The 279,116-nt window shown below is 46.1% G+C and overlaps 20 protein-coding genes across 35 annotated transcripts; 8 read left to right on the forward strand and 12 right to left on the reverse strand.

Moving 5' to 3' along the window:
• Window positions 1-14,906: 14,906 nt before the first annotated feature.
• LOC102267260 (retinol dehydrogenase 12) lies at window positions 14,907-22,347 on the reverse strand. The gene is made up of 6 exons (XM_005906720.3): window positions 21,749-22,347; window positions 21,340-21,579; window positions 20,754-20,843; window positions 16,904-17,092; window positions 16,320-16,426; window positions 14,907-16,201 (listed from the first exon to the last, which is right to left on the reverse strand). Exons 1-6 carry the CDS (start codon window positions 21,924-21,926, stop codon window positions 16,013-16,015), a joined length of 993 nt encoding a protein of 330 aa, XP_005906782.1. The 5' UTR covers window positions 21,927-22,347; the 3' UTR covers window positions 14,907-16,012.
• A 1-nt stretch (window position 22,348) lies between these two features.
• Window positions 22,349-28,450, reverse strand: C11H2orf81 (chromosome 11 C2orf81 homolog). The gene is given in 5 exon segments (XM_005906721.2): window positions 22,349-23,008; window positions 23,011-23,983; window positions 24,074-24,295; window positions 24,381-24,602; window positions 28,324-28,450. Coding segments are annotated over 5 exon segments (1,818 nt in total). The 5' UTR covers window positions 28,342-28,450; the 3' UTR covers window positions 22,349-22,625.
• A 38-nt stretch (window positions 28,451-28,488) lies between these two features.
• WDR54 (WD repeat domain 54) lies at window positions 28,489-32,413 on the forward strand. 2 transcript variants are annotated; one of them, XM_070379844.1, is made up of 10 exons: window positions 28,489-28,599; window positions 28,920-29,209; window positions 29,377-29,439; window positions 29,967-30,033; window positions 30,122-30,175; window positions 30,500-30,627; window positions 31,504-31,604; window positions 31,704-31,866; window positions 32,060-32,134; window positions 32,210-32,413. In XM_070379844.1, exons 2-10 carry the CDS (start codon window positions 28,988-28,990, stop codon window positions 32,339-32,341), a joined length of 1,005 nt encoding a protein of 334 aa, XP_070235945.1. In that variant the 5' UTR covers window positions 28,489-28,599; window positions 28,920-28,987; the 3' UTR covers window positions 32,342-32,413. The 2 variants fall into 2 exon arrangements, with proteins under 2 accessions (XP_070235945.1, XP_070235946.1); XM_070379845.1 differs by having other exon boundaries at window positions 28,534-28,599; window positions 28,987-29,209.
• A 125-nt stretch (window positions 32,414-32,538) lies between these two features.
• RTKN (rhotekin) lies at window positions 32,539-63,542 on the reverse strand. 6 transcript variants are annotated; one of them, XM_070379840.1, is made up of 13 exons: window positions 46,599-46,732; window positions 44,561-44,986; window positions 39,254-39,453; window positions 37,188-37,249; window positions 37,037-37,090; window positions 36,821-36,938; window positions 36,401-36,610; window positions 35,569-35,663; window positions 35,269-35,459; window positions 34,988-35,116; window positions 34,120-34,288; window positions 33,798-33,902; window positions 32,539-33,219 (listed from the first exon to the last, which is right to left on the reverse strand). In XM_070379840.1, the coding sequence occupies exons 2-13, from the start codon at window positions 44,630-44,632 to the stop codon at window positions 32,885-32,887; spliced, it is 1,740 nt and encodes a 579-aa protein (XP_070235941.1). In that variant the 5' UTR covers window positions 44,633-44,986; window positions 46,599-46,732; the 3' UTR covers window positions 32,539-32,884. The 6 variants fall into 6 exon arrangements, with proteins under 6 accessions (XP_070235941.1, XP_070235940.1, XP_005906787.1 ...); XM_070379839.1 differs by lacking the exon at window positions 46,599-46,732 and adding an exon at window positions 45,342-46,584; XM_005906725.2 differs by lacking the exon at window positions 46,599-46,732 and adding an exon at window positions 45,342-46,582 and having other exon boundaries at window positions 35,353-35,459.
• Window positions 60,511-63,328, forward strand: INO80B (INO80 complex subunit B). Its single transcript, XM_005906727.2, has 5 exons — window positions 60,511-60,663; window positions 60,879-61,071; window positions 61,293-61,411; window positions 61,582-61,751; window positions 62,696-63,328. Exons 1-5 carry the CDS (start codon window positions 60,555-60,557, stop codon window positions 63,224-63,226), a joined length of 1,122 nt encoding a protein of 373 aa, XP_005906789.1. The 5' UTR covers window positions 60,511-60,554; the 3' UTR covers window positions 63,227-63,328.
• On the forward strand, window positions 63,472-66,249 carry WBP1 (WW domain binding protein 1). Of its 2 annotated transcripts, XM_070379846.1 has the most exons (5): window positions 63,472-64,062; window positions 64,391-64,492; window positions 65,018-65,120; window positions 65,240-65,416; window positions 65,585-66,249. In XM_070379846.1, exons 1-5 carry the CDS (start codon window positions 63,994-63,996, stop codon window positions 66,043-66,045), a joined length of 912 nt encoding a protein of 303 aa, XP_070235947.1. In that variant the 5' UTR covers window positions 63,472-63,993; the 3' UTR covers window positions 66,046-66,249. The 2 variants fall into 2 exon arrangements, with proteins under 2 accessions (XP_070235947.1, XP_005906790.1); XM_005906728.3 differs by lacking the exon at window positions 64,391-64,492.
• A 184-nt stretch (window positions 66,250-66,433) lies between these two features.
• Window positions 66,434-70,210, reverse strand: MOGS (mannosyl-oligosaccharide glucosidase). Its single transcript, XM_014481806.2, has 4 exons — window positions 69,687-70,210; window positions 69,278-69,504; window positions 68,618-68,814; window positions 66,434-68,382 (listed from the first exon to the last, which is right to left on the reverse strand). The coding sequence occupies exons 1-4, from the start codon at window positions 70,036-70,038 to the stop codon at window positions 66,639-66,641; spliced, it is 2,520 nt and encodes an 839-aa protein (XP_014337292.2). The 5' UTR covers window positions 70,039-70,210; the 3' UTR covers window positions 66,434-66,638.
• Window positions 70,211-73,839: 3,629 nt separating this feature from the next.
• MRPL53 (mitochondrial ribosomal protein L53) lies at window positions 73,840-75,091 on the reverse strand. The gene is made up of 3 exons (XM_005906729.3): window positions 74,960-75,091; window positions 74,750-74,862; window positions 73,840-74,661 (listed from the first exon to the last, which is right to left on the reverse strand). Exons 1-3 carry the CDS (start codon window positions 75,049-75,051, stop codon window positions 74,528-74,530), a joined length of 339 nt encoding a protein of 112 aa, XP_005906791.2. The 5' UTR covers window positions 75,052-75,091; the 3' UTR covers window positions 73,840-74,527.
• A 1,009-nt stretch (window positions 75,092-76,100) lies between these two features.
• On the reverse strand, window positions 76,101-82,721 carry CCDC142 (coiled-coil domain containing 142). 2 transcript variants are annotated; one of them, XM_070379836.1, is made up of 9 exons: window positions 81,248-82,721; window positions 80,863-80,949; window positions 80,635-80,784; window positions 80,367-80,497; window positions 80,184-80,297; window positions 77,212-77,326; window positions 76,818-76,995; window positions 76,494-76,693; window positions 76,101-76,362 (listed from the first exon to the last, which is right to left on the reverse strand). In XM_070379836.1, the coding sequence occupies exons 1-9, from the start codon at window positions 82,296-82,298 to the stop codon at window positions 76,106-76,108; spliced, it is 2,283 nt and encodes a 760-aa protein (XP_070235937.1). In that variant the 5' UTR covers window positions 82,299-82,721; the 3' UTR covers window positions 76,101-76,105. The 2 variants fall into 2 exon arrangements, with proteins under 2 accessions (XP_070235937.1, XP_070235938.1); XM_070379837.1 differs by lacking the exon at window positions 80,863-80,949.
• On the forward strand, window positions 82,297-89,942 carry TTC31 (tetratricopeptide repeat domain 31). The gene is given in 10 exon segments (XM_070380202.1): window positions 82,297-82,417; window positions 82,473-82,603; window positions 82,712-82,878; window positions 87,469-87,583; window positions 88,018-88,080; window positions 88,188-88,260; window positions 88,368-88,578; window positions 88,887-88,939; window positions 89,018-89,307; window positions 89,524-89,942. Coding segments are annotated over 9 exon segments (1,026 nt in total). The 3' UTR covers window positions 89,110-89,307; window positions 89,524-89,942.
• A 4,088-nt stretch (window positions 89,943-94,030) lies between these two features.
• Window positions 94,031-95,910, reverse strand: LBX2 (ladybird homeobox 2). Its single transcript, XM_005906730.2, has 2 exons — window positions 95,607-95,910; window positions 94,031-94,539 (listed from the first exon to the last, which is right to left on the reverse strand). Exons 1-2 carry the CDS (start codon window positions 95,809-95,811, stop codon window positions 94,154-94,156), a joined length of 591 nt encoding a protein of 196 aa, XP_005906792.1. The 5' UTR covers window positions 95,812-95,910; the 3' UTR covers window positions 94,031-94,153.
• Window positions 95,911-101,351: 5,441 nt separating this feature from the next.
• Window positions 101,352-103,653, reverse strand: PCGF1 (polycomb group ring finger 1). The gene is made up of 9 exons (XM_005906731.2): window positions 103,513-103,653; window positions 102,986-103,091; window positions 102,687-102,839; window positions 102,463-102,534; window positions 102,231-102,336; window positions 102,019-102,052; window positions 101,820-101,906; window positions 101,602-101,682; window positions 101,352-101,498 (listed from the first exon to the last, which is right to left on the reverse strand). Exons 1-9 carry the CDS (start codon window positions 103,603-103,605, stop codon window positions 101,451-101,453), a joined length of 780 nt encoding a protein of 259 aa, XP_005906793.1. The 5' UTR covers window positions 103,606-103,653; the 3' UTR covers window positions 101,352-101,450.
• Window positions 103,654-109,956: 6,303 nt separating this feature from the next.
• On the forward strand, window positions 109,957-112,460 carry TLX2 (T cell leukemia homeobox 2). Its single transcript, XM_005906732.2, has 3 exons — window positions 109,957-110,693; window positions 111,140-111,377; window positions 111,480-112,460. The coding sequence occupies exons 1-3, from the start codon at window positions 110,294-110,296 to the stop codon at window positions 111,694-111,696; spliced, it is 855 nt and encodes a 284-aa protein (XP_005906794.1). The 5' UTR covers window positions 109,957-110,293; the 3' UTR covers window positions 111,697-112,460.
• A 640-nt stretch (window positions 112,461-113,100) lies between these two features.
• DQX1 (DEAQ-box RNA dependent ATPase 1) lies at window positions 113,101-120,512 on the reverse strand. The gene is given in 12 exon segments (XM_070379850.1): window positions 113,101-113,952; window positions 114,210-114,400; window positions 114,737-114,927; window positions 115,108-115,227; window positions 116,926-117,117; window positions 117,198-117,356; window positions 117,461-117,560; window positions 117,652-117,885; window positions 118,229-118,613; window positions 118,992-119,185; window positions 119,411-119,439; window positions 119,442-120,512. Coding segments are annotated over 12 exon segments (2,157 nt in total). The 5' UTR covers window positions 119,647-120,512; the 3' UTR covers window positions 113,101-113,795.
• Window positions 120,513-120,645: 133 nt separating this feature from the next.
• On the reverse strand, window positions 120,646-123,756 carry AUP1 (AUP1 lipid droplet regulating VLDL assembly factor). 2 transcript variants are annotated; one of them, XM_005906735.3, is made up of 12 exons: window positions 123,513-123,756; window positions 123,295-123,432; window positions 123,065-123,215; window positions 122,681-122,865; window positions 122,355-122,427; window positions 122,190-122,263; window positions 121,896-121,962; window positions 121,698-121,800; window positions 121,448-121,567; window positions 121,216-121,331; window positions 120,913-121,031; window positions 120,646-120,818 (listed from the first exon to the last, which is right to left on the reverse strand). In XM_005906735.3, exons 1-12 carry the CDS (start codon window positions 123,560-123,562, stop codon window positions 120,782-120,784), a joined length of 1,233 nt encoding a protein of 410 aa, XP_005906797.1. In that variant the 5' UTR covers window positions 123,563-123,756; the 3' UTR covers window positions 120,646-120,781. The 2 variants fall into 2 exon arrangements, with proteins under 2 accessions (XP_005906797.1, XP_070235953.1); XM_070379852.1 differs by lacking the exon at window positions 120,646-120,818 and having other exon boundaries at window positions 120,955-121,093.
• A 40-nt stretch (window positions 123,757-123,796) lies between these two features.
• On the forward strand, window positions 123,797-127,021 carry HTRA2 (HtrA serine peptidase 2). The gene is made up of 8 exons (XM_070379851.1): window positions 123,797-124,440; window positions 124,562-124,766; window positions 124,856-125,050; window positions 125,293-125,325; window positions 125,549-125,654; window positions 125,790-125,859; window positions 126,466-126,561; window positions 126,663-127,021. Exons 1-8 carry the CDS (start codon window positions 123,935-123,937, stop codon window positions 126,826-126,828), a joined length of 1,377 nt encoding a protein of 458 aa, XP_070235952.1. The 5' UTR covers window positions 123,797-123,934; the 3' UTR covers window positions 126,829-127,021.
• LOXL3 (lysyl oxidase like 3) lies at window positions 126,979-144,936 on the reverse strand. 3 transcript variants are annotated; one of them, XM_070379848.1, is made up of 16 exons: window positions 144,792-144,936; window positions 142,879-143,203; window positions 141,051-141,214; window positions 140,224-140,438; window positions 133,321-133,377; window positions 132,635-132,694; window positions 130,220-130,436; window positions 129,806-129,986; window positions 129,519-129,673; window positions 129,105-129,272; window positions 128,808-128,970; window positions 128,360-128,603; window positions 128,149-128,264; window positions 127,933-128,069; window positions 127,714-127,825; window positions 126,979-127,531 (listed from the first exon to the last, which is right to left on the reverse strand). In XM_070379848.1, the coding sequence occupies exons 2-16, from the start codon at window positions 143,189-143,191 to the stop codon at window positions 127,458-127,460; spliced, it is 2,376 nt and encodes a 791-aa protein (XP_070235949.1). In that variant the 5' UTR covers window positions 143,192-143,203; window positions 144,792-144,936; the 3' UTR covers window positions 126,979-127,457. The 3 variants fall into 3 exon arrangements, with proteins under 3 accessions (XP_070235949.1, XP_070235948.1, XP_005906801.1); XM_070379847.1 differs by having other exon boundaries at window positions 142,879-143,227; XM_005906739.3 differs by lacking the exons at window positions 132,635-132,694; window positions 133,321-133,377 and having other exon boundaries at window positions 142,879-143,227.
• Window positions 144,937-145,111: 175 nt separating this feature from the next.
• DOK1 (docking protein 1) lies at window positions 145,112-148,515 on the forward strand. Of its 2 annotated transcripts, XM_005906741.3 has the most exons (5): window positions 145,112-145,740; window positions 146,090-146,389; window positions 146,534-146,627; window positions 146,833-147,017; window positions 147,243-148,515. In XM_005906741.3, exons 1-5 carry the CDS (start codon window positions 145,681-145,683, stop codon window positions 148,053-148,055), a joined length of 1,452 nt encoding a protein of 483 aa, XP_005906803.1. In that variant the 5' UTR covers window positions 145,112-145,680; the 3' UTR covers window positions 148,056-148,515. The 2 variants fall into 2 exon arrangements, with proteins under 2 accessions (XP_005906803.1, XP_070235954.1); XM_070379853.1 differs by lacking the exon at window positions 145,112-145,740 and having other exon boundaries at window positions 146,252-146,389; window positions 146,538-146,627.
• A 456-nt stretch (window positions 148,516-148,971) lies between these two features.
• Window positions 148,972-235,733, reverse strand: M1AP (meiosis 1 associated protein). The gene is given in 10 exon segments (XM_005906743.2): window positions 148,972-149,725; window positions 150,673-150,813; window positions 151,898-152,104; window positions 170,935-171,076; window positions 172,040-172,100; window positions 172,103-172,201; window positions 176,623-176,796; window positions 208,966-209,134; window positions 210,021-210,206; window positions 235,448-235,733. Coding segments are annotated over 10 exon segments (1,602 nt in total). The 5' UTR covers window positions 235,688-235,733; the 3' UTR covers window positions 148,972-149,542.
• Window positions 235,734-242,989: 7,256 nt separating this feature from the next.
• On the forward strand, window positions 242,990-267,774 carry SEMA4F (ssemaphorin 4F). Of its 4 annotated transcripts, XM_070379854.1 has the most exons (14): window positions 242,991-243,285; window positions 246,132-246,283; window positions 246,907-246,966; window positions 247,169-247,267; window positions 252,034-252,127; window positions 261,780-261,899; window positions 261,994-262,145; window positions 262,691-262,869; window positions 263,105-263,252; window positions 263,370-263,592; window positions 263,732-263,841; window positions 263,956-264,116; window positions 265,119-265,177; window positions 265,405-267,774. In XM_070379854.1, the coding sequence occupies exons 1-14, from the start codon at window positions 243,138-243,140 to the stop codon at window positions 266,013-266,015; spliced, it is 2,316 nt and encodes a 771-aa protein (XP_070235955.1). In that variant the 5' UTR covers window positions 242,991-243,137; the 3' UTR covers window positions 266,016-267,774. The 4 variants fall into 4 exon arrangements, with proteins under 4 accessions (XP_070235958.1, XP_070235955.1, XP_070235956.1 ...); XM_070379855.1 differs by lacking the exon at window positions 247,169-247,267; XM_070379857.1 differs by lacking the exons at window positions 247,169-247,267; window positions 252,034-252,127; window positions 261,780-261,899; window positions 261,994-262,145 and having other exon boundaries at window positions 242,990-243,285.
• Window positions 267,775-279,116: the final 11,342 nt, after the last annotated feature.

Below are 279,116 nucleotides of genomic sequence, written 5' to 3' on the forward strand. Positions count from 1 at the left end.
GGTAGACTTCTAGGCACTTCAGAAAATGGGGAGGAACCAAGAGGGAAAAAAACTCCCCTTGAAAAAAGTTCAAAGGACTCATTTGAAAAGACCTGACACTGGGAAAGATTGAAGGCAGGAGGAGAAGGAGACGACAGAGGATCAGATGGTTGGATGGCATCACCAACTCAATGGACATGAGTTTGAGTAAACTCTGGAAGTTGGTGCTGGACAGGGAGGCCTGGCGTGCTGTGGTCCATGGGGTCGCAAAGAGTCGGATATGACTGAGCGACTGAACTGAACTAAAAAAAGGAATGCTGTTTCCAGGAGGGAGGAAGTGGTTTTTCAGGCTGAGACATGGAGAAGGGATTAGATAAAGGCAGAGAGCAAATCAAAGGTGGCAAAGTCAGGTATGGCGGAGGACACATGCAGAGAAGAGAAGCATCTACATTAGTTATACTGCTGCTGCTGCTGCTAAGTCGTGTCAGTTGTGTCCAACTCTGTGTGACCCCACCAGGCTCCGCCGTCCCTGGGATTCTCCAGGCAAGAACACTGGAGTGGGTTGCCATGTCCTTCTCCAATGCATGAACATGAAAAGTGAAAGTGAAGTCGCTCAGTTGTGTCCGACTCTTTGCGACCCCATGGACTGCAGCCCACCAGGCTCCTCCGTCCATGGGATTTTCCAGGCAAGAGTACTGGAGTGGTGGAGCTGTCCAAAAGAAATAAAATGTAAATTTTAAAATTGTCTTTAATTGATAAATATTCTAATAACTTTAAAAATTTTCTGGCCACTCTGGGTCTCCGTTGCTGTGCATGTGGGCTTTTTCTCTAGTTGCAGTGAGTGGGAGCTACTCTCTAGTTGCAACGAGCAGTCTTCTCATTGTGGTGGCTTCTCTCATTGTAGAGTATAGTCTCAAGGGTGCATAGGCTTCAGTAGTTGTAGAACATGGGCTCAGCAGTTGGCAGCTCCCAGGCTCTAGAGCACAGGCTCAATAGCTGTGGCACATGGGCTGAGTTGTTCCGCAGCATGTGGGATCTTCACAGATCAGGGATCCAACCGGTGTCTCCTGCATTGGCACGCAGATTTTTTACCACTGAGCTACCAGGGAAGCCCCACTAATAACTTTTTAACAATTTGGGGAGTGGGGGACTTCCCTGGTGATCCAGTGGTTAAGACTCCATGCTTCCACTACAGGAGATATAGCAATCAGAAAAGAAAAAGAAATAAAAGGAATTCAGATTAGAAAGAAAGAAGTGAATGACATGATACTATACATAGAAAATCCTAAGGCAGCCACCAGAAAACTACTAGAACTCATCCATGAATTTGGTTAAGTTGCAGGATACAAAATTAATATGCAGAAATCTGTTGCATTTCTATACACTAACAATGAAATATCAAAAAGAAATATTAAGGAAACAATCTCATTTACCATTGCATCAAAAAGAATAAAATACTTAAGTATAAACCTACCTAAGGAGGCAAAAGACTTCTACTCAAAATAGTGTAAGATGCTGATGAAAGAAATTGAAGAGGATACAAACAGATGAATTGAAGATACAAATCATGTTCTTGGACTGGAAGAAGCAGTACTGTTAAAATGACCATACTACCGAAGTCAATCTATAGATTCAATGCAATCACTATCAAATTACCAATGGCATTTTTCACAAAACCAGAACAAAAAAAATTTTTTTTAATTTATATAGAAACACAAAAGACCCTGAATAGCCAAAACAATCTTGAGAAAGAATGGAACTGGAGGAATCACACACCCTGACCTCAGACTATACTGCAAAATGACAGTAATCAAAACAGTGTGGTACCGGCACAAAAACAGAAATATAGATCAATGGAGCAGGCCCAGAAATGAGCCCACACACTTACTGTCAATTAATTTACAACAAAGGAGGCAAGAATATACGATGGAGAAAAGACAGTCTCTTCAATAAGTGGTGCTGGGGAACCTGGACCACTACATGTAAAAGCATGAAATGAGAACATTCTCTAATAACACATATAAAATAAACTCAAAATGGATTAAAGACATAAATGTAGGGAGTTCCTTGGTAGCCTAGTGATTAGGATTTTGGGCTTTCTCGGAACTGAGATCCTGCAAGAGGTGTGACCAAATAGAAAGACCTAGATGCAAGACTGAATACTATAAAACTCCTAAAGGGAAACACAAGCAGAACACTCTCTGGCATAAATTGCAACAGATTTTTTTGGGATACATCTCCTAGTAATGGGTAATGAAAACAAAAGCAAAAGTAAACAAGTTATACCTAATTAAAAGCTTTTGCACAGCAAAGGAAAACATAAATAAAACAAAAAGACAACCTACAGAATGGGAGACAATATTTGTAACCAACAAGGAATTAATTTCCAAAATATATAAATAGCTTACATAGCTCAATATCAAAAAACAACCCAATTAAAAAATGGGCCGAAGACCTAAATGGACATTTCTCCAAAGAAGATATAACCAACAGGCACATTAAAAGATGCTTGACATCACTAATTATTCAGTTCAGTTCAGTCGCTCAGTCGTGTCTGACTCTTTGCGACCCCGTGAATCACAGCACTTCAGGCCTCCCTGTCCACCACCAACTCCTGGAGTTCACTGAGACTCACATCCATCAAGTCAGTGATGCCATCCAGCCATCTCATCCTCTGTCGTCCCCTTCTCCTCCTGCCCCCAATCCCTCCCAGCATCAGAGTCTTTTCCGATAAGTCAACTCTTCGCATGAGGTGGCCAAAGTACTAGAGTTTCAGCTTTAGCATCATTCCTTCCAAAAAAATCCCAGGGCTGATCTACTTCAGAATGGACTGGTTGGATCTCCTTGCAGTCCAAGGGACTCTCAAGAGTCCTCTCCAACACCACAGTTCAAAAGCATCAATTCTTTGGCGCTCAGCCTTCTTCACAGTCCAACTCTCACATCCATACATGACCACAGGAAAAACCATAGCCTTGACTCGACGGACCTTTGTTGGCAAAGTAATGTCTCTGCTTTTGAATATGCTATCTAGGTTGGTCATAACTTTCCTTCCAAGGAGTAAGCGTCTTTTAATTTCATGGCTGCAGTCACCATCTGCAGTGATTTTGGAGCCCAAAAATTTATTAGAGAGAACCACTAATTATTAGAGAAATGCAAATCAAGACTGCAGTGAGGTATCACCTCACACTAGTCAGAATGTCCATCATCAAAAAGTCTGCAAATAATAAATGCTGGGGAGAATTTCCTGGTGGTCTAGTGGTTAGGCCTTGTACTTACACTGCAGGGGGCAGTTTCAATCCCTGGTCAAAGAACTAAGATCCTACGAGCCAGGCAGTGTGCTAAATTTTTTTTTTAATATATGCTAGGGAAGGTATGGAGAAAAGACAACTCCCCTATACTGTTGGTGGGAATGTAAATTGGTACAACCAACTTATGGAACTATGGAAATTATGGAAAACAATATGGAAATTGTTTAAAAAACTGAAAATACATTTACCATATGATCCAGCAATCTCACTCCTGGACATATATCTGGAAAAAAATGAAAACTCTAATTCAAAAAGATATATGCACCCCAGTGTTCATTGCAGCACTATTTATAATAGGCAAGATAGGGAAGCAACCTAAATGTCTATCAACAATTAATGGATAAAGAATACATATATATACACCATGGAATATTAATCAGCTATAAAAAGGATGAAATACTACCATTTGCAGCAACATGAATGGCCCTAGAGATTATCATACTAAGTGAAGTAGGTCAGAAAGAGAAAAATAAATATCATATGATATCACTTATATGTAGAATTTTTTTAAAAAGATGATATAAATGAACCTATTTACAAAACAAAAGCAAACTTCAAAAACAATTTATGGTTACCAAAAAGGAAAAGTTGAGGGGAAGTATAAATTAAGAGTTTGGGATTAATATATGCATATTACTATATATAAAATAGATAATCAACAAAGATCTACTGCACAGGGAAGTGTGCTCAATATTCTGTAATAAACTTTATAGGGAAAGAATCTGAAAAAGAATGGATATATGTATATATATAGCTGTATTATTTTGCTGAAACTAACATTGTAAATCAACTTTGTTCCAATGTAAAATTTAAAATTTTAATTAAATAAATAACAAGGACCTACTGTACATCATAGGAAACTATATTCACTATCTGTAATAACCTATAATTTAAAAGAATTTTAAAAATAATATTAAAATATATGTAACTGAATCACTTTGCAGTACACCTAAATTTTTTAAATCAACTATACTTCTCTTGAAGTTTAAAACAATGAAGGCAAAATAAAGAAATCTTCAAACAAATAAAATTGAAGAAGTTTGTTATCACTAGATCCTGTATTAGTGGTCTATTGCTGCATAATGAATTATTACAAACTCAGTGGCTTAAAAGAAAACACTTTTTATCTCACATAGTTCTTCAGGCACTCTGTCTATCAGATCTAATCCCTTGAATCTATTTGTCACCTCCACTGCATAATCATGTGTGATCACTGACCTAGAGCCAGACATCCTGGAATGTGAAGTCAAGTGGGCCTTAGAAAGCATCACTACGAACAAAGCTAGTGGAGGTGATGGAATTCCAGTGGAGCTCTTGCAAATCCTGAAAGATGATGCTGTGAAAGTGCTATACTCAATATGCCAGCAAATTTGGAAAACTCAGCAGTGGCCACAGGACTGGAAAAGGTCAGTTTTCATTCCAATCCCAAAGAAAGGCAATGCCAAAGAATGCTCAAACTACCGCACAATTGCACTCATCTCACACGCTAGTAAAGTAATGTTCAAAATTCTCCAAGCCAGGCTTCAGCAATATGTGAACCGTGAACTTCCAGATGTTCAAGCTGGTTTTAGAAAAGGCAGAGGAACCAGAGATCAAATTGCCAACATTCGCTGGATCATGGAAAAAGCAAGAGAGTTCCAGAAAAACATCTATTTCTGCTTTATTGACTATGCCACAGCCTTTGACTGTGTGGATCACAATAAACTGTGGAAAATTCTGAAAGAGATGGGAATACCAGACCACCTGATCTGCCTCTTGAGAAATCTGTATGCAGGTCAGGAAGCAACAGTTAGAACTGGACATGGAACAACAGACTGGTTCCAAATAGGAAAAGGAGTACGTCAAGGCTGTATATTGTCACCCTGCTTATTTAACTTCTATGCAGAGTACATCATGAGAAATGCTGGACTGGAAGAAACACAAGCTGGAATCAAGATTGCCAGGAGAAATATCAATAACCTCAGATATGCAGGTGACACCACCCTTATGGCAGAAAGTGAAGAGGAACTCAAAAGCCTCTTGATGAAAGTGAAAGTGGAGAGTGAAAAAGTTGGCTTAAAGCTCAACATTCAGAAAACAAAGATCATGGCATCCGGTCCCATCACTTCATGGGAAATAGATGGGGAAACAGTGGAAACAGTGTCAGACTTTATTTCTTTGGGCTCCAAAATCACTGCAGATAGTGACTGCAGCCATGAAATTAAGAGACGCTTACTCTTGGAAGGAAAGTTATGACCAACCTAGATAGCATATTCAAAAGCAGAGACATTACTTTGCCAACAAAGGTCCATCGAGTCAAGGCTATGGTTTTTCCTGTGGTCATGTATGGATGTGAGAGTTGGACTGTGAAGAAGGCTGAGCGCCAAAGAATTGATGCTTTTGAACTGTGGTGTTGGAGAGGACTCTTGAGAGTCCCTTGGACTGCAAGGAGATCCAACCAGTCCATTCTGAAGGAGATCAGCCCTGGGATTTCTTTGGAAGGAATGATTCTGAAGCTGAAACTCCAGTACTTTGGCCACCTCATGTGAAGAGTTGACTCATTGGAAAAGACTCTGATGCTGTGAGGGATTGGGGGCAGGAGGAGAAGGAGATGACAGAAGATGAGATGGCTGGATAGCATCACTGACTTGATGGACGTGAGTCTGAGTGAACTCCAGGAGTTGGTGATGGACAGGGAGGCCTGGCATGCTGCGATTCATGGGGTCGCAAAGAGTCGGACACGACTGAGCGACTGAACTGAACTGAACTGAACTGAACTTCATAATCATAAGAGATTTGATTTAGATCATACCTGAATGACCTAGTGGTTTTCCCTACTTTCTTCAATTTAAGCCTGCATTTTGCAATAAGGAGCTGATGATCTGAGCCACAGTCAACTCCAGGTCTTGTTTTTGCTGCAAAGAGCTTCTCCATTTTCAGCTGCAAAGAATATAATCAATTTAATTTTGGTATTGACCCTCTGGTGATGTCCCTGTGTAGCATCATCTCTCATGTTGTTGGAAGAGGGTGTTTGCTATAACCACTGTGTTCTCTTTGCAAAACTCTGTTAGCATTTGCTCTCCTTCATTTTGTACCTCAAGGCAAACTTGCCTGTTTTCCAGGTATCTTTTGACTTCCTACTTTTGCATTCCATTCCCCTATGATGAAAAGGACATCTTTTTATGGTGTTAGCTCTAGAAGGTCTTCTAGGTCTTCACAGAACTATTTGATTTCAGCTTCTTTGGCATTAGTGGTTGGGGCACAGACTGGATTACTGTGATGTTGAAAGGCTTGCCTTGGAAATGAATTGAGATCATTCTGTCCTTTTTGAGATTGCACAAGTACTGCATTTTGGACTCTTTTGTTGACTATGAGGGCTACTCCATTTCTTCTAAAGGTTTCTTGCCCACAGTAGTAGATATAATGGTCATCTGAATTAAATTCACCCCTTTCTGTCCATTTTAGTTCACTGATTCCTAAAATGAATGTTCAAACTACCATATAATTGCACTCATTTCTCATGCTAGCAAGATAATGCTCAAAATCCTTCAAGCTAGGCTTCAATAGCATGTAAACCAAGAACCTCCAGATCTACAAGCTGGATTTAGAAAAGGCAGAGGAACCAGAAATCAAATTGCCAGCATCTGCTGGACCATAGAAAAAGCAAGGGAAATCCAAAAATACATCTACTTCTGCTTCATTAACTAGGCTAAAGCTTTTGACTGTGTGGATCACAACAAACTAGAAAATTCTTAAAGAGATGGGAATACCAGACCACCTTACCTGTCTCCTGAGAAGACTGTATGCATGTCAAGAAGCAAGAGTTAGAAACAGATATGGAACAATGGACTGGCTCAAAATTGGGAAAGGAAAGTACATCATGGGAAATGCCGGGCTGAATGAATCACAATCTGGAATCAAGATTGCCAGGAGAAATAGCAACAACCTCAGATATGCATATGATACCACCCTAATCGCAGAAACCGAAGAGGAACTAAAAAGCCTCATTTTTTTTTAAGAGCCTCTTGATGAAGATGAAAAAGGAGAGCGGAAAAAGCTGGCTCAACACTCAACATTCAAAAAACAAAGATCATGGCCATCTGGCCCCATTCAGTTCAGTTCAGTTCAGTCACTCAGTCATGTCCGACTCTTTGCGACCCCATGAATCACAGCATGCCAGGCCTCCCTGTCCATCACAAACTCCCGGAGTTCACTCAAACTCATGTGCATCGAGTCAATGATGCCATCCAGTCATCTCATCCTCTGTCGTTCCCTTCTCCTCCTGCCCCCAAACCCTCCCAGCATCAGAGTCTTTTCCAATGAGTCGACTCTTTGCATGAGGTGGCCAAAGTACTGGAGTTTCAGCTTTAGCACCATTCCTTCCAAAGAAATCCCAGGGCTGATCTCCTGAGTTACACTCACCCATTCCAGTCCATTTCAGTTCGCTGATTCCTAGAATGTTGACAATTCACTCTTGCCATCTCTTGTTTGACCACTTCCAATTTGCCTTGATTCATGGACCTGACATTCCAGGTTCCTATGCAATATTGCTCTTTACAGCATCGGACCTTGCTTCTATCACCAGTCACATCCACAGCTGGGTATTCTTTTTGCTTTGGTTCCACCCCTTCATTCTTTCTGGAGTTATTTCTCCACTGATCTCCAGTAGCATATTGGGCACCTACTGACCTGGGGAGTTCCTCTTTCAGTATCCTATCATTTTGCCTTTTCATACTGTTCATGGGGTTCTCAAGGCAAGAATGCTGAAGTGGTTTGCCATTCCCTTCTCCAGTGGACCACATTCTATCAGACCTCTCCACCATGACCTGCCCGTCTTGGGTTGCCCCACGGGCATGGCTTAGTTTCATGGAGTTAGACAAGGCTGTGGTCCTAGTGTGATTAGATTGACTAGTTTTCTGTGATTACGGTTTCAGTGTGTCTGCCCCTGATGCCCTCTTGCAACACCTTACTCCATGCCAAATAAATGGGGATAAATGGAAACATGGCAGATTTTATTCTCTTGGGCTCCAAAGTGACTGCAGCCATGAAATTAAAAGAAACTTGCTCCCTGGAGGGAAAGCTATGACAAACCTAGACAGCATATTAAAAGCAGAGACATCAGTTTGCCAACATATGTCCATATAGTCAAAGCTATGTTTTTCCAGTAGTCATGTAAGAAAGTGGGAGTTGGACCACAAAAAAGGCTAAGCACCAAAGAATTGATGCTTTTGAAATATGGTACTAGAGAAGACTCTTAAAAGTCCCTTGGGCAATAAAGAGGTCAAACCAGTCAATCCTAAAGGAAATCAACCCTGAAATTCATTGGAAGGACTGATGCTGAAGCTGAAGCTCCAATACTTTGGCTACCTGGTTCAAAAAGCTGACTCATTGGAAAAGACCCTGATGCCGGGAAAGATTGAGGGCAGGAGGAGAAGGGTGTGACGGCAGATGAGATGATTGGATGGCATCACCAACTCGATGGACATAACTTTGAGAAAACTCCAGGAGATAGTGAGGGACAGGGAAGCCTAGTGTGCTGCAGTCCATGGGGTCACAAAGAGTCAGACACAATTCAGGAACTGAACAACATTTTCTCACAGTTTCTAAGAGTCAGGAGTCTGGGTACAGGTTAGCTTGGTCCTCTGCTCAGGACCTCCCCAGGCTGAAATCAAGGTGCCATCCAGGGCTGAAATCTCATCTGAGCCCCAGGTCCTCTTCCAAGGTCACTGATCACTGGCAAAATCCAGCTCCTTGTAACTATAGGACCAAAGCCTCAACTACTAGAGGCCATGTGGTTTTCTCCACAATATGGCAGTTTATTTCTACATGGTTGTATTCTGATCCTGTTCATGATGCCAGTTGTCTTGCTGTTCACACTGTTTGCTGAACCCTGGGTGAGCAAGGCACAAGTTAAAAGGCTGGAAGATGACTCAAGGAGCCATAGGAACTGCAGACACACTTTTTCTTTCCTGACTGGCATGGCAGCCATAACACAGCCTCTCTCCTGGCTGACGCAGCAGCTGTAACAGCAGCCATAACATAACCATAATGTAGCCATGACATAGCCATAACATAACCTCGTATAACATCACCGTGATGCCACTCCAATGTCGTTTCAGTACAGCAGCAGCCAGGGCTTCCATGGTGAAGCTCACATAGGTATAACGCACAAAGTAGCCCATGACCCAGTGAGTACCTCATGATGCTCATACGCAGTGCCATAAGTAATCTCAGCTACATAACTGTGCAAAGTCTTTGTTTACAGAACATGGGGCCAGAGAGCATGAGAGGGTGGGGCAAGAGAGTCTTGACTGGAGCCTTGTTGCTGAATCTCTCTGACTGCCAAGACTAAGCCCTTTTAAAGGGCTTATCTACTTAGGCTAGGCTTCCCTGGTGGCTAAGATTGTAAAGAATCTGCCTGCAATGCAATAGACCTGGGTTCAGTCCCTGGGTTGAGAAGATTCCCTAGAGAAGGAAATGGCAACCTACTCCAGTATTCTTGCCTGGAAAAATTCCATGGACAGAGGAGCCTAGCAGCTACAGTCCATGGGGTTGCAAAGAGTCAGACATGACTGAGCAACTAACACACCCAAAATAAGGTCCCCTTTGATTATCTCAAAGTCAACAGGTTACTTGAATCTTTTACTGGCCAACCTATTTAAAAATTTTACCCAGGCCCCTTATATGACACTCCTTTTCTTTCTTGCTTCACTTATGTCCATAGCACTCATTGCTGTTGCTTTTGTTCAGCCACCCAGCCATGTCCAACTCTTTGTGTCCCCATGGACTACAGCACACCAGGCCTCCCTGTCCATCATCAACTCCTGGAGTTTGCCCAAGTTCATGTCCATTGCACTGGTGATGCCATCCAGCCATCGCATTCTCTGTTGCCCTCTTCTCCTTCTGCCCTCAATCTTTCCCAGCATCACAGACTTTTCCAATGAGTTGGCTGTTCACATTAGATGACCAAAATACTGGAGCTTCAGCTTCAGCATCAGTCCTTCCAATGAATATTCAGGGTTGATTTCCCTTAAGATTGACTGGTTTGATCTCCTTGCTATCCAAGGGACTTTTAAGAGTCTTCTCCAGCACCAAAGTTTGAAGGCATCAGTACTTTGGTGCTCTGCCCTCTTTACGGTCCAGCTCTCACAACTGTACATGACCACTGGGAAGACCATAGCCTTGACTATACGAACCTTTGTTGACAGAGTAATGTCTCTGCTTTTTAACACACTGTCTAGGTTTATCATAGCTTTTTTGCCAAGAAGCACTCATATCTATGTAATTTTACCACATATTTTTATTATCTCTCTTACTCCACTAGAATATATACTGCTTGAATTCATGAATGTTTATTTATTTTACTTATTACTGCAGGACAATAACATATAGAATAATGCCTGAATCAGTTGACACTCCATTAATTCATTTAATGAATAAATAAATGAATGACACAAACTATGGAAAGCTTTGAGGAACTCAAATGTAGAAAGATATAAGAAAAATACAACAGACATGAATATTGTGCAGTCACACACAGCACATACACAAAGCCAAATGGTTACAGACTTTAATTACATTGGTAAATCCCATGCAATCCCTGATATACAACATAATCACAAGAGTATAATTCCATCATGTTCATGAGATCTGCTCACACCCAGGGAGAAGTGATTACAGAGAATGTGTACATAAGGCAGGGGGGATGCAGATCTTGAGAGCCATCTTAGAATTCTGTCTACCACAAATCCTCATGAAAGGAACTCCTAAAGGATGCATATGCTTCAGGGTAGAAGAAAAATAATCCCAGATAGAGGATCTGAGACACAAGAAAGAAGAATGAACTAAGAAAAAACTAGGCATATGAGTAAATCCATATAAATGTCAACTATTTAAAATACCAAAATACCTGATTTGTGAAATTAATGAGATAACAATATAATTGAATGTTGCTGCTGCTTAGTCGCTTCAGTCATGTCCGACTCTGTGCGACCCCATAGAAGGCAGCCCACCAGTCTCCCCCGTCCCTGGGATTCTCCAGGCAAGAACACTGGAGTGGGTTTTCCTTCTCCAATGCGTGAAAGTAAAGTCACTCAGTTGTGTCCGACTCTTAGCGACCCCATGGACTGCAGCCTACCAGGCTCCTCCATCCATGGATTTTCCAGGCAAGATAGATTATAAAAGCATATGAATCCAAAGAGAATGATTAATGTTAAAGGACATTAAAGACCTCTAAGATCTATGTATTGTTTGAAAGAAGAATAAAGATATAAAGATAATGTTAAATGCAGGGATGGAACTTCCCTAGTGGCCCAGTGGTTAAGAATCAGCCTTCCAATGCAGGGGATGTGGGTTTGATCCCTGGTCAGTGAACCAAGACCTCACATGCCTTAGGGCAATTAAGCCTGTAAGCCAGACCCCAAAGAAGAAGAAAGAAGCACAACTAGAAAGAAGCCCTCACAAGGCAACTAAGACTCCATGCAGCCAAAAAAATTGATTAATTTTAAAAAGAGTTAAGACTTTAGGTTTTTTAAATGCAGGGACTTCCCTGGTAGTCCAGTGATGAAGATTCCATGCTCCAATCGGAGGGGGCATAGGTTTGACCCCTGGTGGGGGAACAAAGATCCTGCATTCAGCGTGGCCAATAAAATAAAATTTTTAGACTAACCACTAAAGAACAGAAATAGATTGTATACAAGAGGGACTTTTAAAAAGGAATAACTGGGAGTTTTCTGGTTGTCCACTGGTTAAGACTCTGTACTTTCACTGGCAGGGGCTGCGGGTTTGATCCCTGGTAGAGGGAGTAAGATCCCTCATGCAACATGGCCCAAAATAAAGGAAAAAGCATTCCACTGCACTCTAAGATGCTTCCAACCAACCTTCTCTCTGGGTCAGACTTGTATCATGGTCTGATGGATCTCTTAGCTTTCTCTCCCCACTTTCCTCTCACAGCCACTTCCCCTAGCATGTTTCCTGCACATTTAATCTCCAATTAATTGGTATCTGCTTTTTATATAAGGGCTTCCCTGGTAGCTCAGTCAGAAAAGAATTTGCCTGCAATGTAGGAAACCTGGGTTCAATCCTTGGGTTTGGAAGAGCCCCTGGATCTTCCCTTTAGTATTCTGAAGGGAATCTTCATATTCTTGCCTGGAGAAGTCCATGGACAGAGAAGCCTGGTGGGCTACAGTCCATGGAGTTGCAAAGAGATTCAATCCCTGGGCTGGGATGATCCTGTGGAGAAGGGAATGGCAACCCACTCCAGTATTCTTGCCTGGAGAATTCCGTGGACAGAGTGGCCTGGTGGGCTACAGTCCATGGAGGTCTTAAACAGTCAGACACGACTGAGCAATTAACACTTTCTTACATAACGTCACTATACTAACATGAATTCCAAATTATCCTATAAAATGAATCTATCCATGACAGCAAAGCTAGACAATGGCAGTATAAATAAAGAAAAGTACAGTACAGGTCAGTCTCATTTATGAATAAATCAGATCAGATCAGTCGCTCAGTCGTGTCTCACTCTTTGCGACCCCATGAATCTCAGCACGCCAGGCCTCCCTGTCCATCACCAACTCCTGGAGTTCACCCAGACTCACGTCCATCGAGTCAGTGATGCCATCCAACCATCTCATCCTCTGTCGTCCCCTTCTCCTCCTGCCCCCAAACCCTCCCAGCATCAGAGTCTTTTCCAATGAGTCAACTCTTCGCATGAGGTGGCCAAAGTACTGGAGTTTCAGCTTCAGAATCATTCCTTCCAAAGAAATCCCAGGGCTGATCTCCTTCAGAATGGACTGGTTGGATCTCCTTGCAGTCCAAGGGACTCTCAAGAGTCTTTTCCAACACCACAGTTCAAAACCATCAATTCTTCAGCACTCAGCCTTCTTCACAGTCCAACTCTCACATCCATACATGACCACAGGAAAAACCATAGCCTTGACTAGACGAACCTTTGTTGGCAAAGTAATGTCTCTGCTTTTGAACATGCTATCTAGGTTGGTCATAACTTTCCTTCCAAGGAGTAAGCGTCTTTTAATTTCATGGCTGCAGTCACCATCTGCAGTGATTTTGGAGCCCAAAGAAATAAAGTCTGACACTGTTTCCACTGTTTCCCCATCTATTTCCCATGAAGTGGTGGGACTGGATGCCATGATCTTCATTTTCTGAATGTTGAACTTTAAGCCAACTTTTTCACTCTCCAATTTCACTTTCATCAAGAGGCTTTTGAGTTCCTCTTCACTTTCTGCTATAAGGGTGGTGTCATCTGCATATCTGAGGTTATTGATATTTCTCCCGGCAATCTTGATTCCAGCTTGTGTTTCTTCCAGTCCAGCATTTCTCATGATGTACTCTGCATAGAAGTTAAATAAGCAGGATGACAATATACAGCCTTGACGAACTCCTTTTCCTATTTGGAACCAGTCTGTTGTTCCATGTCCAGTTCTAACTGTTGCTTCCTGACCTGCATACAAATTTCTCAAGAGGCAGATCAGGTGGTCTGGTATTCCCATCTCTTTCAGAATTTTCCACAGTTTATTGTGATCCACACAGTCAAAGGCTTTGGCATAGTCAACAAAGCAGAAATAGATGTTTTTCTGGAACTCTCTTGCTTTTTCCATGATCCAGTGGATGTTGGCAATTTGATTTCTGGTTCCTCTGCCTTTTCTAAAACCAGCTTGAACATCTGGAAGTTCACGGTTCACATATTGCTGAAGCCTGGCTTGGAGAATTTTGAGCATTACTTTGCTAGTGTGTGAGATGAGTGCAATTGTGTGGTAGTTTGAGCATTCTTTGGCATTGCCTTTCTTTGGGATTGGAATGAAAACTGACCTTTTCCAGACCTGTGGCCACTGCTGAGTTTTCCAAATGTGCTGGCATATTGAGTGCAGCACTTTCACGGCATCATCTTTCAGGATTTGCAAGAGCTCAACTGGAATTCCATCACCTCCACTAGCTTTGTTCGTAGTGATGCTTTCTAAGGCCCACTTGACTTCACATTCCAGGATGTCTGGCTCTAGGTCAGTGATCACACCATCGTGATTATCTGGGTCGTGAAGATCTTTTTTGTATAGTTCTTCTCTGTATTCTTTCCATCTCTTCTTAATATCTTCTGCTTCTGTTAGGTCCATACCATTTCTGTCCTTTATCGAGCTCATCTTTGCATGAAATGTTCCTTTGGTGTCTCTGATTTTCTTGAAGAGATCCCTAGTCTTTCCCATTCTGTTGTTTTCCTCTATTTCTTTGCATTTATCGCTGAAGAAGGCTTTCTTATCTCTTCTTGCTATTCTTTGGAACTCTGCATTCAGATGTTTATATCTTTCCTTTTCTCCTTTGCTTTTCGCTTCTCTTCTTTTCACAGCTATTTGTAAGGCCTCCCCAGACAGCCATTTTGCTTTTTTGCAAAACTATATGAATAAATAGTTCCAAACAAAAACATGAGTATACTAAATTTAGCCATGTATACCAAATTATATACTAGCGGCTTCCCTAGTGGCCCAGTCGGTAAAGAATCTGCCTACAATACAGGAGACCCAGGTTCAATTCCTGCGTTGGGAAGATCCCCTGGAGAAGGAAATGGCAACCCACTCCAGTAAACTTGCCTGGAGAATTCCATGGACAGAGTATCTTGGCAGGCTACAGTCCACAGGATCACAAAGAGTCAGACATGACTGTGCAACTAACATCCACTTTTTTTCATACAAAATTAGCACTCTGACAAAGTTGGTTTAAATGCAAGTTTGGTTTAATAGCAGAAAATCAGTTAAGGTCTAGGAAAAGAAATAAAATTTATATTAATTGAAAGAGGAGAAATAAATGTTATTATTCCTAGTTGGTATGATTTTCCATGTGCAAAAACCAAAAGAATGTATGGATGACTTATCACAATTAGATAACAGTAAAGTTTCTCAATGATATACGATTAATATACAAATTTTAAAATATCATTTGCAATAGCATAAAAAGTAAGGTATCTGAAATTAAATATAGTAAAGCTTGTATAAGATCTTTATTCAAAAATTTATAAAGATATTAAAAAGATTTAGATAGATAAAAGTACATACTTTTCATGCTTAGAACAACTCATTGTCATAAAAACTTCAATCCTCCCAAGTAGATACATACATATACAGGCATTGTGTATGTGAAATTTGAAAAGTTTATTTCGAAATTCATTTAGCTTTTGAAAGAAACAGTGGTCTCTCTCTCTCAGAATTCACTATCTTTATTGCAGGACTCAGCACTCAGGAGCAGCTGGCTTGATAGACAGGTGGAAGGGTTACCTGTAGGTTCAGTTACGGTACAGCTGGGAGACAGCACCCTATGGAGTTAGAGTGCTTCCGGCAGGATGCGGCACACACCTTGATCCAGAGGACACTGTGGTGCTGCCTCTCCCAAGGCCAGGAACCAAGGGCAATAGATAGAAGTTTCCCCTCTTATTGGCATGTCTAATACCCACTGAAAGGAGTCTTAGTCCCTGTCCCTACAATGTGGGACTCAGAAGGTCTGGAGATCCCAGTGCCTAAGACATGAATACTTCTATCAGACAACTAGCAATAAAGTAGAAGCTGAAACTGTCCCCTGGCTGATCTGAGGTCTCATGCCCCTGAACCAACAGAAAGAGGAAGTGGTCACTCTACTAGACAAAGAGATTGATCCTTGGAGCAGGCAAACAGAAGGCATAATCAGAGTAAGGGCTGGGAGTCAGAGGGAGGGTGGCTAGTTAAGGCAGGGGCCACAGAAGATCAGTCCATCTTGTCTAGGTTTGTTAGTCGGACTGAAGTATTCCAGAGGCTTTGGGCCACATGAGGATCCTGAGCAGCTTCAGGGGGAAGAGTTATCACACAGGAACTGCTAAAATGTTTTCCAGAAATGCCATCCAGCTCCTTGGCTAAGCTCAGGTAGAGGACTGGGACTGCACCTTGTTTGCTATTCTGTAGAGACATAGAGGAAGTGAAGAGTAAAGCCAGGCAAGCTCTAACTTACCGGGACGCTGAGCAGCAGAGCCCTGACCCACCCTCTTCAGGCACCGCCAGCTTCTCCACTACCCACCTTAAAGAAGAAGCTGAGGAGCCAGAAGAGGAAGCGATAGGACCAGGAGAAGTGCTTCATGATTTTCGTGTACACAACGCCCGGGTCCACAGAGTTCACGGTCACACCTGAGAAGTGTGGTGCGTGGTGAAGTGAGAGGAGGATGGTGGGAAGGAAGGGTTAAGTGTGGTTCTGCAGTGTGCAGTAAGGAGGGATCCTACCACTTCTGTCGGGTAGAGGCGACAAGAGACTTGGGGGTGGTGCCAGAGAAGTCCGTGTTTCACAACTTACATGAATGGCAATGCCCAAGCCAGTAAGGACATAGAAGTATTAGAAAGCATGGGGTGATCTTCAGGGGGAATATGATGGGTGGTGTTGGAGGAGAGGGAAGTTGTGGATGATGAGAAAGTTGGAAAAGAATGAAAAGGAGGTAGGAAGATGGGATTGAGAGAAATACTGGGTGCACCGATGATAAATGATAAGAGATTAACAGCTGGCTTGGGGATATTGGGAGTATTTTAAGGCCAGAATATATTGGAATGAGATGGGAAGGGTTGGGAGGTCGTGATGGGAGTGGAAGGGTAGGGAGTGTCAGAGGCAGTTACCTGTTCCTTGAAGTCTCTGGGCAAGCTTCCCAGTGAACGAGGCCAAAAGCAGTTTGCTGCAATCATAGTTCTGGTTGAAGGTCAAAGGTCTACCCACCCCTATCAGATGATCCTCATCAATGTACCCATGTGATTGCCGGAAGGAAGATACATTCACCACCCGGGCTGACCCTGCCCGCTGCAGGGCCCCTAGGTGGAGAGAAGAGCACATACCCTTAATCCAAGTCATGGAGTAAACCCCCATGCCCACTCTCCACGAGACTACAGGAGAGCAGGGTCCATCCCAGGCTTTCAGAAGACAGTCAGTGGGCCCCGTGCAGAGTGTAATGTGACTGTGACTATTTTCATTAGCTGCTTTACGAAGGTGGTTCTTCTTGTTTTATTTTAGTGTGGTTTTTTTTTTTTTTTTGGCCTAAAGTAAAAGTGGAGTTTTCCCTTTTCTGCCGCTTGCCAGCTGAAGCTAATTTAATTAATCCTTGTTTATATTTTTATTTTGCTGATGGCTAAGAATGGGGAGGAGAGGCTGGAAATGCTGTGAAAATTGGCTTTCACACATTCATACATTTATTCATTCACTTAAGTCCCTTGGACTGCAAGGAGATCCAACCAGTCCATTCTGAAGGAGATCAGCCCTGGGATTTCTTTGGAGGGAATGATGCTGAAGCTGAAACTCCAGTACTTTGGCCACCTCATGCGAAGAGCTGACTCATTGGAAAAGACTTTGATGCTGGGAGGGATTGGGGGCAGGAGGAGAAGGGGACGACAGAGGATGAGATGGCTGGATGGCATCACTGACTCGATGGACTTGAGTCTGAGTGAACTCCGGGAGTTTGTGATGGACAGGGAGGCCCGGCGTGCCGCGATTCATGGGGTTGCAAAGAGTTAGACACGACTGAGCGACTGAACTGAACTGAACTGAATTCATCCCACAAATATTCACTGCGCCCCTGAATTATGGCAGACACCATGCTAGGCACTAAAGACATATGGGTGCTAGGCTTAGGGGAAAAGAAATATGTGCAGAGATTCTTGGGAAAGAGTTTTATTAAAAAAAATTTTTTAATTAAAAAAAATTTGGAATTTATCTTCCAAAAGAATGAAAGTAAAATTACTATCAATAGAAGAGGTACAAGCAAATCTTTGGGGAAGAAAAGAGTTTCCTAACTATACAAAAAAAAGTCTGGATTATATAAAGTATAAAAAATTATAGTTATCACATAGAGTTTACTTATTGTTTCAAAATACTAAAACTATTTTAAGCCCTCATGAAGAATCACAAATGAAAAATTGAGTGGAGGTATTCAGCCATAATTTGCTGAAGAGAAAATTATTCTTAAAGAGGACAGTGAACTCCAGACTTGCAAACATAGTGACATAAAGACCAAAGGGGCTCACAACCTAGTTGGAGACTGATCTTCATGCAACAGCATCTGTACAGGAACAGAGCTGTTTACAGGGGCTCAGGTGGTGGTGGTGGTTTAGTTGCTAAGTCGTGTCCAATTCTTTGCGACCACAGGGACCGCCTGCCAGGCTCCTCTGTCCATGAGATTCTCCAGGCAATCTCCAATCTCCATCTCCAATCCTGGAGTGGGTTGCCATTTCCTTCTCCAGGGGATCTTCCCAACCCAGGTCTCCTGCTGTGTAGGCAGATTCTTTACCACCTGAGCTATGAGGAAAATGGGGACACCGGGTGGGAGGCAGAGGTGTCAGGACAGGATCCACAGCACGAGTGGTATCTGTGCTGAGTGCTGGAAGCTGAATTAAGTTAGCCAAGCTAAAAGGATGGGAAAGGATATTCCAAATAGAGGGAAACACATGTGCAAATTACAGCCAGGATTTAGAAGACAGAGTGTGGCCTAAGAGAGAAAAAATCTTGGCTGAAGATGAGGGCGTGGGTTTGGGAAACGTCAAGGCGAGGCTCTCAGCCTGCCGGAGGTTTTGTAAGTGGAGATAAACAGCTTAGTTATTGTATAAAGGTTAGAATGCCTCTAAAAATTTGAAGCAAGAAAGTGATGTGATGAAAGGTGATTTCTTAGAAGACATAGAAGGGAGAATAGACTAGACAGAGGAGATAGGAGAGAATGAAACAGAGCAGGACCATATGGTCCTTGCCCCTCTCCCCGCCCCATGTCCTCTGCCCGCCTTTTGTCTATAGAAAACTTTAATCAAAGAATAAGTTTAATCAGAAAAGTGAAAAATGGCTGAAACAAAGGAAAACTGTCTAAAGAGACTAAATAATAGTAATTTAGTCATTAAGCATAGTTAAGGACCTTTAATTCTTTCTCAAGGGTTATAGATAATATGTTGAGCCATATCCTGTGAGTTGTCTTATAGATACCAAAATATCAGGTGGAAAAGTTAACTCCATGGTGACCAGACTGTACCTAGGACTGAAGATTAACTCTGCCTAAAACAATGAAGATGATGCTAGTCAGACCACTGATGACCAATTGAAGATGACTCTTAGAGATAAATGCACTGTTTCCACATGTAATCTCCCCCCTACACACACTCTGTCTATCAAAGCTCTCACCCAGTGCTTGTCCGGTGGTGGAGTCGGCCTTTGCACAGATGTCCGCCACCCTCCCTACCACTAGCTGCCAGAATCCGAAATAGAGCAAACTTTCCTTTCCATGAACCTGGCCTGTTTATTGGCTTTTGAGTGGCGAGCAGTCAGACCCCCCACACACATACTTTTTAGTAACAAGAAGACAGTTCAAGAAATTATTACTGAGCAAGACACAGGGTATTGTAGCACGTTACAATTTTTGGAAAAGGGCAAAACATATATTAATACATTACGTATTAATGTATTAATAGGCCATAGAGCTTGGCCTTGCTCTTTGTTCACTTTCCAGTCAGGACTAATTTAATTGCTCACTAAAGGGTACATGAGACCTGGCAATAGGAGTTGCCTCCCAGGAAGGGAATGGGCAGCTGATTTTCCAGGAGAGGAGGAGAGTTTTTCTTTTCTTTCTTTCTTTTTCTATATACCCTTTTGTACTTTGGACATCTATTCATTACCTGAACAAAAAATTAATTTTCTTTTAAAGAGGCTATTAGAGAGCTTCCTAGATGGCTCAGTGGTAAAGAATCTGCCTGCCAATACAGGAGACACGAGTTCAATCCCTGATCCAGGAGGACCCCACGTGCCGCAGAGCAGCTGGGCCCGTGCACCGTGACCATTGAGCCCCAGCACAGATGAGCTGCAACTCCTGAGCCTGCAGGCCGGAACTACTGAAGCCCGGGCATCCTAGAGCCTGTGCTCCACAAAAAGAGAGGCCACTGGAACGAGAAGCCTTGCAGGGCAGCTAGAGAAAGCCCATGCAGCAAGGAAGACCCAGCACGGCCAAAAATCAATCAATCAATAAATAAAATTATAAACAGGCTATCAGACAATCCAGGGAAAATGTTAGGGAGAATGCGCCTGCTGCTTAAACCCTCCCTTCCCTAGGAGAACACAGCCTCCTTAAACCTAGTAGCCTAATACCACCCTCAAGAAGCTTTTGTTGAGATGACTGACTCTACCAGTGTGGCTAGAACTCAGACCTGAGATGACTGAGTCTACTGGTCTGGCTAGAACACAGACCTGAGGGAAAGAGAGGTGTGGTGTAGATCTTATATCCTCCTGCTTGTTGTATGGATATCTGGGGGCTAACTGATTCCATTACCAGTCTCCTAATCTTGACTGATGCCAGGTATGAAAAGTTAAAATGTATTGGGTCATTACTCAGCATGCATCTGGGTGCCAAGGGAAAGGAGATGACCATGACAGACAGTAAGCCATGAAAATGCTAGAGGAATGGAAAAGCAGGGGTCACACAGAAGGTAAGTACCCATCCTTCCTTACCTTGGAGCAGATTTGTGAGCAGAAAGGGTCCAGTGTAGTTGGTTGCAAAGGTGAGATCAAGGCCCTCTGGAGTAAGTGTGGTAGGGAACCCTGTGGAAGATGAAAACATAGGTAGTGGGTGATGGAGTGAGAATCCTGAGGGAGACAAAATCTGGGGAGGATATATTGGGTTCAATAGAAATGCCCTGGTGGCTCAGACAGTAAAGAATCCACCTGCAAGGTAGGAGACCTGGGTTGGATCCCTTGGTTGTGAAGATCCCCTGGAGGAGGGCACGGTAACCACTCCAGTATGCCTACAGAATTCCATGGGCAGAGGAGCCTGGAGGGCTACAGTCCATGGGGTCACTAAGAGTTGGACACGACTGAGTGACTAAACCCAGCACAGAAACACCACAGGAGCATGGATGTGTTGAGATGGGGGCAATGATGTTTGAGACTATAATTTTAGGTTTTTCAGGATAGTGTCTGAATTAGAGAGTTTCCATGGGATGTACAGGTTAGGCTTTAAGGATGCCTGTTTTGAGGTCCCTGAGCTAGAAATGAAATTCTGGAAATGTGTTTAGGGGAAGTAAGTCAAGGCACATACCACAGACTGCAGCATTGTTAACCAATAGATGAATCTCAGGACACTCCTGCAGCAGCCGCTGAGCAAAGCTCCGGATGGAGGCCATAGAGCTCAGGTCTACTTCACCAAGTAGGAGGCGGTTGCTCTTAGATGTTGCTTGTATCTCAGCCAGGGCTTGCTGTCCTCGCTCTCGGCTACGGCAGGCCAGGATCACACGGGCCCCGCGGTGGGCCAGCTCCTGGGACACAGCCTTCCCAATGCCTGTGGGAGGGCAGCTTCAGAGTATGCTAGTCTGGGGAGTGACTAGAGGGCAATGGAGCAAGTAGGGTGGGAAACAAGGGTTCTGACAGTGGGAGCTGGTCCTCCTCTCTGCCCTCCCTGTTGGGGCAGTTGGAGGCTGTGGTTGTGGCAGGTCAGGAGGAACACTCACCACTGTTGGCCCCAGTCACCACTGCTGTCTTCCCAGTCAAATCCGTGGAGCAGTGCTGGAGGTCCCAGAGATAAAACTTATGCCAGATCTGCACACTTAGTCTAAGCAGGAGGACCAGAATGAGGAGGGCAGAGCCAGGACCCCATACTGGGCTGCTGAGTACAGACCACAGAGACATGGCAGAGAAGACTGGCCCACCCCCAGCAAGTGCTGCCCACAGAAGTGGGGCGGGGAGGGACTAGTCAGAGCAGAGTAGGACCAGCCAACAGGTTGATGTGGAGCATAAAGCACAAAATTTAAGGAGGCACCACTCACTCTTGGATGTGTTCGAGTATCCCATTTGAACCTGAGAGTGAGTTCCTCCTTAAATTATTTTCACTCGCTATCTGATTGCCTCATTCCAATGCTGGTCAAAGATCAAGGGAGTCAGAGTTTCCCTAAATCCTGCATAGCCTCAAATTTGTATTCACAGAAAACTTGGATACGCACTCTAAGGTGAATTGATAGAGCTCCAGGGACTGAAAATCAAATTCCTCATGTCTTGAATCACTCTGTGCTTAAACAGAGCCACCCCTTCTTCCCCTACTGGAAGGAGACTAAGTTCTCCCAACTGAGGCAGATCCCTCTTGCAACCCTTGCGTGCTCCTTTGTGGAAATGGGGATGGTTCTCCAGAATGCCTCTCCTGGAGAGCCACCTTGACCCTAAAGCAGGGTCTCCTAAGGGTGTAACGTAATTATGTTCTGTGTTCTTATAGACCTCTCCAGTTCAGTGAGAGTACACACTTGGAAGGAACTGATGGACATCAGGCCAATTCTTAAGGCAACTCGGCTGTTTATTTCTAGCAAGCAGACAGAAGGAAGGTAGAATTCCCAATGCCTAGGGCTTAGAATTGGGCAGGCGCTTGGAGGGGAGTGACCACATTTTGAGGGCTGAGTTCATTAGCTGTGCCACAGTCACCTGGGGCTTCGGGGCACCTGTATGGATGGGAGGAGAGGCGCTGCCTTCTCTGTCGTTCCGTTGAGGCTCAGAGGAGCTAAGCAGCACCTGCGTACTTGGGTTCCACATGCTCACACCAGGAGCCAGCTTCAATGCTCCCGGCAGCAACACGGGCTTCCACGTCACCTGGGACGTGGCCTCCAGAACTTGAGGCACGGGATGACGATATTGGTGAGGATCCTGGCTCTCCCGGTCCCCAAGGTCCAGGCCCTGCGGAGGTACACGGGTGCGACCGGCCCAGAGCTCACCCAGCAGTTCGGCCTCCCTTCCCAGCCGCTGGGCCACTTAGCACCCGGCCATAATTTGGGGCTGGGGCTGCGTGCCATGTCCGGGCGCGCCCGGTGTGTGGCGAGAAAACGGAGCCCGGGACTGGGGAAGGGAAGCTTTGAACCAAAGCCTGGCGATGGTAGGCCTAAGTTTAGAGTAGGGAACTGGAGGCTTAGACCAGGGCCCAAAGTTCGGACAGGAACGCCAGGTGGGAAAGGGAAGAACTCTGACCGGGAGACGCGGCAGCTGGGGCGGGAGGCTTGCGGTCCGGCTGGGGCCTCGGTCTTCTCGCCCCGCTGGCGCCCCCGGTAGGCCTCCAAGGGGCGGCCCTCCGAGTCTGGGACCAGGACCTCCGACAGCGGGCGCACCCAGGGGCGCGGCAGCCGCGCGGGGTCCAGACGCGCCGTCGCCCCCTTATGGCCAATTCTGGAGTGAAGTGCGCTGGGCCGCTCTTCAGCCAGCCACGGCGGCTGCGGCTGGAATCCCGCCGAGGGGTTGAGCGTGGTGGGGCCGCCCGCGGAGGGATCGGACACCAACACCCGCGAGGGGATGAGGGGCACCTTTTCCTCCCTGAGTTCCAGCCGGTCTCCAGCCGCGTGCGGCTGGGGCGTGCAATTGTAGAGGTCCTCGAGAGAGAACTGAGAGCTGATGGGCTGTGCCCGCTCGACAGAGGCCTGAGGGCTGGCTACCAAGGACAGCTCCAGAGAAGCGTGGGTACTGCCTGCCGGCACCATCTCCAACGACAGTTGGCTGCTCGAGTTCGAGGATCCGACTGCAAACAGGTCAGTCTGGTCGCTCCTCGACTGATCACCTAGTTTCTCCAAAGGACTCCGGGGCCCTGTCTCCTGAAGCAACTCGGGCGTGGGTGGAGAGTCCGGGGTGACAGTTAGCTCCCAAGATTCCATCGGCTCCTGAGAGCCTGAATCCGTCCACGATCCTCCTAAAGGGATCTGGTCCACGCTGTCTTGGTCCTGGGAAAATGCACAGGGGTGGAGGTCAGGGGTGAGTAATGGATCGGGGGCGGCGGTAAGAGGTGGGCGGCAGCTGGAGGCTGGGCTTACTTCGCCTTGAAACGTCTCCTCCAGCCCCATCGAGGCCCGGGCGTGCAGCACCGGCACGGATCCCTGAGCCCAGGCATCCGTCGTGCAAGCCAAGGGCTCCTCATCCTCGCCCCATGTGGGGTCCTCTGCCACTGCAGATTCTCCCTCGTCCCGAGCCAAAAAGCGCCACTCGGTGATCTGCAGCATGGCCTCCCGTGCCTGACTGATGGTGAATGGAATGCACTGCGGAGGCGAGAAAGGGTCTCAGTCCGGCAGGGAGGGGTCAGGAGAGGGGAGATGTGTCTGAAGGACAAGGATCCAGGCCTACCTGCTGGGTCAGATAGACTTTAAAGGCGGAGTCTATGACTCGGGCCACCAGATCAGCCAAGATGTCGCCCACAACGTCCTCGCCCTCTTCGAGAGCCGTGAACGCTATCCATTCGGCCTCAGTGAGCCGCCCAGGCACGATGTCCACCTGCGGCACCGGAACCGTAGGTGGCCGCACCTTTTCCGCCTTGGATCGGGTCATCCCGCGGTCTCGGACCTGCCTCTGTGGGAAAGGAATAGGGCACTCAGGGCGGGAAACCGAGGAGTGGAGCACCAGTTATGGGTTAGGAGGAAGCTTCCTTAGGTTGTCTAAGACGAAGGAAAGGCCTTTATTTATTTATTTATTTTTAATTTTTTTTAGGAAAGGCCTTTAGAAAGGGACAATTTACTACTAAGAGCCTACTATGTGACAGATGCTTTTCAGGTGACCTAGCCGATTTAATTTTTCAAACAGCTCACTCAGTCCATTTCACAGACAAAGGAACTGAAGCCTGATAGCAGTTCACCTCCACTTGCTTGGGATTACACAGTGAGCCCAGGCTATATATAGCTCTAACTGCACAGTCCTTGTTATTTGTGCTAGTTCAAAGTATTCAAAATTCTTGAGAGTTCAGGAATTTGAAAAATTCAATAAACAGCAGGAATTATTGGTGTGTTTCCCATTTCCTCCCATTCCCCAAATCAACTTAGATCCTCATTTCACAATATACATCTAAATAAATTCCAGATGAATTAAAGCACGCATACAAACAAAACAAAATTAAAACAAAAGATAAAATGTAGGGAAAATAGTTTAAATTGTCATATAATCTCTGGGTGAGAAACAGCTGCCTAAGCATAAAAGTAATGTAAGAAATAATAAAGAAATGGGTAGGTAACTCTATATATGGAGAAGGCAATGGCACCCCACTCCAGTACTCTTGCCTGGAAAATCCCATGGATGGAGGAGCCTGGTGGGCTGCAGTCCATGGGGTCGCTAAGAGTTGGACTCGACTGAGCAACTTCACTTTCACTTTTCACTTGCATGCATTGGAGAAGGAAATGGCAACCCACTCCAGTGTTCTTGCCTGGAGAAACCCAGGGATGGGGGAGCCTGGTGGGCTGCCGTCTATGGGGTCACACAGAGTCGGACACGACTGAAGCGACTTAGCAGCAGCAGCAGCAACTGTATATGTATTTATATACACATGTGTATATACACATATATATATATGTCAAATTTTCCTGTGCTTTTTCTTAAAATTCCTAATTACAAGCTGATAACAGTAGTTATCATTTACTGGCACTTAAACTATATGCAGGTCAGGAAGCAACAGTTAGAACTGGACATGGAACAACAGACTGGTTCCAAATAGGAAAAGGAGTACGTCAAGGCTGTATATTGTCACCCTGCTTATTTAACTTATATGCAGAGTACATCATGAGAAATGCTGGACTGGAAGAAACACAAGCTGGAATCAAGATTGCCGGGAGAAATATCAGTAACCTCAGATATGCAGATGACACCACCCTTATGGCAGAAAGTGATGAGGAACTAAAGAGCCTCTTGATGAAAGTGAAAGAGAGTGAAAAAGTTGGCTTAAAGCTCAACATTCAGAAAACTAAGATCATGGCATCAGGTCCCATCACTTCATGGGAAATAGATGGGGAAACAGTGGAAAAAGGGTCAGACTTTATTTTTTGGAGCTCCAAAATCACTGCAGATGGTGACTGCAGCCATGAAATTATAAAATGCTTACTCTTTGGAAGGAAAGTTATGACCAACCTAGATAGCATATTCAAAAGCAGAGACATTAGTTTGCCAACAAAGGTTCATCTAGTCAAGGTTATGGTTTTTCCTGTGGTCATGTATGGATGTGAGAGTTGGACTGTGAAGAAGGCTGAGCACCAAAGAATTGATGCTTTTGAACTGTGGTGTTGGAGAAGACTCTTGAGAGTCCCTTGGACTGCAAGGAGCTCCAAGCAGTCCATTCTGAAGGAGATCAGCCCTGGGATGTCTTTGGAAGGAATGATGCTAAAGCTGAAACTCCAGTACTTTGGCCACCTCATGCGAAGAGTTGACTCATTGGAAAAGACTCTGATGCTGGGAGGGATTGGGGGCAGGAGGAGAAGGGGACGACAGAGGATGAGATGGCTGAATGGCATCACTAACTCGATGGACGTGAGTCTGGGTGAACTCTGGGAGTTTGTGATGGACAGGGAGGCCTGGCGTGCTGCGATTCATGGGGTTGCAAAGAGTCGGACACGACTGAGCAACTGAACTGAACTGAAAGTATATTAGTCACATACATGGATTCAGTTCCTACATTTTTTAGACTACATACTATTTTTATCCCCATTTTACAGAATTTGCCTAAGATCACAGAGTAAGGAAGTAGTAGAGTCATAATTCATATGCAGGTCTGTCTGACTCCAGAGCTTGGCTTTATCCTGCTTCCTAAACCAAAAATACATGCAACAAATTTTTTAAAAAGATATTCCCAAATACATTAAAAATGCATATAAATTTTTATAACCATAAGATCTCCAAGGATAATAAGAACATAATATTTCACAAAAGTGGAACTATTGATGACTAATAAACATTTGAAAAGATATCCAATCTTCAAAAGTACCAATTCCATTTTATAAATACACAAAGGCATACTCTGAAAATATATTCTCTAAAATATTCCCTGTGATGTCATTTATAATAGCAGAATATTGAAAACATACATCTAACAAGGAAAATAGGTGGCTAATTGTGTGCTACCTATATGATGAAATATTATGTGATGATTAAAGGCAGTCTTTAGGAAGAATTTACAATAGCATAAGAAAATACTTATGATGTAATCTTAAATGAAAGAAACGATATAAAATTACATATCAAGTATGATCTCAGGTGTGTAAACCTATATGTGTTGAAGAAAAGGAAAGCACCGTGTATATGTTTTTTTCCTACACTCTTCTCCAGTTTATAAGTTCTCTACAATGACTTTATATCCTTTTATAATCAAGAAAAACCCACTGAAAAAAAAGTCTAGTCTCCCCAAAACCCATTTTAGGGACATACGAATTTACTAGTAAATTATTGGGAGCCTCTTAATTTCCCCACAACAGTTTCCCTGAAGCTGATTCCTTCTAAAATTTACCCCCAACACAATTTCCCTAACTTTTGTCTCCCCACCCCCAACATTATTGCTTCATACATGGTGTTCCCCAAAATTCATTCTCCCCCAACTCTGGTGTTTCCTAAACCTCACACTGAACTCAAAATCCCTTGTTTCGTTTCCCCTCTCTGCTAGTGAGAACAGTTCTGTTGGCAAGCCCAAGGAAGGGTCCACAGCCCCGTTCAGGCTTGGCCAGAGCAGGGGTAGGTAGGGCTGGGAGAGGAGAGTTGATTCCTTAGACAACCACGCCCAGGCTCTCATTACACCCGCGCTAATGGCTACACCTAGAAATGGCCTGACCAGAGGGGTTGGAGATATTACTGCATGAATGCTCTTCAGTCTATTTTAGAGTTTCTTGGCTTTTAAACAATTGACTTTCAAGTGCAGCCTCAGAATTGTTGTTTAATCCATTTATTCCTCCCGAAATTCTCCAAATGAAACCTATCTAGCAACACCCTCTCCCCAGTGCCTGACCAATTCTGGTTTATCCATTTAAATGAGTACCTCAATATAAGAGACTCATTAAATGCATTAACTGTTGTCAAAGTTACTTCTTGTTCTTGGGCTCTTCATCACCCATTTAACCCCTTCCTCAGGCTCCAAGTGTGACAATGCTTGTGAGTGCGCGTGGTGCAGGTGTAGGTTTTCCGTCCTAGTGCACAGACATGGCTTCCTCGGTCATCTTGAACGCCCGCGTGAAAGGCGGATGCCGGGTGGCTCAGAGTTGGCCCACCGCTCCGGACACTGGTCTTAACCCCGCTCTGGGCCACCCTCAGCTGAGCTAAAGCTCACCGGGCCTTCGTGCGCCATCGCCTCAACTGTAGCTTCAACCCCCAGGCTCCAGCAGCTTTCCGGTCCAGCCGCAGCTGCTACTGCAGCCTATCGGTCTCCTCGGCAACCGCGCCGCGCTGAGGCTCGCCCCGCCCACAGTTGCCCTGGCAGCCGCGCCGGCCGCGCGTCGCACGTTAGGGTAGTTCACCCCACCCAACGGCTGTGCGTACGTGCGTCGTCTCTATGGTGGCGGCGGATTCGGAGAGACCGAACGCTTCTGGAGTCTCGGAGCTGCTGGTGTGAACTCTGACCTGGTCCGGGGGCTTCGGGGAGCCAGGCTGAGGGAGGAAGAGCCTAGGGGCTACCCTGCTTCATCCTGCCTTGACTCGGGCTTTTGGGGCCACTGGGTCCTGGGCCATCACCATTCCTCCTCTGGGGTTCCCCCCATCACCTCATGACTCAGCCCTAGGGTTCCCCTCGCCAGCTCCGCGTTACCCTTCCCACACACGTGACCACCAACCCCCATCATCATCCCCGAGGCCCTCGTTCATTCACCTCGCGACCCAGTCGCCGGGGGCTTTCCCACTGCCTTCTGTCAGCACCACTCCACCCCCAAGCCCCCTTAGGAATCTCGGCTATCTTCTGCTTTCCGCGCGCCTGGGATCGACCGTCTCTCTCCCCAAGAATGTTCCGCCGGGAGCGCTCCATCCCGCTTCGAGGCTCGGCGGCCGCCCTGTGCAACAACCTCAGTGTGCTGCAGCTGCCCGCCCGCAACCTCACTCATTTTGGAGTAGTTCATGGACCCAGCGCCCAGCTACTCAGCGCTGCTCCTGAGGGTGTGCCCTTGGCCCAGCGCCAACTCCACGCTAAGGAGGGCGCTGGAGTGAGCCCCCCACTTATCACCCAGGTGAGGCGTGGAGTTGGGAGTGGTGTTGCTGAACCCCGCCCTACCTAGAACCCGGTACTTCCTCTCCAAACCTGAAGGAATAGGCCTTCCCTGACTGTCTGAATTTCCACACTTTCGAGTCCTCATGTCCTCTGCCCTACTTCTTACTCTGATTTATCTCCCTCTAGATCCACTGGTGTGTCCTCCCTTTCCGAGTATTGCTGGTACTCACCTCTCATCGAGGAATACAAGTAAGACAAGGACCTTCCTATCCTCCCCCGCTAGAGTCTTAACTTCTCGCCAAGGCCCCTAGTGTGTGTGCTGTGCTTAGTCGCTCAGTCGTGTCTGACTCTGCGACCCCGTGGTCTGTAGCCGGCCAGGCTCCTCTGTCCATGGGATTCTCCAGGCAAGAATACTGGAGTGGGTTGCCATTTCCTCCTCCAGGGGATCTTCCCAACCCAGCGATCTTACTTCTAAACATTTCCAAGCTGTTTCATGCTTAGCCCCCTCATTTCTCATCTTCATACCTTCCTTGTTTTCCAATTCTTAAGTGCCACCTCCAATATCTGCCCTTCTATTAGTTGTGTGACCTTGGGCAATTTAGTGAACTTCTCAGAGCCTCAGTGTCTTCTGTTAAATAGATAAAAGTAGCGCCTCCCTCCCAGGGTAATTTTGAGGATTAAACAGGCTAAGGTTAACATGAGTATGTGGAGTAGTTGGTACAGAGCTCAGCAAAGGTCAGCTGGGTTATGACCCCGTCCTTGCCCTGGTCTTCCAGATGTACGAGTCTGATGGCTCCGTCATGGTCTACTGGCATGCACTGGACGCTGGAGATGCCTCTCTAGGTACCTGCAGGACTGGGTTGGGGGTAGGGAGTGTTTGCTGGGCCTAGGGGGGATAATACTTCTAATCGTTTTCCACTCTCATACTCAGTGCAGGCTGCGTTTGCCCGAGGAATTGCTGCCAGTGGCCACTACGTCTGTGTGGGTGAGGGGGCCAAAGGCAGGGCATTGGAGAGTGCTGAGGTATAGGGGTGTGGGCTTTGACCAGGATGCTGCTGAAGGTCTGAGGAAATTGTGGAGTGTTAGAGGGGTGGGAGTGAAGGAGGGTCTGAGAAACTCCAAAAAGGCATGGAGGGGTTCAGAGGGTCAGGATGGTATAGGAAAAGGGCAGTGAATGTTGGGAGTGGGGCTGTTGGAACATTGAGAGGTGGGTTTGTTACTAAGGTTTCTGGGATGGAGGGAGGGCTGAACATGGTGGCTGGAGACCTGGGAGCATCAGGAAGCCATCAGTGGAGCACTGGTTCTGCAGGAACATGGTCGGGCCAGGTACTGGTGTTTGACATCCCCACGAAGGGTCCCAACATTGTACTGAGTGAAGAGCTGGCAAGGCACCAGACACCAATCTCAGACATTGCCACTGAGCCTGCCCAGGGACAGGTGAGTGGATCCCCCCTACCTGTTCCAGTGAATCTGAGGGCCTTCCCCACCTTGGGAAAGCAGGGGACCTGGGTTCAAGCCTTGGCTTTGCCATTAAGCAGCTGAATGACTTTGGGCAAATTAGTGCACTTTGCTAAGTTTCAGCAACCTCAAGTCCAGTGATGAGTCCAGAAATACTTTCTATTTATGTGGTACTTAATAGTTCACTCATACTTTACGATCCTGGTGTGAATGGAGGAGTTGGGACCGATGGTTTCTGACATGTGTGGCTTCCTTCTCTGAGCTTGGGCGAGTCCACCCTATTGAGGCCCACCTCCAGTGCTATCCTCTCCTGGAAGCCTCCCCCTCTTCCAGCCCCCACTCGTCTCCCTTAGCTGAACCCTGAATTGACACTGCCTGCAAAGACAACTCTTACCTCCCTGATTAGATTGTAAACCTCTTGAAAACAGGGTATGTATCTTATAATTCCTATGCTACACTACACCTGGCACAAAGTTGGGCCCATGGGCTCTGTTGGCTGCCTGGGTTGAGGGGCTGTCAAGAGTCCCAGAGTTCAGTCATGACTGTGACTGGCTCAGTGCAAGACCTCCAGAAGGCCCTAACACTGTGGCCTTAGTTTCATCATTCATCCAATGAGGACAATTGTATACCCTGACACATGGGGTGTGTGCTGGGGTTGGGGCAGGGAGTCAGACTCTATAAGGAATATAACGAAAGCATTTAATGCTTCCAAGAGACCCTTCCAGCCAGTGATGGCTCCACATCTTCCCCTTTCCCTGGAAAGACAAAGATGCAAATACTGCCTCCCTTCCCCTCCTGCCCTGTATACAGGACCCAGCAGGGAGAAAAAAGGGCTAATCCTGCCTTTCCCCTCAGGACTGCGTGGCTGACACTGTGACAGCAGATGACTCGGGCTTGCTGTGTGTCTGGAGATCAGGGCCCAAATTCAAATTACTGACCCAGATTCCAGGATTCGGGTAGGTGAGGCAGAAGGGGGCTGAGGCCTTCCTGAGGTAGCTTCAAGGTGGGGAGTGGGCTTAGGTCTGGGAAATCAAAGTGCGATGTCACCCTTGCAGGGTCCCGTGCTCTTCTGTGCAGCTGTGGCAGGGAACCATAGCAGCAGGCTACGGGAACGGGCAAGTGCGTCTATATGAAGCCAGTACAGGAACTGTACACGTCCAGATCGATGCCCACGCCCGGGCCATCTGTGCCCTGGACCTGGCTCCTGAGGTGGGCAAGGTCAGTCTCTAGCTCTGACCTTGCAAAGCCTTGTTTCCTGGTGCTGGGATGTTGAGAGGCACTCCACAGACTTATCTCTGCCTCTCAGGGTAGCCCCCTTCCCAGGCACCTGGACTGAGCTTTACAGCCTATACCAGCCCTCTGTCAGCACATTCTGACTCCCACTGGTCCTCCTTGCCTTTCTTTAAAATAGCTACTCTCTGCGGCTGAAGACACTTTCGTACACATCTGGAAGTTGAGCAGAAGCCCAGAGGATGGCTACATTGAGGTATGTGTCATAAGAGGAATGGAATGAGGGCCCGAGGATGAGGCCACAGGCCTGAACAGCTGTCTTCTCTCCCAGGTGGAACACTGTCATGGTGAGTGTGTGCCTGACACCCAGCTGTGTGGTGCCCGATTCTGTGACCCCTCAGGCAGCTCCTTTGCTGTGACTGGCTATGACGTCGCTGAGATCCTGAGATTCAGCAGCATATGAGAGAAGAGCAGCCCTCTGTTGCCCTGTGGTATTTATAAAGTACTCCCCCTCCACCCAGCCCTTGTCTGATTACTCAATCTCATGGTCACACTTCACACCTAGTGAATAAGCTCCAGGGATAAAAGGCTATGGCGGGTCCTGACCAAGTCAAGAGGCAATCTGTTCTCAACAACCAGGTGAAGGGTGATGTTAAATAACTTTAATGGTCAATGTAAAAGTCACAAGGGAGGTGTGTTCCCTCCCAAGGCTCTTCAGTGCCATTCTCAAAGCTGGTTAATGCAGGGAGGTAGGGCAGGGTTGGTTCCAGTTTTCTCCCAGGAAGGGTTTACGGGGTCCCAGCCAGCCCTGGGAACAAGTCCCTCAGCACCGTGGCAACCACAGCTTAAAGGGGCTTCTGATACCCCTTCTCAGCCTACCCCGACTCCAGCAGAGGAAGGGGAGGCCAAGCTGGTCAGCCTGCTGCAAACAGTGCTGAATCCGAGCCCAGCTGCACACACATCTTCCCCTCTTCTGGCCAGATCCTATTGCCAGCACCTTTCTCTCTCACACTGGTGACTGGAGCCAAGTGTGGGGTGGGCCTTTGCTGCAGAGGCCTCTGGATCGTGGGGATCGCTGCAGGGGGAGAGGGGCGACCAAGCGAGAAGCCCCAGGGGAATGGTCTGAGGGGACAGCATCCAGAGAGAATGTTCGGGGTCTCCCCCAGGGCAAGGAATGGATCCGGGCTGGAGCTGGGGCCACTGAAGCAGGTGAGCAGGGGCCAGGCAAGGCAGGCTGGTCTGTAAACACTGCTAGCCAGGGTGGGGGTGTCTCCAGCCTCGCGCCCTCCCGCTGGGCCAGGATGTCTGTCACTGCTGCGATGTCATCCAGCGGCTCAATAGCTGTGGCATCAGGAAGGGATCGAGGGGAGGGGAGTCAGAGCTTGGGCCCCAGAGCTACTCAGCCCTGAGCATCACCTGTCAGTGTAAGAGGAGGAAAGCAGAGCCCGGATCTCTGCTGAGACTGCATTATCCTGCAGGAGCAGCCCCTCACACGGGCCCCCAGGAGCCACAGGCTCTGATCAGACTGTGGCACATGGGGGCAGTGGGTGGACAGCGAGAGGGGAGTAGGCAGAAGGAGGTGAAGAAACCAAGAAAGAGGAGGAAAATTAAAGCATTGCCGGGCAAGTGAAGGGTCAGAGGAACAGACAGGAATCCACATGCAGAAAGGGAAACAGGAAAGAAAAAATTAGGAAAAAAAAATCCATGAAATGAGTCTGGTTCTACAAGGATTTGTTTGGACTTTGGTGGAGGTGATTTTAAGAAGAGCTGGAGAAGGGAAAGGACTCCTGGGTGGGACTTGGGTCCCCAGAGTTCTGCCTTAGCCCACAGTGTGCTTTCTCTCTGTCTCCACTATCTGGGTTCCCCTGAAGCCCCCAACGCAGCTGCCCATGAGGACCCCACAGTGCATTTTCACTCACCCATTTCATGGTACAGGGACCCCTGCTTGGCCAGCACTTGGGGTGGTTTCCGAGGAGCAGGTGTTTCAATTTTCATTATTTCATCACAGCACTGCTTCCACTGACCTGAGGGGAGAGCATTGATGGGGGTGGGCTGCCTTCTCCCCTGCTACATTCCCTTCCACACATTCTTGAAAACAGGCTCATTTCAAAAAGTATTGTATTATTATAAGAATTATTATAATAATTTAATATTGTATTATATAATTTTTAATTATAAGAATTATCAAATAATTTTACTTTGGTAAAAATAACAAGCCCCAATCCAGACCCCTCCTCTTACTCATGTCAAAGAAAAGCTGCCACAGAGCCTCCATCCAGCTCTGCAGGGCTCCCCGACTCTCTGCCTGAAGAGTGTGCGTTACCTCTTCCTCCCCATACCGGTTACTGATGCTCAGGGTGAAGGGCCAGCTGGCTGCCTGGTCCAGCTCCCCTGCCCGGACTTGAGTCTCCTAGAGGAGAAATCCAAGATCTGCTTCCACCTTCACCTTGGTCACAGAAGTCAGCAGTGACATCAGGCAGGCTTGGTCATCCCTACCCTTAGAAGGAGGAACTTGTGGAGCTTTCACCAAGCCCTCTCACTTGGCTCCTACTGATCAGAGTAGGAAGAAATGGCAAGAAAGGACTGGAATGAGACAAGTCATCCTTAGTCAGGAAAAGGAGCAGATGGAGACAGGAAAGGAGGGATGGAGCAAGGCAGGGAAGGTGAGGAGGCAGGCAGGAACAGGAACACTAAGGCCCCTCAATACTTTTATAAAAGTCGGCAGGAGTGCCAGCAAAAGGGCTAGGAAACAAAGAAGTTCTTGGACTTGGGCTGGGAGAGAAAACCAGGAAAGGGTAAAAGAGACGCAGACTGGAATCTGAAGAAAGATGGGAGGAGGATGAAAAGTCCTAAACTGGCAATCGAACTCTCTGTGATACTTGGCAGGGGCGGAGGCTGGTGAGTAGAAGGGACTCGTTTTCCGTGATGCTGGTGGGGAGAACATGGTCCCTCAGCATCCCTGGCCCTGAAGCAGGGTGTGGTGCTGTTGGGAGCAGGAAGCTAGCTTTAATCTCTCTGAGGTCTCTGTGCCCTCTGTGCCCTCCCAGGGCCTGATGGAGAGGTTCCCGAACCCTGGCACCTGGTGGCTTCACCACCAGAGACTCATCACCTTGTTGATTGCGATAGTAAACAGCGGCTCGTCCCCAGTGTCTGTGTCTTCAGGTTGCCGGTAACAGAAGAGGTTTGTGCCTTTCAGGACTCCGTGTACTTGCACCCAGTCCCGCGGCTCCCCTGCTTGCTGCATAAATGACTCAAGGTTTCCTAGGGGAATCACACCCCCAACACCCTTCTTCCCAGCCCCCCACAGAAAAATGACTCCTTTCTGCCCACCCTCCTACCTTACCCTCCTTTCATCTTACCGTGCCCCTCCTTCCTCCACCCAGATCTTACGTTTTCAATGGTTCTTTGATCCCTACGTGATCTGGCTCTCCTTTGTCTTCTCCCACTTCCCTTCCACTCCTCAGGGTCCCTCACCTGCACCCTGAGGGTACCACTTGCAGTAGGCTGAGTCATGCAGAGGGGCTGAGCCACCAGGCGGCAACACATGCTACCGTAAAGGGGCAGCCAGGCAGGGCTCTCCTCTGGGGGAGAGAGAAGTGCAGGGTGAGGGTGGGAAATGTGAAGGGGAAGGAACCATCTATCAGCCCCTCTTCTCATCATCCAGCGTCCCCCACATAGATACATACTCACCAGGAGTGGCGAGGGTGAGGTCATGTGTGCGGAACCCATCTTGCACAGCTGCTAGGGTGAGCGTGGTATGAGCCAAGAGGTGGTAACGAGGACCACTGCAGGACAGAGAAGTGGGCAGCAGCCAAGTGAGGGGCATGCTGGGTGGCAAGAGCAGTAAGAGCTGAGCAGGTCTGCCCCCCTGTTTAGGCTGCCCCACAGAAAGCTAGCTTGCCTCCCCCACAGGGGATGAAACAGACATATACTGTACTCCCGCTAAGTGCTGGGGCCTGTGCTTTAAATACGTTATCCCACTGTATTCCCACAACAGCCCTGAGGTTGGTGGCATTCTTTAGTTCATAGACGAGGCAGCTTGAGGCTTAAACAGGTTAAGAAGTCTGCCCCAAAATAAAGCTGAGGAGGTAGAACTTGAATCTGAATCTGCATCTGTCTCCAAAATAAGCAATCTGTTCATTACCTGCAAGGTTCTCAAACTGCTCCTCAGAGACCCAGTGAGTCTACTAGATGCCTCCAGGTGCCTGTAGGCAACACCACAGCACCCAGGCTATTCTGCTGTAGCCAGGGACACTCTGTTATATCTACATAAGGTGTATCTGTTGCTGCAAAAGCAGTGAAGACCCCAGAACCTAGCTCTTCCTGCATTCCTGTTGATCTTCTCAGTTGGCTGTTTGAAGTACCTGAGGTATGGGCCAGAGTGCCTCCCAGTATGTGACCACTGCTCATTCATATCTGTCTGCATGTCCTGGCAACAGTTGAAAATAGGCTCCGCATGCTCAACACAGCTTAGAGATCACCAGTGGCCAGCTGAGGGCCAGGGAGGAAAATAGGTGCTTACCCCACAGCCGGAGTGGGAAGCAAGATGGGACTGCTGCCTGAGCCCCCAGCAGTCTCCAGCGATGCTCGGACACGCCTCCCTGAGGAGCGGCCCAGGGAGCTGCTGAGTTTGGTAGCAAGCCTCTTGGGGGCTCCAGCCAGGGCCCCCTCCTCTTCCACACAGGCCCCATACAGCTCCAGCCGCAGTTCAAAGTCTGGCCCTGCCTCAGCACTGTAGGAATATGGGAGGAAGCAAGGAGGGGAGGATAGTCTGGGCCAGTCCAGGGAGCGGCACTGGGGTTAGGATGGATGTCCTGCAAGTACAGGACAGCTCCACAGGGAAGGCCCAGCTCCCTCCCTCCTTCTCTTCCTCCCCTCCTCTGCAGCTACATGATTAGAGCCTAGCAGAAAAAGTGGGGAGCCACAGGGATGAGGTACCCACAAGAGCACGTTGTTCTGAAAGGAGATGTCTGTGAGGGTCCTGTCCACCAGGATCATCTCTGTGTCCTGAATGTGTTCCCCTATCTGCAGCAGCAGGAACACAGCCCAGCGGTGCAGGTCTGGGGGCCGAGAGCAAAACCGGTAATGATGTGCCCCCGAGGGGACCTCCAATCTCAGGGCCACTCCCTTAAGTCTGTCCCACATGTGTGGAACTCACCGCCTTTGTTCTTGAAATATTCTGTGTCCTTCCACATGAGTGGAATCCGAAGATCTAAGGGGCAGAGGGATAGGAACAGACATCAAGACAGGACAGGAGATCTTATCACTGGGCAAAGAATGCCAGCAGCTGGGGTAGTTGTGCTTCTTACCAGAAATGCAGATCTGGCCACGGCAGGGGGAGCGCTCAGTGGGTGGCCCACTGTCCGAAGGCCTGTGGGCAAATCACAACATCCTAGCCTGGCCTCTTGACACTATTCCCCCTGGCTCTGGTTCCCAAAGGCTCTAGGACCCCCCCGGCCCAGGGCTCAGCTGCCAGATCCCTGCCAGGCTGACATTGGCAGAGCTGAAGGACTGTTAGGGAGAGTTGTCCTTTGAACCCAGGAGGTTGTTGGGCTTGGGAATACTAGAGGCACTTAGCTCACACACACAGTACAAGCTCAGGCCACCCCCAGCAAGCACCCTTCCTGACCACCTCCCTAGACTCCTGCCAGGAAGAAGTGGGGCTTGAGGAGACAGGTTGCCCACAGAGAGACTCCCTTTCAAGGATTCTCCTCAGGCTTGGAGGAGTGTGCAGGCTTTCTTTTTAACAACAAAGGAGGGTACTTGTCTCTGCCATCTCATCACTTCAATAAAGGAGGGTACTCAGTCAGAAAATCAAGAACCCAAATAGGGGACATTTGTATCCCATTTATCACAAATCTCTCTCCATCTTCCCCCCCCCCCCAGCTTTGATTTCCCCTCTAACCTTCTGGCTAGATTGGCTAAACCTTCCCAGTGCCCCAAGTTCCCAGTTCCTCCACTGTGGGAGGGACATCCGGTCTTCCTCCCCTCCCTGCCTAACATTAGAACTCACTGAGCATGTGTCCCTTTCCTAAGGTGGTGGCCAGCTTCTCCATACTAATTTATAATTCGTCATGATGAAACTAGAGACTTGGAACAGCCTTAAACTAAATGATGTGGCACTGATGGCAACGTGTTCAGCTGCCAGGGACTTACGGTGTGCCACAGATCACACTGTATGGGATGTGTGAGGACTTGGGCAAGGCAGAGCTTGTCAACGGCCACCTCTTAAGAGACAGCAGACTCAAAGTAGAAGCTGTCCCTATGCCTGCTTGCTCTTCCTTTAACTTTATGGAGCAGCCGTTGAGGGGTTCCTGCCTTGCCCTGGTGTCTTCATGGGTGAACTCTAGAGGCCTCCTGGCAACCTCCTTGTGTGTGAGCTGGAATGGACACTACGCCTGCGAGGGGCCTGGACCTTCTCCCCACTCAGCCTTGTGGGGTCAAACAGGTTACTTTGCCAGAAGCCAATTTTCCAAGTGACCAATTTACAAAAAAATGGTCAGTTCTCAGAATTGATCAATTTGCCAAATATTTTCTCCCACATTTTAGTTTTACCAGAGTATCACCTCAACCATTTCACTACAGTTTTGTCAGATTGAGTCCTTTTAGTACACAGTCTAATTTATATGAATGGGTAGGCTTTTACTGGAGAAGGCAATGGCACCCTACTCCAGTACTCTTGCCTGAAAAATCCCATGGATGGAGGAGCCTGGTAGGCTGCAGTCCATGGGGTCGATAGACTCGGACACGACTGAGTGACTTCACTTTCATTTTTCACTTTCATGCATTGGAGAAGGAAATGGCAACCCACTCCAGTGTTCTCGCCTGGAGAATCCCAGGGATGGGGGAGCCTGGTGGGCTGCCATCTATGGGGTCGCACAGAGTTGGACATGACTGAAGCGACTTAGCAGCAGCAGCAGCAGGCTTTTACTTAAATTATTTTTATTATTATTTCTCCCAATTTCTGCCTCAAATGAGGCAAACCCCAAGTACAATAGCTACTGTCTGTTACAGTAAATGACTAATTGGTCATTTAGCAAATTGACCATTTGGTGAACTGGCTTTGAGAAAATTAGCTTTCCAGAAGCCAGACAAACAGGCTTGTCAGATCACAGGCACGGCTTAGCAAATTAGCACTCCTGCATTACTATCCTCAGACTAGCAGCCTTTCACCAGACACACGGGCTTTACTGGGCCCTAGCAACTCACTAGTGTGCCTCTGGGCAGCACACTGTGGTGATAAACATCAAGGTGTCTTCTAGGTCCCTGGGAAGTCTTCATCAGGAAGTCGTCTTCGAGGTGCTCCATGCTCCATGCTCCATATATATATCCAGAGCACCACTATCCCCATAAAGCCTCGCCTCCCCTTGCTTACCGCCGGCCTGTCTTCTTCAGCACCTGTGCCTCCTTGCGCCGCTGCAGCTCGCCCATGTAGTTGAGGATGCGGCTGTTGCACACCAGCAGGCTCTTGGTGGCCTCCAGAGCCTGCTCTCGCTGGGAGCAGGCCGCCAGCAGCTTGCAGGCCCCTTCCCTCATCCGGATCTCATGGTCTAACTTTCTTTGCAACTCTGTGTCCTAGCCAGAGTGGGGATAAGGAAGAGAAGGAAATATCAATTGGGGACAGGCTGATGCACCTTTCAGTCCCTAAGTGGGCTGTGGTCAACAAGAAACTGATGAACTTAGGTTTCAGGCAACTAAAGGGCAGGGACTGAGTCTCAACTTCAACTGCCCAGGAATAACCAGAGAAGCTTTGTAAAAATACAGATGCCCTTCAGGAGTATAAATTTTTTCAGCCTCTTTGGAGCACAATTTGGAAAAATCTGTAAAAACTACAAATTCACATCCTTTTCTCCAGCTATGCACCATCTAGGATTTTATTCTACAAATACAGTGACACTTGTGGGCAGAGCCATATTCATTGCAGCATCAATTTAAAACACCAAGATTAAAAGTCCTTCAATAGGGCATTGGTTGAATAAGTTATAGTACATCTATACCACAGAATATGGAATATTGCAGACATTAAGGTAGACATGTATGCAAAAATGAAACTATTCAAAATATATGAAGTGAGAAACGATAGTAGAACAGTATTACAGCATGCTTCTATTTGGGCACAATATTTATATATGCATATCCATATCCACAGATACACATAAAACAGTAGTGGTTGTGGGGCTGGGAGCCAGGAATGGAAAGTCAACTTATGATAGTTTATAAATCTACCGTACTATTGGAAATTGTGTTACCTTTTAAAAAAATTAAATCTTCTGATTTTTTAAAAAAAGGTCACCAGGCCCCACCTCAGATTAGCAGAATAAGAATCTCTTAACAGGTGGGGCATGTGCATTTTTGGGAGAATTCCCCAAGTGACCTTGAGGTGCAGCCCAGGCTGAGAACCACTACCTAAAGGGAATGGCCACAGATGGTAGATCCTGGCTTACCCCAAAGACTCAAGTGATGAGAGAGGACATCTAGTTGGTAAGGGGTCAGTGGAGAAGCATACTACCTACAGTGTTCACCCATGCTGTACAGAATGCAGTACACACCCCAGATTTTGGAGCCTGCCACCTGCTGGCCTTCTGAGTATGGGAGGTGAAGACAGACAGGAAGGCAGGTGAAACAGAAGGTCAAGAGCGAGTTGCTGAGCAGGCACTTAGCAAAATGCCCAACATATGGTGTACCTGGAAGGAGGTGGGGGCTGGGAGGAAGTAGTGTGTACTTATTTTAATGATGCTACCTCAGCCCCAGTAACATTCACTCAGTAATAACACTAGAGCATCCCTGTGCTGTCGAAGGCTTCACATTTGAAATCCAGCTGGGAGGTAAGGGATGCAGACATTAATGGCTGCTCTGTAAGTGCCAGGTCATGGCACAAATGCAGTCAGGAAACAGGCCCTATTTGTCTCTGGCTGAGGTGATGGGGAAGGCTTCAGAGAGCAACTGGAAGACTAACCCTATTACAGTGTATACAAATCAGAAGCAAGCCAAGTGGAGTGATAGCGTTGGAAGAGGAGGGTGAATGTGACTGCCCAACATCAAAACCTGTCTTCTCCCTCACACCAGCTCTCTTTCACACTCTGTGCCCTTGCTTCTGTCCCTGATGACTCTAGCCTTCAAGTCTCCAAGACCTGAACACCCTAAATTACTGCGTGCAGGAATTGCCTTGTCTGACCTACCTGCTGATTCTTCCTTCCCTACTTGGGCTAGGCCAGACTCTCATCACCTCTCACCTCATCTCATCACCCTCACTATCCACGTTTCCCTTCCTGACTCTTTAAATAGGCCAACATGTACAGTGCCGCCTCCACCAGAAAGCCCTCTCAGGCTACACAGCTGTCCCCACCTCCACCATGCCTGCCTGCACCAGGATCCCATCTCTGCTAAGGTTTGTTGCCTGCCCACCCCCATCTCATTCTGCATCCAGCTTCTACCACAAATACCTCAAACAAGTGAGGGGGGTAGGGCTGCGCAACAGCCTCAGCCCCCTCCTGACTTGCCTTTTGGTCCCAGCCCCAGCACTCACGGATTCTTCCCTAGCCCTGTCCATTGCACATGCAGCACGATGCAGGCAGTATGGCTGGTCCTCAGGGGAACCTCAAGACCAGGTACCCTGGGGAGCCGCCACGCCTGCAGTGAGCGCCGATGATATCAGCTCCCAGCTGTCGCGAGAGTGAGCTGCAGGCAGCCCCTCGCTCCCTCTGTCCACCTGGCCCCATTAGGCTCCAGCGGAAGCGTTAACCAGAGAGATCTAGTGGCAGAGGGACAGTACCTCCAGGAGCACTGTCCTCACCCTGGAAAGGGCTCCAGGGTCTAGAACTGCCAGAGACCAGGAGACCCCTCCACGTTACAAGTGCTCTCCAAGGTGACTATTGGCCTGGGAGCTTGCCAGAGGGAGGATGGTATATACATTGGAATACATTGGTATAAAGGGCTGCAGAGAAGTCATGGTATCCAGCCTGGATGAGCTGGCTTAGGGGCCCAGACACCCTGTCTGCCACTGCCCCCACAGCCCTCTGGTCTGAATCCACTCTCCCACGGCCCCACAGTGGAGAATGCCCTAAAAACCTCCCATCCTTTGGGCAGACCATTTTGGGAATCCTGACACAGGATCTGGATCCCAGACCTTCACCCCCTCTCCCTACCTCAGGGATAGCTCCATGTCCCCTCCTCCCCACCCATATGCCCTCTTTTCCCAAGCCAGCAGTACTTCCACCAGGCTCTCCTGGGAAAGAGCCCTCAGTTGGATGTCAGCTGGACTGGGTCAGGACCCAAGTGGCTGAAGAAGGATGAGTCATGGCCTGAAACCCCAGCACATACTAGGCCCTCTCTGGACATCCTTTCCAGTTCCTCCCACCCTCTTCTGTCTCTAACTTCCTGCTCTGCTTCTCATTGCCTTATGATCCTTTTAGAAACTCCACCAGGGCTAAATTCAAATCCTGGCTTAGGAACTTAACTAGCTGTGAGAACTTAACCTCTGGGGGTGGGGGTAGGGGTAGGGGTGGGAGTTGGGTATTCCACCTGCTCCATAGCACTGTTTAAGGATTAAATGGGAAAATCTAACTTGTACCTGGGCCCAGCACTCCCACCTCCTCCTTACTTGCACCTCAAGTTGCCTTCTCCAGAAAAATCTCCTTGAATTTACACTTTCACAACTACCCATCTTGCTAATCCCTGAAACATCAATGAGTTGGGGGTTGGAGAACTGCTGAGCCTCCCGGAGAAAGAACACAGCACCCTCAACCAACTAATGGCTGAATAAGAGATGATTAAAGTGAAATCTAAGCCCCCTTTTCTGTCCAGAACTTGGGCAGGGCTCCTATGAAGAACAATTACCTGGAGGGGGAGGGATGCAGAATTTGAATACTTAAATACCTAGACCAGCCATGTCCAATAAGATCATTCCATCATCCTACAATGATGGAAATGTTCAATAGCCATGGACCACATGAAATATGGCTAAAGTAATTAAGGAACTGAAAATTATTTTATTTCATTTTAATTAACTAAAATTTAAATGTAAATAGCTACATGTACCTAGTAACATGAACAGTGCAGAGGATGAGGGATGGCAAATAGATTTTATCTCCTGTGCCGACCCAAGACAATAGGTAGTGGAAACCTTGGGCAACTTTCTGCACATCAGAAAAAGATGACCCTCACTAGGCAAAGAACTTAGATAAAGGTGTTTCCTCCTCACCCAGCCTGAAACTAGGCCAGGACTCTCGCCACTATGCAATGCCCTTGTGAAAGACACAATCTGCATAATTTATGCCAAGGTTGTGCTGAGAAAGATTGTGAGGCCACGCATGGATTTGTTGGTGAAGAGTGCCATGTGTCTATCATTATCTAGGGAGTGTGGACCAGGTTGAGGGTGCAAAAACATGTGATAAATCCCCTTTCTGAGCTAGACTCTTTACTGTCCAGCCTCTGACCTCCCTCAGCAGCAACCCTCTGCCTGGTTCAGGCAGTCACTACCACAGCTTCCTCTGTCTTTCCCATCTCTGTAAATGACTACACTGCCCAGTTGCTTAGCCACACACCTGAGAATCATCTGGGAGCCCTCTCTTTGCCTCAGCCTCACGTCCAATCCATCAGCAAGCCCTGTCAGATCTACCACCATCATTTCAAATCCACCCTTTTCTCCCTATCTTCACCATGAGCATTTACTCCTCACCATCAGGTTCATTCCCCAAAGGCTGTAATGACCTCCTAGCTGGTGGTCACCCCCACCCCTACCTAGCCTGTTCCTTTCAAACACAACAGCTATCACATTAAAACATTAGGTGAGTTGTCCCACACGCTTAAAACCCTCCACGGGCCAATATCACACTTACAGTAAAATCTAAATGACTTGTCATGGCCTTCAAAGCCCTGCATAATCTGGTCCCCGCCAGTCAGTTTGACCCCAACCAGTATGTTTTAGCCACACTGGCTCTCTTTCTTCCCCAAACATATCATCATCCTCATTTAAGGTCCTTACTCTGCCCTCTGTCTGGAAAGCTCTTCCTCCCATCTTTACATATCTTCATCCTTCTGGCCACAGCTCAAAGAGCTCACAAAGGTCTTCCCTGACTCCTACATCTAATGCTGCCTCTCCTACCTGATGTTTATGATACCCCTGTTTTTATCACAATTTCATTGTGAGATTATTTATGTGTTTGCATGTTTCTAGGTCCCCTAGAGTGGATCTTTACTGTTTTGTTCACTGAGGTGTCCCAAGATCTAGAAAGCAGCTGGCATATATTAGGTGCTCAATAAATGTGATTAAGAATAAATAAATGAATAAACAGCTCCCTGCCATCTTCAGGGCCACAGAATCCTTATATCCTGCCCTAGAATCCTCTTCCGCTTCTCTGGTAAGGCCGTCTCCTTCCTGAAGACCACGCTCACAGTGTACTCTCTTCTTCCCACACCTAAAAGGGGCCCTCAGCCCCAGAACACACAGCCACACCAACCCACAGAGCTTCCAGAAATAAGGGTGAAGACCCTGTTGCCAGCACAATACTCTAACTGGCAGAACTGAACCTGGGTCCACAAGTAGCACCCAAAGAAGGGCACACAGAACCACCTCATCCCTCTCCCCACTTGGAGCAGGCCCAGCCGGAAAGGGCAGCGCAGAACCGCAGAACCGGAGCTGGGATGCTGTGGAGGAGGTGCACTCCAGGGGTGGGGGCGTTACCTCCAGGCTGAGCGCCATCTGCCGGATGTAGAGCATATTCAGGTCCTCCAGGATGTGCAATCTGTCCTGCATCTCTGTGCCCCCTGGGCTCCCCTTCCCTTGCTGACCCCTCAGAGGGGTGGCAAGCAAGCCCCACGCTGCCCCAGAATTCCTCTCCCGCTGCTCTCCTCGTCTTGAAAGAGGTAGGCAGTTCTTGGTCAGAGGGCAGAGGCAGCCCCTGTCCCTCTCGTGCTCCAATTAGACCCCTCTGGCTGCTGTGACAAAGTCTCCTTGCCTACCGCTGTTCCAGGGCCCTGATGGAGCCAGGCATGGGAGGAAAGGAAAGCGAGGTGAGGATGAGCAGGGTACCCGGAGAGGAGGCCAGCTGCAGAAGGGGCTCTGGGCACAGAGTGTCCAGTCTTGCTTTGGTGGCAGCTGTTCTCCCAGCTGTGGAAGAAAAAGGCTCTTTCATTCCGACTCTGGCCCCTCCCCAGCCCCCGCCCACAACCCTGGCCTGGTGGACAGAGAATCTGTGTGCTGTAGGGTGTGAGGGGCAGGCACAACTGGAAGGGGGCCGGGAAGGGACACTTCATGCAGGTTCTGTGGACTCGTGGGGATTGTCAGGAGGTTGCTTTCTGAAAGGGTTCGGGCTTAGTTTGAGGAAGAAGAGGGATAGAGGTGGGGACTTGATTGAGTGAGCCTAGGAAGTGGGACAGAGGGGTAATTGCAGCCCAACCCCCAGGGCCACCTCTTCCAACTTGGGACCTTCATCCAGCCCGCCCCACCCTGGGTTCACAATTACCTTGCTTTTCCAGCAGAAGGGAGGAGAGGGAGGGAGAAAGGCAGGGGTGTGCCTGGCTGCGCTGCCCCCGCTCCCCTCTGCGGGCCCCTTCCCTTCCAGACAGGAAACCAGCCCCGATTCCCAGCCAGCTGCAGCTTTGCCACCACCGCCCCCGCTCCACCCCAGGCCCACGGAGTCACACTCGCTCCGGGGCCCAGCGGCTCCACCCCGGTTCCTCCGCGATGGCCCCCAAAAGGCCGGGCTTATCCCGGGGGCGGCTCCAGCTAACAGGCCCCTCCTCCTGGTCCCTGGGCCTCGCCCCTCACTCCCCCACGCTGGCCCCACGCGGCGTTGCTTATGCGGGACTCGATAGAGGCCCTGTCTCCCAGGCCCACTAGCTTCTGAGTCAGAGAAGGCCTGGGACTGTGGGACAGGGGTGTGAAAGAGCCTTTGTTCTGGGCAGGCTGTGGGGTAAAGTGCAGAAGCCAGGACTGGAATCCGGGAGGAGTGAGGAAGGCCCCCTCACTTAACCCTTTCCAGGACCAGCAGCGAAGGAGAACTGACCTGGGGGACAGCCTCTGCTGTCGCTACTGGCCCTCTCAGTCCTGGCTCGGCCCCCACATCTTTCAGCCTCTCCTGAGCCTCTTTAAGGAATTACAAGTAGGGCTCAGACCTGGGCAAAGTAGTGGGCCAGGGAGGGAACTGTAGAGGCTGTACTCCTCTTAGGCCACAGAAAAGGAGGCTGAAAGCTTGAGTGTGGGAAAAAATCCCAAATCGTTAATCGGGAACCCCTCATTTCCGATTCCCCCAGCCACAGAGGAGCAGTTGCGTAGAGTTTCAGCGAAGGAGGCCGAGAAGTCAGGACGGACGACGGAGGCTGTCCCAGACGGTAGAGACGGGCTGTGGGATGCGGCTGGAGGCCAGGGAAGGAGCGGGCACCCAGGCCAGGAGTCTGGTTAGAGCCCGGCTAGTTGCACATCTCCAGGATACCCCGAAGTGCTGCCGTAAGGCGCATCTTAGGAATCGAGCCTAGGGCTCCTTAAACTGAAGTTTTTCCAGGCGGAGGCAAATCATCCCACTGGGCCAGAGAATGTCTGGGGTGACACGGTTGGACTAACGTGCAGACGGTCCGCGCCTGACTTTTCAAGTCAACAACCTCTGGTCTGTACCCGACCCACCGCGTCTCCGCCCCTTGGTGCGCGCGGGCGGGGCGGGAGGCCCGGGCGGCCCGAACTGCGGGAGCCGGGGGAGGGGAAGGCAGGGACGCGGGTCTCTCACCTCCGGCGGGTCGCTTAAGAGGCTGAGTCGGAAGCGGCCGCGTTTGAACTCCATCTCCAGGGCAGAGCCCCTGGCCACGGTGACCCGGCTCCGGTGGTTTCGGGAGAACATGCTGGCGGTCCCGCGGCTTTGCCTCCCTTCTGCACTCCCCGCACCGCCCGGCTCTGCCTTGTCCCTTAGGCTTCTTTCCCTCGTTGCCCTTCAGCTAGTCCGGCTGGGAATCTCCCGCAGCCGGATTCCCAAACTCCTCCTCCGGAGACGACACCTGGGCCGGGCAGGGCGCGGCACTCTCTCCCTCCACCCCCCGTGCCCCCGCCCCCGCCAAAGGCCCGGGCGGCCGGGCCAGTCCCGGGCTCCAAGCAGGCCTACACCTCGGGAGCACTGAGGGGGTTCGCCGCCCCTCGCGGCGGGGGTTGCGGGCGCCACACCTGGGCGAGGGGCGGGCCTAGAGAAGCCCCGCCCCAAAGGCTGAGCCCCCTCGGCGAGCCGGACTACCTGCGCGCGGAAAACCCCGAGGCCCAGGGATCACCGCGAGTCACACCGCGAGTCACACCGCGCGGCCCTGGGACTGCGCCCAGTCTCACCCCGGAGCAGCTTCTCAGGGTTTCAACTTCCTACGGCCCCAAAAGTCCCTTCTTCGTCCCCCTCCTCACTTTAAGCTCCTCTCCGTCCCTAGTGGCCACAGTTCACCGAGCAGTGCTTAAGCATGCCTGGTAATTCTGCTCTCTTCGTTCCTAACCGTGGATCCTTGACTGTCAGAGAACTTCTTGAGCTTCAGCTTTCTCACTTGTGCAGTGAGGATACAGTAATTACCGCACTCCTCAGGTCGTTATGAGGATTACATACGACGAGCATGAGTGCCTGGCACGAGACAAGCGCCGCCTAAGCGGAGCTATGAAGAAAAAGGGTAGGATGCAGCCCCTTTGTGCCCTTGGATGGGGCACCAGCGACCTTCAGTTCCCTGGACCCAGACCTTGACTGCCTTAGAGGGTGAGGATATCTGTTACCTAAGATGGGCTCTCTGCTGCTTTGCTGGGTAGCTGAGACAGGGTTAGGATTCTCAGCTTCTGCAGAAAAAGGGGCCCCTCACCACCACCCCCAGCTCTGTGGGACAGAAGGAAATGGCAGAGGATTAATTTGCTGACCACAGATGAGGAATTCCTGGGACTTAGGAATTTACTGGGGAGAACAAGAGAGACAGAGAGAGAGAATGATTCCTTCAAAGCTAGAGCCAGAGAAATACCAGGCTATAGCTTTAGAGAGCCCAGGTTAGAACTGCTGGGCTATGAAAAATTACTCAACATTCTTTTAGAAAACCTGACTTAAATTTACTTTGGTAAAAGGGGAAATTTATGGCTTAAGGACTGATGATATCCAGGGCTCAGGCTTTAGTCGTGGCTTGACCCAGGTAGTCAGTGCCCACAAGGATCCTGTCTTTCTCCTTCATCTGGATCTACTTTCCTCTCCAAGGGCTTCATTCTCCACAGCATTATAAAATGGTTGTCAAAAATTCTGGGTCTGTGTACTTTCAGGCTTAAATGCAGCAGAAGAGAGCCTCTGTTTCTTGAAGCTCCTGTGCTTCAAGATTCACTGTGTCTGGGATTCACTATGGGGCATTTCAGATCGTTTATCCTTCTCAAACCGATTTTTATAGGCAGAGGGGTGGCCAAACCTGAACCAATCGCTATGGCCAAATAGGATTCCATGTGTCAGTTGGCCAGGCCTAGGTCACTTCCCAGTCCTGGAAACCAAATGGAACCCAATAAGCTGGGAGAGAGGGGAGGGAGACATGGTTTCGGAAAACCTGTTACAGGTCCTACCACCAGAAAGTGAAAGAATGGATGCTGGACAGAAAAAAACAACAAACATCTTTGTTGTTTACAGAAGTTTACATGGAGAAGGGAGTTCGTCTGTCAGTAGGAAAGGCAGATCAAAAGATTTTGAAAAATCTGTGGCCTCTGAGATAAATCTCAAAGGAAGACTGAAGGGGAAAGGAAGGCATTGTTTCTGAATTTCTTCAAATATCTATCATCACTCTTCCAAACTGTAAGCTCCCTAAGGAGAGACAGTCTGTCTTATCCACTGCTTTATGCCCAGCGCCTGGCACATACGGAGTTCTCAATAAATCATTGGTTGAAGTAAATGAACAAATGAGACGCCCAAAGGAAACATACAGATTTGAGAGTGCTTGACTGGGATGAGCCACGCTGTGGGACTAAAATGGTTCGTTTCAAATGTTTAACTTTTGGCAGCAGAATGCTTTTTTCCCCAAATGAAATGTCACCTGAAATACATGAAATATGATCACAGCTGCTGTAATAGAAGCGGGGCTGGAGCCCCAAATCGTGTCCTCTCCAGAGGCCCCCTCAGCTGCATGCAGGGATGCACACACCTGTGGAACACAGGCTACGCAGAAGGTTTTGAAAACCCCTAACAAGAGCAGGAGGAATGGAAAGCATTTGGAAAGAAAACAGAGCTCAAATCCTGCCTGAGAATGTGTACTTGATGTGACTTCAGATTTTGGGAAAGGAGTGACACAACCAGAGTTATATTTTAGGGATCATAATCTGACGTGCATTTGCATAGATCTGCTGGACGAGGTTGTGTCTGGGGTTTGGGAAGCCAGCTGACACTGTCCTCAACTGAAGGTGGAGAGACAAGGGCCAAAATTTCTGAGGAGGTATTATTTTTTAATTAAATTCTTTTTTGAAAGTACTCATTCAGTTTTTGAAACATTTCTTTTTCTACCACTTAAAAAATAATAAAAGTAAAAAATACATGAACAAACCACACTTTTCCCATAATCACAGAAAAACACTGAGACAGTTTGGTGCCATAGAATGCTGAAGCCTCATACTAGCTCATAAGAGAAAATTGCTGAATTTTCTGGAATTGTGCATTCCAGCTGTTAAATACAACTTTGTTGTCGCTCTGTCACGTCTAACTCTTTGCGACCCCATGGACTGGGCTTCCCAGGCAGCACTAGTTATAAAGAACCCTCCTACCAATGCAGGAGACGTAAGAGACGCCGGTTCAATGCCTGGGTCAGGAAGATCCCCTGGAGAAGGGAATGGTAACCCACTCCAGTATTCTTGCCTGGAGAAGCCCATGGACAGACGAGCCTGGCAGCCCACAGTCCATGGGGTCACAAAGAGTCGGACACGACTGAAGCTACTTAGCACACACGCACATGGACTGCAGCACGCCAGGCTTCCCTGTCCTTCACCGTCTCCCAGAGTTTGCCCAGACTCATGTCCAATGAGTCGATAATGCCATCCAACCATCTCATCATCTGTTGCCGCCTTCTCTTCCTGCCCTCAATCTTTCCCAGTATCAGGGGCTTTTCCAATGAGTTGGCTCTTCACATCACATGGCCAAAGTATTGGAGCTTCAACTTCAGCATCAGTCCTTCCAATGAATATTCAGGGTTGATTTCCTTTAGGATTGACTGGTTTGGTCTCCTTGCAGTTCAAGGGACTCTCAAGAGTCTTTCCCAGCACCAAAATTTGAAAACATCAGTTATTCCACACTCAGCCCTTTTTATGGTCCAGCTTTCACATCCATACATGACTACTGGGAAAACCATAGCTTTGACTAATACAGACCTTTGTCAGCAAAGTGATGTCTCTGCTTTTTAATGTGCTATCGAGCTTTGTCACAGATTTTCTTCCAAGGAGCAAGCCTCTTTTAATGTTGTTGCTTCAGTCACCATCTGCAATGATTTTTGGAGCCCAGGAAAATAAAATCTATCTACTTTCCCCCCATCTATTTGCCATGAAGCAATGGGACCAGATGCCATGATCTTCATGTTTTGAATGTTGAGTTTTAAGCCAGTTTTTTCACTCTCCTCGTTCACCTTCATCAAGAGGCTCTTTAATTCCTCTTCACTTTCTGCCATTAGCCTGGTATCATCTGCATATCTGAGGTTCTTGATATTTTCCCCCACAATCTTGATTCCAGCTTGTGAGTCATCCAGGCTGATACTTCAAATGATGTACTCTACATGTAAGTTAAATAAGCAGGGTAACAACATACAGCCTTGAAATAATTAGGAACCTAATGGGGAAGCCTTTCCCAATTAGGAACCAGTTTGTTTTTCCATGTCTGGTTCTAACTGTTGCTTCTTGTCCTACATACAGGTTTCTCAGGAGACAGGTAAGGTGGTCTGGTATTCCCAGCTCTTTAAGAATTTTCCATAGTTTGTTGTGATCCACACAGTCAAAAGTTTAACATAGTCAGTGAAGGAGAAGTAGATTTTTTTTTTTAATTCCCTTGCTTTTTCTACAATCCAACAGATGTTGACAATTTGATCTCTGGTTACTCTGCTTTTCTAAATCCAGCTTGTACATCTGCAAGTTCTTGGTTCATGTACTGTTGAAACCTAGCTTGAAGGATTTTGAGCATAATCTTCCTAGCATGTGAAATGAGCACAATTGTATGGTAATTTGAACATTCTTTGGCATTACCTTTCTTTGGGATTGGAATGAAAACTGACCTTTTTCAGTCCTATGCCCACTGCTGAGTTTTCCAAATTTGCTGGCATATTGAGTGCAGCTCTTTAAAAGTATCATCTTTTAGGATTTGAAATAGCTCAACTGGAATTCCATCACGTCCACTAAGTTTGTTCGTAGTAATGCTTTCTAAGGCCCACTTGACGTCACACTCCAGTATATGTGGCTCTAGTTGAGTAACATCATGGTTATCTGAGCCATTAAGACCTTTTTTTGTACAGTTCTGTGTATTCTTTCCACCTCTTCGTAATCTCTTCTGCTTCTGTTAGGTCCTAGCTGTCTCTGTTCTTTATTGTGCCCATCTTTGCATGAAATGTTCCCTTGATATCTCCGATTTTCCTGTAGAGATCTCTAGTCTTTCCCATTTTATTGTTTCCCTCTATTTCTTTGTATTCTTTACTTAAGTCTTTCTTATCTCTCCTTGCTATTCTCTGGAACTCTGCATTCAGATGGGTATATCTTTCTTTCTCTATCTCCTTTGCCTTTTGCTTCTCTTCTTTCCTCAGCTATTTGTAAGGCCTCCTCATACAACCATTTTGCCGTCTTGCATTTCTTTTTCTTGGGGATGGTTTTGGTCACCATATCCTATACAATGTTACAAAACTCCATCCATAGTTCTTCAGACACTCTCCCAGATCTAATCCCTTGAATCTATTTGTCACTTCTCCTGCATAATAATAAGGGATTTGATTTAGATCATACATCACTGACCTGGCTTCCCTGGTGGCTCAGAGATTAAAGCGTCCGCCTGCAATGTGGGAGACCTGGGTTCGATCCCTGGGTTGGGAAGATCCCCTGGAGAAGGAAATGGCAACCCACTCCAGTATTCTTGCCTGGAGAATCCCATGGACAGCGGAGCCTGGTGGGCTACAGTCCACAGGGTCGCAGAGTCGGACACGACTGAACGGCTTCACTCACTCACTCACTGACCTAGTGGCTTTCCCTACTTTGTTCAATTTAAGCTTAAATTTTGCAGTAAGGAGCTGATGATCTGAGCCACAGTCAGCTCCAGATCTTGTTTTTGCTGACTGTATCAAGCTTCTCCATCTTTGGCTGCAAAGAATACAATCGATTTGATTTCAGTATTTACCATCTGGTGATGTCCATGTGTAGAGTCGTCTCTTGTATTGTTGGAAAAAAAGTGTTTGCTATGAGCAGTGCATTCTCTTGCCAAAACTCTGTTAGTCTTTGCCCTGCTTCATTTTGTACTCCAAGGCCAAACTTGCCTGTTACTCCAGGTATCTCTTAACTTACTGTTTTGCATTCTAGTCCCCTATGATGAAGAGGACATTTTTTTTTTTTTTTTTTTGTTAGTTCTAGATCTTGTAGGTCTTCATAGAACCATTCAACTTCAGCTTCTTTAGCATTAGTGCCTGGGGCATAGACTTGGATTACTGTGAGGTTGAATGGTTTGCCTTGGAAATGAACGGAGATTGTTCTGTCGTTTTTAAGACTGCACCCAGTTTCATCCACCTCATTAGAACTGATTCAAATGTATTCTTTTTAATGGCCGAGTAATACTCCATTGTGTATATGTACCACAGCTTTCTTATCCAGAATACATTTGAATCAGTTCTAATGAGGTGGATGAAACTGGAGCCTATTATACAGAGTGAAGTAAGCCAGAAGGAAAAACACCAATACAGTATACTAACGCATATATATGGAATTTAGAAAGATGGTAACGACAACCCTGTATGCGAGACAGCAAAAGAGACACAGATGTATAGAACAGTCTTTTGGACTCTGTGGGAGAGGGAGGGGGGGATGATTTAGGAGAATGGCATTAAAACATGTATAATTTCATATAAGAAATGAATCACCAGTCCAGGTTCTATGCAGGATACAGGAAGCTTGGGGCTGGTGCACTGGGATGACCCAGAGGGATGGTATGGGGAGGAAGGTGGGAGGGGGGTTCAGGATGGGGAACACGTGTATACCCGTGGTGGATGCATGTTGATGTATGGCAAAACCAATACAATATTGTAAAGTAAAAAAAAAAAAAAAAAAAGACTGCACCCAAGTACTGCATTCTGGACTCTTTTGTTGACTATGAGAGCTACTCCATTTCTTCTAAAGGATTCTTGCCCACAGTAGTAGATATAATGGTCATCTGAATTAAACTCACCCATTCTCATCCATTTTAGTTAGTTCACTGATTCCTAAGATGTCAGTGTTCACTCTTGCATCTCCTGCTTGACCACATGCAATTTACCTTGATTCATGGACCTAACATTTTGGGTTCCTATGCAATATTGTTGTTTATAGCAATGGACTTTACTTTCACCACCACACGCATCCACAATTGAGTGACATTTCCACTTTAGGCCAGCCTCTTGATTTTTATGGAACTATTTCTCCACTCTTCCCCAGTAGCATATTGGACACCTACCCACCTGGGGGGGCTCACCTTCCAGTGTCGTATCTTTTTGCCTTTTCATTGTGTTCATGCGGTTCTCACGACAAGAATACTGAAGTGGTTTGCCATTCCTTTTTCCAGTGGACCACATTTTTTCAGGCCCTGACTAGCAGGGATATGCCCTTCAGTCACTCCATGTAGCTGGAGGACATGTCCAGCACCCTGGTTGACCCACTGCTGGTCCTCACTGAGCATGTAAACCTTTGCCAGGGGCCAGGGCAAAGGTCCTACTGGAGTTTCCAGGAAGGGGGTCCAAGGAAGGCTGGAGCCAAGGTTGGAGGATGCCCAGGAGCATAGAGCTCCCCAGCCTCACTGCTGCTGCTAGGTGCCCTGGGGCTGATCTGCCACCTGCATGGCCCGCTGCCAGCTGATCTCTGGCCCCTGCCTTTCCTCTCTGGCTCCTTGTCGTTATTGTCCAAGCCTGTCAAGACCAGCCTAACTGAGTGGGGCACTTAGTGCTTCCTGACTTCACACCCCACCGTGCTAGGAACTCAGGGGCTCCAGTCACTACCCTGCTCTGCCTCCATGGGAATCTCTGCAAACCCACTGCCCATGACACTACCACCTCTTTAGGGCACCACTGCCTCTTCAATCTACTGCTGCCATGTTATCCAGCTGCCATCTGGAACCAACTGGGCTCAGCATAATCTCAGCCATATATTCCCAATGCCTGGCCTCCCAAGGGTTCCCACCCCTTATCCAGGGAGAGTACAAGATAAGACCCAAATATTTTGTAGTGCTGGGAAGTAAAAAGTGCTCAGAGAATGATGAAGATATGGGAGAAGAATATAGAAACCATCTTAAATAAATGTCCACTGACCAAATCTGGGACAAATTTAAGCATCAAAATAAATAATAATAGTAATGGATTTACAACTCATTGACTGAAATGAGAATCCATACTGATATAATAAATACTAATGTAACTGAATATAAGGAGAAGAGAAAACTGCACTTCACTACAGAACACCAACTAACAAATGTAGATGGAATAACGGAAGTAGAATGCCTCTTGGCAATTATTACAGTAGAATTGATTCGTACAGTATTCATCAATGGATGTTACACCACGTGGGTGGAAGTTTGATGGGGGATAGTATATCAGAGTAGTTGCAGAGTATTTCCCCAGAAAACACTCAGTGAAGTGTTGAAAATGGTGAGTTTGGGAATTCCCTGGCATCCCAGTGGTTAGGATTTGGCACTTTCACTGCTGGAGCCCAAGTTTAATCCCTGGTCAGGGACCTAAGATCCTGAAAGCCACACGGCATGGCCAAATTTAAAATAAATTTAAAATAAATAATGAAAAAAAAAAAAAAAGAAAATGGTGACTTTACAGTGGAAAAAACTGACAGACACCACCTTGAACAGGTGATTAAGGTTAGCATCATCAGTGGAATAAGCTGATGTCCTGTACTTCCTGATGTGATACACTGAGAAGAACACAGTGAAATATTTTTTTGAGTAGCACTCCTGCCAAAAACTTAAGTCTTGACTTGAGGAAACACCAGATGGTCCAGGTTGAGGGACATACTACAGAATCAAAGGCTTTCACTGTTTAAAACTGTCAAGGTCACGAAAGATAAGGAAGGAGTGAGGAAATGGTCTAGCAGATTAAAGCAGATCAAAGACATATGACAAGGAATTGTAATGTAGGACTGTGGATTTGAATTCCAACCTAGAAAGGAAAAGGAGACATTGGGCAGTAGGTGAAATTTGAATGGGATCCATGGATAGGATGGTAGTATTGTATCAGTGTTAATTTCCTGATTGGGAGGGTTGCAAAACGGTTATAGAATCATGTACTTATATTTGAGGAAAATACACAATGAAATATTTAGAGGTGAAATGGCATCATGTCTGCAACTTGCTCTCAGAATGATCAGAAGAGGAGTAATGATAATGGAGAGGAAGGGGAAGAAATGGTAAATGTTAATGATAGTAGAATCTGATTTAAGAAGCTAAGCGAGTTCTTGTAGTCTTCTTGCAACTTTTCTGTAACTTTTGAAATCATGTCCCCCAAAAATATCTAAAAAATTAAAGCTAAGAACTTTTTTCAGAAGGACAAAGTTCTTCATTTCAGCCTACAAACCTGCTCAAATCTCTCCAACACTAAACAAAGCAAAACTAAAAACAAAACAAAATAATGAAGCCCATAGCTGCTTACTGTCACCACTTCCTCCCTGCTGGGCATCAGGATGTTGAGGAAACACCACTGGGCCTAGTGTCAGGAAGTCTCTGTTTGATGCTGGTTCTGCCGCTCCTTAACTATGTGACTCTGGCCACATCATTTAACCCTTCTAAGCCTCAGTTTCCTCATGAGGGAACAATAGCATCTCCCTGATAGAGCTGCCATGGGCTCAAGGAAGGCAAGGAATACGAAAGCAGGTTATAAACTCTAATATGTTTGACAAATACTAACTACACTTTAACTCCTGGTGATACAGGACTATTGTCTTCACGTGTTGCTACAATGCATCCTCTTCTTGGAGCTCAACCTAGGCTCTGCAAAACTGTACAGAGCTCATCATAGTCTTTGTCTGCTGACAATCTCTGTTCTTGGGTGCCTTTATTGCCCCTTTGACCTCTTCTCAGCCCTGCCTTCCCCCTCTGCCAGTCTGTTCAAGACTGATGCCCACTTGGGTTTGTTCCTGGTCCTTTCCTCTTCATCTGCTCATTCTGGAAGGTCTCATCTATTCCCATCTCTTAGCATTTCCAGTGCTGATGACACCCCAGCTCACACCTTCTGTGAAGAGAAGAAGACTTCTCTTCTCAGTATTCCATCTCCATGTGGGCATTCTCACATGCCCTTTATTTTATTTGTATTAATTTTTGTTAAGAGTATGGTTGCTTTACAATGTTGTGTTAGTTTCTGCTGTGCAGCAAAGTCAATCAGCTCTACCTATACACATATCCATTTTTTTTTTAGGTTTCCTTCCCACTGAGGTCACCACAGAGCACTGAGTATAATTCCCTGTGCTATACAGTAGGTTTTCATTAGTTATCTATTTTCTACATAGTAGTGTATATATGTCAATCCCAATCTCCCAATTCATCCTCCTTCTCCGCTTGGTAACTGTAAGTTTGTTCTCTACATCCATGACTATTTCTGCTTTGCAAGTAGTTCATCTGTACCATTTTTCTAGATTCCACATATAAGAAATATTATACAATATTTGTTTTTCTTTTTGAATTGACTCTCCAGGTCCATCCACATCTATGCAAGTGGCAGTGTTTTGTTCCTTTTTATATCTTGAATAATATTCCATTGAATATATGTACCACATCTTCCTTCTCCATTCCTCTGTTGACGGATATTTAGTTTGCTTCCAAGTCCTGGCTATTGTAAATAGTGCTGCAATGAACATCAGGGAGCATGCATCCATTAGAATTCTGGTTTTCTCTGGACATATGCCTAGGAGTGGAGTTGCTGAGTCATATACAGTAGCTCTATTTTAGGTTTTTAAGTAATTTCCAGACTGTTCTCCATAGTGGTTGTACCAGTTTACATTCCTACCAACAGTGTAGGAGGGTTCCCTTTTCTCCACACCCTCTCCAGCAATTATTGTTTGTAGATTTTTTGATGATGGTCATTCTGATGGGTGTGAGGTGATACCTCATTATAGTTTTGACTTTTCACATGCACTTTAAGTTCACCTTAGGTGACACTAAATGGTTTTCTTTTTACTTCTCTTCTTATGTTCTCTTCTGTATTAAAAATATTATTTCTCTCTAATACTTGGGCTAGAAATGTAGAAGTCACTTATTATTGTGGTTGTATGCTTATTGAATATCTACTATGTCAAGATACTATCCTACATATTTTGCATTCTCGATTTGCTTTATTCCTTGAAAGAGCCCTTCTGACGTAGGAAATAGATGGGCTTCAGGCTAGATATTTACAACTGGCCTCCTGTTTGCATTTCACGGGGCACAAATAAGTGGGCTTCGGGTTGGATACTTAAAACTGTTAGCGTTTTCTGAGATAAGAGATAGATGGGCTCCAGTTAAGCATTTACAATCAACCTCCTGTTTGGTCTCCGAAATGGAAGTAACAACAGAAACAGGATAAATAGCCAGTGTTTGTCTCTTGTAAACATCTTAAGGTAATAGTCATGGCAATAATCAAGGTAATAGTCATGCAAGGACAAAGAGGGGCAAAATCCTGTTTGAGTCAAGGATTAAGGGATCTCTGCTCCCCCCATTTTGGGGACAAGGAAGACACCACACATAGGCAGAAAGGCTCCTTGTGGGTCAAAAGTCAAGGTATAACTCCAGGCCATAATGAGCCTTGCTCCTCTCAGAAGCCTTCACTTTGAGAGCCATCTTGGCTGAGGGGTGCGTGAGCACCCAGGAAAGGGTCCCAGGGTAGCTCAGGTGTGGAAAAAGAAACCAGATAATTGGCCAAAAGAAGACAAAGGCCCAGCAGAACTGACCTATATAAATGACTTAACCTCTTTACTGCGCTCCTCCTCCTCTCTAGGGAGGATGTCCACACCCTTTCTCTCTGTTTTGCTTCTAGCTCATCTAAACACATTGTTTCTCTGTTTTCTCTCCCACTTGTTGTTGTACTATGTCTCTAATAATAAACTTTGTACCTGCATTTACAGTTTCTGCCTCTGTGATAAATGCATTTTTTCAGTGGGGGCAAAGATCCAGGGAAAAATAGCTTTTAGCTTCTGGCCCTTGCTGGTCCAGTGGCTAGGATTCCCGGTTCTCATCCAAGCTACCCAAGTTCAGTTCCTGGGCAGGAAATTAAGAATGTACTTCATGCCACCACTCACTGCTACCTCACTATCACTACGAACTAGATCCTGCTGCTGCTGCTAAGTCACTTCAGTCGTGCCCAACTCTGTGCGACCCCATAGACGGCAGCCCACCAGGCTCCCCCGTCCCTGGGATTCTCCAGGCAAGAACACTGGAGTGGGTTGCCATTTCCTTCTCCAGTGCATGAAAGTGAAAAGTGAAAGTGAAGTCGCTCAGTTGTGTCTGACTCTTCGAGACCCCATGGACTGCAGCCCATCAGGCTCCTCTGTCCATGGGATTTTCCAAGCAAGAGTACTGGAGTGGGGTGTCGTTGCCTTCTCCGAACTAGATCCTACTTCATTCCATTTTACAAAGCTGCAATACGAGGTTCAGAGAACTTAAATAACTGTGAACCCAAGGTTACATAGCCAATAAACTGGAATTTGATAATAGGCTTGTCTGACTCCAAAGTTCATTCTCAATCACTATACTATATTGATTTCTTCCTGAATTCTCATATACAATTGTTTATCAGTTCCTTTAAATTTCATTAATGAAATATTTCTTGAGTCAGTTCTTCCCTTACTTTGTTCACTATTGCTACTCTGTTCAGACATGTATCCCATGTATATATCTATACACTACATGTATAGTGCTTTTTATGTGATATATATTGGCTGTAAGAAAATTCATTACACAAAATACTAAGGAATATTTTAAAAGAAAAAAAAAAAGTAAGAAAACTCACTACAGATCTAGATAGTGAAAGTTCCCCAACTCTAAGTTTCAAAGATAATCACCATTAACCATTTAGTATACATTCCTTAGTTTTTTCTAGGAATGTAGTAGCATATTATGCCTTTTAAAAATGGAATAACAGGTGCTTCATTAGGGCAGTAGGTAGCGCCTCAGTCTCATAAAATGGAATCACCTCATCTTGAAATTTGCTTTTCTTATTCCGTATGTCAGCACATATAGATCTACCTTGTTCCTTTTTTTAAAATTAGTAAAACACACGTTTTATGCGTGCGCGCACTTGCGTGCTCAGTCCTGTCCGATTCTTTGTGACTTCATGGACTCCAGCCCATCAGGCTCCTCTGTCGGTGGAATTTTCCAGGCAAGAATACTGGAGTGGGTTGCCATTTCCTCCTCCAGGGGATCGTCCCAACCCAGGGATGGAACCCAAGTCTCCTGCGTCTCCTGCACTGGCTGGTGAATTCTTTACCACTGAGACATGGGTTATCTTACACACGTTTTATACAAAGTTCAATAGGCACAAAAGGGTATATTAGGAAGAATAAGTCTCCCTTCACCCTTGTTCTCCCAAGCATCCATTGGACTGCTGTCACCAGTTTCTTGGGTAACTTTCTGGGGCCCCATTTCTTTTAATAGCACCACAGCTTCCCACTGCTGCTGCTGCTGCTGCTAAGTCGCTTCCGTCGTGTCCAACTCTGTGCGACCCCATAGATGGCAGCCCACCAGGCTCCCCCGTCCCTGGGATTCTCCAGGCAAGAACAATGGAGTGGGTTGCCATTTCCTTCTCCAATGCATGAAAGTGAAAAAATAAAGTGAAGTCGCTCAGTCGTGTCCGACTCCTAGCGACCCCATGGACTGCAGCCCACCAGGCCCCTCCGTCCATGGGATTTTCCAGGCAAGAGTACTGGAGTGGGGTGCCATTGACAGCTTCCCACTATGGTGTATCAAATCCCTGTACCAATTTTGGTTTTTCTTTAGATTGTTTCCAATACTATTACCCACTAGGATCTAAATCCCACGTCTATCTTATCAATTACCGATCAACTCTTAGCTTGTACCATAATTCATCTATCCACTTCTCTACTGATAAAGAATTGAGGCTTAAATACCATCTGCCCACCTTGTAGGGCACTTGTGCTGTTAAGCCCTCCTTCATTTTGCTGGCAAATTGTTTCGTGCTCCTCCACCAAACTGTAAGCTCCTCAAAGGCAGAGAGGAGTATTCATATTTATCTTTGTATTATCATTGCCTAGCCCCGAATTTGGTCCGGAACATACAGATACGTTCATCACCCTTGCGTCTAATAATAATTCAATCTCTGGCGCTGAGCTCTGATCTCGATTGTGGGGCTGCGGGGCGAGCGGAAAACCCTCCCGGCCTCAAAGAGTCCGGAACTATTGTTGGAAGGACCCTTGTTTCTCCTGGAGCATTTTAGTCGCAAAGCGTGCCCCGCACAAGCATGGTTCCTACGCCCCGGAAGTACCCGTTTATTTGCTGGGATAAGTTCTTCCGCGGGGCGGAAAAGGTATGTCTGAATGTGTTTCGACTATTTACAGCCCCCTTTCCTCGCAGGGCCCCATGAGTAAGCTGTGGCGGCGCGGGAGCACCTCTGGGGCTATGGAGGCCCCTGAGCCTGGTAAGCGTGGATCCATAAGGCAAGTCTGGCCTTCGCATAAAAGCAGTCTCTTTCGTGCTCCTTCGAGCTTCCCCCGGGTACTTCGCCACAGGTGGGAAGCAAAAAGGTGGGGCTGTTTTGGTAATACCAGAATACCGCGGGAACAATAGGACCCTTCGGGGTACTGGGCTTTTCTTGCCCCTCCCATACATCTTTGACAGGCTCTCCTTCTGCAGGGGAAGCCCTGGAGTTGAGTCTAGCGGGTGCCCACGGCCACGGAGTGCACAAGAAAAAGCACAAGAAACACAAGAAGAAACACAAGAAAAAACACTACCAGGAAGAGGAGGCTGGGCCAACGCAGCAGTCTCCTGCCAAGCCCCAGCTCAAACTCAAAATCAAGTTGGGCGGGCAGGTCTTGGGCACCAAGAGGTGAGGCCAAGAGAGCCAAGGTTTTACTTGGGGGACTTTAGAAGCAGGCAGAGACAGAAGGTAGGAGAAACTGGCTGCAGTTTTCAGAAGACAGAGAATGGATGCTGTGACTTCAGGGCCCAGGTTAATGTAGCAAGAACCCAAGAGGGCGTAGGGAAGACTAGATGTACTGAGCAGGAGGAGACGATTGCTCACCTTACAGAGTGGTTGCTTCTCTGCAGTGTTCCTACCTTCACTGTGATCCCTGAAGGTCCTCGCTCACCCTCTCCCCTTATGGTTGTGGACAATGAAGAGGAACCTGTGGAAGGAGTCCCCCTTGAGCAGTACCGTGCCTGGCTGGGTGAGAAGGATCTAGAGGTGGGGAAACTGGGTTTCTCATTATACCTGGTTAAGGGAAGAGGGTTCATTCTGAGGAAGGTGAAAATTTTGTGTGTCCCAGTATTAACTTGGCCAAATTAAGGTTCCCAATCTGAACAATTCTACTTTTAGCTCTCCAACTTTACTTTTCAGATGAAGACAGTAATCTGTCCCCCTCCCCACTGCGGGACCTGTCTGGGGGGTTAGGAGGCCAGGAGGAAGAGGAAGAACAGAGGTGGCTGGATGCCTTGGAGAAGGGGGAGCTGGATGACAATGGAGATCTCAAAAAGGAGATCAATGAACGGCTGCTCACCGCTCGGCAGGTGAGTAGGTTCATTCTTTATTCGTTTGCCAAATTGATACTGAGAGCTTTCCACGTCTGGAGAACTTTGCAAGGCAGCAGGGATATCAGCAGTGGAGAAAAGACAGACAAGGTTTCTGTTCTCATGGAGCTAGTATTCTTGTGTAGTAAATAATTTTGAAAAACTGGAATGTTTATAACAAAAATAGGGTGATGAAATAGAAAGCAGAAAACAAACAACATTAGATAGGGTAGTTTGGAAAGACCTCTCTAAAAATATAATGTTTCCAATACCAGAGAAGCTTTCCAGGCAGAGAGACCAGCAGGGGCAAAGACCCTGAGAGTGGAACATGCCTAATCATGGCCAAGGAGAAGAATAAATGTGACTGTGACAACAAGGTGGTATGCAGAGAAGTGATATGTTTGGTTTATATTTCAGTAGATTACTTTGGTTTCTTAGTGGTGGTAAACGATAGAAGCAAGACCAGTTAAGAAGCTATTGAAGTAGTCAGGTAAGAGATGGTGGTGGCTTGAACCAAGGTGAAATGAGTTGGAGAAACCAGATGGATTCTGGATATATTTAGGAAACAGACACTTGTTGGGGAAGGAAGGAATCAAGGATAACCCTGAGTTTTTGACTTGAGCAATTATCCAGTTGATGCTATCCATTGGGATTCAAAGACTGAAAACAACAAAAAAGCCTCCAGAGAACTAGGACCGAGTTTTGGGACTCAGGGCAGGAAGGTAACGTTACTAAAGCATTTGTCCTTGAGGATCAAGGATCTAAAGCTGAAAGTCTGGAGACCTGAGAGGAGGCAGTATGAAAGGCTCCTAGAGACTGTGCCCATTTGACTCTTTTCTCAAGGCCTGCTCTTCAAGACCCTGCTTTCCGTGTCCCCATTTCCCCCCTCCGTCGTTCCGGCAGAACTCCCTTCTCGATTTGCTGACATCTCCATATCTCCCTAGCGAGCTCTGCTGCAGAAGGCTCGAAGTCAGCCTTCCCCGATGCTGTCACTACCTGTGGCTGGGGGCTGCCCGGCCCCCGCTCTCACCGAAGAAATGCTGCTGAAGCGTGAGGAGCGGGCACGGAAGAGGCGGCTGCAGGCAGCTCGGCGGGCCGAGGAGCACAAGAACCAGACTATCGAGCGCCTCACCAAGACTGCGGCGCCCAGTGGGCGGGGAGGCCGAGGGGCCTCCCGGGGCGAGCGGCGGGGAGGGCGGGCGGTGGCCCCAGCCCCCATGGTGCGCTACAGCAGCGGGGCACAGGGTTCCACCCTCTCCTTCCCGCCTGGCATCCCTGCCCCCGCGCCTGTGTCTCAGCGGCCATCCCCATCTGGCCCGCCTCCTCGATGCTCTGTCCCCGGCTGTCCCCATCCGCGCCGCTATGCCTGCTCGCGCACGGGCCAGGCACTCTGCAGCCTTCAGTGCTATCGCATCAATTTGCAGATGCGGCTAGGTGGGCCTGAGGGCCCCGGATCCCCACTTCTGGCTACTTAAGCCCCCCACCCCCACCCCCCACAATCTGGACTCTGTGCCTTCTCCTCTGCCCCTTGTTTTCAGTGTCCTCCCCACCTTATTAAATTTCATCCAGTGCCTTGACTTGTACAGAATTGGGGGAATGGAGTACGGGTAGGCCAATTCCCCAAACACACAGCTTGCCCTCTTCCCCCACGCCCGCTGCTTGCATTGGTGCCGGGAATCGTTCACCAGGCCCCAGAATGGTAGCCGGTCAGCGCCCACCCAGACTCCAGCAGACTCCTTGGACTCCGCGGCTCCTAATGGGATTACCTGGCGTGGTCAAGTGTTTGGCGTCATCCAGAAAATAGGGCTCAAGCCAGTCAGCGGGAACTTTGCTGTCCCAGGCGGCCGTTCATTGGTTGATAACGCAAACCCTGTTCTGTTTTCCATATTGGCTGTTGTCGCTGTCAGTCACAGCCATGGGTCGAACCTTCCCCACTCTTTGTCTGTCAAGCTCCTGTTGTCTGGGAGAGTGGCGGAGGTGCTGCTGTAGATTGGTTGCAGGGAGAAGCCTGTGATCTTTCCTATTGGCCCATCTGTCCGAGAGTGATGCGGATTGGTGGGACGGAACAACCTGGGTGCTAGTTGGCAGAGCTCTCGCTGGATGGAAGGTCCGGTCGCAGAGTGATGGTGGCGGCAGCGAAGATGGGCCGGGCAGGGACCATGGCGGTGGAGTTAGAGGTGGCAGGGGCGGGGCAGCTGGCGGTAGAGGAGACTGTGGTCTTCAGGGAGCTGTAGGTGGAGGAATGGCTCGGGCTACCGGCGGGAACGGCAGCGAGGAGGCCTGGGGGGCACTTCGGGTGCGGCAACAGCAGGTATCCCAACAGCTCCAAAAGCCTATCACGACAGCCATTTATTTCTCCTTCCCCGTTCCTTGCCTCCGCCTTTTGGCGGGTGGCGGAGGAACTCTCAGAGCCAAAGGTACTGTGAAATTCCTAGATACGGCCCTTCTACTCTGTGTAAACTTTGTAATGTAAGTGCTGTTGACTTTTGCCTGCAGCTTCGTAGATCCCATCCCTTAGCTGCAGTGGAAGCTTGCAGTGGCTCTCCAGTGACCAGAGGCATAGTGAGGCCCCAGGGAGGTTCCTTCTGTCTTGCAACAGTTATTTGTGATGTTTTTCTATGTGCCTATTGTCATAACAGAGTCTGGCAGCGTCTTCTCTTGAGGGAGCAATTTGGAGAAGAGATGGAACCCAGAATCACGCCCTGGATGCCATCCTTTATCATCCACAGCAATCCCATCTGGTTGGGAACCCTGCTCTGGGTCTCTTATTGTTCCTCCTCTACCCTAGGAAGCCTGAGACCCAGGGGTGGAAAGATCCAGCTTAGGAGTGGGGATTGGCAGACCACAGGAAATGACAATGAAAACAGCTTAGGAAATTACCTAAACCCCTTACCCATCGTCTGAGACTTTGAGATAGCCCAGTCTTCGGACTTCTGCCAAAACACTCCTTTAACATTAAACACCCTAGGGAGCCAGGCTTGAATATGAGAGGTCTCCTATATGCAGAGCTGCAATCTGCCTCTTTGTATGCCCACACCTTGCCTCTTAGTCTCTAGACTGATTCTTGCTATTCCAAATCCTCTTCCATGTTGGCAGCCCTTCAGATATTTGAACACTCCTTTCAACATCACTTTTTCCTCTCCCCATAGATTTCTGAGCTAAACTTGGCTCACAGGATGGGATTGTGTATGTGTATGCAGGGGGTGGGGGTGGACAGTGCCTTGGGCTGGAATCTCCCTTTGTTTTAAGTGCTTCCTTGCTCCCAGCTTCGAGAGCTGTGCCCAGGAGTGAACAACCAGCCCTACCTCTGTGAGAGTGGTCACTGCTGTGGGGAGACTGGCTGCTGCACGTACTACTATGAGCTCTGGTGTGAGTCTTCAAGGGGGCTCTTCTTTTGTTCTTCTGCCCACCCGCCTTTGGACTTCAGCCTTCAAGGACCCTTCTCTGCACAGGAGGTATCTAAGTCTCTTCCTCCTCGCCTCCTGCAGGGTTCTGGCTGCTCTGGACTGTCCTCATTCTCTTTAGCTGCTGTTGCGCCTTCCGCCATCGACGAGCTAAACTCCGGCTGCAGCAGCAGCAGCGGCAGCGTGAGATCAACTTGTTGGCCTACCATGGGGCATGCCATGGGGCTGGCCCTGTCCCTGCTGGCTCACTGCTTGACCTTCGTGAGTGACTTGAGGCTCTGGCCTCTCAGTGGTCCCTCCCAAACCAGGACCCTGGTTCATTCCACACTCCCTTTTCAGAGATTTCAAAGCACACTTTTCCCTCATAGGAAAGACGCCACCACCCCACCCCTGGTTGCCTTCTATCAACCATACCATTCTTTCCTGCAGGCCTCCTCAGCGCCTTCAAACCCCCAGCCTATGAGGATGTGGTTCACCGCCCAGGCACACCACCGCCTCCTTACACTGCAGCCACTGGCTGCCCCTCGACTGCTTCCAGCCAGTGCACCTGCTGCTCCTCCGCTTCCAGCTGTCCTGCCCGCCACGAGGGAACAAACGTGGAAGACGTTTCCTCCCACCAGAGTGCCCCTCCTCATCAGGAGGGTGAGCTTGGGGCAGGAGTGAGCCCTGCCCCCACACCCCCCTCCTGCCGCTATCGCCGCCTGACTGGTGACTCAGGTATTGAGCTCTGCCCTTGTCCTGACTCCATCGAGGGTGAGCCAGTCAAGGAGGCTAGGGTTAGTGCCACCTCACAAGAGGTGGAGGACCAGTCCCCTTGTGCACGGCCCCTAAATCCTGCACCCCAAGTCTCTCCTGTGGGGCTGGCTTCCAGTGAAGGGGACATCCCATGAGCAATTTTGGGAGGCGGGGGGTGGGTTACTTGCCCACCAGAAACAGCCCGGCTCCCACCTCCCTGGGTTCTTGGCTTCTCCCTGCCCTCCTAGAATCTGAAAAGGCTGGAGTCCTGAGAAGGGCAGTGTTTGGGGGACTGTGCAAGCTCTGTCCCCCAAGACATACACAGGAGCCTTTGATCTCATTAAAGAGATGCGAACCAGCTGCTTGTGGATTTGGGTGGACTAGTGCTCGACTGACTGCATTGCACTTGACTTGACTAGGTTTGGAAGGGACAGTCAGTGGCCACTTTTTCCACCTTCTCTGAAGGAGAGCAGGCAGCCCTAAGGCCTGGACTGAGTTAAGACCTCTTGGTGAGGGAAAGCTGGTAAAAGCAATAGAGTCTGGCATGGTTTTCCCATTTATTTAGAAAAATAAGACTCTGAACTCACATTCACCCCAGGGCTATGTGGGATGTCACTTAGGAGACACCTGAGATGAGTTGAGGAGGGTTTGAAGCACTGGTATCTAATAGCTAGGGGCAGAAGTGAGAGACCTGTCCCTCTAGTCCAGAGTGGAATAAGGGGGCTGGCTTCCCCTCCCACGCTCCCCTTCAGTAGTCTTCAGCCATGGCCAGTAGGACAAGGCTGGTCCAGCCCTGGAAAGGGCGGCAGCCCATGCCTCGCCCATCCTGGTCACTGTACTGCTCCCACAGGAAGCCTGTGGCCTGGTACTGCCGTCTCACATTGCCCACCAGATTGGCACGGAGCTCTCCGTGGAGCCTGGCAGCACGAGCCTGGTGGGGACCCTCCAGGTGCCCATAGTAGTGCAGAGCCCCCAGTGCCAGGTAGTTCACATTGAGCCACACAGCACCTCGCCAGTAGGGAGGATCATGCTCTGAATTGCGCTGGCTGTAAAAGGGGCTGGATGCTGCAAGAGAGCGCAAACCAAAGGGGCTCCAGAGTTGACGCCGATCAGCTAGAACATCCAGCATGGGTCCAAGGCGAGGTGAATTGGGGTCCAGCAGCCGCAGCAGAAAGGGGAAAAGACTGACGTAGCCCAAGGCATCCACATACTGTAAGTGAGGGTGGGGCCGGCCCACCACCCGCATCAGCCCCTGAGGGGGCCGAGGCTTCAGCTGCACTGCTTTTGTATGGTTCCCAAAGTCTGCAAAGACTCCTAGCTCTGGGGCCCAATGCAGCTCATCCAGGCTCTCCTCTGCTCCCAGGGAGGCAGCCAGTGGGCCCAGCTCTGCAGCTGCCTCAGCCTCTCCCAACTGCTCTGCTAGCCGCATCAGCACACGGGAACCTAGGGCCACCCAGCACCGCAGATCCAGGTGCCGCTCACTGGCTGAGGGGTGTGAAGCCCGGGGATAGTCATCCAGCCCCGAAGGCAGCGTCTTGGGGTTTAGTAGGGTTGGCAAGGCTGGGTCCCGGCCGCGCCAGCGGTAAGATAGTGGCACTGGCCCGGCCTGGCTGTGATGAAGCCAGGAGAACCAGGCACGCAGGCGAGGGAAGGCCCTGCGGAGGAAGGCCAAGTCGGCAGGGTCACCACCATCTAGCATGTGGGCTACGGGCAAAAGCAGGGTTGGGGGGTTGGCATGGGCTGTCCTTTGCACCAGGAACTCTGAGGGCACCCGGGCTCTGGCCTCATCCCCCAGCACCTGCTCCCGCCCAATCCAGCCATTGGCATTAAGCAGCCCCAGCCAGTGGCCTATGGCTTCCCGGGTGAGCCGGGGATCCCACCGTTGGATCACCAGCTGGTGAAAGCCCTCATCCCAAAGGAAGCCTCTTGGGAAGAATGACCGAGAGGGCACTGCTGTGAAAAGAGGGACAGATGGAAAGAGGACTGGGTCCACCTTCTGCTCAGACCCCTCAACCTCCATGTCTGGCAACACCAGACCCTGTCCATAGAAGTAGCCAATCCCACCAAGAAGGCCACTGAGGGCACCCTGACCCAAAGCCTGCTCCTCAGGACTCAGGCCCTTCTCCTTTAGCCGGAAAGTCTTCTCAAAGCGCTCTCTAAAGGCTTCAGCATGGCTTTCGAGGGCGTGGGTCAGCAGGCTGCCTGCCAGCTGCTCTAGGGCTTGGCTGCCTCCTGTCCGGGCGCTGCCTGATTCAAACACCAGCTCCACAGAAAAGGGGACTTTCAGTGTCACCTGTTGTATCAAAAATTGCCCTTGTCCCTGTCCTTGCCCACTTGGGCCTCTGTCGTCCCACTTCAGAGATCCTGGCAAGCCGAGGTAGCGTTCAGGGGAAGCCCCTGGGGGCCGATGCTGAAACCAGTTATTTAGGCGACTCTTCACCATCTCTGTCAGCAAGGGAAGTCCTGGATTGGAGGACCAGAAGACATTGTAGCTTGAAAGGAAGAAGATAAACAGGAAATATTATGCAGGAGGAAGCGGTGAGGATTATAAAAAACGAGGTTGATGAGGAGTCAGGATGGGAGGGTCTTGGCAATGCAGGGGACACGGAGCCTAGCGAGAAGGGAGATGCCTGGTGAAAAGAGGGTAGGGTTGAGGAGATGGAAATCAGACTAAGTCAGCATCCATACCACCCCTCCCACCGTCCCACACTCTCTTCCCCCAGTTACCTGCCATACTTGGGGGTGGTATCTCCTGGACTGGTTGGTGCCAGAAGTGTAAAGCGGAAGTCACCAAGTTCACTGGTGTGCCCACTGATGAACTTCAACTGCCCCTTAGCCCCAACCTCTGGCACAAGGACTTCTTTGCCATCTGTTACCACATAGAAGAACAGGGACACCAAAGGGAGGGCAGAAGTACCTGAGGCCTGGGTGACCAATGAGGAGAGAAAAACAGCATTAGGTTAGCAGGCATTCCCCCGAGAATCAGCCTTAGGGAAAGGGACAGCAGGTGAAAACAACACACATCTAGCAGTGTCAAGGGTCACTGAGAGGAAGCACCAGTGGGATGGGATAAAGAGCTATGCTCAGCTCTGGGAAATAATAGTACTTTTGTGCCATGTACTGTGCGAAGAACTCTACATATTACTGGTATTTCCTTTAATCCTTAACAATTCTGTGAATTAGGTGCTATTTTTATTTACAGTTTACAGACGAGAAAACCAAGGCTCAGAAGATAGTAAAAAGAGATGGTCATACAGGCAAGTGTTTAAGGCAAGCAGCAAACTCAGAGCCCCTTCTGTTTACCCCCACTTTATCCTGCATTTGCAGGCAGCAAAGAAAGGGTGGAGGAAGTCTGGACTGGGGGAGGGGTGTCCTGAGGGCCCTGACCTGAGGCTCTACAGTCACTCTCCAGCTCCAGTCCCCTCCGTGCTGACCCCCAGGCCTCTTGACGAACTCAGTGGTGAGCCTTAAGGCCCCATCCTGGATGTGTTGCCGCCCGAAGGAGACACCGTCGTGGAACTCCCAGCCATAGGGACCCACGCCGTCCCCCTGCTCACACGTGTGCCTGAGCTTAGGGGTCCCTGGGGTGGTGCCTTGCTGCGCCCACATCAGTCCTGGGGGTAGAATGGCCACGTAAGTCAAAGAGAGAGCTCTTGTCCCTCTGGGTCGCCGATTACTTCAGGGTCATCCCTCTTCCTAACTCTCCTGATCCACTCCTCACCACCCTTAATCTGGCGCGAAGCTGGGGCACCCAGATTAAATGCCCGCCTGCCTGCCCGCCCCGGGTCCAGGTTACCGGTGAGGAGAGGCTGCGGGCTTCGGGTCTTCATGCCGAAGTAGACGTGAGGGCGGTAGGTGCCCCAGAAGAGGTCCGGAGCCACTGTAGGGCTGGAAGAGTCGGGAGGCAGCGCCGGCGGCGCGGAGTGCAGCATGACAGCCCGCCGCGAACGGTACCACGCCAGAAGCCAGCGGCCAGACAGGCCCAGGGCCAGAGACAGGACCACTAAGGCCAGAGCCGCGCCCCCAGCCGCGCCCCGGGCCCTGCCGCCCCGGCCATCCCGCCGTACGGGGCCTCCCCGAGCCGCCCTCTCTGCCGTCCGCGGTCCGTCCGCCGGCGCTCCGCGGCGCCGCCGGTCACCCCGAGCCATCCTTGCATAGAAATCTTCGTCGCGGGGACCCGGGAAGGTGGCAACAGAACCCGGTCCTGCTTTGCCTCCTAGCCTTGCGCGGCGCCGGGGGCGACCACCGATGTGTCAGCCGCACCTGCCTGCCGGTGCCTACAGCTCGGCTTCCGCCTCCTCCCGGAAGTCCCGCCCCGCCACGTCAGGTTAAGCTCCACGACCGGGAAAGGTTGTCGCCCTTGTGGCATAACGTTGATCTCGGGGGTGGGCCTTCTCACAGAGTTCACAGGCTAGTAGGAGAAACTAGTCTCACATTTGTCTTTTTTTCCCTTTTATGTATAAGAGCCTGAGACGCCATCCTGTTTTACTTTTAACCTCTCCCAACAGCGCCCCAATCTGGTGGCTGAAAACCGTGGCCTAGAAAGTTCAGTAAGCTGGCCTTGGCCACAGAGCTAAGTGGCTAGCTTGGAACCTAGGTATATCTGAATCAGACTGCACCATATTGTCCACATACCTATGCCTTCCTAGTGAAATGGAGTGGATACAAGAGCATCTTTTCCAGCAGTGTCTTTAAGCCTCCCTCTGACTTTAGCTGTGGCATCTCCAGTCTAAGGTTCCTAATTTAGATGAAGCCTAAAAGGACCATAATGGTGCTGTGCATACTTTTTTTTAGCCTTTTCTACAACCCAGGAAGCAAAGGTGCTTAGAGGAAAGATTGCTTATGTCCAGGTCAGGGAAGGCTGTAGCAGAGGTGGCATCTGCACCTGATGTTGACATAGAGTCAAGGTTACATTTTTTAAAAAAAAGATTTATTTTTGGTTATAGTGGGTCTTGCTTGCTGCACACGGGTTTTCTCTAGTTGTGGTGAGTAGGGGCTACTCTTGATTGTGATGTATGGGTTCTCACTGCTCTGGCTTCTCTCATTGTGCAGCTGGGGCTCTAAAGTGCAGGCTCAGTAGTTGTGGCGCAAGGGCTTAGCTGGCTGGGGCATGTGAGATCTCCCCAGACCAAGGATTGAATCCGAGTCCCTTGCATTTCAAGGTGGATCCTTAACCACTGGACCATGAGGGAAGCCCTACTCTTTTTTTTTGTAAGAGGGCTTTAGAAAAAAAAAAAAATTATTTGGTTGTACCAGGTCCTAGTTGCAGCATGCAAACTCTAAGTCGCTGCATGTAGTATCTAGTTCTTTGACCAGGGATCGAACCCAGGCCCCCTGCCTCAAGAGCAGGGAGTCAACCACTGGACCACTAAGTAAGTCCCAACGTTACATTTGATGATGGTTCAGAAATGCAACTTAGATTCATAGTTCTCACCAACAGCTCAGCATACAAGGTGTTTTCATAAAGTACAAATTTCTATCATCCTCTAAAAAAACCCTGACTTCCCTGGTGGCTCAGACAGTAAAGTGTCTGCCTACAGTGCAGGAGACCCGGGTTCAAGCCGTGGGTCAGGAAGATCTGGAGAAGGGAATGGCAACTCACTCCAGTATTCTTGCCCCCTACCCCCAAAAAAGCGGCTCAAAAGAAATATTTTAGAGAAGGAAAAGGCAACCCACTCCAGTACTCTTGCCTAGAAAATTCCATGGATGGAGGAGCCTAGTGGGCTACAATCCATGGGGTCACAAAGAGTCGGACAGACTGAGCGACTTCATGATCAAAAAAACCCGAATCCACATTTATGTTATTCTAGCTATTATCACACCTCCCATCCAAATTTTAATTATATAAAACTCACACTTTATGTTGCATGCTCACATATTTTACTATAATCTGACTTCTGGCCCTACCCTCCAATGGTAGACTTTTTACTCATTTAACAATCACCTTCTGACCAAAGCAAATGGTCAGTCCTTTCTTGCTACCATTGCACTTGGTCCACTTCTATATTTTAGCACTTAGTACACACCTGAATTTCACCATTCATCCTTGCATCTCAGTAATAATAATCAGTTCAAGTCACAAGGTTAATGCTAAATATGTGTAAATTCAACACGTTTATTGCACACTGCTTATCAGGCACTAAGCAAAATGTTGGGGACACAGAGAAAACAGTCCCAACCTCAAGTTCACAATCTAGAAGCACAGGGCCAGCGTTCAATCCATGTTTACAGCAATGTTTGGACCATCTGTATTTTACAGATCAGAGTGGTTAATCTAGTCAAAGATAAGAGGTTAACCATGGGGTGGAGAACTCAAATCTAGGTAGGTAGTATCATCACTATATAGAGGCCTGTGGCATAAGGCCTCTTACATGCTTATGTTATGCTCACTCAATATTCGAGAAAGTTTACAGACATCTATTTACTTATTTGTATGTGGGGATCTTAGTTCCCAGACCAGGGATTGAACCAGTGCCCTCTGTAGTGGAAGCATAGCGTCTTAATCACTGGACTATTAGGGAAGTCCCAGATATCAATTCACTTAATCCTCTCAACAGTCCTATGAAGTGAAGTCGCTCAGTCATGTCTGACTCTTTGCGACCCCATGAACTGTAGCCTGCCAGGCTCCTCCCTCCATGGAATTCTCCAGGTAAGAGTACTGGAGTGGGTTGCCATTTCCTTCTCCAGGGGGATCTTCCTGACCCAGGGATGGAACCTGGGTCTCCCAGATCCCAGGCAGACGCTTTAACCTCTGAGCCACCAGGGAAGCCCCAACATACCTTCTATGAGGTAGGTACTATTATCCCCATTTTACAAATGAGGAAATAGGCACTGAGACTAAGTAATGTGTCCAAAGTTACATAGCTACTTAAGGGAAAAGCTTAGGATTTCAATCCCAGGCATTCTGGTTTTTACTACACTTGATTGTCTCCTGATAGTTTTTCTTTAAAGGGAGAGGGAAGAAAACCAGTCCTTTGAAAATATCACTGTTTTAAGCGGAGAAGTACTATAGTAATGTGGTAGGAGAATATATTTGGCAAAGTACATAGCAGCCAGTGTCCAGAGATTCTTGAATGCCTGGCTGAACATTCTTAAGTTTTTCTCTAAACCAGTGGCTATCAAGCATTTTTTCTTACAACCTATGGTAAGAAATAATTCTATACTGCAACCAAGTACATGCAAATAAAAACACATCCACACACTTTATATAACTATATTCATGATTATAGGCTTAAAACTTAGGTTTCTTAAAGAATACTTCCCAGTCCATGTGCCATGCACTCTGATACTTTTTATTCTATTTTACTGTTTTTTTTTTAAAGGCTGATTTAATCCCCCTAAATTAACTTCATGATCCACAGCGTAACCTAGTATGAAAACACTTTAGGCACTGTTCTCTGAAACAAGTAGTGAAAGTTAGTCACTCAGTCGTGTCTGACTCTTTGTAACCCCATGGACTGACTGTATGTAGCCCACCAGGCTCTTCTGTCCATGGAATTCTCCAGGCAAGAATACTGGAGTGGGTTGCCATTTCCTTTTCCAGAAACAAGTAGTAGTAAGACATAAAACCAATGCTTTGGAAAGATAAAATTAAGGAATGAAAATGGTTAGAAAAAAAGGAGACCAGGTGAGAGAATACAGCAATAATACAAGAGCAGGAATGGGAATGGAGAGAACATTTCAAGAGATTTTAAGACAAAATACTCTGAACTTACTGACTGGATATGCAGGGAAAGGGAGAGGGCAGAACCAGATATAAAGCTGTGGTTTTCAGCTCAAGAGGCTGAGCAGATGAAGTGCCTTTTAAAGGAATAAGGAAGTCAGAAGAGGCAAGTACAGTTGACTCTACAACAATGGGGGTGGGGAAAGGAGTTAGGGGCTCCACTCCTTCAGCGTTGATAAGGCGGGGATAACTTTACAGTCACCATCCATGATTCCACAACTGCAGATTCAAACAACCACAGATCATGTAGTATTTATTTTAAAAATAGGCACATACGAGTACCCCTGCAGTTCAAACCTGCCGTTGTTCAAGGATCATTATAGACAGTATGCAAGATTATCAGTTTTATTTTGGACAAAGTGTTGCTGGAATTTGGCGAAAATTGGTAGTAGGTACCCTGACTATATAGCACAGAATTTAAGATTAGAGCCCAACAGAAATATAGGATTTAACCCAAGAGGATACTTCAAGTCATGACAGAAGACAAGATGCCCCAAAAATAAAAGAAAGGAGAGTAGTACACCTTTATAGTTAAGACAAGGGACCCGAGAGGAAGAGAAGTTCCACAAGGAGTTAATTAAGAGTGGCAAATGCGACTGAAATGAAAAGATGAGGACTGAGAAAACAGCATTTCTAATAGAGTAAGAGGTACCTTGAGTAGTGGAAGGAGAAGCCAAATTCAAAAGGGTTAAGCAGTGAGTGATGGTAAGAAACTGAAATAAATTCAAATTTGTCCGCACCCCTCGTCGTTCCTCGTCCCAGAAACACTGGTTAGGTTTGTAGTCACAGGCCTCTCTTCTTTTTTTTGGCGTTCTGTGGCCCTCCAGATAGTGATATAAGTAATTAAGTTCTTCTTAAATAAGTGTCCTTAGCAGTCTTGGGTTAAAATCTGTTGACTGGTCTCTTTTGTGCTGTCAGCGCCCAGTACTGGCGCTAGGCTTGTCCCCGCTCGCCGCCGCGCCCCTGGCCTGGATGTGGGAGGCGAAAGCACTGAGCATTTCCTGGGCGGTCAGGTGAGCGCCGCGCATAATCAAGCGATGCCCATCTCCTGGAGGGGGAAAAACGAGTCAGGCACCAGGACTGCGGGGCCAGGGCCGAGGGCGCGCGACTCCCGCCCGACTCCCAACGAAACCCACCGAACAGCACGTCCACGCAAGGCTCGGAGCCGTCGTGCCTCACGTCCGCAATCACTGAGCAGTTGAGGTTCGTGGAGCGAACTTTCTCGCTGCTCACCGCCTGGAGGAAGGTCCTACGGTGAGAAAACGGCGTGAGCGCCGGGCAAAAGGGACTAGATCCCCAGCGGGAGGGAGGCGTGTCCCTTCGCCCCGCACCACTGCCCCTCATACCTCGTCGATTCCACGTTCTTCTCGAAGGGGCAGAACTGAACCCGAACCTGCTTGACCGAGCGGAGCCCGAGCCGAGCCAAGGCCGCCGCCATGGTGACATCCGCCCCGGAAGGACTCTTGGCTGGCGGAAGTGTCTCTGGTGCGAGAGTCTGTGAGCCGCGGCGCACTTCCGCAGTCACGGACCTCCGCTCGGTCCGGATTCTCCGCCGGTGTTAGCTGTGCTGGTGCCCAAGCCGCCGCCCTGGGCTCCCCAACCAAGAGGCGGAACGCCAGGAAGGAGAGAGACGGTTTCGGCACAGGGTATGGAGGGCCCAAAGTACGCTCTCAATAAACACTACGTGACATCAACAGCCCTCTTGTACCACGGTGAAGACAGTGAATAAAGCGAAAGCCATTTGCTCCTGGCTCGGATGACACGCCTTCTGCAGCCTCTCCCTCTCTGCACCCTGCTGTGCTAGATCTAGGTTAACACCGTCTTAAGTGCTGGTCCCTACCACCGCAGGGATTATAAACCTACCAGAGGGTAACCCCACTCAGGTAACTTCAGATTAAATCTGTGGACTCTGGAGTAGCTAACGCTTACACGTGAAGGTTCTACAGCCCACTATTCTTAAATGACTAAAAATAGTAATGAGGGGAGTACAGGGTACTGTAACATAGGCCGTGGGGACTGATTTGGGTGTAGAAATTCCACCTCTGGTTCCTGAGGAATTACTTTGTAGTAGTGTCCCAACCTGTCTTGTGTTTAGCCTGGCTCCTGGGATTGAAGAGGAAGTGACATCTAGGCTCCCTGCTTTCTATTGCTTTTCCCGTTTCTCCTGGGATCCAACACTAAAGTCTTACTCCCAGGATTTAGCTGCTAGCGTCTAGCCCTGAGATGTCCTTACTGATGGGGAACTGTGCCTGAGCCTCCCAAGGATGCTGACTTCCAGGTTTCAAGCTGTGATTATGCCCTTTACTCTGGATTCCAGGCAATTGGAGTAGTTATCTTGGATTGGCTTTTCAAGTCCAGGCTCTCTGTAGCTTGTGGTTCTCAGATATGCTTTCTTCCAAGCTCCCAATTAAGCTTTTAAAATATGCATTTCTAAATGTCTGGGCTTCTTCAGACAGAGATGGGGAGCTCTGACTAGCTTCTGATGAGGGTCCTTAGGATTCAGAACTGGTCCCCAGGCAGGAAAGAAAAGATAAGTGCCAGCGAGGATGCTGGTGCTGCCTCAGAGCAAGCCAGGCCTGTTGGTTTCCTACCAAGTAAGCATCAGGGCTAGGTCCTCCTCCCCACAGTGTGCTTAGCAGCTGAGCTGTCTGGGTTGGAAATACTCCAGGCCGAAGAGGGGGCTCCAAGCTCTCCAGGCTGTTGAGGCTGCTGCTGGGCAATTCCATGGTCTGAACCTCATTACATGCACCTGGGTAAAGCAGGAGGGGAAGGCAGGTGGCTAGCGAGGGGGACACTAAAGCCAGATTGAGGATAGGAATGGGTTACGAATAATGAGCTGGGGCGAAGAGAGCCTGGAGCTGGGGAGGGAGAGTGACTCACAGCAACGGGGAAGCCTCCTGTGGACTTGAGTCTTGGGCAGGGGCTGCTGCAACAGACACAACAGGGCCCCATCCAGCCGCTGGAAGATGCTGAGCATGAACAGAGTCTGGCGAAGTTCTGGGGACAGGCCCCACTGCTCCTCCTCCAGCAAGTCCCTGACCACTCCAAAGTCTTGTCTGAGCTGCAGCGCCCCCTGCAGGCTGAAGGCCAAGATACAGTGTGGCCACCTGACCCTCCTGTCTCTCCAAACTGCTCTTCCCCACCATTCCCCTCCCTTTTTTCAGCTCTGTTCATCGCCCTGCCACTTCCTTCTTTTCTTCTCACCTGAACCGGATCCCATGAGAGAGGATGTGGTCAAGCCAGGCACCCAGGATGGCGGTCAGCGCCTGGCTCAGGGCAGGGGCCTGGGCTTGGGGTGGCAGTCCGTGCAGTCCTTGCAACACAGGCTCCAGTACCCTGCGGACCACCAACCCAGCATACTCACTAGGAATGCTGGGAAGTTCTGGAGTGAGAGAAGAGAAAGGACAGGATATGAGGTTAGGGAGATCCCTCCAGCCCCTAATGGAGCATTTGGGGGAAGAGGGTAGGATTTCAGGGTGTGGGGACAAAGAAGGTGAGGACAATGATGGAGGCAGAGAGGTGGAGCCCCTCAAGGACACAGAGGGGCTTGGATACTGTTACCCTGGGAAGCCTGGGAGGGAATGCCATGATGAGTTACCAGGACACAGACGATGCCTCCAGTACCGACCCCGTGGCATGTGGAGTTCAAAGTCCTGTGTGGCTTGTTTATGACATTCTTGAAAAAAGAGACTCAGTGACTCTTCAGGCAGGAGCTATGGGAATAAGGAAAAAGTAAAAGGGCTTGCTTATTCGTGAGGGATTTGTCAAGTCGTACGCTCTTCTAAATCTGAGGTGTTTATTAACCTGGCATCCATAAAGCCCCAGAACAGAACTGTACGCATAATTGTATGGGCTTGGGCATTTTCCGAGGAGAGATGCTATAGCCTTTACTGAGTTTTCCAAAGGCCTGGACTGAGAAAAGATTATGGACAATTGCCCTAAGATTACCCTGCTCTCCTCAGCTTGGTTTAGAAAATGGATATCCTCCAGGTTAATTTTATTCCATAGGAACATTAATAGGAAAAAAAAAGATGGAGACACCCTCACTACCACCAATGTTCAAAAACAAATGCTACAGAAAGGGGTCTGCATGATCTGCAGACAGGCAGCAGCTGAAAAGAGAAAAGTGAATTGTATGATCTTATGTCATCTATGAAAGGAAGGCAAGGACTGCTTGTAGATCAGGAGCAATCAATATAACTTTCTGAGATTTAGGAACCTTTGGAATGTCCTCACACTGAATATTCTTTATAGCCACTTTCATTTCTCCAAAGCATTATAACCCACAAACCAAGAAAAAGTCCATGTGCTGGTTTGGTTTCTCTGGTTTGATAGGTTTTGTTTTTGGATGGGGGAGAAGACAGCAAAAAGAGAGAGGTGTCTACAGCCCATCTTGGAGAAGTACCCCAAGAATTGGGGTGTGTTGTGGCAGGTCTAAAGAAAAGGTGACTGTATGCCTGAAGCCTGAAGAGAGGATGGGACTGGGTTGGGGGGTGGGGGTGGGCAGACTTGGTTGGGGAGGGCCCCTGTGGCTCCTGATACATATTCTGACAACAGCCTATCTAAATCCAAACTCTTCTTCTCTTAGCCCAAACACCAGAACCCCTTTCTCCCTTATATATGATAAAGAAGTTACCCTTTTGCCAACTGACATTTGTTAGGAAATTCTGGACTCAACACTCAGGAAATACAAGGTCACACTCTGAGACAGTTTTTTCTATGAGACATTACAGTCCAGCTGAGGAGAAAATTCACATCTGATTCTTCTTTTTCGTCCCAGTGATGTATGTAGTTGAAAGTGCAGAACAGACGCAGCAGTGGAGCAAGGCACGAAACTAGACGGCGTTGCATTCACATGGTGAGCATGCTGTCCCTGCCCCTTTTGCTCTGTTCTCACTGCAACTACCAAGAGTTGGACCTTTCTCGTATTATGTCTCCCCACTTCCCTTCTATCTTGACTGCTATAGCTAGATCAAACTCTTATCACTTACAACTTACAATGGCTCCCTATCACTTAAGAGATAAAGTCTAAAATCTGTGGGCTGCCCTCCACATCTTGATGACAACTTACTCCTCCACAATCCTCCGCCCCTACTCTTGACATGTGCATGCTAGGGCAAGTATATGCCCATGTACATGCACACACACACAAAGGGAGCTTTTGCTTTGGTCAGGCCATTTCCCCACTACTCCCCCAAGGAACTGTGAACTCCCCACCTCCAGTAACCCCTGCTGCTCCTCTGAGGCTACCCATCTACCAGCTTGAGCCACAGGCCCTGTATGGAGCTTCTGTTACCACATGCTCACCAAAGCCTTCCCTCCCCAGAGCTCCCACAATCATCACTGCCCAACCCTACTCATGAAGAGTCTTCTGGGACATGTTGAATTGAGAGAGGACATGGGAGTAAATTGATGTAGAAATGCCCAACAGGCAGATGCAGATGGTGGGTTAGGGCTAAAGTGTGAGGGTTCACAGCACCTTGGTGCAGAGAGAGGAGCAGGGGGCCAGGGACTAAACACAACCATGCCCCTATATTCAGGGCAAAGAGACATCTGGGTAGGAACAGAAAACAAAAAGCAGAGAGACATCATCCACAATAGGAACAGATAGAGTGTAAGATGGAGAAAGATTAAAATACAAGAGTTTAATTCATAAATTTAGAGGGAAATAATCAAATATTAGAAGAAACAGCCAAAAATGTATGAAAATCACCACTGTAGAACAGGGATTAGAAGTCGAGGTGGAAGCAAAGTGCTATTTTTTCATTACAAGCCTTCTAGAATAATATTTTGAGTTTTAATAAAAATACAAGTTGTACTTTTACCAAAAAAAAAAAAAGAAACATTCTATCAAAAACTAGTAAATAAAGTCAATCATTTATCTTGCTTATTCTCTACAAAATATACCTCAAAGTAACCAAATAATTTTTGAGGCAAGTTTCACTTGGGACTTCCCAGGTGGTCTAGTGGTTGAATCCACTTTCCAATGCAGGGGACCCCGGTTCAGTTCCTGGTCAGGGAACTTAAGAGCCCACATGCAGGGGGCACCTGAGCCCCCACACTCTGGCGCCCATGCACAATGAAAGATCTCACATACTTCAACGAGGATTGCACATGCCACAACTAAGACTCAGCCAAATAAGTAAATTAAAAAATTTAAAGTTTCACTTTGTAAGAGTAATCTGATTACTAATGAAGAAAGGATGACAGAATTAGAATGTCACCACCTTGCACCCTCTAATGAAATAATGGATATAGACAGTGATCATCAGTGGCTGTTAAAGTCACAACAGGAGAGCCTGACATAGGAGTTGGGGGTTGGGATATACAAACAAAAGAAATTGACCATGAGTTGATTGTTATTAAGGCCTCAGTGGTAGGAATATGGAGGTCCATTATATTCTTCTACTTCTGTATTCTAAAAAAAATTTCCATAATGAGAGGACAAAAAGTGGATTTAGTGGCAGTCCACACAAGAAGATACATTCGTTCAGTGGCAATTCCAAGGCACTTGAGTTGTTCTACCACCATCACAACCACCCCAACCCCCAAGCTGGTGCCTCTCCTTACCTGGATCTGCACAGTCAGCTTCCGGATCTCCAGGCCCAGCTGCTGCTCCACATCCAGAGCCAAGCTTTCCTCTGAGGCCAGGTGAGACAAAGCTTCTGCCTCCTGCAGTAGAGGCTTTGATAGAAACAGAGTCAGCTCTGAGCCCACCGCAGGATGCTCCCCACGTGTTCCCTAGCTACTCACAGGTAAGTCCTTCTGGATCAGGAGCAGGAAGGAACCTGGGGCCCACGCTGCCAGATGCTGCTGAGTTCTGCTCCAAAACCAGAGCAAGGTAGTCTGCAGGGTACAGAGCCCCAGGGCAAGGGGTGCAGGACCTGAGGAGAGGAGGGACAGAATATCTGAAGGGATATGGAGCACCTTTGGGAAGAGGCAGGTTTCAGAACAGAATAAGGAATAAAGGGGGTATCCTCAGTGTTCTCCTATCCCCCCCATCCCCAGCACCTTGTCTCACCTGGTGGCCTGCAGAGGAGGAGTCCTGACCTGGGCTCCCGGAGGGCATCCAAGAGAGGAGGGAAGAGCTGTTGTAAAAGTTTGGTGGTACAGGAGGATGAGGGAAGGCTGCTCTGATTTCCACTAGCAGATCCCAGGACCTGGCAGAAGCCTGAAGATGAGGGGTATGGTTTGATAAGGAAGGGGCAATCTGGGGCTTGTGTCACTGCCATTACCCCTTCCTCCTCACCTTGATCCCAGCTCCAAATAAGAGATTGATGAGTTAGGTTGCGACACAAAGAAGCCAGCTCCTTCTCACACTCCTGAGGCAGTGATGCTAGTGGAAGAAATGACTCTGGAGCCTGAAAACAAGGTCTCTCTTTTCCACAGCCACTGCCCCCACTCAATGATGGGGGAAGAGGGGAAGTTTCTCCCAAGACTCAAGGCTGGCATGGAAAGCAAGACCTTGCCTTGAAAGCTAAGAAGCTTACAACCTGAACCCCCAGGGCTTGGGTGGGGTGGGGGATGTTCCTTCTAAAGGGCCTGCTTTTGTAGTCTTGTGGCAGGTGAGTGAGGTGTATACGGAAGTAAAAGACTCCAGCCTTCCCAAACACCCACCCAGGCCCATCACTCACCCTGACCCAGTGCCTGACTCAGTTGCTGTGCCGCTGCCCTGGAGTCCCTCCAGGGTCCTAGACTTAAGTCCAGGCTCTGAGCACAGGCTGCCCACAGCAGGGTCCAGTACTGGCTCCACAAAGCTCCGGCCCCTCCAAGCCCCAGTTCACTGCTGGCTGAACCTGTCACGCCCCCCAACAGGCCCAGTAGCCCTGGCAACAGCTCCCGCTCCTCTTGGCACCGTCTGAGGAGCTGGTCCCTCAAGCCAGATCCCCTGAGCGCCTCATCCAGCCAATCTGCCACCTGGCAACCCCGCTCCCCCGTCAGGAGGCGGAGCACACGGCCGGGGGGATACGGGCGCGCTGATGCTGGGACTTGGCTGAAGACTTTCCCCTGCAGCTGGTGGTACGACGGAAGTGCCAGCAGCAGATCGGCGAGTTGGGACGACAGGGCTGGGGTGGCGGGCGCCCGGCCCAGAGCCCGAAGCCGCATCTCGACAGTAGCATCCAAGCGCTGGGCTGCTAGTCCGACGGGGCGTGCCAGGAGTAGCGGGTGGGGCATCTCCAGAAGCCTGCTTCGCAGGATCGCCCCTCCGGAAAGGTGCTGTAGCAGGTCGCGGCACAGCTGAAGCAAGAGGCCGTGGCTGGGAGATGGAGCGCCGGGACTCAGGATCCTCAGGAAGCGCACGGCCGCCTGTAGGTGGAGGGCGCAATCCCGCGCTTGGAGGAGCTGCTCCCGCTCGCGCTGCAGCCGCAGCAACACAGCCCTGAGACGCCGTAGCGCCGGAGGAATCAGGCCGCCAGCGGCCAGCTCCCGCCCCCAGTCTACAGCGCCAGCTTCACTGTGCTCTCCTGCGTCCGCCGGCGCCACCCACCACGGCTGCTCTTTCGGAGCCCCATCAGGCCGAGGGTCCTGGCAGAGGATGCTCCGGGCGACCGGCAGCCCTGGCCAGCCACGAACGTCCCGCTTTTTCTGCCACTGCTCCTCCTCGGCGCCCCCGGGCTGCGCCCATAACGGCGGCACGGCAGCCAGCGGAGGCAGAAGGCCACTACAGCGAGACGCTTGGGCCATGGGACACCGTGTCCGGAACCAGCCTAACGATTCCCACCACCCCGCACTGCCCAACGCCCGCCACAGCGGCGGCTCCGCCCTATCCCCGGAGCCTTCAGCTCTTGCCAGGGTGCCGCCGGGTCCGTCATGGACTCTCTGACGCTCCGTAAGCACATGCTTCCGCCCTCGACAAAGATGGCTGCATACTCCGTCTCACTTCGCCCTTGGCCGGTATCAAATACCCTACTGTCTTTCATTCTCGCGTCACTGTTGACGGGGATGGTGCCGATTCCGAAGACTGTGGGCTAGTCAAGTTAGGTAAACAGGTGAGACAAGACCAGAGGGGGTCCAGGAGGGCTCCGCTTGGATCTGTTTTCAGTGGGATTTTGTGCTTCGCTAGGCGAGCAGAGGGCTCCGACGCGCTACCGCTTTAGTTTGCTGTAGGCTTTCCTCTGCGGCCTGGCTGCCCGCTGGGGGTCGCTGCTGTCTCCAAACACTGCAGGGTATTCGGTGCTGAGGGCTGCGGCGCCGCCGAGGTAAAAAGGACTCCATGGGAATTCCCTGGCTGTCCTGTGGTGCTCTCCCGGGTCTTTGGAGAGGAGTGACTGTGGGGCTTTGGAGAAGGCAATGGCAAGCCACTCCAATACTCTTGCCTGGAAAATCCCATGGATGGAGGAGCCTGGTAGGCTGCAGTCCATGGGGTCGCTACGAGTCGGACGCGACTGAGCGACTTCACTTTCACTTTTCACTTTCACGCAAGGGAGAAGGAAATGGCAACCCACTCCAGTGTTCTTGCCTGGAGAATCCCAGGGACGGGGGAGCCTGGTGGGCTGCCGTCTAGGGGGTCGCTCTGAGTCGGACACGACTGATGCGACTTAGCAGCAGCAGCAGCAGCAGACTGTGGGGCTTACTGTCAAGCAGCGCGATGCAAGTGGAGGGAGGGTGGGGAGCCAGGGACAACTCGGCAGTAATAAGCGGGCAGGATTGGGCAGAGGAGGGTTGAGGATTGGGGAATGGGTAGTTGAGGATTGGGGATGGCTCAGTGATAAAGAACCCACCTGCCAACACTGGAGACGTGGATTCAATCCCTGGATGGGGAAGATCCCCCGGAGAAGGAAATGGCAGTCCGCTCCAGTATTCTTGTCTGGGAAATCCCATGGCTAGAGGAGCCTGGTGGGCTACAGTCCATGAGGTGACAAAGGAGTCAGACACTACTTCGTGACTAAACAACAAACAACAAGGAGTTGCTTGGGGAAAGATATTATGAACAGAGGGAACAAAGGCGCTAAAGCAAAGAAACCTTAAAAAGAACTTAAGTGAAGTGAGACCTTAGCTATGGGTTTGAGAGAAGAGGCGAGAAGGAGGACAGTAAGTGGCTTGAAAAAATGGCACATGGGTCTGGATGTCCTGAAGTAGGTGGGAGGGCTATTGAGGGAGGGACAGGATCAGATTTGGGAGCACTGAGAAGCTATACTTCCAACTGCTTCCTGGTTATCTCAAAAAGCAACAAATCCAGAAGTTAATTCATCATCTTTGCAGATTCATTGCATTTCCTCTAATCTTGATTAACCACACAAACTTCCTTCCAGTTGCTTTATTCAGAAATCTGAGAACCAGTCTCCATATTCCTCTCTTTTCCTTTACCTCATTTGTGTTCAGTCACAAAATCTACTTCTGAAGTGTCTTTTGGATCAAACCCATTATTTCCAGTCCTGCTTCTGCAGCCACTGCCCTAGTTCAAGAATTCATTATTTCTGACTTGAACAGTTGTAAAGACCTGCCGACTAAACATTTCACGCCTAGACTCATCTCTTTCCCCAGTACTCTTTCATTTGAGCATTTTACTCCCTAGATCAGATCCACTCGCATCACTAACAAGACAAAATCCAAACTCACTAGATCACACAGGGTTCTTCAGGCCCAGCTCCTGGCTGAATCTCAATTACAGTAGCCGCCTCACCCATCTGGGCACATTCAGTGTACACTTGTTGAGCACCAACTATGTACTGCACACTGTTTTAGGCACTGGGAAGAAAGCATTAAGCCAAACAGACAAAAATCCCTCTATTCATTGAATCAGGAGTGTCCAGTGGGGGCAGCCAGTTAACAAATAAACAATATGTCAAATATGAGAAGTGTAAAGAAAGATAAAGCAAGAAGGAGGTTAGGGAGCACTGAGGAGAAGTGAGAGGTTTCACTTTTTAAATGGAGTGGTCAGAGAAGTCCTCCCTGGAAGATTTAAATAGGGATCTGAAGGGGGTGAAGGACTGAGCCATTCACTGGGGAAAGAGCATTTAAGGCAAAGGAAATCACACATACAAAAGCTCTGAAATGGGAGCACACTTGGCGCATTGTAGAAACTTCAAAGGAGACTGCTGCAGTTGGAAGAAGATGAAAGGGTAGGAGGTGATTTCCTGAAGAGATTGGGTGGCCAGATCATGTGTGGCCAGGTCATGAATTAAGAGAGTAGCATAGACTGTGTTTTGGGGAGAAATAGAAGGTCAAGGCAGGCCTTTTTCTGTTTGGTTTTAAAGATGGCGTACACTTACTAAACTACTGCACAATTGCACTCGTCTCACACGCTAGTAAAGTAATGCTCAAAATTCTCCAAGCCAGGCTTCAGCAACACATGAACCGGGAACTTCCAGATGTTCAAGCTGGTTTTAGAAAAGGCAGAGGAACCAGAGATCAAATTGCCAACATGTGCTGGATCATCGAAAAAGCAAGAGAGTTCCAGAAAAACATCTATTTCTGCTTTATTGACTATGCCAAAGCCTTTGACTGTGTAGATCACAATAAACTGTGGAAAATTCTGAAAGAGATGGGAATACCAGACCACCTGACCTGCCTCTTGAGAAACCTATATGCAGGTCAGGAAGCAACAGTTAGAACTGGACATGGAACAACAGACTGGTTCCAAATAGGAAAAGGAGTACGTCAAGGCTGTATATTGTCACCCTGCTTATTTAACTTATATGCAGAGTACATCATGAGAAACGCTGGGCTGGAAGAAACACAAGCTGGAATCAGGATTGCCGGGAGAAATATCAATAACCTCAGATATGCAGATGACACCACCCTTATGGCAGAAAGTGAAGAGGAACTCAAAAGCCTCTTGATGAAAGTGAAAGAGGAGAGTGAAAAAGTTGGCTTAAAGCTCAACATTCAGAAAACGAAGATCATGGCATCTGGTCCCATCACTTCATGGGAAATAGATGGGGAAACAGTGTCAGACTTTATTTTGGGGGGCTCCAAAATCACTACAAATGGTGACTGCAGCCATGAAATTAAAAGATGCTTATTCCTTGGAAGAAAAGTTATGACCAACCTAGATAGCATATTCAAAAGCAGAAACATTACTTTGCTAACAAAGGTCTGTCTAGTCAAGGCTATGGTTTTTCCTGTGGTCATGTATGGATGTGAGAGTTGGACTGTGAAGAAAGCTGAGTGCCAAAGAATTGATGCTTTTGAACTGTGGTGTTGGAGAAGACTCTTGAGAGTCCCTTGGACTGCAAGGAGATCCAACAAGTCCATTCTAAAGGATATCAATCCTGGGTGTTCTTTGGAAGGACTGATGCTAAAGCTGAAACTCCAATACTTTGGCCACCTCATGCGAAGAGTTGACTCATTGGAAAAGACTCTGATGCTGGGAGGGATTGGGGGCAGGAGGAGAAGGAGACGACAGAGGATGAGACGGCTGGATGGCATCATCAACTCGATGGACATGAGTTTGAGTGAACTCTGGGAGTTGGTGATGGACAGGGAGGCCTGGTGTGCTGCGATTCATGGGGTCGCAAAGAGTCGGGCACAACTGAGCGACTGAACTGAACTGAACTGAACAGAACACTTACTAAGGAAACAATCCTCATTAGAACCACAGAATGTCCAGGGCAAGCCTTGAAGGGACTTGCCTTATTTTGTGAATGAGTAAGCTGAGGTCCAGAGAAGTTAAATGACTTGTCCAAAATCAAACAGCCGGGCAGTGGCAGAGACAGAACTAAGGTGCAAGCAGCTCTGCTCCAGCACAGTGTTCTCTCCAGCTCTGTGCTGCCTGGCCAGTTAAGAGCAATAAAAACCAATGAATAACAAGCTTTTAAGTTATATACCACAGGCTATGTTAGTGCTGCTTTTTTGAGTGAGGGCAGAGAGAACTGGAGGGGCTTCCCTGGTGGCTCAAGTGGTAAAGAATCTGCCTGCAATGTGGGAGACTCAGGTTTGAACCCTGGGTTGGGAAGATCCCCTGGAGGAGGAAATGGCAACCCACTCCAGTATTCTTGCCTAGAGAATTCCACAGACAGAGGAGCCTGGGGGGCTATGGTCCATGGGGTTGCACAGAGTCAGACACGACTGAGTGACTTAGCACACACACACAAACTGGAGTTGAAAGAGTCTGGAAAGGCTTTAGGCAGAAATGGGATGTGAACTTGAACTTCATCTTGAAGGTAAGGCAAAGTGTGGTGAGAAAGAAGCTCAGAGCCAGAAAGGATTCTAGGACAGCTAGGGGAAGACCCCCAAGGCTGGAAGGAGCCTGGTAGCAGAGGGAGGGCAGCAGCTAAGTAAGGCAAGACTGGAAGAGAAGACTGGAAAGCTTAGCCGGGGGCTTTTTGGAAGGGTCCAAGTCCCAGGCTAGACTCAATCTTGCCTGTGGCCCTGGCATTGGAGGATTACTGGAAAATTTTGAGACAGGGCGTAATTGCTGAGAACTTGGTTTGGGGAAGAAACACATAAAGTGCAGGGAAGGGGCCAACCAGGAACTGTGGCACTCATTTAGGCACTGAGCTAGCCCCAGGGTGGATTATATGGGGATGTTCATACTCAAGGATATGACAGGGGACAGAGCTGGAAGAGCAGGTAAGAGGGCTCCATCTCAGGGGCCTCACTGTGGCTGAGTAGGGACAGGATGCTGAAGAGGGCTGGGCTGAATGCTACCTTCAGCCCTTGGGAAAGCAGGAGAATTAGTGAAGGGAGGCGATAACACCATGAAAGCCAGCAGCGTGTTTTGAGATGCTGAGCAGGGAGAGGTTGGCCTGTCAAATTCTCCAGGCTGGGTAGCTAGTTTGTGGTTGCCGTGGTGGAGAGGTTAACCCAGCCAAGCTCCTTGCCCTGTCTCAGAGTTCCCCACAATACCAGCCTCCCTTCCCCTTCCCATCCCAGGACATAGTGGGTTTTCTTTGATGGAGAAATGATCAAGAAATGATGGCTTGTGGAGAAGGATCCTCCAGGAAGCCAAGCAACCTGCTAAGGAGCTGATGCCTGAGGAGGAGCGTGTGAAAGAGAAAGCAGAGAAGAAAAGACTCTGGAAGAAGGTAGCTGGAGGGCAAAGGAGTGGGAGCCCTGAGGGATTTGGGGGCGGGAGTAGGAAAGAACTGAGGATGGCTGGGGGCCAGCAGGGCTCAGGGACGGGAGGGTCTCCTGGAGGCCATTTGGTGCAGTGGTTGTAGAGTCACACTCTGCTGCCTGGGCTGGAATCTGCCTGCTTTCTAGGAGCCCTCTGCCTGGTGACTGTCTAATCTGCTTTTTCACATGTAAAATGAGGATGACAACAAAACCTACCTCAGAGAGCTTCAAGATTAAGTGACATAGTGTATGCAAAACTTTTAGCCCAGTAACATGGCATATAGTATATATTGTCCACATGAAGAGCTGGTCTCAAGTTACAAATTTTGTTTGTGGATGTGTGTGGATGTTTAAGTATAGTGCTCAAAATACGTCCTCCTCTTCTTTGTCATTGTTACCACAGCGTCAAAAGGATCAGAAGCGAAGAGAGTACTTGGAGAAGGATGGCAGGGAGTCCAACACGAATGTCTGCAGGCAGATCCCAAGAGCACCAAGTGCCAGGAGGTGGGACTGGAAAAGCAGGCAGCTCAAGCTGATCCCAACTCTAGCTATTCACCTTCCCTTCAGGCTGAGGCCGTTACAGATGGCGATGGGAGACCCCCGTCCAGCTCTGGGAACTCAGCTCAGGGACAGTGTAGTGAGGAAGAAGAAAGAGCCTCCCTCCTTCCCTTCATGGTCTCCGCCTGCCCTCTCCTTCCACTACTCCAGGACATACGTCATCCCTGCCCTTCCTTAACTTTCCTTTCTGCTCACAAGACTCACTGGATCTATCTGTTAATAGTACTTTTGTGTCTCTGGCTTTCAGCAAGGTTGGAGATTGACCCCTCAATGCCCACAGAGAAAAGGGACTAAGTCATTAGCCCCAAGGCAGAAGCCTGGGTCTCCAAGAAAAGATGAACCGGGAGGAAGGAAGTACTCCAAAAGAAGAGAGCCCTAGGCAGAGTCATAAGGCAGAGGTGAGGAGGTGGGCGGAAGAACCTCAGCTAGAACCAGGGGAAGGGGTGCCAGAGGGCTTTGGGAAGAGAGGTGATCTACTAAGGGTTGAGGGCAGTGACTAGTAGAAGGAGTTCTCTGGCCCCAAGGTTGAGACACCAGGGATCAAGATCCATCACTGTCCCCCTGACCCAGGGTAGTTTCCTCTACAGGAAAGTAGGGCTGATTCGATCTTGCAGAACTGTCATGAGGACTCCATGCGTTGCATGATGCAAAGTGTTTGGACAAAGGAGAAGGATTTGGGGAGGCTGAGGCCTTGACTTTGCTTCCCATCCCTAGGTTATCTCCAGGACTGCTGGCAGCTGCCTTACAATAGAGCCAGGAGCTGGCAAGTGAGATTCTTTCTCCTTCCTCACCCATCCCTCCCTAGGATAGCCCCATCTGAACTTCCCACTCTCCCTTCTCCCCAGAGTTGGGTACCAGCTTTGCTCAAAATGGTTTCTACCACAAGGCCATGGTCCTTTTCACCTGAGTCTTGAAGCTCAACCCCCAGGACCACTAGTAGGTGGGGGGTGGGGGTGGCCTTTGTGCTGAGCTATCAGGGCAAGGTGGGGTGCCAAGGACCCAGACTTTGGCCCACTTTATTTTTTATCAGGTTATTTGGAAATTGCTCATTCTGCAGTGAATGGCTGGATCAGCCGGTGTGAGCCCTGACTGATGTAGCCCCTGGGGCCTCTTCCGCCTGGGCAAGGCCTTGATGGTACTGCAGGTAATGGGTCTGAGGTTGGAAGCAGAAGAGGAATTTGGGTGGGATGGGGTGGGATCAGGTGTACATTGACATTTTCTAGTTAAGCTATTACCAAAATGTGCTAGTGGTACTAGGAGCTGGAGCCAGTTTGAGAAAAGGGAAGTTTTAACATTCCTTGACTTCGCTGACACCTCAACCTTCTGCTTTCTAATTCCTCTGGGACCAAAGCATTTTGAAGAGGCAGCGGTGTGTTCTGGAGACTCTGAGAGGCGGGTCCCAGCCTGACGCAGTCTGGGAGCTAACATTCCTGCCTCCTGCAAGTCACCCTGGTAAGGGGATCAGGCCCGCTCTTATGCTGAGAGGGCAACAGAGAGAACTGGCCGAGATTGCAATCACAAGTGGTGCTGCTTTCTGCCTCAGACAGGTAAAGGGTACAGGATGCATAGGATAAGGGGGGCATGGGCAGCCCTGCTGGAAGGTGTCCAGTGGCCCCTCTCTCCTTCCTCAGCAGTACCAGCGAAGAGGAATCTCTGGGCTGCCTCCGTCAACTGAATTTCTCCATCCATTTTTCCATGTTGAGCTGGGGCCTTTAAGCCTCTTCTGCAGTTGCCCTGGAAGTACTGCCCCAAGGGCCTCTGGCCTTCTATCTCCACCCTTGCATCATCCCCAACCTGAGCCAGTCTGGTCCTTCCCCCAGACTCAGAGCAGAAGACCCGGTCCTCTCCACCTCCAGGACTCCTCAGAGGGCTGGGGCATCCTGGAACTTGGGCCCCAGCATCTACCTCACACCAGATGAAGGAGAACCTGTCCCTGATAAGGCAGGGCCATGTGTGCATCCCACGGGGATAAAGGACACGGTGTAGGAGCAGTTCATTGCACGTTGTGAGACCTGTACTCTAAAACCATGGATGGGAACAGGCTGGCAGTCATACCTCTTGACACAGAGACAGTCATACCTCTTGACACAGAGTGAATGCAGGGCTCCTTTCTCTGCATCCACTGAAATAGCCTTTCTTTGGTTTTTAAGCAGATGGCTTCTGGGAGCAGTAAGGAAAAATAAAATCCCCCAAGGCTCAAGAAGAGATCTATACAAAAATTCAGATTCTGAGACTATAACAGACCTGTCTGTAGGGGCATCTGAAGCTTGCTCTTGGTCTTGGGGAACTCACCAGCCAGAGCTCTGTGCTCAGGAATGGGGTCACAGTGATGAATAAGGCCTAAGTCTTGATCTGCAGCTTGATGGAAGCCCACTTCTTCCTAATCCCAGTTCTTACCCTGTCCTCTCCAGCCTCAGTTCTCATACCTTGCTTCCTGTCCACACTTCTACGCATATTCTGACCTCTCCTTTGTCCAGTGGTTCTGATGCTCACCTCCTTCCACTGCTAGAAGATTCACCAAGGGTATGCATTTGGGAAGCCCCTTACCAGCCCCTTCCTGGAGCTGGCAGAATCCATACATCTCCATATACCCCACCTACTGGCTCTCACGCTGATGGAGCCTCAGCAGATACACAGGCTTCTGCTCCTTTGGTTTTACTCTTTCTCCACTCCAGCGCTGGGCATTGTAACCAGCATTTCCCCCATGTGAATTTACTTCGTTTTTCTACCCAGGATCACTGCCCCTAAAAAAAACTAAAATTCTCTAATTTCTCTATAAGAAACACGACCTCCTTCTAGTTTTTCCTCTAAGATCTTGACAGCTCCTCCTGGCTGGTTCCTCCCTGGCTCTGCTTGGGACTCTCAGTTCATTAAAATGTGGATCTGCAGGCCTCCCAGAATGCTTTTCTTTGGAGAACGGTTTATCAGGATAAATGACTCTTGCTGCCCTATGGGTCTTACTCAACACCATTTGTACCTAGAGATAGGTGGCTCTGAGACACCTCCTTTGTTTAAGGCCTTCCCAGATTCTTTTGTTTACAGTTGCAGGCCTCTTAAATACTGTATGGCGGAATGCAGGCTGTCATTACAAGTTGTGTCGCCTTGGGCAGATTTCTTAACACCTGTGCGTCAGTTTCCTCTTCTGTACAATGTGGGCAATCCCTACCTCACAGGGCTGCTATGAGGGCTGAAAGAGAAAGTGTGAGAAAATACCTACCAAAAGTCTGGAACATAGTGAGTGTTCAATAAACTGATTTTTATCTGAAATTGTCCTACACATTCATGATTCCGACACCAGAAAGAGAGGGCTGTAACTGAACTGCCACTTATCTCACAAAGTGCCGGAGTTTGTGGGACTGAGGTTCGCAAAGCACGTCCCCTGTGCCAGTAGCATCAGTGTCGCCTGGCAACTTTTCACAAATGCAAATTCTCAGGCCCACCCTAGGCCTTCTGAATCAGAAACTAAGAGTAGGGCGCAACAGTTTATGTTTCAGTAAGCCCTCCAGGTGATTCTGAGGCATCCTGATATTTGAGAAGGTCTGTTCTTGGACCTGGGCTTCCCTGGTGGTTCCGAGGTAAAGAATCTGCCTGAAATGCGGGAGACATTTGATCCTTGGGTTGGGAAGATCCCCTGGAGGAGGGCATGGCAACCTACTCAAGTACCCTTGCCTAGAGAATCCCATGGACAGAGGAGCCTGGTGCGCTACAGCCCATAGGATCACACAGAGTCAGACATGATTGAAGTGACTCAGCAGCAGCAGCAGCAGCAGCAGCTCTAGGACCTAGGAGAGGAGACACCCATCCAAGAGGCTATTTTGGTGTTACAGGTTTGAGTTTTGTTTATTCAAGGCTTGATTATAAGAGGTGGCAGCCCTGGGCTTCTAAATTCTATTTAGGAAGCCTTAAGTAGAGGAGGGTTCTAGCCTCTCAAAAGCAATGTCCCCTCCCCAGTGCCTCTTAGACTGTCCTAGGCTTGAATCTTCCCCAAGAGCCATAGGACTCCTGACACCTTGCCTCCACTTTATCCCACACTCACACTGCTAACTGGTAGGGTTCTGACCCAGTGCCTTAAACAAAGCAGAATGACCGAACATCGTGGTTTTCCTGAGACAGGGATTTCCAAAGGTGTGGAACTTTCTGTGCTAAAACTGGGAAAGTCCTAGGCAAACACGAATGAGTTGGTCATTCCAATTTAAAGTTTCCAGAAAGGCAGACTTTAGAAGAGCATGAAGGGAATACAGAAGGGATCCTGAACAGGAACCAGGGGAGGTATGTGTGTGTTGTATATGTGTACTGAAGAGGCAACACAGGTGCAAAGAATACTTTTTGTACATGATAGATGACAGGTTCTTAGCTCTATACTAGTTAGTAGTCATTATCTGTTCCAGTCAATGATGGGGAAGCAGGAAGGCACCTAACCAAGAACCAGGATGGCCAGCTCAGGGAAGACCTGCACTCCCTCCCCATCACATGTGGGAGGATGATTAATCAGCAGCCTTAGAAATTATCTCAGGAAAGCCTGCTGGAGGAGGTGGGCTGGGCTCTCTACCCGGCAAGCAGCTACCCCAAGCTCTGCCTCAGAGTGTAGGATCAGTCCTCCCCACCGTCCCGGGGCCACCACCATCATCCTGGTGGGGACATTTTCCCACCAGCGCAAGGTGGGGTGGAGGTCCCAGAAGCAGGGGTACGTCACCTCTCCCAGCACTTATCACTTTGCCTGGGTCTCAGTGTAGGACTCTCCTGGGGAAAAAGACAAAAGTCGGGACCCTATTAACAAATGGCCTCAGGGTGGGGAAGGAGGAGAGGCAGGTGGGACGCTGTCACTCTGGCACCAGTCTGTTAGGTGCAAGGTCTGCCAGGCGGCGGCGGATCAAACCCCGAGTGGCGTTCTGGAACTAAGGCGACCTCTGAAGAGAAGTGACGTGAAAGTCGCTTAGTTGTGTCCAGCTCTTTGAGACCTCATGAACTATACAGTCCATGGAATTCTCCAGGCCAGAATACTGGAGTAGGGATAGCTTTTCCCTTCCTTGGGGAATCTTCCCAACCCAGGAATAAAATCGGGGTCTCTCGCATTGCAGGTGGATTCTTTACCAGTTGAGCCACCAGGGAAGCCCAAGAATACTGGAGTTGGTAGCCTATCCCTTCGCCAGCGGATCTTCCCGACCCAGGAATCGAACCTGTGTCTCCTGCATTGCAGGCGGGTTCTTTACCAGCTGAGCTACCAGGGAAGCCCCAAGGCGGGGGCTAAAGGAGGGGTTGGCAGCTATCAGAGTCCAGTGCCCTTCCCCTCACCCAGCGTCCCTGGAGCAGAAAGCTGACAAGCACCAGATCTGAAGGCTGGCTGGATGCCTGGGTCTACATCCTGATTTAGGGGTTCTTCTTTTGTAAAACGGACATAACCGTATCACCTACCTTATAGGGTTGCTATGAGAGTTAAAGGAAACATCGGATTTACAGCGCTCGGCACAGTGCAAAGCATGGAATCTTCGCAATAATCAGGAGGTTTTGCTCTGGGCGCCAGGATTGAGGAGTGCTGCGAGAAGGCAATGGCACCCCACTCCAGTACTCTTGCCTGGAAAATCCCATGGACGGAGGAGCCTGGTAGGCTGCAGTCCATGGGGTCACTAAGAGTCGGATACGACTGAGCGTCTTCACTTTCACTTTTCACTTTCATGCATTGAAGAAGGAAATGGCAACCCACTCCAGTGTTCTTGCCTGAAGAATCCTAAGGACGGGGGAGCCTGGTGGGCTGCCGTCTATGGGGTCGCAAAGTCGGACACGACTGAAGCGACTTAGCAGCAGCAGCAGCAGCAGCAGCAGCAGCAAAGTCTGGACTTTATTCTCAGCAATCGGGGAAGGTGGGCGTCTGGACTGTGAGCCGGAAGGGGCGCGGATCGACACCCTCCCTCCTACCCCGGAACCCGGACAGGGCGCGGGGGCGCGGAGGTCAGCGCCGCAGAGCCCTCGAGGCAGCTTTGCCTTCAATCGTCCACCTGTATCTCCTCGTCAGAAAGGTGGAGCTCAGAGTCAGGCCGGGCGGGGCCAGGGCCGAGGCCAGGGGCGCCGTCCGGCAGCGCGAGGCGGCACTGGGCTTCTGGGGACAGCGAGCGCAGCGAGGCCAGGTCGGCGCGCATCTCCTCCACGTCGCGCTTGAGCTTGGCGCGCCGGTTCTGGAACCACGTGACGACCTGCGCGTTGGCCAAGCCGAGCCGAGACGCCAGCCCGTCGCGCTCGGACGGCGCCAGGTACTTCTGAAAGACGAAGCGCCGCTCCAGCTCCAGCACCTGCTGCGCGGTGAACGCCGTGCGTGACTTCCGTCGTCTGCGGCCAGCCTGGCCAGAGCCCAGCGCGCCTGGGGCCGCGCGGCCTGCGGGGACAGGGTGGGGGTCAGCCAGGATCCTAGCCTGGGGGAGTCAGACTTCGGTCCTCGAGGAGAAGCGGGCGTGGGGTCAAGTCAGAGAGGGGGGAGGTTTGGTGCGGAGCCAGAAGGCGAACCCGAGCCAGAGCCGCGGACCCTTCCCGAACTTTTCGAGGGGCGACGGTGGTGTTTCAGCCCGGGGGGTGGGGCGCAAAGTGGAGCCGGCCTCAGGGTACCCTTGGGAGGCAGAAGGATGAGGGCATCTCGCGGGGTCGGGGGACTGGGAGGAAGGCGGGACAAGCCAGAGGAGAACGGGCGCACCGTCTGGAGTACAGGGCGGGGACTCTGAGGCCTTCCGGAGCCCTTGCTGGAGCGGACTTGCAGATCAGGCCGGCACCAGTGGCGGGGGCCGACCATGGTCAGAGTAGGGGCAGCCAGCTGGCAGAACCCTAGCCAGCCAGGGTTCTGTAACAGAACCCTGATCATGCCCTGTTTTAAACTCGTGGGTGTCGGGCATTCTGGGCTTATTCGTTTTGGATGACACAAGCACACTCTCTTCGGGCCCAAAAGGGGGAGAGTGGGGTACAAAGGGCGAGGAAAAGCAGAGTCCAGAGTCCCGCGGCCCTTGCGGCTCTAGGGCCCCTCTGCTCCTTCAGCCCTCTCGAGAAGAGAGCAGCTTGGAGCGGAGCTTGGTCACCCGGCGAGGCCCGAGCCTCACCTCCCAGCATTTTCTTTGCGGTCCTAACCCTAGCTCACTTATTTACAGCCTTTTGTCTCCTCTCCGGCCTTTCTCTGTCGCGATTGCTCCGCCTACAGCGAACGGACCCAAGGGTCGCTCAGTTCTCGACAGTCTGGTCCTTTCCCCCGGGGCTGACGGCCTCCAGGAGCGGCAGCGGAGCCTGAGAACTAACGGCGGGGAGGGGAGGAGAGGAAGAGGCAAACCCCGGCACATGGGCCGCGGGCAGGGTGCAGGTTAGGGTAGCGGCCAGGATGAACGAGGGTTCGAGACCAGGAACCTGGAAGAGAGGAATGGGGAGAAGGCCAAGTCACAGTGTGCGACCTCGCCAGAATTATACCTTCAGAGGGCTGCGGTGTGTGCCCGTCAAGTCCGCGGAAAGTTTTACTAGTCAGCTCCTCCAGCGCGCACAGCGGCGACGTGGGACCCTGGTTCGACTCTGGAGGCCGCGACACAGAGGGCCTTCGGGGAATCATGCACGAGCCTAGGATGTCTGCGATGCTGAAGGATGTCAGGGGTGTCCGGGGCTCGGATCCCGAGCTCATGGCCAGCGGGGCTGTGGCGGGCCAGCCGCCTGCCGCGCTCGGCTCCGCAGCTGCCTGGGCCCCAGCGCGGCTCCCGATCTGGGCCCCCCGCCTCGGACCCGCCCCCCGCGCTGGGCCCGAGCCTGTGTGCCCCTCCTCCTGCGCCCCCACCCCCCACCCCAGGTCCGCGGTGGGTCTGGAGCTGGTAGACGTCCCGGCAGCGGTATTTCTACAGGGTGGGGAGGTGCGGAGAGAAACCGGCTGAACTACCCGCCAGGCCGGGCCGCAGGGCTACTCTGCGCTGCCAGACGCGGCCCAGTGCACACTCGGGCTGGGCCCGTCCTGGGCGGCCCCTAGATTCTGTGTACCACAGACTCCCCGCCTAGCCGCAGCTCTGGCTCATAAAGTCGTCGGCAATAAAATTGCCTTCCCTGGCCCCAACGGCTGGGGATTTGCGAAATTTCAAGAAGGAAGAGCAGAGCTGACAGTGGTAGGGTCCCCAGCCTCACCTAGTAAGAACCTCTATCTCCTGACCTGGCCCCCTCGTCCCGCCCCACCCCTGCGGAACTCTCTTAAAGAGGTCCGGCGGCTGGAAGTTATTAGCGCGGCGCTGGGGGCTGGGGGACTGGAGACTTGGAAGGACCGGAGGGCAGGGCGACTGTAACCGGGGATTCTGGGGATGCCACGGGGAAGCAAGCGCAGGTGAGTGGATTCTTCTGGCTCTCTGGCCGAATCCAAGGCCGTCCTGCCACGTCTCAGAGGCCTCGAGGAAGTCTAAACACACGGAGAACCGGCCGGAGACCTGGATCTCAGGAAAGAGAACACAGCAAACCAGAGCTGCTGTTACTGCCCAGGAGGCCAGTGAAGACTGGCCTCCACAGAGGGCCTCCTGATTAGTCTTTCCATCTATCAGTCGATCTGTCTGTCTTTGTCTTCCTATTAAGCTCCTATAGTTGGAGTATGGGTCCTTCAGTCTGGAGAGGCCCAAAAACCACCCAGCATCTGCAACAGTGGGAACCACTCACTGCCCCAGAGCATCAGGGCCACTCACTGTAGAAGAGTAACCTCAAGGGCAGACTTCATCTACCCAACCAGATCTGGAGACAGAACCCCTACAAACCCAACTGCAAATTCTAAGACCAGGGATATTCTTTTCTATTTTATCTGAGTCCCGTCTTCCTTCTCTCCCACACTTATTCTAGTCCTGGGCTCACACCACATCCTTCCACTGTAGGAAGAAGGCAGCTCTGGGACAGCACTGCTCACCAGTGAAGGTTCAACAGGGCAAGGATTTTGTTCATAGGTCACATCACAGAGGCAGAGAAGCCCTGCCACTCCTGGGGAACTCACCATTCCTAGGGAACGCGGGGTTTTCTGTTTTCTTCAAACAGTGCCATGAAGTCCCTCCTGGTCACCTTCTCTGTAGACTTCCTCCCACGATTTGTGCTGTGATCCCCTGAGTCCACCTGTCTGCTCTGGGGCAAGTGGAGCCTGAAGATGGGGTGCACCAAACAGAGCTTGGGAGAGCCAAGACACCTGGATAAAGATTCCTTGACAAGGACAGGAAGGCACTTTGATAATGGGGGTCAGGGAACCTCATGTAACCGGAGGCATTGACCTAGTCCACATCCAACAAAGGTGGAGAAACACAGGGTCTTCTTGATAAAGGACTCCCTCCAATGACACTCCCCGTCCCCTAAGACACACCCAGATACTCACATAGTACCTTCATGGCAGCCTAAGCAATAAACTCAGCCCAGTGGGCCCACTGTTGGGTCAGAGAGCAGACAGTGGAAAGCTGAGAGGCCTCAGGACCTTGTTAACTGATTATTAATGGTGGCAGGTGGCAGAGAGGCAGGAGGCCTCAGCCCTCCGAACCATGCTGGTGGTTTCACTTAGTCTGCAAAGAAGGTTTTTCTAGGGAGGCTGTAGGAACTGCCTAGCTCATGTCCTGCCACCAAAAAGACACTGTGACCTTTACTCATGCATCTTCTATGTAGCTTTTATGTCATCTCTTCTGCTCTTAGTTACTCTTGTGTGTTCTTGTGGAGCGCTCCTGAAGGGCCTTTGCTTTCCTCCCCTTCTGTCTCTCAACCTTTTCCCCTTGCCGCCAGGCTTACAGAAGGGGTTGGACAATGGGCTTGGGCAATCCCCAGATGTGGGTTTTGGGGAGGAGAGGGAAGGAGAGACTAGTCAAGGGAAGAGGTTGCTGACAGCAGAGCCCAGCTAAGGTCATCCCAGCAGCCAGGGATTTGTCCAGACAATTGTGGGGCCTCAGGAGGGGACTTTTCCCAGCAAAGCCCCTGGAACCTGAGCTGGGGAGAAACCAGATCCTCTGAGGGGTGTAGGAGGAGGGGGATGATTAATGAGGGAGATTAAGAGATTAAACCTGGGTTGAGGAGGGGGTGTTCAGCTGTCTCCTAGGCTTCCCCCAAGCCCAACTTGACAGTGGCTGCGCTCCAGTGCACCTCTTCCTGCCGTATCACCCATCCCCATGGCCCCAGCCTCTCTGCCCTGGGTCCTTAGAGAAGGACTTGAGCCTACATTCCTGCCTGCCACTCCCCTTCTTTGATGGATTCTCCCCATTGTCCCTTCAGAGGACATTCGGGGGCCCTCTGCTCCCTCACTTGGTAGAGATCCCCTCTTTCTCACTTTCTCTTCAGAAGACACCTCCACTCCCACTTAAGGATGCCTTCTCACACACACCCACCACCCTCTTTCAGAATTCCCTTTCCCCATCACCCCCATCTTATTTCTCATTCCCTGCCACTGCATCTCTGACTTGCCTTTGTCCATTTCACCCTCTCATCTTGTAGATGCCTCTACCCAGGCCTACCCCCGATGTACCCCCTCTTCTTGATATCGGCTCAATAAATGGCCTTCAGGCCCCTGGATTTCCCACCGTACACGTTTCTCTGAGTTCTGTGAGTGAGAGAAGCGGGGACGAGGATCCTCAGAATAACCTCCTAGGGGTGGTGGACGACCGAGAAGGACAGCCCCAAGAGGCGTGCTTCTCCTCACCATCCCCCCATCTTAGAGAAAACCTGTTAACCAGGATGAGAGGGCCATGAGTGTTTAAATGAAGAAACTCCAGACAGAAGAGCTGGGGCCGGAAGTCCTTCCATTTCACACACCTCTGGGATGGTTTTCTCTTTCAGAAAACGTTAATGCAGAGTGACCCGATTCAGACATAAATCTTCCTTACTTCCAGAACGCTGGGTCTGTGCGTTCTTTAGGCCTTTTACAAAATTCTCCATGCAATTGCTGCCAACTCGGGGGGTCTGCAGGCTGGGGTGGGGGAGCAGTGGGATGCTCACCACCTCCACCACAGCCCGACACTGGCATACCCCTTGAGGCGCACTGTCCCAGGGAAGTCCCTTTTCCCTGTCTCCTTACCATCGCTCACCTCCAAGTCCTGGGAGAGGGACCAGCCTGAGAGGGACCTGTACTCCTCTGTGCCAAAGGGGGAGAGCAAGTCTCAGTGCCCAGGTGAACGTGGACCACGAAAAGAGCTTGGTGAGAAAGGGCATCAGGAGCACGGGCAAGCTTGGCCCTGCAGGTGAGGACTGACATTTCCACCCTGGCACCCCATGAGGTCTGGGGCAACTGGGAGCATGCTGGGGCAGCCCTACAGCTGCTTCTCTGAGCAGGCATGTGTGTTCTGGGCCACTGAGCCCAAGAGCACTGCGGGCTTGACTTGCCCACCCTGGCACAGATAGAGACCGAAGTGATTCCGAGGGGCAGGATCTGTGTGGGGCAGGCTGGGGAGCGCAGTAATGGACCCATAGCTAGAGAATGGCGAGGTACCTGCAAATGGCCTGCATCAGCCAGCTGCCACTGCTGCTGAAAAAAGAAGGCTCTGCTGAGCTGGGGGTCAGGCAGGGAGCCATGCCACCCCAGATCCAGGCCTGAGTGCCTTCTGGGGCTTCTTGGCTGCATGTCATGTGTCATGAAAGGCCTCATCCTAAGGCTTGGTTCTCAGGTCTCCCCCAGAGTTATCTTCTGATTGGGCCTGCTAGACATCAAGCTGCCGCCAAGCCCCAACTGGACTATTATGCCAGAAAAAGTCCCCAGGGGTATTTCCATTCTCCTTACCTCCACTACCCCACCCCACCTGCCTTGGAAATGCCATTTCACACACAAATGCCTTGAGAACAATCTGAATACTGTGGCTTGAGTGGGCCTGGGACTACCCAGAGCTTATATTCGGGGAGAAGAGAATAGGGAACCCTGGGATAGATATAATTAATCAAAATCCTTGAGATATGTGCTGGTGTGGAGGCAGGCCAAAGACTCTGGAAGAAGGCCTGATTCTGACTGAGGAAAGGTTTTCTGGAGGAGGTGAATTTATGCTTTCAAGAACAGCTGGGGGCAGGGGGTGGGGGATACAAATCAGGCATGAGTTCTGAAGCATCGGAGATTCAGGAATCCTGGATATGGTACGAGGAGGGAATTGTGCCCAGGCAGTGTCCACCCTGGGCCCTGTTCCCTGCCCAGCTTGTACCTAGGGCTCTGCCTTGCGTCTGCAATCCCTCCACATAGGCCTTTCTTTTGGCCTACAAGCTTCATCCATGGGGAGCAAAGCCCTGGCCTGCTGTGTCCTGGGAGAGAGCTCAGGTTTTTTGCCCCCGGAGTCTCTGGCTCCTCTGGCCAGTTAAGGGTTTTCCACTAACCCCTTTCCCAAGTCCTCTGCCACCCAGTCTCCATCTAGGGAAGCTCAGGCACCTTCAGCCCTCACAAGCTATGCTCAGCGACCCCCTTGAACTCATACCGTCAGACTTTGGCCAGCGCCAGATTTAGGCTTTAACATCAGGTTCTGGCAACATCTATGCTGCCTGCACCATTTAGCTTGTCCCGGATTCCACAGCAGCCCATTAGCTTCTTACAGGAGGAACACCTTGCTTTGGCCTCCAGTTCCCTCCTTTGTTACTGTCTGGCTCAAACTGACAAGGAATGATTGCTAAACTACTCAATAGAGTTCTCACCCTGCTGCTTCCCTCTTGTTCCTAAAAGGTGGCCTTTCTGGGAACCAGTTCCCTTCTCCTCAACCACCCTCTCCACACCCTGGCTTCACCTAGCCCAGGCACCTGAATCTCACATGGACAGCAGGTTTCCAACTGTGACGATCCCCAATGTGTTCTTGCATCCCATTTTTTTTTAAAGTCTCCTCCCATGGTGCAGTTCTTTGTATTTTCTTTAAAATATCACTCTTCTTCAATCCTGCAGTGGCCACTATCAGACCCTAGCCCCATTCTCACCACTACTGAATTAGGACACCTGATGCACTCAGGTCTGCTTTACACGTGGTAGCGTTCAAGGACAGCGAGAGCACCCCTTCCCTTCACCAGAAGAGGAAGCTATGAGTGACCTGGTTCACTCAGCTCACTTTCTGAGTTTTACATACGTAAGGTTCTCCACGGCTGTCCTTTGGTAATTCACTGAGGGGACACCAACACAGAAAGGTCCTCCTTTTCGATGAAACTCAAGAAGACTTCTCAACAGGAAGCAGGACACAGGATAAAGCAGGGGTGTGTGGCAGAACAAAACAGGGCAAGGAGAGCTGCTTTTTTCAAGTTTTTATTTCAAAAAATAAAGCCGAAGTTAATTTCACATAAATATCTGGGGAGGGGAGGGGACAAGGAAGGGTGGGGGCTTGGCCCCTACCTCCTCTTCTCTTTCACGCTGTATTGTAAAAGCAAAGGGGATGGCTAAGGAAAAAACAATGGGAAGAAGTAGTCAGTGGAAATGTTCTTACCCAGAAGGCCCCCTCAGCCCACCTCTGCCCTGGGGACTGCCTTGGCACTGCCTTACTTTGCCGAACCAGTGGGACAGCCATATCTGCTTCATGGTCATGTGATCAGGGAGAACTTCATTGTCAAAAAGGAGCTGCACCTGGGAAGGAGACGGGCAAAGTTTCAGAAACTATTCTCTTGCCCAGGTCAAGAACTACCAAGTCTACCGTTGACTCTGTTCCTCCTTTCTTACCCCTTTCCGTCCCCTCAAAAAAAAATCTACATGGGAATACTCACATGCTGGGGATTTAGCATCAAGCGATGACACAGGACCCTCCGGAGATGACGAACTTCAGCTCTAACAGAACACCGGACATATTTGTTCTGGGGGTTGGTGGGGGGGGGCGGGAGGGACAGGAAGAAGACAAGATGTGTGAGGGAAGGGTCATGGAGTGGTGAGTCTCCTTAGAGAGGCCCTCCCCTCAGCCCCTCTTACCTGCAGGATGCTTTTATTCTTGTCTTTGCCAGAACTGGGAGGAAACACACACAGGTTAGGGAGCCCTGGCTTTTCCCCTGCCCCCCACCCAGAACTAGGATATACTCTCTTGAATGGAAGACACTCCCTTACTGCTCGCCTTCTCCTGGGCCCCTCCCTGGCTCTGGGTCATTGTCATTGTCACTTCAGATAGCCCATGACCTATCCTTCACCTCAGCCGCTCCAGGCATAGGCTCAGCTGCTCATCATAGCGATAGTAGTGGGCTTTTGAGTGGTCGAAGCTGCTGAAGGGGAGGCCAAGGTTGCTCAGGGCTGGCTCTGAGAAAGACAGAGTAACAAGGAAAGTGGCAGGTGTTCCACACTCCATTTTCCCCAGGGGGCAAATCTGGGCAGGAGGAATGCTCTGGGGGCTTTACCTTACCCTCCTGCTACCAAGCAACATACCTTCCCCACTGGGCTGGGTGACCCGGTCCAAGCCTCGGGACTGGTAGAATTCTCGGATGCGTTTCTCTTCACCTAGAAGAGGGTAGTATGGGAAGTAAAATATAAGCCCTCTCTCATTCTTTGTTCCTTGAGCTGTCAACCTCTTTACCAAAGCCCTTGCCACCTCAAGCTGCCACACAGCAAGAGTGCTCTAGAGGCCCCTCAAAGTCAAGGTGGTTACTCACTGTCTTGCAAGCCTGGCACTAGTTTGTACACGATGTCCTGCATGACCCGGTCCAGTTTGAGGTTGAGCAGTGGTTGTGTTTCATGGATCTTGATGTTACACATGGGGCAGTACTTGCTGGTTTGGAGGTACTTCACAATACAACTCTTGCAGACTGCAAGAAGAGAAAGGCAGACTCTCAAGCCTCCTGAAAACTTGGGTTTATAGGCTGGCTGCGTTTCCTGGGTGGTTAGGGCAAGCAGCCTAGAGGCTGACAGCCAGCTTAGTGGGATATAAACAGCCAGGGTTCTGGGCACTCACACGTATGAAGACACTCTGTTATGGTGGTGGCATCCACGAAGTAGCCTGCGCACAGGCAGCAGACGATGTGCTCGTTCAAGTCTTTGATCTTTACTCGTACTTCCTCCTGCGGACACACCTTCCGTCAACGATCATTTCCCCAACCCCAACCCGTGTGCCTTCACGATCTGGAAGTCGCCACTCATCAGAGCCCACCGCCAACTCTGCACCCAGCGCCGTCAGCTGATTAGCTCCCAGGGGGTTGACACACCCCCTCCGCCCAGCAGAGGGCTCCGTGCACAGCAGGGGTTCTCTCCAGCCTGACTCACCCGACCTTCCTTTCCCAGGGGAGCCTACAAAACGTCAGCGGCGCAATGCGCAGGCGTCTTAGCCTGGAGTTTGGCAACCCAATCGCAATCGCGCAGGCGCACTGGGCACCCTGTCTCTGCGCAGGCGCACTGGGCGCCCTGCCAGCCACCGCCCGTCCTCTAGCCGGCCCCAGTTCGCACTGCTAGCCGATCGCAGTGGTAACCCTGCCGCCCCTTCACCTCGTTCCGTAGTGGGTCCATCTTGTACACTGACTGGAGCTGGTTCCGAAGCCTCATCGCGATCGCAATCTGGCCCCCCTGAGGAGACGCCATCTTAAAGGCTGATCTCGGCCTGCTACTTCCGGTGCCGCCTGCGGGGCGGGACTTGTCGCCCCGCAACGAAGGCTTAGGTCTTTTCGGATTCGCTGACCCTCTGTAAGGCCCCGCCCATGTCCTTTCTCCCCGTGTGCTCACCTGAGCCCCACTGGCCCCTCCCCCTCCTCAGTCTGTAATTAGGGAGTCCAGGGGGTTCGTGGGAAGGGGTCCTATCTCCTCGACCTTCTGTAGTAATCGTCATAGTAGACCCTACATGATCTCGGGACTGACTTTTGGAGCCTGCAAAAGACTGCCGCCTTCTACCCCAAAGGCCCGGCGGTCTCCGCCCGCCACCACTCAGGGTTGTCGATCTCCTGGGGCGACGTCCCTGATAAAAGAAACCCCTCCGGGTCCCCTGCTTGTGTCCTACTACGCGCCCGCATTACGGAGCTTCATCCCGATGGCAGGCCTTGTGCCCCCTCCACAGCGGAGGTTTCTTGGAGCTCTGCGGAATCTCGTAGAGGGTGGCGGGGAAGGAGGGACCCCAGGGACTTGGTAGTGATCGTGCCCACCCCCATCACTCCCTTCTGCCGCCGAGGTTGGGGGGGCAGGCCCTGGTTAATGATGATGATTCAATCATCGGCGCCTGCGGAGGCCTGGGACAGACTAATGCAGAGCAGATGCCCAAGGAGGAGGGGAGGACGGCTAGGACACTACCACACATGGACACGCTGAGGCAGCGAGCTCCTGCCTGGCATAGATCCAGTCCCATACTTGGGGAGGATGCAGGGGCACTAGACCTGGTACACCGACGTCCCTAGGTACTTTCTAAAAAGTGGGATTCAAAATCCAACGAAAACAAGGATAAGATTACTGTGGAGTATTAACATCAAGTACAGTTGGACAATCAAGAAGCGAGAGATACCAGCGGAGACGGGGAAAAACTTTCTGGAGGAAGTGGGTCTTTGTGTGGGCACAATTAGAGATTGGGAGTAGGGGAAAGAAGTGTGGTGGAAATAGAAAAGAAAAGCACAGTGGAGAGAGGTCTGAAAGAGGATAAGGTGTAGATTTGAGAGCGATGATAGAGAAGAATGAGAAGAAGCAGAACCTTATGGAGTTGGGACTTTAGTGTGAGGGCAATAGGGAAAAAAAAAAAAAAAACTTTCTGAAGAAAGGGGGTTATCCTATGAAAGAAACATATTCATTTATCTTCAGAGTGAATTAGAGGCAAGGAGTTATGAGATAAGTGATTTTAAAAAATAACTACTCGCTATAGCCACTGCTTCAGAGAAGGCAATGGCACCCCACTCCAGTACTCTTGTCTGGAAAATCCCATGGACGGAGGAGCCTGGTAGGCTCCAGTCCATGGGGTCGCTAAGAGTCGGACATTTACTGAGCGACTTCACTTTCACGCACTGGAGAAGGAAATGGCAACACACTCCAGTATTCTTGCCTGGAGAATCCCAGGGACAGAGGAGCCTAGTGGGCTGCCGTCTGTGGGGTCGCACAGAGTTGGACACGACTGAAGCGACTTAGCAGCAGTAGCAGCAGCAGCAGCATAGCCACTGCTTACTTCCCTGTTCCAAGATGCCATTATCTCTTCTCTGGGTGACTGCAGTGGCTTCTTGCCTGCTTTCTTGCTTCTACTTTTACCCTCTTTAGCCTAGTCTAAACATAGCAGCTCACAGTGATTCTGGTAAAACATGAATCAAAATCCAAAAGGATACATAGAAAGTTTTCTTGAGTTGACAGATGCTTATTATCTGGATTGTGTTGATGGTTTCATGGGTGTACACATTTATCAGTGTATGAAATTGCACATTTTAGGTACAGCTTACTGTATGTCACTTTTGCCTTAAAGTTGTTTAAAATGTAAAAATCAGGTGTCTTTTCTGTTTAAAACAATCCAGTCATTTTCCAATTAGAATAAAAGCCTTCAAGACTGCTTGGTCTCTCACAGTCACTCAGTCTCTCCAAACACACAGGACCTCCCACTGTTTTTTTTGCAGGTACACCAGTATACCTACTGGTGTCCCCTACTTGAAATGCTCAGATATCCAAATGGCCCTTTTCTTCCTTCAGGTCTTTACTCCATGAGGCCTTCATTGTGTCCCCTACTTGAAATGCTCAGATATCCGAATGGCCCTTTTCTTCCTTCAGGTCTTTACTCCATGAGGCCTTCTGTGATCAATCTAGATAAATCATCATCTCCTACTCTTATACTCCACCCCCTTCCTTGCTTTATTTTTCTTCTTAGCATTTCTGAGTATATGGTATACATTTTCTTTTTCAACTGCCTCCCCCACTGGAATGTAAGCTATTCAGTGGTAGGACTTTTGTTGTTGTGTTTACAACTATATTTCCAGTGCCAGGCACACAGTAGCTAGTACGTAGTACCAAGCACATAGTACCTTCAATCAAAATTTTGTGGATGAACACATGAATATGGGTGGTGGTGATGATGGCCTATATTAAGCTTTTTTTTAAAGAATATATTTTTACTGTGCTGAGTCTTCATTGCTGCACAGGCTTTTCTTTAGTTGTGGTGAGTGGGGGGCCACGCTCTAGTTGCAGTGTGTGGTGGCTTCTCTTGTTGCAGAAGATGGGCTCTAAGGCATGCACAGGCTCAGTAGTTGTGGCTCCTGGACCCTACAAGCACAGGCTCAGTACTAGTGGCACGCAGGCTTAGCTAGAGCATGGCTCCGGAGCATGTGGGATCTTCCTGAACCAGAAATTGAACCCGTGTCTCCTGCACTGGCAGACAGATTCTTTACCACTGAGCCACCAGGGAAGCCTGGCCTATATTAGGGTTTTATCTGTGGAAATGGAAAGGAAGGGCTGTGTATGAAACATTTCAAAGAATAATAGGAGGAAGTGAATAAGGAGCTTCGGGGGAAGCATTTCCTCCAGCTTGTTGGACTAAGGTGGCTAGAGCAAAAGCAGGTAGAGCTGGCCAGAAGACTAGAATAGTGGGATGGAGCACAGCAAGGGTCGCAACCAGGGACTGAGGTCACAGAGTTTTCTGGGTAGATATATTAGATGGAACTATTGGAAAGGATGAAAACTGAGCAGATGTAGATATGGGTAAAGCTGAAGTCTGAGCTCTGAATGCTCACAGTCTTCAGTGGAAGAAGAAAAGTCAGTGGAGGAAAAAGATAAGCAGCAACTGTGAATGTCCAAAGATGTAGAATAATACAATATTATGGGAGCCAAAAGAAGGGATACCTCAAGAAAGAGTTGATGGTCAACAAAGTAAAACATGTCAGAGAAGTCTTGGATAATAGACACTGGATACTGGATATCTCTGAGATAGGGTCCATGTAGTGAAGCTAACTTACAGTGGATTAAAAGAATAAATACTGAGGAAATGGAGACAATGGATATGGGCAGTAAAGGAGAAAAAGAAACATAATTTCTCTTGAAGAGTTGGGCAAAAACTTTGTCCAGACAGTAGAGACCTAGACAGTTGGTAGTAGGAGGGACTAAGTTGATGAGGAAACTGATGATATAGGAGTGGGAACCACCTCAACCATGGAATACTGCACCAACAGCAGGATGGAAGAGAAGATGCAGGAAAACAGGCTAGGAGTGTGGCCTCTCCCTGTGAAGCTGCAGGTTTGAAGAGTTGGGCAGCTACATGCATGTGAGATATGGTGACATGGATCCAAGGAAGTCCCTATGAGAGGTGGGGGTGCTGACTCCAGAGCCTCTCTTCAACACAAACCAATAGGAACCATGCTTTTCATAGAGTCAGGGAATCAGCAAGGTGGAGGCAAACTGAGAAACTCCTAGAACTTTGGCTGACAGAACTGGATGCCTTTTGTCCTTGAAGCAGAGCACTGAAATCTTTTTTTAAATTTCCAGAATATGTGTGTGTGTGTGTGTATATATATATATATACACTACCAGGTTTGTGCCCATTCTCCTCTAAGGATCAGTTGGGCAATCTCTGGGTGGCACAGCCATCTGTGCTGACCTCGAGGCAGGATGTAGAATAAGGAGGTATAAAGGTCTGCACGATGCTACGTTTTTCACTTGCATTGATTTATTCAAGAAGGATTTTATTCAGCTTGATTGGAGACACACTAGTGCCCACTCTCTCCTCCTAGGGACCCACCTCTGGAGTGGCAAAAGAAAGTGAAAGATGCTCAGTCATGTCCAACTCTTTGCATGGAATTCTCCAAGCCAAAATACTGGAGTGGGTAACCTTTCTCTTCCCCAGGGGATCTTTCCAACCCAGGGATCTAACCTAGGTCTCCTGCATTGCAAACAGACTCTTTACCAGCTGAGCCACAAGAGAAGCCCCCAAGGGAGTGGGAAAAGGGACTGACAAATTCCTAACCTGCCAGCCAGTCCTCTTTAGAGTTATTTAATTTACTGTCTCCCCAGGCTCTTTGTTCTCATCCAGGGGAATCCAGCCCATGCTATCTATGAAGGGTTTGCCTGAACAGCAGAGGTTTCATGCTGTCTAGTAGTCCAAGCCCTTACCTGCTGAGAAAAGATGCTTGGAGTTCTGTGAAGGCTTAGGGAAGGTGATATTATTTGTCTTCTGCACCAAGACAAAAACAGTTACCAAAGGGCAGTACCTCCCCACCCTCAACCCTTTCAGAAGATTGTTGGCAGGGTGGGGGAGAGCTGGATAAATGCGTGATGAAGGTAGACAAGTCTGGGGAGGATGTTGCGTGTTATTAATGCCCACTGCCTCCCTGCCCCATTGTTCCCTGCCTCAGCCTTCACCTTGAGGCTTCTGCGAACACTGAGGTTTTGTGTGGGGAGAAAGCCCTTCTTCCTCTTCCTTATCTTCCTGCCCAGATGCCCAAATATCACTCCTGGTTCCCTTGAGAGAAAAGACCTCTTACCCTGCCCTAGGCTCCAGGCTGCCAGCCCATCTGCTAGGGAGAAAGGAGGGGCAGAGTTTTCCCCAGAAGATCCTGGAGAATCAACTGGAAGATCCGTGCTCCCAGGGAGACCCAGCTATTAGACTTAGAAGGCACTTCAGCTCACAAGGGTCACTGGCAGTCAGGATCAGAGCACCTGAGTGGGCTGCGGTGGAGGGGCTAAGGACTGCCACAGCAGGGCAGGGTCCTTTGGCCACCATGTGTCTGAGACAAGCCAAGCTGCTCATCGGGTGCCCACCCTCCGAGGGATGGTAAGAACATCCGCCTCCAGGCGCCCAGTCTCACCGGCTCAGAGGCGCCAGGATTCCCCCCCCAACCCCCGGGGCCGGGGCGGGCCGGGGAAGGTAATGTAATTCCGACCCAGCTAACCCGATTATGGCGGCCTGCACCGGGCCGGGTGGCGGCAGGGGCGGGTCTAAGGCTCAGGGGCCCGGCAGGCCCGGGGTCCCATCCCCGGGAAGGATGCAGAGTTCACACGCTCCCAGCTCCTGGGTCCGCGGCCAGAGGTCACAAGGTCGCTGAGCGGCTTCGGGCTTTCCCCACCGCCCTTCTCTGACACGCTCCAGGCACAATTTCCTGGGCTTGGGTGGGGTGAAGCAGCTCTGTGAAATGAGGCGGTTGGGATCCTCCGAGGACTTCAGTAAGGTTCCAAGTGTCGCCTGTGGCGATTTCGTTGGAGGCTGGGCAGGAGTGTGTGAGAATAGACTTCCTGGGCGAAGAGCCGGGGCGCAGAGTCCGCGTTGCTGGTTCCCTGTCGGGGGCAGAACGCCAGCCCCAAGTCCTCACCGACCTAAATTGGCTCGGGTACAACCACGGGTCCGCTTTACACCGATTTACGGAAATCGAAATTCTAAGAAACACTGGACGCCCATTACTGGCGCTCCGGAGAGAAGCTGGGGCCCCTACGGGAGAGGCCGGGAGTAGCACCAGGATCACTGGCCCAGTGATTCCCCGCCCTAGCTCACCGGACACCCCGCCACACCTCCAACTGTCCTCTTCCCCAGCCTCCAACTCGCCGGCGCCGTTCCCCAGCCGCTTCCCATCGCAGCCAGAAAGCCACAACGAAATTTGGTCTTCGAGAGCATTTAGGCGGGGGCCACAACGAATCCGGGAGTCGTCAGGCTGGACCCATCGGGAGGCGAAGAGTGGGGGCTGTGGGAGGCGGCACCTGCAAGGAAGTTGGTGAGGAGAGGAAACCCAGAGGCGGAGGCCAGTGAGGATGGAGTCGCCTTGCGCATCTCGGCTGACTCAGCGCGCAGCGGCCGGAGCTCTGGCCCCTCCCGTGCAAGTTCATAACACACTCGCCACCTTCCCCCCTCCAACACCCTCACCACTCCCGCCGGCCAGTCTTGCCCGCGCTTGGAGCAAACAGGCGTCTCTTCCCCTTTAACGGCCCGGCCCCGCCCCTGCCCTACCCCCAGCCCCCACTGCCCACCCAAGACTGATCTGTCAGTCACTGCCCCAGCCCAAGTCGGCCAACGCTCTCCACCCCGGACTCGGGCAGAGGCCCTGGCAGTCCAGCGTCCATCCGCGCTTCAGAGTCAAGAAGGGCGCTCCTGGGGCCCCAGTCGGTCGCGCTCCCCCGGGATGCGAGTCCCTGCGCCGACACCCGGCAGAGGCCGGCACGGGCTGGGTTACTCTCAGTACATAGGGATGCAGATGTCCTGGGCGTCCCGGCGCCTCTCTGCGGCCAGCCCGGCAGGTCCCTGAAGCCACCGCCCTAAACGCTCTGCTGCTGGGCTCCCACAGCTGTTTGGGGGGTCCTCCCTAACCGCCAAACCTCCTGAGGTCCTCTTTGACCCGGACCCATGGAGCCGGGGGTGCTGGCCTCGCACAACCTCCCGCACCACGAGCCAATCAGTTTCGGCATCGATCAGATCCTGAGCTGCCCGGAACCCCCCGGGAGCGGCCTAGGCCCGGGTCGCACGGGCCAAGGCCATGGAGAGAGTGCGGCGTTCTCGGGTGGATTTCACGGAGCCTCAAGCTACGGCCCCGCGGCCTCGCTGGCCCCGGTACCAGGCAGCTCTGGTGTTGGCCCGGGCGGCGTGATCCGCGTCCCGGCGCATCGTCCTTTGCCAGTGCAGCCGCCCGCGGGAGGCGCACCTGCAGTTCCTGGACCCTCGGGCTTGGGCGGCGCCGGGGGCCTAGCGGGACTCACCTTCCCTTGGATGGACAGCGGCCGCCGCTATGCCAAGGACCGGCTCACGGGTGAGGTTGCCCGATCCCTCCAGTGTCATGCCCCACACTGACCCTGTTTTCTCATCTTTGATCCTTCTGCTCCAACTCAAGGTCCCTTTCATACCCTTCGCCCCTAATCCCAGGGGATCCTCCCTCAACTTGTATCTCTTGGCCCCGCTGCTGAGAGGCGCTGGGGAGGTAGCTGCCGTCGATGCCCGCGCTCTCTGCAGTTCACTGTCCGCACGGCAGGGAGGGCAGGGTGAAGTTTCAGGGGAGGTTTCTCCCTCACCCAAGAGGGAAGGCCATTTCCGAGGCCCCCTTTTTTTGTGTGTAGAAGACTCTACTGGTGCGGAGTCGAGGTTGGGGCACTGTAGGGACCCGGCGCGGGAGCTCTGCGGCCTCAGCAGCCGCGCTGTCTTCTGTGACACCTCGGGCCACCCCGTAAACCTAGCCTTGCTCTTTCTTCCTCTCTGTAGCGGCGCTCTCGCCCTTCTCCGGGACGCGCCGTATAGGTCACCCCTACCAAAATCGGACCCCCCCAAAGCGGAAGAAGCCGCGCACATCCTTCTCCCGCTCGCAGGTGCTGGAGCTGGAGCGGCGCTTCCTGCGCCAGAAGTACCTGGCCTCTGCCGAGAGGGCGGCGCTGGCCAAGGCCCTGCGCATGACCGACGCGCAGGTCAAGACGTGGTTCCAGAACCGGCGCACCAAGTGGCGGTGAGGCGCGGGGCGGGTGAAAGACCGGGCTGGGCCAAGTGGCGGTGAGGCGCGGGGCGGGCTGGGGCTGGCCTCGCTGACCCCGCGTCTCCGCCCGCCCAGGCGCCAGACGGCCGAGGAGCGCGAGGCGGAGCGGCACCGCGCGGGCCGACTACTTCTGCACCTGCAGCAGGACGCGCTGCCTCGGCCGCTGCGGCCGCCGCTGCCCCCGGACCCGCTCTGCCTGCACAACTCGTCGCTCTTCGCGCTGCAGAATCTGCAGCCCTGGGCCGAGGACAACAAGGTGGCTTCCGTGTCCGGGCTTGCTTCAGTGGTGTGAGCGACGCCTGCCCGACCGAGCGAGCGAGCGCTCTTTTCCGGACCGAGGCGCCTCGTGGAGCCTCGGAGCTGGGGCCTAGGAGCGCATGGCCGCCCACGCCGTGGTTCTGTAGCAGTGGAGCGTGTGAGGAGGAGCTGGCTTTGAGGCTATCGCCGAGGGCTCCTCGGCCACCGCCGGTTCGCAGGCCAACGTTGCGCAACTGCCCCGCGCGCTTAAATGCGATCTTTCCCGCCATTTCCCACACACTCTTGTCGCACGGTGGCTGGAACCCAGGGGCTGAGGGGGCGGGACCTGCAGTTTGATAGCCAGTGAGGTGCGCGGAGGAGAGCAGGCTGGCCTATGGCTGCCCTCTTGAGGGACTCCGGATTCTTCCGCGGGTGGGGTGGAACCAGGGTTCCGTCGGGCCCAAGCTGTTCACAGGGCCCGCTGGGATTCGGCAGCTGCAGCCTGCCGGGTCTGTACCAAATGTGTGAAGGAAAGAAGGAAGGAAGGAAGACGCCAATGACAGGGGAGTAATGGAGGAGGTGCTAGAGGGCGAGTCTGACTGTGACGGGAACCAGAGGGTTATCCATGCTGGGCATGTCATTCTTCAACTGTAAAATAATCGCTAAGGACTTTGAGCCCCATATCGTCTTGTGTTTAACCTGCTGACTACGTCCTCCCACTTGCGTGCGCCTCCCAAGTGAGTGGTGGGCGAGACACACTTGATGAAAGAGAAAATCTAAGAACACTAATCAGGCTCTGGTGTCCCTCAGGGACAGAGAGGGAAGCAATGGACAAAGTTAATGGGCCCAGGGGAGTTACAGTGAGCAGAATCTGGCAAATAATAGGAAGTGATAGGCTTAAAAATAATCAAAGATAATTCCTAGGTTGGAAATGTAAAGGAGCAAGAAATCAATGGTGTTGTGGATGATGAAAGGGAAATTGGGAAGACAAGACCAAGATTAACTCTGCAGGCAAAACTAAATGCTAAACCTCGAGAGAAGGATCCCCTAGAGTAGGAAATGGCAACCACTCCAGTATTCTTGCCTGGATAATTCCACGGACAGAGGCATCTGGTAGGCTACAGTTTATGGGGTCACAGAGAGTCAGACAAGATTGAGCGACTGAGCAAGCACACGGAGAGAATACATTCTGGAAAAATGCCTTTCGGGGGAGGTCAGTTGACATCCACATAGAGGAGGAAATACATGGAATGATGAAAGCAGACAGCATCACCAAGGGAGGGAACTCTGAGTAGAAAAGCAGAGTTCTAAGGATTAAATGTTTCTATCAATTTCTGTAAACACATTTATAATGTGTAAGATGATTGAGGATATCAAAGTTAATAGTCTAAGGAAAGAAAAGAGAAAGAAGTACCCAGCTGGTAAAAGCATGATGTTCCTGAAGTTGTTAGAACTTATGGGTGGGCCAGGGGCTGCTGGGAAGCTTGGTGCTAGAAAGTTAAGGATTTGGGTACAGCTCCAATAGCCTTGAGGTTTAAGAAGGAGCAAGATTTAAGTTGTATGAGAACAAAAGGGTCAATTGTTTCTTATTCTTATAGCACCCCCATTCTTCCTCCCCTGCAGGCAAGAGCAGTTGATAGAGTGAGGTAAGCTTTAGGCAGGGTCAGAGGCCAACTGTAGTCAAACTACCTGTTTCCATGTTAGTGACAGCGAGGTCAGTCAGAGCACAAAGGTTCGACCAGAGGTGGGAGCCAGGCAGGAGGATATCACTGTTGAAATTCACCTTGATTCTTTTATATTGTGTTATCTTTAACTCATAGATATTGTAAATGCTACTGCAGAACCAAACTCAAATTTGGTATCATATAAACAGAACTTTTATAGACCAAAAGGGAGCACAAGGATGGGTTTGGCATAAGTTGGGGGTATAGAGGGCATGTCAGTTCCTCTTCAATAAATAGAAGAAAGCTAAGGAATCAGTCCTACCCGGTATAGCCTGGGGCTTAACCAATTTGCTCCACTCCCAGCTCCATTTCTTGGGACTCAGGTTCCAGTATTTACATTTGACCCTTGGGCTTCTAAATCTGGATGGCGTGCTAGCCTGAGGGAAGATCTCATGTGATGAGATGAATTCAACTTCACCCCATAGGCAGGTCACTGCAGGGCACAGGCATTCTCAAGTTCTTGGGTGGAGGAAGATTCACTCCTGATTGAAGAATCTGTCCTTTCTTCCCTCAGCTGGTTCAGGAAGTCTCTGCTTTCACTAGGGGGTAAGTTACTCAGAAAGTATGGAGGAGCCAATTCCACCAGCCTGATAGAGACATTCATAATTAGATGATTTCCATATCCTCTTTCATAATGCATATTGTTGAACTTCTTACTACCCCTTCCACAAACCCTGTCTCCTCAAATCATGTTACTACAAACCACAAAGACCCTCTCACTCCCCTCCATTCCCACCCCTGCCACCCTACCCCCCACCCCCACTTAGCTTCTCTAAGTCTCCAGCTGCAATTTTGGCCCCAGGAAGAGGAATGGACAGTGCAGGAGGGGTGTCAGGGAACTCACATCTGTGGCTGAATTTCAGAAACAATGGAAAGACAGTTGTCTTTGGAAATGGAGAAACTGTGGTAAAGCACCCACAGTGGGGGTCTGGCAGGAGCCCTGCGGCTTCTGTAGCAGCAGTTTGGGGAGAGCTGGGCCACATGCTTATGGGTTAGAAGCAGGTAATTTCCAGTTCCATCTGTGTCTCGGGCCACCTCATTGAAAGACAAAGATATTGAAGGAATAAGTGAGAGTGAAGTGTCAGTCAGTAGAAGAAAGAAAGGGGGTTGAGAAAGAATTATTAGCAAGGGTAGTGAGAGTATTAAAAGTAAGGCATACCTCTAGGTGTTATAGTCCTACCATATTACCATAATGTATGGCATTTCCATAGCCCCTTGTACCCCAAAACATCAAAGGAAAAGTTTCTCCTGGTTCTAAAGAGTTCTTTGAATGGCCACCTGGGTCCCAATTTCAGAGGTGGCATACATTAACCTTTGCTCCCTCTACTTTCTGTTCCTTTTATGATCCTTGCCCCAACTCTTTCCCCTAACCTTAAGGAAGTATCCTGAGACCAGTGCTTTCTGAAGGTCTCTGCGATTCCGCTCAGATCCAAAGGCTGGTTGAGACAAGGGAAGTTCAATCCGTTGCATGAGTTCTAGGAGTTCTCCCCGAAGTTTACGGGCTTGGCACAATGCTGCCCAGTTTAGACCCCGAGCCTGGCACCAAGCCTTATCTGCTCCACCTGGGAACAGAAAGGGACCAGTTATAGCTAAAGTCCTTGAGACTTTAAGACTAAAAGAACCCAACTGTCAGTCAAAGGGCTTCCTTTTCCTGGGACTAGAGATCTGTCAGCTGGCTGCATACTACTTCCTCTCTTTGGAAAATCTGGGTTCTGTAAGAGGATGCAGAGTGGAGCACTCACTCTGTATAAAGGCTTCATACACTTGGATCAGAGAGCTGTGATCACCATCCACGTGTTCTAGCGCTCGACGCAGGGCAGCTTCTTCTGCACAGAGTGGAGGACGAGTAAACCCGGGGGCAGCTGGAGGCAGAAGACAGGAAGTTCATTTGGGGGCATGAGAACAGATAGCAGTACACTGAAAAAGGCAGCAACGTCACTCTGGGAACTTTACTCAAAAGACTTGTAGATACTGTGCACTTTATTGGACACTGAAGATAAATAAATGAAAAACAGTTTCTGCCCACAAGGAGCTTAGAGTCTAGTGGGAGAGACCAACACGTAAGATAGGTGTGTGGGCCAATATTTGAAGTTTGAGAATTAGCTGAGTGGAGAAGGGCAGAGTGGGAATAGCATGTTTGGAGAACTTCGAGCACCTACGATTATGGATAAGGGAACAGTATGTGTGGCAGGGTGGCTGGAGATAAAGCTGGAGGGAGGTATGGGCAAGGCTGTGCAAATGAGTCTACATTCTGTTTGGAAGGTAGAGAGTAACTGATGAAGAAGAGTTTTTAAGAGAATCCACATGTTTGGAAGAAGTTCACATGACTAGTTAGGAGGCTACTCAAGGAATCCAGCTGAGCAGCGATGAGAAGCTACATTGGCATTAACTCTGAGTATGGAGTGAAGGTGAAGCTGAAGTCGCTCAGTCGTGTCCGACTCTTTGCGACCCCATGGACTGTAGCCCACCAGGCTCCTCCATCCATGGGATTTTCCAGGCAAGAGTACTGGAGTGGGTAGCCATTTCCTTCTCCGGGAGATCTTCCTGACCCAGGGATCAAAGCTGGGTCTCCTGAGTTGCAGGCAGATGCTTTACCCTCTAAGCCACCAGGGAAGTCCTTAAGTATGGAGAAGAACAGGTGAAGAACAGTAAAATTTTTTTAAAATTAGGAGATAAAAATTAAGAAAACAAACCTGGAGAAAGGTTAGTCTAGAATGATAGTAGAGCCACTGAGGTGATGGTATGATTTTTGGTGATGGTGGTGAGGGAGCAGATTTAAAAAGGGCTCAGCTCAGCAACAACAGAGGTGCTCGAGTTCAGTTCTGGGTTGAAGTTTTGTGGACCATTCTGACAGGAATGGCCATCAGGAGTTAGATATATAAATCCAAGATTCAGAAGAATGATATTGTAGCATTTCAGACCATGAATGTGAATGAACTTGCTCAGAGAGTTCAGGGAATGAGAAGACAAAAGGGGCAAGGGTGGAACCCTGAGGTTCAACTTACTTTGAACAAGCAGAGGAGGAAGCAGAGGAGGAAGAGCTCAAGTAAGAGATTAAGGGAGTGGCAAGAGAGGTAGGGTGAAAACCACAAGAAGCAGATCACAGAGGCTTAGGGAGGGGGCAATGTTAAAGTCTGAGTGGTTGCCATTCTCAAGTGTCAAAAGAAAGTCATGAACAGGGCTCAGAAGTGCTCACTGGATTAGGTCTCTAGGAGGCCACTGGTGAGCAGAAGTGCCACCCTTCTGCTGGGGTGGGCCTGAACTGGAATGCAGTGGGTGAGGAATACCTAGATTGAGCAGGATGGAGATTATTCTGAATAATGAAGGGATTACAGGGTTGAACAAGACAGGTACAGTTTTAGTAAAAACAGGTAGGAGAGACTTGTTGGGGGACAAGAAGCAACAGAGACAGGAGAGGGGAAAGTGATGAAGCCTAACTCTTTAGGCACAGTGAGGGCTGGGAACTAGAGCAAAGGGGAAGGGGCCAGCTTAAGGAGCACCAGAACGCCAGAGGGAAGGCTGAAGCGGTCCTAAGGGCCAGAGAGGCGAGTGATTCATACCAGTGAGCATGGCGGCCAGGGTGAGCATCTCATCCACACAGTCAAACTCGCACGAGGCCAGCAGGGCTTTGGCCAGCTCAGGGGCCAGGGGAAATTCTGACAGGATAACTCCCAGGTCTGACAGGTCCCCATCATCATCCAGGGCGGCCAGGTAGTCTAAGTCTTCCAGGGCCTGCATCAGTGCTTCTGGAGCTGGAGAGGGAACAAGGCTTACAGGACAGGGGATCTCAGAACCTGGAGAGCAGCAGGACGTGGGCAGGAAGGGTGCTCACCGGGCCGGTCCAGGAAGTGACACTTCCCTGGCTCTGCAATCTGTCTCCTCTTTAGTAGTAACATCAGGGAGCTCAAATTCTCTGCCCACACTCTGGGCTGGGGCAGGTAGGGAGCCTCTAGTTCTAGGAAGGACTTAGGATACAGGCAGAGGCAGGATCCTGAGGGGAGAAAGATCTGGGAGAGAAGACCACTGTAGATTTCTCGGGGCCGGTGGTTGGTGACTTTTTTCGTGTTTGATCCTGTTGAGGGTGAAAGCTCTTACCTGGTGGGATCCCTGCTGCCCGCAGCCGTCTTGCCTCTGCCTGACACTTGCTGACTGGTCTCAACACTTGAGATTCTGCTCGGATCTGAGGACTGTAAACCTGTCACCACCCCCAACCAAGGCCAAGACAGATGAGAGTGGGCTATTTCTATCTTTAGCCCCTGTGTCCCCCTCACTTCTCTTTCACTCACACTTCGAAGCTCCAGTCCTGAGTCAATGACATGTCGGATGGAAGGGAGGGAAAAGGAGAAGTCGGCCAGCCAGTGAGTGACCACAACTTTCCGGGCACCTGATTCTGTGTCCTCGTACACAGCCTGAACAGCTTGTCCACAGCCTGGGTGAAGGGGCAGCACCCGTGGTAGGGGCCCTTGGTTTTCCAAGGACCTTACCTTCCTGGACAAGGACTCACAGCACAGGGAAATTTCCTGAAGAGAGAGGTGGGGTGTTAGGGTAATTCTTACCTTTGTGGGTCAGAGACCCCTTTGAAAAATTGATGAACGCTATGGTTCTTCACTCTGACAAAGTGCACATACTCTTATATAAAGTTGGGGTGTTTTAATTTCAGGAACTCACTGAACTGCAAATCTCTACATTGTATGGAATCAAAAAGTTTTTATACCAAAACCCTGGAATTTTTCCTTAAGACCCCAACAGAGAATAAGTACTAGAGCTCCAATGTTCCTAATCAGCATTGCTCCCATTCTCCCCTGGGACAGGAAGAGGCAGACATTCGCCACGAGTACCTCCTTTCGCATCCCATTTTTTTACCTCCTCACTGGGCAGGTACACTAGCACATCTCCTGGAGCCTCCTTCCGACACCATTCAAGCACAGCTTGGCAGGCAGCGTCTACTCGGTCAGCAGGGAGAGAGTCCCTGTAGACTGGAGTGGGGCAGCTGCCAGTCTTTCTGGGGACACACACAGTAGGAGGACCGCCCCAGAAATCTTGGAGCTTAGGTTCAAGGCTTGCGTCAGTAACTACAACCACTCTGAGGTCCCCTGGAAGGCTTCCCAGCCTGGCATCTCGCAGGAGTCCCTGGAGCAAATCTGAGGCCACTGACCGCTCCTGAGCCTCATCCAGGACCAGCACACCCCGGGCTCCAGTGCCCCGGGTTGAGGCCACCTCCTGCAGAAGCAGCCTGTCCCAGCAGAACCTGTTGGCATTGGCAGTGGGCAGAGGAGTCAGTGTGGACACCAACCAGCCCCAGAAGTCCAGAGGAGCTTCCCCCCAGGGGGCCTAGGCTCTGACAGTAAAGATCAGGAAAAGATCCTGTGACTGAGTTTCTGTGACCTATTGATGACACTGTTCATAAAATGTACTCCAGTTAGGAAAGTGAGACTTTCATGAGGAGGGTGAGGTTGAATGTCTGAGGTTGCTGGCTAGGGTTAAATGGCTACATTCAGAAGTTGCATCATGCATGATTTACACGGTGAGCTATTCTGAGGGAGGGTACGGTGAGATGTCAGAGGCTGGGTTTGTTTCTACGGAGTGAGGGGAAGGAGATTGGAGTTGGGCCTGCAAGGGGCCACACCTTAGCAGAGTGTCAGGCCCAGTGCAGTCTTCTTGGGGGATGCTGTATCCAACCTCATGACCCAGGGTCAGGTCCATTTCATCAGCAACTCGCAGAGCCAAGCTCAGGGCTGCTAGAGGGTAAGGCTGAGTCACAGTTACCCAGCCCTTCTGGAAACCTCTGGCCAGCACAAACTCCGCACACCACTGTGGGATCTGGGGTAAGCGTAGGGAAGGACAACCCGTCAGCGGGACACAGAACCCATCAAAAGTGCCGGAGGAACTGTGGTCAGTTTCATCTCTCCTTATTTGAGGAGTCCTCTGGTGCTTCACTGCCTGTCTCCTTCTGACCACCTCCCCTATTATTTCACACAGCAACCCCCACCCCACTCCCCACCTTGTCCCAGGAGGAGCCAGTTCCCCAGCCCCCCCCACTCCCACCTGGGTGCTCTTGCCACAACCAGGCTCTCAGACACCAGTACCACTCCACTGGGGCTACTCTCCAAGTGCTCCAAGAAGATAAAGCGAGCAGCCCAGACAGGCAAGGATCGGCGCTGCTCAAGTAGTTTGTAGTAGCGGGAAGAGAAGGGGAGCCCGTCAAAGGGGTTCACAGCCAGTTCAGACTCCTCAGGGTTTGGGCCAGACTCTTCTTGCAACCCGAGAAGCTGAGAGGCCATGGTGACTGTCTAGCAGGACCTACAGAAGGCAGGGCAGTCATCAAGGCCTCGTATTTGGTGACCGACACCATCTTCCCACCTCAGCCCTGATCCCTAACCTGTACCCTCAGGTGATAATGCACTGGGGTTCATCCTTCCCAGTACTTCTCGTCTGCCAGGAAACAGGGAAGAATTGAGTCTCCAAGTAAGGGACTATCAAAAGTGGACTTTGGGACTTCCCTGGCAGTCCAGTAGTTAAGAACCCAACTTCCAATGCAGGGGATGTGGGTTCGATCCTTAGCTGGGGACGTAAGATCCTGCATATGGCAGGGCAACAAAGCCCGTGCACCACAGCTAAGATCTGACATAGCCAAAAAGAAAGAAAGAAAGAAAGACCTGGTGACCTGTGGGAAGGTCCCCTGGGGAAGAGAGTGAGGAACAGGAGGAGTGGGGTCAGGAATTGGGGAGCAGGGCCACAGGGATCCTGGATTCAAACCTTTGCCTGCCGCTCTGAGACGCGATGGAATGGCAGCCAGTTCCAGACCCACTCAGCAAGTCACCACAAACCCTGACCTGCTGTGAGGTACAAAGGTCAATTCCGGATCCACCCTGGGGCACAATCCTAGAGACTGTTTTGGGGTGGGGCCATGTGCTCCACCTTATTTAATCTAGTTAGGAACCTATGGAAAATAGGCTCCAGCCACCACACTGAGCATGTGTGAATTCTACAGACTTTGTGTACTGTGCTCATTAGTGAAAGGTATCCTGGGACTTGCAGTTCTACAGCTGTTTCCTCATCCACCTGGGCTGAATTCTGAGGCTGGGTCCAGTTGCTGCTGGGCATTCAGCTTAGTTATACTTCCTTAATATCACTCATCTCTTGACATGAGGTGAGTACAGACAGTTCCATTCTGACCAACCTTCCACAAACCCACAAGGAGGCCCTCATTCCTGATCCCACAACCAAGGGAAAAGGAACCTGCTACAAGGTTTTTGAGACCCAAAGAGGCAACAGAGACCTTGAGTGAAAACCCTGAATTTAATGTGACACTGGGGGGAGCCCATTCCTCCCTTTAGCACCCACCCATCCGGCCTGTTGAGTCGGGTGAGGGCTGCCCCCAGTCTCCGTCCTGCGGCTCTGGGTGCCATCCTGTACTCAATCAGCCTCCTGGGCCTGCCTCTCTGTGAATCGCCTGTGGGACACAAGAAAACATTGTATGGGCTTTGCTATATTATTCCCTTTCTCCAACCTGCCCTTTCCTACTGGTTGTCCTCTAAGCGTCTCACCTTCTCGCGTATTCATACAGCGCCTGCTTTCGCTCCTGTAGACTCTCCTGCCGGGCCCAGGAGGACTTGGCAAATGTTAGGGCTGTGGGCTGAGGGGTTGCCGGGCCAGAGCTGGGGAACTGAGGTGATCACAATGTCAGAGGGCTTGCGAAGTCATCATCATTAAACACGCATCGAATGCCTACTTTGCAAGAGAGGTACTGTGCTAGGGTCTCAGGATCAAAAACAGACGTCGGGACAGGGAATATGCAGACTGCCCCATCCCACCTCAAGTCCTGGACCTGCTCATTTTCTGGGTCTCACCTTGGGAGTGGAGGCTGTGGCAAGGGATTGGGTCCCCTCAGTGATGTCTTCAGGCATGAAAGCTACGGCTCCCTCAAGCAGATTAGTGATGGTCAAGTCTACACAGCCAGTCCTGGCTGCGGAGAAAGAAGGAGTGGACAGCACAGTCTATTTCTCTGCTCACCTTCTCCCTTCGCCACCCACTTTCCCTCTCTATGCCTGTCTTCTTGGGTAAAGCTACTCTTTCTCATACCTAGGTCTCTCTGGATGACGCCCAGTGGAACATGGGGTAAAACCTCCTTCACTCTCTGAGCCAGAGTTGCCAGATGCACATCAGGAGAAGGGCCAGGGGAGTGAGGGAAAGAAGACTGGGCTGCAAAAAAGAAATCCAAAATATGGTGAGTGGAAAACTCAAGGAGAGAGGCTGATTAGTACAGGCATAGGGAGGAAGTGAGAACAGGCTGCAAAAGAGTTGAAAAGCTTTATGTCCAGAGACCACACACCTGACTGAGGGCGCAATCTGGGGTGTCTCTGTCGCTTCATGTGCTCTGCTTTGTCTTCTGGAGTGAGTCGTGTCCCTGTCTGGCCCAATTCTTTGGCCACCAGCTAGGGAAAATTGGAGGATTGGAAGTTTCTCAAGTGTTCCTCTCCTTCCCCCTAAAGAAAGAACCCACTTCCACCCTGCCCATGTCCCCTACCACCTGTTGTACACGGAGGGCAAACTCTTCACTCCCCTCCCCCAGCTGTCGATGAACAGGACGGAGCCACCTGCAAAAAATAATCCAGGTCCACGTTGGGGTCACCCACTCTCCACTCTGATGCGTCTTTTCTTGGAACAGTGGTGGTGACAGTAGGGAGGTAATAAATACTTTATATTGCCTCTGTGGTAGGACCTTGACATTAAAAGATCTGCAAAAGGACAGGGCAGAGACAGCTACTTCCTTGACCTTGAGATGAGTTTCTCCCAGCCACCAAAAAGTGAGGACAGTTAATACCTTACTTGATACACCGTGAAAGGGACGAAAAGTGACCACAGCAGTTCTGAGACCCAGGATGCATCTGACACCGTCTGAGGGGAGGGCATGAGTGAGGTCTAAACCAGGGCCAGGAGTAGGAAACTTCCCCTCCAAACCCAGAGATTCCCTGTGGGACACACTCACCACGGAGACAAGAGGTCTCTGGACTCGCAGGGTAAGAGGCTGTACCACATCCTGGATAGAAAATGGCCAGGAACTAGAAGAGTGAAGAAAGTAAGATGGGATTCTAGCCAATCTAGTCAGCAGCTCATACCTGACTTAAAACAGATACTGCCAGACTGTACAAATAGAAACGTGGGAAATTAACGGATTCAAGGGAAAGAACTAAAAGCGGGCAAAAAGTAAATAAACTAGGAAAGTAGGGGGCAGGGCTGAAGAAGGCTGTGAAAACCCAAGGGCCCCCAAGCCTGATCACCTACAGTTGGAGACAGATACCTGTGTTCACCCACCTGAAGCGCAGGAGCCCCTCCCGGCCATTGGTGGCCTCTTCCTCGGGGAATAGCAGCAGAGGGGTAGGGGGAAGCCTTGTTGAAGCACAGAATCTCTTGAGTGACTCCACCAACTCGCCCTGACCATCCATCTCCATAAAGCCCCGAGACCAGCACACAAAGCTTGGGGGACTATTGAGTAGAGGCTGGGAATCGGAAGGAGAGAAAGCAAGAAGAAAAGAATGCTGTGAAGTAAGAAAAATTGACATATGGGTAGAAAAGCGAGGTCGGGGTAAGGGTCAGTATCTTGTGGTCCCCAAGGGAAAGCCGAACACGGAGAGGGGCGCCTTGAGCTGGGCCCCAGGGAGCCACTCCGTGGCACTCTCGGCTTCCTCCCTAACTCACGGTGCTACAGCTGGTGAGCAAGTTGACTATGTTGTGGTCGAAAGGTGTCACGTGGTTGGAAATGAGGACCCTGACACGGTGATCCCGGAGTCCAGAGTCCTCCTGCCGGGCCACGAGCCCCAGCACTGCACACATGGTCCGCACCACGAACCTGCGAACGCAGGCAGTGGTGACTACCTGGCCTCGGGCCAGGCCCAGCCCCGACCCTCCCCGAGCGCCCGGGTCGGTACCTGCGAAAGACACTGTCTGGTAGCGCGCAGCTAACCAGGAAGACGTGGATCCCAAGAAACAGGCGCAGGACCAGGAGGCAGAACCCGACTGGAGCGTAGAGTAGTAGCGCGAGGAGCAGGAAGCCGTCACCCGGGAGCCTGGGGGCGAGAGGCGGGGTGATCGGGCGCCGAAGGCCAAGTGGACACGGAAGTCGGTCTCTTCCCACCGGGGTTCTTACCGGTGCGAATCAAAGAGCCGCTCCGGCCCCGGAGACGAGGGAGGTTCCATTGCCGCTGCTTTAGGGTTGTCTGGCCGATGCCGCCATCTTTGCGCCCCGCCGCAGGGGCTCTTGGGAAGGCGGAGTCTGCGGGCATCCGCCCAGGGTGCCGGGACCTGAAATTCTGAGGCGCCCCGGAAGGGCTAGCGGTCCCATCATGCCTCGCGGACCCGTAGGCCACCTCATAACTCGCGTCCCGCGGGGACCACAATTCCCGGCATTCGAGGGGCGGGGGCGGAGTTGGCCTCCTGGAATCCTGGGTCCCAGCGTGCACTTCTGGAGACTTCAGGTACCGGCGTTCTCAGCGTCCAGCCGTCCTCCCGGTCGCGTCTAGGGCGCCGCCTCTGCGCTGGGCGGGCGAGGAAGCCGCCGAGGCGGAGCTGATGGCTGCACTGAGGGCGGGGCGGGGTGCTGGCTGGAGCCTCCGGGGATGGCGGGCTTTGTGGGGGGGTCGCTGGGGAAAGGGACCCCTGTTGACCCCTGACCTCCGGGCCCTGCTGACGTCAGGAACTCCTGACCCTCGGACCCGAGTGACTTATGGGACCCCCAGTTTCAGGGCCCGGTTGTCTGTGGGGGTCCCTGAACCACGGACATGCCTGAGGTCCCGGACTTCGGATCTCCGAGCACGGCTGATCGCTGGGACCCCAGATCCCCGGACCCCGGAAGACTCAGGGACTCCTGGAACCCGTCTGCGCGTGTGGCTAGCGGTGGCGCTGGGCGCTGGAGGGGCAGTACTGTTGTTGTTTTGGGGCGGGGGGCGGGGTCCCCCGGCTGTGCTCGCCTCGGTCCTTGGCTCGCCGCCCACCTCTCCCCGGAGCCAGTACAACTTCATCGCGGACGTAGTGGAGAAGACTGCCCCTGCCGTGGTTTATATCGAGATCTTGGGCAGGTAACGGTGGGGGTAAACACTAAGGCACCGAAGCCGCGGGCTAGAGGGCGGGCAAGAAGGATGGGTCCGAGCCTCCTCACATCCGTATTCCCCCTCGCCCCGCCCCCCCCCCTTTTTCCAGGCACCCTTTTTCGGGCCGTGAAGTCCCTATCTCGAATGGCTCAGGATTCGTGGTGGCTGCCGATGGACTCATCGTTACCAATGCCCATGTGGTGGCTGATCGGCGCCGAGTCCGTGTAAGGCTGCCTAGCGGCGACACGTATGAGGCCGTGGTCACAGCTGTGGATCCTGTGGCAGACATCGCCACGCTGAGGATTCAGACCAAGGTGGGGGTCGGGGCAGGCCATATCTGCTTGGGGCTGTGAATTTGTTCACATCTCCAGATGACAGGTCTCTTGTACCCATTCTCCCTTAGGAGCCTCTCCCTACGCTGCCCCTGGGACGCTCAGCTGATGTTCGGCAAGGGGAGTTTGTTGTTGCTATGGGAAGTCCCTTTGCACTGCAGAACACAATCACCTCCGGCATTGTCAGCTCTGCTCAGCGTCCAGCCAAAGATCTGGGCCTTCCCCAAACCAATGTGGAGTATATCCAGACTGATGCAGCTATTGATGTGCGTCCTGATATGAGAGAAATGAGAGACTAGGTTGGGGGAGGAGGGAGGGGGTGTGTGGTACAGGCACCAATGGTGGTAGATGGTGGATGAGCCTATATACCGGGATTGGGTCGCAAAAACTGTGGCCACTCCTTCACGGGCTGGGAAAGGAGAGGATTTGGAGAAAGTGTCTACATCCTGATTGTGCCCCGAGGCATAGAGTCCCTGGATCTCTCCCATATTTTCTCCTTGTCCTGCAGTTTGGAAACTCTGGAGGTCCCCTGGTCAACCTGGTGAGTGTGACATCCTTTCCAAGAATCCCTATCCCAGGTCAGTATGGGAAGGGGTGGGTTTTCCCTAATTCACCGATGTTTGGTCAAGTTTCTGAGCAGTTTCTTGTTGGCTGTCTCCCAGAATCCAACTAGATCTCCCTAAAACTCCCTGCCACTCTTGCTCAGGTACCCCCATCTCCTATTATTTGTTTGGGCTAGAGAATAGTGGGCTGTGTCCCAACAGGATGGGGAGGTGATTGGGGTGAATACCATGAAGGTCACATCTGGAATCTCCTTTGCCATCCCTTCTGATCGCCTTCGAGAGTTTCTGCATCGTGGAGAAAAGAAGAGTAAGCCTGGCTTGCGGGGAAAGGGGTTTCTTTAAGTGGCAGGGGTGGGGAGGGTTTGCTGGAGAGGGGTCTATTGGGAGGAGGAGGGGAAGTAAGGATATACCTGGGTGGGGCTCATTTGTCCTTCTAACACAGACTCCTGGTTTGGAATCAGTGGGTCCCAGCGCCGCTACATTGGGGTGATGATGCTGACCTTGACTCCCAGGTATGAGCTTTAGGGGTAGTGACACGTAGGGCCATCAGTGTAACCCGTGGTGGGTACCTGGCAGTTCTGTTGAGCTTCGTTCTTAGTTCTGTTTTTATCTAAGATGAGTTGCCTCATTCTTGGAGCTATCAGAAGAGCTGTTCTCTCTCATTATCTTGATTTTTCTCACCTCACTCTATTTTGCATACCTCCCATCCTGTTATTGCTTAGATTTACAACACCCAACCTTCTAGACGTGGCTTCCCTATGAGTATTTTCTGTTCCTGCCAACTTGATTTCCTAATCCCGTGTTTTTATGTTGTTCTTGTTTTATATAGTTAAATATCACATTGATCCTTCTAGGTTAAGCTAAAGTTATAGCACTTCCTAAAGTTATAGCTTCTTTTAGGATTCTAGAATGACATTAGTGCTATTGATTTAACCCTGTGTGTCACTTGGAATTCCACGTCCTAACTGCTAGAAGGCAGAAAGTGAATTGTTTTTGTATCAAGAGGATCTAGTGCATGCCCTGTTCACCCACTTGTCAGCATGCTGATGAAGGATTTGAGGCAAACCCCAAATGGGGAGAGTGCCCTGTGATTAACAGAGTGATCTGTGTCCTTTCAGCATCCTTGCTGAACTACAGCTTCGAGAACCAAGCTTTCCTGATGTTCAGCATGGTGTGCTCATCCATAAAGTCATCCTGGACTCCCCTGCTCACCGGTGAGGGAGAGGCTGCATTAGGAGGTGGAGATGGGTGGGGTGTATGTGCCCTTGAACTGGGCCATCTAGTCCCTCCTTTATTTCTCTATCTTTTGCCATAGGGCTGGTCTACGACCTGGTGATGTGATCTTGGCCATTGGGGAGCAGCTGGTACAAAATGCTGAAGATATTTATGAAGCTGTTCGAACCCAATCCCAACTGGCAGTGCGGATCCGGCGAGGACAGGAAACTCTGACCTTATATGTGACCCCTGAAGTCACGGAATGAATGAACCAGCAAGAGGAGGAGGCTCCTGTTCGGACTGCAACCTTGGTTTCATGGCTTGGGCTCTGAGGGCACCTGGACAAGAGGATTGACTGAACCAGTTGGGGGGCAGGTCCCTCCAACTACCAGCACCAATTCCTGGGCTCTGAAGAATCACAAAAACACTTTTTATATAAAATAAAATTATACCTAACAACATGTCATACTGAAAAATGAGGGGAAGGGTGGAACACTGCTCTTTCCCCCCACAAAAAGGCTAGAGGTAAAGCTTTGTCTTCCAGAACTGAGGGGAGATGCTGGAGTTAAACCGTTCTGACCTCCCTATTCAAGAAAACGAGCCGCTGTTGTCTGGTGTCCTGGGTAGTCAGTCAGGTGCGCCTCTCTCTGGCGTGCTTGGCTTTGTGCTGGGCCTGGGAGCAGAATGCCCCGTGCCTGGCCACAGATCAGGACAGCTAGCCTAAGAAAGAGGGCAGTGATTTCTGCTTGATGGTTCCATATCCGCAGTGCACAACGGACGAGTGCTGTGGGCCTGCCGACATCAAAGATTCCTTGGTAAGCTCCTGAGGTAATGGCAGCCTCAGACCCCTGCCGTTAGGGGCCAGTGGTGGTCTGCAGAGGAAGGTGGTGGCACCTTAGATGATCTGGTTACTGGTCTGGCCAGGGTAGCGTTCAAACCTCCTGTTGGCCTCTTCACTGAAGGCATCCCCTGCAAGGTGAACAGGTGGTTTGGGTAGGAAAACAGACCCATTATGGGGAAGGGCGGGTGGAAGTGGAGAGACTGGGAGATCCAGAAGTGGGTGGGGAGACTCAGAAACAACCTAGGGAGATGCGAATGAAGGCCTTTCCCTCCCACCCCCAGGCCTTCTGGCTTCTCTTCCCACCAAATACCAATGTGACAGTTGTGCACCCAGATGCGATGTCCATCATATTTGCAGTTACATTTCATGGCGTTGTTGGTGAAGTCACTCTCTGCTACTTCAAAATTGGGGTTGATGACTACCTGTGAGTAGGAGAAAGCCAACAAATGAGCTGCATTCCTCAAATCCAAAGGTGTCTTTAATAAACACTCTTCCCACTCAACAACTGGAAATCTCAGAGCCCCGGCACCTGCAGAATGTAGTTTCCTGGTTTCACATCTGTGATGTCAATCCATTGACAGTCGATGTCATGCCGGTAGAGATCCCAGCAACCCACAGTGATGCCCTGCTCTCCAAAGTTGGCACACTCATACCTCTTGGAGACATCTGAGGAGATGAGCATATGTCATGCGAGGCAAGGCTGTGGAGATGAGGACAGTGCCATCTATTCTAGGCCTCAACTCACCCTCCTGACATTCGGTGTCTTCTAGACAGAAACTAGCTTTGTGGCCCTCAGCCACCTTGGTGCCGTTGGGGGTCAGGATATCGTAGTGAGTGAAGATGTCCATACTGTGATAATGCCTGTGGGGACAAGGGGATCCCTGTTTCTTTCCGTGCCCCCAGCAGGCTCACCTCTTCCCCAGTGGTCTTGCCCTTCTACTACTTGACCCTCTCACCCATGACATTCATGCCACACCCAGGAGTGGCGCCCAGCCTTGGGCCTGAAGTCAGCACGTCCCAGGTTGTGGATCTGGGAGGAGAATCTGAGCAGACGCCGGTGGCCATAAGGCCAGTTGGCTGAGCGGGCCGAGCTGGCCAGGCAGTTCTCTTCAGCAGCACAATACAGCATGTGCAGAGGCCGGTCCTCGATGTAAGCGGTCTCCTGCACCAGTGCTGAGTGCAACAGCAGATCTGACGCGGCTGCACCGAGGAAGGGAGGAGAGTTAGACGTCACTGGTGAGGGGCAGGGACAGGTGGGAGTGCTTCCATCCCCCTCCCCCAGGAAACTGGGGTGAGACTGGCTTTCCACAGGGAAGGTGTACCCCTCCAGATTGCAGCTCTTCCTGCAAAGAGGTGACCCAGAGCCTCCCCTCCCTGGCTTGCATCACCCTACACTTGACTCACTTTCAGAACAAATGACTCCAGCAGTAAAACGGCTTCCTGTCCTCTTGCAGGTGACATGGGTCCCATGATGAGCACACTGGTCCAGGGACAGCTCAGCCCCTGTGCAGCGCACTCCACTCATCACCACCTCTGTCACATTTCCTGAATCCCAGTACCAGGTCTCCTGGGGACATACAGAGGTGTTTTTGTGAGGCCACCATCCAGCCTCCCCAGCCAAGGGACTCATTTTGGCAGACCTGTGTCCCAGACACAACCTTTGGAGGCAATAGCCTTGGTTCCCTTCTCCTTCCCACTCACCTGTAGGCCGTGGTTGGCATAGCCCAGTCCAAGCTGCCTGCAGGCAACCATGGCCTCCAGTGTTCCCCAGTCATCTCCACAGATGAGGCCCCAGCGAAAGGACCCAGGTCCCCCTATTTGCACTTCGACTCGCCCTTCATGTCGGCTGCGGCCCCCGCTGAGTCGGATCTGTAGTGACGCAATGGAAGTGCTGTGGAAGCTTTTGGGGTGGAGTAGTGGGAGTCCACAGTGGGCCCGTGGCTGAATGGTGATTCAGACGCACTTACAGGGCTAGCAAGTGGTGGCGTCAAGGGGGAGCTGCAGGATGATCGGGGCCTGGGGCAGTGGGCAGTAGGGCCATCAGACTGCATCACGACCAGGCAGGACTGGATAGGACATGAGACTCCTGAACCAAGGTGGGAAAGAGTGACTGACCTTGGTCTCTACCCCAGTGTAGGGCAGGTTGCATCGGACGCCAGCATCTTGGCTATGCGAGCAGTCTTCAGCTGTGATGTTCTTGTGGGGGCACTTCCAGAGAGAGAGTTCCTGTCCAGAGCATCTAACTTCACTTAAATGGATGGCACCCATGCCTAAGGTCAGAAGTCAGAGGTCGGGAGGTTCTAACTTTACTGTCTGCCCAGGGGTCTCCTTCCTAAGGAATGTACCCCTCCAGGAGTATGTACCTCCTACCTCCCTCTCCCTCCAACCTGTGCCCGCCTCACCCTGCCCCATGCGGGCACCGCTCAGAGCCTCTCGAGCACTCCCGAAGCCTAGCTCCCGACACACCACGCTGGCTGCTTGCAGGTCCCACTTGCGATCACAGACCGTGCCCCACGTGCCAGCCTTCAGGACTTCTACCCGGCCCTCTCCTGGGTGGGCGCCGCCCTTTAGACGCACTCGGGCCTGTACAGGAGAGAGACGTGCGCAGCAGTGAATGGGAACATCAGCACAGAGACAGTAGACCTGGGAAATCAATGAGATTCTGGTGGGAGGGAGCAGGTGGGCTCAGGTCTGTGGCCCAACCCCTGGAAGGTTCCTCTCTGTCCTCAAAGGTCAGAACTATGCTTAATCAAGGGATGGCCAGGCTATGGGGTTCTTCACCTGGGCGGTGGGGAAGGTCATAGTGTTTCACACACCTCCCCCTGAGGCTTCGACTGTTGCTTCTTCTGGCCACTGGATGCTGCGTAGAGAGGGCTTGGCACACAGCTCACCACCGCAGGGGCCCCCCCCGGGCACCTGGTGGTGTCATTGGCTCGATAGAATTCCAAAGAGCAGAGGGAGAGGTGGGCCTCCGTGCCCACGCACGCCACCCCATGCAGACCAAAGGAGTGTTGCTGCCGCTGGGCCAGCAGCCTGGGGGGACAGGAGTGGGAGCAGTAGGGTGAGACAGTGCTCCTGCCTCTTTGCCTGCAGCCCTCCTCCCGCTCCATGCCTCCACCGTCCCCCAACCTTTCATGACCGCTTTAGTTCTTCTTCTTCTCTTCTCTGCAAAAACACAGAGACAAAGAGACAACGGTAATGGGGAGTTTCCAGGCTGAAAGAGCCCAAACAGGGGGGTCCTTGGGTATGTTCTGCAACAGAAGAACCCTGTGGGAAGGAAGGCTAGTTTTGACTTGCCTGACAGAGACCTTGTTCTGTGTGGTTTCAGGGAGCTGGCCCCAGTGGAGGCTGAAGCTGCTGTGCAAAGAGATTAGGAAGCCAGGACTGACCATCTGGAAGAGATAGGCAGGAGGGAGTAGCTAACAGGAAGCCTGAATGGCCAGAGTAAGCAGATCTTTCTATTACGCTGCGACTGAAAGAACTAAATGAGTCAGGATGCAAAGAAGTGAGTAAGTCTTGGGTCTACATGGCTTCTTAGAGGCCAGAGGGGCTTCCAGGCCAGAGGATGATGGGCAGTTACAGGAAGAACAGACCAGAAGGTGGAACACAGGAAAGACTGGAGCTGGTATATATAGGAATGAAGATGTACAAATGCAAGACAAAGAGAGACCACATGACCAGAGAAGGAGAGTGAATGTGAACAACTGAAGGGTAAGGATAACCCCAGACCTAAAGCTGAACTGTATGAGTCTTTAATGAGGTAGTCCATGCTTCCGTAGTTTAAATGTAACAGAAAGAATGTTCCATAGCCACCTGAGCAGGAAAATGGGACTAAATTAGAGACGTTAAAACTTTGAAACACAGCAGAGAGATGCTAGAGAGAATGAGGGGACTTGCTTATCAACACCAACGGAAGGGAATGAAATTTCAAGGCAGTGAGCCATGAAATAAGAGAAGTGCTTTCTTCCCAGAACAGCCTGTTTGAACCCAGAGAGGGAAGGAACCAATGAGGCCTTGTGTTGGTGGGGTGGGCCTGTGAGGGTGGTCTGGTGGCGAATTACTACAGTAATGTGCTCTATTACTTGATGTCGGAGGAGAAGATGATGATTTGAAGCCACTGGCTAGGAAGACACAGAGAGAGGGATAAGTTATAGACAAATCAGACAAAGGAAGCCTGGAGACTTTACAGAATACCTTTGGAAGCTCAAGATAAGTGGACTCTGAAGCTCAAAGAGACTTAGTATTCTTTCAAAGTCCTGTGTGGCTGAAAATAAAAGTGAAAGAGGTCATCGCTTTAATGTGGGGGTCAGGGAAGGCCAGAGTATGGCCATGTTGTGCAAGACAACCCTAAGCTGGAAGGGCACTATGGGAACACCCTCCAATGCCAAAGCCTGTTGAAGGCACCAGAGGGAGGAGCTGGGGAGTGGGGGGGCGGTGCCTGGGACCCCTGAGTGATCCTGGAATGCTGTGAAAAGAGGAGGAGACAGTAGAAAGGGCCGACTTCTCCACCCCTCACACACTGCTGAAGGAGCTCTCCAGGGGACTTTTCTTGCGCGAACTGCCTTCAGAAGCCAAGTGAGACGCAGTCATTGGGATTGGAAGCTTTTTGTTCCCTGGGGTTCTGAAGGAGCCCAGAAGGAAAATGATGGAACTGGGAGCCTAACTGTGTTAACTGGGCCAGAGGACCAGGACTGTCATCTGACTCCTGCCCTGGGAAAGGTTCCACAGGGGATCCTGAGTCTCACTTCCAACCCAGTAGCACTTATTCCATTTAACAATTAATAAAGGTAGGATGGGAACACTGATCCCTTAGGGAAACTTAACTCCTTGGGCGAGAGGCAAGCATGGCATCTGAAGGACAAGAGTGCCAGAGTATCTCCTAAAATCTGCTGGGGGAAGGTAAATAAGCATGTGGAACAAGAGGAGTCAATGGGTGAACTTCTATGGAGATTTTTCAAAAATCCTGTGACGAGCATAATTCCTCAGACAAAAAACATATGGGCCAAAAAAAAAAAAAACAACCCAACAACAACAACAAAAAAACCAAACAAAAGGGCCGATCTTACTTTACATTGTGGTGAATCATCTGTAAGGTGGCTTGTAACAGTTGCTGCTGCTCCTCCACCTCCTTGTGGAGGCGTCTCTTGGACCCCTTCCTAACCACAGCCCGATGCCCCCGACTCATCACTTGGCACTCCCTCTCCTCTCCACCCAGCCTAAACTTTATTTACCTCTTAATAGGCCCCCTGCCCATTCGGGTTTTGGGTTTGGCTTTAAGCTTGGTGACTGGTCTGAAAAAAGGAGAAAGAAGTTAGTGGCAGTAGTGGTCAGGTGCATTACCCGGGAAAGGCAAAGGATTCTTTCTTCTTTCTGTCTCTAGGAAGGACCCTTCATGCAGAGCGTGGGAAGGGGCAAAGCAGGCAGTCAGATTTTCCACATACACTGCTGAATACCACTTAACTGTATTTTTGGAATACATGCTGCTCTCTGGATTCAGCAACAGTGATGAGAAATCTGGTGATGTCAGTCCAGGTGGAGGGGAGAGGAGATGAGAGGAATAGTGGAGGGAGGAGAGAGTGTGGGGATGTAGGTGAATGAAGGGAGGTTAGGAGTTGTGGGGGGAGGAAGCATGCAGGTGGCTGAGGCTGGAGTCCAAGCTATTTGGGGGCAGTATAAAGATACGGAGGTGTCTCCTTAGTCATTCCTATATTATTTCCTCCTTGTGCTTCCTAAATCAAAACTTACCCACCCGCATGCCTGCCTCCCCACTCCTCCCTCCAGGAATGGCCATTTTCCAGCCATATCCCTAATTCATCAGCTTGGGTTTTGGGATGGACATGGATAGGCTGCCTTCCATCCATCCACCTCCTGGGGCCACAGGGATGAGCAGGAGGTCCCGGGGCTCTTGCCCCATTACCTTCCAAGGGGCTTGGAGCGTCGGGCCGAGGCTTTGGCCGCTCGCTTCCTCAACTTTCTGTGAGGATAAGACAACAGCAGAGTCAGGAACAGTCTAGAACCAAGTGGGAAAGGTTGGTGGAACAGGGACCAGGGGCAAGATTTCTGTTTTAGCAGTTAGAGGTCTCCTGGTGGCAGGATCTTATAGCATTAGATGCCCCCAAGGCTCTACCCTTCACAGCTGTTTGGCCTCAGAAGCACATGAACTAGACAGGTGAGTTGCGGTGAAGGACGTGGACTCGGGGCTGATAGAGACCCTGTACCAGGACCCACAGAAGTCAGGCTAAGGCAGACGGGGAACAGGATTCTTGGACTGATATTAGGGCTGCTCTAAACCTGGGGGAGGGCTGGGGGGACAGGTTAAAATGACGGGTGTTAGGATTGCCAGACTGACTAGGCAAGGAGAGAGAACTGGCCTGGTCACACCTAGGGAGGCTGACTATTTTTTTTCTGGATGCGCTCTGGCTTCTGGCATATCCAGGTCCGAGGCCAGTGAACGAGGACCAAGGAACAAGGCTGGACAGCAAGGGACATTGACTGGGTCTGACTGGGGGAGCATGAGGCCAGGATGCTTAGGATGACAGTATCCTTCCTGTCTAAACTAAATCCCACATGCTTTAGTCATTCACAAACAGCTCATCTCCCAGACTTACTTCTAGGGAATTAAGGTCTAAAACCTTATTTCTTCTTAATTGACCTAAATATTTGACCTATTTTATTCTTCAGGAGGTTACCTTAAGTCTGATGAATGAAAACTAGGTCTGTTTCTCCTCTCATTCTCCCTTTGATTTCAAAGACTTTCATTTTGCCCACTCTTTGTCCTGTCCAACTATATATAGATGAATGCAGGTCTTGTCTGTCTTTACAAAATGTATGGAATTCCCCATTATCCTCTTAGTTATCCTGTCTGTTCTGTTCTGCTGCTTCTCTTGAGTTATGTTTGGATGTGGTATATTACGTGCAGATATGCAAGGATTTTAATATATAGATTTAAACAGGGCTAAATCTGCTTGGTATTTCCTACCTTGGCTTCTTCCTGAGGATGATCTTTGCCAAAACATCCAATACATTCAACATTCCTAGCAAAGAGTCTACAATAACTCTTGGGTCCCTTTCCTGAGACACTGCTAAGAGTTTAGAACCTTTCATCAGATAAGTATAGTGAAAAATGTCTTCTCCAAATGTTTTTTTCTCAAACATGTCTGAAATGAAATGTATCTGGCACTTTCTTTCACCAGTAACCAAGAGAAATCATGTAACAATACTCAGAAAAATGTAGTATTATCTAGAAATTTAGAAGTACTTCTCTAGTTATTTAAGAACTTTATAAGGTCTTTATAATTATATGGTATATATAATTATTAATATATATCAGGCAAATACAGGTTACATTGAGGCCCTGGCACTTAAGGACAGTGCTGATATCTGTCTCTCTTTTCTAAAGCCACCACCCCTAAATGTTTCTGAATTCCTTCCCCTAGGATCCTTTCTCTTTCAATTGAGAAGTTGCACATAACCTTCCCTCAACTGAATCCTTTTAAACATATTCAAATCTCTCTCTCTCTCTCTCTCTCACACACACACACACACACACACACACACACACACTCCAGCCCACATTTCTTCTTAGTAGAAAAACTTTTCAGTAGTGTCAACACTCATCATCTTTCCCACTCACTCCTTAATCCAGTCCTTTCTGTCTTTCCCCACCCATCACTCTGTGATAATAATCTAGATTTTTTTTTTTTTGTCTCACATACCACTGACTCTTGGTAGCATCTGACAGCAGCTGTCACAACACCATTAGCTTTATTTGAGTCCTAATTCTGGATGCTCTTTCTTGGTCTTCTTTGCAGGCTCCTCCTCTATATAGTTATTTACATTTTTGGAGCTTTAAGGCCTTCTTCTCACTTCACATCCTCTCTTTATATGTTCTCATTTACATCTAACCTTGTATATCCCATTGCCTTCTCGATGTTCCTACTTAGATATCTCAAAATTACCTAAAATTTAATGTGGGTCTAATTGTTTTAGCAAAATCTATGCCAGAAACTTAGGAATCAACCTTGACATCTCTCTCTTCTTTGGCTCCCAAAGTCAATCCGTAACCAAGTCCTGCCAGTGTTCCTTCCTGAATGACTCTCTAATCCATTTGCTCTTGCTCTTCTCTAAACCATTCTCAAAGTGCAGTCAAAGTGGGAGCCCCAAACCTGATCACGTTCTCTCACAGCCCTCCTCATTAAAAAACTTCCATCACTTTCCATTACTTTTATCATAAAGATTCAAATCATTACCATAGCCTACAAGGTCTTCTATGATCTGGTGCCAAATCAACTCTCTCATCACCTCTGTATTCTCAGCACCTTGCGCAGTGCTTGGCAAACAGTGGGAGCTCAGTAAATATCTGTCAGTGAATATATCTGAATATGAACAAGAATATCTGAAATGAACTAGAAGAGTGTCTTCTTAAATAGCACTTAAGCTCTTAGAACCTCAATTTCTTTGCCTGCCAAAAGGCATTAAATGGCTCAGTTATCTGTACATTCTTTTCCTCTTCTAAAATTCTACAACTTTCACATGTTCTAGGGTAGAAGTACCAAATCAAAGTTGAAATATGATACATCACATTATGATTTTCTTATTCTCTAAATCTTACTAACTTCCTCTAAAAGCTACCAGATGCATCTTCTTTCTCCAAGGAAGGCAGAGTTGTTTATAACTATCCTGCCTAGCCTTTATAATTGCATTACCTATGAGGAGTCTCCCTCTGTCTGACTTGACCTGTGAAGGAATATCTACATCAAATTCTCATCACAGAATCTCCCAGGACCACTGTAATCTCTTTCCCTACTAAGAATGAACTCTGTACTTAATATATATCTCCTTTTCCAGCCTTCATATTCCAGACTCGGTAAGAGATTCCAATATGTAGACATATATTCCTGATTTCTGAAGTTTTCTTGAGTCTGTGCATACTTAGGGACAATTCCTGAGCCTCAAAATTCCCAGGGATGGCCCATGTCTAAAGCTAGCTCATATTAACTTAAAGCCCAGAGATGCCAGGCACCATCCTTCTCTTGAGCAGTTTCAGAATCATTTTAGTTATCTCTTCTTTTATTTTCTGTGTTCTATCAGTCATCCTACCTCTATTCATTCCTCTCTCTTTGTTGTCATCCTCCTAGTCAGCTTCATTTTTATATTTCCTAATTACTCTTACTGCGTCTAGAACCTCCTCTTCCAATTCACTACTATCAGACGAACTTTAAAAACACTGGCCTTATTTTTGTCACTGTCCCATACAAGTACTTTTATTTTTTAATTTTTCATAGGATAAAGGTAAAACTCTCCACTCTGGCATTAAAACTGTTCCATTTCCTAGCCGTACTTTATCCATTCAGATTTTTCTTCCACTGTTTCTCAGTATACATCTTCTCTCTCGCTTCCCTGGTGGCTCAGCAGTGCAGAAGACATGGGTTCAGTCTCTGGGTTGGGCAGATCCCTGGAGAAGGAAATGGCTACCCACTCCAGTATTCTTGGCTGGGAAATCCCATGGACAGAGGAGCCCTACAGGCTACAGTCCACGGGGTCACAAAAGAGTTGGACATGACTTAGTGACTAAACAAAAATCTTCTACTCTAGTCAACTGTCTTTCAAAATTTCCTATTCATTTTCATCTCTGTTGGGGTCAACAATGACATCCAAGTTACTAAATCCTATTCATTTCTCAGTCCTCATGTTTTTGGATGCATCAGCAGTAGTGACTCAGTTGATCCCTCTTGCTCTTCCTTGAAACATTTTACTTGGCTTCCAGGTCTCCACACTCACCTGGTTTTCTTTCTACCTCACCTCCCTGTTTGCATTTTGCCTTATCTTCCTGACCTCATAATGTTTAAACTCCCTAGAGTTCAGTCCCTGCACCTCCTTTTCTCTATTTACGCTCCCTCCCTTGGTGATGTTGTCCAGTTTCAGGGCTTTAATTCAACTGAACTCTAGAGTCATATATCCAATAGCTTCGCCATTTCAGTATCTAAAGCAACTCAAATTTAATTGGTCTAAAAACAAGTTCCTAATATACAATCTCCACTCTCCCATCCCCACACAAAATATGCCCCACTCACTGTTTTCTTTATCAAATGAGGTCAACTCCATATCTAGCTCAGGCCAAAAGCCTTGGAATGATCCCTAATTCTTCTCATTCTCTCATACCACGATGGATCCATCAGCAAATCCTGTTGGCTTTATCTTCAACACAGAATTTGATCACTTTTTCACCACTTTCACTGGTCACATCACCTCTCACTTTCTTTAGTTGGCTTTCAGGAGACAATAACTGCCTAACTAGTCTCCCTGCCTCCTTGACTCTACACATTCCTTACAGTCTATTCTTAACAAAACAGCCCAATACACAAAAAGTGGAAGACAGATGTCACGCCTCTGCTCAAAACCTCATCTCACACAGTAAAAATTAAAGTCTCTCAAATGGCCTTACATGATCTGGCTCCTCATTCTTTCCTTATCTCCTCCTAAATTACATCTCCTGTCATCTTCTGCCTTGTTCCCTTAGCTCCAGCCCCAGTGGCCTCCTGGAGTATGACAAGAATTCCCCCTAACCCCTCATTCTGATATCTTCTCATTTATGATGCCTCTTCCTGGAGATGCTCATCAAGATTTTTGCATAGATTGTGCCCTATAAATATTTTCTCAAATGATGCCTCCTCTGACTTATTTTAAAACTGCAATTCCAGTCCCACTTCCTAACATTTTCCCTGCTTTATTTTTACCTATTACACTCTTTGCCATCCTTACATTTTGTAATTTTACTTTTTTCCTGATTCTTCCCTAGTTCATGAGATCAAGGATTTTGGGGGTTTTGTTGTTGTTGTTTATTGTTGAATTCCTAGTGTCTACAACAGTCCCTGGCACACAATAGGCACTCAATAAATGTTTATTCTCTATACCTTTGTTCATGCTACCCTCTTCATCTGAAATGCCTGCTATTTAAGTCGCACTAATCTTTCAGAACCTGGATTTGGTTCTGGGAAGGTAAAGAACAAGCACAGGGAAATATAGGCCCGAGGTAGATAACAGCAGAGGAGCACAGCACATAGATGTTTTCAACTGTATATGAGTTGCTATACCAGAGAAAGTATATTCCTTGGGGCCTAAAGAACTTTCAGATGTCTCTCAGAGCCAAGGCAAAAAAAATTTCAGCAAGTATGGAAAAGACTGGAGGCTGGATAATGTACTGACTTTCAAAAAGGAGGAAAAGGATTCCCCAATTTACAGATAATTTATGTTCTAGAATAGTCATTAAGTAGAAAGTTTGTGAGCATTGAGGAAAAAATATGGTGATCCTTAGAAATCTAAAAGGATTTCAGTAAAAGTCAGCTCAATCAAACCACCATGACTTCCTTTAAGATTCCTAAAATTGCAGAATGGCTGTGAACATAGTGTATGTGGATTTTAGCAAAAGACTAATAAAGTCTCCTATAATCTCATTACAGATAAGATGATGAAATGTTGGCTGTATCAATGTAGTGTTCAGTTTGTCCCAACTGTTGAAAAAACATTTCACAACTAATGATTAAAGGTTTGATGTAAATCTGGAGGATTCATAAGAGGAGTTAGACTTTGGTTCTAAAGATTTCAACACATTTTAACAGTCACTTTGATGACGTCAGGAGGCATAGCTATCATATCTATTGAACAGAGGGGGCAGGGAGGGATGACAAGTGCAAAATAATGTCAAGATTCAAGATAATCTCATGGGATCATTATGGTTTTTAAATGATGTATCAAACATGAGAACATGTATCAAACATTTCATAGGGTAAACTCAACAGATTTAGGTTCAAATAGGCTGCTCTATCAGTATCAAGGAGGAGGGAAGACCTAATTTAGGTGATTACAAGGTCAATAAGAGCAGTGGGATGCTGCCTCAACGGAAAGGCAGTGCAAAATCTAGATGCTTTCATTAAAAAGAGCTGTTATGCTGTAGGCTGCCCCGATCAGCCCCACATCCGAAGTAGCGTGCCTAGTAGAAGGTCACCCAGATGTTAGGAGCTCTTCCTGCAAAACTGGTCTAAGGAACAGCTGAAGAAGATAATCATTTAAATTATAGAGATTTCAAAATTTCTTAAAACGGCCAAATTAGATGCTCCAGGGAAGCGAGACGCAGTAAGCAAAGAGCCGGTCCCCAATGTGATACAGTCCCGGAAGCCGGCGCCTACACCAGGGCTCCAGTGCAGGTGGAGAGGGCCGGCCTCCAGGGCTGAAGGATATTCTGGAAAACTAGTTTAGCAGTCCTGAGTGCTCTCGCGCTCACAGACGCCTAGTGGGCCGCCGGGACCCAGGGAAGGGCCCCGGCCTCTTCCGGCGCCCTCCGGCCTTCAGGGATTGGCGGCCAGGATGGGACCGCCGCCCCGCGGGCGCCCAGGGCCGGTCGCCGTCAGACTCACGGCGTTAGGCCCCGCCCGGGTACTGCCTCGGCGGGGCGTGGTCGCTACCCCCACCCACCGACTCCGACCCGCGGGCTCCCGGGCCGCTGGGCGTGGCCCCGCGAGGCCCAGCTCTGGCCCCGGGGCGCGGAGACGCCACCTGCCGACCGCCGGCCCCGACGCCACCGCCGCCGCTCGCCCCGCCCCGGCTCTGGCCACTGGGGCCAGAGCTTCGCTGGTCCCCGCAGCAAATCCGCCTAGGGGGCCGCTTCATGGTCCAAGATTTCTCAACTCTCTAGTTTCACCGAGGCCTCCAGATTTCCCCCGGCTCCCCAGGTGAACCAACCCCTTCGGAGGTCCCTCAACACCGCTCCTTAACAAGCACCCCTCAACTCCAGACTGCTGCACCAGCGCCCACGTCGCTTCACCTGTAGAAGGCCACGTTGACCCGCTTTTCGCTCGGGAAGCCCAGCATCCCGCAGATCACATGGCTGTTGTGCGCACTCCAGCCTTTGTCACACACTTGCGACCAGCCATCCGGAAGCCTGACTTCGACCAGTCCCTCAGTCACAGGCAGGGGCCGTCTGCCCCTTCCAACAGCTGGCCGAAGTCGCACCTCCTCCACTTGCAGGTGATGCTCTACCTGGGGAGGGGGCCACAAGCAGAGGAAGGCATCCCAGTGGCACCTTTCACACGTCTGGCCACTCTAAAGAAACCCTGATTGAGTGTACTTGCTGTGAACCCAGTGGCGAGATGGGGCTGAGAGGCAGGCCTGCGCTCTGTGAGGTACTGACTGTGGTGCAGCCACCAGAGTGTGAGGACTTGCTGGGCTCTGAGAAATGACTAAGGGTCCAGAAGAAGCTGGGGAAGGAGCATCTAACTCTGCTTGGAGCCTGAGGGAACACTTAAGGAGGAAGTGGCACTGAAGAAGTAAGAGAAAGTAAGAGTGAAATGTTCCCTCAGGAATATCTGAGCTGAGAGAGAGCACAGGTGCCCTGGGGACCAGGGATGAAGTTGGAGAGGTTCATGCCAGGCTTAGTAACTTGAATGCTAATGCTAAAATAAACCTGGACTATGCAGTGTCTCAGAGCTCTATCATTTTGCCCACTCCCCCAGTCTCCCACTGACCCCAATTATCCCATTGGGCACATGGGATCCCCTACATTCTAGTATCTCCACATATAACCACCCCACAGCCCTTTCTGTCTTGCCGTCCTGGGTGGTGTGTGTGTGTGTGTGTTTATGAACTACAGACCTCAATGACATTGGAATCTGAGAAGCCAGGGAGGCGCTCGTCCTTGCAGATGACCCCAGCATCCTCATCGTGGGTACAGTCACTGTTCCCCCAACCCCGGGAGGCACATTCAGTCACACTCCGCTCAGTCCCACTGCAGCTCAGGTTGTCCAGCCAGATGCGGCCTGTGTGGGAGGGGAGATAAGGGGATAGAGAGGCTTGGAGAAGTAGCATGGGGATGTTGGTGAGAGCATGGAAGCCTCACACCTGGTAAGATAATGGGTAGGGAAGGGACAGGGGACCCTGGAAAGGAATAGGAATGGGAGCATAGGATTGATGGACGGTTGATAGTGTTCTGGGGATACCCAAGAATTTGGTAGGGTGAATAAAAAACCCAAGAGTCAACACTGAAGTTCTGATCTGTCCTTACCCATTCAGTGATAGCCGCCTAGTGTGTGTGAGGCACTCTGCCAAGGTATGTACATATGTGATCATTCTTAGAACAGAGCTGCTGGAAGATATTATCACCATTTTGTATAAAGAAATTGAAGTTCAGGGAAGTGAAGTAACTTGCCTAGGACCATACAGCCAATTCATGAGGGCTTAGGGATTTGAGCCATTTGTAGGACTTGGAAACGTAAGATCCTTTCACCTCAGCCTTCCATTCTCCCATGTGACTGCTCTGTGCTGCCATGCTGCCCCGTGTTCTTCTCTTGACCTGAGCCAAACTGAAATGAGTATCACTGACTTTCTCTCAGAACTGGTGGCCCCTCAAAGGGCCATGTGCAGGGAACCCTCATGCATATCCGGACAGGACTTACCCAGCTTCTGCTGGGATACCTACCTCTTGCCCCATCAGGCTATCGGAACTATCACAAACTATTGAGATTCTTTTATTACTTTCCTCCACTCCAGGTCTGATTCAGTCCTTTGATGCCACCCAGAAAAAGTCCCTCAGTCAAATGACTGTCTTCAAGTTTGAATTCAACCATGATGTAATTATTATCCAAAGCTTTTTCATTTCATGTCAAATATCCCTGCTTTCTTCAGCTATTCCTCCTTGAAACGTGGCTTCCAATCTTTTACATCTGGTAGCTCTCCTCTGAAAGTACTTCCATTTCCAGGAACCTAAGTTCCCTATTCAGGGATTAAACCTGTGCCCTCGGGAGTGAAAGCGCAAAGTCCTAACTACTAGACCACCAGGAAATGCCCAGTGCTTCCATTTTCTACTGTCTGTTTGAAAATGTGGCATCTAAAGTGATGCTTTATTCCAGATGTGGTCTAACCAGTGGGAATTGGGGGTTAACTGCAGATTGCACCAGTTCTACCAATTCCAATGTGAGTTTATACAATGCAAGTGCCCCCAGGTCTCAGAATTGCTCCTAAACCCCTACTAACCACATCTTAAAGTTTATACTTGTCTTTGGAAGCCCAGCTTGTCAGTTTCAGCTCTAAATTATAATCTGATCTTGTTGGCTGCAGTATCTGTGATCACTTCTGTCTTTGGGACGTCCAGACATCATTTACCTGCTCTCAGCTTCCCATGAAACCAGCTGTACTTTAATCATACAGGGCTCATCTGCGTCAGGCTGTCTTTGCATGTGGCTTTGTAGAATCATACTTTGGCAGAAGAAAGTAACTTACAGATCATCTAGTCATTTTGCACATGGGGGCATCTGAGGCTCAGAGAAGGCATTGATCAGCCTAAGTTCATGCAGCTGTATGTTCTCCTCCACAGGTGTACTTGACTCTGGCTGTTCTTGGTGTTCTGTGTCCCCATGGCTGTTCCCTCCCATACATTTAGGCTGTACCTTGGCAATACCTAGGCTGTGCCTGAAGCATTGCTCACCTGTTCCAGGGCCATATTTGGCACTGTGGGTCCAGCCTGTGGCCTCTGTGAAGCCCAGCTCCCGGCATAGGACATGAGCAGCCTGCAGCGTGAAGTCATCATCGCAGATGGTGCCCCATTCACCAGCCCGCTGTATCTCCACACGGCCCTCGGATGGCTTCCTGGGGAAACCAGCCAGCCGAAACCGCAGCCCCTGGCTCCCAGCCCTCTTCTCAGGTGCCGTGGATGGGGTTGGAGATCCCAGGCACGAACTGCACAGCAGGCACAGCAGCAACCCCCACAGGCTCCACTGCCAAACGCTGACAGGTCCCATGGCAGGGAAGGCCTGGGTGCCCCAGAGAGAGAGAAGCTGAAATTGAGAAGCCCAGGTCTGAGAGAGAGGTCATGAGAGGAAAAGAGACACTGGTTAAGACCAGAGACAGAGAGCCAGTGTGACAGAAAGGGAGGGACCCAGGGGTTAAGAGAGACAGAAAGAAATACATACTAGGTAAGAAGAGAAATACAGAGTAACAGAGGCACAGACTGAGACACCCAGATTGGGGAGGGGGGCGGGGGGAAGAGAGAGAGAGAAAGAGAGAGAAAAAGAGAGAGAGAGAGAAGGCTCTCCCTCCCTTCTGTAAAGAATAAACGCTCACTATTAGTTGTTATGTCTCATAATGTCCTTTCCCTAGTTCTGCTATCATCACGTCTATATCCCGATTCACAGGTCAAGGACACCCAGTGATCAAAAGACAGAGATTAGAGACCAAGATCAGAGGCCCATCAAGATAAATAGGTTGAGACCGAGCAAGAGACACAGAGAGGGAGACCCAGACAGACAGGATGTGAGAGGAAGGGAAAACTGTGGGAATAAAAGGGGACCAAACAGACAGCGGAGAGAGAGAGTGTGTTGAAAATGGACAGAAGGGGATCAGGAGAGAGTCTGGCACACAGAATTAGGGAGCAACTGAGAAAGGCAGGCAATGAGTAAGGAGGAGTTCAGTTCAGTTCAGTTGCTCAGTCTTTGCGATCCCACAGACTGCAGCACGCCAGGCTTCCTTATCCATCACCAACTCCCAGAGCTTACTGAAACTCAGTATAATTGCCTTGAGAACCCCACGAACCTCATGAAAAGGCAAAGAGGAGGAGAGGGACTGACAAAAGCCAAGGAGCAGAGGCAGGAGGGACCCAGATGATCCTGTTCAGCCAGTCAGAGAGAGGACAGATAGTTACTGATTGTGGAAAGAGGCAGGCAAGAAGGGGCTTAGGGCATCCTCAGATCTCAGGTCCCCTAAATGGCAGCCAAGCTGAGAGTCCTTTCTGGGCAGATTCCAGGTAGAAAAGGCAGAGAACCAGAATGCATTGGAGAACTTGGTACACATCCTACATGCCCTGCAGGGTCAAGGGGCCCAGAAGGGCCAGGCCTCAAGGTGGGGGTGGGGTGGGGTGGGGTGGGGTTGTCCAAGCCTCCTGCCAACACAGCCATCTCTTTCCCGGGGCCACAGGAGGCAAGAGCACTAGTCGGCTTCTCAGCCAAGGCCTTCCCTCTGTAAAGGAGAACAGCTCCTTTACAGCGAGCTCCCCCTACCCGCCCCCCCACAACCCCTGCCCCATGCTTCCCCCAACTCAGACAAACAACACAACAGGGAAGCTTTGTTTGGGGACATTTAGGCTTGGGGACCCAGGGAGAGGGCCTCACAGAGGAGCCCCTAGCCTTCGGGCACTTCGGATGCCCTATTTGGAACACCCTGTAGCCCCACTCCCCAATATCTGCTTCCTTTCCCCACTCTTCTTGTGTCTTCTTTGACTATACAACCCTCAGTAGCTTGGCTTTCCTTTGATTCTACCCTACATCACCCCTTTTCCCAGGTCCCTCCATCATCCTCTCCATCTACAACTCTCCTTCCTCCCACCGGGAGCGTGACTCCCCCTACCTTTGGCTGAACGGGGACCCTAGCGGCTGGGAGAAGAGTCTTGGTCCTGTAGATCAATCCTAGGACTTCCAAAAAAAAGTACTTGGGAGACTGCCCCTCTTTCTCCCCCGCCCCCCCTCTTCGTTCCTCCCACGTCCCCTTGAGCCCTCCCACATTCCGCCTTCTCCCAGGATCCCTCCCAGGCCAGTTCCCTCCTCTTCTCCCCTCCTCCTTGAAGCTGGCCGCTGCCGCCGCTCAATCTCCCTCCCGCCCCCCTCCTCGCCCCTCCCAGCTTGTTTAATAAAGCTCTCTTTTCCCGCGGGTTGGGTGCCGGGCAGCTGCGGTCAGAGAGCTGGACACACAGGAGGCCACGGGGCCGCAGACTATCCCGGGCTGCGCCCCGTGCGGCGACTCGGCTCCGAGCTCCGGGAAGTCTTCAGTCCCCAGCCCCAGCCCTTCCCCCATGTCCCCGGCTCTGCGGATCGTAAATAGCCGAATTCCCGCGGAGCAGGGGTCGGGTCAGGTCCGGGGAACTGAAGCCTCGAAGGCCCAGAAAGTCCCTCCAATGCCCCAGGGTGCCCGTAGGCATTTTCTAGATGATGTCACGGCCTTCACTCTGATGTCACGTTGAGCATCTGACGTTGTACGCAGCCCCCAAGCCTAAGAGCCAGAGTCCTCTGACCGAAGTCACGGGGTTTCTCTCGGTGAAGCCACTAGAGTGAGACCTAGGGCTGGAGGTGGGGGTCTAGAGGTGGTACCCCTTCCCCTTCCTCTGGCCCATCTCCTTCCTCCCCTTTCTGGGTTCGCTGAGGCTGGGGAGGGATGGGAACGCCTCCCGCGAGCCCCGCCCCGCCCCGCCCCGCCTCCGGGCCCGCCGGGCCAGGAAGCGCGGAAGGAACCGCCGGGGGCCATGGACGGGGCCGTGATGGAAGGGCCGCTGTTTTTGCAGAGTCAGCGTTTCGGGACCAAGGTAGTGTGGGCAGGGGTTGCTGAACCCCATCAGAGCTAGGGGTGGGCGACTGAGCGCAAACGGAGGGAGGGGGCTCGCGGCGGGTAGGGGAGCGGCGCCGGGACCCGGAGAGCCCCGTGACGTTCCCGCTAAAATGCTTTGCACATTCTTCGGAGTAGTGTCCGCCGGCCTCCTGGTATGCCTCTCCAGCCCTGGGGTGACAGAGCGGCATCCTCCAGGAGAAACTTCGCCAGCGATCGGGAAGCCTTGGTGTTGAAATCGGCCCGCGCGGGTCTTTCCTTCCCCCGTCGGGGCCGGGCAGCCAGTGCTTGTTCGCTCCCTCCCCAGCGTCTCTCGGCTCTTTCCCCAGAGATGGAGGAAGACCTGGGCGGTTCTCTACCCGGCCAGTCCCCACGGTGTCGCGCGGCTCGAGTTCTTTGACCACAAGGGGTCTAGCTCTGGAGGTGGCCGAGGGAGCTCGCGCCGCCTGGACTGCAAGGTGATCCGTCTGGCAGAGTGTGTGAGCGTGGCCCCCGTGGCAGTGGAGAGCCCCCCTGAGCCTGGCGCCGCAGCTTTTCGCCTGGATACCGCACAGCGATCCCACTTGCTGGCGGCCGACGCGCCGTCCAGTGCAGCCTGGGTGCAAACGCTGTGCCAAAACGCCTTTCCGGTGAGGGGCTCGGGGCTGCACTGGGCCCAAGAGGCGAGGCGGGGTGGGAGCAGTTACAGCGGCAGAGGAACTGGGCTGGCTCAGACCCTGGGAATCGGGGTGAGAGAATCACAGCCTCCTTCATACTCCTTCTCTTTACCCCAGAAAGGCAGCTGGGCCCTGGCACCTGCCGAGAACCCACCCAAGCTTTCCGCCCTGGAGATGCTGGAGAACTCGCTGTATAGCCCCTCCTGGGAAGGTAGATGGCCTGAAAAGCCCCAGCAGGGATGGGGTGGAAAGAAAGGGTGTCCTAGGAGGGGAAGTAGGAAGCTCCTGAGAGCTGGCTTGAGAGAGAGAGAGAGAGAGAGAGAGAGTGTGTGTGTGTATGTTTACAACCTGCTCCCTTCTCCTTTCCCCCACCCCAGTCCTGGCCGGGTCCCAGTCTAATTGTATATTCCTTCCAGGATCCCAGTTCTGGGTAACGGTGCAGAAGACTGAGGCCGCCGAGCGCTGTGGCCTGCATGGCTCCTATGTGCTGAGAGTGGAGGCAGAGAGGCTGACTCTTCTGGCCCCGGGGGCCCAGAGGCAGATATTGGAGCCACTTCTTTTCTGGCCCTACACTCTGTTGCGTCGCTATGGCCGTGACAAGGTAGGGTGCTGTCAAGACAGGACTGGCTGACTGGGTTGGGCACCTGTGGGAGGGGTGGACAGGAAGGTGGGAGACTGCACTCTAGATAACTCTTTCTTGCCTAGACCATGACCAACCTCCCTTTCCAGTGGTCTCTTTTTTGTAGGTCCCCTAACTAGTTCTAGCCCTGTGACTCACCTCCTCTGATGTCTCCTGGTAACGTGTTTCCCTCTACATCCTCTTCAGGTTATGTTCTCTTTTGAGGCTGGCCGCCGCTGTCCCTCCGGCCCTGGAACCTTCACCTTCCAGACGGCACAGGGAAATGACATCTTTCAGGCAGTCGAGACTGCTATCCACCGACAGAAGATTCAGGGAAAGGCTGGCCAGGGGCAGGATGTTCTCAGAGCTGATTCCCATGAAGGAGAAGTGGCAGACGGGAAGTTGGCTTCCCTCGCGGCCCCCCTGGAGCTCCCAGGAAGCCCTCCAGCCCTGTATTCTGAACCCTTAGACTCCCTGCGCATTCCTCCAGGCCCTTCCCAAGATTCCCTGTACTCAGACCCCTTGGACAGCACCCCTGCTCGGGCAGGGGAGGGGACACAGTTAAAGAAAGCTCTCTACTGGGACTTGTGTGAACATGTGCAGCAAAAGCTGATAAAGGCCAAGTTGACAGACCCTAAAGAAGACCCCATTTATGATGAACCTGAGGGCCTGGCCCCAGCCACTCTCCGGGGCCTTTATGATCTGCCTCAGGAGCCCAAGGATGCGTGGTGGTGCCAGGCTCGGGTGAAGGAGGAGGGCTATGAGCTCCCCTACAACCCTGCCACGGATGATTATGCTGTGCCACCCCCTCGGAGCACAAAGCCCTTTCCAGCTCCCAAGCCCCAGGGCCTGGCCTTATCTGAATCTGGTGCTGCAACTGGCAGTGGCAGCCAAGGCCATAGCTCAGACACTGCCCTGTACAGCCAGGTCCAGAAAAGCGGGGCCTCAGGGAGCTGGGACTGTGGGCTCTCTGGAGTAGTGACTAACAGGACTGGGGCCAAGTCAGAGGGTTCCACGTGAGAACTGGGCGAAGCTGAGGTTGCCGATAGGAGGACCATGGGGAAGGGGCACGGGATCAAAGAAACCTGTTAGAACCAGCAGGAACCAGAGGGGCCTGTGTGCAGAGACCGGGGTACAAGGGGAGTCAAGGGAAGGATGATCTGTCCCAAGAAGTCATGGAAGCGGGACAGAGTCATAAAGGGGCTCAGGGATGGGATCTGGGGGAGGCCAGCACCTCTAAATCATCCCCACCAAAGGAAGGGATAGCTGCTGGAGCAGAACTATAGAAAAGGGTATTTGGTCAGACAAGGTATGGTTTGAGAGGCTTGTATGGAGAGGCTTGTATGTCTCCTTGTAAAGGGAGACACTGAGCTGTGTCTGGATCCCTCCCGCTTCATTGTTCTTTACCATATATATATATATTTTTTTTTTTTTTTGGGGGGGGTAAGTTTTATTCTCATTAAAGTCAGTTTGGATTTAAGAGGTCTATGTCTGTGAACAGTCATAAAGGGGACAGAGGGGCAAGATGTACTGGGCAGACACGGGGTTAGGAGAACCAGAAAGGCATTAGGGGCCACTGAAGGAGGAAAGGGCCCCAGGGAGGGGGTGACCATTCAGAGTCTGAAAGGTCCACTTAGGCCCACCTGGGGTGGGTGAGGCCCTGGGTATAACATCGGTAACCCTCAGTTTCCCCTGTTGCCCTTAATTATAGGCACAACCTCACAGGTTTTTTTGTATGGAAGGAGTTAAATTTCTCAAGTACTTAATTGATTTGAAGTGCAGAATAAGCATTTTACAAATGGTAGTTATTCTGTGGATGGACAAGGCTGCTGGGTGGGTGTGAGGAAAGGGGAACAGGGAGGGAAAACAGGCCTTTTTCATACCACCCTCTCCCCCGTTCTCAGCTCTAGGATGCCCCCCTCCCCTGTCTCTCATTCTCTCTTTCTCTCACACACACACAGTTTGCATGTAGGTAGCAAGCACCAGCCACTTTTCTGTCTGAAGGCTGATGGGACTTGCAATGTGATGGGAGGGGCACAGGCTTTGAAATGAAGCTTAGATTTCACTCCTACTTGTTTGTCATGAGCTCGGAAAACCTCATCCTTCTCTCCTGAGGTCCAGTTTCCTGAAGGTGACCTGACATCATCCACCTGCTTACACAGAACTACAAGGAGAAATTTGGGTCTGGGAATACTCCTAACAATGGTGGAGACCTACTGGGTATTTATTCTTCATTTGTGTTAACAGTATCAAATGATCCAAAAGAAAAATAAGTCCCTTCTTGGAGAAAGAAGAGGGTCAGATGTGTCTCTTTATAGCCTGAGGAGTGGGGTGATGAAAGCATTGGAGGCAGAGGAGGGGAAGGCTCTGTTTCCCAGTCACCTGGAACTCGCAGAGGGTCAGGTGGACAGAAGGCAAGTCTGGCTACAGAAAGCCACTGTGGGACAGATCTGGGACCTTGGAATGGATGTGCTTTAGCAGGGCAGTCGGGCTATGGTGCTAGTGACTTAGGGCCCTAAGGGATACTCCTCCTCTGCCTCTTCTTCCTCCTTCTCTTCCATAGGAGGCTGGAAGAAGACTTCTGAGGAAGCTTTGCTGGCTGCTGGCATCTTGGGGCCTCTGCCAGGGGCTGGAGTCATAGGCAGAGGGGCCACTGTGGCTCGCACTCGATTTATTTGCAAAGGCTGAGCCTGCAGAGAAAGCAAGAAGAGCTTTCTGTGAAGACTAGACAAAGTCCTGATTTCCTATTCCATTCCCTGCTAGGTCTCCAGTCCTAACTGCTTCTTGGGTCCCATGAGTGACAGCCTTAAGGCCCAGAGCACTGGAGTCCCCGGGGCCCTAGCCTCCACAATGCCTATCTCCCAGCTGAGTGTCCTCCTCTGTCTGCTTGCCAAACAGCTAACTCATGGTGGGTTCTATTCCCCTCTCTAGACTGTCTGTAGTTTGGAAACCTCTTTCTCTTGTAACTTCAGGTAAGACAAAAGTTTTTTTCTACAGGCTTTGTTACTGAGAAACAAGAAAAAGATTTATAAGAGCACAAAAGGAAGCCCATATACTACAGAACATGGATTTCATAAAAATAAATCCTCCCCCGCCCCCGCCAATTACTCTTCTCTCTTGAACTCTTGTCACTGGAGCCATGTCTCTAAGCTTCTAACCTTGGTCAGCCTCCCTTTCCTCATCTGTAAAATGAGATAACACTTACCTTGTAGGGATGCTGTGAGGATTAAATCAGAAAAATATATGTGAGAGTACATGTCATAAAACCTGGCAAATAACTGTTGCTTGGTAAATACTAATTTCCCTCCCCTTGGGCATTTCTTATCCCACCTTCTTTCAACAGAGGCTGCGGTTGTGGTTCCAACGCAGCCAGTTTGCTTAGTGGGACAGTGATCTGTTAAATGACTACTGAATTTCCCAAACACTGCAATTAAGATAACTAAATATTTTATGTAAATGCCCAAGCAAAAAAAGTCCCAGTACTGTGTAAGGGTTGTAATTTTCTTTGTCTAGGGTTAAAGGCTTCTCTTCCCATTGGTCTGTTCTTCCAGAGGATATCAGGGAGGATCTCCTTTGGATGGGGGACAGGGGAAGAGGACTCTGGCATTCTGGGCATAACGGGGAAGGAGGGAAGTACCTTTCTTACAGCCCGGCTCTTCGAGCTTGGGTGGAACCGGCCATGAGGGTTGGCAAAGGTGCTGCTCAGGTGTGAGTACAGGTGGCTCCAGACTTCCAAGGGGTTGTAGGTGGATTCTAGTTCCAGGTCATCAAGCATGCTCTGAAGAAGAGAGACAAGGCGCCTCACTGGGAAACGTGAGGTCACAGAACCCAAGATGTCAGGCAGAGACCTGAGCGTGAGAAGCTGAGGAGGTGTGATGGCCCTGGGCTTCACTGAGGGGTGTGAGAGAGATGCGTGCCCTCTTGGGTGTTCAGGCCCCCAGGTCTGAGTGCTTGTGAAGTGTCAGGCAGGGGTACAAGCAGCAACCGAATAGTGAGGGACACTGAGCTTTCTGGCCCCAAGAACCATGTCACAAGGATTCTGAGAAAGGCCAGAGTGCCGTGAGGGTTACAAGGGAGCCAGTGTGTGAGGCTGTGAGGGAGGGTGAGTTGGGGGCTGAGGTGCTCAGTCTGCAAAGCAAGTACACTGAGTTCTCGGCCTGTGAGGCGAGCATAACCAGAGGACATGCGAGCAGAGCATTCCTGAGCAGTCAGGTTTTCCGGCCACAACATCCTGTGCCAGGAAACAACTGGCCCTGAAGTGAGACGCTGAGTGAGCCACGGCCACTCGTGCCCACCTCTCTCGCATCCCTGTGGCTGCCAAGCCAAGAGCACAATCCCAGGCTCTGTCCTCTCGGCACGTAAGCCAGGAATCTAGCAGCAGGGGTGTGGTTCCAGCTCTCTGTGCCGTGAGCCCCCCTCCCACCCTCAGATGGGGAGGCTGGCAGAGGAAATCCAGAATCCCAATCCAAGATGAGAGGAGGGGAAGGAGAAAACTGGCCTTAGAGCTGTTCCCTCTTTTGCATCATAGTCTCATTTAAAGCTCTTCCTATTCTCAGCGCCTATATTGGCTGCCTTTTCCTCTTTCTCTCAGAGATAGAGGCGTACAAACACAGGCACACACACATGCATTCAGAGATTGCAAAGACGGACCCATGAGAACACACCATCACACAGATGCGTGCTTTTTTCCGCCTCACCTCAGTTCCTGGCCTTCTTCTCTGTTCCTCTTACCATACTCTTGGAACCACTTCTCCCTCTGCTCCCTGGTCCTTTCCTTCTGGGGCTGACTCGTTTCCCTCATCCCTTTCTTGAACTCCATTCTCTTCTCTCCCCTCTATCCCATGAGATCCGGGCTCACTTGCCTCCACAGTCTTAAGGCTGTCAGCAGGCATGTCCTCAGGTAGCAGGGGGAAAGGGCTGGGCAGCATCAGTTCCCGAGTGGCCACTGCCTTCACCAGCAGAGTGGGAGAGTGAGATGGCAGGATCACGTAGAAGGTGCTAGCGGGCTCTCTCAGTTTGTGTTCTCGGTTCAGGGGCTCCCCCTTGGCCAATAGCAGCCATTCTCTTTTCTGAAACAAAGACACAAAAGTGTAGGCTCATCTTCAGTCTTTGGCATGTTTGGAAGATTAGTCCCAATTGCCGACCTGTTTACTCTCCCTCCCCTCAACTAGTTCTCGACGTTTTAAAGCAGTGCCATCATTTTGTGCAGCACAGAACTCTGAGGGGGTCTGGTAAGCCAGGCAGGTGGTAGGTGCCTGCAGAAGTTCATGGTTTCTAACATTTTGCTTATTATCTGGAGATGCACTGTGTTCCTGAAGACAGATCCAAAATGTCTGGAAAGTACCTGATGCTTCTCAAGTCTGTCAAATTGGAAATAAATGATATAGAACTCACGGTATTATGTGTGCATGGGGAGAATTTGCCCCTGGTCCTAGGACATGGCCTTTTTAAGCCTGGAAGGGATGTTTGCTGGAAGTGATATTAGGAAATTGCAGGGCACTCCATTTCAGTTGGCTCAAGTAAAAAGTGAGGGCTTATTACTAGACTCCCAATTCTTTTTTTAAAAAAGTATTTATTTGTTTGACTGCGCCAGGCATAGTTGCAGAGTGCAGGATCTTAGATTTTGGTGCAGCATGCAGGCTTTTTAGCTGCAGCATGTGGGACTAGTTCCCTGATCAGGGATTGAACCTGGGCCCCCTGCTTTGGGAGTGTGGAGTCTTAGCCACTGGACCACCAGGGAAATCCTTCAAGTACCTTCTGATGTGGCTCAGGGTTTGGATTATTATCATTACTTTAATCTTTTTTTTCATGCTGGTTCATGTATTTGTTTGTAGATTAGTTTGTTTATTTATTAAGAATTTGTTGAATGCCCGTTATGTCCCAAGCACTAGGTATGGGTATATAGAAATTCATTAGACACGTGAAGCAGAAGGTTTGTAAACTACTGTTTGTCCAAGATTTAGGATGACCAACTGTTTCAGTTTGTCCATCTTTAGCACTGAAAGTCCTGTATCCCAGAAGACACTTCAGTCTTGGGCGAACTGGAGCAATTGGTTACCCTTCTAAGACTCCTTGGAGAATAAAATATCTTGCCACTGTGGCAAGTCTCTGGGGGCTAAAACTATGGCAGTGTGACATTTCTTACACCTCAGGGTTATGAGGCAAATTCACAACTGTTATATACTGGAGTTACTAAAAAAATCTGAATGCAGCACACAAAAAAATTATGATCCCTAGAATTTGAGTCTATTGATTTTAGGGACAATGGCTAAAATTATGTTAGAGAAGTGATATGTAGAAATACATGAGATCTCTCAAAAGTAACTCCTGATGTGGGAACTATCAGAGGACTGGGAAAAGATTGATTTGAAAGGATTTTACAGGGCACTTTAAAATTTCTGGACTAATTTACAGATTGACAGAGGCTCTGGAAGAAGACAGGCAAATATACCCTTATTAGAATGGTAAAGATATTAATTTATCTGCATTTCCCAGGAACATCCTGAGAAAGTAAGAGGTAGGGAAATTGAACTTTAAGGCTCCTATTTTGACTCTGAATTTCTAACCTCTTCCTGGACAGTGATTATTTGAAGTCCTGGAACCAAGCTTGAGCATGTTACCCAGGTCATGGGTTGACTTGTTCCTACAGGCACTGAACCTGTGATGGAAATAGTTAATTGACAAACCAGGTATCTGAGGTTGAGAAAAGGCAGTGGCATGGGGGTGTCTCAGAAGACCTTGGGATCCTCAAATTGAACAGTGCTTAATGACTTCGTTGCTATTGTTCAGTCACTAAGCCACGTCTGACTCTTTGCGACCCTGCGGACTGCAGCATGCCAGGTTCCTCTGTCCTCTACTGTCTCCTGGAGTTGGCTCAAATTTACGTCTGTTTGGTTGGTGATGCTATCTAACCATCTCTTCCTCCGCCTCCCCATTCTCCTTTTGCCTTCAGTCTTTCCCAGCATCAGGGACTTCTCCAGTGAGTTGGCTTTTCCCATCAGATGGCCAAGTATTGGAGCTTCAGCTTCAGCAACAGTCCTTCTGATGAATATTCAGGATTGATCTCCTTGCAGTCCAAGGGACTCTCAACAGTCTTCTCCAGCACCACCATTCAAAAGCATCAATTCTCTGGTGCTCAGCCTTCTTTATGGACCAACTGTCATATCTGTGTATGACAAATGAAAAAACCATAGCTTTGACTATACAGACCTTTGTTGGAGAAGTGATGTCTCTCCTTTTTAAGATGCTGTCTAGGTTTGTCATCGCTTTCCTTCCAAGGAGCAAGCCTCTTTTAATTTCACAGCTGAAGTCACCATCCACAGTAATTTTGGAGCCCAAGAAAAGAAAATCTGCCACCGCTTTCAATTTTTCCCCTTCTATTTGCCATGAAGTAATGGGACCAGATACCATGATCTTTGTTTTTTGAATGTTGAGTTTCAAGTCAGCTTTTACACTCTCCTGTTGCACCCTCATCAAGAGGCTCTTTAGTTCCTCTTCACTTTCTTTTTCTTTTTTTTTAAAAAAAAGAATAAAAAAAAAAAAGAAAAAGAAAAAAAATCCTCTGCACTTTCTGCCATTAGGTTGGTATCATCTGCATCTCTGAGGTTGTTGATACTTCTCCCAGCAATACTTGATTCCAGCTTGTGATTCATCCAGCATGGCATTTTGCATGATGTACTCTGCATAGAAGTTAAATAAGCAGAGTGACAATATACAGCCTTGTACTCCTTTCCCAATTCTGAACCAGTCCGTTGTTCCATGTGAGATTCTAACTGTTGTTTCTTGACCTTAATACAGGCTTCTCAGGAGACAGGTAAGGGGTCTAGTATTCCCATCTTTTATTTCTCATAGTTTGTTGTGATCCACACAGTCAAAGGATTTAGCATAGTCAATGAAGCAGAAGTAGATGTTTTTCTGGAATTCCCTTGCTTTTTCTGTGATCCAACAGGTGTTGGCAATTTGATCTCTGGTTCCTCTGCCTCTTTGAAACCCAACTTGTACATCTGGAAGTTCTCAGTTCACATACAATTGAAGACTAGCTTGAAGGATTTTGGCATAACCTTGCTAGCATGTGAAATGAGCAAAACTGTATGGTAGTTTGAACATTCTTTGGCATTGCCCTTCTTTGGGATTAGAATGATTAGATGACTGCTGAGTACTTTAGAATATGTTTTTTTCTAATTCAAAAGAAAGGAGCATGAGTTGGATGCTGAATTTACCAGAAGGTGGGTGAAAAAATTTCTATACTTATGTTGTGGTTAGGGACTTTGCTATGTAAGGTGTCAGGGAGTTTAGATTTTAGGAGGTGGAGGTTGATTCTTATTAGAACAGGTGTGACAGGGGGAGAATTGAATGGCATGCTGTATTCCAAGTTCAGCCTGATTAAAGTCATCCTCCCCACTTCTAATTACTAAAGCTCTGAAGGAAGGTGTGGTGTGGCAGCCACTGTTGGTTTCCTGGACACTGCCCCCACCCCCTTTCTCTCTGTTAGTCTTTCAGTGATATGTAATGTGGACTTAAATAATGAGACATCAGCAGAAGTGGCTTCTGGAAAAGCTTTGTAATGTGCTGGCAGGCTTTTTGCGCCTGCACCCTGCCCCTTCTTTCTCCCTAGGACAGGACTTGATCTTAAGGTGCAGCAGACAGCTTATGACCATGAGGCAGCAGGCATGAGGATGAAGTATACCTGCTAAGGATGCTATGGGAAAACAGCAAGAGCCTGGGTCCTCGACAGCACTGATCAACTGCACCAGCCCCAGAATTCTGTCCTCGCTCTTTTGTTACATGAGAAAAATAAACTCTTACTCAAAGTAGAGTTGGGTTGGTTTTCTGTTAGTAACAGCCAGATGGATCTTTTATAGATTTCAAAGAAAAAGAAGAAGAGGTGGTTATTTATTTCTAGTATATGGGAAAACAGGAGTAGAAGGGACAATTCAATGGCACTGGTGTAGGCCTTGCTAGAGGGGCAGGTGGGAGTTTATTATTATCAAGTAAAAACTCTAATCTCACTAAACCATTCCTTCTTTGACTTGCCATCAATGATGAAAAAGTGAAAGTATTAGTCACTCAGTCATGTGTGACTCTTTGCAACCCCATGAACTGTAGCCCTCCAGTCTCCTCTGTCTGTGGAATTCTCCAGGCAAGAATACTGGAGTGGGTTGCCATTCCCTTCTCCAGGGGATCTTCCTGACCAAGGGATTAAACCTGGGTGTCCTGCATTGTAGGCAGATTCTTTATCATCTGAGCCACCAGGGAAGCCCATCAAGATAATGACCTGGGACCAAATCCATCCATTAAAGAAGCACTGACCCACTCCTGAGTGGGAGAGCTCCTGAGGCAGCCATTGAGAGTAGGGAAGAGCCAAGAGCACTCATTTTGCATTGCTTGTGGGAAGAGACACATTTCATTGTCATATGTGTCTAGGAAGAGAAATTACAGCTAGATGTTGAAGCTGGTTTTAGAAAAGGCAGAGGAACCAGAGATCAAATTGCCAACATCTGCTGGATCATAGAAAAAGCAAGAGAGTTCCAGAAAAACATCTGTTTCTGCTTTATTGACTATGCCAAAGCCTTTGACTGTGTGGATCACAATAAACTGTGGAAAATTCTGAAAGAGATGGGAATACCAGACCACCTGACCTGCCTCTTGAGAAATTTGTATGCAGGTCAGGAAGCAACAGTTAGAACTGGACATGGAACAACAGACTGGTTCCAAATAGGAAAAGGAGTTCGTCAAGGCTGTATATTGTCACCCTGTTTATTTAACTTATATGCAGAGTACATCATGAGAAACGCTGGGCTGGAAGAAACACAAACTGGAATCAAGATTGCTGGGAGAAATATCAATCACCTCAGATATGTAGATGACACCACCCTTATGGCAGAAAGTGAAGAGGAACTCAAAAGCCTCTTGATGAAAGTGAAAGTGGAGAGTGAAAAAGTTGGCTTAAAGCTCAACATTCAGAAAACGAAGATCATGGCATCCGGTCCCACCACTTCATGGGAAATAGATGGGGAAACAGTGGAAACAGTGTCAGACTTTATTTTTCTGGGCTCCAAAATCACTACAAATGGTGACTGCAGCCATGAAATTAAAAGACGCTTACTCCTTGGAAGGAAAGTTATGACCAACCTAGATAGCATATTGAAAAGCAGAGACATTACTTTGCCAACAAAGGTCCGTCTAGTCAAGGCTATGGTTTTTCCTGTGGTCATGTATGGATGTGAGAGTTGGACTGTGAAGAAGGCTGAGCGCCGAAGAATTGATGCTTTTGAACTGTGGTGTTGGAGAAGACTCTTGAGAGTCCCTTGGACTGCAAGGAGATCCAACCAGTCCATTCTGAAGGAGATCAGCCCTGGGATGTCTTTGGAAGGAATGATGCTAAAGCTGAAACTCCAGTACTTTGGCCACCTCATGCGAAGAGTTGACTCATTGGAAAAGACTCTGATGCTGGGAGGGATTGGGGGCAGGAGGAGAAGGGGACGACAGAGGATGAGATGGCTGGATGGCATCACTGACTCGATGGACATGAGTCTGAGTGAACTCCGGGAGTTGGTGATGGACAGGGAGGCCTGGCGTGTTGCGATTCATGGGGTTGCAAAGAGTTGGACACGACTGAGCAACTGATCTGATCTGATAGTAAAGCCATGCATACCTGGGGATTTTTGGAATCTGGAAGGGCATCAGGAAGAAGTTGTTGCTTTGGCATTATTTGCTTATTCTCTCCCTCCAGAAGGCAGGATGCAGGAGGGGAAGAAAAAGAAGCTACAGTGACAACTCCTCTGCTGCTCTCATACTGGCTTCCACAGAGGAGACCAGGGGAAGATGGTAAATGGGATTCCAAACCCCCAAGCAGCAGACTGTATATTCTTTTCAAATGAACATGGAACATTCTCCAGAACAGATCATGTGATAGGCCATAAAACAAACTGTAATAATTAAAAAAATTAAAATCATCCAAAGTATCTTCTCTGATCACAGTAGAATGCAATTAGAAATCAACAAAGAAAATAAATTTGGGAAATTCATAAGTATAAGAAAATTAAATAACATACTCCTAAGTAATCAATGGATCAAGGAAGAAATCACAAAGAAAATTAGAAAGCAATCTGAGATGAGTTTAAGAAAAAAACACAACATACCAAAACTTATGAAATATAGCCAAAGCAGTGCTTAGAGGGAAATTTATAGCCGATAACTCCTCTATTAAACTAAAAACAGATCTCAAATCAAAACCTTAATCTTCTACCTTAAGAAACTAGAAGAAGAAGACCAAACTAAACTTAAAGCAAGTAGAAGGAAGGAAATTAAAAAATTACTGGAGTAAAAAAACATAAAATAGACAGTATAAAAATAGTAGAGAAAATCAATGGAACCAAAGTTGGTTCTTTGAAAAGATCAATAGAAATGTAAAAACCCAGTTAGCTAGATTGATAAGAGAGAAAGAGAAAATATCTAAATTAGTAAAATCAAAAATAAAAGAGGTAGCATCAGGACTTTCCAGGTGGTCCAGCCGTTAAGACTCCGTGCTCCCAATGCAGGGGGCCTAGGTTTGATCCCTGGTCAGGAAACTAGATCCCACATGCCTCAATTAAGAGTTTACATGCTGCAACTAAGACCTAGCACCACCAAACAAAAATAAATATTAAATTAAAAAAAGAGGTAGCATCAATACTGACCTTACAGAAATGAAAAATATTATAAGGGAATATTATAAACAATTGTATGACAACAAATTAGGTAACCTAGATGAAATGGACAGATTCCTAGAAAGACACGAACTGCTAAGACTGACTCAACAGGAAATAGAAAATCTTCTGAATAAATCTGTGTCAGGAGTCCCCAAGACTACTCCTGGGTTGAGTGATTCACTAAGAGGACTCACAAGACTTAGCATAAATATGACTTATTATGGCAAGAGAATACAAAAGAAAATCAGCATGAAGAAAAGGCTTATGGGTGAAGTTCAGAGGAAACAAAGTGTAAGCTTTTAAAAGTCCTCTACCTACAGAGTTGGGCTTCCCTGGTGGCTCAGTGGTAAAGAATCCTCCTGCAATGAAGGAGTTGCAGGAGATGCAGGTTCGATCCCTGGGTTGGGAAGGTCCCCTGGATGAGGCATGGCAACCCACTCCAGTATTCTTCCCTGGAGAATCCGATGGACAGAGGAGCCTGTGGGCAACAGTTCATATGGTTGCAAAGAGTTGGGGGCATGACTAAAGCAACTTAACATGCACACACACACACGCTGTAGAGTCACAGAACATACTTAATTCCTCTAGTGTTAAACTGTGGCAGTATATGTAAAATGTTGTCCACCAGAAGTCATTAGAGACTCAGTGCCCAACAGTTTTTTGGAGGTTGGTCACATAAGCACCTTGTACCCAGCACATCCCAAAGTTCTAGACTCCTGTAAGAAAAGCAGATGTCAGCACATACTTTTGCACAGTGAGCCACTGGGGGATGGTGGGAACACTCCCTAAATCCAAATTCCCATATGCCAGACAAGGGTTAATCTTGTAAGTAGGACTTTCTAAGCAAAGAAATCTCAGGCCTGCTATATAAACTTTTTGGCACAATCTATAACAAGTAAAGATATACAGTTAGTAATTAGAAGATTTTCCACAAAAAAAATTAAGGCCTAGATGGCTTTACTGGTGAATTGTGCCAAACCTTTAAATAAATATCATTAATCTTTCACAAATTCTTCCAAGAAAACAGAAGATGAAGGAAAACTTTGCAACTAATCTACGAGGCTAGTATTACCCTGATACTAAAACTAGAAAAAAAATCACAAGAAAATTACAGACCACTATTCCTTACAAATATAGATGCAAAAAACCTCAGCGACATACCAGCCAACCAAATCCAGCAAATATAAAAAGGATTATACACTAAAAGTGGGATTTATTCTAGGAATGCAAGGTTGGCATAATATCTGAAAGACCAAACAATGTAATACATCATGTTAATAGACTAATGGACGGAACTACATAATTAACTCAATAAAGGTGGGAAATGCATTTGATAAAATTCATGATAAAAACATTCAACAGAATGGAACTTCCTCAACCTATCAAAGGCCTCCATAAAAAACTACAGTTAACATCATAGTGAAGTGAAAGTGAAGTCGCTCAGTCGTGTCCGACTCTTAGAGACCCCATGGACTACAGCCCACCAGGCCCTCTGTCCATGGGATTTTCCAGGAAAGAGTACTGGAGTGGGGTGCCATTGCCTTCTCTGTTAACAGCGGCTAGGCATATTATATTTACTTGGAGCTGGTATACTTGGTGACAGCCTTAGTGCCCTCGGACACGGCGTGCTTGGCCAGCTCCCGAGGTAGCAGCAAGCGCATGGCGGTCTGGATCTCCCTGGATGTGACAGTCGAGCGCTTGTTGTAATGCGCCAGGCACGATGCCTCGCCAGCGATGCGCTGGAAAATGTCGTTGACGAAGGAGTTCATGATTCCCACGGCCTTGGACGAGATGCCCGTGTCCGGATGGACTTGCTTCAGCACCTTGTACACGTACACGGAGTAGCTCTTCTTGCAGCTGTGCTTGCGCTTCTTGCCGTCCTTCTTCTGGGCCTTGGTCATAGCTTTTTTAGAGCCCTTTTTAGGGGCAGGAGCAGACTTAGCCGGTTCAGGGATGTCTATAATGACAACACCCAACAACACAGACTGGGTGCTTAGCCCCTAAGATTAGGAGCAAGACAAAGATGTCTGCACTTGTCATTTCTATTCAACAATGTTGGAGATGTATTGAAGACCAAAGGGCCATTTCCCACATTTCTGGACTATTAGCCCCTCTAGGATTATGAGCATGTTAATATCCTAGCACTTGAGGACTAATATTTTTAAAATTTTATTTAGAAAAATATAATAATGTGACATTTCTCAACATTAGAGAGCTAAGGTGCACATTCATACCATTTACCAGTTCTGTGAAGGTTGAAATAGATGTGACAATGGGTACACGGGTGGGGACAGGGAAAAAAGAAAGAGTAGGGGCAGGCTGTGGTGGGAGGCAGGAACAGCTTCATAGTGAAGGTATTTAAGCAGAATCTGGAAAAAAGTTAAAAAAATTTGTTGTGTGGCTAAGGCAAGGGGAAGGGAGCAGCATGAAAAAGGGTGTGGTGGTGTGAAGCAGCTTAGCATCTTTGGGAAACATTTAGTAATTTATAAGTATGGCTGGTGTGGAGGATAGAAGGGACATGGTGAAAGATGAAGCAAGAGGCTGGGTCACAAGAAGGCTACTGATGCTGTGCCATCCTGCTATTCTAGCCCCTGTCTGTATACACTGGAGGCTGTATACTCTAACTACATTCTGATCATTTTTAACAAATGGCTCTTGACCTGCCATCACCCCACTCTCAGCTTAGATTCTTGCTCTTGACTCTTTGCCTAATATAACCAAGGAATTTCCATTTCCCCACCCATTTACAGCCCAACCAGGTCATTGCCTATGTACTTTGACTTCTGCTGGGCATACCTTGGCTTGAATCCTGTCACTTCTGTGGCCAATTAGGGCAGACATGGGTTGTAAAGCTCTGGAATGTGTATCCAGAAATTCTGACATTTTAAGTTGGAAACTGAAAGATCTATTAAATACTTAATATAAAGATCTGTTAAATAGGTGGTATTTTCATTTCTTTTTCTAGTTCACACAGACATGACTTTGTAAGAGAAATGAGGATGTGGAAAGTGAGTCACTAGCTACATAATGGGGACTATGTAGTAGGATTTGGTAACTGAAAAGATGTTTTCCTAGTGATGAATAAATTCATCTAATAAATACTTGGAAAAATTAAATATGTAATTCCCTACCACATTCTCCAAAGTGGTTATCCAAGTTTAGAAAAAGGCAACAACAACAACAACAAAATAAACAATTAGGGGGACTGGACAAAGGAAATAAAAGGTGCTGCTCCGTGCTCAGTCACTTAGTCATGTCCGACTCTTTGCAACCCCAGGGACTGTAGCCCGCCAGGCTCCTCTGTCCATGGAATTTTCCAGGCAAGAATACTGGAGTGGGTTGAAGGGTGATAGTAGAGCCAAGATTAGATAAGATCATAAAAATGCAAACCGCCCACTTTTGCTAGAAGCTATGCCCAGGAACCTGAAAATGGGAACACGGTGGAACCAGCCAACTAACTGAGGGTAAACGAGAAAATGTATTACAGATTGTCCAGTCAGATAAAGGATGCAAAAGGGAATAAATGAACATTTAATAACCTTCAACTTCTACATTTAAGTGGGTTGGAATGGCCAGAGGCAGACTGGTTTTCCTGCCTAGAATATCTGTGAAAGCTGAAAAATATATAGAAACCATTTGGTTGAGGGCTGTGAGAAAGTGCTGAGACAATAGAAGTGAGAGGTAGCTAAGTTTCTGGAAAAGGAAGAATTTGGAGAAATGAGAGAGGTATTGTAATCCTGAGGGCATATGTTTATTTTGACTTGAAGGGAATGGTGGTTGGGAACTGATAATCTAGGATTTATATCTCCTGAGGCAGTTGCAAGGGAACAGAGAAACCAGCAAAACTTTTTGGTGGAGATTTGACAGGGGTAAGACAGTTGCTCAAGTCAGTTTCTCACTTACAATATTTGCCAAATACTGGGGCTGCATGGAGCAGAGGACAAAAACACCCAAGGAGAAAGTCTCTAGAAGTAGAGCATTTTAGCAGACTTGAGAAACAGTGATTAGAGTTGGGATCATCATGCGTATTATAGACCAGGTTTTCAGTGGAAAATTCTAGAGGGCCTGGAGCAAACCAGGGGTAGATTGAGACTTATCAGAACTGCAGCCCAGCCTTGACTCAGCACAGCTCCTGAGTAGAAAAGGATGATTTGTCAAAATTATCTGCTTAGTGCAGGGCAGGATAAACTTGCTCAGAGGAAGCTAACACCACCTGGAGCCTTTATAATTTCTCTAGGCACAATGAGCATCTTTCACTAAAATATTACCAGGTTCACCAAAAGACAAGACACACGTCTAAAAACCAAATGAAGAAAGAGACAATAGATACAGAACTACAAGTGATCCAGGTGTTGAGTTTAGCAAAGTACCTTAAAATAACTATGATTAGTTTGTTTAAAAAAATACGTTAAAATGTGGAGAACTTCTCCAGAGAATTAGAATCCATAAAAAAGAAACATATGTAATTCATAGAACTACTAACCAACCATTATGTACAAATCATATGCCAGATGTATGCCAGGTGCTTTACACATGTAGTATTACTTAGTCATCTTAAAAACCACACGAGGTATTTTTTATTGTCTTGTTTTACATGTGAAAGAGACAAGGGTTACTAATATGTCCATCTTCTCCCTCTTTTCCCTTCTCTCACACTCCACTTCTACTCATGAAAGGAGAAGCTGTGTGGATTCTATTCCTGTATATTTTAGATAGGTCAAGAGAGACAGGACCTAAGAGGGAAGGGACTATGTCAGAGAGGCTAAATCAATCTGTAGAATATATGTATATATATACGGCTGAGAGAGGAAGGAGATAGAGGAACAGGAACTGGAACAGAGTCTTAGTTTTTGTGTGTGCATGTATGTGAAAGGCTCTTAGAACATCTCCAGGTTAGATATGATTGAGGAGTAGAGGAAGAAAATTTGAAAAATATCATTGTGGGTAATGAACTATTTCCTGTTTGGTGTTCTTTGAAAGCACACATAAATTAATTTTAAAATTACTATTTGTCTTCTGGGTAGTGCTTCTTTATATGCCATTTATATGGAGACTACAGCATGTGGGGCCACTAGATTTGTTAGGGTCACAAATAGATAAATACACTTATGTTTAGAGAGGTTAAGTATATGGCCTAAGTTCACACAATTGGAAAATAATGAAGCTTTCAGAAACCTAGGACCATCTGATTCCGAAGCCCACACTTTTCATGGACAATATAAACTGTATTTTACCACAACAGGTTAGAAAACTGCCTGGCCTTACCATCACCCTGATACCAAAACCACGGATGCCACACAAAAAAAGAAAATTATAGGCCAACATCACTGATGAAGATAGATGCAAAAATCCTCAACAAAATTCTAGCAAACAGAATCCAACAACATATAAAAAAGATCATACTTCATGATCAAGAGGGCTTTATCCCAAGGATGCAAGGATTTTTCAATATATGCAAATCAATCAATGTGATACACCATATTAACAAACTGAAAGATAAAAGTAATATGATCAACTCAATAGATGCGGAAAAAGCTTTTGACAAATTCAATACACATTTATGATAAAAAACTCTCCAGAAAATAGGCATTAAAAAAAAATCTCAACATAATAAAGCCATATATGACAAACCCACAGCAAACATTATTCTCAATGGTGAAAAACTGAAAGCATTTCCTCTAAGATCAGGAACAAGACAAGGGTATCCACTCTCACCACTATTATTCAACATAGTTTTGGAAATCCTAGCTACAGCAATCAGAGAAGAAAAAGAAATAAAAAGAATCTTGACTGGAAAAGAAGAAGTAAAACTCTATTTGCAGATGGCATGGTACTATACATAGAAAACCCTAAAGATGCCACCAGAAAATTACTAGAGCTAATCAATGAATATAGCAAAGTCACAGGATATAAAATTAATAACATAAATCTCTTGCATTCTTATACACTAACAATGAAAAGTCAGAAAGAGAAATTATCCCATTCACCATGGCAACAAAAAAAGAATAAAACACCTAGGAATAAACCTACCTAAAGAGACAAAAGACCTGTATGCAGAAAACTATAAGACACTGATGAAAGAAATCAAAGATGACACAAATAGATGGAGAGATACCATGTTCCTAGTCAGTATTGTGAAAATGACTATACTACCCAAAGCAATCTACAGATTCAATGCAATTTCAATCTCTATCAAACTACCAATGGTATTTTTCTAGAATTAGAACAAAAAATTTCACAATTTGTATGGAAACACAAAAGACCCTGAATAGCCAAAGCAATCTTGAAAAAGAAGAATGGAGCTGGAGGAATCAACCTGCCTGACTTCAGACTGTACTACAAATCTACAGTCATCAAGACACTGGCACAAAACAGAAATATAGACCAATGGAACACTGGCATAAAAACAGATATACAGACCAATGGAACAAAATTGAAAGCCCAGAGATAAATCCATGCACTTATGGGCACCTTATCTTTAACAAAGGAGGCAAGAATATATAGTAGAGAAAAGACAGTCTCTTCGATAAGTGGTGCTGGGAAAACTAGACAGCTACATGCAAAAGAATGAAATTAGAACACTTCCTAACACCATACACAAACATTAACTCAAAATGGATAAAAGACCTAAATATAAGACCAGAAATTATAAAACTCTTAGGGGAAAACACAGGCAGAACATTCTTTGACATAAATCACAGCAAGATCCTCTATAACTCACCTCCTAGAGTAATGGAAACAAAACCAAAAATAAACAAACAGGACCTAATTTAACTTAAAAGCCTTTGCACAGCAAAGGGAGCTATAAACAAGATGAAAAGATAACCCTCACAATGGGAGAAAATAGTAGCAAATGAAACAACTGACAAAGGATTAATCTTCAAAATATACAAGCAGCTCATTCAGTTCAATACCAGAAAAACAAACAATCCAATCAAAAAGTGGGCAGAAGACCTAGACAGACATTTCTTCTAAGAAGAAATACAGATGGCGAATAAACACATGAAACGATGCTCAACATCGCTCATTATTAGAGAAATGCAAATCAAAACTACAATGAGGAGGTATTACTTCACATGGGCTGGAATGGTTATCGTCAAAAAAAATCTATAAACAGTAAGTGCTGGAGAGGGTGTGGAGAAAAGGAAACTCTCTTACACTGTTAGTGGGAATGCAAATTGATATAGCCACTATGGAGAACATTATGGAACTTCCTTAAAAAACGAGGAATAAAACTACCATATGACCCAACAATCCCACTACTGGACATACACCTTGAGGAAGTCATAATTAAAAAAGACACATGCACCCCAATGTTCATCACAGCACTATTTACAATAGGTAGGATGTGGGAGAAACCTGGATGTCCATTAACAGATGAATGGATAAAGAAGCTGTGGTACATATACACAATGGAATATTACTCAGCCATAAAAAGGAACACATTTGACTCAGTTCTACCAAGGTAGAGCCTATTATACAGAGTGAAGTAAGTTCAGAAAGAGACAAATATCGTATATTAATGCACATATATGGAATCTAGAAAGATGGCACTGATGTACCTAACTGCAGGGCAGCAGTGGAGATGCAGACACTGAGAAGAGACTTGTGGACACAGCAGGGGAAGGAGAGGGTGGGGCGAATTGAGAGGGTAGCATGGAAACGTATACATTACCATAGGTAAAATTAAGTAGCCAGTGGAAATTTACTGTATGATGCAGGGAGCTCTGTGATAACCTACAGGGGTGGGATGGGGTAGGAGGTGGGGTGGGAGGTTTAAGAGGGAGGGGACATATGTATACCTATGGCTGATTCATGATATATAGTAGAAACCAACACAATACTATAAAGCAATTATCCTCCAATTAAACAAGATAAATTAAAAAATTAAATGGTATTTATGGACATTTATTGAGAACCTGCTGTGTTCCATGTACTGTTCTAATCATGGGAACTATAAAGAAAAATGAAAAGCTGCTGTTCTCAACAAAATCATTATTGGCATAAAGTACTACTTGAATTATATTGAAAACATTCCTACCAAATAAAGAAAATGAGAAAAGAAAAAGAAAAAAGAAAAGAAGACTGCCTGGTCTTGACTTCCAACAAAGAGAGATAGCAAAAGAAGAGTTTCTACTCTAAACCTAAATTTGAATAAGGCTGAGGAATTAGTTGGTAAAATGGGGAAGTGGTAGAAATTTCAGGAAAAGGCAACCATGTTTTCCTAGAGTCTGGGTAGTCAAATTTATATCATAGGCTTTAACCAAAACCATAGGATCATATATTTTAAAAACAAATTGAAATATACTTTTCTCCAAAAAGAAACAGAATGCACAAAGTCATTCTGGTAAATACAGGCATCCAGAAAGGCCTCATTGCAGGAGCAACATCTGAGCTGAGTCCTTCAGAATGAGGTAGAATTTGAACAGATGGAGATAGGAGAAGGGAAAACGTGAAAAAAAGTTCAGTGGTGGGGTGATTTTAAGTTTGTATATTAATTTGGTTGGACTGTATGATATAGGAAGGAGAATAACGGGAGGCAAGGATGGAGTTTGACTACCTAGCTAAGGAATATAGACTTTAAAATATGATTAATAGGAAGCCACAAAATAGTTTTAAGCTGAAGAGTGGCAGGATCAGTGCTGTGTTTCAAGAAGATTAATCTGGCAGCAGTATGGAAAATGGATTGGCAAGGGGCAACACTAAAAGCCAAGTTAAGCGATTACTGTAATATTAAAGGAAAGAGGGGAAGGGGACTTGACCTAAGATAATGATAAGAAGAATAGAGAGGAAAAAATACATACAGTAGATGTTATGGTGTTAGAGCAGGCACGACATAAGTAATCAGGTGACATTAGGGGAATGCTTCAAGAAGATTAACCTGACTTAAAGAACAGAGCAAATTAGGAGTGACAGATTGGACACAGGGAAGCAAATTAGGAGTTTATTGAAGAAGTAAGTCTTGGTGAGAACAAGCAGTGGGGAGGGGGAGGGAAGAACAGTTACAACTCCTGAGAAAAAATGTGATATGACTTAGGAATGAAATGGGTGTAAAGGGTGAGAAGGCTGAAAGTGCCTGAGGTTTCAAGCCTGGGTGAGTAGACAGTGGTGGGGCTGCTATTAACAGAAAGACAGAAGTTAGAAGGAGAAGTTAGCTGGAGGGGAAACAACAAAGTGAGAAACAGAAGGAAAAAAAAAAGAAGTCAAAAGATTTACATGGGGAGCCGATGACATCAGATTCTGAAAGAACATATGAAAGAGGTGTGAGAAAGAAGTGCTGAGAACTTGTAAAAATAGGATCAGGAAGGTTAAAACTCTAAATAAGTCTTGTCACATAGTAGGGACTCCAAAAATATTTGGTGTTGAATGAATGAACAGAAGCTTGTGAATTTTTCCCTCCATAACACACTGCCTTTCAGGCTTTTTGCTGCTTGGAGATGCCACGTGAGAAGCAAGAAGGGAGAGCCATTCAAACACTATTTTGCTTCTTTCCTTTCTAGAAGAGGAGAGTGGTCTTTGATCTGATGGAGTGGAGCACAAGAAGCACAACATGGGTAAGGAAGTAAGTACCTCCTACCAGTTTAAGTGAATTCGAGTCCAGTGAAGTACAGAGGCACGGGGTGTTAAGTGAAGGGAGAAGGATTAGCTTTGGTGCTGTAGTCTGTGTTTATCTGGCTACACTGGTAGCAGAAACCAAGGAGTTAAAAGTATGACACATATTTTTTAAAAGTACGTAGTCAGCAGAACTACATTCAAATTCTGACGAGATCACTTCAGTAGCTGTGTGACCTTTCGTAAGTCACTTGATCTCTTTAGTCTTCTCTATCTGTAAAAATAGGGATAGCAATTTATCTCATGGAATTACTGTGAGGATTAAATGAGTTAAGATATGCAAAGCACTTGGTTAAGTGACTAGCTCTTATTATAATAAGTGCTACCAAAAATGGGTATCTGCTAGACTTGGATCAACTACATACTTGTGAGTTTGCATGGGAGAGGAGTGCTAAAGAAGAGGTCTCTTTGGCCTCTACAACTATACCTGGCACATGGTACTCAATAAATGCATGCTTAGTTGCTCAGTCCTGTCTGACTCTTTGCAACCTCAATGACTGTAGCCTGCCAGGCGCCTCTGTCTATGGGATTCTCCAGGCAAGAATACTGGAGTGGGTTGCCATTTTCTACTCTAGGGCATCTTCCCAACCCAGGGATCAAGCCCGAATCTTCTATGTCTTCTGTATTGGCTGGCGGATTCTTTACCACTGAACCGCCTGGGAAGCGCTCAATAAATATTTGTTGAACGAATAAATATGGATTCTCACATCCCAAGTTCAGAGGCAGAGAGACTCTAATCTCATGTAATGTAAGCCAGGATGGAAAAGAATAGTCTTTCCCATCCTTACTATAAACTATTATTGCTACATAATACCTCATTGCTTGGGTGAATTGTTGTTCTTCTAACCTTTCCCCTATTTCAATTTAACCATTCTTCTATTTAGGACATTAAAGTTGTTTCCAGTTTTTTACCATTGTAAATAACACCGAGATAAACATTACCATACCTATGGTCATACTTTTCTCTCTTTCCTCACTGTTTTCTTGGGCTATATTCCTGGTAGTAGAATTAAAGTGTTGAGGGTTACCACTTTTCAGAAAATTTATACTCCCTCTATCAGTGTATTAAAATGCAAATGTTTGTTTAAGATATCATGTTCAAAAGAATGTATTGAAGCCCCTTGAGAGAAATTTCTCCCCAGTAGATCTCCAAGATCCTGAGGAATCAGGTAGAGTATAGTAAACTGAGTGGTTGGGCTTTAACAGTCAGGAGGTATCTGTTGCCTCTGCTCTGCAAAGACAGGAGATGGGTGTTCGTCAGATAGGAAACAGGAACTTAGTGGGTGGACCTAAAAGGGAGTGTGGGCTTTGAAACAGGAAAAAAGAAGTCTGCTTCTGATAGTGAAAGAGACACATTATTGTGTTGTCTTGATCTCCCATATCCTACTGGGTCAAACTGTTATTCTGTAGCCACTAAGTAGTTATACTCAACCCTGAATTGCATTTACAGTTTTTTCATTTTGCTTTCTCAGTGTTGTATTACTGTTTCATGTGTATGATCGTTTTAGATTTTTCATTTCAGGAAATGGTAAACCAGAAACCAGGCAGTTATTTGATACTTTCCTCTTTCTCTCTCCCTATATCCAATCCTTCACAAGTTCTCTTTCTCTAAAATACTGCTTTAATTGGTTTACTTTTCTCATCTTGACTTCAATATCCAATACCAAGCCAAAATCGTCTCTTGCCTAGACTATTTCAGCGCCCTCCTACCTTATTTTCTTGTTTTCATTTTTGCTTTGGAAAGTTCATTTCTAAATTTTGGCACAATTAATCATTTAAACATTTAAATAGATGATGTCATTTCTAATGATTTCTTTCTGTACATAAAGTCCCACGTTCTCAGTTTGGGCTACAAATCCTGGTATGATTTTAGCCTGCTCACTTTTAGCTCCTCACCTTTTGGTTCTCTCTATTCTTGCTCATTTTGTTTCAGTCACAATGATCATTCCATTCTTGATTTGAGGATCATCTCTTTCTGGCCTTTGGGTCTTTGCACATGGATTTCTCTGCACCTGGAATGGTCTTCCTGCCACCCTTCACCTAGCTAATTCCTTCATCTGGCAGATCTCAGTTTAATCGTCACTTTTATAGAGAGGCTATATTTTAGCAAGCCCTTATTTTCCTTCATAAACTTCTCACAATTAAGAATATACATATTTAATTCTGTCTCTTTCATTAGAAAGTTTTTTGAGACCACAGATAATGTCTACCATAATAGATTGAATATCTGGGACTTAGCACAATTTCTAGCATAGACTATGTGTTCTTCATTGAAATAAACCATAATATCCAGCATAGTGATAGGAAGAAAATAGGGTTTAAGATATAGTTACTTAAGGACAATTTCCTGTTGCCATTAAAATGTAAAATCAGGGATTTTTAAGTTTAGTGTCATATAACGGAATTCAGGAATTATTCTCTATAGCATGAAACCAACAAAGGCAAGTCATACTTGATCCATATTTCAAAGTATGTCCAGTTTTTCTCTATCCTCTGGAAGACTGGGACAGATTTGGGATCAGGGCAGGATTAAATTAGCTGCTTCCCTCTGGTGGGTACTTTAACACTCTTCATCACCTGGTGACATGGGCACTCACCAGTAGGCTGTGACACAAAGCATGGAAATGCTGCTGATTTGTTTCCAGCTCATCCCATTCCAGCTGCCAACAGCTTGTGGGTCTGAGGATGAAGGGGAGTCCATATGTCAATGATTCGCAGACCCCACTGGATTTTAGAGCCCTGGGAAGAGACAATGGAAGTGTGAGGCTCCTTCGTGATATCCAGAACCTTGACCCAGACCCACTTAAATTTAGCCTAAGTCTAAGACTCTATTGTGAAATCCTTTAGGTTAGGGCCTGTGAATTATTCACCTTAGGATGTACCTATCAGGGTATATGGCACACAGCAGAGTCTCAAAGTCTGTCAATGAATGAATGCAGCACCTATTCTGAGACCTCAAGACTCTGATGGGTATTTCCTCTCCTGAGCTTACTCTGTCCCATTCATTCCTGCTGCAGCAACCACATTATACAACAGTATGCTAACTATCTGCATCCCAGACCTGGTTCTTCTGTGGCAAGATGCTGACGGAAGACACAGTTAAGAAGAGATTTCGTTTAAGCAGTTTCCCCAGCAGCATCCATGGGCCCAAGTCCATAGACAAGCTTACTCAGATACCTGTACATAGGCACTGTGACAGAACTAGGAAGCAGTAAAAGTGGTCTTTGCCATCATTCCTAATTCAGCTCTGGAACTGATTCTCTCAGAAACAAGAATTCTAGTACTTAAAGAAATGGAAAGGTGGGGTAGATCCTAGGTGCCACTCGTTCCTTGACGATCAGACCTCTGTCCTGATGTCTAAACATAGTAGGTGTTTAATAAACATTTGCTGAATGGATAAACATCGTTCTGTTTATCTTTTTTTCCTCTGCATTCTCAGAGACTTTCTGGATTTCCAGTCTTCATCCAGACTTTAGAATATTCTACTGAGACATATCTTTCACTGTCTCCTCATTCATCTCCACATACTGAGCAGCCTGACCTTGCTATTTCACGCCCACACCTGTAGTTGCTACTCTGGAATTGACCCCCTGCTGCCTGACACTTGGGGATGCCCATGCCCTCCCTCTATCTTAGTCTTCCTAGCTGGAACCAATAAGAATAAATATTTGCATGGATTAGGGAGGTTCTCTTGGACCATACTTGATCACCCGGAGCTTGTAACAAGAGGCTGGTGACTGGGAAACCATCTGGTAGAGGGTGCCAAGTCTCCTTTGGGGTCATCCATCCTCAAGGAGCCATCAGCTGTTCCAGGGAGTAGGGATGGGCTGAGAAGTCGTTCTTGGAGATCACATTTCAGGCACACTGCAATAAAAATGGCATTTGGGGAGGGATTGTTTGTCACAAGTTACCTCAGGCTATATGATTAAGAGAGATCATCTGCCACCCATTCCGCGTCCACCAGGCAAGTAAGGGCTGGGAGGCAGGAAAGTGGACAGAGGAGCAGGTCTGAAATAATATTGCTCTACATAACAGGTAACTTTATTTTCTGGGTGTGACATGATTTTTTTTTCTTGTTTTACTTCTGGGCTGGCTGAGCAGTTTCCTCATAGTGAGAGATCTGGCTTGTGATTGAGTCCGAGAGGAATGTGTGTCTGCTGTGGAGGAGGCAGTTAACACTGCAATATGCAGGGCCTTTTGGCAATCAGAGAAGGAAATGTTGCCCCTCCTGCTTCCCTGTGGCTAAGCTTTGGCAAGACTGCAGGTCAGATGAAGGAAGAGCAGGAAAGCAGAAGTCAGGCAGTCAGCTGACAGCTACTGCTTCTGTGTGAGCTCTTCCAGGACACTCGAGGGAGGGGGAGGACTAAGTTCCTGAAACGGTTTATTTTATAATTCCCCAAGTGAATAGAACCTTTTGGACCTTGCAACATCACTATGGCAACATACAACACTTCTGAGGGTGTTCCGACTATGTATGGGTTATTCATGGAGGTTTTTTATGCTTCCGTAAGCTTCTTCTCCAGCAGGCATGTTCACATGTCACAGTGTACAATGTTCTGTTGCTCTGGATTTGAATCCTTGATACTATGAAGGTTTTAAATGAAATATATATTGGGTTTAAGTATTGTTAACAAACTATGAATATATGAGTGTTCTGTACTTGTGAGAAGGTTAGCTGTTGATGTCAGTGATTTATGAAATGACTGAAGTACCTGCAACATGAGGTAAAAACAAAAGTAGAAATAATGTAGAAAGAATAGGTCTAGCTGGGCCTGGCAACCAGACCTGGACATCATTTCTGGATGAGAGAGCTCTTGGCCAGGTGTGTCCCAGAGCCCAGGAAGTCATTAGGAGGGACTCTGCCTAGGACTCCTGCTACTGCTAAGTTGCTTCAGTCATGTCCGACTCTGCGACCCCATAGACGGCCTCCTACTAGGCTCCCCCGTCCCTGGGATTCTTCAGGCAAGAACACTGGAGTGGGTTGCCATTTCCTCCTCCAATGCATGAAAGGGAAAAGTGAAAGTGAAGTCGCTCAGTCGTGTCCGACTCTTAGCGACCCCATGGACTGCAGCCCACCAGGCTCCTCCGTCCGTGGGTTTTTCCAGGCCAGAGTGCTGGAGTGGGGTGCCATTGCCTTCTCCGGCCTAGGACTCCAGCTTCCCCTTACTTCCTCTGTGCCTGACTGCTTCATTGTTGGGTCCTTGGGTTTTAGGATTAGACAGCTGTGCTCATCTGACTGAGGTTCTTGACTTTGGCTGCAGTAAAAATCACCTAGTGAACTTGTAAAAGGTACGGATGTCTGGCCCCTACCTCACACCAGCAAAACTGGGATCTCTGGGGCTGGAGCTGATATTGTATTTTTAAAAGTTCCTCATTTGATTCTTACTGTAGCCAGGGATGAGAACTAATGGAACCGTAGTCTCAGCAATGTTCCAAACCTGGGAAAGGTGTTTTAGCAGGGTTTGAGTCTAGAACCAGATATGCTTCTCATCACTCAGACCCAGGTGCAGAGACAGCAGAGACCAAGAATGAGAAAAGAAGTTCATCCGAGGCAGACTATGCTCTGTCAGAAAGAGGCCTCTGAGGAAGCATCTAGGGAGAGGGTGAAGGAAGCAGGTAGTGTTGGGTGGAGAACCTTGTAAAGAGAAGTCAGAGTGAACATCTGAAGAGCAGTCCTCAAAAGATTATATATTAGGAGAGCTTAGGGGTTTAATTAGCTTTTTTTTTTCCCCTTAGGGAAACACATTTCTAGAAATTCACATAAAGAGCAATGCATCAGTTTTGTGAACAATGGGTAACTACAATATGGTCTTTATTGTGCTTGTTTAAACTCTCATGTGGGTCATACCCACACCAGGAGAGGCCTACCTTCTTTGGACATCATTCCAACTTGTGCATGAGCATCTGGATTCCAGTGAAGATGTTTTCAGCAGTTCTACCACCATCTAGATCTAAGTTCTACCACCCACCCTGAAGACCTGTGGATTTCCAAAAAATAACTGCAGATGGAGATAAACATTCTGGGTCTGACCCTGGTGTTGAAAGCCAAGGGAAAAGAGAGGGCAAAGCAGAGAATTCTCAATATGACCATGGGCAAATGCCATGCGGCAGCAGAAGAAAGGCTGGTTGCAGGAGATCCTGGCTCTGGATGGCCCTAGCCCTCCTATTGAGAGAAGTGCCCAGCAGGATGCAGGTTGCATGGTAGGTAAGGGCCCAGGCTCTGGAGGTGACAGACCAGGGTTTGATGAATATGCTTTGGGCTGAGAGTAATCAAATGTATAAAATATAGATTTCTAATCCTAAGAGTTAAGAATGGGATTCGGAGTTGCCTGGCTTCAGATTTTGGCTTAGCTATTAATTTTCTGTGCAGCCCTGGGGGAATATTTAATTCCTCTGAGTGTCAGTTTTCTCATCTGTAAACAGGGATAATATATTTATTGATTTTAAGACACTTTTTTTTTTCACTTAGTGTCTCTGTATGGAGAAGGCAATGGCACCCCACTCCAGTACTCTTGCCTGGAAAATTCCATGGATGGAGGAGCCAGGAAGGCTGCAGTCCATGGGGTCACAGAGAGTTGGACACGACTGAGTGACTTCACTTTCACTTTTCACTTTCATGCAATGGAGAAGGAAATGGCAACCCACTCCAGTGTTCTTGCCTGGAGAACCCCAGGGACGGCGGAGCCTGGTGGGCTGCCGTCTACGGGGTCGCACAGAATCGCACACAACTGAAGTGACTTAGCAGCAGTGTCTCTGTATATGTCTTACAATCACCATGGACCAGGCAGACACTCTTAACCCTTACTTACTACTCTAACCTGAAAGAACTCTCTCAGTAAGAATAAAATAATATTTCTAAGTGATAAAAAGCAATGTGTCACATTTAATTGGAATTGTTTCTCTTTCTTGGTGGTACATAAAATAATGGTATGTCTTATAATTGACACCATCTAGGCTTCCCTGGTAACTCAGACGGTAAAGAATCTGCCTGCAATGCAGGAGACCCAGGTTCTACCCCTGGGTTGGGAAGATCCCCTGGAGAAGAGAATGGCAACCCACTCCAGTATTCTTGCCTGGAGAATCCCACGGACAGAGGAGCCTGGTGGGCAACAGTTCATGCGGTTGCAAAGAGTCGGACACGACTGAGGTGACTAACACTTTCACTTTTAGATTCAATGGCATGTGATAACAGTACCTGCATCATGTTGTTGTTATGAAGATGAAATAGGATAATGCAGGGAAAGGAGTTAACACTGTTTGGGAAAAAATAGATATGAAGTGAGCAATTGATCTTGGGCAAAGCAGGTGGAATGGAGGCCATGGGAAGATTTTACACACAAAGGAAAGACAGGAAAATCAAGAGAAGTTGTTAAAGGCATCACAGGCCCTTGACTGAAATGGGGGGGAAGGGGAGATAGATTAAGAACTCAATGGCTATCTCTATAAAGAAAGGACCAAGGTGTATCCTCCCCTTTGGGGACAGAAGTCGGTATATCTATTTTTCTCATTAAGCACACACTCCTAAAGGGGAAGACACAGTTTAGTCTTTTCCCTTTGAAGCTGTGGCTGACTGTACTGATGGGTCCATTTGCAGGTCCTGCCACCCAGGTCTTAGGCCCACCTTCAAAGGGGATGGAGACTAGAAATGGCTTTATTCCTACAATCCTGTGGGACCTGAATTCGGTATCACTGCCGGCTGGAACAGTATCCAGGACCTTGCTGGCATGCCTACAGCACTGGATTGACCTCTTGGTTTCCACAACCGCCAGAACGGACTTTGTTAACAGCGTCTAGGGCCACTAGTTGAACTCCCTGGGGCTTGTTCTATAGTTGCTTTAGTTCCCCTCAATTTGGTGTCTTCCTATTGAGAAGATCTCTATTTAATCATTTAGTTTTGGTTCTTTTCCTCTCCTTACGGGCCCTATTCATGTTATTGAGGTACCAGCTTACCTGAAATTATGTCAATAGTATCTGCCACATCAAAAATGAAAACTTGAGAAAACATATGATTCATTGTTCTCTCATGTAGTGTAGCTGATGCCCTATTACTGAGGTGTTTAAGTCTCTACACTGAAACTAACTGGCTCTTGCTGTCTGGGTTTAATCAGGTTCAGTTTCCTAATTGAAAATTAGTTTAGAAATTCTCATGCTGACATTGGACAGCCTCATCCACTCCTCCTCCAGTCCCTAAACCTCAACTACTCTGTATTTTGATGACTTTCCAATCCTAATTCTAGACTAGGATAATCACTGTCTATGTAATATATCTTTTAGGGAGAGTGTACTTGAATCATCTCTGGTTCTGGAAATGTTGCTGATACTCCGTGAAGGAAGAAGAAGGTGAATATGTTCTTGATCTGTTCCGCTGTTATGCAGCCAGGCTTTGAAGAAAATCTCCATGCTGACAATATCACTGTCTATAGTCTGAAGATCAATGTCAGTTGCCAGGACAGAACTCTCTGCAGAAGAAAGGGAAACGGTAGTTACAATGTTTAATTCTTTAGTTACAAATTTTTAAAACTATAAAATATTAAAAGCACCCATTTTTGAACCTGTCAATTCTACCTCTAGATACCTAGCCTAGAGACATTCTTGGATAGTACCCAAAGAGACACATGCAAAGATGTTCAGCACAGCATTGTTGCAAAAACAAATAATCAAAGCCCCAAACAGAAAGCTATTCAAATGCCCATCAATAGGGAAATATTTAAATAAATTATGGCATAGACTATGGAGTATTATGCAGCTGTTAACAAAGTTAAATGTACTGACATGGAAAGCTAGGAGATAGTGAATAAAGAAAGTTCTAGAGCAGAGTATAGTGTGACTCATTTATATAAAAATAAAACTGTTAGCCTAAATACATACATATGTATGGAAATGCCTTTTACAGAGCTCTGGAAGTCTACTATTAAATTGTTAATGGTGGACTGGAATAGAAATGGGGCAGAATTCTGAGATACATTCACTTTATATTATTCATACTTCTATACATTTGAATTTTATTGTATTTATGTATTTTATGTATTAAAAAACATTTTGGAATATAAAAACAGCCAAAAATAATATAGCAATTCAAGTTCAGTTCAGTTCAGTCACTCAGTCATGTGCGACTCTTTGTGACCCTATGGATCTCAGCACAGCGGGCGTCCCTGTCCATCACCAACTCCCGGAGTTTGCTCAAACTCATGTCCATCGCGTCAATGATGCCATCCAACCATCTCATCCTCTGTCATTCCCTTCTCCTCCTGCCTTCAGTCTTTCCCAGCATCAAGGTCTTTTCCAGTGAGTCAGTTCTTAGCATCAGGTGGCCAAAATATTGGAGCTTCAGCTTCAGTATGAGTCATTCCAGTGAATATTCAGGACTGATTTCCCTCAGGATGGACTGGTTGGATCTCCTTGCAGTCCAAGAGACTCTTAAGAGTCTTCTCTAATACTACAGTCCAAAAGCATCAATTCTCCAGCACTCAGCTTTCTTTATGGTCCAACTCTCATATCCACAATGCAAGTTAAATAGTTAGTTAATGAGGTCTTCAATTTTATGTTATTGTTTCACAGTGAAAATGTATTTAATTATTTCCTCTGTTATAAAACATAAATTTTAAAAGACTAAAAGAGAAAAGATGAATTATAAGCTCCACCTTCTGATACAGAATTATACAAGTTTGCCATTGGTGTATCTCACAAGTGTGATTAGCAGCCAAGAAGCCAGGGATGGGCTGGTGGAGTGTGATTTGATTCCCAATCTGAATGAATGGGACTAGGTAGGCGGGGTGATGAGACTTTGATGGTCTATTTCCTTATTTAGGCAACACTAGCTCAGGAATTGGGATCTGGATCTGGACATAAAGTTTGTCAGTAGAAGCCAAATATAAGGTGACAGAGGAAGCACAGAGAGAGGAAATGAGACAAGAGCTGGAAAGAAACTGAAGAGGAACCTGGCTTTTTTTGCCTTACCGTGAGGGACTCTCAGAAATACTTTTACAAAGGGCCTAAGAAAAGTCAGTCGCTCCAATGAATTAACTTCTATGTATGACTCATGGACCCCAAGGAGAACGCTGGTTTATTTCTAGAACGACATTCCTGAGGACAAGTCTGCAGAGGTGGCAGACTCTCCACACGGAACAAAGGGCTTCAGTCCAACGTGTTGGCACCCACACGGGGAAAGTGTGGTGAGACTTAAGTGACTTCATGTCATATTTATCGACTTATTATGTGGCTGAAAATGGGCACCAAATGCATTTCTCTTTGACCCAGTATAATTAAAACTTTACCACTGGTTACGCTCGCCTTCTGAGGTGGACCGTATTCTGCCTATGGGATGTGAATCTCTCTAAATAAACTTGCTTTCACTTAAAAAAAAAACTTCTACCATCTTCTGTGAATAGTTATGAGGATTCATTAGCTAATGAACTCATTGCATCAAGCAATAATATTAATTATGTACTACATAGAAGGTGAAATACTATATAAAGATATATGATACTCTTTACCTTAATGAATTTATAAAGCAACATTATTCTTGACCATTTCTCCTTAAACTCTCGTCTACTCCACTATGTTTTCAGGTACTACAGTGATAAATATGAAGTCATCATCAAATAAATGCTCCTCATAAGTGAGGAGAAATGTTCTTTTTAATAATGGGAAATTTATTGTGTCATAAGAAAAAGAAGAAGTAATTTTTCTGAGTCTGGACTTCAACTTGAGTAATAAGTAGGGAAATGACTGAACAGCTTCTCTTCAAAGAAGCAAAACAGTTATTAAAGTATAAGGAGGCAGATATAGAACTAAATAAATGAAGTAGAAAAAAGGATCTTAAAAAGTAGAGCAGATGATACTGCTTTGAGTTCAAACAACAGAATTTTGGAGAAGGCAAGTGTTTCTTTTTTTCTCCCCAGTGAAATGGTAAAAGATTAGAAAATTCCTACCATGGGTATGGGGACAGAGCAAAGTATCTCCCCATTAAGAATCTGGAAATAAGAAAAATAGGGGTTTCCTCAGATAGTTAAAAAATAAAGTCAATACAGAGTGATGAGGTCAATGAAAAACAGTCACTTTAAAAAGAATGGCTTATAGACCAAAGCAAGATTTGGCTGGAGCCTATGGATGGTACGGGCTCATCCAAGGAATGAATGATCCATTAGAAGGAGAGAGGGTTGACCAGAAATGGAGCACGGAGAAAGGGAGGAACAGCGGCAGATGCTGGCCTCCATCAGCCAAGCATAGCTCAGAGGAGAGGGCGTGCTAGCTCAGTGAGGAGCCCCAGCGGCAGGAAGGCAGGATGCATCTGTCAAGCTTCTGCTCTTCTTGGTTATAGTGGTTATGGCCCTTCCTCTAAAATATTCTGGCCAACAACTTTAGTCTTGAGCTTGATCAGGCGAGTCTATCTCTGAGAGGATGTTGATAAGATCAACTTTCTGACCCTGTAAAGCTGAAGAAGCAAGTCTGAAACATGGCACCTCTGAAGGAAAATGCCAGTCTTCCCTGCAGACACACCGTCAATGTTGCTAAGTTCTTTCCAACTTCTTTTTGTTTTGTAATTGAAAGTTTGTACCTTTTACTCTCCCTCAGCTATTTCTCTGCTCTCCTTACTATACTTCCTGTTTATTCCCTATATCTACACCTCTGTTTCTGTTTAGTTATGTTTGTTCATTTGTTTTGTTGTTTAGAGTCTACATATAAGTGAAATCTGAAAGTATTTGTCTTTCTCATTTCACTTAGAAAATAGCTTCTACGTCCACCCACGTTGCTGCAAATGGCAAGATTGACTTCTTCTTTTTTTTTTTACTATGGCTGAGTAATAGTCCATAAAGAATATTCCACATCTTCTTTATCCATTCATCTATTGATGGGCACTTAGGTTTCTTTCATATCTAGGCTACTGTAAATAATGCTACAATAAACATAGGGATGCATATATCTTTTAAAATGAGTGTTTTTTCTTCAAATAAACATCCAGGAGTGGAACTGATGGATCATATGGCAGTTCTATTTTTAACTTTTTGAGGAAACTCCATATTGTTCTTCACAGTGGCTGGACCAATTTGCATTCCACTAACAGTGCATGAGAGTTCCCCTTTCTCCACATTCTTGTCAACATTTGTTATTTGTTGTCTTTTTGATGATAGCCATTCTGACAGGTGTCCAGTGATTGTGGTGATTTGCATTTCTCTGATGATTAGTGATGCTGAGCATCTTTTCATGTGCCTGTTGACAGAGCATGTCTTCTTTGGAAAAATGTCTTTTTAGGCCCCTTACCCATTTTTAAATTGGGTTGTTTGTTTTTTGATGTTGAGTTGTATAGGTTCTATGTATATTTTGAATATTAATCCTTTTTTAGATATATCATTTGCAAAAGGCAGTAGGCTGCCTTTTCTTTTTGTCAATTGTTTCCTTCACTGTGCAAAACCTTTTCGGTTTGCTGTAGTCCCATTTGTTTATTTTCACTTTGCTTCCCTTGCCCGAGTAGACATATCCCCCAAAATATTGCTAAGATTGATACTGAAGAGTTCACTGCCTGTGTTTTATTCTAGAAGTTTTATGGTTTCAGATCTTACATTTAATATTTTAATCCATTTTGAGCTTATTTTTGTATATGGTGTGAGAGTTCTTTCCAACTTAACCTATAGGTTCTTCAGAGAGCCACTGAGTAGAGCTTCTTCCTTTGAAACAGTTCTCAGTAATCGCCAGAGAGCTATGCTTCAGGTTTGAGGGGACCTTCTCAGAAACAGTCACATTATCCAAGCTAAACAGTAATATGGAAACCAGAACACTTTAGAGGGGGAACTTCTTTTCCATATTCTCTGTCACTGGTCAAGGCATTCATTTCTTTGTGCCTGAATTATAGCAGTAGCCTCTTAGCTGCCCCATCAAACTCCATTCTTTCCCCTCTGGTACTTTTTACTACCAATTACTTTTTCTGAAACAGTTTCACCAGATCCTTCCTTTGCTAAGGAGCACATACTGCCTTTCTGCTGTCAGCTTCTTTATCCTCTTCACTCATTCTGAACCATTTGTTACTACTCATTATTCCTCAAATACCCCCATGTGCATGTGCTCAAGTGGCCAAGTCATGTCTGACTCTTTGTGACGCTATGGACTACACAGCCCACCAGACTTCTTTGTCCATGGGATTTTCTAGGCAAGAATACTGGAGTGGGTTGCCATTTCCTTCTCCAGGGCATCTTCCCGACCCAGGGATTGAACCCATGTTTCCTGCGTTGGCAGGCAGACCTTTTTTTTTTAACCACTGAGCCACCAAGGAAGCCCTTTCATACATTCCTCCTTTTTTCCACTTGTTGAGAGCCTATCAACACCCCTGTCCCTCCATCCTCCAGCTTAGTAGCTTGCATAGAGCTGAAGTTCAGCAAATGCCTATTCCTCAGCTCTTATTACTTTTTCCTGTAACTCTTCTGCTTCAACTAGTCTCCTTGCCATGTTATTTCCTTCCTTAGTGCTTTTTCAATCTATGGCCTGCAATTTCTCCAGAATTCAATTCAGACTGACTTTTTCTAGGAAGTTATTAATTATGGGCTTAATTATGGGCTTCCCAAGGTGGCACTAGTGGTAAAGAACCCACCTGCCAATGCAGGAGACATAAGAGAGGCAGGTTCGATCCCTGGGTTGGGATGATTCTCTGGAGAAGAAAATGGCAACCCACTCCAGTGTTCTTGCCTGGAGAATCCCATGGACAGAGGAGCCTGGCAGGCGGCTCCTGCCATGGTCCATATGGTCTCAGGATTGGACACAACTGAAGCGACTTAGCATGCAGGCACATGTTTAATTATATCCTCCCTATCTGACTTTAATCAGTAGCCCCTGAGCATCTGTGGGCTTCGTTTGGTGGAATGTAGTAGAAAGACAGGGTTTGAATTGTGGCTTGAAAGTTGTTAGCTATGTTACTTTGGCACAGTGGGGAAAGCACAGCCTATTTCATAGTTACAGGAGGCATAAGAAATGAGATGATTACCTATGAATGGCATATGGTAGAGCCAACAAATGGAATTTTCTTCCTTTTCTCTCATCAACAAAATGAGTTGCTCTTACAGGAAAAGAAGATACTTTCCTTTTTAAAAAGTATTTTTCCCTCTACTTGCTTATCTTGGTGACTTTCTCCTTGCCACCAACAAACATAAGAACATCAACACTTGGTATTGTGTTCTTTATAAATACAACTAAATGTACTAAACCTGGGGAATGGGGAGGAGACTTCTCAGATGACAATCAGCTCTCATACTTACTGGTGAGCAGGGTAGTCAGTGGGACTGGTCCTACTGAGGTTATGAACTAAAAGTTTACTGGAGTCAACGCGTGGCTCTCATGCACCTGCTCTGGCTCTGAGTTGTTTGGGTGTTCCTGAAGACCTGGTCTGTTGCAGAGTAGCGGTAGCCAGCATTTTCATTCAGTTTTTAGACTTACTCTGCCACCCTGTGGCCATAAGCAGTGATATCCTTCACTGAGCTAAGTTCTGGAAGAGCCACAATAATGGGAAAGACTAAGAAAACCTATGAGTGCTGAAGAATTGATGCTTTTGAACTGTGGTGTTGGAGAAGACTCTTGAGAGACCCTTGGACTGCAAGGAGATCCAACCAGTCCATCCTAAAGGAAATCAGTCCTGAATATTCATTGGAAAGACTGATGCTGAGGCTGAAACTCCAATACTTTGGCCTCCTGATGCGAAGAACTGAGTCATTTGAAGAGACCCTGATGCTGGGAAAGATTGAAGGTGGGAGGAGAGGGGACAACAGAGGATGAGATGGTTGGATGGCATCACCGACTCAATAGACATGAATTTGAGTAAACTCCAGGAGTTGGTGATGGACAGGGAGGCCTGGCATGCTGCAGTCCATGGGATCTCAAAGAGTTGGACACGACTGAGCGACTGAACTGAACTGAAGAAAACCTAAGAGTAATAAGGTAATGCCTAAAGCAATGCTTCTCAGAAGTCAACCCTAAAATAGGGTTACAAAATTGAAATGTGTTTAAAAGGGGAGAATTTAATACTTTAACACACACATAGAATGTCTAAAGAAGAGGCCCAGGAAAATTGTGCTCCTGGCCAGTCCTGCACAACCTCCCCATTCCCACAAAGGTCTTGACCTATATGAAAATTCTATTTCTTTCTGAATGACTATGATGTTACCTGTCCTTTGGTGTCATGGATGGGCTTCAAGGGTTCTGGGAACCCTTGAAATTGAATACAACTCAGTTTGTAAGAGCATAGGTGTATTTTGGTCGGGGTGGAGGAGATGGTTAGGTCCTTCGCTTTTATTAGATTCTCAGAAGAGCTCTGTGACCCTCAAAATGTCAAGAACTGCTACAGAAACTATGTAATCATGGTAACTTAGCTTTCTGGGTCAGTTTACAATCAGTGCTATCTACTCTGTGAATACAGGAGTGGCTTTAGGATGCTAACAACTAGGATAAGTAATCAGAGCAGACAGTTTGCTCAGGAATAACTGTTCATGTTCATTCAACCACAGTTTTTAAGTCAATAACTGCAAGGGGATAGTCTCTAACACATCACAATGTTAGGGGCAGTCCAGCTTGTCTTTCTGAACTTATAAGCCTCATTTGTGGTGGTAATGATTGAGCCCTGGGAAAAAGGAAAAGCCTGTTGAAAGGAGGTGGTGGGGTTAAGGCAGTGTGTCCCCTGTAGAGAAGTGAGCATAGCACTGACCAAGTGGTGATCATCTTCTTAGGATCCCTGTCTATTAGAGGGGTTAAAACATCAGTAGAAGTGTAATGAGACAGAGAAAATTCATTTCTCGGAACTAGTCTCAGGGAGAATACTATTGCCATTCATTCATTCATTCACTTATTTAATTTGTCATTCAAATGATTATTAGTACCTTCCATGAGCTAGGCACTGCTTGGGGTCAACAATGAAAGAGACAAATTCTTTGCTTTTATGGTGTTCCATTCTAGTGGGAGAACAGACAATAACAAACACATAAAATGGAAAGCAATTACAGATAATAATGGGTAACTTGGAAGAAAAATAAATCAGGATATTTGTGTGTGTCTGTGAACTTTTCTCTTGGTTGGCCAGGGAAGAAGCATGCTCTAAGAAGATAACAGCTGAGCAGAGACTTGAACCAAGTGAAGGAGGGAGTCATGAAAACATCTATGGAAAGACTGTTCGTTACAGAGGAGTCAGCAAGGTCAAAGGTCTTAAAGTGAGAATGACCTTGGTATATTGGAGGACTAGCAAGAAGGCTAAAGCACAAAAAGGGAGGAAGTGAGGACAGGCAGGTAAGCAGCCGAGGTGAAGGATGAGATCTCCCCAAAGGAACACACTCATGTAACAACAGGTAGTCACTACACCTGTTTCTAAGAAGGGTGGGTTCCATTATTGCAAGCCTTTGACTCTGCTTAGGGAAGAAGTGTGCAAGACTGGGGCAGAAGAGAACCCGTACTCCTTTCCCTTTACTTCTTTATAGCTCTTGGCGCCTAAACAATTGTTGAATTAGTATTCTAAAGACACTTGTCTGAAGGTGTGCCAAACTGCTAGCTTGTGTGAGATACCCATGTCTCAGTCCAGGCTTCCCACACATACTTTCCTGTCCTGTGGTAGTAATGGGCAGTGGTCGAAAAATGAGAGAGGAATCTGGGAGTCCTAAGCAGAACTCAAGCAGAGACCCCTCAGCTTGTAGTGGACATGCCTCTTTTCCAGCCCTAGTCAGTTACCCAGAGAGTTTTACAATGGAAGGTCAAGCTGGTGCAGCCTAAGGTGGGCTAAAATAAAAAGGAGGCTTGAGTGTTAACTAAAGAATGTAATACTAATGATTCACAATGGATGATTTACATTATTAGAGACAAAATAGGGACGTATGGGCATCTCTAGCTCTGAGACATGTCTTAATATAATTCCAAATGTAAAATTTCAGCCCTTAGTAAGTAGATGAATTAGAAAAAAGAAATGTTTCCAGAGCAATTACTTTGGCTGGGAGAGTAATCTTTTCAGAATTGTTCCTAAGGGTGCAGAAGCCTGTGACTGGTTGTAGGGACTTCCCAATGGGAGAAGCTGCATGGGATCCTCACACATCTGGAGCCGTGGGAGCAACACCCCGTGACAGGAGTTGACAATATTCCCTGCCATCCAATCCTCTTTTTTTTTTTTTTTTCCCGAGCCACATGGCTTTCTAGTTCCTGACCAGGGATCAAACCTGGGCCCCCTGCAGTGGAAGCACAGAGTCCCATCCAATCCTGCTTTGAGATGCCTGACTTGCCCTGCCCTGGCCAGCCCCAGTAGAGAGATCTTGTAGATGCAATAAAGAGGGTCTTGGTTATGGACGGGTATCTGCATGCCTGTGGATACCAGATGTAGCACCTTACCCACCTCTATAGACCTAGCATTAGCACAGGGTCTGGAATACAACAGGGAGCTCAGCAAATGCTTCACTGCACAAATAATCATGGCCAATATGCTCCTAACTTCCTCGTGATCTTAGACCACTTCTCTCTAAGTTCAATTTCTTCATCTATAAAGTGGATGATGATAACACCTAGGCTTAGGGTTCATTTAAGTATCAAATGATGATACTGGAAAGCACTTTGTAGACTTAAAAGCATAACTAAACTATAAAGGCTGAAACAGCAGAAAGCTGCCTCCCAGCTGTCTGCACATGAACATTTAGTTACATTTCTTTCCTCTTTTCTTGGTGACATTTTTGTCTTCAATAATCATATTATATCATACTTATATGATTCAATTTGTAAGAAAACATATTTTATCTTTGGGTCTCAATTAGCTCTATTTTCATTTTACTGAGAAAAAAATTACGACTCACATGCAAAAGGGGTTGATCACTACTGACTGAGACATACCAAGATCTAAAGCACAGTTTGACTTGGGAAACACAAGACTTAGAAGGTATTTAAAAAAAAAATTCCTTTTCTGCACAAATTTACGTATTCTATAAACTAAAAGCATTTAATGTAAATTGCAATGCAAATTAGAAAAGTGGATTGGGAAGAAGTGTTTTCAAAGGCACTGTGGTGCTGGAGGAGAGCAGGGGAATGGTTATTTAGGAAAAGGAGGAAGTGGGATTAGGATGACATTAAATCTATTGGTGTGGCCCTGATGCCAATGCAGTAAACACGAGATTGATCTCTGGGTTGGGAAGATCCCCTGGAGAAGGAAATGGTATGGCCCTGAGAACTCAGACCAAGGAGCTTTGCCTTCTTAATGCCCAAGCAAGCTAAGAGAAAGATCTACTCTGAGGTGAAAATAAAAGTTGGAGGAACCAAGAAAGACTGTAAGACTTACTGGGGACTTAGGTTAAGTCAGGAAATGTTTAAAAAAAAAAGGGACAGAAACTACAAAAAGTCCTAAAACATATCCCAAACAACAGCAATAAAAATCTAAATAACAGTTTTGTAATCCTCTATACATGTATGCATTTTTACATTATTAGAGGTATATCTTCAGGGTATTAGATTTTTAGAAGTGAGAGTCGTGAGTCAAAGAAAATGCCTAAAAAAAAAAAGCAAACGCCTAAGTAGTTTTGTTAGATACTGCCAATTATTGTTCAATGGCTAAGTCGTGCGTGTCCAGCTGTTTGTGATTCCATGGACTGCAGCATGTCAGGCTTCCCTGTCCTTCACTATCTCCCAGAGTTTGCTCAAACTCATGTCCATTGTGTCTATGATGCCATCCAACCATCTCATCCTCTGTTGCCCCCTTCTCCTCCTGCCCTCAATCTTTCCCAGCATCAGAGTTTTTTCCAATGGGTTGTACCATTGTATAGTCTACCAGCATTGAATGAAAATGTAGCGTCACCAACAGAATGTGTTGTCATACTTTTTTTTGTTGTTGTTGTCATACTTTTTAACTTTTGTCCATTTAAAGGTGGGAAATGGTATGTTGGTATAGTCTTAGTTTTCGTTTCTGTAGTCAAGGCTATGGTTTTTCCTGTGGTCATGTATGGATGTGAGAGTTGGACTGTGAAGAAGGCTGAGCATCGAAGAATTGATGCTTTTTTTTTTTTTTTGAATTGATGCTTTTGAACTGTGGTGTTGGAGAAGACTCTTGAGAGTCCCTTGGACTGCAAGGAGATCCAACCAGTCCATTCTGAAGGAGATCAGCCCTGGGATTTCTTTGGAAGGAATGATATTGAAGCTGAAACTCCAGTACTTTGGCCACCTCATGCAAAGAGTTGACTCATTGGAAAAGACTCTGATGCTGGGAGGGATTGGGGGCAGGAGGAGAAGGGGACGACAGAGGATGAGATGGCTGGATGGCATCACCGGCTCGATGGACGTGAGTGTGAGTGAACTCCGGGAGTTGGTGATGGACAGGGAGGCCTGGCGTGCTGCGATTCATGGGGTCGCAAAGAGTCGGACACGACTGAGTGACTGAACTGAACTGAACTGAATTATGATTGAAGTTGAGCATATTTTTATGTGTTTAAGGATCATTAAAAATTTTTTTATTAATTAAAAAATTATCTGTATATGTCTTTTGTTCATTTTTCTATAGGGTTTTTGGTCTCCCCCCACCCTTGATTTTTAAGAATTCTTTATATATTAGAGATATTTGTCCTTTTCCCCCCAAGATATAAATTACAAATACTTTCTCCTAGTTTTTCAGTTGTCTTTTTAAAATAACTGTTTAATTAATTTTTTGTTTTTGGCTGCATTGGGTCTTTGTTGCTTTTCCTGGCTTTCTCCAGCTGTGTAGAGCAGGGGCTACTCTTTGCCGTGGAACACAGGCTCTATGGCGCATAGGTTTCAGTAGTTGTGTCTCAAGGGCTCAGTAGTTGAGGCTTGTGGGCTCTAGAGCGTGGGCTTAGAAGTTGTGGCGCACAGGCTGAGCTGCTCCAAGGCATGTGGAATCTTCCTAGACCAGGGACTGAACCCATGTCCCCTGCATTGGCAAGCAGATTCTTACCCATTACGCCACCAGGAAAGTCCCAGTTGTCTTTTCAATTTTGTTTATGGTGATCTTTGCCATGCCTAAAGATTTTAATTTTTACATAGTGAATTTTTATGTAGTTAAATAAATTATTGTACCTGGATTTTGAGTCATAGGTAGAAAATCTTTCCCTATGCTGTGATTATAAAGAAATTCACCAGGGTTTTCTTTACCGACTTTTAAAATATCATTCTTAACATTAATGTCCCTGGTCCATTTAGAATATTTTCTAGATAGCTAACCACTTGTCCCAGACCACTTTTTGAACCATCTGTGCTCTAGTGATTTGTCATCTTCATCCTATACTAAATTTATATATGTACTTGTGTCTATTTTTGACTGCAATCAATCTTTTTTTTTTTTTTTACCCATTGGAATGGTTTTCAGTTTTATTGGAAGTCCCTTTGGGGAATCAGTCTTTGTACTGTGCTAACTATGCTCTAGTGTTGGGTATACGATAGGTGTGATTTCAGGTAGAGAAGTAGCCAGACTGTACTAAGATTGAGTGGGAGCAGTCAAGTCATCTGCCAAGTAAAGCAGGGCTGTGTTTATTTCTGAGTGTCAGTGGATGCGGGGGAAAGAACAGGAGGAAAGAAGGGTTGGAATTTAATCAGAATAAGTTAAGTCATAATTTCCTAAATATAGAGAGAGATGATGAAGAACTTGACCCTATTAATCTAAATAGAAGATGGAAGAGGAGGTAAAAAGAAGGAACCAAACTGCTGAGAGTGATAAGGGTCTTCCTTATACCTGACGAACTCATCTTCCTGTCAATAACAGCTTTAAACTCTGGATAATATTAGAAGACAAAACAAAATAACTACCTGAGGTCTCTTGAGACTGAACAAAGATAGATTTGTGAGAAGAGTTGAAACTTGCAATAAGTGATCAGCAAGAAACGAGTTTCCCATTTTTTTGTACCTTTGTCTTACAGGTAGCCTCCATCACAGCAGTGTGGGGTCAACTAAAGCTTCAGTGCCAAGGCCTCTGTCTTTCACTAGCATTACCAGGGGAAGCAGCCTGGCGCAACCAGAGCCTCTGGTGAGTGAGGAAGAAATCCACAGAGGGAGAAAGCCAGGGTCAGAGAGTCCAGATACCTCGCTGACCCCAGGTGGGGCAATCTGAAAGCAGTGCCTAGTTTAAGCTTAAAGAATGAAACTGAGATTTGAGTGAGGGGCCTACTGCAGGTCATGAAATGTTGCAGTTTGAGTCTAACAAAGCTAACTGCTAAAACAAACACTTTTCAGGGTAATACAATAGATTCCAGAGTCTATACAACATACAGAAAAGACAATCCAAATGTTTTTGGCATACAAAGAATCAGAAATGTGACCCAATTTCAGAGGAAAATAGAGTCAAACTCAAGATGACAAAGATGTTACAGTTATCAGACAAGGACTTTAAAGCAGCAAAATTAAAATTATGGTCATAAGGAATGGAAAATATGTTCAATATGAATGAAAAGATAGGAAATATCAATGGAGAAATAGAAAATATCAAAAAGTACCAAATGGAAATTTTAGAACTGAAAAGTATACTATCTGAAACGAAAACTCCCCACATGAGCCTAATGGCAGAAGGGAGATGAGAGATGAGAATCAGTGAATTTAAAGACAGATCAACAGAGATTATCTGATTTGAAGAAGAGAAAGAAAAGAGTTTGGACAAAATGAAACAAACAAGCAGAAAACCACAGAGCTTTAGGGAACTGTGGAACAATTTTAAAAGGTTTAACATGTGGGTAATTGGAGTATCAGAGGAGTGAGGAGAGGGAATGAGACAGAAAAGAAAAATTTGAAGAAATAATGGTTACAAATTTCTCAAATTGGATTAAGGATATAAAGTTACAGATTAAAGAAGCTCAGTTAACCCAAACAAGAAATCTGTGCCCAGTCACATCATTATAAAACTGCTTAAAAACACACATAAAGAGAAAATTCTTGAAAGCATCCAGAGAATCGATCCTTTACATAAAGTAGAAGGTGATTTAAGGACTGTGACTTTTATTGAGCAGCCCTGGAAAGCAGGAAGACAATGGAGCAATATCTTTAATGTGCTGAAAGAAAAAAGAATCCTGTCAACCCTTAAGTCTGTGCATAATAAAAACATCCTTCAAGAATGAAAGTGAAATTTACATTTTCAGATAACAGCTAAGAGCAGTTGTCATGACCAGAAACAAGCTACAGGACGTATTAAAGTTCTTTGACCTGAAGGAAATGATACCTAAGGGAAAGCTGGATCTTTAGGAATAAGTGAAGAACACTGGAAACAGTAAATATAAAAACTATTTTTCTCTCAGTTTCTATAATATACACATGGTTGTTTAAAGCAAAAACTTATAATATTGCCTTGTGAAGTTTATAATGTAGATTTAACACACATGACAACTGTAACAAAAAGACAATGTGTATATGTGTGTGTATGCAGGGGGATAAATGGACCCACATAGTTGCAAAGTTTGTTTAATATCCATGACATAGTACTGTATTAATTCTTAGTAGGCTGTAAACAAGTTAAAATATATTTTAATCCCCACAAGGTTTCTATTTTATGTGAGGTACTGTAATCTTGAGGTTTCTGCGTTTTATGTGAAGTGTACTATATTGACTCTAAGTAGACTTCCAAAAGTTAAGAATGTATAATGTAATCCCTACAGAAGCCACTAAAAGTAATGCAAGGAAATATAGCTAAATTATAATAGATAAGACCGAATTCTGAATATGTTTGCTAATCCAGAAGAAAGCAGGAAAACAGGGAAAAGATGAACAAAAACCAGAGAGGACAAACAAAAAAATAAAATGACAGACAGACCTAAATCCAACAATGTCAATATTTATGGTAAATGTTAATGGAGTGTACACCCCCCAAAAAAAAGCAGAGAATAGCATAATAGGTAGAAAGCAAGACCCAATTATTTTCTGTCTATAAAAGATAAACTTTAAGTATAAAGACACAAACGGGTTGAAAGTAAGTGGATGGAAAAAGATTAACCATAAATATGGTAAGACTCATGAAAACTAAAAACATATGCCCACACAAAGATATGTGTACAGATATTTTGTAGAAACTTTAGTAACTACAGTCAAAAACTAGAAACAACTGAACATCCATTAACAGGAAAATGGTTAAACAATATGTGGCATAGTCATATAATGCTGCTTAGAAATAAAAAGAAACTAATAACTACTTGTTGATATAAACAACATAAATGAATCTCAAAATCTAATGAAAAAGTCAGACAAAAGATTGTATCCCATTTATATGATCCTATTTATAGCAAATACAAACTAATCTACAGACAAAAACCAGATCAGCGGTATACATGAGGGATGGAGTGTAAAGGGGCAAGAAAAATCTTTTGGGGTTGATGGAAGTGTTCTGTATCTTGATTGTGGTGATGATTTGTGGGCATACACAAATGTCAAAACTCACTGGCTTGTACAGTTTGGATGAAATTTGTGCTGTGCTTAGTCACTCAGTCGTGTCCAACTCTTTGCCACCCCATGGAATGTAGCCTGCCACGCTCCTCTGTCCATGAGGATTCTCCAGGCGAGAATACTGGAGTGGGTTGCCATGCCCTCCTCCAGGGGATCTTCTCAATACACGGATCGAACCCAGGTCTCCTGCATTGCAGGCTGATTCTTTACATCTGAGCTACCAGGGAAGTCCATGAATACTGAAGTGGGTAGTCTATCCCTTCTCCAGGGGATCTTCCCAACCCAGGAACTGAACCAGAGTCTCCTGCATTGCAGGTGGATTCTTTACCATCTGAGCTACTGGAGAAGTGGGAATGAAACTTTTAGTGTGCAAATTATTCTTCAAAAGAGGTAAGGAAAAAATTAAAAGACCTAATTTTCAAATAACTTTAGGTTTTCTACTGAACTCTAAAAAAATTCTTCAATTTTTAAGAAGAGAAGAGGTGTCATTTTTCTGAGGCCATGCCTCCTGTTAATAAATGTCTCTGTGTTAAAAATCTTTAGATAGTAAAAGAACAGTGGTTCTAATTTAGTCTTAATGCCACAGGGAAATGACTTCAGTATGATTTTCAAAGACAAATTCAACAGATTGCTGCATTTTCTGATGTATTTTTAAGGATACCGAAAAGAGAAAAAAATCAGTAAGTAGAATTCTGACAACTGTACTGAAGCATGAATCATAGAAAAGTTTTTTTTTTTTTTTTTTGGAATCCTTTAGGAAGCAATGAATCTTTATGTTATATGTTTGGGCTGTTAACATTTGGTGTTTCCTGAGAACACATATGGATAAAATAGCTTGACATCAATCCCTGGCAAAGACTAGGAGGAAATACTAAACAGATGGTTTGTGAGCACTTAGAAAAGAAACCTGATATTCTTGTGGTTCCAAGGCTGAGAAATGGAGGCCGGTTGACAGCATCATTAAGATGATTTGTAACTGGTTGAAAGACTTACATACCCAAAGAATGCTTACATACCCAGACTGCTGTTAACATGGATGACACCCTCTGGATGCCAAAATGCATTGATCACAGTGGCTGTTTTAGTTTTGTCGTATTGATTACTTAGTCATTCTTTGGAAAGCTACTATAAAAATTTTATTACATGCAAATGAATATAGGCACCACATATTTAAGCTATGAAGCATAACAGCAAAATGAACACTCATGAAGCCTTTAACTTAAGATGTCGATCAACAATGCTAGTAAGGTATCTATATGCTTTGCTCTGATCTTCTCTAAGGGAAACACTGCTATGCTGAATTTTTAAAAATCTTATCTTTCCTTTTAAAGCTAGTTTTATTAAATACTTTATGATTTTAGTTTTGCTTGAGCTTTATAAAGAGGTGTCTTATTGTCTACCTTCTTGGTTATCTGCTTTTTTCCTCAGTATTGAAAAGACCTGTCAACACTGTTGCAGGTAGCTGTGGTTCATTCATTTCCATAACTGTATGATATTCTACTCTGTGAATATATGTTGTAATGGTAAAAGAATCTGCCTGCCAATGCAGGAGGCATAGGTGTGATCCCTTGATCGAGAAGATACCCTGGAGAAGGGAATGGCAACCCACTCTAGTATTCTTACCTGGTAAATCCCATGGACAGACAGCCTGGCAGGCTACAGTCCACGGAGTTGCAGAGTCAGACACCACTGAGCAACTGAGCATGCACACACATTTATTCATGAGTCATTCAACGGACATTTGAGTACTCTAATTTTTGGCTTTTTAAATAATGTCAATATTCATGTTCTTGTACATGTCTTCAACTGCACATTTATAAAAAGTTTTTCTGGAGACATTCTCCTAGGGATGGAACTGCTAGGTTGTAGGGTATTATGGATGTTACTTTATAACAAAATGACAATTTGTGAAACAGTTACATTTTTCCTGTCAGTATATAAGAGTTTCCATGCTCTGCTATTGCTAACACTCTTGTGAGACTTGTTAATTTTTTGCAATCTAGTGGGTATAAGATGGGATATCATTGTTTTAATTCGTGTTTCCCTGGTTATTAATGATGGTGAGAATTTTTCTTATGTTTATTTTTCATGAGATTTCCTCTTCTGTGACATACTTGTTCAGACTTTGTTTATTTAAAAATTAGATAGTCTTTTTTTTAAAAATCAAGTTTCAGGCATTCCGTATTCTAGATACCAACTCATTATTGGTCATATGAGTTATAAATATAGTTATGACATGTCATTATTTTCTTTATGGTGTTTCTGATGAATAGAAATTCTTAATTTTGAAGTAATCAAATACCATAAAATATCAATCTTTTACTTTATGCTTAGCAAATTTATTCTTCCTCCTCCCTAACTTCGGTGATAAAATTTTCTCCTGTATTTTCCTGCAAATTTTTCAAGTTTTAACTTTCATATTTAAGTCTTTAATCTATTTAAAATATAGTGTTGTAAATGGAGCCTGGTAGGCTGCAGTCCATGGGGTCGCGAAGAGTTGGACACGACTGAGCGACTTCACTTTCACTTTTCACTTTCATACATTGGAGAAGGAAATGGCAACCCACTCCAGTGTTCTTGCCTGGAGAATCCCAGGGACAGGGGAGCCTGGTGGGCTGCTGTCTATGGGGTCGCACAGAGTCGGACACGACTGAAGTGACTTAGCAGAAGCAGCAGGGATCAAATTTCATTTTTTCCCATATGGAATGTTTATAGTTTCAGTATAATTTAATGACTAGATCCATTCTTTCTTATTGCTTTGTCATGTCAACTTAGCCACATATTAAGTTTTCATATAATGTGGCTGTCTGTTTTTGGGTTCTCTCATCTGTTCTAAACTGGACATTTGTCTTTCCCTGTAGAAATACAACACTATCTTAATTAGAACAGCCTTATATTAATAATCATCTTAATATCAGGCAAGGGAAACCTTTAGCTTTAATATTTATCTTCAGTTCAGTTCAGTCGCTCAGTCGTGTCCGACTCTTTGTAATCCTATGAACTGCAGCATGCCAGGACTCTCTGTCCATCACCAATTCCCGGAGTTTACTCAAACTCATGTCTATTGAGTCAGTGATGGCATCTAACCATCTCATCCTCTGTCGTCCCCTTCTCCTTCTGCCCTCAATCTTTCCCAGCATCAGGGTCTTTTCAAATGAGTCAGCTCTTCGCATCAGGTGGCCAAAGTATTGGAGTTTCAGCTTCAACATCAGTTCTTCCAGTGAACACCCAGGACTGATCTCCTTTAGGATGGAGTGGTTGGATCTCCTTGCATTCCAAGGGACTCACAAGAGTCTTCTCCAACACCACAGTTCAAAAGCATCAATTCTTCAGTGCTCAGCTTTCTTTATAATCCAACTCTCACATCCATACACGACCACTGGAAAAACCATAGCCTTGACTAGACAGACCTTTGTTGGCAAAGTAATGTCTCTGCTTTTTAATATGCTATCTAGGTTGGTCATAACTTTTCTTCCAAGGAGTAAATGTCTTTTAATTTCATGGCTGCAATCACCATCTGCAGTGATTTTGGAGCCCCCCAAATTAAGTCAGCCACTGTTTCCCCTGTTTCCCCAACTATTTGTCATGAAGTGATGGGACCGAATGCCACCATCTTTGTTTTCTGAACATTGAGCTTTAAGCCAACTTTTTCACTCTCCTCTTTCATTTTCATCAAGAGGCTTTTTAGTTCCTCTTCACTTTCTGCCATAAGGGTGGTGTCATCTGCATATCTGAGGTTATTGATATTTCTCCCGGCAATCTTGATTCCAGCTTGTGCTTCTTCCAGCCCAGCATTTCTCATGATGTACTCTGCATATAAGTTAAATAAGCAGGGTGACAATATACAGCCTTGATGTACTCCTTTTCCTATTTGGAACCAGTCTGTTGTTCTGTGTCTGGTTCTAACTGTTGCTTCCTGACCTGCATACAGGTTTCTCAAGAGGCAGGTCAGGTGGTCTGGTATTCCCATCTCTTGAAGAATCTTCCACAGTTTATTGTGATCCACACAGTCAAAGGCTTTGGCATAGTCAATAAAGCAGAAATAGATGTTTTTCTGGAACTCTCTTGCTTTTTTGAAGATCCAGCGGATATTGGCAATTTGATCTCTGGTTCCTCTGCCTTTTCTAAAATCAGCTTGAACATCTGGAAGTTCATGTTTCACGTATTGCTGAAGCCTGGCTTGGAGAATTTTGAGCATTACTTTACTAGCGTGTGAGATGAGTGCAATTGTGCGGTAGTTTGAACATCCTTTGTCATTGCCTTTCTTTGGGATTGGAATGAAGACTGACCTTTTCCAGTCCTGTGGCCACTGCTGAGTTTTCCAAATTTGCTGGCATATTGAGTGCAGCACTTCCATAGCATCATCTTTTAGGATTTGAAATAGCTCAACTGGAATTCCATCACCTTTTAAATATATATATTAGGATTAGCTTGTAAGTTCATCAAAAAATTCTGATAGCATTTTGATTGGAATTGCACTGATAGGTCAATTTGGGGAGAACTGAATCCTTATGATACTGAATGTTTCTATCCATTAACATGCTCCACTTAGTTATATCTTCTTTAAGGTGCCATCAGTAAAGCTTTCAACTTTTCCCAATAACTATTCTATGCATCTTTTGTTAAACTTTATTTCTAAATACTTTATTCTTTTATTCTTGTAAAAGGTATTTATTTAAAAATGGAAGTCTAGGAGTTTGTTTCTAATTATAGAAATGCTACTGACTTTGTATGTTTGTCTTACATCTGGGCTTCTGCACTGGCTCAGACGGTGAAGAACCACCTGCAGTTCGAAAGACTTGGATTCAATCCCTGGGTTGGGAAGATCCCCTGGAGGAGGGCATGGCAACCCACTCCAGTATTTTTACCTGGAGAATCCTCAGGGAGCCTGGCGAGCTATAGTCCATGGGTATGTCCAACCACCTTGTTACACTCTTACTAATTTTTCCATAGAATCTTTTGGTTATTAACGTAGCCAATTAAGTATGTTTCAGACAAAAATAGTTTTGTTTCTTTCTTTCCAATCTTCACATTTTTTTAGTATTTTTCTTATTTTGCTAGTCTATGACAACTGCATGTGTGTGTGCTACGTCGCTTTAGTTGTGTCCAACTGTGCACTATAGCCTGCCAGGCTCCTCTGTCCATGGGATTCTCCAGGCAGGACTCCTGGAATGGGCTGCCATACCCTTCTCCAGGGGATCTTCCCTACTCAGGGATTGAACACGTCTCTACGTCTCATGCATTGGCAGGCGGGTTCTTTATCATTAGCACCATCTGGGAAACCACTATGATTAACTATGCTGAATCAAAGCAGTAACAGGGCCCCCATGTCTTATTCCTGATTTTTGAAGGCAATCTTTCTGGGCAGAGTATTCTTGGTTATAGTTTCTTCCTTTTCATCACTTTAAATATATTGTGCCACCTGGTTTTAGCCTGAAGAGTTTCTGCTGAAAAATCAGCTGATAGCCATATAGAAGTTTCTTTGTGTGTTATTTGTTGCTTTTCCCTTAATCCTTTTTAATGTTCTCTATTTTTAATTTTCTATTTTAATTCCCATGAAGTGATGGGCATCCAGTCCCATCATTTCATGGGAAATAGATGGGGAAACAGTGGAAACAGTGTCAGACTTTATTTTTCTGGGCTCCAAAATTACTGCAGATGGTGACTGCAGCCATGAAATTAAAAGACTTTTACTCCTTGGAAGGAAAGTTATGACCAACCTAGATAGCATATTCAAAAGCAGAGACATTACTTTGCCAACAAAGGTTCATCTAGTCAAGGCTATGGTTTTTCCAGTGGTCATGTATGGATGTGAGAGTTGGATTGTGAAGAAGGCTGAGCGCTGAAGAACTGATGCTTTTGAACTGTGGTGTTGGAGAAGACTCTTGAGAGTCCCTTGGACTGCAAGGAGATCCAACCAGTCCATTCTAAAGGAGATCAGCCCTGGGATTTCTTTGGAAGGAATGATGCTAAAGCTGAAACTCCAGTACTTTGGCCACCTCATGCGAAGAGTTGACTCATTGGAAAAGACTCTGATGCTGGGAGGGATTGGGGGCAGGAGGAGAAGGGGACGACAGAGGATGAGATGGCTGGATGGCATCACCGACTCGATGGACATGAGTCTGAGTGAACTCTGGGAGTTGGTGATGGACAGGGAGGCCTGGCATGCTGCGATTCATGGGGTCGCAAAGAGTCGGACACGACTAAGTGACTGATCTGATCTGATTTTTAATTTTTGTCATTTTAATTATATGTGTCCTGGTGTGTTCCTCTATGGATTAATCTTGTATGGGACTCTCTACTTCCTGGACTTTGGGTGACTGTTTCCTTTCCCAGGTTAGGGAAGTTTTCAGCTATTATGGTTTGAAATATATTCTCAGCCCTTTTTTCTCTCTTCTCCTTCTGGGACCACTATAGTGCAAATATTAGTGTGCCTGATATTGCACCAGAGGTCTTTCAAACTGTCCTTTTCAATCTTTCAAACTTTCTTTTCAACCTTTTTTCTGTTCAGTGGCAGTGATTCCCACTACCCCGTCTTCCAGATTACCGATTCATTCCTCTGAAACACTCAGTCTACTATTGATTCCTCCTAGTGTATTTTTCATTTCAGTTATTTGTATTGTTCATCTGTTTGGTTGTTCTTTATATTTTCTAACTCTTTGTTAAAAACTTCCAACTTCTTTCTCCGTACGTCCATTCTTTTCCTGAATTCTTTGATCGGATCGTATTTAAAAAAAAACAAACAACAACTCTGAACTCTCTCTTGGGTAGATTGCCTATCTTTACTTCACTTAGTTCTTCTGGGATTTTATTATGCTCCTTTGTCTGGAACATGTTCCTCCATTGCCTCGTTTTATTTAAGCTGTTGTTTGTACTTTTATGTATATAGTAGGTTACTTTTCTTGGCCCTGGAGAAGTGGCCTTCTGTTGGAGATATTCTATGTGTCCCCTCAGTGCACATCCCTGTTGTTACCCAAGTTATATGCTTGCGGGGTTCCCTCCATGAGGGGTCCTTCTGTTGTGGTGGGCTGACTGTGTGAGCATTCTGGTAGGCTAAGTTAGCCCCTAGCCAGGTCGGTTGCCAGGCCTTGCCTTGTGTGGATGCTGCTAGGTGCTGGTTAGCAGAGCCTGGTCACAAGGTGGCTAACTGCAGAACCCCTGGGGGCCTGGGGCTAGTGCTGGCTCTCTGGTGGCTAGAGTCAGGGTCCAGAAGACTCCAGGGATGGTGCCTGCACACTGGTGGATGGAGCCAGGTCTGGGGTTAGTGCTGGACTATGGCAAGGCAGAGCTGGGTCCTGGAGTCCAGCTGCTGAGCCCAGGGATCCCAGAGTTGGTATCAGATTGCTGGGGTCAGAGCAGGGGAGACATTTCTAATACTGTTGGGTATGGGGTCTAGAGTGTCCAAAAGCTTGTGCTGGCCTACTAGTAGACAGGGCCAGGGCCCAGTTGATCCTAGGGTAAGGTGTGGCCTGCTGTGGGTGGGCTGGGTCTGCAGTCTGCAGAATTGTGGTGTTCTTGCCTTTAGTGTCTGCCCTCTGTGGGTGAGGCTGGTCTAGAGGCTACTGCAAGCTTCCTGGAGGATAGGGCAGGTGCTTGCTCACTGGTCAGCTGACCTGGGTCTTGGGCCTCTGGTGGACAGGGTTGTGTCTAGAGGCATATCTAGAGGCAGCTGTGGGCTCAGGAAGTCTCTAGGCAGCCTGTTTGCTGATTGGTGAGGCTATGTCCCCACCCAGTTAGCTGTTTGGTCTGAGATGTACCAGAATTGGTGCCAAGTTGTTGGGTGGGGCCAGGTCTTGGTATGAATGAGCTAGGAGGAAGACACCACCATGGTGCCTGCCTGGACCAGTGTCTGTACAGTAGAAAGCTCCTAAATATGGCTGCTGCCAGTGCTTATGTCCCCAGGGTGAGTGGCAGTCACCCCCCATCTCTCTGGGAGACTCCAAGACTGGCAGCTAGGTCTAGCCCAGGCTTTTATTAAATTACTATTTTTGCCTTGGGTCCAGGTGTGTGTGAGATTTTTGTGTGTGTCCTTTAAGAATGAAGTCTCTATTTCCCTCAGTCCTTGGGAGTCCTGAAATTAAGCCCTGCTAACCTGCAAAGCCAGAGGAACTAAACTGCATCTTGATGAAAGTGAAAGAGAAGAGTGAAAAAGTTGGCTTAAAACTCAACATTCAAAAAACGAAGATAATGGCATCCAGTCCCATCACTTCATGACAAATACATGGGGAAACAATGGAAACAGTGACAGACTTTATTTTCTTGGGCTCCAAAATCACTGCAGATGGTGACTGCTGCCATGAAATTAAAAGACGCTTGCTCCTTGAAAGAAAAGGTATGACAAACCTAGACAGCATATTAAAAAGCAGAGACACTACTTTGCCAACCAAGGTCTGTCTAGTCAAAGCTATGGTTTTTCCAGTAGTCATGTATGGATGTGAGTTGGACCATAAAGAAAGCTGAGCACTGAAGAATTGATGCTTTTGAATTGTGGTGTTGGTGAAGGCTCTTGAGAGTCCCTTGGACTGCAAGGAGATCAAACTAGTCGATCCTAAAGGAAATCAGTCCTGAATATTCATTGGAAGGACTGATGCTGAAGCTGAAGCTCCAATACTTTAGCCACCTGATTCGAAGAAGTGACTCATTAGAAAAGATCCTGATGCTGGGAAAGACTGAAGGCAGGAGGAGAAGGGGATTACAGAGGATGAGATGGTTGGATGGCATCACCAACTGTATGGACATGAGTTTGAGCAAGCTCTGGGCATAGGTGATGGACAGGGAAGCCTGGTGTGCTGCAGTCCATGTGGTCACAAAGAGTTGGCCACAACTGAGCGACTGAACTGAACTGAACTGAACTGAACCTGCAAAACCAGGTGCTCTGTGGCTTATATTTCTGGTGCAGCCCAGGCTGGGGAGCCTGATATGGGGCTTAGAACTCTCACTCCTGTGGAAGAACCTCTGCAATATAATTATTCTCTATTTTGTGGGTTGCTCACCCAGTGTGTATGAGACTTGATTACATGGCAAGTCTGTCCCTCCTACCATCTGATTGTGGTCTATTCTTTATGTCTTTAATTGTAGAAGACCTTTTCTGGTAGGTTCTGGTCTTTTTCATTGATGGCTACTCTACAGATAGTTGTGATTTTGTTGTGCTTGCAAGAGGAGGTGAGCTCAGGGTCTTTCTATTCTGCCATCTCAGCCACTCCCCCCTTTTCCTCTGTGTTTAGTCTAGTTTCACTTGTTCACAGGGTGCTTCATGCAGAGACATGAAGGTAATCTTTCTAACATTTCACCAGTAAGGACTGTATTGTAGATTTTTGATGGAAACATTATTGCCAAGTTACAGAAGTTATTTTCTATCCCCGGTTTACTAAGATTTTTTCCTTAAATGATGAATGGGTGTTTATTTTATCATATGTTTTTTTCCTGTGTCTATTAAGATAACATAATTTTTACATTTGTTTATGTGGTAAATTATATTTATACGTTTTTTTCCCTTTTTACTGAAGTATAGTTTCCCAGGTGGCATCAGTGGTAAAGAATCTGCCTGCCAGTGCAGGAGACACAAGAAATTCAGGTTTGATCTCTGGGTTGGGAAGATCCCTTGGAGTAGGAAATGGCAATCCACTTCATATTCTTGCTTGGAAATTTTCATGGACAGAGGAGCCTGGTGGGCTATAGTCCTTGGGGGTCACAAAGAGTTGGATACAACTGAGCACACAAGCACACACATAATTGACTTACAATGTTATATTCATTTCAGGTTTACAACATAGTCACTCAATATTTTTCTAGATTATATTCTGTTTAAAGTCATTAAAAAATATTGGTTATTTCCCTGTGCTGGACATTATATCCTTGTACTTTTATAATGGTAGTTTGTACCTCTTAATCCTTTTCCCCTATCTTCCATCCCCCTCAAGCCCTCTCCCCATTGGTAACCACTAATTTGTTCTCTGTATAAGTCTGTTTCTGTTTTATTATATTATGCACTTATTTTTTTAGATTTCACATATAAGTGCTGCCGCTGCTGCTGCAAAGTCGCTTCAGTCGTGTCCGACTCTGTGCGACCCCGTAGACGGCAGCCCACCAGGCTCCTTCATCCCTGGGATTCTCCAGGCAAGAATACTGGAGTGGGTTGCCATTTCCTTCTCCAATATAAGTGCTAATGTACAGTATTTGTCTTTGTCTGACTTACTTCACCAAGCATAATATCTTCTAGGTCCATCCATGTTGTGCAAATGCAAAATTTCAATCATTTTTATGGCTGAGTAATATTCCATTGTATATACATACCACATCTCCTTTATCCATTCATTTGGTGATGGACACAAATTGCTTCCATAAGCAACTTTTGAAAATAATGCTGCTATGAAGATTGGGGTGCATACTTCTTTTAAAATTAGTGTTTTTGTGTTCTTCAGATGTATACCCAGGAGTGGAATAGCTGGATCATATGGTAATTTTATTTTTAATTTTTTTATTAAGGTACAGTTAATTTACAATGTTGTGTTAGGTTTTTTTTTTTTTGGAAGAAATAGAATGGTGGCTTTTATTCTCAGCTGATGGAGAGGGGAACACAGTATGCTCCTGCCTCAAGAACTGTGCCCTAAGGCCAGTGCTCGCAGTCAGTAGTAGGTGATGAGAGAACAAAGGTGATAGGATCTTGATTTCTTCCTCTTGCATTGTTTCAGAGACAGTCATAAACTGGTGTCAGTAACCCAGTAACTGCATCTGGCAGTTTGGTGGCTCTGAGACCTTCTTTCTGACATGTAACTACAAGGGGAAGGCTGTTGTAAAGGTAAACACCAGATAGGGGATGTATTTAGCATAGAGTCAAGTGAAGTGTGGCTCTGCAGAGTTAGGGGGCAGAAAAGCAAACTTAGTTACAGACATGCAGAATTAGGAGCAGGAGAAGGCAATGGCACCCCACTCCAGTACTCTCGCCTGGAAAATCCCATGGATGGAGGAGCCTGGTAGGCTGCAGTCCATGGGGTCGCTGAGGGTCGGACACGACTGAGAGACTTCACTTTCACTTTTCACTTCCATGCATGGGAGAAGGAAATGGCAACCCACTCCAGTGTTCTTGCCTGGAGAATCCCAGGGATGGGGGAGCCTCGTTGAGCTGCTGTCTGTGGGATCGCACAGAGTCGGACACGACTGAAGTGACTTAGCAGTAGCAGCAAAGTAAAATAAACTAGGAATGTTCAGGCCTGCTCACTGTTCTCTTTATCTTCTTTACTCCCAGAGAAGTGAAAAAGAAAAACTCATTCCTCATTTTTCCTTTTCACTGCAACAAATTCCCCCATCAGTTTATTCCCTCCATATGAAGGGAGGAAGGGAAACACGTGTCATTCTTGTCTGGCTGAAGATAAACTTCAATTTTGCTCCATTTGAAAATCACCAGCTGTTCAGCCCAGGGACCCATCTATCTCCTACTTCAAATTTTCCTTGAGATGTGAACCCCAAGAAATCTTTATTGGGGTAATGAGGGACAGATGGTTAGTCTTCTGTAACTTCTTTAATGCTGACACAGGACTCGTAGACCCTACCTAGTTGGGGTCATGGAGCTCTTGCCCTGTTCTATTAAGGGGCCTCAGGGTGACTTTTGTGGTTATTCCCACTGAATCTGTTTGGAGGAATGGCTGTAATCTCTTTGGGGGCATGGGTTTTCTCTGCATATCATCTTTATTGTGATGTAAATCTGCGTCATCTGAGAAGGGTCTTTCTGTCCAGGTTGGAGACAGTCCTTTGAATTGTCTTTTTCAGAATGTATAATCCTCTGGTTGCAGGTCACAGGGCATCTTAGCTAACTGGGACCTGTAATCCTGCATTCTCAGAGTTTCCTCTAGGTTCACCATAGGGAGTGGTTGGAGTGGCTGCAGTTGAATGAAGGCCAGTTGGCAGGCATTCCCCTTTCTCAGGGCCCGCTAACTCACACTGAAGGGTTGCAATTGCTGATTCCACGTCTCAGGCCTTTCCCTTTTTGTCATGAATGACCATTATCCTCCTGGAATTTACGCTCCAGGTCCTGCTTTGGAGTCATTTATAAGTGATTCACCGCTGCCTCTTCCTTCTTCCACCACCCCTCACTACCATCCCCTACTCTCTACCCCATTCAGCTTTGTGTCAGACGCACTGTCAGGCACCGGCAACTCTACATCCTCTTGTGTTAGTTTTATTTGTACTTTTTTTGAGGACCTTCCATACTGTTTTCCATAGTGAAGTGAAGTCGCTCAGTCATGTCCAACTCTTTGTGACCCCGTGGACAGTAGCCTACCAGGCTCCACCGTCCCTGGGATTTTCCAGGCTGGAGTGGGCTGCCATTTCCTTCTCCAGGGGATCTTTCCAACCCAGGGATTGAATCCGGGTCTCCTGCATTGCAGACAGACACTTTACCGTCCGAGCCACCAGGGAAGCCCATAGTAGCTACATCAATTTACATTCCCACCAACAGTGTACTAGAGTTCCCTTTCTCCATATCCTTGTGAGCATTTATTATTTGCTATCTTTTGATGATAGCTATTCTGATAGGTGCGAGGTGATAGCTCATTGTGGTTTTGATTTGCATTTCCTGATAATTAGTGATGCTGAGCATCCTTTTATGTGCCTGTTGACCATCTATATGTCTTCTTTGGAAAAAATGTCTATTCAGGTCTTCCACCCATTTTTAATTGTGTTTTTTTTTTTTTTTTTGATATTCAGTTGTATGAGCTCTTTATATATTTTGGATATTAACCACTTATCAAATGACTGTTTGTAAATATCTCCTCCCATTTAGTAGGTTGTCTTTTCATCTTATTGATGGTTTCTTTCACTGTGCAAAAGCTCTTAAGTTTAAGTAGATCCCATTTATTTATTTTTGCTTTTGTTTCCATTGCTTTAAGAGATAGATGTAAAAAAATATTGCTATGATTTATGTCAAATTGTTTTACCTATATTTTCTTCTAGGATTTTTATGGCTTCCAGTTTTACATTTAGGTTTTTAATTCATTTTGAGTTTATTTTTGTATATCATGTGAGAAGATGTTCTAATTTAATTCTTTTATGCATAGCTGTGCTGTTTTTCCAATACCAGTTATTGAAGATACTGTCTTTTCTCCAACATGTATTTTTCCTTCTTTGTTGTAGATTAATTGACCATAAGTATGTGGGTTTATTTCTGGGCTCTTTATTCTGTTCCATTGATCTATGTGTCTGTTTTTGTGCCAGAACCATACTTTTTTGATTACTGTAGCTTTGTAGTATAGTCTGATGTAAGGCAGTGTGATGCCTCTAGTTTTTTTCTTTTTTCTCAAGATTGCTTTGGCTATTTGGTGTCTTTTGTGGTTCTGTACAAGTTTTAAGATTATTTTTTCTAGTTCTGTGAAAAATGTCATGAGTATTTTGATACTGATTGCATTAAATGTATAGATTGCTTTGGGCAGTATGGACAGAGAAGGCAATGGCACCCCACTCCAGTACTTTTGCCTGGAAAATCCCATGCATGGAGAAGTCTGGAGGATTGCAGTCCATGGGGTTGCTAAGAGTCGGACACGACTGAGTGACTTCTTTCACTTTTCACTTTCATGCATTGGAGAAGGAAATGGCAACCTACTCCAGTATTCTTGCCTGGAGAATCCCAGGGACGGCAGAGCCTGGTGGGCTGCCGTCTCTGGGTTCGCACAGAGTCGGACATGACTGAAGCGACTTCACAGGGCGGTATGGATAGTTTAACAACATTAATTCTAATCCATGAACATAGGATATCTTTCCATTTATTTGTATCATCTTTAATCTCCTTCATGAATGTCTTATAGTTTTCAGAGTATAAATTTTTTCCTCCTTGGTTAAATTTATATTTATGTATTTCTAATGCAAAATCACTTTACATTACAGGGATAAACTCAACTTGATCAGCTCTGTATTCTCTTTTTAGATATGATTAGATTATTTAAGATGGTTTTACCTATTTTCATGAGTGGATTGGCTTGAAATTTTCTTTTTTTTTAACTTTTTGTTTTGTATTTGGGTACAGTCAATCAACAATGTTGTGAGTTTCAGGTGAACAGCTAAGGAACTCAGCCATACAGAAACATGTATCCATTCTCCCCCAAACTCCCCTCCCATCCAGCTGCCATTGTTCTTGTTTGGCTTTATATCATGACTAGGGGGAGGGCATTTTTCTTTCTTTCTTTCTTTTTTAATTTCTAAAAGAGTTTGTATAAGATTGGAGAGATCTGTATCCCCTTTCTCTAGTCACTGAAGGGAGAAAAGGACATAGTCCGTACCTGATCTGTTCATGGCCAAAGAGAAATAAAAGGAGCTTCTCTCTCATAGATTCAGTCTGAGAACCCACTGGGAGGGACTCTTAGATTACTGGCCTGGAGAACTATGATTGCCTTACCTGGGTTATGGCCCACTCTGTGACTAGGAAAGTAGAGGCGTTACTAAAGAAAGGGGATGCAGGGGATGCTGGGCAGAGCAAGAACAGACTCCACAGGTATCACAGTCATCATTTAACAAATATTTACTGCTAATTTAGGAGATACTTACAGAGTGGGGCACATAAATAAATAAGATAAATTTGTAATGCCAAGGCTTAAAACTTAAGATTTAATGCAGATAAAAAAATCAACTAGTTTACAGTTTAGGTGAGAAGACAAAATTATCACACAATAGAAAGAAAGAAAGCGAAAGTTGCTCAGTTGTGTTTGATTCTTTGTGACCCCATGGACTATACAGTCCATGGAATTCTCCAGGCCAGAATACTGGAGTGGATAGCCTTTCCCTTCTCCAGGGGATCTCCCAACACAGGGATTGAACCCAGGTCTCCCGCATTGCAGGTTCATTCTTTACCAGCTGAGCCACTAGGGAAGACCAAGAATACTGGAGTGGATAACCTATCCCTTCTCCAGATGGTCTCCCTGATCTAGGAATCAAACTGGGGTCTCCTGCATTGCAGGCATAATCTTTATCATTTGAGTTACTAGGGAAGCACAATAAAGCAATGGTAAATAATTCTATATGGTATATAATTAAGCGCTAACTTGTATTGTACAGACCACAAGCTATGAGGTTGTTTTTAAGAAGAGGAAAATCAATACAGTAGTCATGAACCTCAATTAGGCCTTAAAGGATGAAGATGATTTGGTTGGAAGAGGATAGGGGGAGGAATTCAGAGGAAAGAAGAGGAAATTCAGAGGAAAAGATTACTACAAGTGGAGGGATGTAAATAGGATAGTCAGTGGGGACATTGGCTTGAGAAAAGCAGAGTGTTAATAGTTATGACCAACCTAGATAGCATATTGAAAAGCAGAGACATTACTTTGCCAACAAAGGTCCGTCTAGTCAAGGCTATGGTTTTTCCTGTGGTCATGTATGGATGTGAGAGTTGGACTGTGAAGAAGGCTGAGTGCTGAAGAATTGATGCTTTTGAACTGTGGTGTTGGAGAAGACTCTTGAGAGTCCCTTGGACTGCAAGGAGATCCAACCAGTCCATTCTGAAGGAGATCAGCCCTGGGATTTCTTTGGAAGGAATGATGCTAAAGCTGAAACTCCAGTACTTTGGCCACCTCATTCGAAGAGTTGACTCACTGGAAAAGACTCTGATGCTGGGAGGGATTGGGTGCAGGAGAAGAAGGGGATGACAGAGGATGAGATGGCTGGATGGCATCACTGACTCGATGGATGTGAGTCTGAGTGAACTCTGGGAGTTGGTGATGGACAGGGAGGCCTGGCGTGCTGCGATTCATGGGGTCGCAAAGAATTGGACACGACTGAGTGACTGAACTGAACTGAATAGTAGGTAAGATATCATATACCACACAGCAAGGCTGGTTACCCTTCTTCCCCAACTGGCACAATGTCAGAGGTCCATGATGCTGGAAGGATACACATGAGTCAGAATTCGATGGGAAACACACCCTTAGCTACCAACTCCCTGACCCAATTAGAGTGTGAAGTGAAAAGTGAGGTTATTTTTGTGGTACCAGGAAGAGATCAATGGTATCAGAACAGTGAGCACCTCCAGGTGTGTATAACCTTGGAGAAAGCCAGTATAACTGCTGGAGGGTGAATTTAACTTGAGTTTTGGATAAGTTAAAGTCAGTTAAAAATCTTAAATTCCATAACTTGAGAATCTCTATTTGACTTTCTGACCAAAATCTTTTCATAAATTTCCAATGCTTCAGCATTAAATCCAAATGTCTCAGGACGGGCACATGGCATATACGGCCTTTCTTCATCTAACCTTTGTCTACCTCTAAAGCCTTACTCCTGCCTCTGCCTGATAGGCTCCTGACATGGAACCATGCGTTTATCTCTGAAAAATGATTTATCTTGCTTTCTCATGCCCCTGGTCTCCTTTTTGAGTCTCCCTTTCCTCTCCCTCTGCTTGGTTAATTCCTACTTGTATTTTAAAACTCAGTTTAAATATTTTCTCTTCAGAGAAGTGTAGGATCTGGTGCCAGTAGTGACTGGTAGGGGTAGGCAGTCTAGGACCATCAGGACTGGAAAGTTAGTGACTGAGAACCCATTCTGGGGAGGTAGAAGGTAGGCAGGACACATATGAACTGAGAATATAATCCCCTGGCACATGTTCCATTGTTCCATCAAACTTCACTTATAAAGCACAAATTCAAAAATAAAATTATCAAGAATTTTAAGACAGTTACCCAAAAGCATTAAATTCTAAGCATGGGATCTTTTTAAATGCAGGGCCTTGTATGACTGTACTGGTCATAGGCCCAATGAAGCCAGCCCTGCATGTAAGTCTCTTCATACAGCAAAATGTAATAAACCAAGTTATTCACTAATAAGCAATTAAACAAACAAACTATGGTCCAACCAGAAAGTAAAAAAACATCATGTATCCAGTAAAAAATGAAGCATGTCTACAGATACTAACATAGACAGCTGTACAACACACAAAGAGGGTTACAGATTATTATGTATGTGATGATCCCATTAAAATATAAAGTATTTCTATATATCTATTTGTTAGAACATTACAAAGGATACCCCAGTCTCTTGAGGAGGAAGGAATTTTTAATTTTCTTTACCTATAATGTTTCAGATTTTACACTAATATATATATATAGCTTCTAAAATTAAAAATAAGATTAAAAACTGAACTGTATCACCTAGAAACACTTTTCTGGACCACAGTGAAATCTGTTGGATTTATTTCATTTAGGAATATAAAAAGACCATGGAAAATAATCTTCCTCAGCTGTAAAAGACTACTCATTAAAATTCTACCCATTCTTTTAACCTTTTCATTTAATCCTTACCCTCATTGCTGGGCTCTTCAACAGGGGATGCTGAGTTCATACATTCTAGGACTCCCTTTGTGATCTCAACCACCTGAAGCTTCCTGATCCTGACTAGGTCTGTATCTTTCAATCCTTCCTCCAACTGTTTGACCACCTCTTTTCCAGGCTGTGAAGTCAGAACGGTAATCTGGAAATAAAACAAAGAATCATTGTGCCCTCTTTCGCTGATGTACAGAGTGAAGAATGTTAAGAGGTTAGATCTAGAGGATAAACATCGAAGAAATTGGTAGTAGTGTCTTAGAGCACAGAAGAGGATTTAATTGTAACTTGCAAATCAAGTTTTATTTGACAGATTCTGGTGGGAGAGGTCTGGTGCGATAGATCATCACAGCACCCTTCCAAACACACTGAATCTATCCCAGAAAGTGACTAGTGAGAAGCCATCCTTGTTTCAGTGTTTTTTTGGCCATGCCACAGCATGTAGGATGTTAATTCCCCAGCCGGAGACTAAATCCACACCACCTGCATTGGGAGCACGGAGTCTCAACAACTGGACTGCCAGGGAAGTCCCCCACTGCGTTTCAGCTTTTAAGATTGCTTGAATCACAGGCAGTATCCCTCTTGCTCAAAGTGCTTTGATTTTATGAAGAAACAAAGGAAACAGAATCCTTAAATTCCACTTGTTAGATGTGTACTAAGTATCAGAGAGCTTATATGCTCTTTTCTCAGTGGTACTTCCATTGGATGTCTCTCCTTGCTCAATCTGAATCCAGGCTGAACATCAAACTCTGGAAGGCAAGTATTAAATATATGCAATTTTCTTTTGTACTTAGACATTTTGATTGGTGAATAAGCATATGGATGAGAGCATAATTATTTTTAAACTCATTTGTTTGATGCCTGATGTTACAGAGACTGAATGTATTTTAACTCACTCACATACCCAATGGAGTGCCTAGTGATGACCTTCAAGTGAATGAAACAGCGAACAACAGAAGGATGGCAAATAATGAAGGATTTCGATGGACTTAAATGGGAAGAAAGCTTAGTGTCCTAAGGCCAGCATCTCTTACCTCCAGGGAACTGTAGGTCAGAGCTGCACCTGTGCTCATGTGTCTGCTGTACTGTTTGAACTGCTGCAGCCCATCCTCTATTGCCAGCTGCAGAGAAGTGCCTTGTGGTCTGAAACAACCTTCTCTTTGCAGCATGCGGAGTTCTGAGATGCAGGCCTGCAGCCTAGCAAAGTTCCCTTTCACTTGCTGCAGAGAAAAATGAATCAAGGGTGCACATCTTTAGTGACTCAGGTTACAGATTAATTGGCAGTCTAATTTATTATCCATTATTACTTGAGTACTTTTCCCTTCCTGAAAATCCATTTATTTGACCAAGATCTATGGAATGCACATTCCATTCTAGGCACTGCACTAAAACCTTCCCTAAATTTCCCTACAATTTGCAGCCAAAAGGCATTGATTATGCGGAGTTACTAGAAACAGAAAATGTGTTTTAACTCATTCACTCTCCCAAAGGAAGGTTCAGTTGTGACTGCTCAGTTTTATTGCAAATTGGAGGCCTAGCAGTGTCACTCTCAATGTGTCACTCTTCATTTCTCAGTCAGTCTAGGAACTGGGAGGCACTCTATTCAAGAGTGATATTTTACCAGAAATGAGGATTTTGATGTGGTTGATCATTTAAAACTGAGTTCAGTTGCTCATTCATGTCCGACTCTTTGTGACCTCATAGAGTGCAGCACACCAGGCCTCCTGTTCATCACCAACTCCCGGAGTTTACTCAAACTCATATCCATTGAGTCGGTGATGGCATCCAACCATCTCATCCTCTGTCATCCCCTTGTCCTTCTGCCTTCAATCTTTCCCAGCATCAGGGTCTTTTACAATGAGTCAGCTCTTTGCCTCAGGTGGCCAGAGTATTGGAGTTTCAGCTTCAACATCACTCCTTCTAATGAATATTCAGGACTGATCTCCTTTAGGATGGACTGGTTGGATCTCCTTGCAGTCCAAGGGACTCACAAGAGTCTTCTCCAACACCACAATTCAAAAGCATCAATTCTTCGGCGCTCAGCTTTCTTTATAGTCCAACTCTCACATCCATACATGACTACTGGAAAAACCATAGCCTTAACTAGACGGACCTTTGTTGGTAAAATAATGTCTCTGCTTTTTAATATGCTGTCTAGGTTGGTCCGGAGAAGGCAATGGCAACTCACTCAAGTACTCTTGTCTGGAAAATCACATGGACAGAGGAGCCTGGTAGGCTGCAGTCCATGGGGTCGAGACGAGTTGGACGCGACTGAACAACTTCACTTTCACTTTTCACTTTCATGCATTGGAGAAGGAAGTGGCAACCCACTCCAGTGTTCTTGCCTGGAAATCCCAGGGACAGCGGAGCCTGGTGGGCTACCATCTATGGGGTCGCACAGAGTTGGAAACGACTGAAGCAACTTAGAAGCAGCAGCAGCAGCTAGGTCGGTCATAACTTTTCTTCCAAGGAGTAAGCGTCTTTTAATTTCATGGCTGCAGTCACAATCTGCAGTGATTTTGGAGCCCCTCAAAACAAAGTCTGCCACTGTTTCCACTGTTTCTCCATCTATTTTCCATGAAGTGATGGGACCAGATGCCATGATCTTCGTTTTCTGAATGTTGAGCTTGAAGCCAACTTTTTCACTCTCCTCTTTCACTTTCATCAAGAGGCTCTTTAGTTCCTCTTCACTTTCTGCCATAAGGGTGGTGTCATCTGCATATCTGAGGTTACTGATATTTCTCCTGGCAATCTTGATTCCAGCTTCTTCCAACCCAGCGTTTCTCATGATGTACTCTGCATAGAAGTTAAATAAGCAGGGTGACAATATACAGCCTTGATGTACTCCTTTTCCTATTTGGAACCAGTCTGTTGTTCCGTGTCTGGTTCTAACTGTTGCTTCCTGACCTGCATACAGGTTTCTCAAGAGGCAGGTCAGGTGGTCTGGTACTCCCATCTCTTTCAGAATTTTCCAGAGTTTATTGTGATCCACACAGTCAAAGGCTTTGCCATAGTCAATAAAGCAGAAATAGATGTTTTTCTGGAACTCTCTTGCTTTTTTGATGATCCAGAGGATGCTGGCAATTTGATCTCTGGTTCCTCTGCCTTTTCTAAAACCAGCTTGAATATCTGCAAGTTCACGGTTCATGTATTGTTGAAGCCTGGCTTAGAGAATTTTGAGCATTACTTTACTAGTGTGTGAGATGAGTGCAATTGTGCGGTAGTTTGAGTGTTCTTTGGCACTACCTTTCTTTGGGATTGGAATGAAAACTGACCTTTTCCAATAAGGTCCTACCTAACAGGCCCCTCAGGGTCACTTCAGTAAAGAAAAGATGCTTGTTTGCAATCAGGTCAAGGAGTCAACATGTAAATCTCCTGACTGTCCTCACTCTCCTTCACAAAAACTTGTTCTCAGGAAGTAGTTTAATCTAATATGATTCTAGATCAATGTTACGTCTCCTAAGAATATATACATTTTGAATAAATGTGGAATTAAAATTTGTGACACTATTTGAAGGAATGCCAGGCATCAATAGCAGGTGGGGGTGGGGTGGGGAGAAATTATATTTGGGATGAAGACACTTTCCTGATCAAAGAGCAGAACTGAGCAATATTTGCAAAACACACATAAAATTCATGAGCATGTTACTTTGCTTACTTGCTCCTTTTCATGAATCTCTGGTGAAAATGGAAGAAATAGGATATAATTTTTATACAAAGAGAACTTGTAATCTAGACAGGAAGATAAGAAACCTACTCAAGAAATAAATGAGAACAAATGAGGCCAGTAGCCATTAAGTATTTCTTTTCATGTACTCCCTAAAAATATGAAAAATGATATACTCTATTATATATTATGTTGACATCTAGATTTAAAAATTCTAAGTGTAAGTAGTTGTTAAGGATATATAATTTCCAGTATATTTAAATATCAATATTTAAAAATGACACTATAATACAACTCTTTAAAACATAATCTAATTATGTTTATTAAAAATATTAATATCATAAGAATTTGATACTTTCATTTTTTCAATTTTAAAAGTTTAACAGATGGAAATTAATATTATTCATTTTCTCCTTGAATTCATATTTCCATTTCAATTTCCCCTAGTTTTATCATAATGTAATAGAACTTTCTGGTTGGCAGTCTTTTATTGATTATCTTATCATATTTCTATGCATCAAAAATATGTCATCAGATTTTAAAATTTCCTATGACCATAGGCTCTAAGGAGTTATCTAGATTGAACTATTTTTAAAATTATTGTTCATATAAATTGATCAAAACAACATATATAGTATCAATTTTGATAATTATTGGCATTAAGGATAAAATTTAATTAGAAATGTATCTCAATGGTGAGCACATTGGGTTCTTTAGTTAGTTAAGGTATGTGTGAATAAATAAATTATTGATTAAATGGCACAACATTAAGTATTAATCCTATTTCTATTTTCTAGGAGGTTTCTAGTGCTGAGAAACCTCATCCTGATAAATACAGATGTCAAACAAACTGTCAAATTCATTCTGAGTTATATGCCAAAAATTACATATGGATATACTAATAAAATTATTTTAATGATCTATTAGCTGCTACTCAATTTAGTCTTCCTTCAATTTTGTTAAAATTGGAGACTACCCGGTTGCAAAAGATTTTTAACCCAATCATTAAGTCATTTTCTTTCTTACACTGATGTCAATATTTTGAATTATTCCTTTGTTTGGTGTCCTTGGAAGTTTTAAAACCACATGGCAATTCATCACAGTAAAATTTATAGTGGGTGAAAGATATGTTCCTTTCACCTCATCCTTTTTATTTTTGGGTTTTCTTTGTGATGTGGAAGACAAGTAATTGTTAAAGGGATGGTAGGAATGAAGAAGGAGCCTGACACCCTCATCATAGGCATAATTATAGAAGTTTTAGAAAAGAATACAGTAGAAATGGAAGATCTATAATAACAATTCTTGAAAATTATATATTCCCATGCCCTAGGAACTCTTACAGCCCCAGTTTTATGTGTATCACAGGTGGAAGAGACTTATAGACCATTGATACTTTAGAAACTTAGAAAAAGAGTTGTTGGAAAGGGGGTGAGATTGAGCTTAGAATTTAAAGGATAAGGTTTGTAAAAAGAATACAGTATTTTAGATGTATATGTGTGCGTTTGTTGGGGGGCTGGTAGAGAGGCTGAAAGTTCAATATAAGCATCTATGGAGGTTGAAAGTGAATGTAGTGTGCCAGAGAGAAAGAAGGAATATGCCTGATAAGAGTAGAGGATGCTTGTTGAAGAGTAGGTGGACAGTTTATGAATAAAGAAGCACTAGTCTTGGTTCAAGTTTTAGATCCAAATGCAACTTGAGTTCCTAACCTCTCTCTTCTTCTTCTTGACTATGAGTCCTTAAGCTAAAATTTCTTCAACCAGAAAATGAGGAGAATATAAATACTTATCTTAAAGAATACTAAATGACTTAATTCATGGCACACAGTATGTACTCAGTGTTAACTGTTTATTATTTTTTTATCATGATGATCAAACCCTAAAAACACTTAAGACATTGCTAATTAAACAGAAGGGGTTTGTATTGTAATGGGCCTAGTCTACAACTGATAAAAATAAGTGAAGAAAATATACTGTCTATGTAAATGACATAGGTCCATTAACTCATCCACTTAAAAAAAACATTTATTATTATGTGCTTATGATGTGTGTGCGTGCATTCATGCTAAGTCACTTCAGTCGTGTTCGACTCTTTGCGACTTTATGGACTGTAGCCAGCCAGGCTCCTCTATCCATGGGATTCTCCAGGCAAGAACACAGGAGTGGGTTGTCATGCTCTCCTCCGGGGGATCTTCCCAACGTAGGAATTGAACTAGCGTCTTTTATGTCTCCTGCATTGGTAGGCGAGTTCTTTACCACTAGCACCACCTGGGAAGCCCACTTATGATGTACTACGTACCTTAAAAAAAAATAATTCCCACTCACTACTAACTTTACAACAAGTGAGATAAATAGCCTCAGAATACAAATGGATAAGAGCCACACGAGAATGACATTTTTCCAAAGTATACTGACCAGTTATTGTCTGTCTATCTCACTAGAATATAAGCTCAATATAATAATATATTAAAGGAGGAATCTGAGCTCTCTCTTCATTGCCATGTCTGCAGGGCCTAGGACAGTACCTGGAATACAGTTGTATTAAACAAATTATTTTTGAATAAATGGTAAAGGGATGCATATATAAAAAATTTCATGGAGAGGAAAATATAAGTTAAAAATATAGGAATTCCATACTTAGAAACTTTTTGATGTATCTAAAATTACTCAGTAATGAGAAATTTATTGAAAAAATAAACCAGGAAAATAGTAGGAAAAAAAGGATACTATCTTATGGTAGGGAAGGTCTTTGGAAACATGACAAAAAAGGTATGAAAACACAAAGGGAAAAATGAGAAGATCTAACCATATAAAAAATAAGTTTTTATGTTAAGTAAAGGAAAATACAAATAAGGTTAAAGACAAAAAACAAACTAGGTAAGTATTTGCAATGTATATAATCAGCATGACATTAATCTTAATGTGTAAAAAAAGCATTTACAGATAAACTAGATATCTGAAACACACTCTTTCACCAGCTAACAATACATATACCAGATAAAACACAAACATCTTTTTTTAAACTTTTTTTTGTATTGGGGTATAGCGGATTAACAATGTTGTGATAGTTTCAGGTGAACAGAGAAGGTATACATATACATGTATCTATTCTTCCCTAAACTCCCCTCCCCTCCAGGCTGCCACACAAGGTTAAGCAGAGTTCTGTGTGCTATACAGTACATCCTTGTTGGTTATCCATTTTAAACACAGCAGTGTATATATGTTCATCCCAAATTCCGTAATTATCCCTTCCCCTCATCCATCCCCCTGGAAAATAAGTTCATTCTGAGTCTGTGAGTTTGCTTCTATTTTACAAGTTCATTTGTATCATTTCTTTTCAGATTCCACATATAAGGGATGACATACAATATTTTTCCTTCTCTGACTTACTTTACTCAGTATGACAAATCTCTGTGCACTATGCTTAGTTGCTCAGTCGTGTCTGACTCTTTGCAGCCCCATGGATTGGAGCCCACCAGGCTCCTCTGTCCATGGGAGTATTCTCCAGGCAAGAATACTAGAGTGGGTTGTCATGCCCTCCTGCAGAGGATCTTCCCAACTCAGGGATTGAACCCAGGTCTCCCATACTGCAGGCAGATTCTTTACCATCTGAGCCACCAGGGAAGCCCAAGAATATTGGAGAGGGTAGCCTGTCCCTTCTCCAGGGGATCTTCCTGACCCAGGAATCAAACTGGGGTTTCCTGCATTGCAGGCAGATTCTTTACCAACTGAGCTACCAGGGAAGCCCATGACAAATCTCTAGATCCATCCATATTGCTGTAAATGGCATAATTTCATTCTTTTTAATGGCCGAGTAATATTTCATTATATATATGTACAACATCTTTATCCATTTATACTGATGGACACTTGGTTTGCTTCCAGGTCCTGGCTATTGTAAACAGTGTTGCAATGAACACTTGGGTGCATGTATCCTTTCAGATCATGTTTTTCTCTGGATATATGCCCAGGAGTGGGATTGCTGGGTTATATGGTAGTTCTATTTTTAGTTTTTTAAGGAACCTCCATTCTGTTCTCCATAGTGGCTGTACCACTTTACATTCCTACTAACAGTGTAGGAGGCTTCCCTTTTTTTCACACATCCTCCAGTATTTATTGTTTGTGAATATTTTGATGATAGCCATTCTTGCTCGTATGAGGTGGTACCTCATAGTTTTGACTTGCATTTCTCTAATAATTGGTGACACTGAACATCTTTTCATTTGCCTCTTGGCCATCTGTATATCTTCTTAGGAGAAATGTCTATTTAGAATATCTTTTAAATGCATAGTTGAATTCATAAGAAATTAAGGGAAATCCCCAAGTACCAAAGGGGGGTCAACAGGAAACTACAGTGTTAGACAGGCATAAAAGCCTTGACTTTATTTGCTGATCTTGGGAACCAAAGGCTTTGTGTTGAAAGGGAAAAGGAGACAAGGCATTAGGCCCTTGTAAAGAAGAGTTGGAACGCTACCCTGGCTCAAAAAGTTAAGACCATTCAAAAGGTTATTTTCTCAGTGAAAAGGTGGGCTAGAAAGAATCCACTCACTGGTCAAAGCAGATGACAATAAAACTTGTTGACTTATGTGAGCTCTGAGTAGAAATGAGAAAGAAATCACTGCTAAAACCTAGAAACTACATACATTCCTTTATGTCAGTTTAGGATTTGCCTAAGTTGGCTTAAAGCTCAACATTCAGAAAACGAAGATCATGGCATCTGGTCCCATCACTTCATGGGAAATAGATGGGGAAACAGTGGAAACAGTGTCAGACTTTATCTTTTTGGGCTCCAAAATCACTGCAGATTGTGACTGCAGCCATGAAATTAAAAGACGCTTACTCCTTGGAAGGAAAGTTATGACCAACCTAGATAGCATATTGAAAAGCAGACATATTACTTTGCCAACAAAGGTCCATTTAGTCAAAGCTATGGTTTTTCCAGTGGTCATGTATGGATGCGAGACTTGGACTGTGAAGAAAGCTGAGAGCCGAAGAATTGATGCTTTTGAACTGTGGTGTTGGAGAAGACTCTTGAGAGTCCCTTGGACTGCAAGGAGATCCAACCAGTCCATTCTAAAGGAGATCAGCCCTGTGTGTTCTTTGGAAGGAATGATGCTAAAGCTGAAACTCCAGTACTTTGGCCACCTCATGCGAAGAGTTGACTCACTGGAAAAGATCTGATGCTGGGAGGGATTGGGGGCAGGAGGAAAAGGGGACAACAGAGGATGAGATGGCTGGGTGGCATCACCAACTTGATGGACATGAGTTTGGGTGAACTCTAGGAGTTGGTGATGGACAGGGAAGCCTGGCATGCTGCAATTCATGGGGTCACAAAGAGTTGGACATGACTGAGTAACTGAACTGAACTGAAGTGAACAGGGTCTAGGAAACCCTAGGTTTAAAACATAACTTAAAGTGGTCCTGGGGTGATAGCACCTCAGGGCATCTGACTGAAGCAAACATAAATCCTTTCTAGATGTACATACACCATAAACTTAAGACCTCACAGAATTTTCACACATTAAGATCAGTTTAAGATAAACTCATAATCCAAAATTACAAAATCAGTTAGATAATAAATATTATGAGTGAGAGTCCACAGAAACAACAAAGAGGAGAATTAGAATACCATTTCAGATATTGGAAATATTAAATATATTTAAGTACCTTTAAGATGTTTAAAGAAGTAAGAGGGATTATTCAAAGCCATGAATAATTTAAAAATTATCAAAAAGGACCCAAAAGATTTGAAAGTTACAAGGGTATCTGTACACTGAAGTAAAGGGAATAATCAGACCTTTCAGTATCTACTGGATACTGGCTATGAATGGACACTATTTCCAGAGGTCCTGAACATTATTGTTGACCCCAATCAGAGCAGGGGCTTATGGCAGTCAAGTGATCAGTGAAATTTTATGTTGGGTCTGATGAGTCCCCAAATGCATCCTATGGCTATTTCTTCAGTTTTAGAAAGTATAAATGGAATAGACATGTCTAACAGCTGGCAGAATCCCCACATTGGTTCTCTGACCTGTGGAGTGAAGGCAACTATGGTGGGAATGGCCAAGTGGAAGTCTCTAGAGCTGTCTCTACTTAGGAAAACAATAAGTGCAATACTGAATTCCTGGAGGGATTGTAGAAATTAGTGTACCATCAAGGACTTGAAAGATGCAGAGTTGGTGATTTCTACCACATCCCCATTCAACTTGGCCTATATGGCCTGTGCAGAAGATAGATGAGTCTTGGAGAATGAGAGTGTATTATCATAAACTTACTTAGGTGGTAACTCCAACAGCAGTTGCTGTATTCGATGCAGTTTCATTGCTTGAGAAATTAACACATCTCTTGGTACCTGGTATACAGCTATTGATCTGGTAAGTGCCTTTTCTCCACTCTTGTCTATAATGTCCCACAGGAGCAGTCTGCTTTCAGCTGCCAAGACCAGCAATACACCTCCTTCACTATCCTACCTCATGGGTGTATCAATTCTCCAGCCTTATGTCATAATTTAGTTCACAGGAATTTTGATTGCCATTTCCTTCCACAAGTTATCACACTGGCCCTTTACATTAATGACATGCTGAGTGGACCTAATGAGCAAGAAGTAGCACCTATTCTAACTTATTGGTAAGACATTTGTAAGCCAGTATGTAGGAAATAAATTTGACTAAAATTCAGGGGACTTCTACCTCAGTGAAATTTTTACATGTCCATTGGTATGGGGCATGTTGCAATGTCAAATCAAATGTGACGAATCAATTTGTTGTTTTTGGAGTAGAAGAGAGGATCTAAAGGTCAAGCTGCTTTTAAAACAGATGGTTAACATTTTTCTACTTTTAGTTCCATCTACATTCTTACTTTCAAAAGTACTTGATTTTGTTAGTTCCTAAGCCTTTTGAGAAATTGGTGATTTAAACTGCTTTCTCTCTTGGGTTTCCCACTACTGGCTTAAGATTTAGCTCTCTTGGGGACTGCTAAGTCATTTATTACTTTTCACTTGTATTATAGTTTCCAAAATTTTGTTGCAATTTTTCTCCTCTCATTCAACAAACATTCAAAGGTTACAAAAGAACATGTAGAAAAAGTCACCTTCCTACTCTTATTTTTCAGCTAACCAGTAGTTTCCTGCAGGCAATCAATATTATCAGCTTATTCGATATCTTCCCAGAGATATATCTTTACATAAAAGGAAATACAAATGGGCTTCCCTGGTGGCTCAGACAGTAAAGAATCTGTCCGCAATGCAGGAGACCTGGGTTCGATCCCTGGGTCAGGAAGATCTGGAGAAGGGAATAGCAACCCACTCCAATATTCTTGCCTGGAGAATTAGATGGACAGAGGAGCCTGGCAGGCTATAGTTCATGAGGTTGCAAAGAGTTGGACACAACTGAGCGACTATCACTTTCACTTTCCAACTTTCTTCTTACCAAAACAGAAGAGATTATTGTTGGGAAGCAAAGTGCAAAATAGCCATAAAAGGAGAAAGTCCTTGGGAAAATGGCGAAGGGCCCGAAGTACCCGGCTTTGCACTGCGGACAGAAAAACATCTCCTGCCTTTGGTTATGCTCAGCACCAAGAGTTAATAATAAATAGGGATGTTACTTGTGAAAGCGGGTTGTGGGATAAGCCCATGAGTCATTTAGAGCGCGCTGTCCTTGAAATGTTTTTACTGATTATGTGTTAACTCCGTATGTGCTCTGCTGGCCGTATACTTTAAGCTCTTTGTTCCTGCTTCTATAAAAAAGCTTGACTGCAGAAATAAACTTGTCAGTTCTTGCAAGAGACTGTCTGAGTGTCATTCTTTCAGGTTCATCGCTTCCAAGTCCCGGGGAGAAAATCCCCAACAATTATGATACTATTTTGAATCCTGATTTTGTTACACAGTATATTTGGGTAATCATTACACTCAATAGATAAAAAGTATCTTAATTTTTATGGCTAAATAGGATTCCATTAATAGATGGACCATAACTCTATTTAACCAATTCCCTATTAATTGACAGTAGGTTATTTCCAATCTTTTGCTATTCTAAACAATTCTAAAATGAATAATCTAAAACCATTTTTGCACATATGAAAACATATATGTAGGATAAGTTTCTAAAAGCAGACTTGCTAAGTTAAAGGGTATGTAAATTGTGATATTGTCACCAAATTGCCCACTATAGCAACTGTGTTAAAATATATACCCATAAATGGTATACAAGGGTGCCTGTTTCTTTAAATCCTCAAAAACATTGTCATTTAACTTAAAAACGTCTTTACCAATCAGATAGCTGAAAAATAATAGCATCTCAAAGCAGTTTCAACTTGTATTTCTTTTATGAGTGAGACTGAACATATTCAATATTTCAAGGTCATGTGTATTTCCTTTTCTGAAAACTGTTCATATCATATCTCATTTCCTATTAGACTATTGGTCATTATTTTTATTGATTTTAAGGAAACCTTTATGCAGTTATGGAAATTAACTCTTTGTGATATAGAAGCAAATATCTGTCCTCATATGGTCTTTAGATTTTACACCTAGTATTTTTTTTGACCAAGTGTATATTTTCTATTTTTATTCAAGTGAATTTATTAATCTTTTACTTTTGGAATTTTGGGTTTCGTGTTATGGTTAGAAAGGCCTTTCTTACTCTTACATTTCCCCCCAAGCTCTGCATGCTGTCAACTTATTGTCAATTAAGCCTTTCTCCTTCACAGTAATCATGATGGTAAGTTTTCTGAGTAGAGTGTACTAGAGGGACACTGCAGGAGGAAGGTACGTTTCTGCTAAAACCAATGGGGATGAAACAACCTCGCAGTGTTCCACCCAAATGCCCAGAACCTATAGGCCCTTGGTGTTATGGACTGAATGTTTGTGTCCCCTTAAAATTCATGTATTGAAGCCCTAACTCCCAATGTGATGAGAGGCAAAGCTTCTGGGACATAATTAGGTTTTGATGAAGTCATGAGTGTCTTGTAATAAGAGGAATAGACACCAGAGCTCTCTCTTCATGTACAATACATGCATTAAGGAAAGTCCATGCGAGCACATAGCAAGAAAGCTGCTGTCTGAAAGATGGAAGAGGGCTCTCACCAGAGCCTGATCAGGTTAGCACCCTGACCTTGGCCTTCCAGCTTTCTAAACCTCAAGAAAATAAATGTCTGTTGTTTAAACCAGTCAGTCACAACTTGAGCTAAGACATTAGGAACTTCTTAGCCCTAGTCTGATCACCTTCAGCTGTTCACTTAGCCAGGACACCGCATGCTTCAGGCCTCTTGCCTGCACTGATGCCTGACTCCCTTTGCTCACCTGTCATTCCTCTCAGAGGTTTGTCTCTGGAGGTCCTTCCAATGCTGCCGTTCTTTTCAACATGGATACTGCTTACTCCAGGCCTCCTGCCCACACTGGCACTCCACTCTGCATGCTTGTGCATTGGCCACTGTGCCTATACCTGAAAGGTTCCTGTTGTCCCAGTAGCCATGGACCAGCACTAGCTTGAGCAAACCAGTATCTTCTTTGTATCCAGTGAGCTACAACCACACATTCTCCAACTGGCTCTAAACCCCAGCCTTGGGAAAGGGGTCCCCTTTTCAAGTTTGTCCTTCTTTGAGATCTCTCCCTCAGCCTGCAAGCATGCATGCATAGTTTAATAGGTTAAACTATGTTAAAATATTCTGTGTAAATTTTCCTTTTTAAAATTACTGTGGTTTCTATCTCCTGATTGAACCCAAAATGATACAATCTGTTCTAGTACTTATACATTTTCAATTTTTACATTTAAATCTTTGATCCATCTGGAATTTATATAGGTATAAGTTGTAAGTAAAAATAGTTGGAAAAGACCCTGATGCTGGGAAAGATTGAAAGCAGGAGGAGAAGGGGACGACAGAGGATGAGATGGTTGGATGGCATCACCGACTCATCACGGACATGAGTTTGAGTAAGCTCTGGGAGTTGGTGATGGACAGGGGAAGCCTGGAGTGCTGTGGTCCATGGGGTCGAAAAGAGTCGGACACAACTGAGCGACTGAACTGAACTGTGAGTATGAATCTAACTTAATTTTTCTCCACAACTACCTAGTTTGTTGAATACTGTTTCCAACTAATGTTAAATAGCATCTTTATTATACACTAAATCCCACCATATATTTGGTTCTATTTCTAGACTTTAAATTATATTCTATTGCTTTGTTTTTTTCAATTTCCAGTGTCACACTGTTTGAATACCTGTTTAATATTTGAGAGAAAGAATCTCTAGCTATTCTTGTTTTTTATTTCTAATTTTAACTTTATTATCAAATATCTATTCTGCTAGAAATTTTAACTGGAAATTGCACTGGATTTATAGATTCATTTAGAGATAACTGACATCTTTCTGGACTGAATGCTCCCAAGAACTAATGACTTTTCATTTGTTCAAGTCTTCTTTTGTGTTTCTCAAAAGCATTTCAATTCATATAAAATTTTTCATGTTTATTATTATTTTCATTCATAAGCATTTATTTGATCACTTTGGTTATTATGATGAGAACTTTTCTGCCATTTTAACTTGTAGTTGGTTGTTCTGGAATAACAACCAGAATACAAAGGGTACTTTTGTTGTTGTTCAGTTGCTCAGTCATGTCTCTCTGTGATAGCATGGGCTGCAGCAGGCCAGGCTTCCTTGTCCTTCACTATCTCCCAGAGTTTGCTCAAACTCATGTCCATTAAGTCGGTGATGCTATCTAACCATCTCATCCTCTGCCACCCACTTCTCCTTCTGCCCTCAATCTTTCACAGCATCAGGGTCTTTTCCAATGAGTCAGTTCTTTGCATCAGGTGGCCAAAGTGTTGGAGCTTCAGTTTCAGCATCAGTCCTTCTAATTAGTATTCACAGTTGATTTTCTTTAGGATTGATTGGCTTGATCACCTTGCTATTGAGGGAGTCAATTCCTAGGCAGGTTGATAAGAAGTCCAGGGTCCCCAAGGAGGAGAAAGGGGTCTGGGGCTCTCAAGGAAGAGACAGGGGTCTGGAATTCTCAAGGAGGAGGAAAAGACACTTTTTTTCCCCTCTACATTCCTTAGTCTTAGTCACATAAAACGTTTTTTTTCTTTAAGCTTAGAACTGATGATTACACAACAACTAACTCAGTTTAAACTCTGTACTAAGGATTATATAACAACAATGTATCCTGCTTGAGGATAGTTCCTCCTTGAAAACCTCTGACTAATCCTGTTATAACCAAGATGCAGATAATCACGATAGTGTGATCACTCACCTAGAGCCAGACATCCTGGAATGTGAAGTCAAGTGGGCCTTAGGGAAGCATCACTATGAACAAAGCTAGTGGAGGTGATGGAATTCCAGTTGAGCTATTTCAAATCCTAAAAGACGATGCTGTGAAAGTGCTGCACTCAATATGCCAGCAAATTCATTGCTTCCTTCTACTTCTTTGCACTGTTCATTCAAGAATACTGAATTTTGGTTTGCCATTCCCTCCTCCAGTGGATCATAACTCTCCATTATGACCTGTCCATCTTGGGTGGCCCTACACAGCATGGCTTATAGTTTCATTGAGTCACACAAGCCCCTTATCCAAGACAAGGCTGTGATCCATGAAGGGGAAAGGGTACTATCATCTGTATTAATATTTATACCTGACCATTGTAATGAATTCTTTTGTTGTTTGAAATAATTTTCTAGTTAGTTCTTTTGGGTTTTGTAGATATATTATCATTAATCTGCAAATAATAATCATTTTATCTTTCTCTTCTTTTTTAAATTGATTTTTAATTGAAGGAAAACTGTTTTACAATGTTGTATTCCTGCTGTACAACAATGCAAATCAGCCATAATTATACACGTATCAACTCCCTCTTGAGCCTCCCTCCCCTCTCTTTCCCTTCTTTCTTTTTTTTTTTTAGCTACTCTGTGTGGAATTTGGGGTCTTAGTTCCTCAACCAGGGATCAAACTTGCACCTCCTGCAGTGGAAGCATGGAGTCTTAACCACTGGACTGCCAGCTAAGCCCTTCATTTCCTTATTTCTATATTCTAACTTCGTTTTATGTGTGTGATTATATCAGTGAAAATCTTTCGAATACTGTTAGATAACAGTGATGATAGTAAATTTATTTGACTTATACAGGAATATATTCAATGTTTTTCATTAAATAAGATCCTGTTTTTGAGTTGTCATCGACAAACACTATGGGAATGGCCATTCCTAGTTTTTTAAGTTTTTTTTTTAATGATTGGATATTGCATTTTATTAAATACCTTTTTTTTAGTACTTATGGAAAAAAACACTATCATATTTTTCTTAGATATATTAACATAGTAAACTATATTAATAGATTTCAATATTGCACCATCTCTGCATTCCTGTAAATGCTTTTTTAAATACAAGTTGGATTCTACTGCTAATACTTTAGTTGGGATTTTGGGTGAGACAGATTTGTAGTTTTTCTTTCTTTGCAATATTTGTTGCATTTTAAGGTCAATATTATGTTATTTTCATAAAAAGAATCGGGAAGGATATTTTTTCTTTCTGCAGTATAAAATAGTTTAAAAATGTAAAGATCTGTCCTTTAAAAGTTTGGTATTATTCCCCTATAAAACTATTTGGTTCCTGCCAGTCAGAATGGCTGCGATCCAAAAGTCTACAAGCAATAAATGCTGGAGAGGGTGTGGAGAAAAGGGAACCCTCTTACACTGTTGGTGGGAATGCAAACTAGTACAGCCACTATGGAGAACAGTGTGGAGATTCCTTAAAAAACTGGAAATAGAACTGCCTTATGATCCAGCAACCCCACTGCTGGGCATACACACTGAGGAAACCAGAATTGAAAGAGACACGTGTACCCCAGTGTTCATCGCAGCACTGTTTATAATAGCCAGGACATGGAAGCAACCTAGATGTCCATCAGCAGATGAATGGATAAGAAAGCTGTGGTACATATACACAATGGAGTATTACTCAGCCATTAAAAAGAATACATTTGAATCAGTTCTAATGAGGTGGATGAAACTGGAGCCTATTATACAGAGTGAAGTAAGCCAGAAAGAAAAACACCAATACAGTATACTAACACATATATATGGAATTTAGAAAGATGGTAACAATAACCCTGTATACGAGACAGCAAAAGAGACACTGATGTATAGAACAGTCTTTTGGACTCTGGGAGAGGGAGAGGGTGGGATGATTTTGGAGAATGGCATTGAAATATGTATAATATCATAAATGAAACGAGTCACCAGTCCAGGTTCGATGCATGATACTGGATGCTTGGGGCTGGTGCACTGGGATGACCCAGAGGGATGGTATGGGGAGGGAGGAGGGAGGAGAGTTCAGGATGGGGAACACATGTATATCTGTGGTGGATTCATTTCGATATATGGCAAAACCAATACAGTATTGTAAAGTTAAAAAATAAAATAAAATTAAAAAACAAAAACAAAAACTATTTGGTTCCAGTACTTTATTTTGGGGGAGGGTAGTTCTTTGATAACTTTCCCATTCCTTTTATGGAAAATGGTGAGTTTCTATCTCTTCTGAATTCATTTTTGGTAATTATATTTTCATGGAGAATTATGTATTTCACACAAGTATATCTATGGTTACATTCTTTTTACCTTATTTTGTGTACACATGCCTTTCCCACTGCTCTTTTCCTAAAACTAAGTTAACTAATAATGGTTGATCTGTATTTCCTATTTTCCCCCCAAAGAACATATTTAGATTTATTCATTTGTTCTACCATTTTCTATTTTCATATTCATTACTCTTTGCTTCTATCTTTTTTCTTTCTTTCAGCTTTCCTTAAGTTTGTTTCTTCTTTTCTTCTTGAGTTGCTTGTGTCATTTCAGTTTTTCTTGTTTATTAATAAAATTAAAAATAATAAAACATACAGTTTAAAGATGATTTTTTTCTCTTAGCATTGCCTTTTTTGTATCACATATGTTCCGGTATGTAGTGTTTCATTATTATTATTTTCTAGATACACTGTAATTTTTGCCTGAATTTCCTCTTTGACTCAAAAGTTATTAAGCAGCATAAAAATGTCCAGGTGGTAGAAACTTTTTGTTCTCTGTGTCTGTTACTTATTTCCAGTTTTACTGCACTGTGTTCAGAGAATGTTGACTGATCTATTTGTAGTTTTTAGAATTCATCTAAGTTTTTGGGTTTATTTGTGGCTTAACATCCTGTCAACTTTTGTGAATATTCCATGAGCACTTCAGGAAGGTGTGGATTTTTTTTATACACATATTTCTTTTAAAAATGTTGATACTATATTATTTGGTAATTGGTATTCAAAACTATTATATTTTTAATAGACTCCCTCTCCAGCAAGCCCTCTGTATTGAATATATTTCTCATGCGTCTCTTGATAATTCTCTACTCTTCCCTGCTTTGTGTTGATATTATAGTGCCATACTTAGTCTTGTTTAGTGCTTTTTGCTGCAAATTCAATGATGTCTGATATTCAAATCATGTTTTTTTTTGTAGGGGTACATTTGCTTAGTATACCTTTGCCCTTCCTTTTATTTTCAACTTTTCTGAATCACTTTGTTATAGTCTCTTGAATACAGAATTTTGTTTTGCAATCAAATCTGTGTTTTTTAAATGTTTTAATAGATAAGTTTAGGACACATTTATTAATGTGACAGATATAGTTATTTTTAGTAATATTATTTTAAGGTATACACTGTTTTCATAAATTTTGAAAAATCACTATACTGTGTAAATTTGTCTGCTCTATTATGTTTTTCTTGTCATAATTAGAAAGGTTTGTATTTGTTCTAGTGGTTGTCTTTATAATTCCATGTTTATATAATTCCAGTAAGTTATTTATTTAGTAATATCCATTAATGAGCAATGAAAATCTCCACTATACAATCATAAAATTTGTACCTTTCCTTTTCTTACTCTCCCCACCCTCCTCAATTATAGTTTATTACATTATCTTTGGGCTTCCAAGGTGGCTCAGTTCTGAAGAATCTGTCTCAAATGTAGGAGATGCAAGTTTGATCCCTGGGTCAGAAAGATCCTCTGGAGAAGGAAATGGCAACCCACTCCAGTATTCTTGCCTGGGAAATTCCATGGACAGAGGAGCCTACCAGACTACAATCCTTGGATTGTGAAGAGTTGGCCACAACCTAGCAACTAAACAGCAGCAACATATTATCTGTATTGGAGTTTATCTTTATATTCCTTTATATAATATATTCCCATTATTTGCCACTTTTAAATGATTCTATTGAAGATCAGCTAGTAAGGATAAGAAAATAAATGTAATAGCCAAATTACAGCGGTACTGATCTTCAAATACCATAGTAGATCTTATATGATTTAAATAACTTCTTTGCTCTCGAAAAAAAAGGTAAAAGAATTGATAAAATCTTCACAGTAATGGAATTCTTTTGAAACTCTTTGAGAGATTAATCATTTTAGAATTTATTTATATTAAGAGCACAATGGATATAAAAGGAATTCTAATATTTAAATTATGAATTTTGTCAACATTCCTCATGAAAAGTTCAGAATTATTTTATTATACTTATAAATCAAATATGAGGAGATAAATTGAAGTGTTCAACATAGGCAAGACTCCCTACCTGCTCTCTTTCTCCATTTATATTTTGAGCTAACTCTGCAGACAGAAAATGTCAGATACTTAGATAGGTCAGAGAAAATGGATTTAAACAAAGACTGGACTCTTCTATACATAAGGTGAGCTTCCCAGGTGGCCCAGTGGTAAAAAATCTGCCTGCCAGTGCAGGAATTGGAGGAGACATGGGTTCGATTCCTGGTTGGAAATGATTCCTGGAGGAGTAAATGGCAACCCATTCTAGTATTCTTGCCTAGGAAATCCCATGGACAGAAAAGCCTGGCGGGCTACAGTTCATGGGGTTGCAAAAGAGTCAGACACAAGTGAGCATGAGCATGCACACAGAGATACACAAGGTAATGGCATTACTTCAGTGATTTTCTTGAGCTTTTGACCATGGTTGAAATTATCGATCTTCTGGAAGGAAATTTTAACTTCTAATCTTTTCTGAATGACTAGTCAGTGGTTTTTAGGCTAGAACCGTCTGTCTTTCCTAATAGAGTGATTAAGGGATCAAAGGATTCACCTAGAGACAAATGTACTGAGTACCAGAGGCATAGAACCTAGTCACTAGAAGAAGGAAATAAAAATCCTTTTACCTTTGTTTGGGACATAAGCTCATCTCCCAGAAGCTTCCTATGCTGGATATTTTCTATTTGCCCTTCCAGACCACTCTCAGCTTTTCTCTACCCCTGTTGCCTGACAAAAGATAGATATTACAGCCAAGTGTGGTCATGGGACAGACATGCACAAGGAAAATGGCACAGTAGAACATACTTGTCATATGGGTCATATCGCTGTAAACATCACTATCACTTTCATTCTGTCCTCAGTGTGCTTATACGAAACTCAGTTTTATGGAGTGAGAATTTTACATTTTGTTTAGTCATTCACCAGTTAATAGACATTGCAACTCTGTTGTTTAGTGGGTACAGATTTAAGACTGCTGTCTTCTTGGACTTTCCTGGCAGTCCAATGGTTAAGAATCTGCCTGCCAACGCTGGGGACGTAGATTTGATCCGTGGCCTGGGAAGATTCTGCCTGCCGTAGGGTAACTAAGCCTGTACTGAGCCCACATTCTAGAGCCTGTGAGCCACAACTACTGAAGCCTGTGAGCCTTGAGTCTGTGCTCCACACAAGAGAAGCCACCACCACGAGAAGCCTGTGCACTGTAACCAGAGAGTAGTCCCCGCTTGCTGCAACTAGAGGAAGTCCATGAGTAGCAATGAAGCCAAAAATAAATAAGTATTAAAAAAAAAAAGACTGCTGTCTTCTTGTTGGATTGACTCTTTTTTTTTCTTTTGGAAATTAAAAAAAAATTATAGTTGATATACAGTGTTGTGTTAGATTCAGGTGTATAGCAAAGTGAATCAGATATATAGGTTATTGCAAGATATTGAACATAGTTCCCTAGCTATACAGTAGTGGGATTGCTGAATCATATGGTCACTATTTTTAGTTTTTTAAAGAACCTCCATACTGTTCTCTATAGTGGCTGCACCAATTTCCATTCCCACAAAAGTGTAGGAGGGTTCCTTTTTCTCCACAACCTCTCAGGCATTTATTACTTGTAGATTTTTTGATGATGGCCATTCTGACTGGTGTGAGGTGATACCTCACCGCAGTCATTCGTATTTGCATTTCTCTAATAATTAGCATTATTGAGCATCTTTTCCTGTGCTTGTTTGTCATCTATATGCCTTCTTGTCTGTTTAGGTCTTCTGCCCATTTTTCATTTTATTTTTTTATATAGAACTGTTTGATATTGAGCAGTTTGTATATTTTGGACATTAAGCCCTTGTCAGTCACATAATTTCCAGTTTCTCCCATTTTGTAGATTGTCTTTTCATTTTGTTTATGGTTTCCTAGTTTGATTAGGTCTCCCTTGTTTGTTTTTGCCCTCATTTCTTTTGCTTTGGGAGACTGACCTAAGAAAACATGGCTGCAGTTTACTCCAGAGAATGTTTTGCCTATGTTCTCTTCTAGGAGTTTTATGTTGCCATGCTTCATATTTGAAGTCTTTAAGCTATTTTGAGTTTATTTTTATATATGGTGTGACAGAGTGTTCTAACTTCATTGGTTTACACTTGGCTGTCCAGCTTTTCAGAAACCACTTGCTGAAGACACAGTCTTTGCTCCATTGTGTATTCTTGCTTCCTTTGTTAAAGATCAATTGCCTGCAGGTGTGTGGGCTTATTTCTGAGCTCTCTATTCTGTTCCATTAATCCATATGTCTGTTTTTGTGCCAGTTCCATGCTTTTTTTTTTTTTTTTTCTACACCACGTGGCATGTAGGATCTTCCCATGCCCCCTGCAGTGGGAGCGTGGAGTCTTAACCACTGGACCACCAGGAAGCCCCAATGCTGTTTTGATTCCTGTAGTTTTGTAATATTGTCTGACGTCTCAGGTGGTGGTGGGGTGATTATGCCTCCAGTTTTGTTCTTTTTCCTCAGGATTGCTTTGACAATCCTAGGCCTTTGGATTCCCTATAAATTTTAGGATTATTTATTCTAGTTCCGTGACTCTTTTATCACTGTGTGTGTTTGCTCAATTGCTCAGTCATGTCTGACTTGTTCAGCCCCATGGACTGTAGCCCACCAGGCTCCTCTATCCATGTAATCTTCCAGGCCACTGGAAAGAGGGAGTGCCACTTTCTACTCCAGGGGATCTTCCCAACCTAGCAATCAAATCTGCATCTCTAGCATCTCCTGCATTGGCAGGTGGATTCTTTACCACTAGTGCCACCTAGGAAGCCATATTTTATTAGGTGTACTGTTCTGATTGTTATCATGGGATATCTTTTCCCATCCTTTTACTTTCAACCTACTTTTATTGTGTTTGAAGTTGGTTTCTTGTAGATAGAATATAGTTGGATCATCCCTCCATTTCCACCAATCTCTTTATTATTGCCACATTGAGTGGCTTGGGGGATCCTACTTCCCTGAGCAGGGATCAAACTTGACCTCTTAGCAGTGGAAGCACAGAGTCTTAACCACTGGACTGCTAGGGAATTCTCTCTTTCAATTGGTTAATTAAAAGTGTTTACATTTAATATAATTATTGGTATGTCAGCCTATCAGGTGTTTTTGGGTTTTTTTTGCTTTCTGTTTGTTCCCTCAGGTTTTCATTTCTCTGTTTTCTTTTACCTTTGGGTTACTTGACTATTTTCTTAAAATTCCATTTTGATTTATCTATAGTGTTTCTGAGTGTGTCTCTTTACACAGATTTTTTAAAGTGGTTGTTTTAAGTGTTACTTTATACATACATACATCTTTATCACAGTATCAGTTCAGTTCATTTCAGTCACTTAGTCGTGTCTGACTCTTTGCGACCCCATGAATCGCAGCACGCCAGGCTTCCCTGTCCATCGCCAACTCCCGGAGTTCACCCAGACTCACGTCCATCGAGTCAGTGATGCCATCCAGCCATCTCATCCTCTGTCGTCCCCTTCTCCTCCTGCCCCCAACCCCTCCCAGCATCAGAGTCTTTTCCAATGAATCAATTCTTCGCATGAGGTGGCCAAAGTACTGGAGTTTCAGCTTTAGCATCATTCCTTCCAAAGACATCCCAGGGCTGATCTCCTTCAGAATGGACTGGTTGGATCTCCTTGCAGTCCAAGGGACTCTCACTGTTGTCAATATTTTATCATTTTGAATGAAGTGTAAGAACCTTAATTTTCTTAAGTCCTTTTGTCCTCCCATTTATAATGTAATTATCCTAAGTAGTTCCTCTATATACACTAACAACCATATCAGACAATGTTATAATTTTTCTTTCAATTGTCAAATATAATTTAGAAGATTTTGTAGAAAATCTATTATATTTATCTATATTTTAATTCTTTCTATTTTTTCTCCCTTCTGGATATTCCAAGAGCCTTTATAATTTCCTTTTTGTTTCAAGAACTCCCTTTAGTCATTCTGATAAGGTAGGTCTGTTGGTGACAAACTCTCTTAGCTTTCCTTCAACTGAGAATATCTTGATTTCTGCATCATTCCTTAAGGATATTTTCACTGGATAGAGCTCTACATTGGCAGTTCTTTTCTTTCAACATTTGAAAAATGTGACACTTCCTCTGGCCTTCATGGTTTCTAATGAAAAAAAATCTATTACTTGAATTGTTTCTCCCTTATAGGTAAGGTGTCAGTGTCCTGCTCTCAAGAATTTTTCTTTGTCTTTAAGATTTTAATTATGATGTGTCTTAGAATGGATTTCTGTAGCCTCTTGAATCTTTAGATTTATAACTTTTGCCAAATTTGGGAAATTTTCAGTGATTATTTCTTTAAATATTTTTCTAGTCCCACCCTCCTTTCTCTTTCCTCTTGGACTGTGATGATATATTAGCTTTTTGTTATAGTCTCACAGATCCCTGAGGCTTTGTAAATTTTTTTTAAGTCTCTTTTCTCTCTGTTACTCAGATTGGGTAATTTCTATTCTATTTTCAAGATCCTTTGACTTCTTCATTTTGCTGTTGAGCCTGTCTATAGTAGATTTTCTGTTTTTAAAATTTGAGTATTGCATTTTTCAGTTCTAAAATTTCTATCTGGTTTTTCTTTATATTTCTATTTCTTTGGTGAGACTTTATATTTTTCCATTTAAACATGTTCATAACTGCTTGTTGGAAGATTTTTATGATGGCTGCTTTGAAATCCTTTTCAGATAATTCTAACATCTTTGTTATCTCAATGTTTGTTGTCTCATTTAAGTTTGGATTTTCCTGTTTCTTGATAATCATGGGAGTTTTTAAAAAAAATTGTATTCTGGACATTTTGGGTATTATGCTGTAAGAATGAATCCTGTTAAATCTTCTGTTTTAGCAGGACTTTTTTTGTCACTGCACCAGTGAAGGAAGTGGTTTCCACATAATTATTGCCAGGTTGGGGTGTAATTGGGGTGTATTTGGTCTCTAATTATATCCCAGAAGGGAGAGTGTCCTGTTATCTCTGGGTGGGGGTGGAAGTTCAGGTTCCTCATATGCCCCCCAATGACACTCTGGGAATAGAGAAGCTTCATTACCATTACGCATTTCACTAGGAAGAAGTGAAAGTGGCTTTCCCACAAGAAGAAGTGGCTTCCCACTAGGCTTTCACTGACACCAGGCTGCCTTAGAGGCAAAAAGATGCCTCATTGTCACTCCCCACATGGCCTCCACTCTGCAGCCTCCAATACCACCTCAATAGGCAGGGGGTGAAATAGTTACCCTGTTAAAGTTGAATGGGTTGAGGGGAGTCCAGGCTACCATATGGCTTCATGGACACTATGTGGGAGGAGGTCTTATTCACACTAGGTAGGAATCAAAGTCCTGGCTTTCCACTGGGTCTTTTCTGACTATCCCAACAGCAAGGCTGTCTCAGGAAGGAAGGGGATTTACTAGAACCTCTGAAGTCTTTTGGGTGGGTGGGGGAGGCAAGAATACTGGAATGGGTTGCCATTCCCTTCTCCAGGAGATCTTCCCGCTGGATCATGGAAAAAGGAAGAGAGTTCCAGAAAAACATCTATTTCTGCTTTATTGACTATGCCAAAGCCTTTGACTATGTGGATCACAATAAACTGTGGAAAATTCTGAAAGAGATGGGAATAACAGACCACCTGACCTGCCTCTTGAGAAACCTATATGCAGGTCAGGAAGTAACAGTTAGAACAACAGACTGGTTCCAAATAGGAAAAGGAGTACGGCAAGGCTGTATATTGTCACCCTGTTTATTTAACTTCTATGCAGAGTACATCATGAGAAACGCTGGGCTGGAAGAAGCACAAGCTGGAATCAAGATTGCCGGGAGAAATATCAATAACCTCAGATATGCAGATGACACCACCCTTATGGCAGAAAGTGAAGAGGAACTAAAAAGCCTCTTGATGAAAGTGAAAGTGGAGAGTGAAAAAGTTGGCTTACAGCTCAGCATTCAGAAAACTAAGATCATGGCATCTGGTCCCATCATTTCATGGGAAATAGATGGGGAAACAGTGGAAACAGTGTCAGACTTTATCTTTTTGGGCTCCAAAATCACTGCAGATGGTGACTGCAGCCATGAAATTAAAAGACGCTTACTCCTTGGAAGGAAAGTTATGACCAACCTAAATAGCATATTCAAAAGCAGAGACATTACTTTGCCAACCAAGGTCCATCTAGTCAAGGCTATGGTTTTTCCAGTGGTCATGTATGGATGTGAAAGTTGGACTGTGAAGAAAGCTGAGCACCGAAGAATTGATGCTTTTGAACTGTGGTGTTGGAGAAGACTCTTGAGAGTCCCTTGGATTGCAAGGAGATCCAACCAGTCCATTCTAAAGGAGATCAGTCCTGGGTGTTCTTTGGAAGGACTGATGCTAAAGCAGATACTCCAATACTTTGGCCACCTTATGCGAAGAGTTGACTCATTGGAAAAGACTCTGATGCTGGGAGGGATTGGGGGCAGGAGGAGAAGGGGACGAGAGAGGATGAGATGGCTGGGTGGCATCACTGACTCGATGGGCATGAGTTTGGGTGAACTCCAGGAGTTGGTGATGGACAGGGAGGCCTGGCGTGCTGCAGTTCATGGGGTCGCAAAGAGTTGGACATAACTGAGCAACTGAACTGAACTGAACTGAAGTCTTTCCCATCCCTGAGACTCTGAACTTTGTAAAGGGGAGGAAGTAAAAAATTGGGTTTGTTTGAGGAGGAAAAGAGTTACCTATGTGTGAGGGAGCTTGGTAAAAGCATTGCCCTTAGCCCATCCTTTGCCTTCTGAAACTAGGGGGAGTTTCACCTGAGTCCTGTGTAAAAAATATTTTCATGTTTCTGCACAGATGGGGCTTTCTGAGCAAAAAACTAGAACCTGGGTCAAAAGACAAGTTTTAGAAATTAAAGGGTGGTAGAGTAGCCAGAGACTTCTGAAGAAATTTAGAGATTTATTTCCTTGTGCTTACATTTCAAAGGGGGATGAAAGAGGTCAGCTGCTTACATTCCAAAGGACTGTAAATGCCAAGATTTCTCTCTCTCAGGACTGGAGGTGGGGGGCAAGACATGGCTTATTTACAGTCTCATATTAATAATTTGGGGGTTCTTTTCCTTCAGTACAAATCCCCTGTGTGTAGGATGATATGAGGCTCTCATTGTGTTGCCTGTGAGTTATGGGTATGGGGAGTGGGCATAGTTATTGCTTTAAGTAATAATAACTGATCTCTGTTCCAGAACTCTCACCTCTGCTTTCAGGATAAAATGAACAAGTATAGATATACTCACCACAAAAGGGAGGATGCACTCGTGCTGATTTTGTACAATGTATAAGCTGAAGAGAGGGATGCGGCTGGGGCCCATCAAGCTGCAGGCTAGAGAGAAAAAGTTCTGCAGAGCCTCACAGAGGTTGGAACAGACGTTAGCCCAGGATGGTAGAGCAATATGCACAATGAGAAGCCTTGGAGGTTGCTGGTACATCTGTGTGGGATTAGAGGGCCTTTTACTAGCCATTTGCCCATGATGCATGGCAGCCAGACCAGAGGTGGTACTGTAGCCGCCACTGAGATATTCTCTACACCTGTAAGGAAGAAAAGAGAAATCACTGGTTTTCATAAAACTGAAGGTTGAAACAATGAACACAGATCTAGGGAACTAAGTTCAGAAAGAAGTCAAACCAGGTGATGACTCAAGTTTCTCTGCTGCTGCTGCTAAGTCGCTTCAGTCATGTCCAACTCTGTGCGACCCCAGAGACGGCAGCCCACCAGGCTCCCCGTCCCTGGGATTCTCCACTGAAACACTGGAGTGGGTTGCCATTTCCTTCTCCAATGCGTGAAAGTGAAAAGTGAAAGTGAAGTTGCTCAGTTGTGTCCGACTCCTAGCGACCCCATGGACTGCAGCCCACCAGGCTCCTCCATCCATGGGATTTGCCAGGCAAGAGTACTGAAGTGGGGTGCCATTGCCTTCTCCTCAAGTTTCTCTAGGCTATCCTAATCTTAACAGCTGCCAAGGTATCTAGATGTTTGCCTGTAATGTAAGGCTGAGGATGATTAGCAATGTTGAATGGGAACTAATCAAAAAAGTCAAACTACAGTCTCAAAGTAAGCTATCTGTCTTCATGAACTTTGTTTCTTTATTGGCATTGCACTGTAGTATAATTTGTCTCCCTGACTGCCTCTCCCACTGTATTGTGAGCTTCCCAAGGATAGAGAAATTACCCACTCTATATATCAGAGCTTAGCAAAGTGTTTATTTTGTACATAGTAATTCTTAAAAATGAAAATATAACTACATTTTCACCCTCCAAGACTCACTCAAAACCCTTTATGACTTGATCTTCAGTCTTATTGGAGGCTATTCTTTACCTCAAGTTTTTCACTGAAATAAAACCAAGTATACCATCAACTTCAGTGCATTTGCTCATGCTGTTTTCTATACCTGCAACAGCCCTGCCTTTTTTCTTTACTGGCTACTTACACTTATCCCCAGGGCTCAGATTTGGAAAAGAGAACAAATGAAAACTTGGAACAAACATCAGCAATGAGGAGGGAACATCATTACAAATACTCAAGCATGGAAAAGGTTACAAAAGGATATAATGAACAACTTTATACCAGTAAGTTTAATAAAATGGACAAATTTCTAGGAAACCATATTTAACAAATACTAAATCAAAAATAAATTTAAAAAACATAAATAGTCTATAACCAGTGAGAAAATGAGATTAGTAGTCAAATATGTTCCCATGAAGCAAACTACAGGACCACATAATTCCACTGATGAGTTCCATATTACTCTCAAAGATCAAGAATTTCAAACAGATTCTTGCAGAGCACAGGAGAACACCACTGATTTTAGTAGGTTAGCATAACCTTTGATGCCCAAATCAGATAATTTTTTATAAGAAAAAAATTATAGGACAATCTCATCCATGAACTTAGATGTAAGAATCCTAAGCAAAATATAAGCAAATTGAAAAAAATCAATATATAAAAGGAATAACACATCATAACCAAGCTGGGTTTACCTCAAGAACATAAGGTTGACATAACATTAGAAAAAGTCACTGTAATTCATCATATTAAAAGATTAAATATTATATGGTCATCTCAATAGATGCAAGAAAACAACATTCATACATGATAAAGAATCAACCTCAGTAAACTAGGAGTAGACAATAGGAATAATCTGATAAAATATTTATAAAACAAGCAAATACAGTTCTTAATGTTGATGCTGAAAGTTTTCCAAGACAAGGAGGCTGCTATCATCACTTCAACACAGTAGTGAAGGTAGCAATAAGGCAAGACAAATAAACTTGGCACATTAAAAAAAAGGCACTGCAATGGAAGAAATAAAACTGTCACTGTTTGCCAAGATGATATGATTGATTGTTCATACAGAAAATCTAAAAGAATATACAGATTTTATAATTTCATAATTTTCCCCAAAGGTCTCATCTTTTACTAAATTTTATTCTTAGAGATGGGGTTCCCAGGTGGCTTAGTGGTAGAGAATCCACCTGCCAAGAAAATCAACCCTGAATATTGATTGGAAGGACTGATGCTGAAACTGAAGCTCCAATACTTTGGCCACCTGATGTGAGGAGCTGACTCATTGAAAAAGACCCTGATGCTGAGGAAGATTGTGGGCAGGAGGAGACGGGGTTGATAGAAGATGAGATGGTTGGATGGCATCACCGACTTAATGGATTTGAGTTTGAGCAGAGCCTGGTGTGCTGCAGTCCATGCGGTCACAAAGAAGTGGACTAACTTAGCGACTGAACAACAAAGGAAGGAGTGTGGGTTTAATCCCTGGGTTGAAAAGCTCCCCTGGAGAAGGAAATGGCAACCCACTCCAATATTCTTGTCTGGGAAATCCCATGGACAGAGGAGCCTGGTGGGATACAGTCCACGGGGGTTGCGAAAGAGTCAGATGCACTCTTTCATGTGCTAGATCAAGTGTGCTGGATTCCTGTTGTTCACTTGTGTCCAGCTCTTTGCAACCCCATGGACTGCAGTACGCCAGGCTTCCCTGTCCTCCACTATCTCTCAGAGTTTGCTCAAACCCATGTCCATTAAGTCCGTGATGCCATCCAACCATCTCATCCTGGGTCACCCCCTTCTCCTCCTGCCCTCAATCTTTCCCAGCATCAGGGTGTTTTCCAATGAGTCCGCTCTTCACATCAGGTTCTCAACAGTTATCTACTGCATACGCAGTATCAATCATGTATATATGTCAATCCCAATTTCCCAAATCATCACCTCACCCCACAGTCATTTTTAGACTATACAATTCCAATATTGTTCTTTAAATGAGGTAAAAGGCAGCTTTCTTCCTTGTATCATCAAACGCGATAATGCTTCTAATGCATCTGGGCGTGGTTCTAAGCAGCATCTGACTATTTGTGACCCTATATTCTCCACTTTTGACAAGAATGCCCACTTACTGATGTTCCTCTGTAAACAGGTTAAATCTGGGCCTTGAACCACCAAAAGCCATCACGTTACTCCCTTGCCAAAAAACCTTTCAATGGCCTCCACATACACTTGGAACAAAATCTGAAATCTCTACCCTGGCTCCGAAATTCTGCAGGCATCTTCCTCCCAACTCTCTATCTTCTTGCCATGAGACACCCCGCCGACCCCCTCCCCTGTTCCATCCTCCTTGCCCTTGCCGGCACCCTTCACCTCCCCAAGGCGGTTGGCCCCTTGCTCTGGATCCTGCCCTTGGATAGTCTCTTTTGAGTAGTCCCCTCCTTAACCCTACTCATCCGTTAGGTCTCAAACTTCAGGTCTTTATAGCTTAGGGCCCTTTAATAAGCCCCTATAAAAGCACCTGTAACTTCTATATTGGACACTTTATGTGTTATGAGTCAATGGTTCTCCCTCCCACTGGGCTGCATTAAAAATTTCATGATCCTAAGCACCTTTGCTTTCGTGAACCCCCATTTAAAAGACGGAGAAGGCAATGGCAACCCACTCCAGTACTCTTGCCTGGAAAATCCCAGGGACGGCGGAGCCTGGTGGGCTACCGTCTATGGGGTCGCACAGAGTCCGACACGACTGAAGCGACTTAGCAGCAGCGTTTAAAAGAAAAAAAATTTAAACATTTTCGTAGGCCCTCAAATTTCATTCCCCCACCCTTGTAAGAAAAACCAAACCAAACCGAACCCCTTTTCTTTGACCCAGAGGTTTCACTGTTTCCTATTGATTTACAAGAAGTTAATATATTTTCCTGCCCCCCTCCCACTCAAAGTGTCTTGGGCTGTCAGCAGGGCACCTACGCGGCCTGGCGGCCTGGCCGCCTAGGCCCCAGGCGCGGGAGGGTCAGCAGAGGAGGAGACTCGGCTCCGTCCGCCCTGTCAGAACCGCGAGCGGCAGGCGGCTTCACACACGCGTCTGACCTGGGCCTCCGGGCGGCAGGCTTCCCTGGCAGCTGACCGGGTGCCTGTCGACACCCCGTGAGGGCAAGCCCGAGGTCAGCCCAAGCCTTTCCTGCGAAGTGCTGCCCGCAACCCGGCTCCCAGCTTTTGGTCCTCTACTCTGTTCCCACACCTGCAGAGAACCCCCACTTCGTGAAGGCAAAGACCGGGCTACCGGGCCCTTCCGGCCGTCGGCGTGCTCCACCGCTTCTGAGGGCGCCCCCCTCAGGCTGGGCGGCTCACTGCTGACGCCTCCTCAGTGTCCGCTTGAGGCTGCTCTTTGGGATGGCAGTCTTCAAGGCTGCACCAGGGTTAACAGCCCTTCTTTGACGCTTAGATAGAGTTTCGGATTTGTGTTGAGAATATTATGCCAAACCCGACACTTCCTCAAGCTACTCCTACCCCATGAAACTCCAGCGGTATTCCAATCTTATTCCTGGGTTCACTCATTGACTCCGTCACTCTTTTTCTTCCAACTTTATTGAGATATGTGATTGACATCCAGTACTGAATACGTTTAAGGTGTACAGCATAATGATTTAACTTACATACGTCACGAAAGGCTTACCACAATAAATTTATTGAATATCCATCATCTCACATAAATACACAATTAAAAATTTAAAAAAATTTTTTTCTTGTGATGAGACCTCTTAGGATTTACGCTGTTTAACAACTTCCATATATAACATGCTGCTGCTGCTGCTGCTAAGTCGCTTCAGTCGTGTCCGACTCTGTGCGACCCCAGAGACGACAGGCCACCAGGCTCCCCCGTCCCTGGGATTCTCCAGGCAAGAACACTGGAGTGGGTTGCCATTTCCTTCTCCAGCAGTGTTATTTACATTGTACATGATATCCCTAGTACTTACTTATAACTGGGATTTTGTACTTTTTGATTGCCTTCATCCACCCCAACCTGCCTTTGGCTCTGGTAACCACAAATCTGATCTCTTTACTATGAGGTGTTTTTTTTTTTTTTTCTGTGTTTTTGAAGTATAATTGACCTTTAAAATTATGTTAGTTCCTGTTAGACAACATAGTGATTTGGTATTTCTATACAATTCAAACTGAACATCACAATGCATCGTTACTTTTGTCACTGTACAAAGATATTACATAGTTACTGACTATATTTCCACACTGTACGTTTTTCATACCTGTAACTAATTTATTTTGCAACTAGAAGTTTGTACCTGTTACTCTCCCTCACCTATTTCATTCCATACTCCCCTCTCCCCGCCAACCCCCCACCCTCTGGTAACCCCCTGTTTGTTCTATCTATACTCTGTTTCTTTATGGTTGACTGTTCATTTGTTTTGTTTTTTATGTTCCACATATAAGTGAAGTCATAAAATATTGTAATTGTCTGACTCATTTCACTTAGCCTAACACTTTCTGGAGAAGGCAATGGCACCCCACTCCAGTACTCTTGCCTGGCAAATCCCATGGATGGAGGAGCCTGGTAGGCTGCAGTCCATGGGGTCGCGAAGAGTCGGACATGACTGAGTGACTTCCATTTCACTTTTCACTTTCATGCATTGGAGAAGGAAATGGCAACCCACCTCAGTGTTCTTGCTTGGAGAATCCCAGGGACAGGGGACCCTGGTGGGTCGCATGGAGTTGGGCATGACTGAAGTGACTTAGCAGCAATGCTTTCTAGGTGCAACCATGTTGTTGCAAGCGGCAAGATTTCATTAATTTAATGGTTGAGCAGTATTCTGTTGTATGTATGTGCATGATTGTGTGTGTGTGTGCTAAACCGCTTCAGCTGTGTCTGACTCTGTGCAACCCAATGGACTGTAGCCCCCCAGGCTTCTATGTCCATGGGATTCTCCAGGCAAGAGTACTAGAGTGGGTGGCCATGCCCTCCTCCAGGGGAAATCTTCCTGACCCAGGGATCAAACCCAGGTCTCTTACATCTACTGCATTGGCAGGCAGGTTCTTTACCACTAGTGCCACCTGGGCAGCCCCATATATGTGCACATATATTTGTACATACATGTATATCACATCTGCTTTATCCATTCATCTATTGATGGGCTCTTGGGCTGATTCCATATCTTGGCTATTGTAAATAATGCTGTAGTGAACATAGAGATGCATGTATCTTTTCTAATTAGTGTTTTCATTTTCTTCAGACAAATAGGCAGGAGTGGAATTCCTGAATCCTATGGTAGTTCTAGTTATACTAGAACCATGCTGGTTTCCATAGTGCCTGTACCAATTTAAATTCCCACCATCAGTGTATGAGGGTTCCCTTTTCTCCACACCCTTGCCAACACGTTATTTGTTGTCCTTTTGATAACAGCCATAGTGACAGATGTGAGGTGACATCTCATTGTGATTTCAATTTGCATTTCCCCAATATTAATAATCTTGACCATCTTTTCATGTCCCTGTTGCCCATCTGTATGTCTTCAGAATGAATAAAGTAGACTTATGAACATGCTCTTGGAACTGAACTTGTTCATATGTAGTGGACTTACTATAGTTCTTAGTGTATAGAAATGCAACTGATTTCTGTATATTAATTTTGTATCCTGAAACTTTACTGAAACATAAATGTGGGCTTATCATATATGGCCTTTATTATGTTGAGATTTGTTCCCTCTATATTCATTTTGATGAGTTTTTAAAAATTTTTTTAGTTTTTATTTTATTAATTTATTATTTTTTGATGAGTTTTTAATCATGAATAGATGTTTACTTTCATTAAAACTTTTTCTGCATGAGATGATCATATGATTTTTGTTCTTCAATTTGTGAATTTGGTGTATCACATTGATTAAGTTGTGAGAATTGAATCCCACTTGATCATGGCATATGAGCCTTTTAATGTATTATTGAATTCATTTTCCTATTATTTTATTGAGGATTTTTGCATCTATGGTCATCAGTGATATTGGCCTATAATTTTCTCATTTTTTGGTGATATCTTTGGTTTCGGTATCAGGGTGATGCCTGCTTTGTAGAATGAGTTTGAAAGCATTTCTTCCTCTGAAATTTTTTTGAACTAGTTTGGAAAGCATAGGTGTTAACTCTTCTCTAAATGTTTGGTAGAAGGAAGCCATTCGGTCCTAGACTTTTGTTTTGTAGGAGTTGTTTTATTACTGATTCAGTTTCATTACATAATTGATCTGTTCATGTTTTTTATTTCTTCCTGTTTACTCTTAGAAGATTGCACATTTCTAGGAATTTGTCTATTTCTTCTAGGTTGCAGAGCCTTTGCAAATCTGTCACTGAGGATCCTGGAATGACAAGTCCAGCCCAATTCGGAGGTAGACCTCCCACCTAACCTTGGGTGTAGCTCTCCGTCTGTCTGGGTTGGGTTTTTTTCTCTTAGTCCAGCCTCTTCCAGGCAACCCCTTTGAGGGAGGAGAAAATTAGCCCAATCATTGGTCTCTTCTTGAAGGGGTGGAGCCAGGTTGCTTTGTGACCGGCAGCCGCAGGCCCAACCGAACCAAGGGGAACTGAGTGGGCCCAGGCTGGTGGCTGTTCAGCTGCCGAGCGAGGCTGCGGGGCGTGCCACACCCCGGTGGCCAGGAGGTGGCAAAAATGCCGGGCTCCGTCGCGCGGCTCCTCCCGCGCTTGCGGCCCTCCCGGACCTCGCCCTTATTTCTGCTGTTGCTGCTGGCGTTGCTGAGAGGCCCGGTGTGTGGCCGCGTCCCACATTCGGTCCCCAGGACCTCGCTTCCTATCTCCGGTAAGGCGCGGGCGCCCTCGCCCTTAGCCCTTGGCTCCCGGCCCAGATCCCGCCTGCAGGTACCCAGACCCACCTTCCGGTCTCACCCGGGCAGCCGCACCCCGCGCCCCCACAGGTCTGTCCACGGCTTCCTTCGGTGCCCGTGCCTCGTCCCAATGCAGGCGGGACCCCCACGTGGTGCCGCTCCACACCCGACCGGGTGTCTGGGCTCCTACGGCACGCCCAGGCGGCGCCCGCTCTCCTTTATTTGTGCAGCCGCCTCTCACAGTGTAGACGCAGACACCGAGGCCCAGGGCGGGGAATGGGGGTTGCCGGGGACCGTCCATTTCCAAGTTTCCTCTCCCTATTCCCCTCTTCCCTCGCATGCACTTGTGTCCGTCGTGCTAGCCTGACGACCATCCTATCAAACCCATCGATCTTTCATACTGCTCCAAACACCCGTCCTTCTGATTGCCAGCTTAGCATTTACATCTGCCCGCTTCTCAGGTTCATTGCCTTATCCTCAGTTCTAACCTCCTCCGAGCCTTTTGTCCGACTCATGGCCCTAATATCCCTAACCCACTTGCAGCCCTTTCATCTCTGACACCAACTCCTAGTCTCCCATTATCTGATCCAACATAACCCTCCTAACTTCCTCAGTGCTCCTCTATCCATGCCCTACATTGAGTGCTGGGAAGCGATTCGATGAGTTGATTTAAAATTCTGTTTAAATGGTTTTAAAAATCTTCAGAAGGAAAAAAAGGAGGAGGGAGATGCCCTTTCAAAAGATGTGAAAGAAGCCAAGAGATGCCATGAGGTTAAAAGTGGTCATTGGAGTGATTTAAAGACTTTAAAGGCTCTTTGCTGAGTTGGGCATGAGTGTAGCCGTGAACCTTGTGTTTTTCGCAGTGGGCCCTGAGCGTTAGCACCTTGCACAGACAGAACCAGTGAAACCAAGAGTACAACCTGTTGGGAAAAACTCACAACCGGGTAATAGAGTTTTCTAAATTACTGTGTCATTTCAGACCAGTGACATATAGGGATGCTATGAATCCAGAAGACAAAGTTGTGATCAGAGCCTGGGTTTCAGTTTCTGTTGGAGCAATAGCCACAGCATGGCACTGAAGTTGCCAGGTTGGGTTCATATCCAGGAATCCAGAGAGGTCTATATGACAAGCTGAGGCAGAGTTGGGGATATGAGGGTGGTTGGGTGATCTGGGGCTTATAGTAAGCATGGGATAGTAGGCAGGAAACAACACAGATATGAATATGGGTATGGGAGGATGGGGTGGGTGGGGCTCCAGTCAGCACATGTAAGACTGCATGGCCATCCTACCAGTCTTGAAGATAGCTGAGCAGATGAAGCAGGTAGAGCAGAGCTGTATTAATTCCTGTCCCCAGCGCCAGAGATTGAGCTAAGAAGGTAAATTCATCTTATTTGATCTTTAAATAGATCAGGGTTTTAAAATTAACTATTTACTTTATTTTTTGATTGCACTGGATCTTTGTTGCTGTGTGTGGGCTTGCGCCAGCTGCAGCGAGTAAGGGTTACCCTTTGTTGCGGTGCATGGTCTTCTCATTCTGGTGGCTGCTCTCGTTGTGGAGCACAGACTCTAGGGCCTGCGGGCTTCAGGAGTTGCGCATGGGGCTTAATTGCTCCATGGCATGTGGAATCTTCCTGGACCAGGGATCAAACTTGGGTCCCCTGCATTGGTAGGTGGATTCTTATCCACTGGACTACCAGGGAAGTCTTAGATCAGAGTTCTGAATGCTGATATATGTTTAGATTTGGCCCAAACAGAACACATGCTTAAGGGTGGAAGAAAGGAACAATTTGTGAAATATGTAGTATGTGTCAGATGCTTCCACATAGGTTATCTCGTTTGATTCCCAACAACACTGGATGGTGTTTACAGATGAGCAAAGTGATGCTCAGAGTGGGCAGGTAACATACTCAAGATCAGACACCTGGTAAGTGAAAGAGCCACATTTACACTTGGGCTGAAACCGTGGGTAGAATCTATTTCCGAAGCACATTCTCTTCTTGTCCACGCTACTGTCTACTTCTTTGGGTAGAATCAGGTTGGGATCAAGGGTGGTGGGAGAGAGAGGAAATAGTCTACTAATGTGTTGGTAAAAAGAGTGAGACATTTCCCTTCTAAGTAAAAAGGAGTTACTGTTAAGTAACAATAGTTTGCACCTGATGCGAACAGCTGACTCATTGGAAAAGACTGATGCTGGGAAAGATTGAAGGCAAGAGAAGAAGGAGGAGCAGAGGGCGGCAGAGAATGAGATCATTGGATAGCATCACTGATTTAATGGACAGGAACTTAGGTGAACTCCGGGAGACAGTGAGGGACAGAGAGGCCTGGAGTGCTGCAGTCCATGCGGTGGCAGAGTCAACTTAGCGACTGAACAATTAAGTAATTATTTTTTTAAAAAAGGAGATTTAGAGAGGAAAGTACTCATACCTTCTAAGGGTATTTTCAATTATGTATCATGTTGCTATGAATAGAAATAAATATTGGGTTGGCCAAAAAGTTCATTTGGGTTTTTCATAACCAACTTATGGGAACCCAAATGAACTTTTTGGCCAGCCCAATATGAAATAGACTTAATATTTATGCTGTTTTAATAAACTGTTTTATAGAAAAAGCATACTTTATTGTGTGCCTCATCAGTTATCTGTCCCTGGGGAAATTAGTTGGTTGGCCTGTTAAGGCTTTGTTTTTGCCCTTAAGGCTGCTAAATAAATGGTTCTTGGAAGAAAGCAAAAAATGGGCCCCTTTGGCTTTGCTCTTGTGGACCTAACTGTTACGAAATGATGGCTGATATCGCATTTCACTCTCATTCTCTGGTCCTGCTAGAGGCTGACTCCTATCTCACCCGGTTCACCATCCCTCAGACATACAATTACTCAGTTCTCCTTGTGGATCCTGCTTCTCACATGCTTTATGTCGGCGCCCGGGACACGATCTTCGCTACATCCCTGCCGTTTTCAGGGGAGAAACCTAGAAGGGTGAGAGATGAGAGTGGGGAGGACCTCTGATTCCAGAGCATGTGATTGGGTCCTTGGTTTTATGGCATATGAGGGAGGGTATTGTGGTAGGAGGGGGAATGCTGGGTGAAAAAAGAATAAGGGTAGATAATCAACTTCATTGTTTCAGCTGAGGGTAATTGGGGGGGTCATGGTGACTGAAGAGGCTAGGACGGAGGTTCATGATGATGCGGAGGAGGCCACAGTGGCCAGGGTTCAGGTGGCAGTGGGCAAGGAATCATTAACATCACATTACTCTAGGGCAATAGCTTTCAGACTTTTTTGATCATCCCTTAGTAAGAAATATCTGGTACATTTTGACCCAGTGCACAAAGTATATACTGAAAGAAAACTTTTTTGAAACAATATTTACTCTCCTACATGTGGTACATTCTGATGTATTCTATTTCATTAAAAATAATGTTGGTTGAGATTTCACTGCTCATTAATGGATGGAGACCTCCAGTATGAAAAGCAGTGCTCTGCGGTTGGGAGAGGGGGTTCTGTCTCCCAAGTTGATGGAGGTTGTGGAATTGTGCCACCTACCCTGACTTGGGAGGGATTGGGGTGAGAATGTGGGGGAAATGGTCACTCTTCCTTTCTAGATTGACTGGATGGTGCCTGAGGCCCACAGACAGAACTGTAGGAAGAAAGGCAAGAAGGAGGTAGGTATAAATCCAGGCCCTGTCCTGGGTGTCAGCTGAGGCCTTGGTCCAGCCCTGACTTGCTGTCAGTCCTCTGTAATGCTCCCATCCCCATGGACCCAGGCAAGGACTCTAACACCATGCCCAGAGCTCCATATAACTGTCCTAACCCTGCCTTTCCTTGTACCTGCTGCTTCTGATTCTAACCATCTCTGACCCCTAGGACGAATGTCACAATTTTGTCCAGATTCTCGCCATTGCCAATGCCTCTCACCTCCTCACTTGTGGCACCTTCGCTTTTGATCCGAAGTGCGGGGTTATTGTGAGTGACGGGTGGGCGGATGGGAGGGGTCTTCTGTGAGCAACTGTGACAGGGGTCGTGCTTAAGGCAGCCCTTGTGCATGAGAAACATTGTGGGTGAAGGATGCCCTCATAGGGTAGAGCCTTTGTCCACTGAAGGAGGGTTTGAAAGGGAGGGGGAGGGAGGTTGTCCCTAGAAGGTGAGGAATACGAAGCGTGAAGAGGGCCGTAGTGGGATGGTGAAGGAAGTGAGGATGCTAGCTGGGCTGAGGGGAGGAACTTCAGAGGCCAGTAATTCATGGTTTCCTTGCCTTGTGCCTGGTTTGTCCAGGTAACCTGGGTCCGTTTCTCAAACAGCACTGTCTGTACCTGTGTCTTCCTCCCATGGCATGTAATTGACTTTCACCACTTTCTCCCACCTCCACTGTCAACCTCTTTCTGTGTGGGCTGTGACTCTTTGCTCTCATGGCTTCTGAGGTCACTGTCCACTAATGTAGTACATGTTGGCCTCATACTCCGGATCTTGCCTTCAAGGTGGGCACTCTGTCAAGGATGTTTTCTTCTTAATCCTCTTCATTGCTGCTAAAGCCCTGGGCATCTCCAACCTCAAACCCAGGCAGGCTTGGGACATGGATACCCCTAATAACAGGTAGATTGGCCATGGCCTCAAAAGCCCCTGGGGTTGGTGACATCTTAGGGAAGGGTTTTAATGTTTTTGACCCCTCACCTTTTCCCATCAGTTACCTGGTAGTCAATTACTGTTATTCTGGCAGTACACATTAGTGATCAGTCCCTGGAATGAGTCAAAAGCCTCAAATATCCTTCATATTACTGGACACTTATTATCCCTTTCTGCTAGGGGTAGGAGGGAGTGCAGCAGTTCCCTTTCCTGACCATGGTCATTAATAGTAGATCTTGACTTGATCCTTCTGCAGTCTTCAATAGTCTTTGCCACAGGGGTCTACTCAGCATATACCTTGAAACCTCTTTGTTAAACATCATCCTTATATTTTTGACTCAAGAATGCTCTAATTGTATATATTTGATGCCTTAGTCAGTCCCTCTGAACTCTCCCTAGAGGGAGTTGGGCTTATGTTGAGTTGTTTTCATCATGCTGGTGATAGATTCCCTGTTGAAATATGGCTAGTTCCCTCATCCTGGGAAGGTTTCCCAGTTCAGAATGGTGTTGACAGTCTCTGTATCCCTTCAGGTAACATTGAGAGTCTAGTTTCCCTGCGGTTCTCATGAAGCTCACAAAAGTAGCAGTGGAACTGCCATTGCCATATTTGTCCTTTCCCAGTATATATAGGATCAGGGAGCCCATGGATGTGAATACCAGAGCCATGGTTTACAGATGGTGCAGTCACTCCAAGCTGGTTCCACAGGGCCTTCTGTTCTTCTTCGGCTTTAATGGTTGTTACATAAGTATCTAGACAGAAAATGTTCTGGACGCACCTGTCAGGATTGGTGTGACTTGGACCCCTATCCATTTTTTTTTTTTTTTTTTGAGGAATATCAGCAACCAAGAGTGAAGCTAGGGGCCTGTGGTCTGCACTCCTATGACTTTCAGCTCTTTTTCTGAACCCTCCTATCCAGCAAGCTCATGAAATGAAGGACCATCCTTTAATCAAGAGTTGTTTATAGGGAAATATAAGTCACCACTATCAGCTGTGCTAACTCTTCAAGCATCCTGAGACTGCTCTCTAGACTCCTTGAATGCTCTCTTCTGCCTTTACCTGTCTTATCCTGCTACCTGGCAATCCCCATCTGCTTGAGCAATTTCTTGCCTTATCCTTAGTGCTGAACTTCTCATGTCCCAGATGGATGACTTTGAGACTGTGTATAACTATTATCTGAGAGCTTTGACTAGCTGATCCAGCCATAACAACTTGCTCAGAGTTGATTGCTCAGAAGAATGAAGGTTATTACAAAAGAAAGCATAGGACCTGCCAGCTCTAAAAATGTGGAGTGCTGCCCTTCAGTGACAGCTCGTTAGACATGGAGGAAAATATTTTAATTTGTTTTGTTGAGAGAGCTCCAGCGATTAACAAAGATAAATGTTAGAATTAAAAGAGCAGCACCAACAACAGTGAGAAGAATTGCAATTTAACTGAGTGTCTGCTCTGTTCAGGCTTGGTGCTGGATACTTACATTCATAGATGAGGTTAATTCTTATCACCATATCATGATATTTATTTATTATAATAGTGATAGCACATCATGATAGTATTTATTTCCAGTTTACCTGAATGAAACAGCATTCCCCAAAGTTAGGTAAAGTCAGAGATAATGCTGGCCAAGGCAGAGCCAAAATTCAAACCCAGGGTTTGTCTGGCTCAGTTCCACTACCCTGTCCTTCTAATCCAGCCTGCACCCTAAGAGGAGACGTTAGGTGGCTTGAGTCTTGTGTGACATTTGATTTATTTCATGTAACAGGGACCACCTCCCCTCTATCCCTCACCCCTAATCTTTTAGGAAAGGTCCTTTATATGCCTTGCATTCTTGTTGGCCTAAGTCAAAGGATGGGTTCCAACCCTGCAGCTTAATGAAAGCCTGGCTATGTAGCTCTGGCTTTCAACTTGAGGGACTTGCCTTCATCGCAACTGATGTTGATAAGACTGTGCCGACTGACACATGATGATATAATGAAGAATCTCAACATTCAGATAATGTAGTAGAGTGATCTTATCCTTTCAGGCCCTAATTAAATGTCGCTTTGAACATACAGTAATCATAACCTATGTAGTTAATAGGCTCACTTACTCAAAGGCTGTAAACCTAGATACTATAATGATGCCATTTGGGAAACCTGGAAGAAGATGAGTTTTTGACATGTTGAGTTTTAATAGGTCCTCTTTGTAAGTCCAGCAGTCAAGTGCAAATATGGACTAGAGTTTGGAAGACATCAGGCTTTAGAGAGTTAGGGGAATGATTTGCATAGAAAGTCTGGGCAGAAATGCGAAAAATTAATGAGATCTTGAAGGAAATATATGAAAATGACTAAGGATACATGATTAGAGGCTTAGAAAGAAGAGAACCAACCAAAGGAGACAGACAACCGATAGGAGGAGGGACTCCAGGAGGTAGAATTTCAAGGGAGTCAAGAGGTAGAATATTTCAAGGAAGGGAGTGAATCAGAAGTATTCAATAGTGCAAAAAGATCACAGAGAATGAGAACTGAGAAAAGGCTCATCCTTTTTAAGTCCTTGGTGAAATGTAAGGGTGTAGTTTCAGGAATTGTTTTCTAGGAATAACAGGTGATCCGGGTTTGATTAGAAGCAGTAGTTTGGGATAAAGAGGCGGTGGTGAGCCATTTTTTTTGTCTGTTTCTGACTCAAGCATTTATCACGTCAGTGACTAATAGTCTTGGAATATTAATCTGGGGTGCATATGGAGAGTAAATTAGGGGCAAGGCTAGGCAGTATGGAGAAAAGGAGGCAACAAAACAGGCCAAAGCAGCAGGTAATAACCCTATGTTCAGAGAGCCTAAACATCTTGGTAATCTCTCATTGAACTGTCATCTTTCTCCTCAAGCTGTGATGTGCCCAGTGCCACACAACGTAGGTGATTGTGCTTATATGGGGTCCTCTATTCCAGAAAATTCTCGACCCAGTATTCCCATGGACAGAAGAGTCTGGCAGATTACAGTCCGTAGAGTTGCAAAAGAGTCAGACATGACCTAGTGACTAAACAAAAACATCAGCAGTCCCCTTTGAGGGAACATCAGATAACACCTGATTTTAACAGGCCTTCTTCAAGCCTCTCTCAATAAAATAAAACTCTGTTTACCAACTGCAGCAAATACATGAGTAGTCAAGTTGGGCCAGTGGTGCACTTGTGCTCAGAGGACGTAGATTTGTGTTGGTACTCCCACTGCCATCACAGTAATTAGGCTCCAGCAACATCATATGTCCATCCTAGTTTGTGAACGAGATATATCATGCTGGCACTTCATGTCATGACTGATTCCTAACCGGCCACATTTAACTTCCCTGCCAGTCCAGGTTGAAATCATCCCTGATTTTTGTTTTTAGATGTTACCTTAAAGCCTCTCTTAGCGCTGGATGCTCCACTAAGGTACTGTCTGACTGACTCTGTGCGACTCTTACACCTCTTGCCCTCGCCGGAAACCCCCAACCCAGGTCAGTCTCTCTGGAATCCCTGGATGAGGAAGACACTTACTCACCAAATCTTCAGGTTCTGACCTGAGCTTCAGGTCTTCATTGACTTTGCAGATTCCCTTCCCTCCTGTGTATCCTTGATTCTGGTTCTGTCTGTTGTTTGGTGGGTGGGATTAGGGGAAGGATGGCCCTTCTCTCTAGACCCCTGGGCTTCAGATGGTCCTCTATCAACCTGTACTTTTGCTTTATCCTTCTTAAGGGCTCCCGCCCCTGGGAAGCCTGCTTTTTTCCCTGGTTCTCCTTATCTTATAGCATTCTCCAGCCAGTTGTCAAGCTAGCAGTTCAGCAGCACTTCAGAGAGATCTACCTTTCAGTCTCTCATTGTCTTCTAGTGCCATCCTAGGTATTCCTTCATTAGAGCATGTGGGTGTTAGGTACTGTGGGAATTGAGGGAAGAGGAATAAACTGATGAAAAGAGGGATGGCAGAGATAGGGAATATAGGAATGGGCGGTGGAACCAGGAATGGCAGACTGGGAATACAGGGATGGTAGTGGGGGAATGAGAGATGAGTGGGAATTGGGTTTTTTCTTCATCTGACCATCTTTGTAATTCTCACTATGAACTTCCCCATGACCTCTAAACCAATTGCCCCCTTCTGGTCTGTAGGATGTGTCCAGTTTCCAGCAGGTTGAAAGACTTGAGAGTGGCCGGGGGAAATGTCCTTTTGAGCCAGCTCAGCGGTCAGCAGCTGTGATGGCTGGTGAGTGGGGAGAGACCAGAACCTGTGACTTCTTGCTGTAATCGCCTCCTTCCCCACCCTGCTGTTTGAATTTCCGTGTCCTTTCTTTTCTTTCCTCGGAATGTCTATTATTCCCACATCTCTTTCTAGCTTTTCCTGTTCTTCCCAGAGTGCTTGTGTCCTCCTGCTTTTCCCCACAGACTATTTCCCTTGCTTTTCTCTAGAGAATGTGTCTGCTGTTCACAGTAGACTGTGAACATTTCCTTTGTTAACCTTATTTCTTTTAGTCATTTTTTTCCTCAGTAGAAGAGGAATCTACTACAATGCATATTATAATGAATTTGCAAAAAGTATAAAGAACATAAGAAATCTTTTAGAATAGCACAGTTCAAAAGAACTTGGTATGATGATGGAATTGTTCTGTATCTTCGCTGTCTAATATGGTAGCCACTGGCTACATGGGCTGTTGAGCCCTTGAAATGTGACTAGTGCAACTGAAGGGAAGAATATTAAATTCTATGTAATTGTAATTTATATGTAAATAGCCATTCATACCTAGTGAGTACCATATTAACACAGTTCTAGAGTATTCCTACTCTGAAAACCACGCTAGTATTTTAGGATATTTCCTTTTAGTCTTTTTATGTCCACACACATATATACTCATGCATGTACATTTTGCTGGCCAGTGTTTGTTGCTCAGAAGAATCCATAATGACTATTAAACAAATTTCTTCTGTTACTTCCTTTGAACAAGTTATACATATACAGTTGCTCAAGTGTTGAATGGTTCTATCACAGACTATACCTAAGCTTTTCTGGAGAATGACTGACTAGTTCTTTGGTAGCCACAAAGCGAACAGTTTGTGTGCCACATAGCCTGTGTATTAGGTTAGACCGCTCCAATACGCTCTGCAAATTCAGTGAGAACACAACCATTTTTCTCATGATAGTTTAAGACAAGCAGGTTAATAGAAATTTTATGAGTGTGTATATTATGAAACTTTAAAATGTCATGCTGCATGGACATAATTTTGAATATTGTCACGTGACTTTATAGCATAGGCATTTCTATATAATTTTAAAATTTTTTGTGAAGAAAAATTTTAATGATATTATTTTACTCAACCTGTGAGCATATGCTGATTTAACAATTCCAAATCATTTATATGAACTTATTCTCAACTTCATTTAGTTCACTTCAAAGTTTTTACTATTGTCTATAATACTTGTCTGTAACACCAAGGGCTTCCCTAGTGGCTCAGTTGGTAAAGAATTTGCCTGCAGTGCAGGAGACCTGGGTTTGATCCCTAGGTTGGGAAGATCCCCTGGCGAAGGAAATGGCAACCTACTCCAGGATTCTTGCCCGGAAAATCCATGGATGGAGGAGCCTGGTGGGCTACAGTCCATGGGGTCACAGAGTTGGACACGACTGAGCGACTAAACCATCACCACTGTAACACTGTAGTGAATCTTTTTGTACATAAATTTTTATCCTCATTTTAGATCGTTTCTTTAAGACTCCTGCAAATGGATTACTATATTAAAGGGTGTGAATATTTTACAGCTCATTATCTGTTGCTAATTGAGTTTTTAGAAAGGGTATACCAATTTACACTCTAAATCAGCAGTAAATGAGTTTTTTTCTCACATAAATTTCACTGTACTGCTTTGTTTAATAACTTTTGTTATTAAACTTCTTCTTTTTTGCTGATTTGAGGCTAAAAATGGCACCTTGCTTTGATTTGTATTTCTTTGAATATTAGTGAAGTTAAACATTTTTCATGTTTTAGTACTTACTTTTATTTCTGCTTTGGTCAATCCTCTGCTCATGTTCTTGGGCCAATTTTCAGGTAAGGTATTAGTATTCCAATCTATATCTTTTCTTTTGTGATCATATATTTTAAGCTAAATCCTTCTTCAGTTAGGGAGCAGGTAAAATTTTCTTCTCAAATTTTTTCCCAAACATTTTAACTCTAATCTATTTGAAATTTATTTTTCAAATGGCATGAGAAGGGAATCAAAATTGATTTTCCCCAACTAGCTAATCAGTTGACTTTTTAGCATCATTCATCATACTGTTTTTTCTTTCTTCACTAAGGTTGCTGCAAACTTTATTATAAAATATCAGACAATTAAACATTTTTAACTATGAAAACTATTTATTCAAAATAAACAAGCACATTTGCTTGGAGTTTCTGCATTGAGATGGGAATATAACCTTCAAAACCCTGCTGGATCCCTGGCCTGATGGCTAGTGTATGGGATAGAGTAGGAAGGAGTTGTATTACTTGTTTTTTTGTTTAAATTAATTTGTATTGAAGTATAGTTGATTTACAATGTTGTGCTAGTTTCTACTATACAGTGAAATGAATCAGCCATAACATACATGTCTCTGCTCCGTTTTGGACTCCCTTTCTCATTCAGGTCACCACAGTGCATTAAGCAGAGTTCCCTCTGCTATATAGTATGTTCTCATTAGTTATCGATTTTATACATATTGTCAATAGTACAATAGGACAATTTACATTTTAATTTAAATATTGCACAGTATTTTATGAATAGCAAAAATTGGGTGTAAGATCTAACATTAAACTTTTTTCTTATGCATGACTTTATAAGAAAAGTCTTAAAAGGTATTTACAAATTGTTTCCCTCTGAAGTTCTGTATAGGGCTATAATGTAATTTTTTCTTGGTCTGACATAATGCCAATACTTAGCTGGAGCTTTCAATGTTGATCTACTGTGCCCTACTGTCCCTCTGTTTTGAAAATATTAAATAGCAGTATAGAAGATAACGGCAACATTATTTAAGAATTAGAACCCAAATTCCCAGTTAGGAGTCATACAAATGTCTTTAAGGATAATAGAGGTATTTTGAAAGAAAAGTAAAAGCTCTTAGTAATGAAAATATTAGACTATGATGGCAGGAGTATTTCTTATTTTAAATTATAAAAATTGCAACATGCATTGTGGGAAATTGAGAAAATACAGAAATGTATAAAGAAGAAAGTTAAAAGCTGATTGTAATTCAGTCATCACCAGGAAACCACTATTATTATTTTGGAGTATCTTCTTTTATTCTGTGTGTGTACATGTATTATAAATATAATAAATTGGAATTATGTATATTTCACTTAGTATTGTATACTGAGCATTTTATCATCGTAGAATTTGTTCAATTATTCAAAATTTGATTTTATTAGTGATTGCATACTTTTTCATCTTATGAATATAGTACAATTATTTATTTCCATATAATTATACATTCAGATTTTAAAATATTGCTTTTATAAATAATGCTGTGTAAGGAATCCTTTTATATAAATTTTTTGGTAAATCATTTACATGAATCTAATTAATTACATGGCTTCCCAGGTGGCTCAGTGGTAAAGAACCCACCTGTTAATGCAGGAGACACGAGTTCTATCCCTGAATCAGGAAGATCTCCTGGAGAAGGAAATGGCAACCCACTCCAGTATACTTGCCTGGGAAATCCCATGGACAGAGGAGCTTGGCCTATGGGGTCACAAAATAGTCGGACATGACTTGACAACTAAACAACAGCAATTAATTACATTAGTCAATCCAAAACGTAGGATTGCTGGGCCAAAGGATATAAAAAATTTTTATAATACTTGATGGATTTGGCCACATTTGCTCTTCAGTTAGTCCTACCAGCAGTGATGAGAGGGTCTGTTTCATTACACCCTGTTAGCTATAACCAAAATTGCAGTTAATAAACATAAAACAGTGACTTTCTCCAGAGTCCAATTTGATGTTTTTGATTAGCATTTCTATTAGATCAAAGAGCTTTTCATGTGTTTATTGGTACTTGTATTTCTTTAGGAAAAAGTCTCAGAAATCTTATCTTCAAATTTGACATTTATCTGCACTGCACTGAGATAAAATAAAAAAAAAATGATCTCAATGTCTCTATTTGCACTATTCCAATTTGGAAAAATGCAAATATTTTGACAGTAATGTTCACATTAGCCTAAGATCATCAGCAATTCCTTCTCAGTCTTCTTTGCAGTGTCTGTCTTCTGTTCATGCTTTAAACGTTGGGGTTCCCAAGATCCTCTTCTCTTATATTCTTTGTGATTGTGATCTCAGCCAGCCCTATGGATTCTGTTTCCACCAAATTCTGATGCCTCCCATATCCTATGTGGAGCTACGGACCACACATCCAGCTACCTTCCAGACAGCTCCACTTAGATGTCCCCCAGGAATCTCAGAATCAGCATGTCCCAAACCGAGCTCATCGTCTTCACTCACGTCCCCCAAACCTTCTGCACCAGTGTCCCCTTCTGTGAGTGCGTTAGTGCCATCACCCACCAAGGTACCTAAGCTGGAAAAGGTGATTTGTCATCTTCGGCCCTCCCCGTCACATCCGGTAATAAATAGGGCTCTTACGAAGAAGAGCAGAAGGGAGCTTTTGTTTTCTCTTGGGAACCCATCTCATGTTTTTCTTGTCTCCTTTTGGTCTCATTGCATCTTTTGATTACCGCGTCAGTCAAGGAGCCCTGTATGTGTTCCAGATGTACTGGGTGCTGCCTGCATTTTGGGGTCAAGCTTATCTCTTAAATCCATGAATGTGTGTACCCTGAGACTAGCATTCATACACCAAAACAAGATAGTTAGAGAAATCCTATATGGCCAGCAGAGGAAAAGGTAGGGTAAAAACTGCATCTCCAATGATCTATAATTATGTCCTGGTAATAGACTTTTAAAAAAAGTATCCAGCTAGCATAATCCTTAGATAAGGAAATAGAGAATATTAGGTCAATAGCAGTCTATCTGGGCTACCCAGGTGGTGCTAGTGGTAAAGAACTCACCTGCCAGTGCAGGATACATAAGGGATGCTGGTTCAGTCCCTGGGTTGGGAAGATCCCCTGGAGGAGGGCATGGCAACCCACTCCAGTATTCTTGCCTGGAGAATCCCATGGACAGAGGAACTTGTCAGGCTACAGTCCCTAGGGTTGCACAGAGTCGGACATGACTGAAGCCACTAAGTGCACCCATGCATGCACACACACACACACACACACACACACACACACACACACACACACACACACACACAGCTGTCTACCCTGCAAAGCTCTGACCATGAGAAGAAAAGAGAGAGGAAGAAGGCAGGACAGGATATGTTTAAAGCCCTCTTTCTAAAACCAATGAGTGATAATTCTTCTTATAAACCTTCTTTAAAAGTGAGCATTTTGCCATACATCCACCAGTTTCCACCAGTTGATGTATGGCAAAACCAATACAATATTGTAAAGTAAAAAAAAAAAAAAAAAAGTAATAAAGTGAGCATTTTGACACCAGAGTTAAAAATTGAACCCCTCGAGGGTATAGTGAAATATTCACTGCCATGGCTTGTATCCTAGTCTGTCAGTGTTGAGTTATTATCGTATCTGGGAGGCTTATGTTCACAGACTTTACCTCTGAGCAAGTAGAGATCTATTTCTGCACATAATTGTCACCTTTCTTTGGCTGTGATTCTTCATCTTTGTGGCTTTCAATCTTTTTTTCCTTGTATTTCCAAAATGACAGTATCTTAATTTGGGGGGAGGTTTATAAAAATAAAAGATGCTAACTACAAAAAACATTCAGTGAATACAAAACAATAGAGAGGAGAAAATAAAAATCATTTGTTATTTCATTAGTCAGAAACAAGCATCAGTAACACTGTACAGTTGTAACTCCTTCAATCTTTCCTGCAACTAAAGATATAATATTTATATATATATATATAAAATTTTTTTTTAAAATAGGGTTGAATTACACCTGGTGTTTTTTTCTACCTTGTTCACTGAATTCAGAACTTTGGGCATCACTTTCTGTGACATACCATCTTTTGCCAATATAGTAGATGTATATTTTCATGTTTACTAGCTTGATCTAGTCAGTAATAAGTTCCCAAACAACTTCTCATACAGGGATATTTTATTGTATGGACAGTACAATAGAATATTTGAAATGGACTGTTCCGGGAAATTCAGGGCATGTGATACTGTGTACTCCTGTGGACTCCTGCCCCTGTGACTTCGGTGGCTGCTCTTCCTTTTCCTCTGCGTGTGTGTGACGTTTGTGTTGTAAACCCCTCGGTATTCTTAGAACGCCTGAAGCCCTGCTGTGCCCTCCCAAAGTGCCTGATCCCTCCTGCGGTCCCTCTGTGGCCTCTGCCCTTCCACCCTGAGTGAACGTGCTCTTCCGCAGTCTAGGCTCCAGAGCTGCTGGCTGCCCCACCGATCCCTTAGAAAGTCTTAGGACTTTACCTCTGTCCACCCCTGGCTCCTTGCATGGCTGTCTGTGGTCCTTTACCGTTTCCAGAATATTTTCGGCTGTTCTCCCTCAAACACATCAAGTTATGCTTCCAAAATATTTATAGCTATCTCTTTCACCACATCTCCCCCATTCTCAGGGTATCCATGACACAGCTTCTGTCAGAATTTTGGTTTTAAAGTGTTTCGTATATAATGCTCTTAGAAAAATTTTCATTCCAATTCTGGCTTCTGTATCATCTTCTCCGCCACCCCTAACCGCCTGGAACTACTGAAGATTTTTTTATTTGCTGCTCCTTAGCTGCCAGAACCTATGCCCCAAATCTTATTTTCTCACTCCTGAAACACTCTGGAAGGAAATGGGATGCCATTTTACAGTTGTGGCCTCCTGCCTTATGGCAATAAACAAGCATACGGTCCTCCGAGGTTTGCGAGCTGCCACACCTGACACGTGGTGAGTGCCAGCCATGGCCAGGCCCCACCTGGGTGTCTCTGTTTATCTCATTTAACCTTTAGCACTGCTCTGAGTAGGACTTCCGGGTGGCTCAGATGGTGAAGAATCAGCCCGCAGTGCAGGAGACCGGGGTTCTAACCCTGGGTCAGGAAGATCCCTTGGAGAAAGGAATGGCAACCTACTCCAGTATTCTTGCCTGGAGAATTCCACGGACAAAGGAGCCTGGTGGGCTACAGTCCATGGGATCGCAAAGAATTGGACACGACTGAGTGACTAACACTTTATTTTTACTTTATCTTACTGCTCTGAGTGGAAGGCGGTATTATCCATATTCTACATTTGAGGAACCTGAGGCTTCGGAAGGGTAATTTGCCTAAGATCACACTACTAATAAGTATTCAGAGTTCAAACCCAACCTTCCTGACTCTAAAATGCTTGGATTCCTTTCACAAGCTTGAGTGATAGTGTAGTCTCCCCTCCCACCTCCTGGCTCCCCCCACCTTTTTTTTTTTTTTTGCCCTGCATCAAGTGTTTTTAAGTTTAGTCATTATCATTTCAGTGCCTGAGACATGCAGCTTCACAGGAGCATCTGTGAGCCCGGGATGCAGTGCTTCCCTCAAGGTGGCCCTGCCCTCTGCTGCCTCCCTCAGTGTGCAGGACCCCGTGGCTCTTGCTGGGGTTCCTGGACACCAGCCTCCAGCACTCCAGCCTTGCTTGCTTCTCTAGCCTCCTTGACATGATCTTCTCAACTGCTCTCAAGTGGCAGTGCCCCAGGGTTTCCTTCTCCCTTTTTCCCCTGGCTTCTAGGTTCACATAGCGACCTAAACATGACTCCCAGGTTGCTTGGCTCTGACCCTGTTGTCCACACCCTTCTGTTCAATCGCCTTCCAGTGGCTCCAACCAGATGTCCCGAAGGCATTTCAACCTTTGCACATCCAAAACCTGAAATCGCCTCCTCTCAGGCCACCTCCTTTATGAGCCTTCCATCATATCTTCACTTGGTTCACAATATCACCAACTCCTATTGTCTATCTTATAGGTGGAAACCTTAGAGACATTGTCTCACTCACTACATTCTTTCACATCTCATACTCAATTTTCAAATTTTGTTAATGGGCTGTTCCTCAGAAATCTCTCCCAAATCCAACCTCTTTCTTTCCTCTTCTGTGCCTTAGTCCTCCTTTATTCTTGCCAGGACTGTATGAAGGTCCTTTTTAAAAACGAATTAATTAATTAATGGCCGCTCTGGGTTTTCCTTGCTGTGCGCAGACATGAGTTGTGGTGACTTTATGGCAGCAAGTGGCGGTATGTGGAATCTTTCCGGACCAGGGAGAGCACTCGTGTCCCCTGCACTGGCAGGCAGATTCTTAAGCTCCGGACCACCAGGGAAGTCCTCAGTTAAGTTTTATTGGAGTGTAGTTGCTTTACAATTTTGAATTAGTTTCTGCTGTGAGAAGGCCCTTTTAATTAGCATTGTCTTCCTAAAAAACAAAACTAATTATGTCACTCCTCCTCAAGAAAATCTCTGCGGTTTTGCCTTCACCTTTAGGATAAAGTCCACATTTTCCTGGTGATACAGAGAAGATTCATCACAACTGAGTGCCTATCACTGCACCTCTAGCGATCTCTGCTTACTTGCCCTGTGCTCCCACCGGGAGTGCCCCACATCACCAGACATGGCTCCCCCCTTCCCCACTTGCCTGTCTTCTCCCTGAAGTCCTTCTGCCTGGCAAATTGCTCATTCTTCAGAGCCAGCTCAGACATGACCTCTGAGATGCTGTTCTCCTAGTTAGAGAACTAGGAGAGAACTAGTTCTCCTAGTTAGAGAACTAGCACACTCCTCCTCTGTGCTCCCCCACACATCCAGGAGTCCACGCCTCCTGGTATCTGGTTACATTTGTCTTCTAGACTCAGCTGGGAATTCCTGGGGGAGCAGTGATGTTCTTAGCACCCAGCGCAGTGCCTCTCCTGTAGTAGGTGGTGAAGGAATGCTTCTCTGTTCTCTGCAGAGTCCCTGTAATACTCAAAACTCCAGTAGGGGGTTTGTGACCTTCTTTCATCCCCTAAGTCATTTTCTCCAGCCTTGTCTGAGCCTTTGGCCGTGTTGATCAGAGTGCTTATAGTTCTTATATTCAGCCCACAGAGCTGCACCTTCCATTTCTTCCCAGAATGCGTGTGATATCTCATTTCTCTAATCCCCACCATCGCTAGAGCACCTCTGCTCTGCCACTGAACCAGGAGGAAGGATCTGATTCCTCGTCGCTTCCTGTGGCGGGCTGTGAAACATCCAGAAACCCCTTGGGTTGCTGTTTTTCAGAGTGAGGTCTTGAGTCGCCCACACCATAGTAACTCATGGGCCAATCCCCGACTCTACTGAGTGAGAATTGTGGGCCCCAGGTTTAGGGACCTGCATTTTGATCAGTTCCCTAAATGATGCTAGTATACCCTAAAGTGGTGATTTGTTCCAGGGCAGTGTACGCCACTAATACTCAGAAAGAACACTAGTTCCTTTAGACATTCACCATAGTGGGAGAGCTCAGCAAGATGGGAACATGCTGCAGAGCAGATCTCTTCCTGGAAAATTATCATGTAATTAGCATATTGTAAAACAGAAAAGTCATTAAAAATGACAACAACAAGAAACAGACCAACAAAAAATCTTGATTTCCACAGGGATAGCTTTTATTCTTCTTTCTTATACATGAACATTCCAGCATTTTCCCCTCAACCCTGGTTCCTGTTACTGCCCTGGAACACTTTAAGTGAGATAATGCCTCCTGTGCTTAGCAGTGCGTGGCACATGGGTGCTTAGCCCTTGAGGGTTCTTGGTTCTTGCCCCTGCTTTTACTCCCTACTCTGCCCACCGTGACCCTTTCTGCAGGCTCCTTCATTGAGTCTGACAGCCCGTCTTCTCGCTGTCACCCTGCAGGGGGCGCCCTCTACGCTGCCACTGTGAAGAACTACCTGGGGACCGAGCCGATCATCTCTCGGGCTGTGGGTCGCGCTGAGGACTGGGTTCGGACAGAGACCTTGCCATCCTGGCTTAACGGTGGGCAGAGGGGGGCTGCTCCGGGGACAGAGTCGGGGGAGGCTGGGCGGCCCCACACTATGTCTGTGGGATCTGAAGCCGCCGGTCTCCCCAGCCCCAGCCTTTGTTGCAGCCATGGCCTTGAGCCCAGCCGAGTGGGGGGATGAAGATGGAGACGATGAGATCTACTTTTTCTTTACGGAGATTGCCCGAGCGTTTGATTCATACGAACGCATTAAAGTCCCGAGGGTGGCTCGTGTGTGTGCGGTGAGACCCTGATCGCAGCTATCTGCCTTGTCTTCTGCTCCGCTTGTTCTCCTGTCTTTTCCTCTGGTCTCTTGTCTTTGTGTCTCTCTTCCATCTCCTTTTCTGCTGGACCTTAACTACTTTTCTGGCAGCTTGAGGAGTGTGGGAGAAAGGGCTCTGGCCTCTTTTACCCCCATTATTACCCCGTGTGACACCGCAGTGTAGAGGTTAAAGGCAGAAACTGTTGACAAACAGACCTGGATTCAAGTCCTTGCTACACTGCTTACTGCCTGTGTAACTCTGGACAGGAATAGGTACTGTTCTGAGGACTAAATGGAGCAACTTATGTAAAGCACGTAGTGCAGTACTTTACACGTGCACAATAAACGTGGTCACGCTCATTACTGTGACCCTGCCCGCCCTGTATCGCATTGTCCTCCTCAGTTACTCTGTCTCTGTCCTTGCATTTCTATGCATCTTGACTGGGGGGAGTGTGTATTGGTCTCCACGGTCCTTCCCTAACATTGGTCTTCTAAAAAGAACTTCCTACGTGCTTGTCATCCCAGGGCGATCTTGGGGGCCGGAAGACCCTCCAGCAGAGATGGACGACCTTTCTAAAGGCTGACCTGCTATGTCCAGGGCCTGAGCATGGCCGGGCCTCGAGTGTCCTGCAGGACGTGGCCATTCTTCGACCTGAGGGTGGAGCAGGGACACCTGTCTTTTACGGCATCTTTTCCTCCCAGTGGTGAGGGGCTCCTGATATGGAGAGTTACAGGGTGGAAGACACCTGGGATTGGTTCAGTGTCAGTGCGGTCTCCTCCAGAGTGGGGTGGATTCTTCCTGGAACCCTGCTCCCTCTGCCCTGGGGCAGGCTGCACAGCTCCCTGTGTGTTTCTCATGGGTCATCTCATTTGACGGGGGCTGAGTTGCCTCCCCCCAGTTCCCGCCAAATATCTGGCTCCCATCTGTGACTCTTCCAGGGAAGGGGCTGCCATCTCTGCTGTCTGTTCCTTCCGACCCCAAGATATTCGGACTGTGCTGAATGGTCCCTTCAGAGAGCTGAAACATGACTGCAACAGGGGACTGCCTGTCATGGACAATGACGTACCCCAGCCCAGGCCTGGAGAGGTGAGGGGGCTGGGGCGGTGAAGAACTGAGTTGCCCCACGAGGACAAGAGTCCAGCTAAGCATCACAGACACTTCCTGGCCCCTGCGAAGCTTTGTCACACATTCTGTTTCCTCTAGTGCATCACCAACAACATGAAGCTCCAGCAGTTTGGCTCATCACTCTTCCTGCCTGACCGTGTGCTCACCTTCATCCGGGACCACCCGCTCATGGACAGGCCAGTGTTTCCAGCTGATGGCCGCCCCCTCCTGGTCACGACCGATACAGCCTATCTCAGAGTTGTGGCCCACAGGGTCCCTAGCCTCTCAGGGAAAGAGTATGATGTGCTCTATCTGGGGACAGGTATGTTTAATAGCCAAGCAAGTTGCCCATCCAGTGCACACAGGCTGTGGCCACAGAGAGGGTCCCCTGCATACAGGTAAGCAGGGTCCCGGGCACAGGTAGTTATGTTATGATGTTTTGCCCCTTGCCTGCTTCCTAGAGGACGGACACCTCCACCGAGCAGTGCAGATTGGAGCCCAGCTGAGTGTCCTTGAGGATCTGGCCTTATTCCCAGAGCCTCAGCCAGTTGAGAATATGAAGTTATACCAAGTGAGTTGTAGATTTTGGCAAGTCTGGTGGGAAGATATCTGAATCCAGAGACAGTTGGTGACCCTGAGGTCTGGGAGAGCTAGCATGTTCCTTTTGCTCATTCCCTTTCTGTAGAACTGGCTCTTGGTTGGCTCCCGTACTGAGGTGACACAAGTGAATACAGCCAACTGTGGCCGTCTGCAGAGCTGCTCAGAGTGCATTTTGGCCCGAGACCCTGCCTGTGCCTGGAGCGTTCGGCTAGCTGCGTGTGTGGCCCACCCTGGAGAGCACGGAGGGTGAGTGTGGCTACACTGTTGCATTGCCTGAGGTCCCAGCTCCTGCCCAGCCATCCGTCTGAGTCTGTTTCTCATGGGTTGATGTTGCCCTGCGTGTGTGTGTGTGTGTGTGTGTGTGTGTGTGTGTGGTTTGTGTGCTCGTATCACTTGTGTGTCCATCCGTCAGCCCATACTGACTCATCCGCCTGTCCTCATCCCTGCTGGACCTGCCCTGCCTGTGGTTGACTTGCATGTTGCCATTTGCTTCTCAGTTTTCTACAAGTGCTCTCAGAAGTGGTTTCACTCCCTCTTTCCTTCCTTGAAAAACGTTATATTGTTGCCTTCTATGATTCTGCATTCTCCTGGTTTTCCTTCTTACCTCTCTCACCTATCTAGATGTCTCTTATTGGTTCTTTTTCCAGCTAGTTTCTGAATGCTAATACTCCCCTGGGTTTAATCCTTCTCTTCACTTTACACTTTTATGCGCTTGCAAGGTGATTTCATCCCCAAGCACTGGTGATAACCACAGATGTGCCTTTAGCTGAGCTATTTTATGAAATACACAGTCATCTCACTGATCCTAACAGGATTTTAATTAACTGTGATAGGAAAGAAGCTTTGCTCTTAACAGAAAAATCTTTTACCAGAGATTTCCAGAGAAATCTTGGGGTTGTGGACAACCAGCTGTACTTCTTGGAAGGCTCCTGTGTTTCTTTTGTTTGTACCCCAACCAAATGTCTTTCTGACAGACCTAGTGCAGATTTAATTCTCTGTCGACTACTAGAAATATTTGTACAATTTGTAGAATTCTACAAATAGAAATATTTGTAGAATTTGTAGAAAATGTCATGCATCTAAAAGGTATTGGGGAAAAGTTTAGGGATGAAGAGAATGTTGACTGATAATTCTAGAAGTGATTTAGGAGATGACGGGAGGTGCAATTGGCAAGTGAACGTTCAGTGGTACCAAGGAGGGTAGAGGGGATGTTGACACTGGATTTATCAAGTGTTTTCTTCTTTATAGGCTGGTTCAAGACATAGAGTCAGCGGATGTCTCTTCTTTGTGTCCTGAAGAGCCTGGAGGTCTGTATGGTTTAGGGAAATATGGGTGGAGTGGCTGGAAGGGCCTAGAAAGTAGTCCTTTTTGGACCTACTTTAAAACTTGTCTGCTGGAAGATGTGGCAGCCTTACTGTCTTTGGGGATCCCCCTTTTGGCTTTGTCCCCCATGGCCCCTTCTCATATCACCCCACATTTCTGTCACCCCAAACCTATAGCGTCACCATCGTTTGTGCCTCTGCTTTCTCTCCAGAACACCCGGTGGTGTTTGAAGTTCCTGTGGCTGCAGCTGCACATGTGGTCTTGCCGTGTTCCCCAAGCTCAGCCTGGGCATCCTGCGTGTGGCGCCAGCCCAGCGGAGTGACTGCACTCACCCGCCGGCAGGAGGGGCTAGAAGTGGTGATATCCCCAGGGGCCATGGGTGCTTATGCCTGTGAGTGTCAGGAGGGTGGGGCAGCCCGCGTGGTGGCTGCTTACAGCTTGGTGTGGGGCACCCCGCGGGGCCCCTTGAGCCAGGCTCACACAATAGGGGCTGGACTAGCAGGCTTCTTCCTGGGAGTTCTTGCAGCATCCCTGACTCTCCTCCTGATTGGTCGGCATCAGCAGCGACAGCGACAAAGGGAACTTCTGGCTAGAGACAAGGTGGGCTTGGACCTAGGGGTCCCACCGTCTGGTACCACAAGCTACAGCCAGGATCCTCCCTCTCCCTCTCCCGAAGATGAGCGGCTGCCCCTGGCCCTGGCCAAGAGGGGCAGTGGCTTTGGTGGCTTCCCTCCACCCTTTCTACTTGATCCTTGCCCAAGCCCAGCCCACATTCGGCTAACTGGGGCTCCTCTAGCCACCTGTGATGAGACGTCCATCTAGGGCCGGGCAAATAACCACCAGCACAGAGACATCCATCCAGGGCCGGGCAAATAAGCACCAGTGCATGAGTGACCCCTGGATGGAATGACTACTGGGATGCTGGGGGGTCAGCGGGCCTGGAATGTCACCGTGGCCTCTGAGTTTTCTTTGTCCTTTGAATGGTCACTTCAGCTTCCCTGTCTGCTCTCTCTGGGCCTGGACGGGTTCAGGGCCAGGCCTTTGCCTGATTCCCCTGAGAGATCAGAACTGCTGTCACAGTGAATCAGTACTTTTCCTGCACTTGCCCGCTCAACCCGTGTGACCCCTTCAGCCCACTCTCTTGGGCTTGTTAGTTTGGCGCTTTGGCCCAGGACAGCGCTGCAACTTTGCTTTCGGGTTGGGCCCTGGCCAGAAGGAGGAACTGTGGAAGTGTTTGGGGGCTCATGTGCCCTGACTCCTTGTGCTGATTCTTGAAATGTATGTGATTCTCTGTGGGGAATGCATGCTCCCCAAACTGCAACACGCAATCTCTGTCCTGAGACCTACCCCATCCCAGTTTTCCTTCTTCCATGAAAGAGCATGTGTAAATACACGGGTGTTCATAGATTACCTGGCCACACGTGCATGGATGACTGGCCCGATGCTCAGGTGTATTCATGGGATACAGAGAGGGTCAGGTCGGAGTAGGGCAATGCCAACAGGACTTTAGACCCTGTAGCCAGTGAGGGAATGGCTCTCCTTTCTGAAAGGAGGAAACCACTGCCCTGTCTCCATCACCTCTCACAGCCCTTCTGTTGAGTAGACAAAAACCCCAGAAGTGATCTTCTGGGTGGAATAGTACATATGACCCTATCTTTTTCTTTGTTTTTGCCTCCTGGCTGCCACCACTGCCATGCACAGCTACTCTTTCTCTGGCTAGAACCCTCTCCTTGACTTCTGTTAAAACTTCACAACATTCTAAATATCAGGGGATAGCAAAATGGGAACAGCCATGGTAAATACAAGCTGCACAAAGATAGGTTTGTTTCGGTGACTTTACTCATGACATCCTTGCTGTAAAGCAGGATTTCACCTGAGATTCAGGGCCTCCCTAAAACTGTATGCAGGATGCTGTCTGTACACGTGTGTCTATATTTTTCTCGGGGGGCAGGGGGTTATGACTCTCATCAGATTCTCAAGCCTTAACAAAAGTAAAGGACCACTACCTGAAAGTCAGCACGTGTTGGCCAAGCTGACGTAGTGCCAAGCAGGGGCAGCTCTTCCTGCCCTGCCACACTTGCCCTGTGGCTAGCCTCTGGACTGGCAGCTGCTGGATACCTTCTTGTTACTCCATTCCTTGGAAGGTGGGCCCTGTGCCTACTTGAAGACACGTCAACTCTCACCAAGTGTAAAGACCTCCTCTTGCTTCACGACTCCCAGGAGCTCTAGGCTTCTCCTGCTCAGTTCCAGTCTTGGCCTGTGAATGTGCCTCATTCATCCCTGGTGAGGGACCCCCCTGAACTCTCATAAATGGTCCAGCCTTTCCCAGTTGAGGTTTTCAGCTCTACTTTCCTTGACAGCAGCCCGTGAACTACTCAAGAGTCCCCTTGGGTTGTGATTATTGGTGGCTTTGCTGTAAGTAAGTGTGTGATCTTCAGCAAGTAGTCTAACCTTGGAACAATGGCTTACTCATCTGTAAAGTGGGGATAATAATACCTACCTCAGGGTTGCTGCAAGGATTAAATGAGAGAACGTGTAAACAATAAAGCACTATCTATACCAATAGTGGTTGTTTTTGTAAAAATTGGCTTATTATGCCATTATCACACAGTTGAACCATCGGATAACCATGACACATGCAGTCACTTTAAGCCTCATTTGGCTGGAGAAGAGTCATTGCCACACACAAACATCCTGTCCTGGGTCATCTCTGGTCAGATCTTAGCTGCCAGTGTCTAGGTTTTGGGAGCAGGGCCTGTCATTTTTATACTCTTCAGGTGCATCTGACCTTGGTGACCTTATTAATCTTTGTGGGAATGGAGGAGGGCTCTGTATTTGGTTTATCCTCACTCACTGTACACTCTTGAGGTTATGGGTTAGTTTTATTTTGAAAAAGGAAGGGAATGGGGGATTTCAGAGGGACCTGGAGTCTCTGGGAAAAGGGGAGAACAGTTTCACAAGGAGGGAGGGCCAGATCACAGTGGATGTGGGGCATTTGCTCCTTGGATAGTGGCTCTGGTTGGAGGAAAATGAGAAGTGAAATGTAGGAAAACAGGAAAGTTGGAAATAGGAATGGAGGGGAGCCACATCTTTGGCTGTGGAAAGTTCAAGCCCCAAGAGTGAGTGAGAGGATAGAAATGTGAAACCTGTTCCCAAAGAAATAGTGTGAATAACTGTTGCATTATCTTCAGACTGTGGGGTTGTGGGGTTGGAAAGAATCCAGTGATAAGGGAGGTGAAGAAGTGTGCAGGGTTCCTGCGGGTAGAACTGTGAGGATTCTGGCTACCAGAGACCTGACTGGCTTTTGCACATAAAAGCAGCCAGGGAGAGGGTTGGGGATGGGGTTTGTATTTGTGTTTACCTCCAGACTCTAAAGGTCATCCACTTTCTGGCCCTTACTCTTAAATTCCCCTCTGTTTTTGGTCCACACATTGTGACTCTTAGCTTGTCAACCCTAACCAGTGGTCTGCTACTATCCACGTGACCTTACTGAAAGTAGAGCCAGAAAGAGACGCTCACCGTTGACTGTCACGAGCCAAGTGAATTCCAGAATGTTGGCCCTTAACCCAACAGGAGGCAGACTCACATCTTTTCCTGGGAGTCTCCTGACTCCCTACCTTTCCCCAGTAGCCCCACAAGTGATGGGAGGAGAGGGTTTCTTTAGGTATCTGCTGGACCTTGTCCCTCCTGGCTACTGTGCCCCTGTCAGAGGGGGCAGTCATGGCTACAACAGACTGTTCCTGGTCAATTGCACAGAGCTTCTATCTCAAGGGTGTGGGGATTGGACTGGCCTTTTTTGTTTGTAGTAGAGCCAGGGTTGGAATTTTTAAAGATCAGTTTTCACCAAATGGAGGAAAAACTAGCAATAAAAGCAGTAAGAATTGTTTATGCAGTTTAAAATTCTCGCTAGTAGAGTCCAGGCACAGACCTTTCTGTGATACGGCAATTTGTGTGGCCAGTAGACAGAAGATGTGGTCCGAGGTGAGGTGAAGTCCAACTGGATTGATGTAAAGCACCAGGTTTGGGTTAGGGTATGGAGGGGCAAGCAACAGAGAGAATGACCTGGCTCCCTGTGGATGTTAGGTGGAGTCAGGGGTATTTGGAAGAGCCCAGATGAGGGGTCAGAGAACTGCTTCTGGTCCTGTGGAGAAATAAATGCAAGCCAGGAACTGTCTTCCTCTCTTTTTTTCTTGGGTTCCTAGCCCATGAGATTGGGTTTTCCCTAGACACACTGAGCTTAGGATTTGGGGCTCCCAGTGAATCCAGAGCTTCCCACTGGTGTGCATGGCACCCTTCTCACGGACCTCAAGGCACAGCAGTGCTGAACCACAGGCTGAAGGCTTTTATCACCCGTAGCCGGAGCCATGGTCGAGGCAGGAGGAGTCAGCAACTGACGCCAGATCCAAAGACCAACATCTCAACTTCAGTTTCAGGCAAGTCCTTTGGGTTGAGGAGGCTGGGAATACAGTCCCCTTGGGGCTGAGGTTCATTCCAGGGACTCTCTGAAGGTTACGTGTTGAGGCTGATCAGACCTCTCTCATCAGAAGCTGAGGAAGAGAACTCCTAGGGCAAGCTCGGGCTTCAGGCCTTTGCCAGCAAGCCCCAAATCTGTCAGGAAAGGTTCTAATCAGCCTCAGATGGGTCCTCTGGAATTCTCTCCTGCCCAAGAGGGCAAAGACTTGGCACACGCTTCAATGCTCTCCTTTTGAGATACATTTAATTTGTGTGTGGCAGGTAAGCTATTCCTTTCCTAGAAGAAGTGAGGAGGCAGAAGAGAGGTGAAGATGGAGTTGGCTGCTTTTTCCTTTCAGTGATGTATAACTGTGTCCCGTTTCCAGGCAGCTTCTCCAGGAGTGACTCCTGCTCTGGTGCGATAGAAGTTATGGATGCTGGAGACAGTCATGGCCTTGAGGATTATGGGCAGGTGTCCCATGCTTTGGTGTGGAAGGATGGACTGCCTGTCTTTTGTGTGAGGTTGGATGATGAGCATATCAGCAGCAATCATGGAACCAGAGACTCTTCTTTCCTTTGGTGGGAGCCACAGAAGTACCCTGAATTCATGTCCAGTTCTAGGGAGAAGGATAACCATCTGCAAATGGCTGAGATAGAATATTTTCCCCACGAAGTGACTTGGAAGTTCAGAACCAGGTTAATTAGACTTATAGAGATAATAGATTTTGTACCTATGAGTTTGTGGAGAAAAATCCACACACCTTATAACTAACACCAGTGTGTCTGAAACTATCTGAGTCTAGAACACCTGCATTATGAACTGACCTATAGATGCTGAGAGCAGAACTGACTAGACAGAGTAGAACTGAAAGACTGCTGGCTGTCTGGAATGAAGAAGGAGGGGCTTCTTCCAACCCTTTGAGGAGTCAGTCCCCCTAGTGTAGCTCATCTGCATACATATCCACCAAATTAATATTTTTTTAATCACACTCAAAACTGATCACCTCTCAGATGTACTGGATTTTGGCAATTTGTCTGTGGTTTCATCATAATACTATAGCTCACTGTGTTGTGATCACTTTGTAATTCCCAGATAAACATTCTTAGAAGGGAACGTGAATCTGTTCCTAGTTGACAAAGTTGTCCACATGCTGCCACTGCAAAGTTTTATGACAAAGCTGTCCTTAGGAGCTTTATTAGATAAGTTCTTATTCTTTTGGGTATTTATTGCTGTACTACTCAGGACAGGCTTTGCTATGATGTAATAATATGCAACCCCATATTCTTAGTGGTTTGAAACAACATGTTTCTTACACGACTTAGAAAGGAAGGAAGTTCTGATACATGCTACAACATGGATGGACCTTGAGGACATTATGATAAGTGAAAAAAACCAATCACAAAATGCTATATGATTTCACTTATATGAGGTACTTAGAGTAATCAGATTCATAGAGACAGCAAGTAGAATGGTGGTGTCCACAATGAAGGAAACAGTAAGCAAGGTGAAAAGACAGCCCTCAGAATTAGAGAAAATAATAGCAAATGACAAAACTGACAAAGAATTACTCTCCAAAATACACAAGCAGCTCATGCAGCTCAATACCAGAAAAGTAAAAAACTCAATCAAGCAGTGGGCAAAAGACCTAAACAGACATTTCTCCAATGAAGACATCCAGATGGCTAATAAACACATGGATAGATGCTCAACATCACTCATTATTAGAGAAATGCAAATCAAAACCACAATGAGGCATCATCTCACATGGTCAGAATGGCTGCCATCAAAAAGTCTACAAATAATAAATGCTGGAGAGGGTATGGAAAAAGGGAGCCCTCTTACACCATCGGTAGAGTGTAAATTGGTACAGCCACTATGGAGAACAGTGTGAAGATTCCTTAAAGTCCTGGGGATAGGATTGCCATACGACCCAGCAATTCCACTACTGAGCATATAGCCTGAGGAAACCAGAACTAAAGAGACATGTGTACCCCAATGTTCATTGCAGTGCTGTTTACAATAGCTAGGACATGGAAGCAACCTAGATGTCCCTTGGCAGATAAATGGATAATGAAGTTATGTATACAATGGAATATTACTCAGCTATAAGAGGAACATGTTTGAGTCAGTTCTAATGAGGTGGTTGAATCTAGAGCCTATATACAGAGTGAAGTGAGTCAGAAAGAGAAAGACAAATACTGTATATTAATGCATATATATGGAATTTAGAAAGATGATGTCGATGATCCTACATGCAGAGCAGCAGAATAGACACAGACATAAAGAAGACATAAAGACATAAAGTAGACACAGTCATAAAAAGCAGAGAGGTTACTTTGCCGACAAAGGTCCATCTAGTCAAAGCTATGGTTATTCCAGTAGTCATGGATGGATGTGAGAGTTGGACTATAAAGAAAACTGAGTGCCAAAGAATTGATGCTTTTAAACTGTAGTGTTGGAGAAGACTCTTGAGAGTCTCTCGAACTGCAAGGAGATCAAACCAGTCAATCCAAAAAGAAATCAATCCTGAATATTCATTGGAAGGACTGATGCTGAAGCTGAAGCTCCAATACTTTGGCCATCTGATGCCAAGAGTCGACTCATTAAAAAAACTGTGATGCTGGGAAAGATTGAAGGCAGAAGGAGAAGGGGACGACAGAGGATGAGATGGTTGGATGGCAGCAGCAACTCAACAGACGTGAGTTTGAGCAAGCTCCGGGAGATGGTGAAGGACAGAGAAGTCTGCAGGAAGTGCTGTAGTCCATGGGATCACAAAGAGTCGGACACAACTGAGCGACTAAAAAACAATAACAGCAGAGAATTATGTTGCTTCTGGCAACACCCAGTTTAGAGCAAAGCCCTGCGTCCTTAAACCCTCCTGCAAGCCACCTACGCAAGTGTGAGTAAGTCCCTCCTAACAGCCTGTTACTGAAACAATCGTAGTTGCCCATGCTGTGAATTCTCTCTCGCTGTAGAGCGATGAACCCAGCTACCACTGTGTTCCTGGTAATCTCCGGCTGGAGGTCAAGGACAAACAGTCCAGTCCATTATTGTTTGTGATAGATACATACTGCCACTGGTACAGAAATACGTGGAATAATACATACCAAGCTGTTGGTAATGGTGAGGGATTTTACTTTACTTTTTATTTTATTTTTAAACTTTACATAATTGTATTAGTTTTGCCAAATATCAAAATGAATCCGCCACAGGTATACATGTGTTCCCCATCCTGAACCCTCCTCCCTCCTCCCTCCCCATACCATCCCTCTGGGTCGTCCCAGTGCACCAGCCCCAAGCATCCAGTATTGTGCATCGAACCTGGACTGGCATCTCGTTTCATACATGATATTTTACATGTTTCAATGTCATTCTCCCAAATCTTCCCACCCTCTCCCTCTCCCACAGAGTCCATAAGACTGTTCCATACATCAGTGTCTCTTTTGCTATCTCGTACACAGGGTTATTGTTACCATCTTTCTAAATTCCATATATATGCGTTAGTATACTGTATTGGTGTTTGTCCTTCTGGCTTACTTCACTCTGTATAATAGGCTCCAGTTTCATCCACCTCATTAGAACTGATTCAAATGTATTCTTTTTAATGGCTGAGTAATACTCCATTGTGTATATGTACCACAGCTTTCTTATCCATTCATCTGCTGATGGACATCTAGGTTGCTTCCATGTGCTGGCTATTATAAACAGTGCTGCAATGAACATTGGGGTACACGTGTCTCTTTCAATTCTGGTTTCCTCAGTGTGTATGCCCAGCAGTGGGATTGCTGGATCATAAGGCAGTTCTATTTCCAGTTTTTTAAGGAATCTCCATACTGTTCTCCATAGTGGCTGTACTAGTTTGCATTCCCACCAACAGTGTAAGAGGGTTCCCTTTTCTCCACACCCTCTCCAGCATTTACTATTTGTAGACTTTTGGATCACAGCCATTCTGACTGGTGTGAAATGGCACCTCATAGTGGTTTTGATTTGCATTTCTCTGATAATGAGTGATGTTGAGCATCTTTTCATGTGTTTGTTAGCCATCTGTATGTCTTCTTTGGAGAAATGTCTATTTAGTTCTTTGGCCCATTTTTTGATTGGGTCATTTATTTTTCTGGAGTTGAGCTGTAGGAGTTGCTTGTATATTTTTGAGATTAGTTGTTTGTCAGTTGCTTCATTTGCTATTATTTTCTCCCATTCTGAAGGCTGTTTTTCACCTTGCTAATAGTTTCCTTTGATGTGCAGAAGCTTTTAAGGTTAATTAGGTCCCATTTGTTTATTTTTGCTTTTATTTCCAATACTTTTTTTTTTTTTTTGAGGGGAGAGGGGAAGAAAAGAGAAGAAAGGAAAGAAGAAAGAAGAATGAGGAGAGAATGATGGTGGTAGCAGCAGTGGCTCTAATTGAAGTATTAAGTGTTGATGATGTTATTGGACTATATTTTCTTTTTAAAATTGTCTACAATTAATATACATTACATTCGAATGAAAAATAATAGAAGTTACTTTTAAATGGAAGAAAATTGTGATTTTTTTCTGAGGAAAATACTCTGTGGCCACTTAAAATTGTTTAAATAATTAAAAATTGAATAATAGCTAATTAATTTGCAACGTTGTATTAGTTTTAAGTGTACAAAAAAGTGATTCAATTATACATATACATGTATGTATATATTTTAAATTATTTTCCATTACAGTTTATTACAAGATATAGAATATGGTTTCCTGTGCTATACAGTAAATCCTTGTTATTTATCTATTTTGTATATAGCAATGTGTATAGGTTAATTCCAAGTTCCTAATCTACCACTCCCTACCCACTATTCCCTTTGGTAACAAAAATTTGTTTTCTGTGTCTGTGAGTCTATTTCTGTTTTGCAAGTAAGTTTATTTATATCACTTTTTTTAGTTTCCACATATAAGTGAGATCATATGGTATTTGTCTTTATCTGTATGACTTGCTTCACTTAAAACAGTAATTTTTAGGTCCATCCATGTTGCTGTAAATGGCATTATTTTGTTCTTTTTCATGGCTGAATAGTATTATGCCACATCTTCTTGATCCATTCATATATCTATGGACACTTGGGTTACTTCCATGTCTTGGTTATTATAAATAGTGCTGCTATGAAAAAATTAATTTTTGCAGTGGTATTTTGTGCCTGACTAAAATTAGGTGTGGTGTTGGAGAAGACTCTTAAGAATCCCTTGGACTGCAAGGAGATCCAACCAGTCCATTCTGAAGGAGATCAGCCCTGGGATTTCTTTGGAAGGAATGATGCTAAAGCTGAAACTCCAGTACTCTGGCCACCTCATGCGAAGAGTTGCCTCATTGGAAAAGACTCTGATGCTGGGAGGGATTGGGGCAGGAGCAGAAGGGGACGACAGAGGATGAGATGGCTGGATGGCATCACTGACTCGATAGACGTGAGTGTGAGTGAACTCCGGGAGTTGGTGATGGACAGGGAGGCCTGGGGTGCTGCGATTCATGGGGTTGCAAGGAGTTGGACACGACTGAGCGACTGAACTAAACTGAAAATTAGGTTTGAAGGCTTTCCGTATTCCAAATCAGTTGCGGTACCAGACAAGGTACAGTAGGTGTCGCTATTTCCCAGAGCTAAGTCCTCTTTGAGCAGTGCTCCTTGTAAACCAATTATCTAAATTATTGTAAAGCTAGATATATCTAATCTCTAACTCTGAGTACTATGTACTTGTAATTTTCCTTCCTCTCCTCATTTTATTCCATGACTCAGTCTCGGTAAGAGAAATTACCGTAGTAAAACATACTCTTTATTCCTTTTCACATATACATCCTATCTTTACAGGAATCGTTTGAAGTACCGCAGGCAGGTAATATATACTCCAGTGTACAGATGAGGAAACTGAAGTTAACCAGAAAACTTAAGTCATTAACAGTTCACTGGTTCAGGTTTCTTTCCCCTCCATTGGCTAGTTCTAGAAACTTGCACATATATAGCAAAACAGCACTATCTGTGCTTTAAATATATCAGTATATAGAAGTATCAGTAGTAAAAGTACATTCAAATCAGTTTCCAAGAACTGCCATCCAGATGATGAGAATTGACCCAAATTGCTTGTGCTGTGTGGTTGTACAAAAGCTCCTGATGAATGTACTGCAAAGCGGAGCCCTGAAATGTGGGCAAGTAGGCAGCCTTCAGAAGTCTGCGAGTTCTTTGTAAGCACCTGGTGGGCTGCCGTCTACGGGGTCGCACAGAGTTGGACACTACTGAAGCGACTTAGCAGCAGCAGCAGCAGCAGCAGCAGGCATCCTTGGGGAGCATGCTGAATGTAACTCATGTTTGTGTGTGACTACAAGTTACACTGTAAACATCCATTATTGTGCTTTGTGGTAACGTCAGATACATAGAGTTTTTGCTTTTTCCTTCTGAGGGTCTACATTTTCCCAAACTTTACACGCAATTCTTCTTGGGTTATCACTTCCTGATGCCTGCTTTGTAGTTGCTATTTTCTCCTTTTCTAGTTTGCTTTACCTCAAATGTTATGGAATTATAAATCAAATACCTAGGCTAGGTAGAAATGACTATGAAGTTAGCAAGTTGAAAGAGAATCTATTTGAAGGCATTTGAATTTGTATGTTACTTACTGGGTCAAACTGGTAGGGAGTTGGTTCTGGAGAGATGTGGGTTGACTATGCCAATTAAAAAAAATCCCAATAATGAACACCAGTCTTGATTTCAGTCTACTGAGTCTCCCTGGGACTTGGTCTTTCACTTCAATGCTGTAGCGATTTGAAGGGTGTGCTCCAGGCTGGGATGAGGCTATCTAGCCTTATAGAGCAGGCCTGACAACCTCTGATGGCCTAGTGGGTTCTGGGCCAGGAGTAAAGCTGGTGGAGTGTGGGGTGAGTAACAGGTGGAGGAGGCTCAGGGGAGGGGCTGCTAGATTATGACTCAGGTTGAAACAGGGAGTTGACAGATGATCCAGTCCTCTTCCTAGCAAGCATTGAGACCTACTAGGGGCCTTCTTACAACCTCCAGGGTGCAGAATGGAGGGCTGGATGAACCACATATGCCAGACAATGTCTATGTATGATGAGGTGGGCAGTGGCAGATGCAGAGTTCAGACACAAAATTGTGGCCACTAGGAATGAGGTAGCAGGATGGACCCAACCAACTCTCTGAGGTACAGGGCTAGGGCACGGGACACTTAAGGTCTCCAAGAAACCTGGGATGAGGTTACTGGACTTGGCATGCTCTGCCTGTGCCCTCCAGCCCAGAAGTGGGGCAAAGAAGCCTGGTATATGAGACTGCCAGGATGGTTTCCAAATCCATCTACCGATGAGGCAAAGACTTCTGCTGGATGACTGCAAGGAAGAGCCCTCCCAACTTTGGGCAAGGTGGGCAGCCTTAGAGGGTTGGAAATTCTTTGCAAATAGATTAGATGGCGCAGGACTATGGGCAGGTGCTGACACCATGAGCCATAGCCACTTGGGGAATCAGGCCCAGGGCTAGGTCTTTCTGGAATCCATGGATTTGGGGCTCTCCAGGGGGAAGGGACCAGGCAGAACAGACCAATCTGGTGAGTAGGGAAGTGGCCTTAGGTCACAAACACTGATCACTTTAGGAGGAAAACAGCTCATCCTTTGAAATGAATTTTGCATGCATGCCCAATGTGCATGTGTTTGTGGGTAAATGAGATTTATTGTTTTTTTCCCCATTATACAAATATGCTTATTACAGTATAAAACATTCAGAAAATATAGAAAAGTATAGAAAATAAGTATCACCTGGAATCCCACTGTATCTTGCCAGAAATATTATCTCTAAATATATTTTGGTGAATTTCCTTTCAGTCTTCTCTCTCTCTCTCATAGAGAGAGAGCTTCCCTTGTGGGCTTCCCTTGTGGCTCAGCTAGTAAAGAATCCTCCTGCAATGTGGGAGACCTAGGTTTGATCCCTCGATTGGGAAGATCCCCTGGAGAAGGGAAGGGCTACCTACTCCAGTATTCTGGCCTGAGAATTCCATGGACTGTATAGTCCATGGGGTTGCAAAGAGTCAGACACGACTGAGCAACTTTCACTTCAAAACGTATATATATTCAATGTAAGTATATAAATATAGATTTAATTAAACATACGATAATGCTCTTTGTATCTTGTTTCTTCCACTTGATAATATATCTTGGACACTTTTCCACAATAACATATGAGGTTCTACACCATTATTTTAATAGCTGCATAAAATTCTTTTGCTTGATATTTCTTTTTTTAATGATCTCTCTATTGATTAACATCATATCTTCCTAGAATAATGATAAATTTATTTATTATATCAGCACATTGACTACAACTTCCAAAACAAGCCCAGATACAGCTCATTCTTGACCTGAATCTAATTTTAATAGCAGTGCCTTTAAGAATTCACCATTTTTTTCATGTTTTCTGTTGGTTTCTAATACATTTATGGTATTAAGGGAGTCTCCTATATCTCAAACACTAACAGGGTTGTATATTTTTCTTTTAGGAGAATCAGGATGGATGTTGTATGGGGTCAAATACCTTTCCATCATCCATTAACATGGTACAGATTTTCCCCTTTAGCCTGCTAATGTCCTGGTGCTGAGAATACCTTGGTTTCTTGGAATGAATCCTGTCTTCATGATTTTGCAGCCTGGGAAGGGAAAGTTGCTGCTCTTGAAAGTCTCATGAAAAAGGCCACATGTTTCAAGCCATGTGCAAACCCCACTCTTTTCATGGACTGCTACGTGTGTGTTAGAATGAATTGGGAAGCATTCAGCCTTTTAGTGATAGATAATTAGACGGGTAAAATCTGACTCAGATAAGCAGAGTTTAGATAACTTGGCAACAATCTATTCCTGGGTTTGATAAAACAGCCCCAGCAAAGACAGTTGGGGCTGGAATTCTCCCAAGTACATGTGGGGAGGGGAGGATGGGGAGTGGTTGTTGGATACCTGTCACAGTTCTTTCTTGACACTCAAGCTTTCCCATAGCTGTGCACATCCTGGGCTTCCCAGGTGGCACTATTGGTAAAGAACCCGTCTGCCAATGCAGGAGGTGTAAGAGACGCGGTTTCAATCCCTGGGTCAGGAAGATCCCCTGGAGGAGGGCATGGCAACCCATTCCAGTATTCTTGCCTGGAGAATCCCATGGTCAGAGGAGCCTGGCAGACTACAGTCTGTAGGGTCACAAGAGTCAGACGACTGAAGCCACTTAGCAAGGATGCAGGTCAAAGTGGAGACAAGGAAGGTAGTAATCATCGTCACACACTGAGCACCTCCCCAGAGCTAGGCACAGTGCTGGGTGCTCTGAGTGTATTATTTCTTCAAGCACGCCAGGAGCTCTTCAGTGTCTTTTTTACAGATGAGTAAACCAGTTTAGTTTGCTCAAGGCTCCCAGGTGGGAAGTGGTAGAGGCAGGATTTGAAGTCAAGTGTGTTTGTTCCTCTGTTAACCTTGCCCATGACCATGCCCA

Source organism: Bos mutus, chromosome 11, assembly GCF_027580195.1.
Source record: "Bos mutus isolate GX-2022 chromosome 11, NWIPB_WYAK_1.1, whole genome shotgun sequence".
In the NCBI taxonomy this organism is placed as follows: Eukaryota; Metazoa; Chordata; class Mammalia; order Artiodactyla; family Bovidae; genus Bos; species Bos mutus.

Coding starts and splice junctions, on each gene's coding strand:
- AUP1 (XM_005906735.3), bottom strand. CDS start 123,562: ATGGAACCTCCCTCGTCTCCGGGGCCGGAGCGGCTCTTTGATTCGCAC. Junction 123,216..123,294: donor CCAGACAGTGTCTTTCGCAG/GTACCGACCCGG, acceptor CTGCGTTCGCAG/GTTCGTGGTGCGGACCATGT. Junction 121,801..121,895: donor TTGCCCTCCGTGTACAACAG/GTGGTAGGGGAC, acceptor AATTTTCCCTAG/CTGGTGGCCAAAGAATTGGG.
- LBX2 (XM_005906730.2), bottom strand. CDS start 95,811: ATGAGCTCGGGATCCGAGCCCCGGACACCCCTGACATCCTTCAGCATC. Junction 94,540..95,606: donor CACACCGCAGCCCTCTGAAG/GTATAATTCTGG, acceptor CTGTCCCCGCAG/GCCGCGCGGCCCCAGGCGCG.
- WDR54 (XM_070379844.1), top strand. CDS start 28,988: ATGTTCCGCCGGGAGCGCTCCATCCCGCTTCGAGGCTCGGCGGCCGCC. Junction 31,605..31,703: donor ACCCAGATTCCAGGATTCGG/GTAGGTGAGGCA, acceptor TCACCCTTGCAG/GGTCCCGTGCTCTTCTGTGC. Junction 31,867..32,059: donor TGGCTCCTGAGGTGGGCAAG/GTCAGTCTCTAG, acceptor TCTTTAAAATAG/CTACTCTCTGCGGCTGAAGA.
- INO80B (XM_005906727.2), top strand. CDS start 60,555: ATGTCTGAATGTGTTTCGACTATTTACAGCCCCCTTTCCTCGCAGGGC. Junction 61,412..61,581: donor GCAGTACCGTGCCTGGCTGG/GTGAGAAGGATC, acceptor TTTACTTTTCAG/ATGAAGACAGTAATCTGTCC. Junction 61,752..62,695: donor GGCTGCTCACCGCTCGGCAG/GTGAGTAGGTTC, acceptor ATATCTCCCTAG/CGAGCTCTGCTGCAGAAGGC.
- SEMA4F (XM_070379854.1), top strand. CDS start 243,138: ATGCCGGGCTCCGTCGCGCGGCTCCTCCCGCGCTTGCGGCCCTCCCGG. Junction 252,128..261,779: donor GTCAGCAGCTGTGATGGCTG/GTGAGTGGGGAG, acceptor GTCACCCTGCAG/GGGGCGCCCTCTACGCTGCC. Junction 264,117..265,118: donor CACCCTGGAGAGCACGGAGG/GTGAGTGTGGCT, acceptor TCTTCTTTATAG/GCTGGTTCAAGACATAGAGT.
- PCGF1 (XM_005906731.2), bottom strand. CDS start 103,605: ATGGCGTCTCCTCAGGGGGGCCAGATTGCGATCGCGATGAGGCTTCGG. Junction 102,053..102,230: donor CTATGCCTGGAGCGGCTGAG/GTGAAGGATAGG, acceptor GTTTCCTCCCAG/TTCTGGCAAAGACAAGAATA. Junction 101,499..101,601: donor TGTCCCACTGGTTCGGCAAA/GTAAGGCAGTGC, acceptor TTTTTTCCTTAG/CCATCCCCTTTGCTTTTACA.
- TLX2 (XM_005906732.2), top strand. CDS start 110,294: ATGGAGCCGGGGGTGCTGGCCTCGCACAACCTCCCGCACCACGAGCCA. Junction 110,694..111,139: donor TGCCAAGGACCGGCTCACGG/GTGAGGTTGCCC, acceptor TCCTCTCTGTAG/CGGCGCTCTCGCCCTTCTCC. Junction 111,378..111,479: donor AACCGGCGCACCAAGTGGCG/GTGAGGCGCGGG, acceptor CCGCCCGCCCAG/GCGCCAGACGGCCGAGGAGC.
- DOK1 (XM_005906741.3), top strand. CDS start 145,681: ATGGACGGGGCCGTGATGGAAGGGCCGCTGTTTTTGCAGAGTCAGCGT. Junction 145,741..146,089: donor GTCAGCGTTTCGGGACCAAG/GTAGTGTGGGCA, acceptor CTCTTTCCCCAG/AGATGGAGGAAGACCTGGGC. Junction 146,390..146,533: donor TGTGCCAAAACGCCTTTCCG/GTGAGGGGCTCG, acceptor TCTTTACCCCAG/AAAGGCAGCTGGGCCCTGGC.
- HTRA2 (XM_070379851.1), top strand. CDS start 123,935: ATGGCTGCACTGAGGGCGGGGCGGGGTGCTGGCTGGAGCCTCCGGGGA. Junction 125,655..125,789: donor GCATCGTGGAGAAAAGAAGA/GTAAGCCTGGCT, acceptor CTTCTAACACAG/ACTCCTGGTTTGGAATCAGT. Junction 126,562..126,662: donor CTGGACTCCCCTGCTCACCG/GTGAGGGAGAGG, acceptor CTTTTGCCATAG/GGCTGGTCTACGACCTGGTG.
- MRPL53 (XM_005906729.3), bottom strand. CDS start 75,051: ATGGCGGCGGCCTTGGCTCGGCTCGGGCTCCGCTCGGTCAAGCAGGTT. Junction 74,863..74,959: donor AAGAACGTGGAATCGACGAG/GTATGAGGGGCA, acceptor TTCTCACCGTAG/GACCTTCCTCCAGGCGGTGA. Junction 74,662..74,749: donor TTGCGTGGACGTGCTGTTCG/GTGGGTTTCGTT, acceptor TTCCCCCTCCAG/GAGATGGGCATCGCTTGATT.
- RTKN (XM_070379838.1), bottom strand. CDS start 46,709: ATGTTCTCCCGAAACCACCGGAGCCGGGTCACCGTGGCCAGGGGCTCT. Junction 37,091..37,187: donor TGGCCAGATCTGCATTTCTG/GTAAGAAGCACA, acceptor TCTGCCCCTTAG/ATCTTCGGATTCCACTCATG. Junction 33,220..33,797: donor GTCCCTGTACCATGAAATGG/GTGAGTGAAAAT, acceptor CTGATGCCACAG/CTATTGAGCCGCTGGATGAC.
- LOXL3 (XM_070379848.1), bottom strand. CDS start 143,191: ATGGGACCTGTCAGCGTTTGGCAGTGGAGCCTGTGGGGGTTGCTGCTG. Junction 140,439..141,050: donor CAGATTCCAATGTCATTGAG/GTCTGTAGTTCA, acceptor CCCCCTCCCCAG/GTAGAGCATCACCTGCAAGT. Junction 128,604..128,807: donor TGGAGTCATTTGTTCTGAAA/GTGAGTCAAGTG, acceptor TCCTCGGTGCAG/CCGCGTCAGATCTGCTGTTG.
- MOGS (XM_014481806.2), bottom strand. CDS start 70,038: ATGGCTCGGGGTGACCGGCGGCGCCGCGGAGCGCCGGCGGACGGACCG. Junction 69,505..69,686: donor CCCGCAGCCTCTCCTCACCG/GTAACCTGGACC, acceptor TTCTACCCCCAG/GACTGATGTGGGCGCAGCAA. Junction 68,815..69,277: donor GAGTGACTGTAGAGCCTCAG/GTCAGGGCCCTC, acceptor TTGGTCACCCAG/GCCTCAGGTACTTCTGCCCT.
- CCDC142 (XM_070379836.1), bottom strand. CDS start 82,298: ATGGCCCAAGCGTCTCGCTGTAGTGGCCTTCTGCCTCCGCTGGCTGCC. Junction 80,950..81,247: donor GAGTCAGGCACTGGGTCAGG/GTGAGTGATGGG, acceptor TTCTTCCACTAG/CATCACTGCCTCAGGAGTGT. Junction 76,694..76,817: donor TCTCATGGGATCCGGTTCAG/GTGAGAAGAAAA, acceptor CTTGGCCTTCAG/CCTGCAGGGGGCGCTGCAGC.
- WBP1 (XM_070379846.1), top strand. CDS start 63,994: ATGGCTCGGGCTACCGGCGGGAACGGCAGCGAGGAGGCCTGGGGGGCA. Junction 64,493..65,017: donor ATCCACAGCAATCCCATCTG/GTTGGGAACCCT, acceptor CCTTGCTCCCAG/CTTCGAGAGCTGTGCCCAGG. Junction 65,417..65,584: donor TGGCTCACTGCTTGACCTTC/GTGAGTGACTTG, acceptor TCTTTCCTGCAG/GCCTCCTCAGCGCCTTCAAA.
- LOC102267260 (XM_005906720.3), bottom strand. CDS start 21,926: ATGTCTCTGTGGTCTGTACTCAGCAGCCCAGTATGGGGTCCTGGCTCT. Junction 17,093..20,753: donor GCTCACAAATCTGCTCCAAG/GTAAGGAAGGAT, acceptor CTCTCCACCTAG/GGGCCCTGCAGCGGGCAGGG. Junction 16,427..16,903: donor CCAGAGACTTCAAGGAACAG/GTAACTGCCTCT, acceptor CACACTTCTCAG/GTGTGACCGTGAACTCTGTG.